Here is a 247517-nt window from a genome sequence, read left to right on the forward strand (position 1 = left end):
GAGCCTCTCAGGCAGGTGGGCCCATCCATCCTCCGCCCCCACCCTGCTCCCAGTCCACCACTCAGGGTGGCTGAGCAGGATCCAGGAGTGCAGACTCAGGTCTGGACCCAAGGCGCTGCTCGGAAAGCAGGTGAGGGGGTGGCGGGAGATCTTATAGACACTGGAGATGTGAGGATGTCCTGTGTCTGGACAGGACCAGGTTCTTCAGGATGAGAATCGTTCAAAGAGGGAGTGGTGAAGAGCCACAGAAGAAGGAGCTTACAGATGGGAAATGCAAGAAAGTGAAGGACATGACAGAGGAAAGAAATTAGGTGCAGAATTTTGCTCCCTTTTTCTGAGTCTTCATAATCTGCAATTAATCTTTGGCATGGACCATGGCAGCTGTGGCCTGGAAGGGGTGGCCTTGGGAAAGGACAGGGGACAGTGAGAACTCATACTCACTGCTCCTGGCAGGATAAGGGCTGATCTCAGGCCCCATTCTGACCTCAGCTCTGCACTCCTCCCTGGGGCCACGATGAGGGACTGGGTCTCTGATCTCCAATGTACTTTTCCAGCCCTCACATTCCATAATTGTGGCCTGGAATGAACACTGGTGTCATCTTGTCCTTCTTAGAAGGCAGCCGCTGTCTCCATGCATTTCTGTGCGTGACGATGCCTTCCTCAGTACTCACAACCTGCTGCTTCCCTTCTATCTCCCGTGTCCTTTCCCTTTTCCTGTCACCTCCACCGACCAGACTGTTGTGTCATATGGGAGGAGGGGGGGAATGATCACGGGTATACTGCCAGCCTCCCTAACCAATCAGTTGATCAAGTAACCAATGCAGCCAACCCCCCTGGGATACCTGCCACAGGTCTGGGGTTGTGCTGGGCCCTGTCAGAGAGAATGGCAACCACTGCCACACACAGAGTGTCTGTCCTGTGCCTGGGGCAACCTTAGGTACTTGGAGATACTTAATCCTCAGGACCCTGTACCTTTCCTAGCCCCTAAGAGGATAAACATGAAATTAAAAGTACTTGGTCCAAATTTCCCTAATCCACAAGCAGCGTGATAGGGGTTCTATAGTAGGTGAAGCCACATGAACACTGTACCTGCCAGCCTTTGCCTGAGCCCTGGCAAGACTGGGGGGAGACCCCGGGCAGGCCTGAACGAAGGTCACAGGATGGGCCAGGACCGTGTGGCTGGAGCAGCAGGTTGTGACAGGGGCAGGGACTCCTGTCTGCTGCTCGGAGTCTTTGGGCCTGGTCAGTCCCAGGAGAGAGCTCAGTGGGGCCGTGAGAGCCAGGGTATGTGGCCAGCCCAGCAGCTTTCACACAAGCTTCAAGAATTCCCGCCAACCAGGGAGGGTCTCAGGGAAGCTGCACACAGGCCTCTCTCACATGGACTCACATGTGCGGGATTTATTCTGATCCTGAGAGAAACGTGCTCCAAGGTGCACCTCCCACCTCACTTCTGCAGGAGGCTGAGAGGGTACATTTTCTGTGATGCCCACTCCGGGAGCATCCTTTCACCCAGGGGCAAGGCTGAGGGTGTCCCATGCAGGTGCTGGTCTGAGACCTGAAGGTGCAGAGAAGAGGGTCCCCACATCCCCAGCCTCCGGCTCACATGGTAGCACTTGGTCTCCAGTTCAAGTATGTGTGACAGTGTATCTCCCCAGACGACTTCTGTCACAGGTCAGACCAAACCCAATGTAGTAACTTCCCTGTTCAATTCGCAAAACGTGCAAACCAAATGTAATTGAGGCTCTGATGCTCGGTGGAGGAGAAGCAGAAAAGAGCTGGTCTTGGGGGAAAGATAATCTTGAAAAGCAAAACACACTTGAAGCCCACACACAGTATCTCCTACTGTTATGACGCTGACATATGAAAAACAGGACAAAACAAAGCTTCACATAGATTTCCTCCTTCTCTCGGATTTCATACCCCATTCCTCAGTCTCCAAAGCAGCAGGGATATTCAACTGCTTGAGTGTTTAACTTCATTTACATTAATTAACTTAAGCATAAGCAGGCACATCTGATCAGTGGCTGCTGCCCTGGATAGCGCAGTTAGGGACACTGGTGTATGGATTTCTGTAGAATATTGTCACGGTGATGCACGACATTATGCATTTGTCAAAATTCATAGAATGTCAAAGCACAAAGAGTGAATTTCAATGGAAGCTGCGACTTTAATTTAATGAAAATGTTTCATTATGATTTTGCTAATTATACCAAAGGTATTACACTCGTGTTAGATGTTATCAAGTGGGGAAACTGGAGGGGTAGAATATGGGAACTTGCTACATTATCTGTTCAACTCTTACATTCATCTCAACCTCCTGTTCTAAATAATGCCTATTGAGGTTTTTAAAAATCTGTAAACACTGTTTCAGGAAGAGATCTATTAGAGCCAAGGTTCACAAGTCAGCTAAAGGTCTATACAACAGCGAGAGATGTTGTTTAGTGTAAAACGTGTGCCCAATCTTGAGTTAGAAATGTATCTTGACTTCTCTACAGTGACAGCACAACTGATACTGATTGCCTTGATCATTCCCCTTTGCATACAGAAGAGTATGGTTTAGATTTTATGGTTTTCTATTAAATATGGGACACTGACTAAAGTAGAATCCTTCTTGAATGAGCTTAATGAGTGAATTTCCACCTACCTCAATGGGGTCATTTATAGAGTACCCCCTGTTGTTTGCCAGATGTGGAGTTTTCTGAAGCACTGCCTGGTGCCAGTCGATATTCTTGACCTCGGGGGAACATTTCTTCTTCTTCATCCTTGAAACAAGATCCTGGGAAATGCATTGCAATAGAGAGAACTGTTGACACCTTGCTGTAGAAGTCCATAGGGAAATCAGCGATAATGTATTCACAGTCAATCTTTTGATTCCATTATTTGCCAGCTGACCAGCAGAGCCTCATGAAGCCAAGTTGGATGTCTGGAGATCGTGTAGTTGGGTGTACGCCTAGAACACCCGACAGACAGATCTTGTGAGCAAATAGCTTTATTTCCCTGAGCCATTGTAGAAGCACAGCAAGTACATAGTCCGTGACTGACGGCCTGGGTCAAAACTCTGCTTAGAAGCTCTACGTACCTGAGAAGGTTGTATAGACCCCTCTGTGACTTGTTTCTCTGTTCTGAGATACTGAAATGTTAATAGGGCCTAATTTTTAGTATTAAGTTGTGAGCTCAAAATGACTAAACACAAGTAAGATCTTCAGAAAAAGAAGTGGTGTTTCATAACTTCCCTAGTGTTCAATCACTGAGTAAGGTAGACACTTGGTAGTGGTTGAATCCAGAGAGGGGATGTGGATGGCTCCACAGCAGGGAGGGATATAAGCTTCCTGTTAGCCTTTATATGGAGAGATGCTTTACAGCTCAAAGAGAGTATCTGTGATCTCCTGTGGTTTCTGTGTCAGCCCTGTTGAGGTGGGAGGCGGCAGAGCAGGGCCTGTCATCTGTATTTTACAGCGGGGGCATTCAAATTTAGAGAGAAAAAGTGATTCGCCAAAAGTCACTACACTGTTGAGTTGGGTGTTCAAGACAGAAATTTAGCTGGTTCCCTGGAGAGAGAGATCTCTGAACAGCTGAAATCATGCCCTGTACCCCTAACCAGGGGCCCCTCAGTCTCTTCCTCAAATCCTCCTGCCCCATTTTCTGTGAAGGAGACAGTTGATGCCTTGCAGGAGGTGCCTGAGCCAAGAGAAAAACCCAGATCCTAACTCAGTCTCCCATCTCTAGGTTTCAATCCTCGACCCAAAACACGATACAGTTGCCCCCAAGCGAAGCCCCTCTGAAGGATGAGGGGAAGCCCAACGTGGGCCATCCTTCTCCGGCATCTTCACACCATCAGCCATCTCACGTGGTGCCTTCCAGGTGACCAGCTGAACACCCTCAGTGACCACGGGTGTTTGGCTCCCAAGCTGACTCAGAAGCCAGGACATTCCAAACCAATGGTCACACGATGGCTCTGCTAAGAATTAGCTTCCCTTCAACTGACCAGCTCTGGCTGGGCAGGTATTGTGAAGTGATTGGGAAACTGGCCACCTGGGCTGGTGCTTTGGTGGCTTCATAAATTGTCTGTGGCCTTCCATGTCTCACTGGCTATTGACTGAAGTGTCTAAGCTGCATGGACTAAGCCTGGACTTGGCTGAGAATGAACACAGGGCTGTTCTGGCTCTGAGTATCCACTTTCCCTGCTCCTTCCTTCATCCCTCAGACCCAGTTTCTACGGACTCATCATCCTTTTGATGAGTCTAGACCCTTTTGTGGCAGGGGACAGAGCCTTGTCTCCTCTGGGAGGGCCCTCCCCATAACCACATCCTAGATACCCCCTAAATACCCCCAAATAGCACACAGTGCTCGAGTCAAAGGTCCCCAAAAGCAAATGAATAGGATGCCTATCAGGAGTTGTTTCTTCCTGGGGATGTGTCTCTCAAGACTACTTAGGGTGCCGACTACAAAATTCCTCACCCAAGCAAGAAAAATTGCTACTCAGGAAAAGATCCTATGACACTGTTTATTAGCAGGATTGGCACTGCCAGCAGTTAATGTCCCCTTTATCAAGTTACGGTTGGCAAGAGACAACCAATCTCCCTACCAGGGAATGTAATGCTATCATGTAAAATGTACATTGTCCTATGTCACCGAATATGACTGGAGATACTCTAAGTAATCAACTTGTCTTCCATAGGCAAAGACAGGCAAGTTCACCTCAGCAACACCTTGGTGTCTTCTTACACGAACGGCCCACACTTTTTCCTCCTTAGGGACACCTAGAAGGAAACAGAATATACGTCAGTACATTGTTGGCACTGCTCAAGAATAGCTCTGGACTGTTCTTTAATATGAACATGGGCCAGAGCATATGGAGGCTTTGCCTCCATGGAATGAATGTCACTGCTGAGCCACGCTCAGCAATAATCCTTATAGTGTGCAGTATGAGGAGTTTTTTTGAGAATGTAAACATGAGTCTTGTCAAGTGTCCATGGCACGTATCTACTGGGGAAAACACATCTCTCTCTCAGTCACCTCACTCTCTCACGAGTGTGTCTCATACTCTGTGTGTTTCCCTTTCCCGCATTTTCTGTCTCTCTCAAACACACACGCGCATGCACACACACACACACACACACAACACACACACACACAACACACACAGTGAATACATTGTCTTCCTCACACTGTAAATAAACATGCACACAGGTTTTCCCCTGGGAAATCTGTCTTTTCTCCACACCCTCAAGCCTCTGTCCTACAGGGAACCTGGAGTCAGGACAGCTCTCTAGACTGATGCCAGCAGGAATATCCCAATTTCCTGACCATTTAGATTATTTCATCAGCAGGGAACGGATTCCAAAGTACATACCATATTCCATTGCTCCCGTGGCGACCTGAATGCACAGGAAAGAAACCCCATCAGGGTCAGATCATGATGAACACGCATTGCACTGGTCTTTGGTTCTCTTGACTTTTGGAAACCAGATGGCACACAGTGCTTGCGTCAAAGGTCCCCAAAAGCAAATGAATAGGATGCCTATCAGGAGTCGTTTTTTCCTGGGGATGTGTGTCTCAAGACCACTGGGGATGCCGACGACAAAATTCTTCACCCAAGCAGGACAGATTGCTGCTGACGAAAAAGTCCTAGGACACTGTTTATTACTAGGCTTGGCACAGCCAAGTGGTTAATGTCCCCCTGACCAAGGTGACCGTTGGCAAGAGGCAACCACTCACCACTGTCCCCATCAGGGAAAGTAACAGGATCATCGAAAATGTAGACTGTCATATGTACAACAGAAGTTGATTGGAAAGACCCTAAGAAAGCACTTGTGTTCCTCAAGGAAAGACAAGAAGCTCACCTCAGCAACAGCCTGGCGACTCCTGACAGGATGGGACCGCTGCTTTTCCTACTTAGGGACACCTAGAAGGACACAGAATACGTGTCAGTACCTTGTTGGTGCTGCTCAAGAATAACTCAGGGACTGTCCCTTGCTATGAATATGGGCCAGAGCATATGGAGGCTTTGGTTACCTGCATGGACTGAATGTTACTGCTGAGCCACGCTCAGCAGTATTCCTTGAAATGTGCAGTAGTATGAGGAAATTTTTGAGAATTATTGTGCAGTGTCACTGGCGCATATCTCCTGGGGAAGGACACATCTCTCGCTGTCTCTCCTCTCTCCCTGTCTCTCTAATGAATGTGTGTGTCCCTTTCTCTTAGTGTGTTTCCTTGTCTCCTTCCCTGTCCCTCAGTTTCTGTCTCTCTCAAACACACACGTGGGCATACACAAACACACACACACACATACACACACACACACAAAACCACAGTGAATACATTGTCTTCCTCACACTGTAAACATGGACATAGGTTTTCCCCTGGGATGGGAAATCTGTCTTTTCTCCATACCCTCAAGCCTCTTTCTTACAAGGAACCTGGAGTCACGACAGCTCTCTAGACTGATGCCAGCAGGAATGCCCCATCTTCCTGAATATATGCAGTCTTTCATCAGGAGAGACAGAGTCCAAAACGCATACTATTTTCCATTGCTCTCGCGACGACCTGAATGCACAGGAAAGAAACCCCATCAGGGTCAGATCATGATGAACACGCATTGCACTGGTCTTTGGTTCTCCTCTTGACTTTGGGAAACCAGATGGCACACAGTGCTTGCGTCAAAGGTCTCCAAAAGCTAATGAAATAGGTGCCTGTCAGAAGTTCTTTTTCCTGGGGATGTGTCTCTCAAGACCACTGGGGATGCCGACGACAAAATTCTTCACCCAAGCAGGACAGATTGCTGCTGACGAAAAAGTCCTAGGACACTGTTTATTACTAGGCTTGGCACAGCCAAGTGGTTAATGTCCCCCTGACCAAGGTGACAGTTGGCAAGAGGCAACCACTCACCACTGTCCCCATCAGGGAAAGTAACAGGATCATCGAAAATGTAGACTGTCATATGTACAACAGAAGTTGATTGGAAAGACCCTAAGAAAGCACTTGTGTTCCTCAAGGAAAGACAAGAAGCTCACCTCAGCAACAGCCTGGCGACTCCTGACAGGATGGGACCGCTGCTTTTCCTACTTAGGGACACCTAGAAGGACACAGAATACGTGTCAGTACCTTGTTGGTGCTGCTCAAGAATAACTCAGGGACTGTTCCTTGCTATGAACATGGGCCAGAGCATATGGAGGCTCTCTCTGCCCCTGTCCCCACTTGCACTCTGCCTCTCAAGATAAAATAAAGACATAAAAAAAAATAAATAGATAAACGTCTTATTTATTTATTGTGTGTGTGTGGGGGGGGGGGGAGAAGGGTAGAAGGAGAGGGAGAGAGTGAATCCCCGGCAGGCTCCGTGCTGCCAGCACAGAGCCCAACGCAAGGCGTGAGCTCACAAACCATGAGATCATGACCTGAGCTGGAATCAAGTTGGACGCTTACCTGACTGAGCCACCCCGGCGCCCCAACACCATCCTCTCCTTAACAGGAGTCATTTGTCTGGCATCATTTTGGCCAGTCTCAAGGGAGAACAAGAGGGCAGCCGAGTGCTATGCCCCATCCACAGACGTTATCTTGAATCTTTTCCTCCAAACACCCACACCATACTCGCTGCCCGGCAGCCTGACCCTCTGTGTTCCCCATGAGCCTGCAGAACTTCTCACCGGCTCCCTCTGCTTTATCCCAAGTGGGGTGTGGCGGAGGGGGGGGGTCTCTCCAAGCCTCACAAATAGAGGACGCAAATTCACCTCAACGACATGTAGAGATGGACAGCCAACATTTACTGAGCACCCAGTGTATACCAAGCCTGTCTCAGTTTTACCCAGACTGTCTCAAGTTAGCCACTCATGCCTGCAGCCCCATGACGGAGCACTGCTGCCCTGGGTCATGAACGTTTTCCATGTTTTCCTGTACCTGAAGTGTGGATGTATCTTACAGCAGGTGGCATCTCACCATCGTGACACAGTGGTCATTGCCTGACCTCCCGCAAACTCGGTCCTAGCTGTTCCTATGTTGTTACTTCACATGCGGAGAACAGGTGCGATTTTAAACGTCTTCAGAAAGATTAGACTGTGAGTCATCTTCGACTTAAAAGGTTTTTGTGTATGCAGAAACACGGGCAGCAGAGAAGTAAAGCACTGATTTGATATTGGCCAAGGAGACACATTCTTCACCACTACAGCCATGCCCACAATTCCAGATGGCCTTGCAGAGCAACAACCAAGGACATGCACTTGTGAGAAACGCTGGGCCTCCTACACTCCTGATCAGAGGTCAGCAAGCTTTTTGTATAAAGGGTCAGACGGGGAGTAATTTTGGTTCTGTGAGACATACAGACTCAGGTATGACCACTCAACTCTGCCGTTACAGCGTGATAACAGCCATACACGATAGGTAATGGGCATGGCTCTGTTACAATAAAACTTTATTTGCAAACACAGGTGGAGCGCTGCATTGGGCCCATGGGTTATAGTGTATTGACCCCTTCTTTGGATGGAACAGTAAACAGTATTTGGGGGTGCTTGGGTGGCTCAGTTCAGTAAAGTGTCTGACTCTTGATTTCGGCTCAGGTCACGATCCCAGGATCATGGGATCAAGCCGCACATCGGGCTCTGTGCTGGGCACGGAGCCTCCTTGGGACTCTCTCTCTCTCTCTCTCTCTCTCTCTGTGCAAGTGCACATGCTCTCTCTCTCTCTCTCACAAAGAAAAAAAAGAAAACAGTATTTACTAGAAAAATACAAGCAGTGATGACTCTAAGTCAAAAGTGATATAGAAATTAAACCCTGAAATGTGAAGAAATTCTAGGACTGTCTTAACTAATGAATGTCAGTTATAAGTTCCCTTATGCATAGTTAAAAAAGCAACGTATGATTTAAAAAAAACCCTTTTACTTTTTTTTTAAGTTTATTTACTTCGAGAGAGAGTGAGTGAGCTGGGAGGGGGCAGAGAGAGAGAGGGAGAGACAGAATCCCAAGCAGGCTCCACACTGCCAACCTAGAGCCTGATGCAGGGCTCGATCCCACAGACCACAAGATCATGACCTGAGCCAAAATCCAGAGTCGGACACTCAACCAACTGAGTCACCCAGGCACCCCTAAAAAAAAAACACCTCCTTTTATCCAAATCAAAGAGCTCAAATAGCTCTTTCAAAAAGTGTCAAATAAAATTTCCAAGTAATGAGAAAACATTTTCTAGAACTTAGTATCGTTTTTTTACTTCCTGATGGTTATGTTTAAAAATGGAGCATCTTAAATCCATAGCTTCTTAGATCTGAGGAGATAGGATTTTGTACCCATTGTGATGTGGACATTAAGGCTCACAGGGAGAAGTGACTCGCTCAGGGTCACCCCGTGATCACAACTGCGACCACAGAGCTAGAGCGACTGGCAGCTTCCTCTGCCTCCTCCCAGCTGAGCCCAAACACCACACTGATCCACACAGTCTCAGGAAGGGAAAGGCAGAGGGGTATCTACTCCATGAGGGTAGGGGTTTTGTGTGCCTGGCTCACCACCCATCTCTGGGGCTTGCACCAGCCAGGCCTAGAGGTGATTGATAAATGATTCAACTCCCACATCAGGCAGCCTGAATTCAAAGCAGGACTCTGCCACTTACTCCCCCCTGTGCACATCTCCGCGTTATCATCTTGGATGACACTCCTTGCATCAAATAGTTGCTGGCAGCTTTAAATGAGTTAATATAGTTAAAAGCACTTATCATGGTGCTTGACACAAAGAAAGCACTCCATAAATATCAACTGTGAAGGGGGCGCCCGGGTGGTTCAGTTGGTTGAGCATCTGACTTCAGCTCAGGTTGAGATCTCACAACTCGTGAGTTTGACTCCGCGTTGGGCTCTCTGCTGTCAGGGTGAAGCTCACTTTGGATCCTTTGTCCCCCTCTTTTTTTTTTTTTAATTTTTTTTTCAACGTTTATTTATTTTTGGGACAGAGAGAGACAGAGCATGAACGGGGGAGGGACAGAGAGAGAGGGAGACACAGAATCGGAAACAGGCTCCAGGCTCTGAGCCATCAGCCCAGAGCCTGACGCGGGGCTCGAACTCACGGACCGTGAGATCGTGACCTGGCTGAAGTCGGACGCTTAACCGACTGCGCCACCCAGGCACCCCTCTTTATGCCCCTCCCCCATGCATGTTCTCTCTCAAAAATAAACATTTAAAAAATATATCAGCCATGAAGATACTTATCCTGATATCCCAAGCATCCAGCACAAGGAAAGTTCAGTATAAATACTTGCTGATGAGTGAGTGATAACAAAAGAGAATGGATGGATGGACAGCTAGGTGGACAGGTGGGTGGAGAGATGGACTGGAAAATAAATGGATAATTAAATAGACGGATGGACAAATGGATGGATGCAGGTAAAGATGGGTGGATGGATGGATGGATGGGCAGATGGAAATAAACATGGGTAGGAAGATGGATGGATGGGTGGATGGATGGATGGACGGACGGATGGGGAGATGGATGGGTAGATGGATGGATGGAAGTAAACATGGGTAGGAAGATGGATGGATGGGTGGATGGATGGATGGACGGACGGATGGGGAGATGGATGGGTAGTTGGATGGATGGAAGTAAACATGGGTAGGAAGATGGATGGATGGGTGGGTGGATGGATGGGTGGGTGGATGGATGAGTGGATGGATAGATGGATGGATAGGTAGAAGTAAAGACAGGTAGGTGGGTGAATAGATGGACAGACGGATAGAAGCAATGTTGTCATATGGATGAATGGATGGAGAGATGGAGATGTGGACAGATGCATGGATGAATGGATGAACAACCTGGAACCAGAGGGAACTCCTCCTGTATAACTGGAAGCCAGACCCCCTGTGGAAGATCCGGGTCCCAGATATCTCTCACCGGCTGAACCAGAACATCGTTCTTGCCATAGAGTAGCGTGGCCCGGGAGTTCTGGTGCAGGGACTTAACACAGTCACGGGCAGAAAGGGATGGTCGGTCGTCCATGCTGCCACTTGAATGTCTCTTCTGGATCTGGAAGGGTGAGGGGAGGTGGAGGGTGAGGCCTGCGGTGACCCTCAATGTCCCACTCCATTCTCCACCTCCACACCAAGTCTGGCACTCAGCCCAACTCCCTCCCAGGGCCCCAGAGTCCACCCCTACTCACACAGAGGGCTGGACGCTTGGTGGCTGAGTCCTGCCACAGGTGCGAGCTGTGGATGCGGTGCCTCTGGACAAGCTCGTCGGCCGAGGGGTCAGTCCAGAAGTGATCTGCAGTCTTCATCTTGGTGTACTCCAGGGCACGGGGCCCCACTGTGGAGCATACAGGGGCTGGGAATCCATAGCCTTGCAAGTCCACCCTCCTGTCTACCCCCAGATGGGCCACCAACTCACTGCCTCTCCCCTCCAGCCAGTGACTATGCCCCAGGGTCCTGCTAAGGAGAGTCCAGCACAAGAGCCTGAGAGCAAGAGCCAGGGAACAGGTAAGTTTTGATGGAGAAGGCTAGAGGGAAACGAGAGAGGCCCTTAGGAGGTGCACCAGTGAGCCAAGATCAGAGATCCAGATGAAGCTCAGAGCCCTGGACCACTTACCCAACAAAGATGCAAGGATGGGGCCATCCACCGGGTCCATCAGGAGGGCTTCCTTCTCATAGTATTTACTAGCAAGAGAAAAGGATGGGCAGGTCTGGATGGGAACCAGCAGAGGGCGCACAATTGACACTGACCTGATGCTTAAGAGCAGACTGAGTTCAGCCTCCCTCTTGTTACCCAGTTAACGCTGTAAGCCTCAAATGTCCCATCTGTAAAATGGGGGTAATAAAAACATATATCCTAGGGCCGTCAGAAGGACTTTAGAGGGGCACCTGTGTGGTTCAGTTAAGTGTCTGACTCTTGATCTCAGCTCAGGTCGTGAGTTCACGCCTCACGTAGAGCTCCATGCTGGGTGTGAAGCTTACTTAAATTAAAAAAAGGGACTTTTGAAAGAGACAACAGATGTGGGCACTTAGTACCATGCCTGGCACATAACTGCTTAATACATGGCTGTGATACAGCCTTAATGAGAGTAACGGGAGTAATAATTAGAAGGCTGCTTCTGGCTGCTTCTATCAGCTTCTATCACATCTTCCATTTCAGGCACCAAGTGGCTTGGGAGCTCAGATGATGTCAGCTCTTCTAATATTAGTGAGGCAATAAAAGGCTTTTTAGCTGTGGTGTGTACGGAAAAGCTATATTAACAGGACTTCCTGCGCGGATAACTATGTGGATGACGCTGGCCTGACGTGCTCACAAGCGCCCCCTGACTTCTGGCTCTTCAAAATAACTTGTCATATGGGCAAGACAATGTTTGTGCTGAGTGTTTTCGGGTTTTGCTTCTTTGTTTGAGCTGTTGTGTAGTGCCTTCTAATTCTCTGCAAACTCCTACAAGCTAGGAACCGAATTTTAGAGTTGGAAAGGACCTTGCTCTACCTTCCCAAGGGATGTCAGGCTCAGGGAGGGTAAGTGACTTCTTGGAGGCCACACAGCAGGTGGATGCAAGCTATACCCAGCCAGCTTGGGTGTTCCCATCCTACAGCAGGGGTCGAAGAACACAGGATCTGCAGCGAGGCAGACTGAGTGGGAGCCCAGGTCGGCCACTCCCACTCTCACTGTGTGTCCCTGGGCATGTGACGACTACCCTCTCTGAGCTTTAGTGTCCTCAGCTATAAAATGACAAGAATGACAGAACCCACCTGCCCAGGTTGTTGGGAGGATTAAATATTGACCTGCTTTTACAGCAACAGCACAGACTCTGACACCAGGGAGTTCTTGCTAAGGGGTGGCAACATCACTGTAATTTGACCCCAGAGGAATCTTCTATCCACCAGGATACTGGCTGAAGCCGAACGGACATGCTCTGTGCGTTCTCAGCAGCAAGTTTATCCATTTTGGTGTCAGATCGGAAGGTAAAACTTCAAGACACTTTCCACTCTGCCACTCAGTCTCTATGCTGAAAACCAGCACTGTTGCATGATCATAAACCCTGGAAATAGTACCTTAAAAACTAGCAGGTGGGACTGGGGGCAAGATGTCACCATGGAGGGTAGCTCGAGGGAGCTTCTTTGGGGTGGTAGGTTTCATTGGAACAGTTCTGTGTCGTGACTGGGGTGTTGGTTACACAGAATTATAGACTGTATTTATACTAGGAGTAAAATACATATACATATGTAATTTTTATTAAATAGTTAAATAATACATATTTAATTAAATAATACATATATGTATTTATACTGAATTTAACTATGCTAAAATTCCATAGAGCTAGACAGAAAAAAATGAGTGTACGTAAAAACTAGTGAAATCCAAAGAAAGCATGGAGTTTAGTTAACAGTATTGTACCAATGTCAATTTCCTGTTTTGGTATTTGTACTATGGTTATGTAGGATGTGATCACTGAGGGCAGGCGAGAACTCTTTGTGCTAATGCTACAACTTCTATGCAAATCAAAAAAATTAAAAGTTTAGACAAAAAAAATAAAGAGATAGTTTGGCACTGCTGCTCAAATAAATTACTCCTTCCTTCTACCGACTCATTCGGCAGAAAACACAAGGTCATATGCCAAAGGCGATAGCTACAGAGGCCCGCACCCATGCGAGGGCACGGGGCAGAGACGTATCACATTTTACTAGAAGGTGAAGAGATTAATTGGACTCCAGAGCCTGGATTTCTTCCAATTTGTCTCCTGCCTCCTGGCTTTGCACTTGCTATTCCCTTGGCTGGGAACACTCTTTTCCCTACCCACTTCACCTGGTTAATGCCTACATGCTCTTCGAACGGATGATTAACTGCCAGGTCTTCCAGGATTCTTTTCCTGACCACCCAGAGGAAATTAAACACCACCCACCTGACTTGGAATACTCACCACATATTACCACAATTACTATTTTCCTGTTTTCCCTGAAACTATGTGAGGTTCGTGAGAGGAAGGACTCCGCTCTCTCCTTTCATATATATTTTCCTAGCAAACAGGCAAAGAATAAAAGGTAATCATAATACCCACTGCATGTGAAGATGTGGTTAAACAGGCACTTTCAAATACCGAGAGCTGAGGAGATTCTCAGATATTTCCCTCATCGTCTTTTCTCTTTCCCACTCCCCCTGTCTATCTCTCTCTCCCCATCTGTCTATGGCTGGAAGGAGTGTTAGCAATGAAGAGTCTCAGGTTATACAAAAGCCCACATTCTTCAGTGGCTCCTCTGTGCTCTTAGCATAATATCCAAGCTCTTAACATGACACTTAAGACCAATGTATCTCCAACATCTCGGTTAGTGCCCGGCACATGGTAGGTGCCCATTAAATAGTTACTGGATGAATGAATGCATGGATAAATGCTTGCCAAGAGTACTCACAGTCTAAAACCTTTACACCAGGTTAATCTCAGCTAGAAGAGAAAATGTAAAAAAAGTATCATACATTTCCAAAACACTGTGTACTCACTAGCTCCCCTTCTCACCTCTTCTCCCGAATGGCAACAATCCCTGTCCCATTTATTAAAAGAGCAGCAGAGACACAGAGAAGCTACATGACTCTTCTAGGACCACAGTTAGCAAGTAGACTGTAGACTTCATTCATGGGAGGAAAAAGATCCCTAAGATTGCAAGATCCTTGTTCCTCATTCCAAATTTGAAGATCCTGTATTAGCAGGAAGCACCTGAATAGTCCCAGGTTCTAAACTGGGCTCATTTAGATGCAAACATCCAGAAGGCCTTTATCTAATTGCTTTCAAATCAAGTGCACGTCAACAGGAGAGAAAAGAAAGTTGCTTTGTGCCATAGGGTGCAGTTCCCACAATGGGCAGAAGGTGGCGCAAGAGCACGCCACGGCGGCTGCTCTTTCTCACTCACCCGCTGTTTTCCACCAGGTAATGCACAATTTTGTCCAGAACCTTCTCAAACAAAGCAGTGCGGATCCACAGGTGCTTGATGGCAAGTGGGGACAGGCTGGGCAGCTTCGGCAGCTTCCGCACATTCTCCTGGAGGCCCTGAATCTGGTTTCGCCTTCAAGACCAGTACAGAAGGAGGAGGAATATTCTCAAAAAAGGAGATCCAACAGGACCTCCTTTTGCATATGCAAACAGCAAAATGCCCAACCTCTCTAGGGAATGAAGGAACGCCAACTAAAACAACAAAAGCCCACCTTGCTCCTGGCAAGTGGGTGACGTGTTGAAAAAATGATAACACCCAGTGAGTGTGAAGATGCGAGAAAACAGACATCTTCATATACTGTTGTTGATGGGCAAGCCAGATTCTCAGGGCGACACTTCTCTTCATCTCTCTCTCTCATTCCCTCTCTCCCTTTCCCTCTCTCATGAATGAGCAATTGCATGAATGAAATGAATGGCTCTCTCCTACCACCTGGCATGGGTATCTCTAATTCCTCCATGAGAAAGTCATTCCCGATATTATGGAAGGCCCATGGAAATCGCTCCCTTTCGGAAGTTATCAGCAAACACTTGGGAATTTAGCATACGGACTGGAAGGCACCTTGAACACCAAGTGGCTGAGGAGTCTGATTCCGAAAGGGAGCCGGTGACGCTAAGTCCACAGCCTTGCCCGTCCCACAGTTGTGGCCAGCAGCTCTGGGCTGGCAGGCCTGCAAGGGAGGGAAAGGACCATCTCCCACCCGCTGAGGTGGAGTGATCACCCACGGCACACACAGCACGTGCGCCTCTCTCTCCTTCTCTTGCCCGTGACACACATGGCGAATCAATCCACACATTCTTTCCTGTGAAGCCCAATCACAGCTCCGGAATCTTTCACAACAAGGTCCTGTGGGCGGCTGCTAGCACCAATGGGAGCTGAAACCTCTTTGCCAGCCCTGACCAGGCTCCAGACCGCGGTTCTGGCCTAGAGTCAAACTGTGCGGGTCGGGACTCTGGTGGGAGGTTCTCGCGTACATGCCCTCAGGCCCCGCCCCCGCGGAAATCAGCCCTCCAGACATGTGAGTGAAGTCACCGTTCCCCTTGTTGCCTCAATGTCAGCAACCGGTCCATGCAGATGGAGACCACAGTAGTTTCATTAAACTTGGTCTTCCTGCATGCGGAATGGGTTTGGCTAACAGCAGACACTTACTCATTCAACAATCATTTCTTGAGCATTTTACCAGGTGCTGGGCACTGTCCAGACACGGGGGACAAAATGGGGAATAACAGATTTTAGTGGCCTGTTCTCATGGAGTTCAGAGCCAAGGAGGAGAGATAGACAACAATCAAGTGAAAAGTACACAAAGGAATGAATAATTACAGGTGGTGATAACCACAGGAGAGAAAATAAGCAGTGATATGTAAGAGAAATGGGGTGAGGGTTGGAGTTTACCCATAACTGAGGAAAGGTCTGAATGATGACAAGGCACCAGCCCTGGAAGGTGAGGCGTGTGAACTGGGTGGTAGGTAGAGCATGTGCAAAGGCCCCGGGGTAGGAAAGAGTCTGGCGGGTTTGAGGAGCGAAAGCAGAGTGCAGACAGTGCCAGGAGGTGCGGGTTCTGGCAGAGCTCAGGGAGGAGCCTGGACTGTCCCCTGCGGGAACGCTCCAGCCCATACCCCATGCTCCGCACTCACACGCTCTCGATCTGCTGTTCCAGGTCCTGCACCTTGCGGCTCAGCTCTTCGGCCGGTGGGAAGTTCTTGCCCACTTTCATGAAGAGAGCTGCAATCTTGTTGCTGCGCAGAAAGCCAGCCTCCCGCCGCCGCAGCCCATGCAGGACGCAGGCCTCTACAGCCGCTGCAGGGACACGATGGTCAGCAGGCCCTGCCCTACCCGTGCTCCCCAGCACCCAGCCCAGCTCAGATCTTCAGCCACACACAGGCGCCTTGGAGAGCGGGGCGCCCCAGAATCGCAAAATCCACGAAAGCATCAAAGGAAAATCACGTACGTCTGTCTGCCTTCCACTCCCTCAAAAGGGAGCAGGAGAGCTTAGCAGTTAACCTGTGTTTGCTGCCCAAGGTCAGATTGTCTGTGTTCATATCCTCTCCCAGACACTAACCGGCTGCGTGACCTTGGGCAATGACTTCCTCTCTCTGTGTCTCAGTATCCTCATCTGTGAAATGGGAAAGTACGAACAGGCCTCTGACATGGTTGCAGCAAGCGAGGTGGGGAAAATGCACGGCAAGCGCTTCACATAGTTCGGCACATAGTGAGCGCTTCAGGGACGTTAGCGGTTACGCCTGTCGGTGAGGGAGGGGAGGCCGACCACAGGACTGGTGGGCTTTACCTGGGCTGAAGAATCACATGATCGTCCCCACCATTGTGATTCCAGGAACAGCTAAATCATGGATCCCATTCCATCTCTGCCACAGCCGAGGAAGAAAGGAACGCCATCTCCAGGTCTCAGATGTGGAAACTGAGGCCCTAAGAGGGGAACTGAATTGCCCAGGGCCACCCAGACGAGCTGGGATCCAAAGCCAGGTCTGAGCCCAAGGTGTGCTCACAACACTTGTGCCGCCACAAAGGATCTGAAGAGAGGACTGTCATCATCTTCCCATGTCTGTGTTTCCCCTGGACACCCCGCCCAGCCCTGCTCAGAGCAGGAGACCTGGGCAGTAGCCTGGGCTCTATCACTGACTTGCCTGAGTGTGACCTCAGGCAAATCGCTTTCCCTCTCTGGGCCTTAGTGTCCCCCCCACCCCCCTCCCCCCAGGAAACAGTCCCTGTGCAGGCCATTCTGATGGCCCCAGTCTTATTTCTGGTACTTTCAGCAGCGCTTCATTGAGTATTTTCTTATCTTCTGTCTTACACAGCAGACTGGGAGGGAGCTCACTCTGGTGTATCATAGGAGCATAATCGACGTTGATGGAAAAACTGAGCATCTTGTAAGAGCTACTCCTTATTGGGTATCTGCTGGGTGTGAGACCAGTGTGAAGGTTTACCTTACCTAATCCTTGTGGAAAAAACCCAAGAAGTGAGAGTTCTGGTTACTGTGACTCCACAGAAGGAATACTCCAGCAGCCTGAGGGTTAAGAGCCCGGCCCAGGTTATGTTGCACACAAGGAGAAATCCCGAGAGGTTTGGTGCAACTGCTTGTCTTGGTTTCTTTTTGTTGGCAATTATTTGACTTTCTTCAAGACCTTATGATTACACTTTTTCTTTTAAGGAGGCTCCACGCCCAACGTGGGGCTGGAACTCCCAACGTTGAGCTCCAGAGTCCCATGCTCTACTGAATGAGCCAGCCAGGCGCCCCAGCGATTACGTGGCTTTGAACGGAGGCCCACCCTACTGCCTAATCTGCCCATGGGTTTAATATATTCTGGGCGAGCATCTCGGAAATATCTTCATTTTTGCTTGCACACACTACACTTTTGTTTAGACTGCAATAAGTTAATTAACTGTTCAAGCACTGGAGACATGCCTCGCGTCTTTCTGACAATGGCTCGTAAGGCACAATGGAGCAGAGACACCACAGGGAGCCCCTGCAGGCCTCACCCTGCCGTGACATCACCCTTCCTCCCTCATCCAAACACTGGGGTTGGAGTTAGAGAATCATGATTTTTATCCCGTTCTATTCCTCTAAATCTTCAACGGGTGAGCATGGCCGCACACTCTGAAGTATGCCTATTATTTTCTTTGCAAATAGAGATGTCCAGGATAAAAAAAAAAATTAGGCATATATACATTCTCACATTAACATTTATGCGTATACACACATGTACACATGCAGACGTATATATATATATAGACCTATATATACACATACAATATATAAACACACACACACACACACACACGTATATATGTAATTTAAATAAACACATCTCACTTTAAAAAGAAATCTGGGGGCGCCTGGGTGGCTCAGTCGGTTAAGCATCCAACTTCGGCTCAGGTCACGATCGCATGGTTCATGGGTTCGGGGCCCGCATCAGGCTCTGCGCTGACAGCGTAGAGCCTGCTTGAGAGTCTCTCTCTGCATCTCTCTTCCTCTCTCTCTGCCCTCCCTCTGCCCACACACTCTCTCTCTCCAAATAAACTTAGGTGTTTTTTTTTTGTTTGTTTTTGTTTTTTTTTGCCAAGGTCACCCAACAAACAAACGGCAGAGGAGGGATTCGAACCCAGGTCTGCCTGGCTGCAAAGGGGCTAACCTGACAGCACTGGGCTCCCAGGTCACGACATGTGCTCCCATGGGTAGTGCCTCCAGCCATCTGGATGAAGCTGAGGGCCGACCAGGTCTCCTCGCTCTGGCCTCTCCTCGGGGCCAAGAGCGCAAGAGGGGAGATACAGCACGTCCTCCACTGTGAGACACTCCAGTCATGGAATGAAAAGGTTTTCAGGCAGAAAGAAACATCCCTGCTTATACATACACATGGATCAGAAGCTGAACCCTGACTGTGGGCACACGTAAAACGTGTGTCTGTAGCCATTGTGGAAGGACAGTAAGAACCTGGCAGCATGGTTATCTCTGGAATCTTGTGAGCACAGCTGGTTCAAGGATACAAGTCAAGCTCCGAGCCCTAGGCCTGCCTCCTCTGCTGAGCCAGCTGGACATGATCCTTTAGGATGGATCAATGGCTCCCAATTCCCTATGGTTTTAAAGCCCATCCATCCTCCCCCTTCATTTGGCAACAGCCACAGGCAGGGTGAGGAAAGGGTGCAGAGTGTGTCGTCAGATGCACGACCAGTATCACTAGGGGGATGGGCAGCCGTGAACTGAGCCCACAGGAGGGGAAGACAGTCCCTCCAGAGTGAGCAGTGACCAGCTCTTGCTGGGTACACAAGCCATTCTTCCTTTCTTCTCTCGACTTCTCCGTGGTTCCAAATTCCCTCACAGAGCCCCCCGGGGATCCAAACATAACTTCAGAGTCACAAAGTCAAAACACGGTGTGAGAATCCTTGGACAAAGACGCCACTCCCCCAAGGCAGCCCACAGAGAAAGAAGCCCCTCTCCAGGTCAGGGTCCACGGACTCACCACAGAAGGAGATGATGTGGCTGCTGTCCTCGTGGGCGAACTTCCGTGTGACTGCCTCCTCCATGATCTGCTTCACCTGCAAGGGCAGAGGCAGTTGGACGGGGAGACCCAAACGCGACCCAGGGTGCGGTCATCCCCAAGGCCTGTGTCGCCTTCCTGGCCCTCTGAGGCCACCTGGGGTGCTTTGATAACTTGTCTCCTTCCATGCCCTCCTCATGGCGCCTTCGGTAAGTCTGAGGCCTGGGGCCTGTGAGAGCATCGTGTTTTGCTGAATTATCTCTTCAGGCTCTCTGCGTGGCTGGTTCTTCTCAGGTGTCACACGAAATGTCATCTTCCTTGAGCCACTCATCTGACACAGCCCTCCCCTGACACCACTCACACCTCGTTACAGTCCATTCTGGGTACATATGCTACTCCTGTCCTGTAAACTTGCTTACTATTACCTTCTTCTAAGATGTAAATTCCCTGAGGCCAGGGCCTCACCTATCTTCTTCACTTCTGTATCCATGGAGACCAAAACAGTGCCTGGCACATAGCAGGTGCTCAATAAATATTTTTGGAAGCAAGGAGGGAAAGGAAAGGAAAGGAAAGGAAAGGAAAGGAAAGGAAAGGAAAGGAAAGGAAGAAAGGAAGGAAGGAAGGAAGGAAGGAAGGAAGGAAGGAAGAAAGAAAGAAAGAAAGAAAGAAAGAAAGAAAGAAAGAAAAGAAAAGGAAAGAAAAGAAAAGAAAAGAAAAGAAAAGAAAAGAAAAGAAAAGAAAAGAAAAAAGAAAAGAAAAGAAAAGAAAGAAAAGAAAAGAAAAGAAAAGAAAAGAAGGAAGGAAGGAAGGAAGGAAGGAAGGAAGGAAGGAAGGAAGGGGAAACAAGCATATAAAAGAATCAGGAAGGTATAGTGATAAATCAGGCCTGGAATCTAGCATCTCTGGGTTCCAATCCCTGCTCAGGCACCTCCAGTTGGGTCTGTGACCTCAATTTGGGAAACCGAGGCTCAGCAAAGTGAAGCAAACTTGCCCAGAGAAGTAAAGCTGGCCCAGAGCAGACACCGAATTCCAGGCTGTCTGACTCCCTGGGGGTGTGTTTTCCTACTATCCTCACACGCTCAACAAATCTTTTTTGAGAGCCCCTGATGCACCAGGAGTGAGCGACACAGTGCTGAAAGGGCAGCCGTGCCTCTGCTCACAGAGATGACTCACCAGTGGCCTGAACACCCTTCTGCTTTGCTGGATTCTGGCCCCCGGTCTGCCCAGCCCCCAGTCTGCCCAGCCCCCAGTCACCATGGGGCTTTAGCCATGCATTTCTCCTCTCTAGAGGCTCAGTTTCACCACCTTGAGGTTGAGAAGGCCAAGAGAGATGACCTCAAAGGCCGGTCCCAGCTCTACATCGCCAGGGCTGCGACATGGGGTAACAGGAGCAGTTCTGAATCCAACCCCTCCATGAGCAGCCGCTCCCTTCCTGGCTGCCCCGTGACCTACTCGGCCTCAGCCAAGCCAGCTCAGCAGTGCACCCACCAGAGAGCGATCGCAGGCTCTCCATGCCCCTCTCCCCTTCCTTGCGGGTGCCTCCTGGAGGGGAAAACAGAACTCAGAGCATCCCTGGCCATGCCCTGCAGTGTCTGCCCCACACAACTGAGTCAGCACTCACCCTGTGAACAGCGCTGACCTCTGAGCTCAGCGAGCTCTAAGCTGGGCTTCGCCAGCGGCATTTCCAAGTCTGAAAACTATCTAGCCAAAGCCCTGGAACCGGCACTGTTTACACGTGTGGAAACTTGAGGGTTGGGAGGCAAACTGGCCTACTGAAGGCCACAAAGCTCAGAAGCCATGGCTGGACTTTTGGCTCAGGACTTTTTTTTCCCCCCATCTCAGCTCCAGCTGCCATATCCTGGCCACTGTGGCTACTGATTGTGTTTCCACAGGCAAATCACATCACCTCTCTGAACCTTAGTTTTCTCGCTGGGTGAAGGGCGTACAGGAACAGCACCTGCCTCATGGGGCTGCGGGAAGACTGAAGGTAACGCACACCATGTGCTGAGCACAGAGCCTGGCGCACAGGGTGCCTGCAGTGTTACTTGCCTAAAACCTCACTTGGTCTCTCTATTCTGGCTGAAACGGTAACCTGTTCAGGAGAATAAAATTCCCCTGCTTCGGGGCGCCTGGGTGGCGCAGTCGGTTAAGCGTCCGACTTCAGCCAGGTCACGATCTCGCGGTCCGTGAGTTCGAGCCCCGCGTCAGGCTCTGGGCTGATGGCTCGGAGCCTGGAGCCTGTTTCCGATTCTGTGTCTCCCTCTCTCTCTGCCCCTCCCCCGTTCATGCTCTGTCTCTCTCTGTCCCAAAAATAAAATAAAAAATGTTGAAAAAAAAATTAAAAAAAAAAAAAAATTCCCCTGCTTCAAGGGTCCCCACAGTGGCTGCTCTCGAACACCCATCAGATTGATAAGCCCAGAGCCCGATGCGGGGCTTGAACCCATGACTGTGAGATCATGACCTGAGCCTTAAGACTCTTTTTTTAGGGGCACCTGGGTGGCTCAGTTGGTTAAGCGTCCGGCTTCAACTCAGGTCACGATCTCATGGTCCGTGAGTTCGAGCCCCGCGTCGGGCTCTGGGCTGATGGCTCAGAGCCTGGAGCCTGCTTTCGATTCTGTGTCTCCCTCTCTCTCTGCCCCTCCCCCGTTCATGCTCTGTCTCTCTCTGTCTCGAAAATAAATAAACGTTAAAAAAAAAATTAAAAAAAAAAAAAGACTCTTTTTTTAAAAAACGCTTATATATTTTTGGAGAGACAGAGCACAACTGGGGGAGGGACAGGGAGAGAGGGAGGCACAGAATCCAAAGCAAGTTCCAGGCTCTAAGCTGTCAGCACAAAGCCCAACGTGGGGCTCGAACGCATGAACTGTGAGATCATGACGTGAGCCGAAGTCGGTCCCTCAACTGACTGAGCCACCCAGGGGCCCCCATAAGCGACTCTTAAATTCAGAGAACAAACTGAAGGTTGCTGGAGGGGAAGTGGGTGGGGGGATGGGCTAAATGGGTGATGGGCATTAAGGAGGCCGCTTGTTGGGATGAGCACTGGGTGTTGTATGGAAGCCAGTTTGGCAATAAGTTATATTAAAAAAAAAAAAAGAGAGAGACACTCAACTGACTGAGCCACCCAGGTGCCCCAAACCATACAGAGTCTCCAACAACCAACGGGTCAAAGAAGAAATCACAAGAGAAATCAGCAAGTATCTTGAGACAAATGGAAAGGAAAAGGCAATGTATCAGAATCCAGGGGATGTAAAGAAAGCAGGGTACAAGGGGCATCTACAGCTGGAAGTGCTTATGTTCAAACAACAAGGAAGGTCTCCAATCAACCGTCTAACTTGACACCTCGAGGAACTACAGAGGAACAAACAAAACCCAAAGCTAGCAGAAGGAAGGTCATCGCAATGCCACAGCAGAGATAAACAAAAGAAAGAAAAGAAATACAAGGGTAGGTTTTAACAAAACCAAGAGTTGAGTCTTCCAAAAGATCAGCAGGATTGACAAACCTTTAAGCCAGACTGACTAAGAGCAAAAAGTAAGAGAGAGAGAGAGAGACTCGACAAAAATCAGAATTAACACCAATCCTCCTCAAATTCTTCTAAAATAATAATAATAATAATGGAAGAGGAGGGAATACTTGCGTTGCATGAGGCTGACATTACCTTGGAAAGCAAAGCCAAGCAAGTCATGACACAAACACTGGAGACCAATGTCTCCAATGAGTGACTCCATCAGAAGGCTCAACAAAGGGGCGCCTGGGTGGCGCAGTCGGTTAAGCGTCCGACTTCAGCCAGGTCACGATCTCACGATCCGTGAGTTCGAGCCCCGCGTCAGGCTCTGGGCTGATGGCTCGGAGCCTGGAGCCTGTTTCCGATTCTGTGTCTCCCTCTCTCTCTGCCCCTCCCCCGTTCATGCTCTGTCTCTGTCTGTCCCAAAAATAAATAAAAAACATTAAAAAAAATTAAAAAAAAAAAAAAGGCGGCTCAACAAAACACTGGCAAACAGAACTCGGCAGGATCCGGAGAGCTCCACATGTGCCATGACCAAGTAGGACATTCTGCTAAGATGCAGCGAGGGCTCAAGACACAAAAACCGACCAACCCAAGACACCAGCATTAACATACGAAGAGAAAAGTACCACATGGGCATCGCGGCTGATACAGAAAAAGAATGTGGCAAAATTCAACACCGTTCACCATAAAAACTCTCACCAAACTAAGAACAGGAAGAAACTACCGGTCACGTATGAAAGTCATGTAGGAAAAACCCAGAGTTACCATCCCATGCGATGGTGGAAGACCGAAAGTTTTTCCTTCAAAGTCAAGAGCAAGACAAAGACCCCTCTGCTCGCCTCTTTTACTTCATGTAGCATTGGAAGCTCTAGCCAGATGAATTAGGACAAGGAAAAGAAACCAAAGGTATGCAAATTGGAAAGAAAGAAGTGAAATGATCTCGGTTGATCTTATGCGCGGAAAACGCTAGAAACTCCACATGAAAACTGTTAGCAGTCATAAATAAATACAGCAATGTTGCAGGATACAAAATCCATACGTGAAAATTAGCTGTATTTCTAAACACTACCGATAAACAATCCCAAAACAAAATGTTAAATATTCTGTTTACAACAGCATCAGAAACAGGGGTGCCTGTGTGGCTCAGTCAGTTAAGCGTCCAACTTCAGCAGAGGTCGTGAGCTCGCGGTTTCTGAGTTCGAGCCCCACGTCAGGCTCTGTGCTGATATTACGGAGCCTACTTCGGATTCTCTCTCTCTTCCTCTCTCTCTGCTCCTCCCCTGCTCATGCTCTCTCTCTCTCTCTCTCTCAAAAATAAAGAAACACTAAAAAAAAAAGTAGCATCAAAAAGAATAAAATACTTAGGGATAAACTTAACCAAGGAGGTGAAAGACCTGTATATCGAAAGCTACAGTAAACCTGCTGAGAGAACTTTATTATTATTATTATTATTATTATTATTATTATTATCGTTATTTTTAATGTTTATTCATTTTTGAAGGAGAAAGAGACAAAGCATGAGCAGGGGAGGGGCACAGAGAGAGAGGCAGGCTCCAGGCTCTGGACTGTCAGCACAGAGCCCGATGCAGGGCTCGAACCCACAAGCTGTGAGATCACGACCTGAGCCGAAGTTGGATGCACAACCGACTAAGCCACCCAGGCACCCCAAGAGAACTTTTTAAAGATGCAAATAAATGGAAAGGCTTCCCATGTGTTCAGAGATTGAAAGACTTAATATCGTTGTCAATAAAACCCAAAGCAATCTACGTGTAATCGCCATCAAAATCCCAATGGCATTTTGTTGATGTTGTTTTGGCGTGGTGTTTTTGGTTTTGGTTTTGTTTGCTTTTTGCAGAAAAAGGAAAATCTATCCTAAAAGTCATAAGGACTCCCATGAATAGGCAAAGCAATCTTGAAAAGGAAGAACAAAGCTAGAAGTTTGGTATTTCCTGACTTCAAACCTCATTATAAAACTATGGTAATAAAAATACTAGCAAATTTTGAGGTACCAGCATAAACACAAGTGGTGAAGAACAGAGAGCCCAGAAATAAACCTTCATGTCTATCAGTACATATGAAACGATTTTGACAAAGATGTCAAGACCATTCAGTGTGTGTGTGGGGGCGGGGCAGTCTCCTACAAATGCTCTTGAGAAAACTGGATGTCCACATGGAAAAGAATGAACTGAGACCCTCACCTGTACCATACACAAAAATCAACTCGAAATGGATCAAAGGCCTAAATACCAGAGCGAACACTACAGAATTCCTCAAAGAAAACATAGCAGAGAAGCACCATGATTTGGCAACGATTTCTTGGCTGTGACACCAAAAGCAGAGCGGGCAAAAGTAACATGAAATAAAATGGACCACGTCAAAGTAAACAAACAAACTTGCGTACATCAAAGGACACAATAAACAGAGTGAAAAGGCAACACCCATGGAATGGGTGAAAATACCTGCAAATCGTGTATCTGCTAAGGAGCTAACGTCTAGACTGTATGATGCGTTCCTACAACTCAACAACAAAAAACAACCTGATTCCCAAATGGGCAAAGGTCCTGGACAGACACATCTCCAGAGAAGATAAACAGATGGCCAACAAGCACACGCAAAGATGCTCAACATCATTCATCATCAGGGAAGTGCAAATCAAAACCGTGATGAGATACTGACTGCCTCACACCTATTAGGATGGCTCCTATCGAAAAATGGAAAATAACAAGTGTGGGTGCACATATGGAGAAATCGGAACTCTGGTGCATTGCTGATGGGCACGTGAACTTGTGCGGTTCCTAAGGAAAACAGGATGGCAGGTCCTCAAAAAATTAAGCAGAAAATTCCCATCTGATCCAGCGGTTCTCTTCTGGGTATATACCCCAAAGGACTGAAAGCAGAGTGTTGAAGAGAGATTTGCACACCCGTGTTCACGGCAGCAGTATCCACAACAGCCAAGGGCAGAAACAACCCAAGTGTCCATTGATGGACAAATGGATAAACAAAATGTAGCAGACACATTCAAGGCAATATAACTCAGCCTTAAAAGGGAGGAAGTTCTGGGGCACCTGGGTGGCTCAGTTTGTTGAGTGTCCGACTCTGGATCTTGGCTTGGGGCGTGGTCTCATGGTTTGTGGGATAGAGCCCTGTGTCGGGCTCTGCACTGATGGTGTGGAGCCTGCTTAGGATTCTCCCTCCCTCTCTCTCTCTCTCTCTCTCTCTCTCTCTCTCTCTCTCTCTCTCCCCCTCTCTATGCCTGTCCCTCCTTCCCTCTCTCTCTCTCTCAAAATATACACATAAAGTTAAAAAAAAAGGAAGGGAATTCTGACACCTGCCAGTACATGCGTGAACCTTGAACATGTCACGCTAAGTGAAATAAGCCAGGCACAAAGAGACAAAATACTTATGAGCGGTGCCTAAAGGAGGCAAGTTCATAGAGACAGAAAACAGAATAGTGGTTGCCAGGGGCTGGGGGGAGGAGAGAAAGGAAAATTATTACTTAACGGGTACAGAGCTGTAGTTTTGTGAGATGAAGAGAGACTGACCACACAACAATGTGAATGACTCAGCACTACCGAACTTAAAAATGATGAAGGCAAAATTTTATGTTGTGTATTTTACCACAATTTTTACAAGTGTGGATACTGTGTATTAATATAGTGTAAATAAATATTTTGCAGTTGATTTAAAAAATAATTTGATGTTTATTTTTGAGAGAGAGAGTGGGGAAGGGTCAGAGAGGGGGAAGCAGGCTCCAGGCTCCATGCTGCCAGCACAGCAAGGTGGAGGCTATCAGCAGGTAGAATGGAGAGAATAAGTCCCGAGAGTGGCACTTTGTGAAGTTCTCTCCTGCCTGCCTTGCCTCATGGGATCATCCCAACAGTTCAGGGTAATACTCTCCCCATGTACAGAGGAGGAAAACTGAGGCTCTGGGGAGGAGGACACTCCGTGCAATGGACTGAATGTTTCAGTTCCCCCCCAGATTCCTATGTTGAGATTCTGATCCCCAGTGTGATGGGGGTATTATGAGGCGGGGCCTGTGGGAGGTGATGAGGTCATGGGTAGGATCGGTGACCTCAGGAAAGAGACCCTGGAGAGCTCCCTTCCCTCTTCTGTCATGTGAGGACATAGAGAGAAGACAGCTGTCTGTGAACCAGGAAGCGGGTTCTCAGCAGACACTGCTGTTCTCAGCACAACAAGGAAGTTCCAGGGGTGAACCTGGTACCTAGAACTATAGACAGAGAAGCACAAAAACAAGGGTCTGCAAACCGTTTCTGTAGAGATCTACGGAGTAAGCATTCTTGGCTTTGCTGGCCACTGGTCTCTGTCTCAAGTATTTAACTTCACCCTTGGATCCGGAGAGCGGCCATATGCCAATGAATGAGCGTGGCTGTGTTCCAATAAAACTTTATTTACAAAACTAAGTGGAGAGCCGGGTTTGTCCTTTGGGCAACAGTTTGCTGACCGTGAAATAATAAAAAACCATGTACCTGTTGGTCTTGGCCCCCAGTTCCCCGCACAGAGCTCCTAAAACCCTGGTAATTTCCTAAGTGATCACAGCACTAGGGGCATCTTCTATTCTACCAGTTGATCTTTGACCTCAGTTCCTGACACACAATTTCTAAATCCCTTGGACTCTCCTGGGTGAGAGGAATGTGCTTTGTTCTAATGAGGTGATGCCTGGCGGGCGCCTGGATCGCTTCGGGATGGGGACTGGTCACCAGAAAGACCAAGCTATGATGAGAAGCTTGGAACTTTCAGCCCCATGCCTCATTCTCGCGGACGGGGACAGGGAGGCAGACTGAGTCCACTCTTCACCATGTCTGTGTTAATGAAGCCTCCATAAAAACCCCCAAGTATGAGGCTTGGACAGCAGGCTGCCGAACATGGAGGTGACGGAAGGGCGTCACAAGATGACATGGAGGCTCTGTGCCCCTCCCCCAGACCTTGCCCTACGCACCTCTTCCATCTGGATGTTCATCTGCGTCCTGTATCGTACCTTTTTGTCACAAACCGGTGAACCTAAGTGTTTCCCTGACTCCTATGAGCAAATGATCAAACCTAAGGAGGGGGCTAGGGGAACCCCAGTATGTGGCCATCAAGAAGTACGGGGATGGGGCGCCTGGGTGGCTCAGTCGGTTAAGCGTCCGACTTTAGCTCAGGTCATGATCTTGCAGTTCGTGAGCCACATTGGGTTCTGTGCTGGCAGCTCAGAGCCTGGAGCCTGCTCTGGATTCTGTGTCTCCCTCTCTCTCTGCCCCTCCCCATATTTGTGCGCACGCGCTCTCTCTCTCTCTCTGTCTCTCTCAAAAATAAATAAATAAATGAAACCAACAAAGAAGTACAGGTGACAATCTGAGACTTGCACCTGAAGTGGGGGACAGTCTTGCAGGACTGGGGCCCCTCACCTGTGGGACCTGACACTGACTCCAGGCAGCTAGCGTCAGACTCGGTTAAGGGGCGGCCACCCAGCTGGCATCGAAGAACTGCCTGAGGTGTAGCAAACCCACACACCTCTGGTGTCTGCGGGATCGTCCAGGAAGAGCATGGGATCAAGGAGAAACACACAGGAGTGTGTTTCTCCAACTCACTGATCCTGCGTGAGAATGAATGTCTGGCACCACTGGCCTGGCCCAGGCTGCCCGCCCCGGTGTCACAGAAGGGGACAGCACGGGGGGGAGGGCTAACGCAGCTGACCACCCCACACACAGGGCCAGCCCTCTCTCAGGCAGCTTGTAGCCCTCCTGCCAATGTCCGCCTGCCCCTCAGAGGCGGCCATCTGCCCGTCGCGTGCCAGAGTGACTGTGACGCAGGGGCCCTTCTGTCTGCCCGCGTCCTCCCCCGTGGCTAGTGCAGTGACCGCCAGGACCCACGAGCTCCATCCACAAAAGGTTGCCGGAATGGAAAATCCCTAAGCTCTAAGTTCTGGCTGTGGCTGCGAGCACTGCCCCGAGGGGCCTCAGTTTACCCCTCTGGCCTCAAAGACCTACCCAACTCCCACTTTCCAGGATGCCTTCACCTCCCCAGCTGTGATGGGCTCAACTGTGTCCCTGCCCCCCAATCACATGCTGAAATCTTAACCCCTAGGACCTCAGGATGTGATCTATTTGGAGCCAAGATCTTTACAGAAGTAATTATGTCACAATGAGGTCATGAGGGTGGGGCCTCACCTGGTGTGACTGATGTCCTTATAAGAGGAAACTGGGATGCAGACCACCACAGAGGGAAGGCCACATGAAGACACGGGGAGAAGAGGGCCATCCACGAGGAACGCCGGGAACAGAGCCTTCCCTCGTGGCCCGCAGAAGCCAACCCTGCTGACATCATGACCTTGGACCTCCAGCCTCCAGCACTGTGAGAAAATACATTTCTGTTGTTTAAGCCACTCAGTGTGTGGTACCTTGTTATGGTGGCCAGGGCAGACTGGTACTCCCACCATCCGTATCCGCAGCATCCTTCTCCCTCTGAATGAGCTCTTCTGTGCCAGCGAACGAATGGATGAATGAATGAATGAATGAATGAGTGATGAATTAGTTCTAGGGTTACCTATGTCATTAACTCACTATACCCTCTCCACAGCTCTGTGAGGCTTGGTTCTATTTTTATTAAAAAAAATTTTTTTTAAGTTAGTTTACTTTTGAGAGAGATACAGAGAGAAAACACAAGCAGGGGAGGGGCAGAGACAGAGGGGGACAGAGGATCTGAAATGGGCTCTATGCTGAGAGGAGTGGAGAGCCCGATGCAGGGCTTGAACCCACAAACCATGAGATCACGACCTGAACCGACTTTGGACGCTTAACCCAACAAGCCACCCAGGCACCCCATGGTTCTACTTTTATACCAATTTCTCACACCATGAGAGTTAAGATCAGAGAGATTAAGCAACAAACCCGAGGTCACACGGTGAACAGGAGGCCGAAGCAGAGGGTCAACCCAGGCTCTGGATGCTATTCTAGAAGCTTCAGCCAATGGCTTGTCTTTGAAAATAATAATAATGCTCCAACTTACCAAATGCACAGCACTGGGCTAAGCATACATGGTGTCATGGACTGGATGCTTGTGTCCCCAAAGATTCACATGCTGAAGCCCTGCCCCAGCCCCCGTGTGATGGTATTTGCAGGTGGGGCCTTTGGGGGGAAATTATGGTTGGATGAGCTCATGAAGGTGAGGCCCTCAGCATGGGATTGGGGTCCTTAAAAAAAGAGGAAGAGGAGAAGAGCACAGGGAAAAGGTCATCTACAAGCCAGGAAGACAGCCCTCGCCAGGAACTGAATGGGCTAGCACCTTGGCCCTGGACTTCTCAGCCTCCAAACTGCAAGAAATCAATGTCTGTTTAGGCCACTCCATCTGTGGTGTTCTGCTTCGGCTGCCTGAGCTGAGACACAGGGCCGGCCCCCCATAATCCTCACAACACAGTTCCCAGGTGGCCACCACCAGGCTACTTGACAGACAAGTGCAGAGGTATTGGTTACTGCCTAGCCAAGGGCATCAGAAAATCCAAGGTCACCTTGCTGAGGTTTGTATGCTGGTCAATCTGACTCCAAGGGGAGCCTCTACCCACCACACTCAGCCCCAGAAACAGGAGTCAGATGTACTCCCTGGGACTGCCGGCCTCAGGGACATGACAGAAGACACAATCCCTTCCTTTTCCTCTCCCTCTCTCTAGAAGGCCTGGAGGACCCCGTAGTCACTGCAAGTGGTGGACAACAGCACTGATGCGTTTATTCCACATCTCAGCACGAGCCAGGATAGGGTCTGGGGGACTTCTGCTTCTCTGTGTCACAGGATGGCTGGGCCCAGCAAAACTAAGATTCGGAACTCAGCTGTAGGCAAAACCATGGCCAGGGGTCTTCGCTGGGGGTTCTGTGCACTTGAGGGATCCAAGAGGGTTTCTTGGCCGGGGGTCGAGGCGCCACAGGACTCAGAGATTGGGAAGGGAGGGCAGTGGCGGCCACGAGAAAGCCTCTGTCCCCTCCCTGGCTCCGTGGGCAGGTTCTGATGATGTGGCAGGTGCCACAATGTGCCACACAGACCGCTTCAGGACTGGAGGCTGCTAGGAGGGCTCCTGGAGAGCCCTCAGCTGCCAGTCCCATAGAGGACAGGGATCCCTTCGGCCCCAGGGAGAGCCTCCACCAAGGTCTCACTGCTTCCCCAGAGGCCACCATCCAGTGAAGGGAACGTGTAGGCTGTGAAGGTCTGGCATCCTTGCCCCCAACTTGGGACAGTGTGAAGGGCCATCCCAGCAAGACTGGCAACTCCCCACGGGGCTTCCATGAAAGCCTCGTGACCCATCTTCTCCCTTGGCCCACTGCCGCTTGCTTCACTTGGCTCCGCTGGGTGTTAATCCCAAAGGCACACCCTAATAAAGCTGCATGCTGACCTCCATCTCGGCGACAGCTGCCACATAGGGACCGCCGAGATACAGCACGGGTGCATCTGGGCAATAGTCAACAGGGACAAGTTGCAAACCATTCAAACACCAGTGAATTCAGCGGGACAAAGGCCCGGATACACTGGGTGCACAGAGCAGCAGGGATGGAGTCTGACGGTCCTGCCCAGGAAGACCTTTCGGTCCAAAGAGCCAAAAGGTAGGACAAGCTAGGACAGGTACAGGGCAAGAGTGGTGCTGACGCAGGGCCCAGCAGCACCAGCACCAGCTGAGAACCGGCTGGAGATACAGATGCTCGGAAGCCACGGAGGCAGCAACTCTGGGGTGTTAATCAAGCTTTCCAAGCTACTCTCAGGCATGCTCACATTGCAGTGGGGCATTTCAGAGGAGACAGAAAACTAGCAGCCAAAGTCCTTAGGAAGAGACTCCGCAGTCACGGCTCCTGTCTGGGGACCTTCCTCACACAGCCAGTCCCTTCTGGCCACCTCTCCTTGCTTCCCATATCAGACTGGGGCAGGCAACAGTTCCCGGCTCCCCACTATTCCAACCGCAGGGTGCTGCACCCTTCTCCCCACCCACCCCACCCTGCCTTGGTCAATAGCACCCTTATTAAATTCATTTTCATGTGCTCCGTTTGGAGGAATCATCTGTTTCCTATTGTTACCCGGACTGTATACACACGTTGTCTCAAGTCCAAACCCCACAGAATGAAGGTTGTCTGTTTGTAGCTATGGACCCTGAAACTCAGACAGGGTAATCCCCAGGGAAGGCAGGCTCCTGGGGATGGATCTGGGGCGGGGTGGGCAGTGGAGGTGGGGACACAGCACCAAGGGCGTAGTTCTCAGCCTGAGGGAGGGGTTCTGACGAGGGAGGTGCCTCCCCTACTCTGCTGGCTCCCGACTTCCCCAGAAGTTAATAACGCGCTGACAGCCTGAGGCCAGAAGAGGAAATTAAAAAGGCAGGGGGGAAAGCCTCCCCCGGAAGGTCGGTCCCTGCAGCCTCACGGGAGAGGGCACTGTCTCACTGCAGGAAGAGGCTATGGCCCAAACTGGCCAGGGGAGGACCCATCCCCGGGGGAACCGACCGCCCCTGTGGGCACGGGGCAGAGGGCCACAGAAGGTCTCTGAAATGCAGCTCAACCGCCTTTCCCGTCCCAGGCTCCCAGGCATGAGCCTGGAACTGATCTGCTGTGGAGGTCGACAGCTGTGAGGAACCTCGGGGTGGTCTGGGGGTGGCGGTGGCAGTGTGGCATCCTGGCTCCCTGAACAAGCCCATGTGATTTGCTGAGCTTTGGCCCCAGAATCATGCCTGACTGAGGCAGCACAGAGGCAGTGGCTACGGGTGGTGCGACTGCAGCCACAGAGACCTGTGTTTGCATCCAGCTCAGCCCTTCCTGTCCAGGGGTGAGGATTCAATGGGGTGTTATTTGCAAAAGAGGAGGCCTGGCTAGCACATAGCAGGAGTTTTATGATGCTGAAAGCTCACCGTTCTTCTTTTCTTTTCTTTTTCTTTTCTTTTTTTTGAGCACTCATGGTGTTCCTGGGACTGTTTATGGCATGACAACCCAAGATTGATTACTGACATAGTCCCATTTTAGAGATGGAAGAAACTGAGGCAGAGAGCTATTAGATAACCCACCCAAGGTCATGCAGAGGAGGCAGGATTCAGACCCAGGTCTTTATTCTAACAAAGGCCTCAAAGCAGAAGCTGGAGACCTTTTGAAATAGTTTTGTTACTCCAGCTTAAGAGCAAGAGAATATGTTTACTGATCACCTACTATGTGCCATGTACTTTGTACAGAATACCTTATTTAATCCTCACAAAAATATTATCATCCCCATTTTAAAGTTTTTTTTTTCCAGAGAGAGAGAGAGAGAGAGAGAGCGCACACATGTGTGCATGTGAGTGGGGGAGGGGCAGAAAGGCAGGAGAGAGAGAGAATCCCAAGCAGGCTCTGTGCTGTCAGCACGGAGCCCGATGCAAGGCTTGAACTCACAAACCACAAGACCATGACCTGAGCTGAAATCGAGAGTCAGATGCCTAACTGACTGAGCCATCCAGGTGCCCCTCTCCTCCCGGTTTTAAAGATAGGTAAACTGAATTGATGCGATTTGGCCTAAGGCACACAACCAGGAAAGGCCACAGCCAGGACTTGAACTCAAGGTCTGACGGTCAGCTCTGCCTCCAACCTGCCCAGAAATGGGTCAGGCCCTGTGAAATCCCAAAGTGCTGAGAAACCTATGAGAAGGGGTTCCTCAGTCTTGCCCAACGTGGGGACCAAAACAGCACTGAAATAGGAGTCAGGAGACCTGGGTCGCCCGGATATGACTCTAACAACCATGCCTGTGGGGGTCTTTTAGGCAGGGGGAGCCAACTTCAAAGGTCAAAGTGGTCAGAAAGGTTTCGTCTCTGTCCAGCATCCATTCGGAGTCCTCCAACATCTGCCTGCATTCCTCCAAATGATGGGAGCTCACTTCTTTCGAAACCAGCTTCTTAGCTCTAACGACAGGATGTTAGGAGGCAGTTGAGAGGCTAGGAGCCAGCACGTGGTGTCACTGAACTGGTGTTGAATCCTTGACCCCTCATGATGCTGGACAAGTCTCCCCACCTGTACCATGGGGTGGTGGATAATAGTACCCCACCTCATCGGCAAATGAGACAGCACCTGGCACGTAGTAGGAATTGTACAGGCAGGAGCCACTCTTAGATGGCAGCGACCGTAGGGTTCACGGCCTGGCCCACACTGGATGCTCACAAGTGTGAGTTAGGTGAGCAGGCAATTGCGAAGGGGCTCTTAGGCTCTGTTCACCCACCCCAGCTTCTCATCCACAGGTTACTTAGGACCTAGGTGGCCTCTGGGGCTGTGACCCCACCCCTCCACGTGCCACCAGTGAGCACAGGCCCCAGCACACTTCCAGCCCCACCCTGCAACCATTCAGAAACCAGCCCCGCGCTCCCACCCTCCACCTGCAAATACCGAAACAACATATAGGAGGTGTAATCTCAGGAGGGAATCAGGCAGGGAAATCCGGACCAACCCGCAAAGCCGGAAGAGAGAGCTCCCGGGCCTCCGGGGCCTGCCTTGTCTTCTCTCCTCACTCCCACCACCTGCCCACCCACACCAAGGTACCCTCGTGCTGCCCACCTTGAACCCTACCAGGTTTCAGATCAGCCACTACTCCCCGCTGCCTCTCGGCACGGTTCTGTGCTCACCCCTCCAGTGCCCAGATAGGAATAATACAGCCCAGGGTGCAGAGCTGTCAGAAGGATTATGGAAAATCTGGGCAGAGGGCCTCACGGCACGCAGCTGGCACCATGTAAAGGAAGGTGCCTGAGGGAAGTCAGTAAAAACTTGAGTTCAGGGGGCCACTAGGCCCAGGTCAAACTCCAATTGTGCCGTTAGCGAGGTGACCTCAGGCCTCAGTTTCCTCATCTGTGAAATGGAGATGACACTCACACCACCTGTCTGGGCTGCCATGTGCGGACTTCATAAAAACACACGCACAGCGCTCAGAATGGGGGCAGAGGCTCAGACCCACCCTGTGTAAAAAGAGCTCCACTCCCGACCCCCTTCTGCTGCTGGAGACGTTTCCTTAGAATTTATCATGGCCTGACTTCCATTATACATCCGAGGGCGTTTAGTGGCCATCTCTAGGACGCTGACTAGGCAAACAAACAGCATGTGCTCAAGATATGTTTGGTGATCACTCTGATTATATTAGTAGCACTAACACCAGCAGCTAAAGCTCACTGAGTTTTGACCCAGGCAGTGTCTTTAAGTCCCTTGGACGTCTGATCTCATCTGCTGTGTGTTTAAGGCCAGGGTGGGCAGTATTTTCCGGAGAGGGTCAGACAGCAAACACTTCAGGTTCTGGAATAGGACTGCCAGATAAAATACAGGCTGCCCAGTGATACCTAAACTTCAGATACACAAGGAATTTCTTTTTTTGTGCAAGTATGTACCAAATATTGCATGGACCATACCTATGCTAAAAGATCACTTGTTTTCCTGAAATTCAGATTCAAGCAGGCAATCTGAACTTTAAAAAAAAAAATTAAGTTTATTTATTTATTTAGAGAGCGGCGGCAGAGAGGGAGAGAGAATCCCAAGCATGCTCCGCCACGTTGGTGCAGAGCCCTATGCAGGGCTCAATCTCACAACCCCCAAGACCGTGACCTGAGCTGAAATCCAGAGCCTGAGTCTTAACTGACTGAGCCAGCCAGGTGCCCCGCACCACCACCACCACCCGCCCCCACCCAGCAAGCTGAATTTTCACTTACTCCATCTGTCAAACCTATTTTCAGGCCACACAGAGTCTCTGTCCCACTGTCTCTTGTTTTTATAACCCTCTTTTAGGATGTAAAAACCATTCTTCTCTGCTCAAGAGCAGTTTCACAAAAAGGCTGGACTTGGCCCAGGCCACCCCCTGGTATAAAGCCCCCAGCACTGTGCCTGGGGCGCATACGAGGCCAAAATAAAAACCAGCCCGGTTGCCACCTGCTCCTCTGAGGCCTGCTGCCTCAGTCCTGACTCAGGGCGGACCCCACCCCAGCTGGGGTCCCAGGTGGTCGGCGCCTGGCAGTGCAGGTGGGAGAGTAACGCTGAGCCAGCAGGAGCTAAAGAGACGGAGGCCCCTTGACTCTCGCGTCTGCCAGAAGCCCACAGCGGAGAGGCTGGTTAGTGCAGGACATCTGGAGGGTGTCAGGGTGGCTTTAAAAATCGTTCTCGGCATCTGGGCAAAGTGAAGAGGAGAGGGGAAGAGCAGAGCGCAGGTTTTGCTGCTCTGCCTCCCCTGCGAGCGCCCTGGGTGCCGAGGACCTAGCGGGCAGCGTCTCCGGCTGTGCCTTGGACCACGGACCGTCAGACGCTGCTCCCCAAAGGTGGCGCCATGAGCTCCGCTCTGTGCCCTCGCTCACCTGTGCCTCCGGCCAGGTGCCCCTCCCTACATGCTCCAGCGGGCAAAGTGCAATTCAGGCTTCAGCCCAGATGTCCCCTCCTCCCGGGAGCCTTCCTGGACTCTCCCTACCTGAGCAGGGATCAGCGTACCTCTTCCATGTTCTGTGAACAAAATCTCTTCCTACATCTTCCCCCAAAACCCAGGGGGAGGGGAAGCTCTCTGTCTGCTGATGCCAAGCTTGCAGGCTGTACCCCAAGAGCGGCCGGGCAACACTCCCCCTCCCCGCAGAGACAGGCGAAGCATAAAGCCAACGCACAGAACATCAGCACAGAGACAGGAAAACAGAGAAGGTCCTCATGACATCATTGGAACCCCTGGACAGAACTGCACCTGAAGCTGGCAGTCTGCACCCCAACTTCCCATACCCTTGAACCAATAAAATCAGTGTTTGAGCCTCTTTCCCTTTTGGCTGTGTGTTTCTAGACTTCTTTATTGTTCTAGCGAGCTTTGCAAGGGATTCCCCACAGTGAAATGGGTGAAGCTGGCTACAGCACCCTGCTGTGCTGCTTCTCAAGTTGTGTGACCTCAGTCCAGCCTCTTAACCTCTCTGAGCTTCGGTTTCCTTCATCGGTAAAGAGGAGTTGCTACCTGTACCTACTCGACAGGAAGCCTGCTTTGTGGACTGGTGATTTAGAGCAGTGGTTAATACGTGGGGGTTGTAAACATGTCTTTATTTCCCAAAAAAGGGAGAAAGAAACAAAAGAAAGAAAAAATGAACGATAGTTGCTATAATCTGAATTTACTGATGACACATAACTTACTAAATAATACAAACTAAAGGACCATTCATTCAAGGTCCCGGGCATCACCCAAATCTCTTGAACTCTTGGGGCTTCAGCTATCTGGCTGTTTTTAATTTAAGGTTTTATTTATTTTGAGGGAGGGGGAGGGAGAGAGACAGAGAGAGAGAACAAGCCAGGAAGGGGCAGAGAGACAGAGAGAGCAAGAAAGAGGGAATCCCAAGCAGGCTCCCTGCTGTCAGCACAGAGCCGACCCCAGAACTGAGAAATCATGACCCAAACTGAAATCAAGAGCCAGACGCTTAACTGACTGAGCCACCAGGCGCCTCTCAGCTACCTGATTTTTAAAGGGAGGCTCACTGCAAAGGGAGCTGTTCCCGTCCTTTATAAACCTTTATAAATCTAGAGTTCCTTCGAGATTCTGTGAGAAAAAAAAGTGTAAGAACCTATTCACTTGTCTTCCTGTACCTACTAGAAGAAAAACACACCGCCTCCCACTGGAGTTCAGCACTCTTAGCTGCTGACACCCAGGGGCACAGAGTGCTTAAGTGGCAGGGCCAGGAGGCTCACGAGGGTGTTGGACCTTCTTTGGCTGAGGGATTACTTCCACGGGGCCAGTGACCGACCAGACCCAGAGGGGAGATCCAGCTGCCCACCTCAGGATGGCGAGGCAGTCAGGCGAGACTCAGCCTCCCTGACCTCCATTTGAGAGCTCAGTCCTTTGGACCCCAAGAAATACCCCCTTCCAGGTCTACAACATCCCGCCCCCCAGCCCAGGGCTTACCAAGGGAGAGCAAGATCCTGTGCTAAAACATCTGCAAGTTCGGATGTGACCAGACAGGGCAGCAAAACATCCTTCCGCAACTGATTTCTTTTTATTTTATTTATTTTAGAGAGCAAGAGAGAGCGTGCAAGTGGGGGGAGAGGGGTGGGCGGGGGTGAGAGAGGAGGAGAGAGAGAGAGAGAGAGAGAGAGAGAGAGAGAGAATCGTAAGCAGCCTCCATGCTCAGTGTGGAGCCCAACGCAGGGCTCGATCTCACGACTGTGAGATCATGACCTGAGCTGAAATTAGGAGTTGGACACCTAACTGACTGAGCCACCCAGGTGCCCCTCAACTCTCAAAGGGTAAGCCAAACACAGTGCCTGGTCCCTTCATAAATACTGGTGAATCTTCGGCAGCGATAGCACAATGTAGTGCCGTGTTGGTACGTGACCCCCTGCCATCCCATACGTGAGGAAACGGAAGCCAGAAAGGTTCGTGAATCTGCCAAATGGCAGGGCTGGAACTTGAACTCAAGGCTGTCCAGCTGCAAATCTGGGACCTTTCCCCAACTCCACCTTCTCAGAGTAGCTCATAACCATATGCAGGTCATTGGCTTTGGCTTCAGGGTAATGCAGCGCAGGGTTCTAGAGCCAGAACCCCAAGCCGTACCACTGACAAAGTCCGTGGTAAAAAAAAAAAAAAAAAAAAAGCTAATTTTATATATATGTATACATATATATATATATATATACATATATATATATATTTTCCCCTTTGTTCCTCTGTTCTGATTGTTTGTTGTTTGATCGGGAATTTTCTGTATACTTTTCCAGATCCCCTTCTTCATTTTCCTCCCTCTCTTTCTGGATTAAGCCCTATAGCTCCTTTGAGTCACTGCCTAGTCTTTTTTTCCACTCCTGTCATTTCTCTCTTTGTTTGGGCTAAGGATTCTTCACCACCCTCTTCTCCTTTTTCCCAGGATTACTTCAACAAACAAATCAAAACACACCTGGTGGAAGGCCCAAGCCACCATTCCAAGTAGCGAGAAAAGCAGCCAAAGATGCACCAAAAGAGTGCACACAACACACTCCAAAAACATTTGTTCAACTGCCAGGCCCTGGACCGTGTAGGACCCCTTTTTAATATAGTAGTACGCACAGGTGTGGGACACAGAACAAGCTATTAAAACACAAAAAGGGCAGGAATCAGGCCAACACGACGAAATTGAAGAATTCTCCTCAAAAAAATTCCAGGACAAAAGGACAGCCAGAGAAGTGCTCAAAAGAGACAGAAACAATATATCTGAGCACGTTTTTGGAATACCACTCATAAGACGCATAGCCGGGCTTGAAACCAAGCATAGAAGACAGCAGACAATCTACTGCTTCAGAGATCAAGGACCTAAGGAATCCTCACCATGAATGCTGAAAATGAAATGTTGTAAACGAGTTACAAAATAAACGGGATGCAGTGACAGCAAGGATGGGAGAAGCAGAAGAGAGAATCGGTGAAACAGAAGATACAATTGTGGACAAAGATGAAGCAGAGAAAGGAAAGAAAGGAAATTACTAGACCACGAGGCAGGTACTAGAGATCTAATTGACTCGGTGAGATGAAATAATAGCCACATCATAGGGGTCCCAGAAGAAGAAGAGTGAGAGAAAGGGGCAGAAGGTTTATTTGAACAACTTGTAGCTGAGAACTTCCCTCATCTGGGGAAGGAAACAGGCATCCAAGTCCTGGCGGCACAGAGAATTCCCTTCCAAATCAACAAAACCCGGTCAACACCACGACATGTCAAAGCGAAACTGGAAAAATACAAAGATCAAGAGAGAATTCTGAAAGCAGCTAGGGACAAACGGGGCGTAATCTGCAAGGGAAGACACATAAGGGTAGCAGCAGACCTGTCCAATGAAACTTGGCAGGGCAGAAGGGAGGGGTAGGAAACAGTCAATGTGCTGAATGGGAACATATGCAGCGAAGAATGCTTTCCCCAGCAAGGCTGTCATATGAATAGAAAGAGAGAGAAAGGCTTCCCCAGACAAACAACACCTCATGGAGTTCATGACCACTAAACCAGCCCTGCAGGAGATCCTAAGGGGCAACTCTGTGAGTGGAAAGCAGCAGAACCAACAAAGGACCAGAGGCCTCACCAAAAGCATGAAACCTTCAGATAACACAATGACACTAAATCCATATCTTTAACTAATCACTCTGAATGTCAATGGACTCAATGCCCCAATCAAAAGACACAGGGAATCAGAATGGATAAAACACAAAACAAAACCAAAGAACAAGATCCATCTATATGCTGTCAACAAGACACTGATTTTAGACCCCAGGACACCTCCAGATTCAAAGTGAAGGTGTGGGGAACAACCTATCATGCTACTAGAAGTCAAAAGAAAGCTGGAGTCGCCATACTTCCACCAGACAGACTAGATTTTAAACCAATGACGGTAGTAACAGATTCAGAAGGGCGTTTTATCATAATTAAGGGGTCTATCCATCAAGAGGACCTAACAATTGCAAACGTTTATGCCCCAAAGTGAAACGCCCACTTATATGAATCGATTACTCACAAACATGAATAAATGTATACATACAAATACCATGATTGTAGACGACCTTAAGACTCCACGCATGGCAATAGACAGATCGTCAAGGCAGAAAATCAATAAGGAAACACAGATCCAATGTGTCATTGGACCAGATGTATTCAGATACACATAGATATATATTGGCCTTCATATATACATTTATATACCTGGATATCAACACCAATATATTGAGATCTTTTCATCCAACAGCAGTAAGAATGCACATTCTTCTTAAGTGCACATAGAACATTCTCCAATGTAAGTGACATCCTGGGTCACAAAACAGCCCTCCACAAATATAAAAGGACTGAGATCATACCTTGCATATTTTCAGATCACAACAACGAGCACTTGCTCATTCTTTCTCTCTCTCCCTCCCTTTCCAAGAGAAATACAAACATTACAAAAACATTTAGCTCAGCTCCTTCCAAAAAAGAGAAAAAAAGAATAATAAACCTTGTGGGGCAATGAGTCATGGATGAAAACCACACACAGACAGTAGAATTCCATAACCAATATGTTGACAATGGAGTTGACAGAAAGTGATGTACTAAAAGAACAGACACTAAAGAAATGTTTTACGGGGCGCCTGGGTGGCGCAGTCGGTTAAGCGTCCGACTTCAGCCAGGTCACGATCTCACGGTCCGTGAGTTCGAGCCCCGCGTCAGGCTCTGGGCTGATGGCTCAGAGCCTGGAGCCTGTTTCCGATTCTGTGTCTCCCTCTCTCTCTGTCCCTCCCCCGTTCATGCTCTGTCTCTCTCTGTCCCAAAAATAAATAAACGTTGAAAAAAAAAAAAAAAGAAATGTTTTCTGCAAGGAAATATTAGGGTAGGGGTAAACCATTAAAAAAGAGCATGGTGGGGGGGGACACGTCGGTGGCTCAGTCAGTTCAGAGTCCAACTTCAGCTCATGAGTCATGATCTCACGGTTTGTGGGTTTGAGCCCCACATTGAGCTCTGTGTTGACAGCTCGGAGCCTGGAGCCTGATTTGGATTCTGTGTCTCCCTCTGTCTATGCCCCTACCCAGCTTGCACTCTCTCTCTCTCTCTCTCTCCAAAATAAATAAACTTTAAAAAAATAAAAAAAATACCTTAAAAAGCATGGGGGGAGAACAGGAAAAAAGGAAAAAAATTATAAGACATGACCAATCAATCAAGCATGAGCTTAAGACTTTGATTCACAGTATATCCCTTATAATACTGACTTTTATCACTCTACAGTTATCTGGTTATAAATACTGTAATAAAGAATTTAAGTTTCTTCACTATAAAATAAATTGTTGAATCACTGGCATCTATCACTTCCTAAAAGCTATAAATTCTTACTAGACTAACAAAAGAACAGAAAAAGAGATGTTCCTAACACATCAACCTTCACTATGGAGAAAGAATTGGGAATGAGAATTCTAGGAAGAAATGTGAACCTTCAAAGGACTTATGTAATGGGACAAAGATGGGGTTGAAAAATCAAAGGCTGAGGACTTTTTCTCTGCAATTCTAAGCTCACAATGGGAGGATACTAAAAATAATACGGAAACCTTCTTTCGTATGTAACTCCTGATTTTCTCAATAGAATTCATTTGCGTTTATACGTATTAAACACTAAATGGAATATAAACTGAAGCCTTACTTTTTAAATTCACATATTTAATTGTGACATATCATGCGTATTTCATTACTTTTCAAATTCCATTCTACGGAATTCCATTTCCCTACTCCTTTATTCACATTCAACAACTATGACATTGCTTCTTACAAGCAAGACTTCATTCTAGGAGCTCCAGGAGTCAAACAAGTGTGTTTCCTAACCTCCAGTAGCTTATAATGATTTAGGGGCTTTGAAATGAATATTTAACTACATATCAGATGTCTGAAACTTTAAATTTTAGAATCAGACACAAGGACTAGGAGGAGATATTTTTAAAAGCTAGATTAGGAAAGATTTCTGAAATTAGAAATTTGACAACTTGGCTATGAAGAGCCTCTGCTCATAGAGCTACTCTTTTCAGCAAAATACGTATTCTTCAGGGAGATGCACAATCTTAACTTACTCTTCATGGAGTTATTTAAAAATACAGGGGAACACCTTTGTAAGGTAAATGTTGAGAAATAATGCAAACATCTAAATTTCTACATTTTCTAATATTATTTTCGTCTAAATATAGAACAAAGGATAGAGACCAAGGAAAATCCTGTATGTCACCAAAATAAAACTTGCCCGGGGCGGGGGCCACGTACAAAAGATACTCAGACCCAATAAGATTTCATTTAGGCATGAGTATTATCAGTCATGTTACTATCACAGTAAGAATCCTTATCCTTAACCAAATGTCGTATTTCCTCCATTATGGGAAAGCTTTTCCCAATATAATTTGACGGTCATTATATATTTTCCAGCCCATTCTTTTCTCAGCCTCCACCTCTAGGATTTACCAAAGTAAAACAAAACAAAACAAAAAATTCAACGTGTCATGTATCTGTAAAGTGGTTTGTTCTTGCTAACTTTCCATTACACACATAAAATGATGATCCACAGGCTACTGTTAAATTTTACGAGTAAATAATGGAGAAAACTAAATTCAGAGCAGGAAGTGAGTTTCACAGGAGGGTACTTTACCTTGGTACCGAAATCTAAGTCTTGGCTAGGTGATGTAGGCCATGAATCATCAGGACCAGGTTTGTCGGAAAGCCTTTAGAGCAAAAATATACAATAAAAACATGTTCATTTATTTAAAAACAAAATTTCAAAAATTAAGGGAAAGGTCAGCTGTTTATTCAACGAAGTTTCTTGGTATAATTAAAAGTTGGCCTTTGGTTTTTTCATTAAGTTTTATTTTCATTCCAGTAATAGGAACATCCAGTGTTATATTAGTTTATTAATATAGTGATTCACCAACTCCATACTCACCCCGTGCTCATCATGACAAGGGCACTTCTTCATCCCCATCACCTCCTTCAACCCTCCCACCACTCACCTCCTCTCTGGAAACCATCTGTTTGTTCTCGGCAGTTCAGAGCCTGTTTCTTGGTTTGTCTCTCCCCTTTTTTTCCCACTTTGCTCACTCGTTGTCTCTTAAGTGCTACATGAGTAAAATCATATGGTATTTGTCTTTCCCTGACTTTCCTTACCATACTACTCTCAGACTCCATCCAGGTGAGCAAATGGCAAGATTTCATTGTTTTCTGGTTGAGTAATATTCCAGTGTGTGTGTGTGTGTGTGTGTGTGTGTGTGTGTGTGTGTATGGATATACGTATACACACACATACATACATATAGGACTTCTTCGTTCACTCATTTGTCAATGGACCCTTGTGCTGGCTATTGGAAATAATGCTGCAATAAACACAGGGGTGCGTGTGTCCCGTGGAATTCGTGTTTTTGTATTCTCTTGGGTAGTATCCAGTAGTGCAATTACTGGATCATAGGAGAGTTCTGTTTTTAAGTTTTTGAGGAACCTCCATACTGTTTTCCACAGGGGCCGCACCCATTTGCATTTCCACCAACACTGCAAGAGGGTTCCTTTGTCTCCACATCCTCGCAAACACTTGCTTCTTGTGTCCTGGAGTTTAGCCATTCTGACAGGTGTGACGTGGTATCTCGTTGTAGTTTTGGGGAGCATCTTTTCACGTGCCTGTTGACCATCTGTATGTTGTCTTTGGAAAAATGTCTGGTTATGTCCACTGCTCATTTTTAAACTGGGCTTTTTTGGAGTGGGGGGTGCTGACTTGTATCAATCTTTTATACATTGTGGATACTACCCCTTTACTGGATTTGCAAAACATTTGCAAACATGTTCTCCCATCCCAGAGGTTGCCTTTTAGTTTTCACGGTTTCCTTCACTGTGCAAAAGCTTTGTAGGTTCATGTTGTCCCCCAAGTTTGTTCTCGCTTTATTTCCCTTGGCTCAGGAGACATAACTAGTAAAATGTTGCTACAGCCAAAGTCAGAGAAATGACGGCCTGCGCTCTTTTCAAGGATTTTTTATGGTTTCAGGTCTAACACTTAGGTCTTTAATTCATTTTGAGTTCATTTGTGTGTATGGTAAAGAAATTGGTCCAGGTTCATTCTTTGGCATGTGGCTTGTCCAGTCTTCCCAACACCATTTGGTGAGGAGACTGCCTTTTCCCCGCTGGATAGTCTTTCCTGTTTGTGGAAGATGAACTGACCATACAGTGTTGGATTTATTTCTGGGTTTTCGGTTCTATTCCATTGAGCTATGAGGCTAGGTTTTACATCAGTACCCATCAAACTGTTTGGATTACTACAGCTTTGGAATAAAACTTGAAATCTGAGATTGCGATACCTCCAGTTTTCTTCTTTCGCAATATTGCCTTGGCCATTCAAGGTCTTTGTGGTTCTATACAACGTTTAAGATTGATTGCCTAGCTCTGTAACAAATGCTGTTAGTATATTGACAGGGACTGCATTACATCTGTAGATTGCTTTCGGTAGTGTAGACACTTTAAAAATATGTATTCTTCCCATCTATGAACATCAGATGTCTTTCTCTTTCTGTCAACTTCAATTTCTTTGATCAGGGTTTTACGGTTTCCAGAGTACAGGTCTTTCAAAATTTGGACCCCGTTTTAAACAAGCTTTCAGTTCTCTATTTTGCCTCCACCTCTCCTAACCTGTGAAATCTCCAGAAAAGACCCAGTCTGAGTTTCCATGACCAAGTGTGACTGGCAGGGAATTCTCTGAAATGGTTGAAAATTAAATCTATAAACGTTACCACAATGACTTCTCACCTCACATCTGTCAGAATGGCTCAGTTTCACCACACAGGAAACAACAAGGGTTGCTCAGGTTGTGGAGAAAAAACAACCCTTACGCACCGGTCGTGGGATGTAAACTGGTATCGCCACAGTGAAAGCCAGTATAGACGGGCCTCAACAAATTAAAAATACAAATACCATGGGATCCACTAATTCCACTACTGGGTATTTATTTACCCAAGGGAAATGGAAATACTAATTTGAAAAGATATATGCACCCCTATCTTTATTATAGCATTATTTACAATAGACAAGATATGGAAGCAACCCAAGTGTCCACCAATACATGAACAGACCACACACAAACACAAACACACACACATACACACACACACACACACACACACACACAAAGGAATATTATGCAGCTATAAAACAGAAAGAGATCTTGCCATTTGCAACATCATGGATATACCTTGACGTAGGAGGCTAAGTGAAATAAGTCAGACAGAGAAAGACAAATCCTATATGATTTCACTTCTATGTAGAATCTAAAAAGGGGAACAAATGAACAAACAGAGAAAAAGCAGAAACAGGCCCATAAATGCAGAGAATTGACTGTTGCCAGAAGAGAGGGCCGGTGGGGGGATGGACAAAATGGGTGAAGGGGAGAGGGAAGTTCAGGGTTCCAGTTATAGAATGAATAAATCACAAGGCTCAAAGGTACAGCACAGGGAATCTAGTCAGTGGTATCGTAATAGCATCATACATTAACAGATGGGAGCTACGCTTATGGCAAGCATCGTGGAACATCCAGAGTTGTTGCATCACATATTACATTGTGTGTCAGGTAGACCTCCGTTTAAGTAAATATACCAAAGTTAATGTTTCTATGACATGAGTGGAAGTACTAACTAGAGATTAAAAGATTAAAAGTTCCTAAGGCCAACTTTGTTCCTCCACTGCTCTTGCCTTATTTAGGTCCATAATAACTGGCAAGACCTTCCAAGCCTTCAGGGGCATTCAGCTACCCAAGGAGAGAGACTGTGATCAAAATGGTCCTGGTTGGGGCGCCTGGGTGGCGCAGTCGGTTAAGCGTCCGACTTCAGCCAGGTCACGATCTCACGGTTCGTGAGTTCGAGCCCCGCGTCGGGCTCTGGGCTGATGGCTCGGAGCCTGGAGTCTGTTTCCGATTCTGTGTCTCCCTCTCTCTCTGCCCCTCCCCCGTTCATGCTCTGTCTCTCCCTGTCCCAAAAATAAATAAAAAACGTTGAAAAAAAATTTTAAATAAAAAAAAAAAAATGGTCCTGGTAGTTGTGCCTCTATTTCTCTATACGCTGCCTGAATATTTTCTTCCCGATGAGCTCCCACTCCTACATCACTCTTCCACACGGTTCAGTGGCATTCTCCAACCTTTCAATCTTTAGCCTATGAAGGCACACACTCCTACAACAAGGATGGGCTCAAATGACCGAGGGTAGGAGCCATGTCCTGCTCCTGGAGATCATGCTAATTGACAGTCTCAGTCATCCACACAGTCACCTCAACATAGGCATGTTCTCACCGATCCAGATGAAGCTCCCTTACTGATTTGACAAGTCAGTCCTACCCCTGCCCAGCCCTACAGGTACATGGGAAAGGCATCACAGATTTAGGAAAAGAGGTGGAGTGAGGAGACAGCTTGCCTCGGGCCATACATCTCTGTTGTTCATCTCCACCCCCCACCCCCAATTCCTTCAGAGGATCTAAGCCATCCTCCCTAAGTTGGGGTGGAAGTCGATGATATCATATTTCTATTTGCTGTAAACAGACTCTTCCCAGAAGCTCAAATGATTTTTAATCTCTCTCAACAGAAAATCTGAGGTATGCTCGCACCTTCAATGAACAAACACACACAAAACCAGAAATCTGGTCACGACCCTCTTGAACACTCTAGTTGAATATGCCTTTCTAAACAACTCCCCTAATCCTGGGTCCTTCATTCCTGTCTTTCACCTTTATCTCACTTGGCATAAACCCCCACATTCTGACATCTCTTCTAAAACTCATTCCTATCCAACTCAGTGTTGTTCTTCTTGAAACCTGGTCTCCTCTGCTAATACGATTATAACTCTCCTTCACTGTATTCATTAGACCCACTCTCCAGCTTTCTATTATTAAAACATTTGCCTGCAAGATGAAGACAAAAAACAAAGAAAGAAAGGAAAGAAAGAAAGAGAAAAGAACCCAAATTGAAATCTCATTTCTGTCACTTATCATATCCAAATAGGTCACTTCAATCTCTTTAGAGTTTCAAATTCTCCATGGAAACAACCATTGGGCAAGGAGGTTAAACAGAGGTTGAAGTACCAGAGGGTATTTTGATGAATTAATCTCTGAGGTTCCCTAAATTGTGAGATTCTAAGTGCTTCTGATTTGGCCTCTGGAAAAATGGAGAGTCCTTCACTGGCAGAAGTGGAAAAATTAATGGAAAAAAAATACCAAGAAAACCAAAGAAGAAAGTAAAAAGGCAAAAACACAGTACAAAAAAGTCATGGGAAAAAACATCTCCAAACAAAGAAAAAGCTTCCTAGAACTAGTCAAGGGTGCTAGCCCAAAGGGAAACCAGACTGGGAACTTAGGCAACAGAGAATCATATAGCAATATCCTCGAAACAGAGGCTGAAGTTAATTAACGTAACATGGTCTACAACTAGATATCCTTCCCTTACAGAAAAATGATTTGTCTCAGAAGAGGAGAAATCACCATATCTAAGGCGCTGCCTGACGAGATCTTGCTTATTATGTGAAAGCTGTGACACCATGGCCACAGCTGACATCCACCCTAAAATCTCTGATGGCAAAAACATGGGAGTAGTTACCACTGCACTAATTATTTTGTTAGCATTAGTGGTCAAATATATAAGGACAAATGCTTGGACTAACCTGGGTTCTTAAGAAAACCCTAAATTAGAGTTCCGACACCATTACCTTTGACATTCTGAGTTGATCTGCCCTAGGATCCGGATCTTCATCTCAGTGCTGCTGAGGAACCAAGGAATGGATGTGGAAGCTTCACGAGCTGATGGGCAAAGCCCTTCAGCTACCCATTAACTATGGAATCATGGGGTGAGTAATCAACTTCCCTAAACCACACTTGCCAAAGAAATAAAAAGTAGGCTACAATAACACAGCTACTTTGCAAAGCTATGCAATGACTATATAACTGAACAGATGATACGCATAGGATATAGTATCTAGTCCAGGGTAGAACACTCAACAACTGCTTTTGTTCTCTGAGTTCCCTTAGGAAACACATCATTTTCAGTTCATTCATTTCCTTTCCTTTCATTTTCCTTTTCATTTCATTTCATTCCTTTATACTTTGAGAGTGAGTGCACACAGAAAGAGGGAAAGAGATCCCAAGGAGCCTGTCAGCGCAAAACCCGACCTGGGGCTTGAACTCACAAACCTGAGGTGAAATCAAGAGTCACACCCTTAACCGACTGAGCCACCCAGGTGCCCCAACAAATGTCATTTTTACAAATCCATACAAATCCTACCTGGTTATAGAGTCTTCCTCAGCATTCTTATCTGCTCCTAGAGAAGAAGGCAAAATACATGTTAAATCAACAATTGAAAAATAGAGGAAATTACAAGTGTACGCCTTATGATTTGTTAAAAAGTATACCTTTGGGGGCGCCTGGGTGGCGCAGTCAGTTAAGCGTCCGACTTCAGCCAGGTCACGATCTCGCGGTCCGGGAGTTCGAGCCCCACGTCGGGCTCTGGGCTGATGGCTCAGAGCCTGGAGCCTGTTTCCGATTCTGTGTCTCCCTCTCTCTCTGCCCCTCCCCCGTTCATGCTCTGTCTCTCTCTGTCCCAAAAATAAAAATTAAAAAAAAAAAAAAAAACGTTGAAAAAAAAAATTAAAAAAAAAAAAAAAAAAAAAAAGTATTGCTCTGGGACCACACCTGGGAACCCACTACACTGAATGTTATTATACCATTCGTAGGCTTAAAGCACTAAGAAATCTTACTTTCTCCTCTTTATTGACCGAAAGCAAGAATAGGTTTCATCGGAATTTGACACCTACAGGTGAACTGATGTTTCCAATGACCATCACTGACCGACTCTATGACACTGGAGGAAACTGGTATCGTTAGGAGAATGATTATCATGAGCTGACAATGTCAAACTGAAACTAGCATGATTTTTCTGGACTTCCACTATTAGAGGAGTTAAAAGACAGTATCTTTATTTTGCTCTAACACGGCAGAACTTCCCCAGCCCCTCAGTAGAGACTGTTCAGTTTTAGGATGAAACACCCCTCACAAAGTGTGCTCTATAGCTATTGTCCTTTACAGCATGGCCAAACCATAGCAAACACACTCTCCCTGACCTTATTTCCAATGGCAAGGTAAGTAAGAAGGATTTGGCATTCCACTTTGATAAAGTTCTAACCTCTTGGGACTGTCTCCTTCCATTGCTAGAGAGTCTATCTACACCCACCGCACATCACAGAGGAGGATGCTCCCAATGTGAGTGCTATGTAGTGGTTCATGATGTCATTTTTCTCAACCCTCCCCATTAGGTGACACACATCTAGAGAAATCATGCTTTTTTTCATGGAAGGCAGAGGTCATCAGATCCTCTCCTGATGAGCAACAAAAGAAAACAAAGGGCAAAGAATGTCTTGAATGCCTACCTTCAATTACCAGGGAAGTTTAACTTTCTAAACATTCAAAGATATCCACTGTATGATTCTAACTATATGACACTCTGGAAAGAGCAAGGCTATGGAGGTAAGGGTTGGGGTGAATGTAGGGATAAAGGGGCACAGCACAGAGGACTTTTAAGACAGTGAAACTCTTTCACACGATACCACAAAGGTGGATTCACATCATTACACATTTGTTAAAACTCACAGAATGTATAACACCAAGGATGAACACTAATGCAAATTAGAGATTTTGCCTGAAAATGATGAGTTAGTGTCCATATAAAATGCACTGTTGTTCTCGGGGTGCCTGGGTGGCTCAGTGGGTTCAGCGTCCAAGTCTGGATCTGAGCTCAGGTCATGATCCACAGTTCGTGGGATCAAGTCCTACATCAGGCTCTGTGCTGACAGCACAGGATTCTTTCTCCCCTCTCCCTCTGCCCCTTTGCTGCTCACACACATGCATGCTCTCTCGCTGAAAACTAAACCAAGGAACTGAAAAAAATGTACTACTAAAAAGGGACCACAGTCGTGCAAGATGTTGACAACAGGGGAGGCTAGGCATGTACGGGGGTATGGTATATGGAGACTCTCTGTACTTTCTATTATATTTTGCTGTGAACTTAAAACTTGTGTAAAAAGTAAGGCTTATTAAATGTATAGAACAACACCAACAACAAGACATGGTATCCACTGAAGCTACTCTTAGCATATATTAACGCATGATACAGTCACCTTGAAAATGAAGATAGAGATCAAAGTAACACAGTAGGGGGACTGTCTCCCATATGGAAGTATATGAAAATACATAAAGCAAAATGCAAAAATACAAAAGTTATTTGTATACTTAGGCAAGAAAACAATTGGTGAATATGATCAAATATCTTATAACTATAAACAGGGATTCAGCACTATAGGAATCAAACCTGGGTTTTCCTTATAATTAAGAGATTTTATTCTAATTTTAAGTTGAAAATCATTATGTTGATCATATCTAAGAATCCTAATGAAAGCTTAGCCACATAAAAAAAGATTATAATGAACTAATATTGCCCTAGTAATTTTTGTGCAAATACCTACCTCATATGGATGATGAAACTGAAACCAGTACCATGGTAACCATCATATTACTTGCTAGCAAAATAAAATCTTAAGACAGCACCAAAAATTAAGTCAGGGCTATAATTCCTATGCAGAACAGGTTTCATCCAGCGGGCCAAAGATGGCTACCCTCCGAACATCCTACTTGAATGACTGGCCCTTGGTGGTTCCCTGGGATCTTGGATCTCAGGAGGGTTCCCACCATTCCCTAGCTGGTTAAGAGTCACTCAATCTGCCTACGTGCTGGTACAATCAATGTGCTTCAGGCCGTACACTTGATTTCCTTCTGGAAACCTGGAATTTGGGGACATGCTAAGGAGAAGATGCCTATGTGATTAGCATTTGATGAAACCTTGGGCACTGAGTATCCATAAGCCTCGTACTGGCAGACAACATTTCACTTGTGCTGCCCTAATTGCATGCTGGAGGAATTCACATCCTGCTAACTCCATAGAGAAAGGGTTCCTGGAAGCCTGTGCTTGGTCTCCTCTGGCCTTCACCCCATGCAGCTTTCCTCTGTGGTGATTGGCCTTTCTAGCCTATCCCCATACCAATCCACAGGCATGAGTACAACTATATGCTGAGGTCTGGGAGAGCTTCTAGTCAATAATCAAATCTGGGTGTCGTTGGGGTGTCTCTAACACAACTGCGTTATATGAAATTTTTATTATTGGGGTTGATGTCTTACACGTGGTTACAGTCAGAAGGTTATGTCACAGAACACCTTTTCTGGAAACTCTTTTTCTTGGTATTTGCCTTGAAAATTCCTACATTCCTATATACCCATTTGAAGAAAGGTTTAAAAGGAATAGAGGAAATCATGATGTCAGAAAGTGTGAAACAAGCAAAAATCCTATTTTAATCAGAAAAAAAAAAGAGAGAACCTGGTGGTTGCCACTATGTTCTACCATATACAAGTTCCTCTCAAATATGAAAAATCAGTTAATTTTCTCCCACTAACTAGGACTCAGTTCATTTTTTCTGGCAGATAGGAATCAAAAGAAGTAACAGGGATTGTTCTAGAAAAAAACAGAACTATCAGACCCAGTATAACAACATATTACTGATTATAGTGTTTTGTTTGTTTCTTTTCCTTAATTTCTTAGAAAATTAAAAATATAGTTCACCTATTAAAGGCAGTTATTGCCAAGATAATCAAAAAGTCATAATTACTGTGTCCTCATTCCTGTTGCTCTCCTCTGTTCATCTGATAAAGTTCTACTCATTCTTCATGTCCAATTTAAATGCCTGCACACCACCTGGAAACCTCTGAATCTTCTGAGAGTTCTCTCTCACCCCCTAACTTTTGATATTCAGGAATCACAAATTCATATTAACTATACTGTTTCGGTCTCTGCTTTATCTTTCCCCTGCCAGTGCCGTAGTCAAACATGAGTTCTTAACTGATAATTTTCGCAGGGAAAAAAAAAGCCACCAAATATTATTGGTATTTCTTAAATGATTAAAAAAAGTTAACCAAAACAAATGAGAAAGACACAAGGCCCAGAAACAAAAATTAACGGAGTAAATTGAACCCCCTGACGTTTTCAATCTACACAGCTGAAAGTTTCATAATGGACTAATACCAGGCTAAGAAAACAGGAGCTTCCTCTGCCTCCCAGTCTCTATATGTGGTTTCCTATAACCTATCCTCCATATGAGGCTTCAGCAAACTACGGCCACAGGCCAAATCCAACCTGCCATCTGGTTCTGTAAACAGTGTTTTCTTGGGGCATAGTCCCATGTCTTCACTTACATATTGCTATGGCTGCTTTCACACTACAAGGGCAGAGCTGAGAGACCACATCACCTAAAATATTCACTGGTTCTTTAGGAAAAAGGCTTGGTGATCTGTATTTTATGCATCAACCAGAGTGTCCTAACTCAAATCTAATCTTATTAGTCTTCTGCTTCAAATTCTCCAAAATCCCTGCATCAAATACTGCTGGCTCCCTCCTTCTAAGAGCCATTCCGTATTCTTCATTCTTGCTAGAGAATCACAACTTTATTTGGATATTTATTGTCTCCATACACAGAGAAGGTGGCCTCACCCTGGCTTCAAAAAGAGAAAGGATTATTCTAAGCTAATCACAGTACCTGATTTACCAGGGACCCGTTGAGGAATGAGTGTGTGACCTAACCTAGTCTTTAAAATGTTAGAGGAAGTCTACTGCAAGCCTCTTCCTAGTGAAAAGAAACACCTAAAGAAAAGCAGTCTTTCCCACCCACTGGGTGTTCCCATGAGAATATGATACCTGGAACCGTTGCTAATTAGCCACCCCAGAAAGGAGAAATAAAAATACCACCAACTCCAAAACTGAACAAGAGACGACTGGCATCCTGATGACATCACTGAACCATCAAAACATTTCTGGTTCCTACTGCTTTAGTCACTGATAGAAGTCACCTATTATTTGCCGCTAAAAGCATTCTACCAAAGAAATTTCCCAAGGCCTATCGGGTAAGATCTACTCCTTTCTATAGCACTAACAAACTTCCATAAGCTTGTCTTACCTAGGTACTCACCTCATTCCCAACCATTGCCATAGCACACGTTTTCTACCAGCAAAACCCAGCTGCTCCTAAATCCTGCTAAGTTCACTCGTACACCTTCGCCTCTGCACTGCTGTGTACTCCACCAAACACGTAATCGTGATAGTTTACAAACACTGTCAAACACACCAATGTTGGTCCTTCTGCCTCTCTACCTGGCAAACTGAACTACTCACTCTGCACGGTTACCGTAGGTTCTACCCAGTCTTTGAAAACTCGGATTCCTCACCGGGAACTTACGGTAACTGGAACAAATGCCAATACAAAATAACAATGATAATTATAAGCTCTACGAGACTCTGGCACCTAGAAAGCACTACAAGTAAATAATACAAAGGACAGTGGTAACAACAAACTCCTGGGGTGCAGAGACTGGTTTTGGAACGTTTGTATTCTACAACAGGATAACACTTAGTAGCTAACAGGCACTTAAGAGTTACTTGTGAAGTGAACAAATGGCCATGAATAAAAATGAATTCCTTTGAAAATTATTTTTAAAAACTACAGAAAGTTTCCTGTTTCAAAAACCCCAGGGACAGCTCTATTCTGTTATGAGCACCTTAATGATCCAAACACTGTCTGCTCGATCTCTGTCTTTCCTGTAACTTCCAAAACTAACTTACAGAAGGTCTTTGGTAACAGCCTACCAAGTTAAAGCTTTCTTCCTACTTTTCAGATGGTACAGTGCACTAGTGTCCGGCTTCGGCTCAGGTCATGATCTCACGGTTTCTGGGTTTGAGCCCCACATCGGGCTCTGTGCTGACAGCTTAGAGCCTGGAGCCTGCTTCGAATTCGGGGTCTCCCTCTCTCTCTGCTCCTCCCCCACTCCTGCTCTGTCTCTCCTTCTCCTTCAAAAATAAATAAAAACAGTACAACATTTTTTAAATAGAAAAAAATTAAAAAGCAACTGACTGTTACGCCAACAGTTCCAGAAAGAAGGGTGGGAGGTGTCTCTGGGAAAGGCTGTGACAGGCAGGGATGTGGCTCCTCTGAACCCAGAAAATGGGAGAAGGAAGAGTTGACTTGACTCCCGATCCTCTAGGCAAAGAGCTTCCCTATGCCACTCCACTGGAGCCTGGCTCTCTGATACTGGGGGGGGAGATGTTCCCCAAAGAGGTGGGCAGAGAAAGGGAAGGAGAGAGGAAGTCGGCTTTGGTGGGACATGGGCTTGTGGCCATGCTCTCAGGGGGCACCCGGGCTGAACAAAGGGCTGACAAACAGAAGACCTGAACTTGTCCTTTACTTGTTCTCTGCCCTTGGGACATCATTTATTCTCTCTGGGCCAGTTTTCACATCCGTGCGATGGACATCATCCACCACCCGTGCTGACATTGCAGTGCTGCGGACACGTGGATGGACACGTTTGGGTTATGAGAGGTAAAAACCTGGCTCTGTGCCAGACAGACCTGGGGGTGAAGTCCCTGGCTCCGCACCCTGTCGGCCATATGCTCTTGAGCAACTCACGCCTCCCCTCCAAGCTCGGTTTCTCTGTCTCTAAAGTGGGGACAGTTGCACTCACCTCAGAAAGTTACCTGTCCACACAAGGTACGGCACAGAGTAGCCTCCAGTAAATGGAAGTTCTGATTCCTGAAACGATGTGCCCCAAGAAAGACAGAATTCAGAATCAGCCACCAACTCACTACTGTAAGCCGTGCCTTCTGACTGCAGATCCGGAGTGAATGGGCGCTAGAGGCCTTTTGCCCAAATCTGCGAGGTTCTGTCCCTGCCCCCCTGAGGCACCAAGGGGGATGCCACACAGTCTCTCTGATCAGGCGATGGCCTTGGCCTCCTGTCAGGCAGAAAGCTCATTCCATGCCCCAAACTCGGCTGCTCCCAGGAGGCAGGATGCACGCCCACACCTCTGGTCACCAGGGGCAAAGTATACCCACCCCACCACCCCACCCCCCCTCCCCGCGGCCAATAATCCAAACTAGACTGACATGGGTGGGACCTCCAAGGACGCTCCTTCTCCACGTGTGGAAACTGAGTCCTTGAGAGGGGAAAGGACTTGTCCAGGGCATCGAGGGAGCTGCTGGCAGAGCTGGGACCAGGGTCCCAGCTGGAGCCCTGCCCAGAGGCAGATGCCTTGTTCACACATTCTTCTGCCTGTGGCCCCCACTCCCAGTTGAACAGCCAACCATTTCCTTGAAAACACAGCAATTCCAGTTGCAAACATCTGGAGAGCACATATTACAACCAGGTTTGGTTAAACAATGAGCAAAGAGTCTGCAGGTTTTTAACCTGAAGGCTTTTCGGGGAGGTGCTAGAGACACCCTCCCCTAACATAGTCATCAGAATATTGTAGGTCTGTATGTTTTGTTGGAAGGTGGTCTATCTACACAGAGCTTTCTTCAGGTCCCCACAGGGCCTCTAAGAGGGCTAAACTGGAAACATCTGGGCCTTTCTGAGGAATTCCACACATCCCACCTTATTCCGAAATGCGAGAATGAGGGGTGCCTGGGTGGCTCAGTCGGTTAAGCGTCCGACTTCGGCTCAGGTCATGATCTCGCGGTCTGTGAGTTCCAGCCCCGCGTCGGGCTCTGTGCTGACAGCTCACAGCCTGGAGCCTGCTTGGGATTCTGTGTCTCCCTCTCTCTCTGACCCTCCCCCATTCATGCTCTCTCTCTGTCTCAAAAATACATACACGTTAAAAAAAAAAAAAAGAAGAAGAAACGCTATAATGTACAGTCAGCCCTGGAGCTGATTCTTTCAACAACGCGGGACGCGCCACACCTAGAGACCTACACGCAGACACATATGCCCGAGCTTTCTGCGCAGGGAGGGGCAGCAACCGGTCCCGGCTTCAAGGCTGTCCTTTGGTGGCTGTCTGCCACCAGGAGGGGAGGGGCTTCTTGGTGCTCAGTGATGACACCAGAGGCGGACACCCTCAACACACATCCACAGGCGCAGAAATGAGGCCAGCCCCCAAGGGCTGCGGGCATTTGTGGTCTCAGGCTGAGGACTCAGGATACAGGGCTGGGGCAGCTCAGCAGTGGCAGGGTCCCAGGATGTGAAGTCACGTAAGGAAGGCAACAGACTCACACACAATCACACGTACACGGTCACGGCCTCTCCCATGTACACAGAGACTCATGCATCACACAGATGCACCTCATACTCGCGGAAACACGTAAACACACAGACCCGTGTACACGCAATAAGAAGATGTACTTGGATATCTCCAGACCGATGCACAGACATTCTCAGAGGCACACACTCACAGCCACATGTCCTCGCCCACACAGGCGTGTGCATGCTTTACACACACGCACACACACGGTCCAAGCATCTAAATGCTTCCCAGGAACCAACCACTATGGATTCTCCCCTCTGCGGGCAGTCCAGGGCTAGAAGCTAAAGGCTGGACTGGGTTCCCAGTTGGCCCCAAGGAGAGGGAAGGGGCAGAGGGACAGCTGAACCTTGCTTGCTTCTCACTCTACTGCATGTGGGGGTGGGGTAGGGGCTAAGGGACACCCAGCTGCCAAAACAGCAGGGGACGAGCCCACAAATGGAGTAACCCACTTGCCAGGGGCTTTCAGGGATGGGGGCGGGGGGAGTCTCTTGGTTCCTGGGGGTGGCTCCAAGCATTGAGAATATGTGGGAAAGGGCAGATCTGGGATGAGGGGCATTTTTCCAGTGAACCTTTCCCCCCTTCCGAAGTCTGGTCTCCCTTCTGCAGCTCCATTCAGCCCCCCACCACCCAATACGCCCAGTCAGAACCCCCAGGCGCTGGCCTCACCTGACTGAGACCCAACCACAAGAGGAGGTCCTACCCACACATATCCAGGGGTGCCCCACACGCGGGGGGCCCTCCCGCTGCACCCGCCCCTGCACGCAGCATAAAAACATCCAGAGTCCCCCTATACCCCCACCCCCAAACTCGGCCGCCTTCAGTTCCGCGGGAGGTACATACCCAGCCAGGTGAGCCCCAAACCGGAAATGGCCGTCCCGCCGCCGAAACCGGCTACCTCTCCTTCCAGACCCTTCCCCGGGGGGCTTGGAAGCCCCCTCCCCCAGGATCGCGCCCCGAGCCCCCGCCCCCGCCCCCGGCACCCACCTCCTTCTTGACGGTGCGCAGCAGCCTCCGTCGAGTGTCGGCCTGTGGGACGAGACGAGGGGGCACACGGTCAGCCGAGCGCTGGGGACGGGGCCGGGGCTGCCGTCCCGCCGCCCGCTCGCCCTGCGCCCGCTTAGCTGCGGCGCCGGAGGCCATGGCCGCTCGCGCTGCGTTCCAAGCCCAGGCGGCGGCGGTGCCGGCTCTCTGGCTGCGAGGCTTCAGCCGCGTTGGGGCGGGGCCGAGCGCCCGGTTACGTCAGGCCGCGCCGCGCCGCCGCCCGCGCGGAGGGGGGGGAGGAGGAGGGGGGGGAGGAGGAGGGGGGGGAGGAGGAGGGGGGGGGAGGAGGAGGGGGGGGAGGAGGAGGGGGGGGGAGGAGGAGGAGGGGGGAGGAGGAGGAGGGGGGAGGAGGAGGGGGGGAGGAGGAGGAGGGGGGAGGAGCGGGGAGGAGGAGGGGGCAGGAGGAGGGGGGGAGGAGGAGGGGGAGGGAGAAAGAGGAGAGAGGAGGAGGAGGAGCCGCCGCCGCCGCCGCCGCCGCCGCCGCCGCCGCCGCCGCCCGCGCCGCGCCGCCAGTGAGGAGGAGGAAGAGGAGGAGGAGCCGCCGCCCGCGCCGCGCCGCCAGTGAGGAGGAGGAAGAGGAGGAGGAGGAGGAGCCGCCGCCGCCCGCGCCGCGCCGCGCCGCCAGTGAGGAGGAGGAAGAGGAGGAGGAGGAGGAGCCGCCGCCGCCGCCGCCGCCGCCGCCGCCCGCGCCGCGCCGCCAGTGAGGAGGAGGAAGAGGAGGAGGAGCCGCCGCCCGCGCCGCGCCGCCAGTGAGGAGGAGGAAGAGGAGGAGGAGGAGGAGCCGCCGCCGCCCGCGCCGCGCCGCGCCGCCAGTGAGGAGGAGGAAGAGGAGGAGGAGGAGGAGCCGCCGCCGCCGCCGCCGCGCAGCCTGGCCCCTGGCGGGAAGGTCCTCGGGGCGACGCACGCTCTGGGCCCCTACCACCCGCAGCCCCGCCTCCGCGGGAAGCCCCGCCTCCCACGCCCGGCGGCCCAGCTACCACTCCCCCTCCTTTGGGCAGGGCGGAAATGTATCCTTCATTCCTGGAGCAGCTCCTGGCCGGGCTGCAGGGAAGTGGCCTGAGGCGGTGGAGCCTGTTACGGACACGCTCCAAGCCCCATGGTTCCCATCTTTAAATTGGATGTAATAGGGGCGCCTGGGTGGCTCAGTCGGTTGAGTGTCCGACTTCGGCTCAGGTCATGATCTCATGGTTCGCGGGTTCGAGCCCCGCGTCGGGCTCTGTGCTGACTGCTGAGAGCCTGGAGCCTGTTTCCGATTCTGTCTCCCTCTGCCTCTGCCCCGACTCCACTCGTGCTTTGTCTGTCTCTAAAATAAACAAACATTAAAATATATGTGTACGTATAAAATGGATGTAATAGGACCGCCTCTTCGGAACGATACCAGACATAAACGAGATAGTGAATATAAAGCACTTAACAGAGACCTAGGAAAAAACACCAGCAACCATAAAAGCTGCCATCATCATCATCATCATCATCATCATTGGGTCTTCCAAGATACAGTGGCTCTCCACCCAGACTGGCCAGGCCTTACGTGGCTCCCTCCCCCACACGCAGGTCACTGCGAGAGTGGCAGAGAGGGATCCTTCCAGGACCCCAATAGGGCACTTGTCTGCCAGGAGTGAGTCAGCCAAGACCCTTTGCGACCAACGCTCGTTCCACCAAGTTCCTGACCGCGTCCACCCAGACGGCAACTCGGGTTTACAAACGTTTATTGACACCTACCACATGCCAGGTTACTGTACTGAGGATACGGAAGTGAGCAAGATGGGCAAAAGCCTGCCCTCACAGGGCGTGGGAGGTAGACAGAAAAATAAATAAGCAGATGATGTGGTATGTTGGAAGTTTCTGGAGAAAACTGAAGTAGGCGAAGGAGACAGGTGTATTTTTGAAGTAGGGTGCTTGAGGGAGGCCCCGTGAGGAGATGCCATTGAGCAAAGAAGAGAAGAGTAGATTGGGGGATTTCTGGAGGAAGAGCATTCCAGGCAAAGGGAACAGCAAGTGCAAAGGCCCTGAGGTAGGAGGGTGCCGCTGGGTGGGACAAATAGCTAGGAGGCCAGTGGGGCTGGAGTGGCATGAACAAGAAGGACTGGCAGTCTTCCAAGGTCCTGTTAAGGCCTTGAAGTCCACTTAAAGGACTTGCATCCTGCCCTCAAGAGCCCCCCGGGTTTCAGCCCTCCGGTCACTAGGACTGGGGACAGCTCAGAGCAGCCCTCTTGCTGAGGAGATTCAGAGTCCCTTGTCTCCATTTGTCAGTGCCATAAGCCAGGGAAGATGATTTTCACTAGCCTAGGGAAAAGAAAAGAAGCTGGAAGGATAATGGGCATTCCCAGAGTCCAAGGGGGGCCTGGAGGACTGGGCTGAAAGCAAGGTAGCTCCAGAAAGAGAGACCCTTGGGAATAGTCGCCTGGCAAGGACAGAGTGGTTAGGGTGCCACCACTCAGGTGGAAGGAGCTCCAGGGGTTGGAGGTTCCCGTTCCAAGGAGGGAGCATCCTACTGGCCTGGCCTGAGACCTACGCCTGCTTCTTGCTGGGCAAGGGGAGTCTCAGCCACAATCCCACCACCCCACTATCTCCAGTGAGAGTCCCTGGGGAGCCCAGAGAATGTGAAATGGTTGCTTGGTAGCCAAACCCCCCCCCATATACTAGAACCATATATTGAGGACCCGCTGTGTGCCAGCCACTGCATTAAGGGCTTTAGAGTTTGGGTTGCCTGCTTTCAACACAACACGGACATGAGCCCAAGCTTCACTTTTGGCCTCTTAATACTATCTTCTTCAATATATTACATTGTGAAAGGTGAAATGAAAGAGTCACTTATGTCAACAGGTTTTCAAATGGAGCCAGAGGCCAGTAAGGAGATGGGCCTTATGCACATCCTCACCGGTAGGAGAACCACAAGTGTTGGAACCGGGCCAAACTGCATGTCTTCCAGGGCCTCTGCCCAAACACCCGCAGCTTGCTATAGTGAGAGACCCCGCTTAGTGATAGCCTTAGAAACCAGGTACGGTCACCAAATTTATTCTCCTGCCACCAACACCAATCTTGGTCATCAGAATTCTTAGTAAATGACATATACAAGCATTCCCTTTTGTCTTCAAAAACCTCTTACTTTTCTTCCCTGGATGGGGGTGGGGAGGGTAGAGGCACTCTTTTGGTTGCTGCCCACATGTGTCTTTCCCAAACTGCAATTCTGAGACCCCAGATAAATAACTTTGTTTTTATTTCAGCTCTGCCTCTTCTCTCAGTTGACAGATTACATCCTGCATCGCTAAGTAGGAATGCACAAATCCTTTCTTCACAGCTTCTAGGCCTCTTAATTTTGATACAGTTTGAAACCTGTGGGGGTGGTGGGCGGAGGAATTCAAGCGCAGCACAAAGCATCTTGGTATATTGATCAACTGAATTCATCAGTTGTTAACTGCGATTCATCAACTGTTAACATTTGCTGCCTTAACTTTATGTTCTCTGTCTCCCTCTCTTTACAACAAATTGCACACATTGATTGTATACATCTCGATGACTTTTCTCCTATGCACTCCCCTGTAACACCATCACTATAACCAAGGTACTAAACATACCCATCACCTCCAGAAATGGATGTGTGTTCTTTCGTGGTTGTTTATTTCTTTGGGTAGGAACGTGTAGCATGTGATCTATCTCCTGGCAGCAGAGGCGTGGGAACAAGGTGTGGGAGGGAAACATGAAGGAAGCAGAGAGGGAGCAATTGATGTGATTTTATGCAAGGTGGTGTAGACAGCCATCCCTTTTACCCAGGTTTCTCCATTACTTTGCAGAGGCCTGCTAATTATTCCTCTTCTCCTCCTTTCCCTCTCTGTGATCATTTCTTCATCATCTTTGCACAGATTCTCGGCGCTTTCTTTTTGTCTTAATTAGGCTTCTTGGTGGTTTGGCCGCTTAGCTGCTATCTTGATTTCTTAAAGAACCACCTTAGTTTTTTCGCCTTCCATTTTGTCAGCCTCTTCCATTAGGTTTATTTTGGTGTGTGATTGTGTTTTCTCATTTCAGGTGTAAATAAATCCATACATACATAAGTTCATGCAAGAATGTGTGTGTAGATCCAGTATATGTACCAACTGTATATCCAAATTGCATTTAGTTGTCTACTGCTTTTTGACTGTGTATCCCCAGTTTTCTGACTAAAATACCACCTTCTCTCCCACTGCCCTCCACTCCTTTTTTTTTTTTTTTTTTTTTTTTTTTGCCCAGAAAGAACACTGGCAGATTCCTGCATGTCATCAGGAAGGTAATGATAATCAGATCAACTCTGTGGCAATTGGGGTTGTCTATAAGAGTTATAAGTCAGGGGCGCCTGGGTGGCTCAGTCAGTTGAGCGTCCGACCACCAGCTCTTAGATGAACACTGGCAAGCCCATCCTCTGCCCAGTTGAATTGCCCATAATAACTGGGAGCCCATTGCTTTGCCTGAGCCCACCTATGCAGTAACTATTCAAGAGTTATGGGGGTCCCTGGGTGGCTCAGTTGGTTGAGCGTCCGACTTCAGCTCAGGTCATGATCTCGTGGTTCCTGAGTTCAAGCGCCACATCGAGCTCACTGCTGTCAGCGAGGAGCCTGCCTCAGATCGTCTAAGGATCTCTCTCTGCCCCTCCCCCACTTGCACTCTCCCAAAATTAAATATAAGGAAAAAAGAGTTTTGTATTCCAAGAGGACAGTGGAAAATCTCCCCTCTGATTCAAATGCTAGTGTAAGCAACTAAGCCCCCACACCAGACTCGAGTTTCTTTTTTTTTTTATTTTTTTATTAAAAAAAATTTTTTTTCAACGTTTTTTATTTATTTTTGGGAGAGAGAGAGACAGAGCATGAACGGGGGAGGGGCAGAGAGAGAGGGAGACACAGAATCGGAAGCAGGCTCCAGGCTCCGACCCATCAGCCCAGAGCCTGACGCGGGGCTCGAACTCATGGACCGCGAGATCGTGACCTGGCGGAAGTCGGACGCTTAACCGACTGCCCCACCCAGGCGCCCCAAGTTTCTTTTTTTTTTTTTTTAAGTTTATTTATTTATTTTGAGAGAGAGAGAGGGAGCTCTCCAAACTGTCATCACAGAGCCTGATGCGGGGCCCGAACCCACAAACCATGAGATCATGACCTGAGCTGCAGTCAGATGTTTAACTGACTGAGCCACCCAGACACCATGAGGCTGGAGTTCCTGAGAGAATTGTGTGCAGCTCTCTCAGATGACAGCTGCGTTTTTGGACTAGAATACTTCCTGATTCCAAGGATGGAGGCAACCCCTTAGGCATGCATGCTATTGGCATAAAGGACCTCACATTATATTGAGGCATAAAGACATTCTTAGGTCTCGAGTGCTATTGAAAGGTCATCCTAGAAATATCTGTGAGACAGAACACTCCATAAAATGACATATGCTAAGAGTGGGGGGTATTTCTGCGAGGATGCAAGCAGATCAAGTCTCTGCCTCGAGGACTGGTAGTAGGGCAACCTGAGCACCTGCCCCCATTGTAGAGCCAAATGTTCTGGACTTTGTATCCCCCCACTCCGCTGAACTAAAGCAAGAGGCTTAGCTCTCGGAGGGAGTTCTCACATGGCAGGACTTTCCTGACGTGGCTCCAGAAGCTACACCATGGCTCATGAAACACAACCAGGTTGTAATGTACTTGTCAAGGCCACCCCTCCTCACTGGCAATGACTTTCACCCACAGCCTCAGACTCTGAATCTGTCTCATGCTGGGAGGAAGTGTGTGTCCTGGGGGGTATCCTTCATCTCAAACCAGCTGCACTGCACATAAACACTGGGAAAGGCAGCACAGTGGGATCCTCCTTCCCATGAGATCATGTGACCACAGACCACGGATCTGTAGGCATCTTGATTGGTGATGTTCAAAATCAAATTCATGGGGAGCACTGTGTGATGTACGGGATTGCTGAATCATCATGTCGTATACCTGAAACTAATACAACATTGTATGCCGACTCTACCTCAATTTAAAATTTTTTTTAACGTTTATTTATTTTTGAGACAGAGAGAGACAGGGCATGAATGGGGGAGGGGCAGAGAGAGAGGGAGACACAGAACTGGAAGCAGGCTCCAGGCGCTGAGCCATCAGCCCAGATCGTGACCTGAGCTGAAGTCGGACGCTCAACCGACTGAGCCACCCAGGCGCCCCTCTACCTCCATTTAAAAAAAATAACAACAAAACAAAATCCAATGGAGTACGTTTGGAGATCTAATTCACTATATTAAGCAGTCCACAAATCCGGCAGCATCGCAGCTAGCAAGCAGAGAGATGCTCCGAGGAGTTGTACAAAATGGGAAGTTTTCCTAAGGATAGGAGGAGGGTGAGGTCGCAGGCTAGGACATCTTCTTCGGCGGGGGTGGGGGGGACAGGAATGGCAGCGTTTTCATCATGCATGTGACCTCACTCGTGATGATCAGGAAATTTCAGAATGACTTTTTAGGAGGTCACATTATAGAACTGTAAACATTTGCCCATCACTCACGTACTTGACTGTGGTCTCTGGGCAGCTGTATCACCCATGCCGGATGGGCTCTGCAGAACAGTTCAGAGGAATAAATCAATATAGATGCAGAAGAGAAAAGACAGGAAGAAGCTGATGATGGTCCTGAAGAAAATACTATCCGGTTCACAATCGGTTTTCATGTAGGGACTCTGTGTGCCTGGCTTGGGGTGTGTCTTTCAATGTCACTAAATTCAGCCTCTGAGAAAACCGATTAAATTTTGTTTAATCTTTGTTTATTTTTGGGAGAGAGAGACGGGGCACGAGCGGGGTAGGGGTAGAGAGAGAGGGAGACACAGAATCTGAAGCAGGCTCCAGGCTCCGAGCTGTCAGTACAGAGCCCGACGTGGAGCTGGAACTCGCGAACCGGGAGATCATGACCTGAGCCAAAGTCGGAAGCTTAACCTACCGAGCCACCCAGGTGCTCCCAAAACCCGTTAGATTTATGGCTAAGTGACCTTCATAATTGTACCTTCCCAACAAGTTGTCACAGATGAAATCCATCCCTTCATCTGTGCGTCTATGAGTCTGTCTATCCATCCATCACCGATCACATGGATCTGTGTGTCAGCTGTTGGGCTGACAGTTCCAAACACTCCGTCCATAGCCACCAACTCTGTTCAACAAATCAATCTTGTTTGATTGTGATTAAACAATCATATCTTCTCCTCCTATCTTTTTTTTTAAGGAGGCTCCACATGGGACTTGCACTCACAACCCTGAGTTCAAGACCTGAGGCAAGATCAAGAGTGGGACGCTTAACCGCATGAGCCACCCAGGCACCCCATCTTCTCCTCCTATCTTATTTCCATATGCCCCTAATACATCCTCTGTTCCAGCCAGGCAGATTTCTTCACTTTTACCCACATATACCACGCTCCCCACACATGCAATACCATATTTCTCCTTCCTTGTGGAGAGGAAACAAAGACTGCTTTTTAAAGACATTTCTAAAACAGTTCTTTCTTTTATTTTTTATTTTTATGTTTTTCAGTTTTTAGAGAGCGAGAGAGAGAGGCAGAGGGAGAGAGAATCTCAAGCAGCTTCCATGCTCAGCACAGAGCCTGACGCAGGTCTCTATCCCACACCCTGTGATCAGGACCTGAGCTAAAATCAAGAGTGAGATGCTCAATGGACGCTCAACCGACTGAGCCACCCAGGTGCCCCTGAAACGGTTCTTTCTTTCTTTTTCTCCCCAGATTTGAATTTTTTAATTTTTAAATTTACATCCAAGTTAGTTAGCATATAGTGCAATAGTGATCATGAGTAGATTCCTTAATGCCCCTTACCCATTTAGCCCATCCCCCCACAAGTCTTCCAGTAACCCTCTGTTTGTTCTCCATATCTAAGAGTCTCTTATGTTTTGTCCCCCTGCCTGTTTTTATATTATTTTTGCATTCCTTCCCTTGTGTTCCTTGTTCTGTGTCGTCAAGTCCTCGTATGAGTGAAGTCATATGATATTTGTCTTTCTCTGACTGACTCATTTAGCATAATACCCTCTAGTTCCATCCACATAGTTGCAAATGGCAAGATTTCATTCTTTTTGATTGCCGAGTAATGCTCCATTGTGTGTGTATATATATATATATATACATATATATATATATACACCACATTTTCTTTATCCATTCGTCCATTGATGGACATTTGGGCTCTTCCCATACTTTGGCTATTGTTGATAGCGCTGCTACAAACATTGGGGTGCATGTGCCCCTTCGAAACAGCATACCTGTATCCCTTGGATAAATACCTAGTAGTGCAATTGCTGGGTCGAAGGGTAGTTCTATTTTTAACTTTTGGAGGAACCTCCATACTGGTTTGCAGAGTGGCTGCACCAGTTTACATTCCCACCAGCAGTGCAAAAGAGATCCTCTTTCTCTGCATCCTCACCAACATCTGTTGTTGCCTGAGTTGTTAATTGAAATGGTTATTTCCTATCCTACTTCCTTCATGAGAATTTCGCCAGCAGCCATCCCCCACCCCAGTCATTGTTTACCTAACATTTTTAAAGCCATTAACAGGTTTTAGCACTTCAGGGTATGTTATCTTCAACCATACACTAAATTGGGTTGGTTTGGGTTGCGTTAGGTTCTTTGACTTGAACACTGGGGTCAATGTCTTCTCCTCCTGTTTCTTTTGTCTATTAGCGATCCACAGGAAGACTGGCCTATAGTTCTTCTTTCTTCTACTTAGGTTTTGTCTGATTTTGGTATTAAGATCACAGTGTTCTCATCGGATGGATTGGAAAGTAGCCCTTTTCACCACTCACGGAAATATTGCCATAAGATTAGAATGACACCTCCAATGAAATTTTGGTATTTAGCCAATAATAGCAATAAGGACTGGTGTGTGGGTGTGTGGGTGTGTGTGTGTGTGAGAGAGAGAGAGAGAGAGAGAGAGAGAAACAGAAAAAAAACCTGTTAAACTATGATTACATTTATTCAATGGCTATAAGACTATCTAGAGGTTACATTTCTCTAAGTATCAGTTTTGGGGGCGCCTGGGTGGTGCAGTGGGTTAAGCCTCTGACTTCAGGTCAGGTTCAGGACTCACAGTCCGTGAGTTCGAGCCCCGTGTCAGGCTCTGTGCTGACAGCTCAGAACCTGGAGCCTGCTTTAGATTCTGGGTCTCCCTCTCTCTCTGTCTGCCCCTCCCCCCCACCCCCCGTCAAAAATAAACGTTATGAAAAAAGAATCCATTTGGGAAATTTGTGTTTTTCAAAGACTTTGTATATTTGGTACACATTTTTCAAATGTATTGGCATAAATGTGTTCATAAGATCCATTTGTTGTCTTTTCTATCTCTGCTGTACCTATAATGATGTCTTCTTTTTAATTCTTAATTTTTTAACATTTATTTATTATTGAGAGACACATTGGTATCAGTTATGTACTATTATCAATAATACTGAATGGGACATAACCTATATATTCATGGGTTGTTACATAAGCTATATTTTTTTCTTCAATGATTCATCTTAGAAATAGAATACTAAGGAAAAGGTGTGGATATTTAATATTTTGGTAAAAACGAAAGATTGGCGTTCCAAAAAGAAGTCACCGAATTAGGGTACCACCATCAGTATATGAGGATTCCTATTTACCCACAGCCTTGATTGCAGAGAATATGATCAATCATAATTAGTCAATTTGGTGATTGAGAAATAATTTTTCCTTTTACCTTCTTTTCCTCAAATTATTAGTGAGATTGCATATATTTGCACATATTTAATAGCCATTTGTATTTTATTCTTCTGTCACTTGATCTGTAATCATTTCCTATTTATAGAGAAATGTTATTTATATAGTCTGTGGGCTTATTTGCATATGAGTTACAAATGTTTTTCCTTAAAGTCTGTGTCTTTTAACTTTGTGTTGTCTTTTGTGGTACTGCTGTGTTCATTTTTTAAAATTGTGCTAAAATACGCATAATATGAAATTTACCGTCTTAATCCTTTCTAAAATTTATTTCTTTATTTTGGTGGGGGGAGGTGCCAGTGGGGGGGCGGGGCAGAGAGAGAGAGGGAGAGAGAGAGAGAGAGAGAGAGAGAGAGAATCCCAAGCAGTCTCCGCAGGGTCAGCACAGAGCCCAACATGGGGCTCGATGTGACGAAACTGTGAGATCATGACCTGAGCCAAAATCAGGAGTCAAATGCTTAAGTGACTGAGCCACCCAGGCACCCCAACACTGACATTGCTTTCTAAACTAAGAAAGAACAAGGTGGTATCTTCTATGTTAGAAGAAAGACTGCAATCCTAGCTTACTTGTTCTTTAGAACATCTTAGAAAAAGCGTTGCCCTATGGAGAAGCGATCAAAAACCATGACATCAAAGTAAATTTTTTAAAATTAAAAAAAAAGAGAGAAGTGTTGTATGTTTGGCAGGCAATACAGGAAAGCATTATTTTCTGGGTTTTGTAATGTCGCCAATATTTAGACTTTTTCTTAACGCCGCAGTTTGCCACTTTTGACCCGAAATTTGTTTTTGCAGTTTTAATTTTTTCCTCAAAGCGGTCTTCAAAATTCTGGCAGTTTCAGACCCCGTGAAATGTAGATTGGCACTTGTGGCCAGGCATCAACTCATCCTGTCCCCACCCCTACCCCTCAGCCACCTGGGCACCTGGGATCTTGTTCGCCCCATAGTCCCAGGTGCCCCCAAAAGGGCAATACACATGTGCCCAATGAATGGCGAAATGTTTTGTTATTATTGGTGGTTGTCATTATTATTGTTAGCAACAAAAAGGAGAGGAAGAGGTTCCTGACATTTTGTTGAGGAAGTTAGGACGAGGGTGGCTTTGAACTTGTAACACTAAGTTGGCAGCTGAACTTGCACACCTGTGGGATATACTCTGGAGCAGAAGCACTAAAGACAGTGCCTACATTCAGAATCGTCCACCGTCATCTTTGCCTAAGCCTGCTCCCGAGGACTCTAATGGAGAGGGACCAGGGGGGAGAAAAGTCACAGGCGCCCCAGGGACGTGGGAATCTGCGGAAGCCACTGGAGGCCACTCTGTAGGTGTGGCTGGGAGCCCAGAGGCTGCTGACTGGATTCCTGCTTCCCAGGAGCTGCCTCCTGACTCCCCTGGATGCTGCAGCTGTCCCCTGAGGTCCCCAGAACCCATCATGATACACAGCGCATGGCGGGAATTTGATAACGAATTTGCTGATTGAATCCATGGCACCCTTTGAGATGCGGTTCTGTTGGTTTTGAATGTCTGTGGTCTTCAAGATCCTCTACAACCGAGACTCTTAGCTTAGGGTCTACGAAGCCCCTGAAACCGGATGTAAACTACAGGCTCACGTGTGCTTTCCAGGGGGAGGCATCTACAGAACCCACCATATTCTCTATACTGTTTAAGGCTCCCAAGAAATCGAGAAACACTGGGAAAAACGAAGAAGCATGTGCCACTGGGAAAGTCATCCCAAACCACTGTTTTACAGAGAGCGGCACTCCAGGAGCAGGAGGAGCCTTTGGGATGGTCCAGTGGGGCTAAGCCGACAGACCCAAACAGATGCCTGAGGACCCAGACAGATGCCTGGATGGGACAAACGTGAGGTCCCAGGACATCGTCTGTCCTGCACTTTCCCTGGGATGGACCACAAAAAGTCTTCAGACTTAAGTGCTTATTGTATAACCAATACCTGTTCATTTCTCCGTCACTGACTGAGGCCTCAGTCTGTGCCAAGCTCTGTGCTAGATGCTGGGGACATGTGGGGGCTAGGTTCCCGGGAGAGGGGACACAGTGAGTCTGTCTTATTTGTCTCCGTTCTCTAAGCTCTGGCTGCTGTCCAGCACATAGAAGGCACTCAATCATTAGCCACTGCCTTAGACAATGGGACAGAAAAGTGGTTCAGTCTCTGGTGTTTGGAACCTAGGAACCTCGGTGCGAATCACAGCCTGTCCACTCACGTGCCGTGTGACTCTGGGCAGGTTGCGCCAGCTCTCTGAGGTTCAGTTTCCTGGAATGTAGGGCAGGAACGAACTTCAAGGGGCCTGGGGGTGGTTAAGAAGCTGACGGGTGAAAAGAGCCTGACTCAGGCTGAGCGCCTTTCCAGCTCTAGCTCTGGGCGTTAATATTGTCACCACGATGTCAAGGAGCTCAGGTGAACACTCGGACCTCCACTCAGCTTGCAGGGAATGGGGAGGACTCCCCAGATCACCTCCGTGTCTCTTCCACACGAGGACCGAGGGATCAGAAATGGGGGTGTTGCCAGGGACGGTAGAGCAGCATCTAGCAGAAGGGAAGGACATCTGGAAGAGAAAGCTTCAGAGGCTGGGACAGAGGTTGGCACAGAAGCCAGGAATGTGACCCGCATGAGCTGGTGGCCTCAGCACAGGAGGCTAGACAAGGTCCCCTTAACAGGACCCAAGACTCAGGGCCAGTGCCGGAACAGCCTGCTCCCGGCCTCCCGCCCTCCTGGCCTCCCCAGGTGCTGGGTCTCCGGGTCCGCGGGCTCAGAGGCCCATCTGCCCTGTTCTGCTCCATCTGTACTGTGTCCAGCTAAGGGCACTGCCTCCGCTGCCCCCGCGTCCCCAGCGCTCAGGATGCCCGGGCAGGAGAGGGCTCTGTGCAGGGCGCAGCTGGGCATCTCCATGGCTCTGGGCCGCCCGTCAGCAGCTGGGCCTGCGTCCCTCTGGACACCAGCTCCTTCCTTGGGTTTCTGGCTCTGCTGGTCTCTGCAGGAATGTTCAAGAATGCTGTCCCTTCCCCTTTCCCCACTACCCCCTGCCCTCCCTCACACCCCTGCCCACAGCCCTTCCCCTCTGCCTTCTGCCAAAAGAATCCAGAGCAAAGCAGCGTTCTCTCCTGGCCTTGACTGCCTGGGAGAGTGGTGAGAAGGGACAGTTCTCTCAGGTTCATGAAATAAACATTTGGTGGCAGAGGTCGTGAGGGTCTGGGGATCCTTCGGGAAATCCTGGAGTGGGGTCACAGGCTGTGGGTAAGGAGTGGACCGTCCAAGAGGAGATGGGACTCTGTCCCCTGTCCCTGCAGGGTCTAGGGACGGATGAGGAGTCCTAGAGCCTGGATTTGGGGGAGAAAGGAAGGAGCAGGGAAGGTGCCCCCTCTGAGCCAGTACAACCCCTCCCTGAGTCAGGCGGGCCTTAGCCCAGACTGCTTGGACGGTTACTCAGACCAACATTCAGTGAAACACTGAGAGTCCCAGACTTCATTCGATAAACCACCAAAGCACCAGCCCAACAGGCCGCGTTCCCAGTTGATTCACATTAGCTGCTCAGCCAGGGTTGGCCAGTTGAAGGGAACCTAATTCTCGGTAGAGCCGTCGTGTGAGAGTTGGTTTGGGACGTCCTGGCTTCTGAGTCAGCTTGGGAGCCGAGCAGACGCCTGGCCACTGACGGTGCTCAACTGGCCATTGGGGAAGGCTCCACACGAGGCGGCTGATGGTGTGAAGGTGTGGGGGCAGGATGTGCACAGCTGGGCTCCTTCCTGTGCTCCTTCAGTGGGGCTTGGTTTGGGGAAAACAGTGTCATGTTTTGGGTCAGGGATTGATAGACACAGAGAAGAGGCTGAACTGCGATTCAGGCTGCTTTTGTGGCTCAGACGCCTCCTCCAGGAGGAACGTTGGGGCAGGAGGAGTTGAGGACTGAAGGGAGGGAAGCCCTTGGTTCAGGAGTCAAGGGCATGATCCAAAGGACTTGCTTGGGGGTTCAGGGATCTCTGTCCCCGGGAACCCGTTGCATTCCTGTCCCAGATCCATCCCTCATCGGTGTTGTGAATCTCTGAAGGTCTCTAAGGTTCCATGCCGGCAACTATAAGATAGGGGTCCCCAGGCCCTGCTTTGAAGCAGGCTCCAGGCTCTGAGCTGTCAGCCCAGAGCCTGACGCGGGGCTCAAACCTAGGCATTGTGAGATCACGACCTGAGCTGAAGTCAGGATACTTAACCGACTGAGCCACCCAGGCACCCATATCTGCTGGGTTTTTTAAGTGCACACTGCAAGATCCTGGAGTGCACGATCAGCTGGTTCACAGGAGATCAAAAGTTTGAACTGTGAATAAGTCATTACTACTTTCGCTGTGATCTTCTGCCGGCCAGGTGCCCACCAGCTCTTATTGTGTGAATGCATTTCCCAGAGTGGTATGAGCTGGATGTGGAAAGACAATGTGTTCCGCATCTAAGAAGACACACACCTCACCCCCAGCAGCGGGTAACAAAAACAGCATCCTGCCGCACCCCAGGGTGCACCCCGCAAACAAATCAATGGAAGGTACTGTGGAAATTCAGTCATTAAGCAAATTCAATGCTGATGGAAGTTTATTCAGTGTACCCGTATAATGGAAAAGGGGAAGGTGCCGCGCCACATGCTTTTTTATTCCACCTGTGAGAAGTTCTCATTGACCGCAACAGACAGACCTTAAGGCTATGACCATGGAAGTAAACATGGGTTAACAACTCAGCCTTGTTGACATTTCGTGGGAAACAATGTCTCAAGCTAATGTTTGCACATTAACTGGTTGCTGAACATGAGTGGAGCTAGATCTCTCCTTGAAACACCGCTGCCAGGTTATTTTCAAATTAATAAACCGGGTGTTTTAAAAGTAATTCTTCATTAATAAAAATAAATTATTTAATTAATTAAATCATTCTGTAACTACTGAAGATCTTCGGATTAACATAAAAATGGAGCAGATAACAGAGAAAGTTCTCCTATGCCCTATCCTCTCCCCCCATCCTATTTCTTCTATTACTCACCCCTAATCGTTTTGTGCTATACCTGTCACTATTAGTGAACCAATATTGACGGATACTTGACATTGACGTTCACTCCTCGTGTTGTACATTTCTATGTTTTTTAAAGATTTATTTTGGAAAGAGCGCGTGCACACGTGCAGGTGGGGGAGGGGCAGAGAGAGAGAGGGGGAGAGAGAATCCCAAGCTGTCAGTGCAGAGCCTGACGCAGGGCTCCAACCCACGCACTGTGAGGTCATGACCTGAGCCGAAATCAAGAGTCGGGTGCTTCATAATCAACTACGCCACCCAGGTGCCCCAATTTCTATGTCCTTTTTTTGGAAAAAACATTGAATATCTGGTACCAACCAACCAGAAGAGTCTCACTGCTCTAATGATCCCCTGGTTTCATCTGTTCACCCCTTCCTCTTTCCTTGAGACCCCTGGTCTTTTTAGTGTCTCTCCAGATCTGCCCTTTCCAAAATGTCATACAGTTGCAATCATGAACATGTCACGGTGACTTGGATGGCCTTTACTGGAAAGTCTAAAGGCTCTGTTTCTCATTATCTTCTGCTTCTTCCCATTGCCTTCCTTTGGCACCAAGGAAAACCCTGCTCATGGTTATTAACTAACCGGCTCCATAAGCCCCCTTCCGTGCCCAGTCGACCAAAGCTGCCTAAGTGCCAAGTAGCACCACTCGTGACTGGCACGTCGTTCTAGATCCCCCCCCAGGGCCTATCGAGGAAATTCCTCATGACACAGCAGACAAAGAGGCTCCATCTAATGCCAAGGTAAGGTCTCCTGTCTTTGTCTGAGATTGATATGTTGCTTTGGCGGTTTATCTCGGGTTTGATGGATTTCACGCAGGACGACCTGACAGTGTATATTATGGATGGCATATGCAGTTTCCATGGTGGGGAGAGTGTCATTTGGGAGTCTCTTACCAACAGATACCTGAGTCAAGAGGGCACTCAGAAATGACAGCATCCATTCCAAACTGGACAGCAGTGAACATCTTGGCATTTCTCTTCCTTGGAAAAGAATTTTATAATTGCCAATCAAAATGGACCTGAGACCTACTGTCCAGGAAAAGTTGGTGCCTTTTGGCATAAGTACACTGGATCTACTCTTGCTTTTGGGTTCCCTTGAGTCGACTGCCTTTTCCCATCTGGTTTCCTAGACTCCCAAGAGAACAAAAGCCCCATGCAAGCAGAATACAGTATGACCTGACTCTCACTGTGTTTTCATTTCTGGGATTGCAGGGGGACTCAAGGCCCCGTGAAAATGGTACATGTTTTACAATCATTTGCCTATGGAGGAAAAATCCTCAAGAAAGGAAAGGTGGGGCTTTCTTGCTGGTTTTAGTCTGGAAGGTTACCCTATTTCCAGCTTCCTGTTGGGAAAGGGGACATTTCTGGAAGGACCGATTTTCCAGATAAGAACCATGGCCAGTGCTCCAGTCCCTGGGAACAGCCATGCTCCCTTATACGGGGCGGGTCTGTGTGTACGGGCTTTAGGGGCAGGGTCTCTGTGTGCGTCTGCGTGGTGTGAACGTGTGGTGTGGGCAGTGCCTGTGGGTAAGAACATGTGTTTCCCCAGGAGATGTATGCCCCATGTACACGTCACAACGCTGGGTCCTTCTTCTGAGAAAGAACCCCATCGCCCGGCACGCTTTGCGTACATTGTCTTGTTCACCCCTCGCCACGGCTGTGCTGGCGTTGGCTTTCTCTCCCCGCCCCTCGGAGAGAGGGGCTGAGGTGCAGAGATGAAGGGCCCAAGCTCAGGAGCTACCATGTGGCCCCCAGGCACGTGGCTGCAGCTCTGAACTCTGACCTGCACTCCTCACACGCACTCGACGTGGGGCGAGGGAGTTACGGCATCTGGGAACATGCCTGGAGCGCCAGAGTCCACCCAGGTCCCAGATCCTGCCAGCCTTACAAGGTGGCCTCATCGGTCACGCAGCAACCCCCCCCCCCACCCCCCGCAGCCACAAGTGCATTCAGCTGACTTTGGCACGGCCATTAGTGTGAAATGCAGGTAGGAAGCCCTGTGCTCCCGGTCGGCCTACAGTTTGTGAGAAGTGTGAGGCCACCTCGGACAATGTAGGTCAACACCTGTCAGTGCTGGGGTCACTCCTCAGCCTCTGGCCCAAAGCAGATAAGACTCAGGGAGATATTTTAGGGCATTTAATAACAGGATCACCACAAGCCCTGGAAGCGTTGGGTTGTGTGAGCCTAATGGCCGGGGACAGTGACAAACAGGAACTCAATATGCGCTTTGTTATCAGCCTGGACTCTGCCTCTCTCTCCCTTCCCGCCACTCTCCTTTGCCTCCTTCCTTCACCGAGACGGGTGGCCCGGAACAGCTCAGTTCTTGCTTGTTAGCCTGTTGCTGCCAGGCAGGCTGGGCCCGTGTCGTGTCAAGCAGAATCCCCTACGTGAGCACAGCAGCACCGCCATTGAGTGATAGTTACCCTGTGTCCTCCTGGCTGCCCCCCGAGGGCCTGGTGGAGCAGCATCCTGGGACAGGGCCGAGGCCAAGGCCCCGTCCAGTGCCACGGTGAGCTGACCTGCCTGTGTCTGAGACACAAACCCTGCTTTCTAGGTTTCTTTCTTTCAGTTGAATTCATGTGTGAAAATGTGGGCATGCTCATCACAGATGACATTGATCAGTTCCTTGTTGGGGATGGCTGTCGAGTCCTACCAGTGACATCTGGTTCACGCAGCTGTTTGCGAAGGGTTGCACCAGCTCGTAGACTGTGTGTGTGTGGGGGGGGTGGGGGTAGAGGGGGGCAGGGCTTTCCTTAGCAAGAAATGCCCCCTCATCGGACTAAGAATCTCATGACTGGCAACCGACATGGACTTGAGAGGACGTGATCCAGGAATTTTCAGCAGCGTTCTCTACTCTGGCCTTTGGGGCTTCTACTGGATGGTCTCCCGGCTAGGTCTCTAAAGTCACCCAGAGGACACATGGGAGCGATCTGATCCTCATGCTTTTCTGTCCATTGCAGGTGGTCTCGGGATTAAGTGAAAATGGTGAGTTCCATGGAGTCCCACACTTGCTGGGGAAAGATCTAGGTGGTGAGAGACGCGGGGCTTTCCTGCTGGCTTTCATTGGGAGTGCCACCCCGATTCTGGGTGCCTGCTGGGAACGGGGGCTGGGGATGTGGGGAACGAGGCTGACACTACAGGGAAAGAACCGTGGCCATTTCTTCACAAGCACTTTTGCTCCCTTTGGGTGGTGAGGGTTTGTGTGTATGGTGGTGGGCTCTTTCCTGTGTGAATTTAGGTGATGTGGCTCTGAGTGTGTGTGTGTGTGTGTGTGTCTCCCTAGACTGGTGTCCCCTCCAAAAACACAGGTGACAACATCAGCTTCTAAGTGAAAACTCCCATCACCATTGTCTCATGCAATTATATGTATTTCAAACTTGATCAAATTCTGCACTTTGTGTACAGTTCATTGTATGCTAATAAACTTGGGGGGAAATCCCACTGCCAGCTAGGAAGGGTTCCCAGCATTCTAAGTGGACAAAACTGTTTCAAAATCACCATTATTGGGTCAATAACCACTGCATTTAGTGGTAGATCTCACCTCTGAGCAGGCTGTTTCCTTAACGCTATGGCAGGTGGATCAATCCTAATTTAAGAGAAGGAGCCCTAATGGTATCTAATTGGCCTCTGGGACAAGGGAGGCCAGAGAGGGGGATGGATTATGGGGAATAGCACAGCCTGTGGATGGGGAGCCAGGCACTGCGACGAGGCCCTCGGCCCTAAGCCCCATGGACTGTCTCTCACGCATCCCCTGCCTGGGGACCACTTATGAGCAGGGATGAGGCAGGACGAGCCGGGGTGCCGGGTGAGAGCACTGCATGGACATCGTCCTAAAAGCCCGGGGAGAGGGCCTTCCTTCCTGTCCCAGCCTCTTCTCCATCTACCAGACTCTTTCCTTCATTGACACTGGGGAGGGGCAGACAGTGGAGTCAGGTCTCCTGTTCTCCCACCCAGGACATATCACAGGGATGGAACCAGAGCCAGGCCAGACACAAGGAGGTTCCCAGGCCTGATCCACTGGGGGCCAGGGGGGACCAGTTTGTACTTTTCACCTGCTTCTGGGGATCACCTGACAACCAGTCCTTGTCTACACACTGTTGGCCAAGAGTTGTTTGGCTGGAAACACATTCATACAAAAGGGATCTCACCCCACGTGACCAGGGCAGCTGTAGAACATTCTAGTTGCAGAGGAGGTGAGAGGGGCACAGGCTCCAGTGCACAGGGAGTTGAGCAAAGTGGTGGGGGCTGATCCCACGGTTAAGGTAGTCCTCGCTGTACCTTTCCCTGGCTCCGAGGACATCAGTTGGAGAGTTTTTCTGACAGGTATTGGAGTTCTCGGTTCTAAACCCCATCCGTTCTAACCCTTCCTTCCACGCGTGGGCACAGGTGCCCTAGCCCTGGGTGGTCACTACAAGGGCACTGACAGCACCGCCCTCACTCTTGTCTCACACAGTGCTCAGCACTGGGAAGCGCCTCTTGTAAAACTTCTGGGCTGGGATCTAGTTCAGGAGTGGAAAGGTCCCTCCTCAGCTTGTCCCAGCCTGTCGGGCCCCACACTAAGTTGGGTATCTCTCCTGGCTCTGGTCCAGATCCGAGAGAGGGGGGGTGGTTTCCTGAGGACAGTGAGGTGCCCCCCCACCCTGCTGCCCTGATTACATCCAGCACAGCTGTGGGGGGTCATGCTCTTTGCTCTGCTTACAAGTGGGCCCCTGCTGGGATTCCTCTAGGGCTTGGGGGGTGGCCGTCCTCTCTGAGTGTTCCCAGGGACTCATGGAGTGCCTGGCACATGTGTATGAGCCCTAAGAACCTATTAATGAGAGACCGTGTCAGGCCAGCAAATCCTCTGCAGGCACCCCCAGGGCAGGCACGTCAGGTCTTCTGCATCTTTGGATCCTACAGCTGCACTATCCGGGGGGAAGCCACTAGCCAGACGGGCCGGCTCATGTTTAAATGAATTAAAGTAAATGAAGCTAAACATTCCATCCCTCATCACACTAGCCACAGTTCAGGTACCCAGCAGGTGCATGTTTACAACACAGAGCATTTCCATCCCGACAGACGGCTCTCCTGGGCAGCTGCTCTGAGCCTGGCCCAAGGTGTGCTCATGGAACCCACCTAACCCACCATGTGTCCGTCACAGTGGGAAGGTCAGGTTGGTTCGTGCCCAGGTGAGAGCTATCACGATCCAGTGCAGCTGGGGAAGTGCCCGGTGAAGGTGGATCCTTTCTCTCATTTGCAGGTTTGCAAGGGTGGTCAATGTCTCCTTGAAGGACTCTGACTCCACCGAGCCCAGGGAAGGTCTGAGGACCCAGAGGAAGGACAGCTGATGCCGGGTGGGCCAGCATGGGCTCAGCTGGAGCAGCAGGGACAGGGGAGACCCTCTCTCTAGTACCCTGCTTGCTCATGCTTGTGTCTGTAAAGATTGGATTGTCCACTGAAGATATGATTCGAGCAGCGAGGATGAAGAACCCCTAGGTAGGGAACAGCCCTCAGGTGTATCAGGAAATGGTTTCTGGGAGCTGTCAGGTTATACCTGCCGCTTTGGAGACTGAGGGAGGTGGGTATGAAATCAGAGAGAAAAGGAAATGTGCGTCCTTCTCATATTTTAATGCTGTAGGAGTAAGAGCTGTTATGTCTGTTGGCAAGCTTTTCTTGCTTTGTTATTTAAAGTCTCTCTTTCCGCTAAGACCTGCTCTCTTCTGCTCTGCCTCTGCCAAGCATCAAAGCCTTGGTTGCAGTAGGTTCCCACGTCTTGGGACTTGAGCAGGGGCAGTTTACTGGGTCGGATTTGGTGTGATCTGTGACAGAGGTGGTCTGATGAGGCATATTCTGGCATGCACACTTGAAACGGAGACAAAGTGCTTCCATGTGAGCTGGGTGCTGGGGACCCGGGGACCCTCTCCCTCTGCACCTTCAGGTCACAGAGCAGCGCCTGTATGGGCTACCTTCAGCTTTGCCCCTGGGTGAAAGGGTGCTCCCTGGGTGAGCATCACAGAGAACGTTTCCTCTCCAGCTCCTGCAAGTGCTCCTGGGACCGTCAGAAGAAGTGAGGTGGGAGGTGCTCCCTGGAGCAAGTTCTCTCCTCCTCTCCTCACCCAAATCCTGGGTCCCTGGAGCCGAATAAATCCTGTACTTGCCTCCACGTGGAAGGGACCTCTGTGCAGCTCCCCCCACCCCCACCCCCGCTGATACCCTCCCTGGTTGGCAGGATTTCTAGAGGCCTGTGTGAATGCCACTGGGCCCTCGCACACACTGGGTCTCCAGGCCCCGCTGAGCTGTCTCCTGGGAGTGAACAGCCCCAGGAAAGAGGCTCTTGGCAGTGGGGCTGGGGTGCCTGCCCCTGTCAGATCCCACTCCTCCAGCCACACAGCAATGGGCCTGCTCCCCACACCATGGTTATAGCCCTCCGTGTGATCTTTCTTGTGCCTGCCTGGGTGCTCCCCCTCTCCTTCCAGTGCTCAGAGCAGAGGCTGGCAGGCACAGGGGTTTCTACGGCTGCACCTGTTGAGGTTTTCCCCTCGCTTCACCTATAGACTGGGGGACTTTGGGAAAGTTAGGTTACCTCTAATGTCATGGTCACTGTCCCTAAGGGGCTGGGACTTATGTGGAGGAAAGGGCTGTGGGAACGCCCAGTATCCCCCAGGTACCTAAGGTCAGAGCAGGCACAGGCCAGCCACACAGTATGGGGAATGGATTGTCTTCTCCAACGGCCCAGCACAACCATGAAGGTGCCCCTGGATTTGGCCGGATTAATTGATGGATTGATTGGTTAGGGAAGGTGGCAGTATAGCCATGGCATGCACACTTGGGTTCCACTCTCCCCATATTGGAGGAAAATACAAAGGTGGAGGCTGACCAGGAGACGGGAAATGGACAGGAATCTGGAGGCAGGAAGGAGTCCAGGTGGTCATTGGGGAGGGAACTTGGGAGGCGGGCAGTGTATTGCACACAAAGTCCTAGGGACAGTGACTGCCTCTTGGAGGGACGGGGTGGCTCAGGTGCTGCTTCCTGGTCCCAGGTATGGAATCCGAGGACTAGGAAGGACCTGGAGTCCCTGGACCTGCTCCTCATCACATTGGAGAAAGGTGGGAAGAGGGCCCCAGGGGGATTGTAGTGTGAGGGCACAGTTGCCATCTGGGGTCAGGGATGTAATCCCAGAAGCAGCAGCCCGAGTTCTCACCTCCCCTGACCTCATCCTCTCTTTCCCACGGCCACCCCATCACTGTCGCTGCCCTTGTGCACGCAGAAGTCTGTTTTACAGATCCTGAGGATTAGGATTCAGACGCTAGCCATCTGCATATAATTTACTTCCTACTTCGGGCTCTTTTCTATTTATTTCTGGCGCTTAAGTCTCCTGTGTGACTCTTCCCTGCTCCCTCTTTGGATGATTCCCATCCTGAAGGACCCAGTCCCATCCAGGCCCAGGAGGGCCTAGCATCTCCAGCGTCTATATAATCTCCCCAGCATCCCGTCACCAGCTTTCCCAGCAGCACCCTGTTTCCAGGGCTGAGCAGCCCTGTGTGGTGGGTTGGGCACCAGGCTGGAATGAGGAGGGCTGGGATCGCTCTGCTGGCGGGCCCCCCTGGGAGCCTGTGTCTGCCCTGGCCGAGCCCGTCTTGGTGCTCTCCTGCCCCAGAGACGGGGATGGGGGCCTCTGCAATCACATGACTGTCTTCTGCCTTTACAGCTACCAAGATCACACAATTTTAAAACAAGAATTATTCCATCAGGAATCTGATTCCAGAAATCCTCCTGTCGTGGATGAAAGAGAATGTGTCAAGAAAGAAGGGGCATGGAGTGGAACAGGAGGAGGAAATGGAGTGCAGAGAGGCAGGAGGAAGTGCAGAAGGCAATCAAGTGCCCTTCAGGGAACCTGGACGCCCAGGAGCTCGCTGGGGCAGCCCACAATGCACGTGACCTTGCAGGAGGACCTGAAGGTTATGGCCACGTGCCACAAGTGAAGGGTGTACTGACAACGTAGCCCAGGGAGCAGATAGCCATGCCCTGCCCAGCCCTAACTTTGTTGGGACACTGACTCCTGACTCCACGGACTCCTGGATTTGGGCGACAGGGCTGGAGGCCCCTGCGGGGCCACATGGAGCAGGTCACATTGTGTTCTCTGGGAAAGGTGTCCCTGGAGGGTTCAACATCTCAGTCCTGCAGGACCCTATGCTGCCCAACCCTCTCAAGGGAAACAGTGAGCACATCAGCCACTCAACAAGGTGAGATAGTGCAGGGTGGGCTGGGTTTTTTCCCAGTTCAGGCTCCAGGGGAAAGAGGGAGGAGGACAGAGGCCGGGGGTCTCCCTGTGAATCAAGAAGGTGGTTCCCCTGGCTCAGCTCCGCATCCTCATGGGCACAGAGCAGCCTGTGTTTAGATAGGGGCCACAGCAGCCTCCAGTCCGGGCTGGGAGTTTCCCAAGGCCAGTCACCCCCCCAAACCCTTCAGAGTTCTCTGGACGCCCTGGGTCACCTTGTGGCACCATTTCTCAGACTTGGATTCTACAGATTTGTCGTATATGCAGAAAAACCAAAGAGAGCAGACAATTTTGAAGCAAATTCAATGCCGTGCTAACTTGGAATATGTTAAGGAGTAAGGTTTTCCAGTTACTTACATTTCTCTTTCCAATTTTGTAAATAAATATAAGAAATAGAACTTGTATTATATTTTAAAAATCAGTGTCTTCTGTGACCTTACCTTGCTGGAATATGCTAAAGACATATAATTCATGATTCCAATAGGACGCGTACTGATTGTGTTTTAATTGAAAGCTGTAGGCAAAGTTTGATGGGGTGTTAGGAAGAAGGATTGTGAGTGAGGAAAAGAGCGGAGAGTTTCACAGTCCACTGTGACTGTGCAGGTGTCATGATAGTCTGTATTGCATGTGGGGTGGGGAGCAGGGTCACCACTCTCACCACCCTGTATCATTAGACCTCTTGTTCCTCACAGGGCCCAGAGGGTGGGACTTGGGCTTTTCCTCTTGTAATTCTTTTCGTTAGCTTCCCCAATTGGAGCTTTGTGTAGAGAGGAGCTGGTCTGTTTCCCTCTGGGAGAGTGGTAAAGCTTTCCTTGCCCATAGGAAAGGATCCGGTCTATAAGGGCCACCTATGCTTGCTTGGACCTTGCGTTTCAACATCTAACTTAGCCAAGGCCAATTCCTACCTCCTGTCCCCGGACGTGAGTCAGAGGACCTGGGACAGGACAGACGCCTCACCTTGGTGTTTCAGCATCCTTCTGTGAAAAGGATGAGAACAGTTCTCCAAGGCCACTCCAGTTCCTCGATCTCGGACACCAGCTTCCCCAGCTGACCACCTGTCTTGATCTTATCTTTCTGAATGAGCACAGACAAAATGGGCACAAGAAACCATCCTCACAGGGCTCCTTCTGGCATGAATTGACACACTGCAGGCAGCGGACATCACCACATTTTAGGAACGTGGGTTTTTCTTTTGTTTTTTTCGTTTTTGTTTTTTTTTTAATTTGCATGATATTCATTTATTTATTTATTTATTATTTTGTTACTATTTATTTATTTATTTTTTCAATATATGAAATTTATTGTCCAAATGGTTTCCATACAACACCCAGTGCTCAGCCCAAAAGGTGCCCTCCTCAATACCCATCCCCCACCCTCCCCTCCCTCCCACCCCCCATCAACCCTCGGTTTGTTCTCAGTTTTTAAGAGTCTCTTATGCTTTGGCTCTCTCCCACTCTAACCTCTTTTTTTTTTCCTTCCCCTCCCCCATGGGTTTCTGTTAAGTTTCTCAGGATCCACATAAGAGTGAAAACATATGGTATCTGTCTTTCTCTGTATGGTGTATTTCACTTAGCATCACACTCTCCAGTTCCATCCACGTTGCTACAAAGGGCCATATTTCGTTCTTTCTCATTGCCCTGTAGTACTCCATTGTGTATATAAACCACAATTTCTTTATCCATTCATCAGTTGGTGGACATTTAGGCTCTTTCCATAATTTGGCTATTGTTGAGAGTGCTGCTATAAACATTGGGGTACAAGTGCCCCTGTGCATCAGCACTCCTGTATCCCTTGGGTAAATTCCTAGCAGTGCTATTGCTGGGTCATAGGGTAGGTCTATTTTTAATTTTCTGAGGAACCTCCACACTGTTTTCCAGAGCGGCTGCACCAATTTGCATTCCCACCAACAGTGCAAGAGGGTTCCCGTTTCTCCACATCCTCTCCAGCATCTATAGTCTCCTGATTTGTTCATTTTGGCGACTCTGACTGGCGTGAGGTGATATCTGAGTGTGGTTTTGATTTGTATTTCCCTGATAAGGAGCCACGTTGAGCATCTTTTCATGTGCCTGTTGGCCATCCGGATGTCCTCTTTAGAGAAGTGTCTATTCATGTTTTCTGCCCATTTCTTCACTGGGTTATTTGTTTTTCGGGTGTGGAGTTTGGTGAGCTCTTTATAGATTTTGGATACTAGCCCTTTGTCCGATATGTCATTTGCAAATATCTTTTCCCATTCTGTTGGTTGCCTTTTAGTTTTGTTGGTTGTTTCCTTTGCAGTGCAGAAGCTTTTTATCTTCATAAGGTCCCAGTAATTCATTTTTGCTTTTAATTCCCTTGCCTTTGGGGATGTGCCGAGTAAGAAATTGCTATGGCTGAGGTCAGAGAGGTCTTTTCCTGCTTTCTCCTCTAGGCTTTTGATGGTTTCCTGTCTCACATTCAGGTCCTTTATCCATTTTGAGTTTCTTTTTGTGAATGGTGTGAGAAAGTGGTCTAGTTTCAACCTTCTGCATGTTGCTGTCCAGTTCTCCCAGCACCATTTGTTAAAGAGACCGTCTTTTTTCCATTGGATGTTCTTTCCTGCTTTGTCAAAGATTAGTTGGCCATACGTTTGTGGGTCTAGTTCTGGGGTTTCTATTCTATTCCGTTGGTCTATGTGTCTGTTTTTGTGCCAGGAACATGGGTTTTTCAAGATAACTGAGGCAGATGAGACATCTCCTTCCTTCTTTAAAATGTTCAGCCATACTCACTCTCTGTGGAAAAATGAGCATGATAGTAGAGTTTCCTAAGGACCTAAAGGAACAGGGCTGCGTGGGGTTTTATCCTCTTTGCTTGCACAGACATGTCACGTACTTACTACGTGTCCTCCCTCTACTAGGAAATGCCATGCACTACAAATATAAACATAAGTCACTCTTGGTGCTGCTCTTCTGATATTTGAGATGCTAAGTAGAATTAAAGACTCAGTTGGTCATTCAGCTTTGACCTGAGCTGGTAAAATAGACCAGACCTGGAGTGTCCAATACTGTAGCCACCAACCGCCTGTGGAAATCGAGGCCCTGGAATTCAGCTCCTCTGAGTTGAGCCGAGCTCTGAGTGTGACATGCACACTGATTCTGAGGACAGAATAAGAAAAGAAGAAGAAGAAGAAGAAGAAGAAGAAGAAGAAGAAGAAGAAGAAACTTTCTTGTTGAGGTTTTAAAAACAATGTATTTTTGAAATCAAATACACGTTGAAGTGGTACCATTTTGCCCATTACAATGATTTGATTTTTGACTTGTTTCTTTTTACCATAGAGCTACTAGACAATGTGTAGTTGACATGGGTGGGTCCCATTCTATTTCTGCCTGCAATTGCCAGTCTAGGCTGAGAGATCCTCCCAACTCACAGAACCACTCCAACCTGGCCGTGGCTCAGACCCACAGCAGCAGCTGAGAGGTTGAACCAATCAATGGGAGAAACTGAATTCAACATCTCGTACAACAGTCCAAGTCATGATCTGTTCAGGGAAAAGAAAGAATATGTCATCTCTCAAGCCTGGGTGCTGAAAATCTACTCCCACCCACAGCTCCTAGAACAGAGAGCCCAGGCATATACAGTGTCCCTAGGGGCACACACTGTGTTTGTGATGGAGGTGGCCTCCATAACACTTGCTGTATTCATAGAGGATTCGTCCCCTGCACTTTGCCATCTCCCATGTGCCTTTTGTAGAACACTGACCAGCAAAAAGGAGGTTGCAGAAGAGTGGACTCCTCCTCTAGGAGATTCTTCTCTGGTTTCCAACTCCTTTCAAAGGGGGCTCAGTTCTGAAATGAGATGGATTCAGAAGGGGCTCCTTATGTTAAAGGGTCCTCTTGCCACCCTACCATACCAGGACTCACCTATTTCATCATCCGATTATGTTTTAATTTAATTCTGGGAGGACTGAGATTTCCTGATGACAGAAATGGTGCCACATGTGTTTTTATTCCACATGGAACCGAACTTTCAAAAGAAATAGCAGTTTCAGACATTTTGAATATGAGGATTGATAAAGGTGAAGAATTATCTGTGGTCAATAAATATCATGTTTTCCTTGTCTTGTGGACAAAACCAGACATGAATATTTAATTTCATTAATATTACTCTCTCTATACAATACTCCATAGTTATGTTGCTTACACAAATATGCTTCATCTGTCAAGCATATAATGTGTCATAAAATTCCCATTTCAATTTGACTCACTGTTTAAAATTAAAACCTTCTGGTTTACTACTTAATACACTTAGCTTCTATAGGATATGAATTCTCACTCACGTTAGCGCAACGATTTGAAACATGTGGGCCCAGAACCTAGTTTTGAGGAACCGTGGGGTACCAAGCTGAAGAGGGGAAGGAAATTGGCTGTGCTTGGTTCCACTCCTAGGAGATAAATTCTTCACTTTGATTTTATTGCCACCCAGTGACTAGAAAGTAGAAATCTCTTACTGCCACCACGTTTTCCTGCACAGTAAAATATAAGATTATCGGTGTATCAAAGCCCACGAAGCATACTTTAAACAGATTTGAGCTTCAAAATATGGGAAGGTCATAACAACAGTTGGTAAATTAAACACATTTTAAATATCTTTATTAGTGATCTGTCGATGAAATTTGAGAAGTTTGTGTTGTGTCTCACTTATTTGGGTCTTTATTCTTCAACTGTAGGAAAGCGGAGGGATTGTAGTTCTTGAGTGACTTTGGCAGACACCCGAAGAAGGTTGGGCGAACCGAGTGGTAGTAAACACGGCTGGCCGCTAGGTGGAGCTATGTCAAAGACGATGGAAGCACTTCCCTGTTCCTGGCCTCATGCAGGCTTAAGGCATCCACTCTTACCTTCTGAAATGCCCACCGGAAGGCAAACACCCACCTGATCCTGCAGTTGCTCCGTTCAGTAAGCATTTCTGTCTCCTGATAACCAGGGGTAGCCTCACCCCCTGCTTCTTCACAGGACGATTCAAAACTGTAGCCGTTTCAATTCGTAGGTACGTGTTCAGCCTTCCCATTTTCCGGGGAACTTTGATCCATCCTTACTGTGTGGCCAAACTCCGCTACACCCAATGTCCCCTCAATTGTTCCTACCTGTAGAAACCTTTCCTTTTGTCCCAAGACAAATGGTGTTTGTACTTTGCTCTCCCAGGACAACTTGCGGCGGTGGGGGGGGGGGGGGGGCTTCTGATAGAGGGTGTGGTCTTAAATTTTCTTTCATGACACAAATTTAGAAGAGAGCTGGGCCTGTGGTCTTGATTTTGGATATCAAATACAAGGAGAAAAGTAGACAACAAATAGTGACTCTTGGATTGATCTATGACTTAATGCTTTGAAATCCATCAGACTTCCCATACATTGTCTCCTGACCTTGCTTCTCCCTACACTTTCCTGGTTATCTAGGAGTAATACAAACAACAGAACATAATGGAAGGGAGAAAACTTGATTGCACACTATGTAAAGAATAAAGCAAAGGAAACTTGCCTGAATTGTGGCACGACATCAAGAAGGGGAAATATTAAGATTATCTAAGAATTATTTCTAAGTTCCTACCTCAGAAGTCAAGTGCTTCTCAATTCTCGTGCTTCTTGTACATTTTCACACATGTCCAAACTTGAGCTGAACAAAGGAAAGCAAACATGAAACTCATGCAATGCCAATATCGAGAAGTGGTGGTTGTTTTTGACTTTGAGAGACATTGTTCTAAATGGACTATAAATGCTCTGAGTTCACACCTTTGTCAGCCACCAACAGATTTAAACCTCATACACTTTACTAGGATTACCAAGGGGTGGAAATGCTGTGAAATGGCTAATCAATAATAGTTTTGATGTGAATGTTAGTTTAGATAGAAGATGCAGGATAGGATTTAGTGTAACATTAGTAGTCTCATTTCTGTTACAGTCGGTAGCAGAAGTTTCAAAACAGAAACGTTGTTGTCCAATTTCCTGTGATTTTGCACCACTCCAGTTTGCTTCACAAATCCTTGAAAATACATATTTGCAATCACAGAGAGAAATATCTGGGGAGAAATGATGGTGTCCCCGGAGTGAGCTTTTAGAGTACACTTCTCGAAGCAATGATTGTTACATTTCATTAAAACATTTTAGTTTTTAACAGGGCCCCTGGGTAGCTCAGTCAGTGAAGCATCCGACTTTGGCTCAGGTCGTGACTTGTTGTTTTACACGTTCAAGCCCCACATCAGCTCTGTGCTGACAGCTCAGAGCCTGGAGCCTGCTTAGGATTCTGTGTTCTCCCTCTCTCTCTGCCCCTCCCCCACTCACACTCTGTCTGTGTCCCTCTCAAAAACAAGTAAACATTAAAAAAATTTTACGTTTGGGGCGCCTGGGTGGCTCAGTCATTTGAGCATCCGACTTCGGCCCAGCTCATGATCCCGCGCTTTGTGAGTTTGAGCCGTGTGTCGGGCTCTGTGCTGACTGGCTCAGAGCCTGGAGCCTGCTTTGGATTTTGTGTCTCCCTCTCTCTCTCTGCCCCTCCCCTACTCTGTCTCTCTGCCTCCCAAAAATAAATAAACCTTAAATTTTTTAAAAAAAATTTTCCTTTTAAGTAATCTCTGCACCCATTTGGGGCTCAACCTCACGACTCCGAGATCAAGAGTCACACACTCCACGGATCGAGCCAGCCAGGCGAGCCCTCATTACTTTTTACAAAATCTAACTATGAGAATATATTTAATGCATTCACACCAGTGGGGTCTGTGCCTAATTCCTTATAGATAGATAGATATCGACCCTTTAACATTGGGTTCAAAGAGATTGGGAGGAATCCTCCTTTTTCTTAAAGAGACTTAATAGACATGGCTTAAGACAAGGTTTCTTAAACTGGGCTCTGTTGACATTTTACGCAATGTAAGTCTTGTGAGGAGCTGCAGGATGCCTTGCAAAATGTTTAGCTGCATCCCTGGCCTCAGCCTGCCAAATGCCAGCCGTGCCTTCCCCACTGTTGACAACCTTAAATGTATCCAGAATTTGCCAGATGTCCCCTGGGGGCCCAATTTCTCCCTGATTAGGGACCACCAGAAGCCAATATCATGTGTCCCAGAGAACTGGGAAGGTACTCTCTCCAGGTACAATAATCTAGTATGTACCTGAATTAAGTAACAGTAATATTGGACTAATGGGGCATTGAGAGGGTGTGAATACAGTGAGTGAGAGAGAGAAACTCCAATGTAAGTCTGGAGGCCAGGATTCAAGGGGAGGTGAGGGGAGCGCTGAATGCTTTTAGGTAACTCAAATGATTCCTATACATTCATTAAATTAATTGGTTTCTCACATTTTAAAGAAGATGGCTAAGGAGATAGCAAGATGGAGAATTTAGATGATTAAACCATTACTGAGTGCCGACCATCCAATCCATGCCTGGCAACACGGATGTGGTTTTGTCACACACTGACTCTGGGTCTGGAGATTCCAGGCAGAGATGTGATTCTCAGTACTCAGTCTGACAAAGTGGATTATTTCATTATGTTCCTAAAGTATAGCCTAGGAGATCCTGAACAGTACCGTCCACTCTATTGCTGTGCTGTGAATGATCTCCATCTCCACTCTCCTCTACGGTAGCAACCAGCTCTGAGCGGCTCTCGAGCCCTTGAAATGTGGTCACGTTTCATGTGTCACAGTGGAAATCTTAACATTTTGGATGGATAGGATCAAAAATATATTACTCACATTAGCTTCACTGTTTTACTGTTTTTGATTTTCCTTTTTCCAGTGTGTTTACTGGCAAAGCCAAAACTATGTATGTGCTTTGCATAATTTTTATCAGACCTGGAAGGTGGAGAGTGACCTGGAAGGTGGAGAATTGTGCCCTGTTGGAATCCTGAAAGTCACCCTTGTCCTGGGTTCATGTCTAGGCCAGGTAGTACATGCAGACAGAACGGGGGATCCTGCTAAGTCTGGGTCCTCCTTGCATCTCAGCTCAAAGCCCTGGACATTTTTTTTTCTTTTTTTGCAATGTAAATACATATCTTTATTACTTAATTTTATACCTTTATAAAATCTATATTAATTAATACCTTTCCTATTGTTTTTCTGATGAAAACATACATACAATGGCAGAGTAGAAAATCTTAAGATTTAGAACATATAAAATTAATAGAAGTCTCATTCTACCATTCAAAAAGAACACGATAACATTTCTGTTCACCTTTCCCATATTGACACAAGAAAATTTTCCCTTAGTTTTAGTTGAAAATTTTCTTTTTATTATCTTTTCTTAATGTAAATATTATTTTAATTACTATTTTTCATTTTATGACTTTTTCTATATGTGCCATCCCTGATTCTAAACTCCTAGACTAATTTGGTAGAGAAAAAACATGTAATTAATGTAGCTGTTAGTGTTTTATCAAAAACACAGGCATGTGTGTTTCAGTGAAGAGCTAAAGGTAAACTCCTTGTCCCACACCTTTGCTAAGAAAATAAATATGCCTTCTGTGTAATTACTCTACATCAAATTGTGTTTATAATTAATGGGTCTATAACCTGACTAAATTACTTTAAGATATAATGATTACTTCTAATATTTCATCTGGGACAAAATTTAAACTTTGTTCTAGAGGTGTCCTGGGACTGAGGTTGGTAGAAATGGGTATGGATTGTGTTGCAAATAAAAAAATGGGACCTCTCTTTATTCTCAAAATATTCTCTTTTTCCCTCTTCACCCTGCAATTTTGACTAGTTATTATAATTGGTGTTGGAGGGGTCAGGTCATTTCCCTTCATGTAATTTATTTTCAAAACAGAGAATGACAATGTGTGAGACCAGGATTCAGCTTTTGAAACACAAGCACTTAATCTCCAATGGTGTCCCTGTGTCTGTAGAGCCGCACCTGTCCACACAGCAGACGTTGGACGGTGTGCACCTGCATTCCCCATGAAAGCTCTGTTGCCATGGTGATGAAATGATGTAAGATGCCCGTTTTTCCAACTGCCAGTCTCTGAGCTGAGCACTTCAAATCTGATAGCGAGTGAGTTCTCAGATCTATACCTAGCGTCTTCGAAGATGGGCAATCTGATTTGTTGCTGCCGTGGTATGTTCATAAAGATCTTCTTAACACTGTCTGCTACTAACTGGACAGTTAGCTGTTGCTCAAAATATTTTTCCATGGTTTAAAATCTCCTCTATCTGGTCGTTCGGAGTTATGAATATGTTTTATAGTTTTGTTTTATCTCTTGATTTTCGGTTATTCTATCAAGATAGCTCTCTTGATATTTTTTCTTCATTGAGAAAAGTGGCCTATATCCTGCACCCCTTTCTTGTCACCACTAGGTATTCCTAGGAGAAAACATATGGCAATGTCTATTGTAATGTAGGATCTTTTAAAACTCCAAAAGTATGTATTCAAATTATTCATTACAGAAATGTAGAGTGAATCCAGAATGGTTGATATGGAAGGTATCCATCATTGTTTTTAACATGCTTTCCCTATAAGCTTTATACCAAAAATGGGTACTGGGTTCAGTATTTGGGGAGATGTGTTCCTTCATTCACATAAAGAGTTGTCCAAGAGAGACCCTAACAATATGAGAGTTCCAACAATTTGTGGCCCCCACACACGCATTTACTTTTATCCTTTGGGTGTTATCCAGAATTACACTGTATACATTGGATCACTCTGGAGAACGATCATGAATATTTCTGGTCAAGGGCCACAGAGAGTGGGATCCAGGGGTCACCAACAGCTTTTTTTTTTCTTTTTCCTTTTCTTTTGTATTCCTTTTTTTTTTTTTTGATGCCTCTGATTCTGTCAAAACTAAATTATGTTGAGGTAAAATGATAGTTTTAGGCAAAGCAAAGCAGCTGTGTGTCATAGAACGATGGTCTGGGAACTCAGAGTCCCAGGTTTGAATCCACCTCTGGAACTTGCAAAATCGTAAGGTCTCATTTAAGATCTATCCCCTCTAATGAATCTTTCTGACCACTTGTCATACACCGCACACTTTGCATGCAATAATTCATTCAATGCCATCACAAACATATGTGATGGTTTGTTACTCTTCCTACTTCTCAGGAGGAGAAACTGAGGCACAGAGATTCTTGTGTCCAGGAGCATGAACTCCTAAGAGTCAGGATGTGAACCCAGGCCTGTAGTCCCAATGCTCATGCTTTAACTACTGAACTGCACTTCTACTTAGCCATGGGATCACTGGCTGTGCAAAGGAGTTCCAGCATCTGTGTGTATATCAGGAATCACCTGGACCAAGGAAAATCCCACATGCTGTCTATTATTATGAGGTAGTCTCTGTGGTCCCATAGCCCAGGGAAACTCTCAAGGCAGATTATTATAGAACTTGCCGTAGTCACTAATATGAAAAGGATCTAGAAATCTTACATGGTTCTGGTCAGTTCAAAGATTCTGAAAGTTAGTAGGCACAAGTTAGGAAAACCTGGTCAAATTCTGCCAGTGCTGAGCTACTCCTCAGCACTTGGCCTGAGTCCAGTAAGGACTGAAGAGATCCTTTAGAGGTGTTGGATGGCATTGTCAATACGAGTGAGTCCTAGTAATGCTGAAGTTCTGTGAGCCTACCCATGAGACAACGAAAATGAAGCCTCAAAGTACCAATTCACAATGAACCTTGTGCCATCACCCTCATTGCTGCTCCCTCGTACAGCTGAGTTAGAGAACTGGTCAGCGCCTGCTCAGTCAGTTTCATGGTGTGGTCATTCTTCAGGACACGGCACAAATCTGATAAGAATCGGGAACATAACGGGCTGGTGCTTTACTCAGCGGCTGGAGCATGCATCTCTTGCTCCCTGGGTGATGAGTTCAGGCCCCGTTGCATGTGGTGTGTGAAGACTCATTCAGGAAAAAAGATTCAGGGACATAATGTAGTATATTCGGTAACATTATCAGCATGAGCCCTAAAAACAGCTTGATTCCCAAGAACTACACACTGTAGGGAACGTGACCAATAAGAACTCAAACATTTGATTACCAGCCCGGTGTCCATCCTCCCTGTTTAGGCACTCTCATCCATGCTCCAGTGGGGCCTTTGCTCCTTAATGAACTATCCCATTGCTTGCTAGTAAATGAAAGCCAATAGCTGACATGCTTAATGAATATATATCCGGGTAGCATCGCAAGGCAAGACGAGAAGAAAAATAGCACATAATTAATAATACTGTTTGGTTTTCAATGGTGGGCTTTCCTTATGTACAATTTGTTAATCATTGCTGAGCTTCATAACAAAGGATTTATGATTAACTAACACAGACTGCCGTGCCTAGATTCGAATCTAGTCTCTCAGTAAAGGGTTGGTTATAATCACCTGCAAAACAGTAAACAGCAGATGAAAGACCAATGCAGGTCCGGGTGATCCTTAGGGAGAGTCATGGTGGTGGAGAGGGAGGAGGCTTCTCCAGGCCATGGGTATGGAGGGGTCCATCTAAAAGGAGATGGGACATGGGCCCCTGCCACTGCAGGGTCTCAAGAAGGATGAGGAGTCCGTAGAGATCAGATTTTGGGGAAGGAGGAGGAACTGGGAAGGGGCCCACTCAGAGCCAGTACAACCCCTGCCCTTCACCAGCCAGGCCTTAGTCCTGGCTGCTCAGATGGTTCCACAGGCCAATAGTCAGTGCCACGTTAAGTGTCCCAGCCTACATTCAATAAACCATCAAAGCACCAGCCCGATGGACCAGTTTCGCAGTTAATTCACAGTAGCTGCTCAGCCAGGCTTAGTCAACTGAAGGGAAGCTAATTCTGGGCAGAGCCGTTATGTGACAGTTGGTTTGGAATGTCGTGGCTTCAGAGTCAGCTTGGGAGCTGGGCAGACCACTGGCCACTGAAGGTGGCCAAGTGGCCATTGGGGAAGGCTCCTTGTGAGAGCCCTGGTAGTGTGGATGGCGGGTGAGGATGGCCACTGTTGGGCTTCCCCTGCTCCTTCAGAAGGGCTTCACTTGGTGGTAACTGCATTGTGCCTTGGGTCAGGGGTTGAAACCTAGAGGTGGGAGGCTGAGTTAGGATTTGCACTTTTCTCCTAGCTTAGGCACCTCCTCCAGGGCATCAACTGTCTTCCACAGAGACCTTGGGGAGGAAGATTTGATAAAGAGACTGGGGGAGCCCCTGGCTCAGGGGTTCAAGGCATGATCTCAGGTGCCCTGGGAAGGTCCCAGATTTTCAGGGATCTCTGTCCCCGGGCAACATCTACATTCCTATCCTGGACCTCCCACTCTTCAGAATAGTGAATCTTGCTGAGTCACTTAATCTCTCACAGAAAATATGGGTCACAGGCCCTGCCCTCTCTGCCCCACGGGGTTGATATGGGGATCCCAGGAGGTGGTAACAGGACTTCCCCATGAGCTGTAAAGCATCCTAGCCATGGGCAGGATGAAAAGGAAGCTTCCATCCTCCTTTGTCCTGTAGCCATCCAAGTCCCCACTCTAGATTCAACCACTACCAAGTGTTTAGGTTAATGTTCCGGACATGTAGTGACTGAACACTTACACACTGCTTCTGAACCATCGGTCATTTTTCCCCGAAGACTTTTCCTGCATTTAATCACTTTCAACTTCATACCATAAGACATATAAGCAGCCCCTAAGAAAGTTTTCATTGTGCAGTACAGGGAACTTAGGCACAGCCCAACAGGCACCAACCCCATGCTCTCAATGACTGGATTGCTCTCATTTCTATCCTGTCTCACCCAGATAAAGGTATTTGCCCACACAGTGTCTGTTGGAGCTTTTCTTCTGTGTCTTTCGTGGTAAGGGTACTCAACCTACAAACTCACTCTTACTGATTTTCAAGCAGTTCATCACAGGCCCTATGCTGCAAGGTAGGTTTCCAGAACTGACTTCTTTTGTATAAATGAAACTTGGTGCCCTGAACACCAACATTTCCTCCCTTTCCCCTCCCTCCAGCCCCTATTCTATTCTCTGTTCCTATGCATTTGACTATTTTAGGTTCCACATGTAAGTGTCATCCTGCAGTATTTGTCTTTCTGTGTCTGGCTTATTTCGCTTAACACCAAGTCCCCCAGGGCCATCCGTGTTGTCACAAATGACAGGATTTCCTTCCTTTTTAAGGCTGAATAGTCACCCATTGTATGGACACACCACATTGTCTTTGTGCATTTGATCATCAATGGACCTTCAGTTGTTTCGCTATATTAACTTTTGTGAATGCAGAACAAGGGAGTGTAGGTATCATTCAGAAGACCAGATTTCAATACTTTTGGATGTGTTAGCCCAAAGTGGGATTGCTGGATCAAATGGTACTTCGTTTTTAAATGTCTTGAAGCACTTCCATATTGGTTTTTCATATTCACTGCATCAGTTTACATGCTCTGTTGGGCAACTTTTAAAAGGTCATTGATTGATTGATGGATTGATTGATTGAGGGAACGGGGTGGAATCAGGGATTTGATCCCAGACACCTTGAGATCATGACCTGGGTCGAAATCAAGAGTGGGACACTTAACCAACTGATGAAATTATTAATATGGTCAGGAAGATCGGGCATTCCTGCTGGAATCAGTGTGGAAGTTACCCTGAACCCAGGTTCCTTGCAGGACAGAGGCTTGAGGGTGTGAAGAAAAGACAGATTTCCGAGGGGAAAACCTGTGACTATGGTGACAGTGTGAGAAGAAAATGTATTCACTGTGTTGTGTGTGTGTGTGTGTGTGTGGTGTGTGTGTGTGTGAGACAGGCAAAAAGTGAGCGACAGGGAAACACACAAAGAGAATGAGACACACTCCTAAGAGAGAGAGAGACAGGTGAGAGAGAGAGAGGAGATGTGTGTTTCCCCAGGAGACACGTACCACTGACACTGCACATAACAAAGGTCTACACTCGCAAAAAACTCCTCATGCTGCACACTTCAAGAAATACAGTTGAGCATGGCTCAGCAGTAACACTCAATCCATGCAGGTAACCAAGCCTCTGTATGCTCTGGCCAAAGTTCATATGAGGAACACTCCCTGAGTTATTCTTGAGCAGCACCAACAATATACTGAGGAATATTCTATGTCCTTCTAGGTGACCCTAAGGAGGAAAAACTGCGAGCCAATCATGCAAGGAAGTACGAGGTTGTTGCTGAGGTAAGCTTGCCCGTCTTTCCGTGAGAAACGCAAGTGCTATGTTAGAGTGTTTCCAATCAACATCTGTGGTAAATATGACAATGTACATTTTGGATGATATTGTTACTTTCCCTGATGGGGAGAGGGGTGAGTGGTTGCCTCTTGCCAACGGTCACCTAGGACAGGGGGACATTCACCACTGGCAGGGCCAAACCTGGTAACAAACAGTGTCCTAGGATCTTTTCCGTCAGAAGCAATCTGTCCTGCTTGGGTGAAGAATTTCGTAGCAGGCATCCTCGGTGTTCTAGAGAGACACATCCCCAGGAGAAACAACTTCTGACAGACATCCCATTCATTTGCTTTAGTGGCCTTTGACTCAACCGCTGTGTCCCAACTTGTACGGTCAAGACGCAAAGAGAACTGAAGAGTGGTGCAAATAGTGTATATCATGATCTTACCCTGATGGTGTTTTCTTTCCTAACATTCAGGTGGCCGTAGGAGCACAGGACAAAGGTACGTATCCTGGAAACTGTTTCTTGCTGAGAAAAATGTTTAGATGGTGATGCAGGTGGGGCATTGTTGTTGTCTTCATTCTGGAGAATTCCCAAATTCCAGAGGCCTGGGAAGACTGGTGCTTGTGAGTTGGGGGAAGGACCTACATCCCAGGTGAGAAACTATGTGATATTTCTACAGTAGGAGAAAGATAATGTATTCCTTGAGTGTGGTGTGTTTCTGCGGGCATGAGTCGTGGGGTTTTTCTCTGTGTGTGTCTGTGTGTCACGTGATTGTGACTGTGAATGTGTGTAGAGTGTGTTTTCTTGAGAGACACACAGACTAAGCCACACAAAATGACACAGACACACTGCAAGGCAGACAGAGAAAGGTACATGTGGGATTGCCCAGAGAATCTGTGTCATTGACACTGCACAATGATGAATGTCTACATTGTCACACACTCCTCCTACAGCACACTTCAAGAAATACTGCTGTGCATGGCTCAGCAGTGACACTTAGTCCATGCAGGTAACCGAAGCCTCAATATGCTCTGGCCCATGTTCATATCAAGGAACAGTCCCTGAGTTATACTTGAGCAGCACCAACATGGTACTGACAGGTATTCTGGTCTTTGTAGGTGTTCCTGAGGAGGAAAGGCGCCGGCCGCATCCTGTCTTGAGTCACCAGGCTGTTGCTGAGGTGAGCTTCCTGTCTTTCCTTGAGGAACACAAGTGATTTCTTAGACTCTTTGCAATCAACATCTGTTGCAAATGTGACAATGTACCGTCGAGATGATAATGTTATTTTCCCTGTGGGGAGAAACATATGGTCAATTTCCATGGTTGTGTCTTGCCAACTGTCACCTTGGTCAGGGGCACATTTACCACTGGCAGTGCCAAACCTGGAAATAAACAGCATCCTAGGATTTTTTTGGCAGAAGCACTTTTTCCTTTTGGGTGAACAATTTTGTAGGCTGCATCGTCAGTGTTCTTTAGAGACACATCTCCAGGAAAAACAAATTCTGACAGGCATATTATTTTTCCTTTTGTGGCCTTTGACTCAAACACTGTGCCCATCCTGAATCCCAAAGTCACCAAGCGAACCGAACAATGGTACACATACTGGACATCATGATCTCACCCTGATGGTGTTTTCTTTTCTAACATTCAGGTGGCCGTAGGAGCACGAGAAGAAGGTATGTGTCCTGGAAACTGTTTCTTGCTGAGAAAAATGTTTACATGGTGATGCAGGTGGGGCATTGTTATTGTCTTTATACTGGAGAGCTACCCTAATCCCAGAGGCCTGGGGGGACGGGTGCTTGTGAGTTGGGGGAAGGACCTACATCCCAGGTGAGAAACTATATGATATTTCTACAGTAGGACAAAGATAATGTATTCCTTGTGTGAGGTGTGTTTCTGTGGACATGAGTCCTGGGGTTGTTCTGTGGTGTGTCTGTGTGTCACGTGATTGTGACTGTGAATGTGTGTTGAGTGTGTTTTCTTGAGAGACACACAGAGTAAGCTACACAAAATGACACAGACACACTGCAAGACAGACAGACAGACAGACAGAGAAAGATACATGTGGATTTGCCCAGAGAATCTGTGTCACTGACACTGCACAATGATGAATGTCTACATTCTCACACACGCCTCCTACTGCACACTTCAAGGAATACTGCTGTGCATGGCTCAGCAGTGACACTTAGTCCATGCAGGTAACCGAAGCCTCAATATGCTCTGGCCCGTGTTCATATCAAGGAACAGTCCCTGAGTTATACTTGAGCAGCACCAACATGGTACTGACAGGTATTCTGGTCTTTGTAGGTGTTCCTGAGGAGGAAAGGCGCCGGCCGCATCCTGTCTTGAGTCACCAGGCTGTTGCTGAGGTGAGCTTCCTGTCTTTCCTTGAGGAACACAAGTGATTTCTTAGACTCTTTGCAATCAACATCTGTTGCAAATGTGACAATGTACCGTCGAGATGATAATGTTATTTTCCCTGTGGGGAGAAACATATGGTCAATTTCCATGGTTGTTTCTTGCCAACGGTCCCCTTGGTCAGAGGCACATTTACCACTGGCAGTGCCAAACCTGGAAATAAACAACATCCTAGGATCTTTTTCAGCAGCAGCACTTTTTCCTTTTGGGTGAACAATTTTGTAGGCTGCATCCTCAGTGTTCTTTAGAGACACATCTCCAGGACAAACGACTTCGGACAGGCATATTCTCTTTCCTTTTGTGGCCTTTGACTCAAACACTGTGTCCCATCCTGAATCCCAAATTCACCAAGCGAACCGAACAATGGTACACATACTGGACATCATGATCTCACCCTGATGGTGTTTTCTTTTCTAACATTCAGGTGGCCGTAGGAGCACGAGAAGAAGGTATGTGTCCTGGAAACTCTTTCTTGCTGAGGAAAATGTTTCCGATGAGGTGTAGGTGGGGTATTCTTGTTGTCTTCAGTCTGGAGAGTACCCGGATGTCAGAGTCCCGAGGGGACTGGTGCTTGAGTGTGGGGGGAAATGACCAACATCCCAGGTGAAATCTATGTCCATGTTTCTATAGTATGAGAAAGACAATGTATTCCTTCTGTGCAGTGTGATTGTGTGTGCATGAGTCTTGGGTTGTTCTGTACCTCTGTATGTCGCATGATTGTGAGTGTGTATGCGTGTGTGGGTGTGTGTTTTCTTGAGAGACTCAGATACAGAGAGACAGAGCCACGCACAGAAAGAGACAGACACAGTGAAAGAGAGGGAGAGAGAGAGACAGAGATGTGGGTTGGCCCAGAGATATGGGCCACTGACACTGAAAAATGACCAAAGTCTACATTCTCAAAAATCTCTGCATACTGCACACCTCCAGGAATACTGCTGAGCGTGGCTCTGCAGTACCATTCGGTCCATGCAGTTAACAAAAGCGTCCGTGTGCTCTCGCCCGTGTTCATATAAGGAAGAGTCCCGGAGGCGTTCTTGAGCAGCACCAAGAAGACACTGACATGTATTCTGTGTCCTTGTAGGTGTCGCTAAGGTGAAAAAGCGGCGGCCCCATCCTGATACGACGCAGCAGGTTGGTGCTGAGGTGAGCTTGCCTGTCTTTCCCTGAGGAACACAATTGCTTTCTTAGAGGCTTTCCCATCAACCTCTGCTGTACATAGGACAGTCTACATTTTCGATGATACTGTTACTTTCCCTGATGGGGACAGTGGAGAGTGGTTGCCTCTTGCCAACGGTCACCTTGGTCAGGGGGACATTTACCACTGGCAGTGCCAAACCTGGTTAACAAACAGTGTCCTAGGATCTTTCCGTCAGCAGCAATCTGTCCTGTTGGGTGAAGAATTCCGTAGCAGGAATCCTCGGTGTTCTAGAGAGACACATCCCCAGGAGAAACAACTTCTGACAGGCATCCCATTCATTTGCTTGGTGGCCTTTGACTCAACCGCTGTGTCCCATCTTGTATGGTCAAGACGCAAAGAGAACTGAAGAGTGGTGTAAATAGGGTATATCATGATCTCACCCTGATGGTGTTTTCTTTCCTAACATTCAGGTGGCTGTAGGAGCACAGGACAAAGGTATGTATCCTGGAAACTGTTTCTTGCTGAGAAAATATTTAGATGGTGATGCAGGTGGGGCATTGTTGTTGTCTTCATTCTGGAGAACTACCCTAATCCCAGAGGCCTGGGGGGACGGGTGCTTGTGAGTTGGGGGAAGGACCTACATCCCAGGTGAGAAACCATATGATATTTCTACAGTAGGACAAAGATAATGTATTCCTCGAGTGAGGTGTGTTTCTGTGGGCCTGAGTCCTGGGGTTGTTCTGTGGTGTGTCTGTGTGTCACGTGATTGTGACTGTGAATGTGTGTTGAGTGTGTTTTCCTGAGAGACACACAGAATAAGCTACACAAAATGACACAGACACACTGCAAGACAGACAGACAGACAGAGAAAGATACATGTGGATTTGCCCAGAGAATCTGTGTCACTGACACTGCACAATGATGAATGTCTACATTCTCACACACACCTCCTACTGCACACTTCAAGGAATACTGCTGTGCATGGCTCAGCAGTGACACTTAGTCCATGCAGGTAACCGAAGCCTCAATATGCTCTGGCCCATGTTCATATCAAGGAACAGTCCCTGAGTTATACTTGAGCAGCACCAACATGGTACTGACAGGTATTCTGGTCTTTGTAGGTGTTCCTGAGGAGGAAAGGCGCCGGCCGCATCCTGTCTTGAGTCACCAGGCTGTTGCTGAGGTGAGCTTCCTGTCTTTCCTTGAGGAACACAAGTGATTTCTTAGACTCTTTGCAATCAACATCTGTTGCAAATGTGACAATGTACCGTCGAGATGATAATGTTATTTTCCCTGTGGGGAGAAACATATGGTCAATTTCCATGGTTGTTTCTTGCCAACTGTCACCTTGGTCAGGGGCACATTTACCACTGGCAGTGCCAAACCTGGAAATAAACAGCATCCTAGGATTTTTTTGGCAGAAGCACTTTTTCCTTTTGGGTGAACAATTTTGTAGGCTGCATCGTCAGTGTTCTTTAGAGACACATCTCCAGGAAAAACAAATTCTGACAGGCATATTATTTTTCCTTTTGTGGCCTTTGACTCAAACACTGTGCCCATCCTGAATCCCAAAGTCACCAAGCGAACCGAACAATGGTACACATACTGGACATCATGATCTCACCCTGATGGTGTTTTCTTTTCTAACATTCAGGTGGCCGTAGGAGCACGAGAAGAAGGTATGTGTCCTGGAAACTGTTTCTTGCTGAGGAAAATGTTTCCGATGAGGTGTAGGTGGGGTATTCTTGTTGTCTTCAGTCTGGAGAGTACCCGGGTGTCAGAGTCCCGAGGGGACTGGTGCTTGAGTGTGGGGGGGAAAGACCGACATCCCAGGTGAAATCTATGTCCATGTTTCTATAGTATGAGAAAGACAATGTATTCCTTCTGTTCCGTGTGATTTTGTGTGCATGAGTCTTGGGGTTGTTCTGTATCTCTGTATGTCGCATGATTGTGAGTGTGTATGCGTGTGTGGGTGTGTGTGTGTGTTTTCTTGAGAGACTCAGAGACAGAGAGACAGAGCCACACACAGAAAGAGACAGACACAGTGAAAGAGAGGGAGAGAGAGAGACAGAGATGTGGGTTGGCCCAGAGATATGGGCCACTGACATTGGACAATGACCAATATGTACAATTCAGAGTCCTGGGAGGACTGGTGCTCGAGGGTCGGGGGGGGAAGGACCAACGTCCCAGGTGACAAACTAGGTGATGTTTCTACAGTAGAAGAAACATACTGTATCCCTTGGGTGCGGTGTAATTTTGTGTGTTGAGTCTGGGGGTTGTTCTGTATGTGGCTGTATGTGTCGGGATCGTGACAGTGTATGTCTGCGTGTGTGTGTGTTTTCTTGAGAGACGCAGAGAAAAAGCCACACAGAGAAAGAGACAGACACATTTCAAGAGAGGGTGAGAGAGAGAGAGCGACAGAGAGACAGACAGACGTGGGCTTGCCCACGAGATATGTGCCACTGACGCTGAAAAATGACCAAAGTCTACATTCTCAAAAATCTCTGCATACTGCACACCTCCAGGAATACTGCTGAGCGTGGCTCTGCAGTACCATTCGGTCCATGCAGTTAACAAAAGCGTCCGTGTGCTCTCGCCCGTGTTCATATAAGGAAGAGTCCCGGAGGCGTTCTTGAGCAGCACCAAGAAGACACTGACATGTATTCTGTGTCCTTGTAGGTGTCGCTAAGGTGAAAAAGCGGCGGCCCCATCCTGATACGAGGCAGCAGGTTGGTGCTGAGGTGAGCTTGCCTGTCTTTCCCTGAGGAACACAATTGCTTTCTTAGAGGCTTTCCCATCAACCTCTGCTGTACATAGGACAGTCTACATTTTCGATGATACTGTTACTTTCCCTGATGGGGACAGTGGAGAGTGGTTGCCTCTTGCCAACGGTCACCTTGGTCAGGGGGACATTTACCACTGGCAGTGCCAAACCTGGTTAACAAACAGTGTCCTAGGATCTTTTCCGTCAGCAGCAATCTGTCCTGCGTGGGTGAAGAATTCCGTAGCAGGAATCCTCGGTGTTCTAGAGAGACACATCCCCAGGAGAAACAACTTCTGACAGGCATCCCATTCATTTGCTTTGTGGCCTTTGACTCAACCGCTGTGTCCCATCTTGTATGGTCAAGACGCAAAGAGAACTGAAGAGTGGTGTAAATAGGGTATATCATGATCTCACCCTGATGGTGTTTTCTTTCCTAACATTCAGGTGGCTGTAGGAGCACAGGACAAAGGTATGTATCCTGGAAACTGTTTCTTGCTGAGAAAATATTTAGATGGTGATGCAGGTGGGGCATTGTTGTTGTCTTCATTCTGGAGAACTACCCTAATCCCAGAGGCCTGGGGGGACGGGTGCTTGTGAGTTGGGGGAAGGACCTACATCCCAGGTGAGAAACCATATGATATTTCTACAGTAGGACAAAGATAATGTATTCCTCGAGTGAGGTGTGTTTCTGTGGGCATGAGTCCTGGGGTTGTTCTGTGGTGTGTCTGTGTGTCACGTGATTGTGACTGTGAATGTGTGTTGAGTGTGTTTTCCTGAGAGACACACAGAGTAAGCTACACAAAATGACACAGACACACTGCAAGACAGACAGACAGACAGACAGAGAAAGATACATGTGGATTTGCCCAGAGATTCTGTGTCACTGACACTGCACAATGATGAATGTCTACATTCTCACACACACCTCCTACTGCACACTTCAAGGAATACTGCTGTGCATGGCTCAGCAGTGACACTTAGTCCATGCAGGTAACCGAAGCCTCAATATGCTCTGGCCCATGTTCACATCAAGGAACAGTCCCTGAGTTATACTTGAGCAGCACCAACATGGTACTGACAGGTATTCTGGTCTTTGTAGGTGTTCCTGAGGAGGAAAGGCGCCGGCCGCATCCTGTCTTGAGTCACCAGGCTGTTGCTGAGGTGAGCTTCCTGTCTTTCCTTGAGGAACACAAGTGATTTCTTAGAGTCTTGGCAATCAACATCTGTTGCAAATGTGACAATGTACCGTCGAGATGATAATGGTATTTTCCCTGTGGGGAGAAACATATGGTCAATTTCCATGGTTGTTTCTTGCCAACTGTCACCTTGGTCAGGGGCACATTTACCACTGGCAGTGCCAAACCTGGAAATAAACAACATCCTAGGATCTTTTTCGGCAGCAGCACTTTTTCCTTTTGGGTGAACAATTTTGTAGGCTGCATCCTCAGTGTTCTTTAGAGACACATCTCCAGGACAAACGACTTCGGACAGGCATATTCTCTTTCCTTTTGTGGCCTTTGACTCAAACACTGTGTCCCATCCTGAATCCCAAAGTCACCAAGCGAAGCGAACAATGGTACACATACTGGACATCATGATCTCACCCTGATGGTGTTTTCTTTTCTAACATTCAGGTGGCCGTAGGAGCACGAGAAGAAGGTATGTGTCCTGGAAACTCTTTCTTGCTGAGGAAAATGTTTCCGATGAGGTGTAGGTGGGGTATTCTTGTTGTCTTCAGTCTGGAGAGTACCCGGATGTCAGAGTCCCGAGGGGACTGGTGCTTGAGTGTGGCGGGAAAAGACCGACATCCCAGGTGAAATCTATGTCCATGTTTCTATAGTATGAGAAAGACAATGTATTCCTTCTGTGCCGTGTGATTGTGTGTGCATGAGTCTTGGGGTTGTTCTGTATCTCTGTATGTCGCATGATTGTGAGTGTGTATGCGTGTGTGGGTGTGTGTGTGTGTTTTCTTGAGAGACTCAGAGACAGAGAGACAGAGCCACACACAGAAAGAGACAGACACAGTGAAAGAGAGGGAGAGAGAGAGACAGAGATGTGGGTTTGTCCAGAGATATGGGCCACTGACATTGGACAATGACCAATATGTACAATTCAGAGTCCTGGGAGGACTGGTGCTCGAGGGTCGGGGGGGGGAGGAACAACGTCCCAGGTGACAAACTAGGTGATGTTTCTACAGTAGAAGAAACATACTGTATCCCTTGTGTGTGGTGTAATTTTGTGTGTTGAGTCTGGGGGTTGTTCTGTATGTGGCTGTATGTGTCGGGATCGTGACAGTGTATGTCTGCGTGTGTGTGTGTTTTCTTGAGAGACGCAGAGAAAAAGCCACACAGAGAAAGAGACAGACACATTTCAAGAGAGGGTGAGAGAGAGAGAGCGACAGAGAGACAGACAGACGTGGGCTTGCCCACGAGATATGTGCCACTGACGCTGAAAAATGACGAAAGTCTACAATCTCAAAAATCTCTGCATACTGCACACCTCCAGGAATACTGCTGAGCGTGGCTCTGCAGTACCATTCGGTCCATGCAGTTAACAAAAGCGTCCGTGTGCTCTCCCCCGTGTTCATATAAGGAAGAGTCCCGGAGGCGTTCTTGAGCAGCACCAAGAAGACACTGACATGTATTCTGTGTCCTTGTAGGTGTCGCTAAGGTGAAAAAGCGGCGGCCCCATCCTGATACGAGGCAGCAGGTTGGTGCTGAGGTGAGCTTGCCTGTCTTTCCCTGAGGAACACAATTGCTTTCTTAGAGGCTTTCCCATCAACCTCTGCTGTACATATGACAGTCTACATTTTCGATGATACTGTTACTTTCCCTGATGGGGACAGTGGAGAGTGGTTGCCTCTTGCCAACGGTCACCTTGGTCAGGGGGACATTTACCACTGGCAGTGCCAAACCTGGTTAACAAACAGTGTCCTAGGATCTTTTCCGTCAGCAGCAATCTGTCCTGCGTGGGTGAAGAATTCCGTAGCAGGAATCCTCGGTGTTCTAGAGAGACACATCCCCAGGAGAAACAACTTCTGACAGGCATCCCATTCATTTGCTTTGTGGCCTTTGACTCAACCGCTGTGTCCCATCTTGTATGGTCAAGACGCAAAGAGAACTGAAGAGTGGTGTAAATAGGGTATATCATGATCTCACCCTGATGGTGTTTTCTTTCCTAACATTCAGGTGGCTGTAGGAGCACAGGACAAAGGTATGTATCCTGGAAACTGTTTCTTGCTGAGAAAATATTTAGATGGTGATGCAGGTGGGGCATTGTTGTTGTCTTCATTCTGGAGAACTACCCTAATCCCAGAGGCCTGGGGGGACGGGTGCTTGTGAGTTGGGGGAAGGACCTACATCCCAGGTGAGAAACCATATGATATTTCTACAGTAGGACAAAGATAATGTATTCCTCGAGTGAGGTGTGTTTCTGTGGGCATGAGTCCTGGGGTTGTTCTGTGGTGTGTCTGTGTGTCACGTGATTGTGACTGTGAATGTGTGTTGAGTGTGTTTTCCTGAGAGACACACAGAGTAAGCTACACAAAATGACACAGACACACTGCAAGACAGACAGACAGACAGACAGAGAAAGATACATGTGGATTTGCCCAGAGATTCTGTCTCACTGACACTGCACAATGATGAATGTCTACATTCTCACACACACCTCCTACTGCACACTTCAAGGAATACTGCTGTGCATGGCTCAGCAGTGACACTTAGTCCATGCAGGTAACCGAAGCCTCAATATGCTCTGGCCCATGTTCATATCAAGGAACAGTCCCTGAGTTATACTTGAGCAGCACCAACATGGTACTGACAGGTATTCTGGTCTTTGTAGGTGTTCCTGAGGAGGAAAGGCGCCGGCCGCATCCTGTCTTGAGTCACCAGGCTGTTGCTGAGGTGAGCTTCCTGTCTTTCCTTGAGGAACACAAGTGATTTCTTAGAGTCTTGGCAATCAACATCTGTTGCAAATGTGACAATGTACCGTCGAGATGATAATGTTATTTTCCCTTTGGGGAGAAACATATGGTCAATTTCCATGGTTGTTTCTTGCCAACTGTCACCTTGGTCAGGGGCACATTTACCACTGGCAGTGCCAAACCTGGAAATAAACAGCATCCTAGGATTTTTTTGGCAGAAGCACTTTTTCCTTTTGGGTGAACAATTTTGTAGGCTGCATTGTCAGTGTTCTTTAGAGACACATCTCCAGGAAAAACAAATTCTGACAGGCATATTATTTTTCCTTTTGTGGCCTTTGACTCAAACACTGTGCCCATCCTGAATCCCAAAGTCACCAAGCGAACCGAACAATGGTACACATACTGGACATCATGATCTCACCCTGATGGTGTTTTCTTTTCTAACATTCAGGTGGCCGTAGGAGCACGAGAAGAAGGTATGTGTCCTGGAAACTGTTTCTTGCTGAGGAAAATGTTTCCGATGAGGTGTAGGTGGGGTATTCTTGTTGTCTTCAGTCTGGAGAGTACCCGGGTGTCAGAGTCCCGAGGGGACTGGTGCTGGAGTGTGGGGGGGAAAGACCGACATCCCAGGTGAAATCTATGTCCATGTTTCTATAGTATGAGAAAGACAATGTATTCCTTCTGTTCCGTGTGATTTTGTGTGCATGAGTCTTGGGGTTGTTCTGTATCTCTGTATGTCGCATGATTGTGAGTGTGTATGCGTGTGTGGGTGTGTGTGTGTGTTTTCTTGAGAGACTCAGAGACAGAGAGACAGAGCCACACACAGAAAGAGACAGACACAGTGAAAGAGAGGGAGAGAGAGAGACAGAGATGTGGGTTGGCCCAGAGATATGGGCCACTGACATTGGACAATGACCAATATGTACAATTCAGAGTCCTGGGAGGACTGGTGCTCGAGGGTCGGGGGGGGAAGGACCAACGTCCCAGGTGACAAACTAGGTGATGTTTCTACAGTAGAAGAAACATACTGTATCCCTTGGGTGCGGTGTAATTTTGTGTGTTGAGTCTGGGGGTTGTTCTGTATGTGGCTGTATGTGTCGGGATCGTGACAGTGTATGTCTGCGTGTGTGTGTGTTTTCTTGAGAGACGCAGAGAAAAAGCCACACAGAGAAAGAGACAGACACATTTCAAGAGAGGGTGAGAGAGAGAGAGCGACAGAGAGACAGACAGACGTGGGCTTGCCCACGAGATATGTGCCACTGACGCTGAAAAATGACCAAAGTCTACATTCTCAAAAATCTCTGCATACTGCACACCTCCAGGAATACTGCTGAGCGTGGCTCTGCAGTACCATTCGGTCCATGCAGTTAACAAAAGCGTCCGTGTGCTCTCGCCCGTGTTCATATAAGGAAGAGTCCCGGAGGCGTTCTTGAGCAGCACCAAGAAGACACTGACATGTATTCTGTGTCCTTGTAGGTGTCGCTAAGGTGAAAAAGCGGCGGCCCCATCCTGATACGAGGCAGCAGGTTGGTGCTGAGGTGAGCTTGCCTGTCTTTCCCTGAGGAACACAATTGCTTTCTTAGAGGCTTTCCCATCAACCTCTGCTGTACATATGACAGTCTACATTTTCGATGATACTGTTACTTTCCCTGATGGGGACAGTGGAGAGTGGTTGCCTCTTGCCAACGGTCACCTTGGTCAGGGGGACATTTACCACTGGCAGTGCCAAACCTGGTTAACAAACAGTGTCCTAGGATCTTTTCCGTCAGCAGCAATCTGTCCTGCGTGGGTGAAGAATTCCGTAGCAGGAATCCTCGGTGTTCTAGAGAGACACATCCCCAGGAGAAACAACTTCTGACAGGCATCCCATTCATTTGCTTTGTGGCCTTTGACTCAACCGCTGTGTCCCATCTTGTATGGTCAAGACGCAAAGAGAACTGAAGAGTGGTGTAAATAGGGTATATCATGATCTCACCCTGATGGTGTTTTCTTTCCTAACATTCAGGTGGCTGTAGGAGCACAGGACAAAGGTATGTATCCTGGAAACTGTTTCTTGCTGAGAAAATATTTAGATGGTGATGCAGGTGGGGCATTGTTGTTGTCTTCATTCTGGAGAACTACCCTAATCCCAGAGGCCTGGGGGGACGGGTGCTTGTGAGTTGGGGGAAGGACCTACATCCCAGGTGAGAAACCATATGATATTTCTACAGTAGGACAAAGATAATGTATTCCTCGAGTGAGGTGTGTTTCTGTGGGCATGAGTCCTGGGGTTGTTCTGTGGTGTGTCTGTGTGTCACGTGATTGTGACTGTGAATGTGTGTTGAGTGTGTTTTCCTGAGAGACACACAGAGTAAGCTACACAAAATGACACAGACACACTGCAAGACAGACAGACAGACAGAGAAAGATACATGTGGATTTGCCCAGAGATTCTGTCTCACTGACACTGCACAATGATGAATGTCTACATTCTCACACACACCTCCTACTGCACACTTCAAGGAATACTGCTGTGCATGGCTCAGCAGTGACACTTAGTCCATGCAGGTAACCGAAGCCTCAATATGCTCTGGCCCATGTTCATATCAAGGAACAGTCCCTGAGTTATACTTGAGCAGCACCAACATGGTACTGACAGGTATTCTGGTCTTTGTAGGTTTTCCTGAGGAGGAAAGGCGCCGGCCGCATCCTGTCTTGAGTCACCAGGCTGTTGCTGAGGTGAGCTTCCTGTCTTTCCTTGAGGAACACAAGTGATTTCTTAGAGTCTTTGCAATCAACATCTGTTGCAAATGTGACAATGTACCGTCGAGATGATAATGGTATTTTCCCTGTGGGGAGAAACATATGGTCAATTTCCATGGTTGTTTCTTGCCAACTGTCCCCTTGGTCAGGGGCACATTTACCACTGGCAGTGCCAAACCTGGAAATAAACAACATCCTAGGATCTTTTTCGGCAGCAGCACTTTTTCCTTTTGGGTGAACAATTTTGTAGGCTGCATCCTCAGTGTTCTTTAGAGACACATCTCCAGGACAAATGACTTCGGACAGGCATATTCTCATTCCTTTTGTGGCCTTTGACTCAAACACTGTGTCCCATCCTGAATCCCAAAGTCACCAAGCGAACCGAACAATGGTACACATACTGGACATCATGATCTCACCCTGATGGTGTTTTCTTTTCTAACATTCAGGTGGCCGTAGGAGCACGAGAAGAAGGTATGTGTCCTGGAAACTCTTTCTTGCTGAGGAAAATGTTTCCGATGAGGTGTAGGTGGGGTATTCTTGTTGTCTTCAGTCTGGAGAGTACCCGGATGTCAGAGTCCCGAGGGGACTGGTGCTTGAGTGTGGGGGGGAAAGACCGACATCCCAGGTGAAATCTATGTCCATGTTTCTATAGTATGAGAAAGACAATGTATTCCTTCTGTGCCGTGTGATTGTGTGTGCATGAGTCTTGGGGTTGTTCTGTATCTCTGTATGTCGCATGATTGTGAGTGTGTATGCGTGTGTGGGTGTGTGTGTGTGTTTTCTTGAGAGACTCAGAGACAGAGAGACAGAGCCACACACAGAAAGAGACAGACACAGTGAAAGAGAGGGAGAGAGAGAGACAGAGATGTGGGTTTGTCCAGAGATATGGGCCACTGACATTGGACAATGACCAATATGTACAATTCAGAGTCCTGGGAGGACTGGTGCTCGAGGGTCGGGGGGGGGAGGAACAACGTCCCAGGTGACAAACTAGGTGATGTTTCTACAGTAGAAGAAACATACTGCATCCCTTGTGTGTGGTGTAATTTTGTGTGTTGAGTCTGGGGGTTGTTCTGTATGTGGCTGTATGTGTCGGGATCGTGACAGTGTATGTCTGCGTGTGTGTGTGTTTTCTTGAGAGACGCAGAGAAAAAGCCACACAGAGAAAGAGACAGACACATTTCAAGAGAGGGTGAGAGAGAGAGAGCGACAGAGAGACAGACAGACGTGGGCTTGCCCACGAGATATGTGCCACTGACGCTGAAAAATGACGAAAGTCTACAATCTCAAAAATCTCTGCATACTGCACACCTCCAGGAATACTGCTGAGCGTGGCTCTGCAGTACCATTCGGTCCATGCAGTTAACAAAAGCGTCCGTGTGCTCTCGCCCGTGTTCATCTAAGGAAGAGTCCCGGAGGCGTTCTTGAGCAGCACCAAGAAGACACTGACATGTATTCTGTGTCCTTGTAGGTGTCGCTAAGGTGAAAAAGCGGCGGCCCCATCCTGATACGAGGCAGCAGGTTGGTGCTGAGGTGAGCTTGCCTGTCTTTCCCTGAGGAACACAATTGCTTTCTTAGAGGCTTTCCCATCAACCTCTGCTGTACATATGACAGTCTACATTTTCGATGATACTGTTACTTTCCCTGATGGGGACAGTGGAGAGTGGTTGCCTCTTGCCAACGGTCACCTTGGTCAGGGGGACATTTACCACTGGCAGTGCCAAACCTGGTTAACAAACAGTGTCCTAGGATCTTTTCCGTCAGCAGCAATCTGTCCTGCGTGGGTGAAGAATTCCGTAGCAGGAATCCTCGGTGTTCTAGAGAGACACATCCCCAGGAGAAACAACTTCTGACAGGCATCCCATTCATTTGCTTTGTGGCCTTTGACTCAACCGCTGTGTCCCATCTTGTATGGTCAAGACGCAAAGAGAACTGAAGAGTGGTGTAAATAGGGTATATCATGATCTCACCCTGATGGTGTTTTCTTTCCTAACATTCAGGTGGCTGTAGGAGCACAGGACAAAGGTATGTATCCTGGAAACTGTTTCTTGCTGAGAAAATATTTAGATGGTGATGCAGGTGGGGCATTGTTGTTGTCTTCATTCTGGAGAACTACCCTAATCCCAGAGGCCTGGGGGGACGGGTGCTTGTGAGTTGGGGGAAGGACCTACATCCCAGGTGAGAAACCATATGACATTTCTACAGTAGGACAAAGATAATGTATTCCTCGAGTGAGGTGTGTTTCTGTGGGCATGAGTCCTGGGGTTGTTCTGTGGTGTGTCTGTGTGTCACGTGATTGTGACTGTGAATGTGTGTTGAGTGTGTTTTCCTGAGAGACACACAGAGTAAGCTACACAAAATGACACAGACACACTGCAAGACAGACAGACAGACAGACAGAGAAAGATACATGTGGATTTGCCCAGAGATTCTGTCTCACTGACACTGCACAATGATGAATGTCTACATTCTCACACACACCTCCTACTGCACACTTCAAGGAATACTGCTGTGCATGGCTCAGCAGTGACACTTAGTCCATGCAGGTAACCGAAGCCTCAATATGCTCTGGCCCATGTTCATATCAAGGAACAGTCCCTGAGTTATACTTGAGCAGCACCAACATGGTACTGACAGGTATTCTGGTCTTTGTAGGTGTTCCTGAGGAGGAAAGGCGCCGGCCGCATCCTGTCTTGAGTCACCAGGCTGTTGCTGAGGTGAGCTTCCTGTCTTTCCTTGAGGAACACAAGTGATTTCTTAGAGTCTTGGCAATCAACATCTGTTGCAAATGTGACAATGTACCGTCGAGATGATAATGGTATTTTCCCTGTGGGGAGAAACATATGGTCAATTTCCATGGTTGTTTCTTGCCAACTGTCACCTTGGTCAGGGGCACATTTACCACTGGCAGTGCCAAACCTGGAAATAAACAGCATCCTAGGATTTTTTTGGCAGAAGCACTTTTTCCTTTTGGGTGAACAATTTTGTAGGCTGCATTGTCAGTGTTCTTTAGAGACACATCTCCAGGAAAAACAAATTCTGACAGGCATATTATTTTTCCTTTTGTGGCCTTTGACTCAAACACTGTGCCCATCCTGAATCCCAAAGTCACCAAGCGAACCGAACAATGGTACACATACTGGACATCATGATCTCACCCTGATGGTGTTTTCTTTTCTAACATTCAGGTGGCCGTAGGAGCACGAGAAGAAGGTATGTGTCCTGGAAACTGTTTCTTGCTGAGGAAAATGTTTCCGATGAGGTGTAGGTGGGGTATTCTTGTTGTCTTCAGTCTGGAGAGTACCCGGGTGTCAGAGTCCCGAGGGGACTGGTGCTGGAGTGTGGGGGGGAAAGACCGACATCCCAGGTGAAATCTATGTCCATGTTTCTATAGTATGAGAAAGACAATGTATTCCTTCTGTTCCGTGTGATTTTGTGTGCATGAGTCTTGGGGTTGTTCTGTATCTCTGTATGTCGCATGATTGTGAGTGTGTATGCGTGTGTGGGTGTGTGTGTGTGTTTTCTTGAGAGACTCAGAGACAGAGAGACAGAGCCACACACAGAAAGAGACAGACACAGTGAAAGAGAGGGAGAGAGAGAGACAGAGATGTGGGTTGGCCCAGAGATATGGGCCACTGACATTGGACAATGACCAATATGTACAATTCAGAGTCCTGGGAGGACTGGTGCTCGAGGGTCGGGGGGGGAAGGACCAACGTCCCAGGTGACAAACTAGGTGATGTTTCTACAGTAGAAGAAACATACTGTATCCCTTGGGTGCGGTGTAATTTTGTGTGTTGAGTCTGGGGGTTGTTCTGTATGTGGCTGTATGTGTCGGGATCGTGACAGTGTATGTCTGCGTGTGTGTGTGTTTTCTTGAGAGACGCAGAGAAAAAGCCACACAGAGAAAGAGACAGACACATTTCAAGAGAGGGTGAGAGAGAGAGAGCGACAGAGAGACAGACAGACGTGGGCTTGCCCACGAGATATGTGCCACTGACGCTGAAAAATGACCAAAGTCTACATTCTCAAAAATCTCTGCATACTGCACACCTCCAGGAATACTGCTGAGCGTGGCTCTGCAGTACCATTCGGTCCATGCAGTTAACAAAAGCGTCCGTGTGCTCTCGCCCGTGTTCATATAAGGAAGAGTCCCGGAGGCGTTCTTGAGCAGCACCAAGAAGACACTGACATGTATTCTGTGTCCTTGTAGGTGTCGCTAAGGTGAAAAAGCGGCGGCCCCATCCTGATACGAGGCAGCAGGTTGGTGCTGAGGTGAGCTTGCCTGTCTTTCCCTGAGGAACACAATTGCTTTCTTAGAGGCTTTCCCATCAACCTCTGCTGTACATATGACAGTCTACATTTTCGATGATACTGTTACTTTCCCTGATGGGGACAGTGGAGAGTGGTTGCCTCTTGCCAACGGTCACCTTGGTCAGGGGGACATTTACCACTGGCAGTGCCAAACCTGGTTAACAAACAGTGTCCTAGGATCTTTTCCGTCAGCAGCAATCTGTCCTGCGTGGGTGAAGAATTCCGTAGCAGGAATCCTCGGTGTTCTAGAGAGACACATCCCCAGGAGAAACAACTTCTGACAGGCATCCCATTCATTTGCTTTGTGGCCTTTGACTCAACCGCTGTGTCCCATCTTGTATGGTCAAGACGCAAAGAGAACTGAAGAGTGGTGTAAATAGGGTATATCATGATCTCACCCTGATGGTGTTTTCTTTCCTAACATTCAGGTGGCTGTAGGAGCACAGGACAAAGGTATGTATCCTGGAAACTGTTTCTTGCTGAGAAAATATTTAGATGGTGATGCAGGTGGGGCATTGTTGTTGTCTTCATTCTGGAGAACTACCCTAATCCCAGAGGCCTGGGGGGACGGGTGCTTGTGAGTTGGGGGAAGGACCTACATCCCAGGTGAGAAACCATATGATATTTCTACAGTAGGACAAAGATAATGTATTCCTCGAGTGAGGTGTGTTTCTGTGGGCATGAGTCCTGGGGTTGTTCTGTGGTGTGTCTGTGTGTCACGTGATTGTGACTGTGAATGTGTGTTGAGTGTGTTTTCCTGAGAGACACACAGAGTAAGCTACACAAAATGACACAGACACACTGCAAGACAGACAGACAGACAGAGAAAGATACATGTGGATTTGCCCAGAGATTCTGTCTCACTGACACTGCACAATGATGAATGTCTACATTCTCACACACACCTCCTACTGCACACTTCAAGGAATACTGCTGTGCATGGCTCAGCAGTGACACTTAGTCCATGCAGGTAACCGAAGCCTCAATATGCTCTGGCCCATGTTCATATCAAGGAACAGTCCCTGAGTTATACTTGAGCAGCACCAACATGGTACTGACAGGTATTCTGGTCTTTGTAGGTTTTCCTGAGGAGGAAAGGCGCCGGCCGCATCCTGTCTTGAGTCACCAGGCTGTTGCTGAGGTGAGCTTCCTGTCTTTCCTTGAGGAACACAAGTGATTTCTTAGAGTCTTTGCAATCAACATCTGTTGCAAATGTGACAATGTACCGTCGAGATGATAATGGTATTTTCCCTGTGGGGAGAAACATATGGTCAATTTCCATGGTTGTTTCTTGCCAACTGTCCCCTTGGTCAGGGGCACATTTACCACTGGCAGTGCCAAACCTGGAAATAAACAACATCCTAGGATCTTTTTCGGCAGCAGCACTTTTTCCTTTTGGGTGAACAATTTTGTAGGCTGCATCCTCAGTGTTCTTTAGAGACACATCTCCAGGACAAATGACTTCGGACAGGCATATTCTCATTCCTTTTGTGGCCTTTGACTCAAACACTGTGTCCCATCCTGAATCCCAAAGTCACCAAGCGAACCGAACAATGGTACACATACTGGACATCATGATCTCACCCTGATGGTGTTTTCTTTTCTAACATTCAGGTGGCCGTAGGAGCACGAGAAGAAGGTATGTGTCCTGGAAACTCTTTCTTGCTGAGGAAAATGTTTCCGATGAGGTGTAGGTGGGGTATTCTTGTTGTCTTCAGTCTGGAGAGTACCCGGATGTCAGAGTCCCGAGGGGACTGGTGCTTGAGTGTGGGGGGGAAAGACCGACATCCCAGGTGAAATCTATGTCCATGTTTCTATAGTATGAGAAAGACAATGTATTCCTTCTGTGCCGTGTGATTGTGTGTGCATGAGTCTTGGGGTTGTTCTGTATCTCTGTATGTCGCATGATTGTGAGTGTGTATGCGTGTGTGGGTGTGTGTGTGTGTTTTCTTGAGAGACTCAGAGACAGAGAGACAGAGCCACACACAGAAAGAGACAGACACAGTGAAAGAGAGGGAGAGAGAGAGACAGAGATGTGGGTTGGCCCAGAGATATGGGCCACTGACATTGGACAATGACCAATATGTACAATTCAGAGTCCTGGGAGGACTGGTGCTCGAGGGTCGGGGGGGGAAGGACCAACGTCCCAGGTGACAAACTAGGTGATGTTTCTACAGTAGAAGAAACATACTGTATTCCTTGTGTGCGGTGTAATTTTGTGTGTTGAGTCTGGGGGTTGTTCTGTATGTGGCTGTATGTGTCGGGATCGTGACAGTGTATGTCTGCGTGTGTGTGTGTTTTCTTGAGAGACGCAGAGAAAAAGCCACACAGAGAAAGAGACAAACACATTTCAAAAGAGGGTGAGAGAGAGAGAGCGACAGAGAGACAGACAGACGTGGGCTTGCCCACGAGATATGTGCCACTGACGCTGAAAAATGACCAAAGTCTACATTCTCAAAAATCTCTGCATACTGCACACCTCCAGGAATACTGCTGAGCGTGGCTCTGCAGTACCATTCGGTCCATGCAGTTAACAAAAGCGTCCGTGTGCTCTCGCCCGTGTTCATATAAGGAAGAGTCCCGGAGGCGTTCTTGAGCAGCACCAAGAAGACACTGACATGTATTCTGTGTCCTTGTAGGTGTCGCTAAGGTGAAAAAGCGGCGGCCCCATCATGATAGGAGGCAGCAGGTTGGTGCTGAGGTGAGCTTGCCTGTCTTTCCCTGAGGAACACAATTGCTTTCTTAGAGGCTTTCCCATCAACTTCTGCTGTACATATGACAGTCTACATTTTCGATGATACTGTTACTTTCCCTGATGGGGACAGTGGAGAGTGGTTGCCTCTTGCCAACGGTCACCTTGGTCAGGGGGACATTTACCACTGGCAGTGCCAAACCTGGTTAACAAACAGTGTCCTAGGATCTTTTCCGTCAGCAGCAATCTGTCCTGCTTGGGTGAAGAATTCCGTAGCAGGAATCCTCGGTGTTCTAGAGAGACACATCCCCAGGAGAAACAACTTCTGACAGGCATCCCATTCATTTGCTTTGTGGCCTTTGACTCAACCGCTGTGTCCCATCTTGTATGGTCAAGACACAAAGAGAACTGAAGAGTGGTGTAAATAGGGTATATCATGATCTCACCCTGATGGTGTTTTCTTTCCTAACATTCAGGTGGCTGTAGGAGCACAGGACAAAGGTATGTATCCTGGAAACTGTTTCTTGCTGAGAAAATATTTAGATGGTGATGCAGGTGGGGCATTGTTGTTGTCTTCATTCTGGAGAACTACCCTAATCCCAGAGGCCTGGGGGGACGGGTGCTTGTGAGTTGGGGGAAGGACCTACATCCCAGGTGAGAAACCATATGACATTTCTACAGTAGGACAAAGATAATGTATTCCTCGAGTGAGGTGTGTTTCTGTGGGCATGAGTCCTGGGGTTGTTCTGTGGTGTGTCTGTGTGTCACGTGATTGTGACTGTGAATGTGTGTTGAGTGTGTTTTCCTGAGAGACACACAGAGTAAGCTACACAAAATGACACAGACACACTGCAAGACAGACAGACAGACAGACAGAGAAAGATACATGTGGATTTGCCCAGAGAATCTGTGTCACTGACACTGCACAATGATGAATGTCTACATTCTCACACACACCTCCTACTGCACACTTCAAGGAATACTGCTGTGCATGGCTCAGCAGTGACACTTAGTCCATGCAGGTAACCGAAGCCTCAATATGCTCTGGCCCATGTTCATATCAAGGAACAGTCCCTGAGTTATACTTGAGCAGCACCAACATGGTACTGACAGGTATTCTGGTCTTTGTAGGTGTTCCTGAGGAGGAAAGGCGCCGGCCGCATCCTGTCTTGAGTCACCAGGCTGTTGCTGAGGTGAGCTTCCTGTCTTTCCTTGAGGAACACAAGTGATTTCTTAGAGTCTAGGCAATCAACATCTGTTGCAAATGTGACAATGTACCGTCGAGATGATAATGGTATTTTCCCTGTGGGGAGAAACATATGGTCAATTTCCATGGTTGTTTCTTGCCAACTGTCCCCTTGGTCAGGGGCACATTTACCACTGGCAGTGCCAAACCTGGAAATAAACAACATCCTAGGATCTTTTTCGGCAGCAGCACTTTTTCCTTTTGGGTGAACAATTTTGTAGGCTGCATCCTCAGTGTTCTTTAGAGACACATCTCCAGGACAAACGACTTCGGACAGGCATATTCTCTTTCCTTTTGTGGCCTTTGACTCAAACACTGTGTCCCATCCTGAATCCCAAAGTCACCAAGCGAACCAAACAATGGTACACATACTGGACATCATGATCTCACCCTGATGGTGTTTTCTTTTCTAACATTCAGGTGGCCGTAGGAGCACGAGAAGAAGGTATGTGTCCTGGAAACTCTTTCTTGCTGAGGAAAATGTTTCCGATGAGGTGTAGGTGGGGTATTCTTGTTGTCTTCAGTCTGGAGAGTACCCGGATGTCAGAGTCCCGAGGGGACTGGTGCTTGAGTGTGGGGGGGAAAGACCGACATCCCAGGTGAAATCTATGTCCATGTTTCTATAGTATGAGAAAGACAATGTATTCCTTCTGTGCCGTGTGATTGTGTGTGCATGAGTCTTGGGGTTGTTCTGTATCTCTGTATGTCGCATGATTGTGAGTGTGTATGCGTGTGTGGGTGTGTGTGTGTGTTTTCTTGAGAGACTCAGAGACAGAGAGACAGAGCCACACACAGAAAGAGACAGACACAGTGAAAGAGAGGGAGAGAGAGAGACAGAGATGTGGGTTGGCCCAGAGATATGCGCCACTGACATTGGACAATGACCAATATGTACAATTCAGAGTCCTGGGAGGACTGGTGCTCGAGGGTCTGGGGGGGAAGGACCAACGTCCCAGGTGACAAACTAGGTGATGTTTCTACAGTAGAAGAAACATACTGTATTCCTTGTGTGCGGTGTAATTTTGTGTGTTGAGTCTGGGGGTTGTTCTGTATGTGGCTGTATGTGTCGGGATCGTGACAGTGTATGTCTGCGTGTGTGTGTGTTTTCTTGAGAGACGCAGAGAAAAAGCCACACAGAGAAAGAGACAGACACATTTCAAGAGAGGGTGAGAGAGACAGAGCGACAGAGAGACAGACAGACGTGGGCTTGCCCACGAGATATGTGCCACTGACGCTGAAAAATGACGAAAGTCTACATTCTCAAAAATCTCTGCATACTGCACACCTCCAGGAATACTGCTGAGCGTGGCTCTGCAGTACCATTCGGTCCATGCAGTTAACAAAAGCGTCCGTGTGCTCTCGCCCGTGTTCATATAAGGAAGAGTCCCGGAGGCGTTCTTGAGCAGCACCAAGAAGACACTGACATGTATTCTGTGTCCTTGTAGGTGTCGGTAAGGTGAAAAAGCGGCGGCCCCATCCTGATAGGAGGCAGCAGGTTGGTGCTGAGGTGAGCTTGCCTGTCTTTCCCTGTGGAACACAATTGCTTTCTTAGAGGCTTTCCCATTAACCTCTGCTGTACATATGACAGTCTACATTTTCGATGATACTGTTACTTTCCCTGCTGGGGACAGTGGAGAGTGGTTGCCTCTTGCCAACGGTCACCTTGGTCAGGGGGACATTTACCACTGGCAGTGCCAAACCTGGTAACAAACAGTGTCCTAGGATCTTTTCCGTCAGCAGCAATCTGTCCTGCTTGGGTGAAGAATTCCGTAGCAGGAATCCTCGGTGTTCTAGAGAGACACATCCCCAGGAGAAACAACTTCTGACAGGCATCCCATTCATTTGCTTTGTGGCCTTTGACTCAACCGCTGTGTCCCATCTTGTATGGTCAAGACGCAAAGAGAACTGAAGAGTGGTGTAAATAGGGTATATCATGATCTCACCCTGATGGTGTTTTCTTTCCTAACATTCAGGTGGCTGTAGGAGCACAGGACAAAGGTATGTATCCTGGAAACTGTTTCTTGCTGAGAAAATATTTAGATGGTGATGCAGGTGGGGCATTGTTGTTGTCTTCATTCTGGAGAACTACCCTAATCCCAGAGGCCTGGGGGGACGGGTGCTTGTGAGTTGGGGGAAGGACCTACATCCCAGGTGAGAAACCATATGATATTTCTACAGTAGGACAAAGATAATGTATTCCTCGAGTGAGGTGTGTTTCTGTGGGCATGAGTCCTGGGGTTGTTCTGTGGTGTGTCTGTGTGTCACGTGATTGTGACTGTGAATGTGTGTTGAGTGTGATTTCCTGAGAGACACACAGAGTAAGCTACACAAAATGACACAGACACACTGCAAGACAGACAGACAGACAGAGAAAGATACATGTGGATTTGCCCAGAGATTCTGTGTCACTGACACTGCACAATGATGAATGTCTACATTCTCACACACACCTCCTACTGCACACTTCAAGGAATACTGCTGTGCATGGCTCAGCAGTGACACTTAGTCCATGCAGGTAACCGAAGCCTCAATATGCTCTGGCCCATGTTCATATCAAGGAACAGTCCCTGAGTTATACTTGAGCAGCACCAACATGGTACTGACAGGTATTCTGGTCTTTGTAGGTGTTCCTGAGGAGGAAAGGCGCCGGCCGCATCCTGTCTTGAGTCACCAGGCTGTTGCTGAGGTGAGCTTCCTGTCTTTCCTTGAGGAACACAAGTGATTTCTTAGAGTCTTCGCAATCAACATCTGTTGCAAATGTGACAATGTACCGTCGAGATGATAATGTTATTTTCCCTGTGGGGAGAAACATATGGTCAATTTCCATGGTTGTTTCTTGCCAACTGTCCCCTTGGTCAGGGGCACATTTACCACTGGCAGTGCCAAACCTGGAAATAAACAACATCCTAGGATCTTTTTCGGCAGCAGCACTTTTTCCTTTTCGGTGAACAATTTTGTAGGCTGCATCCTCAGTGTTCTTTAGAGACACATCTCCAGGACAAACGACTTCGGACAGGCATTTTCTCTTTCCTTTTGTGGCCTTTGACTCAAACACTGTGTCCCATCCTGAATCCCAAAGTCACCAAGCGAACCGAACAATGGTACACATACTGGACATCATGATCTCACCCTGATGGTGTTTTCTTTTCTAACATTCAGGTGGCCGTAGGAGGACGAGAAGAAGGTATGTGTCCTGGAAACTCTTTCTTGCTGAGGAAAATGTTTCCGATGAGGTGTAGGTGGGGTATTCTTGTTGTCTTCAGTCTGGAGAGTACCCGGGTGTCAGAGTCCCGAGGGGACTGGTGCTTGAGTGTGGGGGGGAAAGACCGACATCCCAGGTGAAATCTATGTCCATGTTTCTATAGTATGAGAACGACAATGTATTCCTTCTGTGCCGTGTGATTGTGTGTGCATGAGTCTTGGGGTTGTTCTGTATCTCTGTATGTCGCATGATTGTGAGTGTGTATGCGTGTGTGGGTGTGTGTGTGTGTTTTCTTGAGAGACTCAGAGACAGAGAGACAGAGCCACACACAGAAAGAGACAGACTCAGTGAAAGAGAGGGAGAGAGAGAGACAGAGATGTGGGTTGGCCCAGAGATATGGGCCACTGACATTGGACAATGACCAATATGTACAATTCAGAGTCCTGGGAGGACTGGTGCTCGAGGGTCGGGGGGGGAAGGACCAACGTCCCAGGTGACAAACTAGGTGATGTTTCTACAGTAGAAGAAACATACTGTATTCCTTGTGTGCGGTGTAATTTTGTGTGTTGAGTCTGGGGGTTGTTCTGTATGTGGCTGTATGTGTCGGGATCGTGACAGTGTATGTCTGCGTGTGTGTGTGTTTTCTTGAGAGACGCAGAGAAAAAGCCACACAGAGAAAGAGACAGACACATTTCAAGAGAGGGTGAGAGAGAGAGAGCGACAGAGAGACAGACAGACGTGGGCTTGCCCACGAGATATGTGCCACTGTCGCTGAAAAATGACCAAAGTCTACATTCTCAAAAATCTCTGCATACTGCACACCTCCAGGAATACTGCTGAGCGTGGCTCTGCAGTACCATTCGGTCCATGCAGTTAACAAAAGCGTCCGTGTGCTCTCGCCCGTGTTCATATAAGGAAGAGTCCCGGAGGCGTTCTTGAGCAGCACCAAGAAGACACTGACATGTATTCTGTGTCCTTGTAGGTGTCGCTAAGGTGAAAAAGCGGCGGCCCCATCATGATAGGAGGCAGCAGGTTGGTGCTGAGGTGAGCTTGCCTGTCTTTCCCTGAGGAACACAATTGCTTTCTTAGAGGCTTTCCCATCAACCTCTGCTGTACATATGACAGTCTACATTTTCGATGATACTGTTACTTTCCCTGATGGGGACAGTGGAGAGTGGTTGCCTCTTGCCAACGGTCACCTTGGTCAGGGGGACATTTACCACTGGCAGTGCCAAACCTGGTTAACAAACAGTGTCCTAGGATCTTTTCCGTCAGCAGCAATCTGTCCTGCTTGGGTGAAGAATTCCGTAGCAGGAATCCTCGGTGTTCTAGAGAGACACATCCCCAGGAGAAACAACTTCTGACAGGCATCCCATTCATTTGCTTTGTGGCCTTTGACTCAACCGCTGTGTCCCATCTTGTATGGTCAAGACGCAAAGAGAACTGAAGAGTGGTGTAAATAGGGTATATCATGATCTCACCCTGATGGTGTTTTCTTTCCTAACATTCAGGTGGCTGTAGGAGCACAGGACAAAGGTATGTATCCTGGAAACTGTTTCTTGCTGAGAAAATATTTAGATGGTGATGCAGGTGGGGCATTGTTGTTGTCTTCATTCTGGAGAACTACCCTAATCCCAGAGGCCTGGGGGGACGGGTGCTTGTGAGTTGGGGGAAGGACCTACATCCCAGGTGAGAAACCATATGACATTTCTACAGTAGGACAAAGATAATGTATTCCTCGAGTGAGGTGTGTTTCTGTGGGCATGAGTCCTGGGGTTGTTCTGTGGTGTGTCTGTGTGTCACGTGATTGTGACTGTGAATGTGTGTTGAGTGTGTTTTCCTGAGAGACACACAGAATAAGCTACACAAAATGACACAGACACACTGCAAGACAGACAGACAGACAGACAGAGAAAGATACATGTGGATTTGCCCAGAGAATCTGTGTCACTGACACTGCACAATGATGAATGTCTACATTCTCACACACACCTCCTACTGCACACTTCAAGGAATACTGCTGTGCATGGCTCAGCAGTGACACTTAGTCCATGCAGGTAACCGAAGCCTCAATATGCTCTGGCCCATGTTCATATCAAGGAACAGTCCCTGAGTTATACTTGAGCAGCACCAACCTGGTACTGACAGGTATTCTGGTCGTTGTAGGTGTTCCTGAGGAGGAAAGGCGCCGGCCGCATCCTGTCTTGAGTCACCAGGCTGTTGCTGAGGTGAGCTTCCTGTCTTTCCTTGAGGAACACAAGTGATTTCTTAGAGTCTTGGCAATCAACATCTGTTGCAAATGTGACAATGTACCGTCGAGATGATAATGGTATTTTCCCTGTGGGGAGAAACATATGGTCAATTTCCATGGTTGTTTCTTGCCAACTGTCCCCTTGGTCAGGGGCACATTTACCACTGGCAGTGCCAAACCTGGAAATAAACAACATCCTAGGATCTTTTTCGGCAGCAGCACTTTTTCCTTTTGGGTGAACAATTTTGTAGGCTGCATCCTCAGTGTTCTTTAGAGACACATCTCCAGGACAAACGACTTCGGACAGGCATTTTCTCTTTCCTTTTGTGGCCTTTGACTCAAACACTGTGTCCCATCCTGAATCCCAAAGACACCAAGCGAACCGAACAATGGTACACATACTGGACATCATGATCTCACCCTGATGGTGTTTTCTTTTCTAACATTCAGGTGGCCGTAGGAGCACGAGAAGAAGGTATGTGTCCTGGAAACTCTTTCTTGCTGAGGAAAATGTTTCTGATGAGGTGTAGGTGGGGTATTCTTGTTGTCTTCAGTCTGGAGAGTACCCGGATGTCAGAGTCCCGAGGGGACTGGTGCTTGAGTGTGGGGGGAAAAGACTGACATCCCAGGTGAAATCTATGTCCAAGTTTCTATATTAGGAGAAAGACAATGTATTCCTTCTGTGCCGTGTGATTGTGTGTGCATGAGTCTTGGGGTTGTTCTGTATCTCTGTATGTCGCATGATTGTGAGTGTGTATGCGTGTGTGGGTGTGTGTGTGTGTTTTCTTGAGAGACTCAGAGACAGAGAGACAGAGCCACACACAGAAAGAGACAGACACAGTGAAAGAGAGGGAGAGAGAGAGACAGAGATGTGGGTTGGCCCAGAGATATGGGCCACTGACATTGGACAATGACCAATATGTACAATTCAGAGTCCTGGGAGGACTGGTGCTCGAGGGTCGGGGGGGGGGGAAGGACCAACGTCCCAGGTGACAAACTAGGTGATGTTTCTACAGTAGAAGAAACATACTGTATTCCTTGTGTGCGGTGTAATTTTGTGTATTGAGTCTGGGGGTTGTTCTGTATGTGGCTGTATGTGTTGGGATCGTGACAGTGTATGTCTGCGTGTGTGTGTGTTTTCTTGAGAGACGCAGAGAAAAAGCCACACAGAGAAAGAGACAGACACATTTGAAGAGAGGGTGAGAGAGAGAGAGCGACAGAGAGACAGACAGACGTGGGCTTGCCCACGAGATATGTGCCACTGACACTGAAAAATGACCAAAGTCTACATTCTCAAAAATCTCTGCATACTGTACACCTCCCGGAATACTGCTGAGCGTGGCTCTGCAGTACCATTCGGTCCATGCAGTTAACAAAAGCGTCCGTGTGCTCTCGCCCGTGTTCATATAAGGAAGAGTCCCGGAGGCGTTCTTGAGCAGCATCAAGAAGACACTGACATGTATTCTGTGTCCTTGTAGGTGTCGCTAAGGTGAAAAAGCGGCGGCCCCATCCTGATACGAGGCAGCAGGTTGGTGCTGAGGTGAGCTTGCCTGTCTTTCCCTGAGGAACACAATTGCTTTCTTAGAGGCTTTCCCATCAACCTCTGCTGTACATATGACAGTCTACATTTTCGATGATACTGTTACTTTCCCTGATGGGGACAGTGGAGAGTGGTTGCCTTTTGCCAACGGTCACCTTGGTCAGGGGGACATTTACCACTGGCAGTGCCAATCCTGGTAACAAACAGTGTCCTAGGATCTTTTCCGTCAGCAGCAATCTGTCCTGCTTGGGTGAAGAATTCCGTAGCAGGAATCCTCGGTGTTCTAGAGAGACACATCCCCAGGAGAAACAACTTCTGACAGGCATCCCATTCATTTGCTTTGTGGCCTTTGACTCAACCGCTGTGTCCCATCTTGTATGGTCAAGATGCAAAGAGAACTGAAGAGTGGTGTAAATAGGGTATATCATGATCTCACCCTGATGGTGTTTTCTTTCCTAACATTCAGGTGGCTGTAGGAGCACAGGACAAAGGTATGTATCCTGGAAACTGTTTCTTGCTGAGAAAATATTTAGATGGTGATGCAGGTGGGGCATTGTTGTTGTCTTCATTCTGGAGAACTACCCTAATCCCAGAGGCCTGGGGGGACGGGTGCTTGTGAGTTGGGGGAAGGGCCTACATCCCAGGTGAGAAACCATATGATATTTCTACAGTAGGACAAAGATAATGTATTCCTCGAGTGAGGTGTGTTTCTGTGGGCATGAGTCCTGGGGTTGTTCTGTGGTGTGTCTGTGTGTCACGTGATTGTGACTGTGAATGTGTGTTGAGTGTGTTTTCTTGAGAGACACACAGAGTAAGCTACACAAAATGACACAGACACACTGCAAGACAGACAGACAGACAGAGAAAGATGCATGTGGATTTGCCAGAGATTCTGTGTCACTGACACTGCACAATGATGAATGTCTACATTCTCACACACACCCCCTACTGCACACTTCAAGGAATACTGCTGTGCATGGCTCAGCAGTGACACTTACTCCATGCAGGTAACCGAAGCCTCAATATGCTCTGGCCCATGTTCATATCAAGGAACAGTCCCTGAGTTATACTTGAGCAGCACCAACATGGTACTGACAGGTATTCTGGTCTTTGTAGGTGTTCCTGAGGAGGAAAGGCGCCGGCCGCATCCTGTCTTGAGTCACCAGGCTGTTGCTGAGGTGAGCTTCCTGTCTTTCCTTGAGGAACACAAGTGATTTCTTAGAGTCTTGGCAATCAACATCTGTTGCAAATGTGACAATGTACCGTCGAGATGATAATGGTATTTTCCCTGTGGGGAGAAACATATGGTCAATTTCCATGGTTGTTTCTTGCCAACTGTCACCTTGGTCAGGGGCACATTTACCACTGGCAGTGCCAAACCTGGAAATAAACAACATCCTAGGATCTTTTTCGGCAGCAGCACTTTTTCCTTTTGGGTGAACAATTTTGTAGGCTGCATCCTCAGTGTTCTTTAGAGACACATCTCCAGGACAAACGACTTCGGACAGGCATATTCTCTTTCCTCTTGTGGCCTTTGACTCAAACACTGTGTCCCATCCTGAATCCCAAAGTCACCAAGCGAACCGAACAATGGTACACATACTGGACATCATGATCTCACCCTGATGGTGTTTTCTTTTCTAACATTCAGGTGGCCGTAGGAGGACGAGAAGAAGGTATGTGTCCTGGAAACTCTTTCTTGCTGAGGAAAATGTTTCCGATGAGGTGTAGGTGGGGTATTCTTGTTGTCTTCAGTCTGGAGAGTACCCGGGTGTCAGAGTCCCGAGGGGACTGGTGCTTGAGTGTGGGGGGGAAAGACCGACATCCCAGGTGAAATCTATGTCCATGTTTCTATAGTATGAGAACGACAATGTATTCCTTCTGTGCCGTGTGATTGTGTGTGCATGAGTCTTGGGGTTGTTCTGTATCTCTGTATGTCGCATGATTGTGAGTGTGTATGCGTGTGTGTGTGTGTGTGTGTGTGTTTTCTTGAGAGACTCAGAGACAGAGAGACAGAGCCACACACAGAAAGAGACAGACTCAGTGAAAGAGAGGGAGAGAGAGAGACAGAGATGTGGGTTGGCCCAGAGATATGGGCCACTGACATTGGACAATGACCAATATGTACAATTCAGAGTCCTGGGAGGACTGGTGCTCGAGGGTCGGGGGGGGAAGGACCAACGTCCCAGGTGACAAACTAGGTGATGTTTCTACAGTAGAAGAAACATACTGTATTCCTTGTGTGCGGTGTAATTTTGTGTGTTGAGTCTGGGGGTTGTTCTGTATGTGGCTGTTTGTGTCGGGATCGTGACAGTGTATGTCTGCGTGTGTGTGTGTTTTCTTGAGAGACGCAGAGAAAAAGCCACACAGAGAAAGAGACAGACACATTTCAAGAGAGGGTGAGAGAGAGAGAGCGACAGAGAGACAGACAGACGTGGGCTTGCCCACGAGATATGTGCCACTGTCGCTGAAAAATGACCAAAGTCTACATTCTCAAAAATCTCTGCATACTGCACACCTCCAGGAATACTGCTGAGCGTGGCTCTGCAGTACCATTCGGTCCATGCAGTTAACAAAAGCGTCCGTGTGCTCTCGCCCGTGTTCATATAAGGAAGAGTCCCGGAGGCGTTCTTGAGCAGCACCAAGAAGACACTGACATGTATTCTGTGTCCTTGTAGGTGTCGCTAAGGTGAAAAAGCGGCGGCCCCATCATGATAGGAGGCAGCAGGTTGGTGCTGAGGTGAGCTTGCCTGTCTTTCCCTGAGGAACACAATTGCTTTCTTAGAGGCTTTCCCATCAACCTCTGCTGTACATATGACAGTCTACATTTTCGATGATACTGTTACTTTCCCTGATGGGGACAGTGGAGAGTGGTTGCCTCTTGCCAACGGTCACCTTGGTCAGGGGGACATTTACCACTGGCAGTGCCAAACCTGGTTAACAAACAGTGTCCTAGGATCTTTTCCGTCAGCAGCAATCTGTCCTGCTTGGGTGAAGAATTCCGTAGCAGGAATCCTCGGTGTTCTAGAGAGACACATCCCCAGGAGAAACAACTTCTGACAGGCATCCCATTCATTTGCTTTGTGGCCTTTGACTCAACCGCTGTGTCCCATCTTGTATTGTCAAGACGCAAAGAGAATTGAAGAGTGGTGTAAATAGGGTATATCATGATCTCACCCTGATGGTGTTTTCTTTCCTAACATTCAGGTGGCTGTAGGAGCACAGGACAAAGGTATGTATCCTGGAAACTGTTTCTTGCTGAGAAAATATTTAGATGGTGATGCAGGTGGGGCATTGTTGTTGTCTTCATTCTGGAGAACTACCCTAATCCCAGAGGCCTGGGGGGACGGGTGCTTGTGAGTTGGGGGAAGGACCTACATCCCAGGTGAGAAACCATATGATATTTCTACAGTAGGACAAAGATAATGTATTCCTCGAGTGAGGTGTGTTTCTGTGGGCATGAGTCCTGGGGTTGTTCTGTGGTGTGTCTGTGTGTCACGTGAATGTGACTGTGAATGTGTGTTTAGTGTGTTTTCCTGAGAGACACACAGAATAAGCTACACAAAATGACACAGACACACTGCAAGACAGACAGACAGACAGACAGAGAGAGAAAGATACATGTGGATTTGCCCAGAGAATCTGTGTCACTGACACTGCACAATGATGAATGTCTACATTCTCACACACACCTCCTACTGCACACTTCAAGGAATACTGCTGTGCATGGCTCAGCAGTGACACTTAGTCCATGCAGGTAACCGAAGCCTCAATATGCTCTGGCCCATGTTCATATCAAGGAACAGTCCCTGAGTTATACTTGAGCAGCACCAACATGGTACTGACAGGTATTCTGGTCTTTGTAGGTGTTCCTGAGGAGGAAAGGCGCCGGCCGCATCCTGTCTTGAGTCACCAGGCTGTTGCTGAGGTGAGCTTCCTGTCTTTCCTTGAGGAACACACGTGATTTCTTAGAGTCTTGGCAATCAACATCTGTTGCAAATGTGACAATGTACCGTTGAGATGATAATGGTATTTTCCCTATGGGGAGAAACATATGGTCAATTTCCATGGTTGTTTCTTGCCAACTGTCACCTTGGTCAGGGGCACATTTACCACTGGCAGTGCCAAACCTGGAAATAAACAACATCCTAGGATCTTTTTCGGCAGCAGCACTTTTTCCTTTTGGGTGAACAATTTTGTAGGCTGCATCCTCAGTGTTCTTTAGAGACACATCTCCAGGACAAACGACTTCGGACAGGCATATTGTCTTTCCTCTTGTGGCCTTTGACTCAAACACTGTGTCCCATCCTGAATCCCAAAGTCACCAAGCGAACCGAACAATGGTACACATACTGGACATCATGATCTCACCCTGATGGTGTTTTCTTTTCTAACATTCAGGTGGCCGTAGGAGGACGAGAAGAAGGTATGTGTCCTGGAAACTCTTTCTTGCTGAGGAAAATGTTTCCGATGAGGTGTAGGTGGGGTATTCTTGTTGTCTTCAGTCTGGAGAGTACCCGGATGTCAGAGTCCCGAGGGGACTGGTGCTTGAGTGTGGGGGGGAAAGACCGACATCCCAGGTGAAATCTATGTCCATGTTTCTATAGTAGGAGAAAGACAATGTATTCCTTCTGTGCCGTGTGATTGTGTGTGCATGAGTCTTGGGGTTGTTCTGTATCTCTGTATGTCGCATGATTGTGAGTGTGTATGCGTGTGTGGGTGTGTGTGTGTGTTTTCTTGAGAGACTCAGAGACAGAGAGACAGAGCCACACACAGAAAGAGACAGACTCAGTGAAAGAGAGGGAGAGAGAGAGACAGAGATGTGGGTTGGCCCAGAGATATGGGCCACTGACATTGGACAATGACCAATATGTACAATTCAGAGTCCTGGGAGGACTGGTGCTCGAGGGTCGGGGGGGGAAGGACCAACGTCCCAGGTGACAAACTAGGTGATGTTTCTACAGTAGAAGAAACATACTGTATTCCTTGTGTGCGGTGTAATTTTGTGTGTTGAGTCTGGGGGTTGTTCTGTATGTGGCTGTATGTGTCGGGATCGTGACAGTGTATGTCTGCGTGTGTGTGTGTTTTCTTGAGAGACGCAGAGAAAAAGCCACACAGAGAAAGAGACAGACACATTTCAAGAGAGGGTGAGAGAGAGAGAGCGACAGAGAGACAGACAGACGTGGGCTTGCCCACGAGATATGTGCCACTGTCGCTGAAAAATGACCAAAGTCTACATTCTCAAAAATCTCTGCATACTGCACACCTCCAGGAATACTGCTGAGCGTGGCTCTGCAGTACCATTCGGTCCATGCAGTTAACAAAAGCGTCCGTGTGCTCTCGCCCGTGTTCATATAAGGAAGAGTCCCGGAGGCGTTCTTGAGCAGCACCAAGAAGACACTGACATGTATTCTGTGTCCTTGTAGGTGTCGCTAAGGTGAAAAAGCGGCGGCCCCATCATGATAGGAGGCAGCAGGTTGGTGCTGAGGTGAGCTTGCCTGTCTTTCCCTGAGGAACACAATTGCTTTCTTAGAGGCTTTCCCATCAACCTCTGCTGTACATATGACAGTCTACATTTTCGATGATACTGTTACTTTCCCTGATGGGGACAGTGGAGAGTGGTTGCCTCTTGCCAACGGTCACCTTGGTCAGGGGGACATTTACCACTGGCAGTGCCAAACCTGGTTAACAAACAGTGTCCTAGGATCTTTTCCGTCAGCAGCAATCTGTCCTGCTTGGGTGAAGAATTCCGTAGCAGGAATCCTCGGTGTTCTAGAGAGACACATCCCCAGGAGAAACAACTTCTGACAGGCATCCCATTCATTTGCTTTGTGGCCTTTGACTCAACCGCTGTGTCCCATCTTGTATGGTCAAGACGCAAAGAGAACTGAAGAGTGGTGTAAATAGGGTATATCATGATCTCACCCTGATGGTGTTTTCTTTCCTAACATTCAGGTGGCTGTAGGAGCACAGGACAAAGGTATGTATCCTGGAAACTGTTTCTTGCTGAGAAAATATTTAGATGGTGATGCAGGTGGGGCATTGTTGTTGTCTTCATTCTGGAGAACTACCCTAATCCAAGAGGCCTGGGGGGACGGGTGCTTGTGAGTTGGGGGAAGGACCTACATCCCAGGTGAGAAACCATATGACATTTCTACAGTAGGACAAAGATAATGTATTCCTCGAGTGAGGTGTGTTTCTGTGGGCATGAGTCCTGGGGTTGTTCTGTGGTGTGTCTGTGTGTCACGTGATTGTGACTGTGAATGTGTGTTGAGTGTGTTTTCCTGAGAGACACACAGAATAAGCTACACAAAATGACACAGACACACTGCAAGACAGACAGACAGACAGACAGAGAAAGATACATGTGGATTTGCCCAGAGAATCTGTGTCACTGACACTGCACAATGATGAATGTCTACATTCTCACACACACCTCCTACTGCACACTTCAAGGAATACTGCTGTGCATGGCTCAGCAGTGACACTTAGTCCATGCAGGTAACCGAAGCCTCAATATGCTCTGGCCCATGTTCATATCAAGGAACAGTCCCTGAGTTATACTTGAGCAGCACCAACCTGGTACTGACAGGTATTCTGGTCGTTGTAGGTGTTCCTGAGGAGGAAAGGCGCCGGCCGCATCCTGTCTTGAGTCACCAGGCTGTTGCTGAGGTGAGCTTCCTGTCTTTCCTTGAGGAACACAAGTGATTTCTTAGAGTCTTGGCAATCAACATCTGTTGCAAATGTGACAATGTACCGTCGAGATGATAATGGTATTTTCCCTGTGGGGAGAAACATATGGTCAATTTCCATGGTTGTTTCTTGCCAACTGTCCCCTTGGTCAGGGGCACATTTACCACTGGCAGTGCCAAACCTGGAAATAAACAACATCCTAGGATCTTTTTCGGCAGCAGCACTTTTTCCTTTTGGGTGAACAATTTTGTAGGCTGCATCCTCAGTGTTCTTTAGAGACACATCTCCAGGACAAACGACTTCGGACAGGCATTTTCTCTTTCCTTTTGTGGCCTTTGACTCAAACACTGTGTCCCATCCTGAATCCCAAAGACACCAAGCGAACCGAACAATGGTACACATACTGGACATCATGATCTCACCCTGATGGTGTTTTCTTTTCTAACATTCAGGTGGCCGTAGGAGCACGAGAAGAAGGTATGTGTCCTGGAAACTCTTTCTTGCTGAGGAAAATGTTTCCGATGAGGTGTAGGTGGGGTATTCTTGTTGTCTTCAGTCTGGAGAGTACCCGGATGTCAGAGTCCCGAGGGGACTGGTGCTTGAGTGTGGGGGGAAAAGACTGACATCCCAGGTGAAATCTATGTCCATGTTTCTATATTATGAGAAAGACAATGTATTCCTTCTGTGCCGTGTGATTGTGTGTGCATGAGTCTTGGGGTTGTTCTGTATCTCTGTATGTCGCATGATTGTGAGTGTGTATGCGTGTGTGGGTGTGTGTGTGTGTTTTCTTGAGAGACTCAGAGACAGAGAGACAGAGCCACACACAGAAAGAGACAGACACAGTGAAAGAGAGGGAGAGAGAGAGACAGAGATGTGAGTTGGCCCAGAGATATGGGCCACTGACATTGGACAATGACCAATATGTACAATTCAGAGTCCTGGGAGGACTGGTGCTCGAGGGTCGGGGGGGGGGGAAGGACCAACGTCCCAGGTGACAAACTAGGTGATGTTTCTACAGTAGAAGAAACATACTGTATTCCTTGTGTGCGGTGTAATTTTGTGTATTGAGTCTGGGGGTTGTTCTGTATGTGGCTGTATGTGTCGGGATCGTGACAGTGTATGTCTGCGTGTGTGTGTGTTTTCTTGAGAGACGCAGAGAAAAAGCCACACAGAGAAAGAGACAGACACATTTCAAGAGAGGGTGAGAGAGAGAGAGCGACAGAGAGACAGACAGACGTGGGCTTGCCCACGAGATATGTGCCACTGACACTGAAAAATGACCAAAGTCTACATTCTCAAAAATCTCTGCATACTGTACACCTCCAGGAATACTGCTGAGCGTGGCTCTGCAGTACCATTCGGTCCATGCAGTTAACAAAAGCGTCCGTGTGCTCTCGCCCGTGTTCATATAAGGAAGAGTCCCGGAGGTGTTCTTGAGCAGCATCAAGAAGACACTGACATGTATTCTGTGTCCTTGTAGGTGTCGCTAAGGTGAAAAAGCGGCGGCCCCATCCTGATACGAGGCAGCAGGTTGGTGCTGAGGTGAGCTTGCCTGTCTTTCCCTGAGGAACACAATTGCTTTCTTAGAGGCTTTCCCATCAACCTCTGCTGTACATATGACAGTCTACATTTTCGATGATACTGTTACTTTCCCTGATGGGGACAGTGGAGAGTGGTTGCCTTTTGCCAACGGTCACCTTGGTCAGGGGGACATTTACCACTGGCAGTGCCAATCCTGGTAACAAACAGTGTCCTAGGATCTTTTCCGTCAGCAGCAATCTGTCCTGCTTGGGTGAAGAATTCCGTAGCAGGAATCCTCGGTGTTCTAGAGAGACACATCCCCAGGAGAAACAACTTCTGACAGGCATCCCATTCATTTGCTTTGTGGCCTTTGACTCAACCGCTGTGTCCCATCTTGTATGGTCAAGACGCAAAGAGAACTGAAGAGTGGTGTAAATAGGGTATATCATGATCTCACCCTGATGGTGTTTTCTTTCCTAACATTCAGGTGGCTGTAGGAGCACAGGACAAAGGTATGTATCCTGGAAACTGTTTCTTGCTGAGAAAATATTTAGATGGTGATGCAGGTGGGGCATTGTTGTTGTCTTCATTCTGGAGAACTACCCTAATCCCAGAGGCCTGGGGGGACGGGTGCTTGTGAGTTGGGGGAAGGGCCTACATCCCAGGTGAGAAACCATATGATATTTCTACAGTAGGACAAAGATAATGTATTCCTCGAGTGAGGTGTGTTTCTGTGGGCATGAGTCCTGGGGTTGTTCTGTGGTGTGTCTGTGTGTCACGTGATTGTGACTGTGAATGTGTGTTGAGTGTGTTTTCTTGAGAGACACACAGAGTAAGCTACACAAAATGACACAGACACACTGCAAGACAGACAGACAGACAGAGAAAGATACATGTGGATTTGCCAGAGATTCTGTGTCACTGACACTGCACAATGATGAATGTCTACATTCTCACACACACCCCCTACTGCACACTTCAAGGAATACTGCTGTGCATGGCTCAGCAGTGACACTTAGTCCATGCAGGTAACCGAAGCCTCAATATGCTCTGGCCCATGTTCATATCAAGGAACAGTCCCTGAGTTATACTTGAGCAGCACCAACATGGTACTGACAGGTATTCTGGTCTTTGTAGGTGTTCCTGAGGAGGAAAGGCGCCGGCCGCATCCTGTCTTGAGTCACCAGGCTGTTGCTGAGGTGAGCTTCCTGTCTTTCCTTGAGGAACACACGTGATTTCTTAGAGTCTTGGCAATCAACATCTGTTGCAAATGTGACAATGTACCGTTGAGATGATAATGGTATTTTCCCTATGGGGAGAAACATATGGTCAATTTCCATGGTTGTTTCTTGCCAACTGTCACCTTGGTCAGGGGCACATTTACCACTGGCAGTGCCAAACCTGGAAATAAACAACATCCTAGGATCTTTTTCGGCAGCAGCACTTTTTCCTTTTGGGTGAACAATTTTGTAGGCTGCATCCTCAGTGTTCTTTAGAGACACATCTCCAGGACAAACGACTTCGGACAGGCATATTCTCTTTCCTCTTGTGGCCTTTGACTCAAACACTGTGTCCCATCCTGAATCCCAAAGTCACCAAGCGAACCGAACAATGGTACACATACTGGACATCATGATCTCACCCTGATGGTGTTTTCTTTTCTAACATTCAGGTGGCCGTAGGAGGACGAGAAGAAGGTATGTGTCCTGGAAACTCTTTCTTGCTGAGGAAAATGTTTCCGATGAGGTGTAGGTGGGGTATTCTTGTTGTCTTCAGTCTGGAGAGTACCCGGATGTCAGAGTCCCGAGGGGACTGGTGCTTGAGTGTGGGGGGGAAAGACCGACATCCCAGGTGAAATCTATGTCCATGTTTCTATAGTATGAGAAAGACAATGTATTCCTTCTGTGCCGTGTGATTGTGTGTGCATGAGTCTTGGGGTTGTTCTGTATCTCTGTATGTCGCATGATTGTGAGTGTGTATGCGTGTGTGGGTGTGTGTGTGTGTTTTCTTGAGAGACTCAGAGACAGAGAGACAGAGCCACACACAGAAAGAGACAGACTCAGTGAAAGAGAGGGAGAGAGAGAGACAGAGATGTGGGTTGGCCCAGAGATATGGGCCACTGACATTGGACAATGACCAATATGTACAATTCAGAGTCCTGGGAGGACTGGTGCTCGAGGGTCGGGGGGGGGAAGGACCAACGTCCCAGGTGACAAACTAGGTGATGTTTCTACAGTAGAAGAAACATACTGTATTCCTTGTGTGCGGTGTAATTTTGTGTATTGAGTCTGGGGGTTGTTCTGTATGTGGCTGTATGTGTCGGGATCGTGACAGTGTATGTCTGCGTGTGTGTGTGTTTTCTTGAGAGACGCAGAGAAAAAGCCACACAGAGAAAGAGACAGACACATTTCAAGAGAGGGTGAGAGAGAGAGAGCGACAGAGAGACAGACAGACGTGGGCTTGCCCACGAGATATGTGCCACTGTCGCTGAAAAATGACCAAAGTCTACATTCTCAAAAATCTCTGCATACTGCACACCTCCAGGAATACTGCTGAGCGTGGCTCTGCAGTACCATTCGGTCCATGCAGTTAACAAAAGCGTCCGTGTGCTCTCGCCCGTGTTCATATAAGGAAGAGTCCCGGAGGCGTTCTTGAGCAGCACCAAGAAGACACTGACATGTATTCTGTGTCCTTGTAGGTGTCGCTAAGGTGAAAAAGCGGCGGCCCCATCATGATAGGAGGCAGCAGGTTGGTGCTGAGGTGAGCTTGCCTGTCTTTCCCTGAGGAACACAATTGCTTTCTTAGAGGCTTTCCCATCAACCTCTGCTGTACATATGACAGTCTACATTTTCGATGATACTGTTACTTTCCCTGATGGGGACAGTGGAGAGTGGTTGCCTCTTGCCAACGGTCACCTTGGTCAGGGGGACATTTACCACTGGCAGTGCCAAACCTGGTTAACAAACAGTGTCCTAGGATCTTTTCCGTCAGCAGCAATCTGTCCTGCTTGGGTGAAGAATTCCGTAGCAGGAATCCTCGGTGTTCTAGAGAGACACATCCCCAGGAGAAACAACTTCTGACAGGCATCCCATTCATTTGCTTTGTGGCCTTTGACTCAACCGCTGTGTCCCATCTTGTATGGTCAAGACGCAAAGAGAACTGAAGAGTGGTGTAAATAGGGTATATCATGATCTCACCCTGATGGTGTTTTCTTTCCTAACATTCAGGTGGCTGTAGGAGCACAGGACAAAGGTATGTATCCTGGAAACTGTTTCTTGCTGAGAAAATATTTAGATGGTGATGCAGGTGGGGCATTGTTGTTGTCTTCATTCTGGAGAACTACCCTAATCCCAGAGGCCTGGGGGGACGGGTGCTTGTGAGTTGGGGGAAGGACCTACATCCCAGGTGAGAAACCATATGACATTTCTACAGTAGGACAAAGATAATGTATTCCTCGAGTGAGGTGTGTTTCTGTGGGCATGAGTCCTGGGGTTGTTCTGTGGTGTGTCTGTGTGTCACGTGATTGTGACTGTGAATGTGTGTTGAGTGTGTTTTCCTGAGAGACACACAGAATAAGCTACACAAAATGACACAGACACACTGCAAGACAGACAGACAGACAGAGAAAGATACATGTGGATTTGCCCAGAGAATCTGTGTCACTGACACTGCACAATGATGAATGTCTACATTCTCACACACACCTCCTACTGCACACTTCAAGGAATACTGCTGTGCATGGCTCAGCAGTGACACTTAGTCCATGCAGGTAACCGAAGCCTCAATATGCTCTGGCCCATGTTCATATCAAGGAACAGTCCCTGAGTTATACTTGAGCAGCACCAACATGGTACTGACAGGTATTCTGGTCGTTGTAGGTGTTCCTGAGGAGGAAAGGCGCCGGCCGCATCCTGTCTTGAGTCACCAGGCTGTTGCTGAGGTGAGCTTCCTGTCTTTCCTTGAGGAACACAAGTGATTTCTTAGAGTCTTGGCAATCAACATCTGTTGCAAATGTGACAATGTACCGTCGAGATGATAATGGTATTTTCCCTGTGGGGAGAAACATATGGTCAATTTCCATGGTTGTTTCTTGCCAACTGTCCCCTTGGTCAGGGGCACATTTACCACTGGCAGTGCCAAACCTGGAAATAAACAACATCCTAGGATCTTTTTCGGCAGCAGCACTTTTTCCTTTTGGGTGAACAATTTTGTAGGCTGCATCCTCAGTGTTCTTTAGAGACACATCTCCAGGACAAACGACTTCGGACAGGCATTTTCTCTTTCCTTTTGTGGCCTTTGACTCAAACACTGTGTCCCATCCTGAATCCCAAAGACACCAAGCGAACCGAACAATGGTACACATACTGGACATCATGATCTCACCCTGATGGTGTTTTCTTTTCTAACATTCAGGTGGCCGTAGGAGGACGAGAAGAAGGTATGTGTCCTGGAAACTCTTTCTTGCTGAGGAAAATGTTTCCGATGAGGTGTAGGTGGGGTATTCTTGTTGTCTTCAGTCGGGATAGTACCCGGATGTCAGAGTCCCGAGGGGACTGGTGCTTGAGTGTGGGGGGAAAAGACTGACATCCCAGGTGAAATCTATGTCCAAGTTTCTATATTAGGAGAAAGACAATGTATTCCTTCTGTGCCGTGTGATTGTGTGTGCATGAGTCTTGGGGTTGTTCTGTATCTCTGTATGTCGCATGATTGTGAGTGTGTATGCGTGTGTGGGTGTGTGTGTGTGTTTTCTTGAGAGACTCAGAGACAGAGAGACAGAGCCACACACAGAAAGAGACAGACACAGTGAAAGAGAGGGAGAGAGAGAGACAGAGATGTGGGTTGGCCCAGAGATATGGGCCACTGACATTGGACAATGACCAATATGTACAATTCAGAGTCCTGGGAGGACTGGTGCTCGAGGGTCGGGGGGGGGGGAAGGACCAACGTCCCAGGTGACAAACTAGGTGATGTTTCTACAGTAGAAGAAACATACTGTATTCCTTGTGTGCGGTGTAATTTTGTGTATTGAGTCTGGGGGTTGTTCTGTATGTGGCTGTATGTGTTGGGATCGTGACAGTGTATGTCTGCGTGTGTGTGTGTTTTCTTGAGAGACGCAGAGAAAAAGCCACACAGAGAAAGAGACAGACACATTTCAAGAGAGGGTGAGAGAGAGAGAGCGACAGAGAGACAGACAGACGTGGGCTTGCCCACGAGATATGTGCCACTGACACTGAAAAATGACCAAAGTCTACATTCTCAAAAATCTCTGCATACTGTACACCTCCCGGAATACTGCTGAGCGTGGCTCTGCAGTACCATTCGGTCCATGCAGTTAACAAAAGCGTCCGTGTGCTCTCGCCCGTGTTCATATAAGGAAGAGTCCCGGAGGCGTTCTTGAGCAGCATCAAGAAGACACTGACATGTATTCTGTGTCCTTGTAGGTGTCGCTAAGGTGAAAAAGCGGCGGCCCCATCCTGATACGAGGCAGCAGGTTGGTGCTGAGGTGAGCTTGCCTGTCTTTCCCTGAGGAACACAATTGCTTTCTTAGAGGCTTTCCCATCAACCTCTGCTGTACATATGACAGTCTACATTTTCGATGATACTGTTACTTTCCCTGATGGGGACAGTGGAGAGTGGTTGCCTTTTGCCAACGGTCACCTTGGTCAGGGGGACATTTACCACTGGCAGTGCCAATCCTGGTAACAAACAGTGTCCTAGGATCTTTTCCGTCAGCAGCAATCTGTCCTGCTTGGGTGAAGAATTCCGTAGCAGGAATCCTCGGTGTTCTAGAGAGACACATCCCCAGGAGAAACAACTTCTGACAGGCATCCCATTCATTTGCTTTGTGGCCTTTGACTCAACCGCTGTGTCCCATCTTGTATGGTCAAGATGCAAAGAGAACTGAAGAGTGGTGTAAATAGGGTATATCATGATCTCACCCTGATGGTGTTTTCTTTCCTAACATTCAGGTGGCTGTAGGAGCACAGGACAAAGGTATGTATCCTGGAAACTGTTTCTTGCTGAGAAAATATTTAGATGGTGATGCAGGTGGGGCATTGTTGTTGTCTTCATTCTGGAGAACTACCCTAATCCCAGAGGCCTGGGGGGACGGGTGCTTGTGAGTTGGGGGAAGGGCCTACATCCCAGGTGAGAAACCATATGATATTTCTACAGTAGGACAAAGATAATGTATTCCTCGAGTGAGGTGTGTTTCTGTGGGCATGAGTCCTGGGGTTGTTCTGTGGTGTGTCTGTGTGTCACGTGATTGTGACTGTGAATGTGTGTTGAGTGTGTTTTCTTGAGAGACACACAGAGTAAGCTACACAAAATGACACAGACACACTGCAAGACAGACAGACAGAGAAAGATACATGTGGATTTGCCAGAGATTCTGTGTCACTGACACTGCACAATGATGAATGTCTACATTCTCACACACACCCCCTACTGCACACTTCAAGGAATACTGCTGTGCATGGCTCAGCAGTGACACTTAGTCCATGCAGGTAACCGAAGCCTCAATATGCTCTGGCCCATGTTCATATCAAGGAACAGTCCCTGAGTTATACTTGAGCAGCACCAACATGGTACTGACAGGTATTCTGGTCTTTGTAGGTGTTCCTGAGGAGGAAAGGCGCCGGCCGCATCCTGTCTTGAGTCACCAGGCTGTTGCTGAGGTGAGCTTCCTGTCTTTCCTTGAGGAACACAAGTGATTTCTTAGAGTCTTGGCAATCAACATCTGTTGCAAATGTGACAATGTACCGTCGAGATGATAATGGTATTTTCCCTGTGGGGAGAAACATATGGTCAATTTCCATGGTTGTTTCTTGCCAACTGTCACCTTGGTCAGGGGCACATTTACCACTGGCAGTGCCAAACCTGGAAATAAACAACATCCTAGGATCTTTTTCGGCAGCAGCACTTTTTCCTTTTGGGTGAACAATTTTGTAGGCTGCATCCTCAGTGTTCTTTAGAGACACATCTCCAGGACAAACGACTTCGGACAGGCATATTCTCTTTCCTCTTGTGGCCTTTGACTCAAACACTGTGTCCCATCCTGAATCCCAAAGTCACCAAGCGAACCGAACAATGGTACACATACTGGACATCATGATCTCACCCTGATGGTGTTTTCTTTTCTAACATTCAGGTGGCCGTAGGAGGACGAGAAGAAGGTATGTGTCCTGGAAACTCTTTCTTGCTGAGGAAAATGTTTCCGATGAGGTGTAGGTGGGGTATTCTTGTTGTCTTCAGTCTGGAGAGTACCCGGGTGTCAGAGTCCCGAGGGGACTGGTGCTTGAGTGTGGGGGGGAAAGACCGACATCCCAGGTGAAATCTATGTCCATGTTTCTATAGTATGAGAACGACAATGTATTCCTTCTGTGCCGTGTGATTGTGTGTGCATGAGTCTTGGGGTTGTTCTGTATCTCTGTATGTCGCATGATTGTGAGTGTGTATGCGTGTGTGGGTGTGTGTGTGTGTTTTCTTGAGAGACTCAGAGACAGAGAGACAGAGCCACACACAGAAAGAGACAGACTCAGTGAAAGAGAGGGAGAGAGAGAGACAGAGATGTGGGTTGGCCCAGAGATATGGGCCACTGACATTGGACAATGACCAATATGTACAATTCAGAGTCCTGGGAGGACTGGTGCTCGAGGGTCGGGGGGGGAAGGACCAACGTCCCAGGTGACAAACTAGGTGATGTTTCTACAGTAGAAGAAACATACTGTATTCCTTGTGTGCGGTGTAATTTTGTGTGTTGAGTCTGGGTGTTGTTCTGTATGTGGCTGTATGTGTCGGGATCGTGACAGTGTATGTCTGCGTGTGTGTGTGTTTTCTTGAGAGACGCAGAGAAAAAGCCACACAGAGAAAGAGACAGACACATTTCAAGAGAGGGTGTGAGAGAGAGAGCGACAGAGAGACAGACAGGCGTGGGCTTGCCCACGAGACATGTGCCACTGTCGCTGAAAAATGACCAAAGTCTACATTCTCAAAAATCTCTGCATACTGCACACCTCCAGGAATACTGCTGAGCGTGGCTCTGCAGTACCATTCGGTCCATGCAGTTAACAAAAGCGTCCGTGTGCTCTCGCCCGTGTTCATATAAGGAAGAGTCCCGGAGGCGTTCTTGAGCAGCACCAAGAAGACACTGACATGTATTCTGTGTCCTTGTAGGTGTCGCTAAGGTGAAAAAGCGGCGGCCCCATCATGATAGGAGGCAGCAGGTTGGTGCTGAGGTGAGCTTGCCTGTCTTTCCCTGAGGAACACAATTGCTTTCTTAGAGGCTTTCCCATCAACCTCTGCTGTACATATGACAGTCTACATTTTCGATGATACTGTTACTTTCCCTGATGGGGACAGTGGAGAGTGGTTGCCTCTTGCCAACGGTCACCTTGGTCAGGGGGACATTTACCACTGGCAGTGCCAAACCTGGTTAACAAACAGTGTCCTAGGATCTTTTCCGTCAGCAGCAATCTGTCCTGCTTGGGTGAAGAATTCCGTAGCAGGAATCCTCGGTGTTCTAGAGAGACACATCCCCAGGAGAAACAACTTCTGACAGGCATCCCATTCATTTGCTTTGTGGCCTTTGACTCAACCGCTGTGTCCCATCTTGTATGGTCAAGACGCAAAGAGAACTGAAGAGTGGTGTAAATAGGGTATATCATGATCTCACCCTGATGGTGTTTTCTTTCCTAACATTCAGGTGGCTGTAGGAGCACAGGACAAAGGTATGTATCCTGGAAACTGTTTCTTGCTGAGAAAATATTTAGATGGTGATGCAGGTGGGGCATTGTTGTTGTCTTCATTCTGGAGAACTACCCTAATCCCAGAGGCCTGGGGGGACGGGTGCTTGTGAGTTGGGGGAAGGACCTACATCCCAGGTGAGAAACCATATGATATTTCTACAGTAGGACAAAGATAATGTATTCCTCGAGTGAGGTGTGTTTCTGTGGGCATGAGTCCTGGGGTTGTTCTGTGGTGTGTCTGTGTGTCACGTGATTGTGACTGTGAATGTGTGTTGAGTGTGTTTTCCTGAGAGACACACAGAATAAGCTACACAAAATGACACAGACACACTGCAAGACAGACAGACAGACAGACAGAGAGAGAAAGATACATGTGGATTTGCCCAGAGAATCTGTGTCACTGACACTGCACAATGATGAATGTCTACATTCTCACACACACCTCCTACTGCACACTTCAAGGAATACTGCTGTGCATGGCTCAGCAGTGACACTTAGTCCATGCAGGTAACCGAAGCCTCAATATGCTCTGGCCCATGTTCATATCAAGGAACAGTCCCTGAGTTATACTTGAGCAGCACCAACATGGTACTGACAGGTATTCTGGTCTTTGTAGGTGTTCCTGAGGAGGAAAGGCGCCGGCCGCATCCTGTCTTGAGTCACCAGGCTGTTGCTGAGGTGAGCTTCCTGTCTTTCCTTGAGGAACACAAGTGATTTCTTAGAGTCTTGGCAATCAACATCTGTTGCAAATGTGACAATGTACCGTCGAGATGATAATGGTATTTTCCCTGTGGGGAGAAACATATGGTCAATTATCATGGTTGTTTCTTGCCAACTGTCCCCTTGGTCAGGGGCACATTTACCACTGGCAGTGCCAAACCTGGAAATAAACAACATCCTAGGATCTTTTTCGGCAGCAGCACTTTTTCCTTTTGGGTGAACAATTTTGTAGGCTGCATCCTCAGTGTTCTTTAGAGACACATCTCCAGGACAAACGACTTCGGACAGGCATTTTCTCTTTCCTTTTGTGGCCTTTGACTCAAACACTGTGTCCCATCCTGAATCCCAAATTCACCAAGCGAACCGAACAATGGTACACATACTGGACATCATGATCTCACCCTGATGGTGTTTTCTTTTCTAACATTCAGGTGGCCATAGGAGCACGAGAAGAAGGTATGTGTCCTGGAAACTCTTTCTTGCTGAGGAAAATGTTTCCGATGAGGTGTAGGTGGGGTATTCTTGTTGTCTTCAGTCTGGAGAGTACCCGAATGTCAGAGTCCCGAGGGGACTGGTGCTTGAGTGTGGCGGGAAAAGACCGACATCCCAGGTGAAATCTATGTCCATGTTTCTATATTATGAGAAAGACAATGTATTCCTTCTGTGCCGTGTGATTGTGTGTGCATGAGTCTTGGGGTTGTTCTGTATCTCTGTATGTCGCATGATTGTGAGTGTGTATGCGTGTGTGGGTGTGTGTGTGTGTTTTCTTGAGAGACTCAGAGACAGAGAGACAGAGCCACACACAGAAAGAGACAGACACAGTGAAAGAGAGGGAGAGAGAGAGACAGAGATGTGGGTTTGTCCAGAGATATGGGCCACTGACATTGGACAATGACCAATATGTACAATTCAGAGTCCTGGGAGGACTGGTGCTCGAGGGTCGGGGGGGGGAAGGACCAACGTCCCAGGTGACAAACTAGGTGATGTTTCTACAGTAGAAGAAACATACTGTATCCCTTGTGTGCGGTGTAATTTTGTGTGTTGAGTCTGGGGGTTGTTCTGTATGGGGCTGTATGTGTCGGGATCGTGACAGTGTATGTCTGCGTGTGTGTGTGTTTTCTTGAGAGACGCAGAGAAAAAGCCACACAGAGAAAGAGACAGACACATTTCAAGAGAGGGTGAGAGAGAGAGAGCGACAGAGAGACAGACAGACGTGGGCTTGCCCACGAGATATGTGCCACTGTCGCTGAAAAATGACCAAAGTCTACATTCTCAAAAATCTCTGCATACTGCACACCTCCAGGAATACTGCTGAGCGTGGCTCTGCAGTACCATTCGGTCCATGCAGTTAACAAAAGCGTCCGTGTGCTCTCGCCCGTGTTCATATAAGGAAGAGTCCCGGAGGCGTTCTTGAGCAGCACCAAGAAGACACTGACATGTATTCTGTGTCCTTGTAGGTGTCGCTAAGGTGAAAAAGCGGCGGCCCCATCATGATAGGAGGCAGCAGGTTGGTGCTGAGGTGAGCTTGCCTGTCTTTCCCTGAGGAACACAATTGCTTTCTTAGAGGCTTTCCCATCAACCTCTGCTGTACATATGACAGTCTACATTTTCGATGATACTGTTACTATCCCTGATGGGGACAGTGGAGAGTGGTTGCCTCTTGCCAACGGTCACCTTGGTCAGGGGGACATTTACCACTGGCAGTGCCAAACCTGGTAACAAACAGTGTCCTAGGATCTTTTCCGTCAGCAGCAATCTGTCCTGCTTGGGTGAAGAATTCCGTAGCAGGAATCCTCGGTGTTCCAGAGAGACACATCCCCAGGAGAAACAACTTCTGACAGGCATCCCATTCATTTGCTTTGTGGCCTTTGACTCAACCGCTGTGTCCCATCTTGTATGGTCAAGACGCAAAGAGAACTGAAGAGTGGTGTAAATAGGGTATATCATGATCTCACCCTGATGGTGTTTTCTTTCCTAACATTCAGGTGGCTGTAGGAGCACAGGACAAAGGTATGTATCCTGGAAACTGTTTCTTGCTGAGAAAATATTTAGATGGTGATGCAGGTGGGGCATTGTTGTTGTCTTCATTCTGGAGAACTACCCTAATCCAAGAGGCCTGGGGGGACGGGTGCTTGTGAGTTGGGGGAAGGACCTACATCCCAGGTGAGAAACCATATGATATTTCTACAGTAGGACAAAGATAATGTATTCCTCGAGTGAGGTGTGTTTCTGTGGGCATGAGTCCTGGGGTTGTTCTGTGGTGTGTCTGTGTGTCACGTGATTGTGACTGTGAATGTGTGTTGAGTGTGTTTTCCTGAGAGACACACAGAGTAAGCTACACAAAATGACACAGACACACTGCAAGACAGACAGACAGACAGACAGAGAAAGATACATGTGGATTTGCCCAGAGAATCTGTGTCACTGACACTGCACAATGATGAATGTCTACATTCTCACACACACCTCCTACTGCACACTTCAAGGAATACTGCTGTGCATGGCTCAGCAGTGACACTTAGTCCATGCAGGTAACCGAAGCCTCAATATGCTCTGGCCCATGTTCATATCAAGGAACAGTCCCTGAGTTATACTTGAGCAGCACCAACATGGTACTGACAGGTATTCTGGTCTTTGTAGGTGTTCCTGAGGAGGAAAGGTGCCGGCCGCATCCTGTCTTGAGTCACCAGGCTGTTGCTGAGGTGAGCTTCCTGTCTTTCCTTGAGGAACACAAGTGATTTCTTAGAGTCTTGGCAATCAACATCTGTTGCAAATGTGACAATGTACCGTCGAGATGATAATGGTATTTTCCCTGTGGGGAGTAACATATGGTCAATTTCCATGGTTGTTTCTTGCCAACTGTCCCCTTGGTCAGGGGCACATTTACCACTGGCAGTGCCAAACCTGGAAATAAACAACATCCTAGGATCTTTTTCGGCAGCAGCACTTTTTCCTTTTGGGTGAACAATTTTGTAGGCTGCATCCTCAGTGTTCTTTAGAGACACATCTCCAGGACAAATGACTTCGGACAGGCATTTTCTCTTTCCTTTTGTGGCCTTTGACTCAAACACTGTGTCCCATCCTGAATCCCAAAGACACCAAGCGAACCGAACAATGGTACACATACTGGACATCATGATCTCACCCTGATGGTGTTTTCTTTTCTAACATTCAGGTGGCCGTAGGAGCACGAGAAGAAGGTATGTGTCCTGGAAACTCTTTCTTGCTGAGGAAAATGTTTCCGATGAGGTGTAGGTGGGGTATTCTTGTTGTCTTCATTCTGGAGAGTACCCGGATGTCAGAGTCCCGAGGGGACTGGTGCTTGAGTGTGGGGGGAAAAGACTGACATCCCAGGTGAAATCTATGTCCATGTTTCTATATTATGAGAAAGACAATGTATTCCTTCTGTGCCGTGTGATTGTGTGTGCATGAGTCTTGGGGTTGTTCTGTATCTCTGTATGTCGCATGATTGTGAGTGTGTATGCGTGTGTGGGTGTGTGTGTGTGTTTTCTTGAGAGACTCAGAGACAGAGAGACAGAGCCACACACAGAAAGAGACAGACTCAGTGAAAGAGAGGGAGAGAGAGAGACAGAGATGTGGGTTGGCCCAGAGATATGGGCCACTGACATTGGACAATGACCAATATGTACAATTCAGAGTCCTGGGAGGACTGGTGCTCGAGGGTCGGGGGGGGGGAAGGACCAACGTCCCAGGTGACAAACTAGGTGATGTTTCTACAGTAGAAGAAACATACTGTATTCCTTGTGTGCGGTGTAATTTTGTGTATTGAGTCTGGGGGTTGTTCTGTATGTGGCTGTATGTGTCGGGATCGTGACAGTGTATGTCTGCGTGTGTGTGTGTTTTCTTGAGAGACGCAGAGAAAAAGCCACACAGAGAAAGAGACAGACACATTTCAAGAGAGGGTGAGAGAGAGAGAGCGACAGAGAGACAGACAGACGTGGGCTTCCCCACGAGATATGTGCCACTGAAACTGAAAAATGACCAAAGTCTACATTCTCAAAAATCTCTGCATACTGTACACCTCCAGGAATACTGCTGAGCGTGGCTCTGCAGTACCATTCGGTCCATGCAGTTAACAAAAGCGTCCGTGTGCTCTCGCCCGTGTTCATATAAGGAAGAGTCCCGGAGGCGTTCTTGAGCAGCATCAAGAAGACACTGACATGTATTCTGTGTCCTTGTAGGTGTCGCTAAGGTGAAAAAGCGGCGGCCCCATCCTGATACGAGGCAGCAGGTTGGTGCTGAGGTGAGCTTGCCTGTCTTTCCCTGAGGAACACAATTGCTTTCTTAGAGGCTTTCCCATCAACCTCTGCTGTACATATGACAGTCTACATTTTCGATGATACTGTTACTTTCCCTGATGGGGACAGTGGAGAGTGGTTCCCTTTTGCCAACGGTCACGTTGGTCAGGGGGACATTTACCACTGGCAGTGCCAATCCTGGTAACAAACAGTGTCCTAGGATCTTTTCCGTCAGCAGCAATCTGTCCTGCTTGGGTGAAGAATTCCGTAGCAGGAATCCTCGGTGTTCTAGAGAGACACATCCCCAGGAGAAACAACTTCTGACAGGCATCCCATTCATTTGCTTTGTGGCCTTTGACTCAACCGCTGTGTCCCATCTTGTATGGTCAAGACGCAAAGAGAACTGAAGAGTGGTGTAAACAGGGTATATCATGATCTCACCCTGATGGTGTTTTCTTTCCTAACATTCAGGTGGCTGTAGGAGCACAGGACAAAGGTATGTATCCTGGAAACTGTTTCTTGCTGAGAAAATATTTAGATGGTGATGCAGGTGGGGCATTGTTGTTGTCTTCATTCTGGAGAACTACCCTAATCCCAGAGGCCTGGGGGGACGGGTGCTTGTGAGTTGGGGGAAGGACCTACATCCCAGGTGAGAAACCATATGATATTTCTACAGTAGGACAAAGATAATGTATTCCTCGAGTGAGGTGTGTTTCTGTGGGCATGAGTCCTGGGGTTGTTCTGTGGTGTGTCTGTGTGTCACGTGATTGTGACTGTGAATGTGTGTTGAGTGTGTTTTCTTGAGAGACACACAGAGTAAGCTACACAAAATGACACAGACACACTGCAAGACAGACAGACAGACAGAGAAAGATACATGTGGATTTGCCAGAGATTCTGTGTCACTGACACTGCACAATGATGAATGTCTACATTCTCACACACACCTCCTACTGCACACTTCAAGGAATACTGCTGTGCATGGCTCAGCAGTGACACTTAGTCCATGCAGGTAACCGAAGCCTTAATATGCTCTGGCCCATGTTCATATCAAGGAACAGTCCCTGAGTTATACTTGAGCAGCACCAACGTGGTACTGACAGGTATTCTGGTCTTTGTAGGTGTTCCTGAGGAGGAAAGGCGCCGGCCGCATCCTGTCTTGAGTCACCAGGCTGTTGCTGAGGTGAGCTTCCTGTCTTTCCTTGAGGAACACAAGTGATTTCTTAGAGTCTTGGCAATCAACATCTGTTGCAAATGTGACAATGTACCGTCGAGATGATAATGGTATTTTCCCTATGGGGAGAAACATATGGTCAATTTCCATGGTTGTTTCTTGCCAACTGTCACCTTGGTCAGGGGCACATTTACCACTGGCAGTGCCAAACCTGGAAATAAACAACATCCTAGGATCTTTTTCGGCAGCAGCACTTTTTCCTTTTGGGTGAACAATTTTGTAGGCTGCATCCTCAGTGTTCTTTAGAGACACATCTCCAGGACAAACGACTTCGGACAGGCATATTCTCTTTCCTCTTGTGGCCTTTGACTCAAACACTGTGTCCCATCCTGAATCCCAAAGTCACCAAGCGAACCGAACAATGGTACACATACTGGACATCATGATCTCACCCTGATGGTGTTTTCTTTTCTAACATTCAGGTGGCCGTAGGAGGACGAGAAGAAGGTATGTGTCCTGGAAACTCTTTCTTGCTGAGGAAAATGTTTCCGATGAGGTGTAGGTGGGGTATTCTTGTTGTCTTCAGTCTGGAGAGTACCCGGATGTCAGAGTCCCGAGGGGACTGGTGCTTGAGTGTGGGGGGGAAAGACCGACATCCCAGGTGAAATCTATGTCCATGTTTCTATAGTATGAGAAAGACAATGTATTCCTTCTGTGCCGTGTGATTGTGTGTGCATGAGTCTTGGGGTTGTTCTGTATCTCTGTATGTCGCATGATTGTGAGTGTGTATGCGTGTGTGGGTGTGTGTGTGTGTTTTCTTGAGAGACTCAGAGACAGAGAGACAGAGCCACACACAGAAAGAGACAGACTCAGTGAAAGAGAGGGAGAGAGAGAGACAGAGATGTGGGTTGGCCCAGAGATATGGGCCACTGACATTGGACAATGACCAATATGTACAATTCAGAGTCCTGGGAGGACTGGTGCTCGAGGGTCGGGGGGGGAAGGACCAACGTCCCAGGTGACAAACTAGGTGATGTTTCTACAGTAGAACAAACATACTGTATTCCTTGTGTGCGGTGTAATTTTGTGTGTTGAGTCTGGGGGTTTTTCTGTATGTGGTTGTATGTGTCGGGATCGTGACACTGTATGTCTGCGTGTGTGTGTGTTTTCCTGAGAGACGCAGAGAAAAAGCCACACAGAGAAAGAGACAGACACATTTCAAGAGAGGGTGAGAGAGAGAGAGCGACAGAGAGACAGACAGACGTGGGCTTGCCCACGAGATATGTGCCACTGTCGCTGAAAAATGACCAAAGTCTACATTCTCAAAAATCTCTGCATACTGCACACCTCCAGGAATACTGCTGAGCGTGGCTCTGCAGTACCATTCGGTCCATGCAGTTAACAAAAGCGTCCGTGTGCTCTCGCCCGTGTTCATATAAGGAAGAGTCCCGGAGGCGTTCTTGAGCAGCACCAAGAAGACACTGACATGTATTCTGTGTCCTTGTAGGTGTCGCTAAGGTGAAAAAGCGGCGGCCCCATCATGATAGGAGGCAGCAGGTTGGTGCTGAGGTGAGCTTGCCTGTCTTTCCCTGAGGAACACAATTGCTTTCTTAGAGGCTTTCCCATCAACCTCTGCTGTACATATGACAGTCTACATTTTCGATGATACTGTTACTTTCCCTGATGGGGACAGTGGAGAGTGGTTGCCTCTTGCCAACGGTCACCTTGGTCAGGGGGACATTTACCACTGGCAGTGCCAAACCTGGTTAACAAACAGTGTCCTAGGATCTTTTCCGTCAGCAGCAATCTGTCCTGCTTGGGTGAAGAATTCCGTAGCAGGAATCCTCGGTGTTCTAGAGAGACACATCCCCAGGAGAAACAACTTCTGACAGGCATCCCATTCATTTGCTTTGTGGCCTTTGACTCAACCGCTGTGTCCCATCTTGTATGGTCAAGACGCAAAGAGAATTGAAGAGTGGTGTAAATAGGGTATATCATGATCTCACCCTGATGGTGTTTTCTTTCCTAACATTCAGGTGGCTGTAGGAGCACAGGACAAAGGTATGTATCCTGGAAACTGTTTCTTGCTGAGAAAATATTTAGATGGTGATGCAGGTGGGGCATTGTTGTTGTCTTCATTCTGGAGAACTACCCTAATCCCAGAGGCCTGGGGGGACGGGTGCTTGTGAGTTGGGGGAAGGACCTACATCCCAGGTGAGAAACCATATGATATTTCTACAGTAGGACAAAGATAATGTATTCCTCGAGTGAGGTGTGTTTCTGTGGGCATGAGTCCTGGGGTTGTTCTGTGGTGTGTCTGTGTGTCACGTGATTGTGACTGTGAATGTGTGTTTAGTGTGTTTTCCTGAGAGACACACAGAATAAGCTACACAAAATGACACAGACACACTGCAAGACAGACAGACAGACAGACAGAGAGAGAAAGATACATGTGGATTTGCCCAGAGAATCTGTGTCACTGACCCTGCACAATGATGAATGTCTACATTCTCACACACACCTCCTACTGCACACTTCAAGGAATACTGCTGTGCATGGCTCAGCAGTGACACTTAGTCCATGCAGGTAACCGAAGCCTCAATATGCTCTGGCCCATGTTCATATCAAGGAACAGTCCCTGAGTTATACTTGAGCAGCACCAACATGGTACTGACAGGTATTCTGGTCTTTGTAGGTGTTCCTGAGGAGGAAAGGCGCCGGCCGCAATCTGTCTTGAGTCACCAGGCTGTTGCTGAGGTGAGGTTCCTGTCTTTCCTTGAGGAACACAAGTGATTTCTTAGAGTCTTTGCAATCAACATCTGTTGCAAATGTGACAATGTACCGTCGAGATGATAATGTTATTTTCCCTGTGGGGAGAAACATATGGTCAATTTCCATGGTTGTTTCTTGCCAACTGTCCCCTTGGTCAGGGGCACATTTACCACTGGCAGTGCCAAACCTGGAAATAAACAACATCCTAGGATCTTTTTCGGCAGCAGCACTTTTTCCTTTTGGGTGAACAATTTTGTAGGCTGCATCCTCAGTGTTCTTTAGAGACACATCTCCAGGACAAACGACTTCGGACAGGCATTTTCTCTTTCCTTTTGTGGCCTTTGACTCAAACACTGTGTCCCATCCTGAATCCCAAATTCACCAAGCGAACCGAACAATGGTACACATACTGGACATCATGATCTCACCCTGATGGTGTTTTCTTTTCTAACATTCAGGTGGCCATAGGAGCACGAGAAGAAGGTATGTGTCCTGGAAACTCTTTCTTGCTGAGGAAAATGTTTCCGATGAGGTGTAGGTGGGGTATTCTTGTTGTCTTCAGTCTGGAGAGTACCCGGATGTCAGAGTCCCGAGGGGACTGGTGCTTGAGTGTGGCGGGAAAAGACCGACATCCCAGGTGAAATCTATGTCCATGTTTCTATAGTATGAGAAAGACAATGTATTCCTTCTGTGCCGTGTGATTGTGTGTGCATGAGTCTTGGGGTTGTTCTGTATCTCTGTATGTCACATGATTGTGAGTGTGTATGCGTGTGTGGGTGTGTGTGTGTGTTTTCTTGAGAGACTCAGAGACAGAGAGACAGAGCCACACACAGAAAGAGACAGACACAGTGAAAGAGAGGGAGAGAGAGAGACAGAGATGTGGGTTTGTCCAGAGATATGGGCCACTGACATTGGACAATGACCAATATGTACAATTCAGAGTCCTGGGAGAACTGGTGCTCGAGGGTCGGGGGGGGAAGGACCAACGTCCCAGGTGACAAACTAGGTGATGTTTCTACAGTAGAAGAAACATACTGTATCCCTTGTGTGCGGTGTAATTTTGTGTGTTGAGTCTGGGGGTTGTTCTGTATGTGGCTGTATGTGTCGGGATCGTGACAGTGTATGTCTGCGTGTGTGTGTGTTTTCTTGAGAGACGCAGAGAAAAAGCCACACAGAGAAAGAGACAGACACATTTCAAGAGAGGGTGAGAGAGAGAGAGCGACAGAGAGACAGACAGACGTGGGCTTGCCCACGAGATATGTGCCACTGACACTGAAAAATGACCAAAGTCTACATTCTCAAAAATCTCTGCATACTGCACACCTCCAGGAATACTGCTGAGCGTGGCTCTGCAGTACCATTCGGTCCATGCAGTTAACAAAAGCGTCCGTGTGCTCTCGCCCGTGTTCATATAAGGAAGAGTCCCGGAGGCGTTCTTGAGCAGCATCAAGAAGACACTGACATGTATTCTGTGTCCTTGTAGGTGTCGCTAAGGTGAAAAAGCGGCGGCCCCATCCTGATACGAGGCAGCAGGTTGGTGCTGAGGTGAGCTTGCCTGTCTTTCCCTGAGGAACACAATTGCTTTCTTAGAGGCTTTCCCATCAACCTCTGCTGTACATATGACAGTCTACATTTTCGATGATACTGTTACTTTCCCTGATGTGGACAGTGGAGAGTGGTTGCCTCTTGCCAACGGTCACCTTGGTCAGGGGGACATTTACCACTGGCAGTGCCAAACCTGGTTAACAAACAGTGTCCTAGGATCTTTTCCGTCAGCAGCAATCTGTCCTGCTTGGGTGAAGAATTCCGTAGCAGGAATCCTCGGTGTTCTAGAGAGACACATCCCCAGGAGAAACAATTTCTGAAAGGCATCCCATTCATTTGCTTTGTGGCCTTTGACTCAACCGCTGTGTCCCATCTTGTATGGTCAAGACGCAAAGAGAACTGAAGAGTGGTGTAAATAGGGTATATCATGATCTCACCCTGATGGTGTTTTCTTTCCTAACATTCAGGTGGCTGTAGGAGCACAGGACAAAGGTATGTATCCTGGAAACTGTTTCTTGCTGAGAAAGTATTTAGATGGCGATGCAGGTGGGGCATTGTTGTTGTCTTCATTCTGGAGAACTACCCTAATCCCAGAGGCCTGGGGGGACGGGTGCTTGTGAGTTGGGGGAAGGACCTACATCCCAGGTGAGAAACCATATGATATTTCTACAGTAGGACAAAGATAATGTATTCCTCGAGTGAGGTGTGTTTCTGTGGGCATGAGTCCTGGGGTTGTTCTGTGGTGTGTCTGTGTGTCACGTGATTGTGACTGTGAATGTGTGTTGAGTGTGTTTTCTTGAGAGACACACAGAGTAAGCTACACAAAATGACACAGACACACTGCAAGACAGACAGACAGACAGAGAAAGATACATGTGGATTTGCCAGAGATTCTGTGTCACTGACACTGCACAATGATGAATGTCTACATTCTCACACACACCCCCTACTGCACACTTCAAGTAATACTGCTGTGCATGGCTCAGCAGTGACACTTAGTCCATGCAGGTAACCGAAGCCTCAATATGCTCTGGCCCATGTTCAATTCAAGGAACAGTCCCTGAGTTATACTTGAGCAGCACCAACATGGTACTGACAGGTATTCTGGTCTTTGTAGGTGTTCCTGAGGAGGAAAGGCGCCGGCCGCATCCTGTCTTGAGTCACCAGGCTGTTGCTGAGGTGAGCTTCCTGTCTTTCCTTGAGGAACACACGTGATTTCTTAGAGTCTTGGCAATCAACATCTGTTGCAAATGTGACAATGTACCGTCGAGATGATAATGGTATTTTCCCTGTGGGGAGAAACATATGGTCAATTTCCATGGTTGTTTCTTGCCAACTGTCACCTTGGTCAGGGGCACATTTACCACTGGCAGTGCCAAACCTGGAAATAAACAACATCCTAGGATCTTTTTCGGCAGCAGCACTTTTTCCTTTTGGGTGAACAATTTTGTAGGCTGCATCCTCAGTGTTCTTTAGAGACACATCTCCAGGACAAACGACTTCGGACAGGCATATTGTCTTTCCTCTTGTGGCCTTTGACTCAAACACTGTGTCCCATCCTGAATCCCAAAGTCACCAAGCGAACCGAACAATGGTACACATACTGGACATCATGATCTCACCCTGATGGTGTTTTCTTTTCTAACATTCAGGTGGCCGTAGGAGGACGAGAAGAAGGTATGTGTCCTGGAAACTCTTTCTTGCTGAGGAAAATGTTTCCGATGAGGTGTAGGTGGGGTATTCTTGTTGTCTTCAGTCTGGAGAGTACCCGGATGTCAGAGTCCCGAGGGGACTGGTGCTTGAGTGTGGGGGGGAAAGACCGACATCCCAGGTGAAATCTATGTCCATGTTTCTATAGTATGAGAAAGACAATGTATTCCTTCTGTGCCGTGTGATTGTGTGTGCATGAGTCTTGGGGTTGTTCTGTATCTCTGTATGTCGCATGATTGTGAGTGTGTATGCGTGTGTGGGTGTGTGTGTGTGTTTTCTTGAGAGACTCAGAGACAGAGAGACAGAGCCACACACAGAAAGAGACAGACTCAGTGAAAGAGAGGGAGAGAGAGAGACAGAGATGTGGGTTGGCCCAGAGATATGGGCCACTGACATTGGACAATGACCAATATGTACAATTCAGAGTCCTGGGAGGACTGGTGCTCGAGGGTCGGGGGGGGAAGGACCAACGTCCCAGGTGACAAACTAGGTGATGTTTCTACAGTAGAAGAAACATACTGTATTCCTTGTGTGCGGTGTAATTTTGTGTGTTGAGTCTGGGGGTTTTTCTGTATGTGGCTGTATGTGTCGGGATCGTGACAGTGTATGTCTGCGTGTGTGTGTGTTTTCTTGAGAGACGCAGAGAAAAAGCCACACAGAGAAAGAGACAGACACATTTCAAGAGAGGGTGAGAGAGAGAGAGCGACAGAGAGACAGACAGACGTGGGCTTGCCCACGAGATATGTGCCACTGTCGCTGAAAAATGACCAAAGTCTACATTCTCAAAAATCTCTGCATACTGCACACCTCCAGGAATACTGCTGAGCGTGGCTCTGCAGTACCATTCGGTCCATGCAGTTAACAAAAGCGTCCGTGTGCTCTCGCCCGTGTTCATATAAGGAAGAGTCCCGGAGGCGTTCTTGAGCAGCACCAAGAAGACACTGACATGTATTCTGTGTCCTTGTAGGTGTCGCTAAGGTGAAAAAGCGGCGGCCCCATCATGATAGGAGGCAGCAGGTTGGTGCTGAGGTGAGCTTGCCTGTCTTTCCCTGAGGAACACAATTGCTTTCTTAGAGGCTTTCCCATCAACCTCTGCTGTACATATGACAGTCTACATTTTCGATGATACTGTTACTTTCCCTGATGGGGACACTGGAGAGTGGTTGCCTCTTGCCAACGGTCACCTTGGTCAGGGGGACATTTACCACTGGCAGTGCCAAACCTGGTTAACAAACAGTGTCCTAGGATCTTTTCCGTCAGCAGCAATCTGTCCTGCTTGGGTGAAGAATTCCGTAGCAGGAATCCTCGGTGTTCTAGAGAGACACATCCCCAGGAGAAACAACTTCTGACAGGCATCCCATTCATTTGCTTTGTGGCCTTTGACTCAACCGCTGTGTCCCATCTTGTATGGTCAAGACGCAAAGAGAACTGAAGAGTGGTGTAAATAGGGTCATGATCTCACCCTGATGGTGTTTTCTTTCCTAACATTCAGGTGGCTGTAGGAGCACAGGACAAAGGTATGTATCCTGGAAACTGTTTCTTGCTGAGAAAATATTTAGATGGTGATGCAGGTGGGGCATTGTTGTTGTCTTCATTCTGGAGAACTACCCTAATCCAAGAGGCCTGGGGGGACGGGTGCTTGTGAGTTGGGGGAAGGACCTACATCCCAGGTGAGAAACCATATGATATTTCTACAGTAGGACAAAGGTAATGTATTCCTCGAGTGAGGTGTGTTTCTGTGGGCATGAGTCCTGGGGTTGTTCTGTGGTGTGTCTGTGTGTCACGTGATTGTGACTGTGAATGTGTGTTGAGTGTGTTTTCCTGAGAGACACACAGAGTAAGCTACACAAAATGACACAGACACACTGCAAGACAGACAGACAGACAGACAGAGAAAGATACATGTGGATTTGCCCAGAGAATCTGTGTCACTGACACTGCACAATGATGAATGTCTACATTCTCACACACACCTCCTACTGCACACTTCAAGGAATACTGCTGTGCATGGCTCAGCAGTGACACTTAGTCCATGCAGGTAACCGAAGCCTCAATATGCTCTGGCCCATGTTCATATCAAGGAACAGTCCCTGAGTTATACTTGAGCAGCACCAACATGGTACTGACAGGTATTCTGGTCTTTGTAGGTGTTCCTGAGGAGGAAAGGCGCCGGCCGCATCCTGTCTTGAGTCACCAGGCTGTTGCTGAGGTGAGCTTCCTGTCTTTCCTTGAGGAACACAAGTGATTTCTTAGAGTCTTGGCAATCAACATCTGTTGCAAATGTGACAATGTACCGTCGAGATGATAATGGTATTTTCCCTGTGGGGAGAAACATATGGTCAATTTCCATGGTTGTTTCTTGCCAACTGTCCCCTTGGTCAGGGGCACATTTACCACTGGCAGTGCCAAACCTGGAAATAAACAACATCCTAGGATCTTTTTCGGCAGCAGCACTTTTTCCTTTTGGGTGAACAATTTTGTAGGCTGCATCCTCAGTGTTCTTTAGAGACACATCTCCAGGACAAACGACTTCGGACAGGCATTTTCTCTTTCCTTTTGTGGCCTTTGACTCAAACACTGTGTCCCATCCTGAATCCCAAAGACACCAAGCGAACCGAACAATGGTACACATACTGGACATCATGATCTCACCCTGATGGTGTTTTCTTTTCTAACATTCAGGTGGCCGTAGGAGGACGAGAAGAAGGTATGTGTCCTGGAAACTCTTTCTTGCTGAGGAAAATGTTTCCGATGAGGTGTAGGTGGGGTATTCTTGTTGTCTTCATTCTGGAGAGTACCCGGATGTCAGAGTCCCGAGGGGACTGGTGCTTGAGTGTGGGGGGAAAAGACCGACATCCCAGGTGAAATCTATGTCCATGTTTCTATATTATGAGAAAGACAATGTATTCCTTCTGTGCCGTGTGATTGTGTGTGCATGAGTCTTGGGGTTGTTCTGTATCTCTGTATGTCGCATGATTGTGAGTGTGTATGCGTGTGTGGGTGTGTGTGTGTGTTTTCTTGAGAGACTCAGAGACAGAGAGACAGAGCCACACACAGAAAGAGTCAGACACAGTGAAAGAGAGGGAGAGAGAGAGACTGAGATGTGGGTTGGCCCAGAGATATGGGCCACTGACATTGGACAATGACCAATATGTACAATTCAGAGTCCTGGGAGGACTGGTGCTCGAGGGTCGGGGGGGGGGAAGGACCAACGTCCCAGGTGACAAACTAGGTGATGTTTCTACAGTAGAAGAAACATACTGTATTCCTTGTGTGCGGTGTAATTTTGTGTATTGAGTCTGGGGGTTGTTCTGTATGTGGCTGTATGTGTCGGGATCGTGACAGTGTATGTCTGCGTGTGTGTGTGTTTTCTTGAGAGACGCAGAGAAAAAGCCACACAGAGAAAGAGACAGACACATTTCAAGAGAGGGTGAGAGAGAGAGAGCGACAGAGAGACAGACAGACGTGGGCTTGCCCACGAGATATGTGCCACTGACACTGAAAAATGACCAAAGTCTACATTCTCAAAAATCTCTGCATACTGCACACCTCCAGGAATACTGCTGAGCGTGGCTCTGCAGTACCATTCGGTCCATGCAGTTAACAAAAGCGTCCGTGTGCTCTCGCCCGTGTTCATATAAGGAAGAGTCCCGGAGGCGTTCTTGAGCAGCATCAAGAAGACACTGACATGTATTCTGTGTCCTTGTAGGTGTCGCTAAGGTGAAAAAGCGGCGGCCCCATCCTGATACGAGGCAGCAGGTTGGTGCTGAGGTGAGCTTGCCTGTCTTTCCCTGAGGAACACAATTGCTTTCTTAGAGGCTTTCCCATCAACCTCTGCTGTACATATGACAGTCTACATTTTCGATGATACTGTTACTTTCCCTGATGGGGACAGTGGAGAGTGGTTGCCTTCTGCCAACGGTCACCTTGGTCAGGGGGACATTTACCACTGGCAGTGCCAATCCTGGTAACAAACAGTGTCCTAGGATCTTTTCCGTCAGCAGCAATCTGTCCTGCTTGGGTGAAGAATTCCGTAGCAGGAATCCTCGGTGTTCTAGAGAGACACATCCCCAGGAGAAACAACTTCTGACAGGCATCCCATTCATTTGCTTTGTGGCCTTTGACTCAACCGCTGTGTCCCATCTTGTATGGTCAAGACGCAAAGAGAACTGAAGAGTGGTGTAAATAGGGTATATCATGATCTCACCCTGATGGTGTTTTCTTTCCTAACATTCAGGTGGCTGTAGGAGCACAGGACAAAGGTATGTATCCTGGAAACTGTTTCTTGCTGAGAAAATATTTAGATGGTGATGCAGGTGGGGCATTGTTGTTGTCTTCATTCTGGAGAACTACCCTAATCCCAGAGGCCTGGGGGGACGGGTGCTTGTGAGTTGGGGGAAGGGCCTACATCCCAGGTGAGAAACCATATGATATTTCTACAGTAGGACAAAGATAATGTATTCCTCGAGTGAGGTGTGTTTCTTTGGGCATGAGTCCTGGGGTTTTTCTGTGGTGTGTCTGTGTGTCACGTGATTGTGACTGTGAATGTGTGTTGAGTGTGTTTTCTTGAGAGACACACAGAGTAAGCTACACAAAATGACACAGACACACTGCAAGACAGACAGACAGACAGAGAAAGATACATGTGGATTTGCCAGAGATTCTGGGTCACTGACACTGCACAATGATGAATGTCTACATTCTCACACACACCCCCTACTGCACACTTCAAGGAATACTGCTGTGCATGGCTCAGCAGTGACACTTAGTCCATGCAGGTAACCGAAGCCTCAATATGCTCTGGCCCATGTTCATATCAAGGAACAGTCCCTGAGTTATACTTGAGCAGCACCAACATGGTACTGACAGGTATTCTGGTCTTTGTAGGTGTTCCTGAGGAGGAAAGGCGCCGGCCGCATCCTGTCTTGAGTCACCAGGCTGTTGCTGAGGTGAGCTTCCTGTCTTTCCTTGAGGAACACAAGTGATTTCTTAGAGTCTTGGCAATCAACATCTGTTGCAAATGTGACAATGTACCGTCGAGATGATAATGGTATTTTCCCTATGGGGAGAAACATATGGTCAATTTCCATGGTTGTTTCTTGCCAACTGTCCCCTTGGTCAGGGGCACATTTACCACTGGCAGTGCCAAACCTGGAAATAAACAACATCCTAGGATCTTTTTCGGCAGCAGCACTTTTTCCTTTTGGGTGAACAATTTTGTAGGCTGCATCCTCAGTGTTCTTTAGAGACACATCTCCAGGACAAACGACTTCGGACAGGCATATTCTCTTTCCTCTTGTGGCCTTTGACTCAAACACTGTGTCCCATCCTGAATCCCAAAGTCACCAAGCGAACCGAACAATGGTACACATACTGGACATCATGATCTCACCCTGATGGTGTTTTCTTTTCTAACATTCAGGTGGCCGTAGGAGGACGAGAAGAAGGTATGTGTCCTGGAAACTCTTTCTTGCTGAGGAAAATGTTTCCGATGAGGTGTAGGTGGGGTATTCTTGTTGTCTTCAGTCGGGATAGTACCCGGATGTCAGAGTCCCGAGGGGACTGGTGCTTGAGTGTGGGGGGGAAAGACCGACATCCCAGGTGAAATCTATGTCCATGTTTCTATAGTATGAGAAAGACAATGTATTCCTTCTGTGCCGTGTGATTGTGTGTGCATGAGTCTTGGGGTTGTTCTGTATCTCTGTATGTCGCATGATTGTGAGTGTGTATGCGTGTGTGGGTGTGTGTGTGTGTTTTCTTGAGAGACTCAGAGACAGAGAGACAGAGCCACTCACAGAAAGAGACAGACTCAGTGAAAGAGAGGGAGAGAGAGAGACAGAGATGTGGGTTGGCCCAGAGATATGGGCCACTGACATTGGACAATGACCAATATGTACAATTCAGAGTCCTGGGAGGACTGGTGCTCGAGGGTCGGGGGGGGAAGGACCAACGTCCCAGGTGACAAACTAGGTGATGTTTCTACAGTAGAAGAAACATACTGTATCCCTTGTGTGCGGTGTAATTTTGTGTGTTGAGTCTGGGGGTTGTTCTGTATGTGGCTGTATGTGTCGGGATCGTGACAGTGTATGTCTGCGTGTGTGTGTGTTTTCTTGAGAGACGCAGAGAAAAAGCCACACAGAGAAAGAGACAGACACATTTCAAGAGAGGGTGAGAGAGAGAGAGCGACAGAGAGACAGACAGACGTGGGCTTGCCCACGAGATATGTGCCACTGTCGCTGAAAAATGACCAAAGTCTACATTCTCAAAAATCTCTGCATACTGCACACCTCCAGGAATACTGCTGAGCGTGGCTCTGCAGTACCATTCGGTCCATGCAGTTAACAAAAGCGTCCGTGTGCTCTCGCCCGTGTTCATATAAGGAAGAGTCCCGGAGGCGTTCTTGAGCAGCACCAAGAAGACACTGACATGTATTCTGTGTCCTTGTAGGTGTCGCTAAGGTGAAAAAGCGGCGGCCCCATCATGATAGGAGGCAGCAGGTTGGTGCTGAGGTGAGCTTGCCTGTCTTTCCCTGAGGAACACAATTGCTTTCTTAGAGGCTTTCCCATCAACCTCTGCTGTACATATGACAGTCTACATTTTCGATGATACTGTTACTTTCCCTGATGGGGACAGTGGAGAGTGGTTGCCTCTTGCCAACGGTCACCTTGGTCAGGGGGACATTTACCACTGGCAGTGCCAAACCTGGTTAACAAACAGTGTCCTAGGATCTTTTCCGTCAGCAGCAATCTGTCCTGCTTGGGTGAAGAATTCCGTAGCAGGAATCCTCGGTGTTCTAGAGAGACACATCCCCAGGAGAAACAACTTCTGACAGGCATCCCATTCATTTGCTTTGTGGCCTTTGACTCAACCGCTGTGTCCCATCTTGTATGGTCAAGACGCAAAGAGAACTGAAGAGTGGTGTAAATAGGGTATATCATGATCTCACCCTGATGGTGTTTTCTTTCCTAACATTCAGGTGGCTGTAGGAGCACAGGACAAAGGTATGTATCCTGGAAACTGTTTCTTGCTGAGAAAATATTTAGATGGTGATGCAGGTGGGGCATTGTTGTTGTCTTCATTCTGGAGAACTACCCTAATCCCAGAGGCCTGGGGGGACGGGTGCTTGTGAGTTGGGGGAAGGACCTACATCCCAGGTGAGAAACCATATGATATTTCTACAGTAGGACAAAGATAATGTATTCCTCGAGTGAGGTGTGTTTCTGTGGGCATGAGTCCTGGGGTTGTTCTGTGGTGTGTCTGTGTGTCACGTGATTGTGACTGTGAATGTGTGTTGAGTGTGTTTTCCTGAGAGACACACAGAATAAGCTACACAAAATGACACAGACACACTGCAAGACAGACAGACAGACAGACAGAGAGAGAAAGATACATGTGGATTTGCCCAGAGAATCTGTGTCACTGACACTGCACAATGATGAATGTCTACATTCTCACACACACCTCCTACTGCACACTTCAAGGAATACTGCTGTGCATGGCTCAGCAGTGACACTTAGTCCATGCAGGTAACCGAAGCCTCAATATGCTCTGGCCCATGTTCATATCAAGGAACAGTCCCTGAGTTATACTTGAGCAGCACCAACATGGTACTGACAGGTATTCTGGTCTTTGTAGGTGTTCCTGAGGAGGAAAGGCGCCGGCCGCATCCTGTCTTGAGTCACCAGGCTGTTGCTGAGGTGAGCTTCCTGTCTTTCCTTGAGGAACACAAGTGATTTCTTAGAGTCTTGGCAATCAACATCTGTTGCAAATGTGACAATGTACCGTCGAGATGATAATGGTATTTTCCCTGTGGGGAGAAACATATGGTCAATTTCCATGGTTGTTTCTTGCCAACTGTCCCCTTGGTCAGGGGCACATTTACCACTGGCAGTGCCAAACCTGGAAATAAACAACATCCTAGGATCTTTTTCGGCAGCAGCACTTTTTCCTTTTGGGTGAACAATTTTGTAGGCTGCATCCTCAGTGTTCTTTAGAGACACATCTCCAGGACAAACGACTTCGGACAGGCATTTTCTCTTTCCTTTTGTGGCCTTTGACTCAAACACTGTGTCCCATCCTGAATCCCAAATTCACCAAGCGAACCGAACAATGGTACACATACTGGACATCATGATCTCACCCTGATGGTGTTTTCTTTTCTAACATTCAGGTGGCCATAGGAGCACGAGAAGAAGGTATGTGTCCTGGAAACTCTTTCTTGCTGAGGAAAATGTTTCCGATGAGGTGTAGGTGGGGTATTCTTGTTGTCTTCAGTCTGGAGAGTACCCGGATGTCAGAGTCCCGAGGGGACTGGTGCTTGAGTGTGGCGGGAAAAGACCGACATCCCAGGTGAAATCTATGTCCATGTTTCTATAGTATGAGAAAGACAATGTATTCCTTCTGTGCCGTGTGATTGTGTGTGCATGAGTCTTGGGGTTGTTCTGTATCTCTGTATGTCGCATGATTGTGAGTGTGTATGCGTGTGTGGGTGTGTGTGTGTGTTTTCTTGAGAGACTCAGAGACAGAGAGACAGAGCCACACACAGAAAGAGACAGACACAGTGAAAGAGAGGGAGAGAGAGAGACAGAGATGTGGGTTTGTCCAGAGATATGGGCCACTGACATTGGACAATGACCAATATGTACAATTCAGAGTCCTGGGAGGACTGGTGCTCGAGGGTCGGGGGGGGAAGGACCAACGTCCCAGGTGACAAACTAGGTGATGTTTCTACAGTAGAAGAAACATACTGTATTCCTTGTGTGCGGTGTAATTTTGTGTGTTGAGTCTGGGGGTTGTTCTGTATGTGGCTGTATGTGTCGGGATCGTGACAGTGTATGTCTGCGTGTGTGTGTGTTTTCTTGAGAGACGCAGAGAAAAAGCCACACAGAAAAAGAGACAGACACATTTCAAGAGAGGGTGAGAGAGAGAGAGCGACAGAGAGACAGACAGACGTGGGCTTGCCCACGAGATATGTGCCACTGACACTGAAAAATGACCAAAGTCTACATTCTCAAAAATCTCTGCATACTGCACACCTCCAGGAATACTGCTGAGCGTGGCTCTGCAGTACCATTCGGTCCATGCAGTTAACAAAAGCGTCCGTGTGCTCTCGCCCGTGTTCATATAAGGAAGAGTCCCGGAGGCGTTCTTGAGCAGCATCAAGAAGACACTGACATGTATTCTGTGTCCTTGTAGGTGTCGCTAAGGTGAAAAAGCGGCGGCCCCATCCTGATAGGAGGCAGCAGGTTGGTGCTGAGGTGAGCTTGCCTGTCTTTCCCTGAGGAACACAATTGCTTTCTTAGAGGCTTTCCCATCAACCTCTGCTGTACATATGACAGTCTACATTTTCGATGATACTGTTACTTTCCCTGATGGGGACAGTGGAGAGTGGTTGCCTCTTGCCAACGGTCACCTTGGTCAGGGGGACATTTACCACTGGCAGTGCCAAACCTGGTTAACAAACAGTGTCCTAGGATCTTTTCCGTCAGCAGCAATCTGTCCTGCTTGGGTGAAGAATTCCGTAGCAGGAATCCTCGGTGTTCTAGAGAGACACATCCCCAGGAGAAACAATTTCTGAAAGGCATCCCATTCATTTGCTTTGTGGCCTTTGACTCAACCGCTGTGTCCCATCTTGTATGGTCAAGACGCAAAGAGAACTGAAGAGTGGTGTAAATAGGGTATATCATGATCTCACCCTGATTGTGTTTTCTTTCCTAACATTCAGGTGGCTGTAGGAGCACAGGACAAAGGTATGTATCCTGGAAACTGTTTCTTGCTGAGAAAGTATTTAGATGGCGATGCAGGTGGGGCATTGTTGTTGTCTTCATTCTGGAGAACTACCCTAATCCCAGAGGCCTGGGGGGACGGGTGCTTGTGAGTTGGGGGAAGGACCTACATCCCAGGTGAGAAACCATATGATATTTCTACAGTAGGACAAAGATAATGTATTCCTCGAGTGAGGTGTGTTTCTGTGGACATGAGTCCTGGGGTTGTTCTGTGGTGTGTCTGTGTGTCACGTGATTGTGACTGTGAATGTGTGTTGAGTGTGTTTTCTTGAGAGACACACAGAGTAAGCTACACAAAATGACACAGACACACTGCAAGACAGACAGACAGACAGAGAAAGATACATGTGGATTTGCCAGAGATTCTGTGTCACTGACACTGCACAATGATGAATGTCTACATTCTCACACACACCCCCTACTGCACACTTCAAGGAATACTGCTGTGCATGGCTCAGCAGTGACACTTAGTCCATGCAGGTAACCGAAGCCTCAATATGCTCTGGCCCATGTTCATATCAAGGAACAGTCCCTGAGTTATACTTGAGCAGCACCAACATGGTACTGACAGGTATTCTGGTCTTTGTAGGTGTTCCTGAGGAGGAAAGGCGCCGGCCGCATCCTGTCTTGAGTCACCAGGCTGTTGCTGAGGTGAGCTTCCTGTCTTTCCTTGAGGAACACACGTGATTTCTTAGAGTCTTGGCAATCAACATCTGTTGCAAATGTGACAATGTACCGTCGAGATGATAATGGTATTTTCCCTGTGGGGAGAAACATATGGTCAATTTCCATGGTTGTTTCTTGCCAACTGTCACCTTGGTCAGGGGCACATTTACCACTGGCAGTGCCAAACCTGGAAATAAACAACATCCTAGGATCTTTTTCGGCAGCAGCACTTTTTCCTTTTGGGTGAACAATTTTGTAGGCTGCATCCTCAGTGTTCTTTAGAGACACATCTCCAGGACAAACGACTTCGGACAGGCATATTGTCTTTCCTCTTGTGGCCTTTGACTCAAACACTGTGTCCCATCCTGAATCCCAAAGTCACCAAGCGAACCGAACAATGGTACACATACTGGACATCATGATCTCACCCTGATGGTGTTTTCTTTTCTAACATTCAGGTGGCCGTAGGAGGACGAGAAGAAGGTATGTGTCCTGGAAACTCTTTCTTGCTGAGGAAAATGTTTCCGATGAGGTGTAGGTGGGGTATTCTTGTTGTCTTCAGTCTGGAGAGTACCCGGATGTCAGAGTCCCGAGGGGACTGGTGCTTGAGTGTGGGGGGGAAAGACCGACATCCCAGGTGAAATCTATGTCCATGTTTCTATAGTATGAGAAAGACAATGTATTCCTTCTGTGCCGTGTGATTGTGTGTGCATGAGTCTTGGGGTTGTTCTGTATCTCTGTATGTCGCATGATTGTGAGTGTGTATGCGTGTGTGGGTGTGTGTGTGTGTTTTCTTGAGAGACTCAGAGACAGAGAGACAGAGCCACACACAGAAAGAGACAGACTCAGTGAAAGAGAGGGAGAGAGAGAGACAGAGATGTGGGTTGGCCCAGAGATATGGGCCACTGACATTGGACAATGACCAATATGTACAATTCAGAGTCCTGGGAGGACTGGTGCTCGAGGGTCGGGGGGGGAAGGACCAACGTCCCAGGTGACAAACTAGGTGATGTTTCTACAGTAGAAGAAACATACTGTATTCCTTGTGTGCGGTGTAATTTTGTGTGTTGAGTCTGGGGGTTGTTCTGTATGTGGCTGTATGTGTCGGGATCGTGACAGTGTATGTCTGCGTGTGTGTGTGTTTTCTTGAGAGACGCAGAGAAAAAGCCACACAGAGAAAGAGACAGACACATTTCAAGAGAGGGTGAGAGAGAGAGAGCGACAGAGAGACAGACAGACGTGGGCTTGCCCACGAGATATGTGCCACTGTCGCTGAAAAATGACCAAAGTCTACATTCTCAAAAATCTCTGCATACTGCACACCTCCAGGAATACTGCTGAGCGTGGCTCTGCAGTACCATTCGGTCCATGCAGTTAACAAAAGCGTCCGTGTGCTCTCGCCCGTGTTCATATAAGGAAGAGTCCCGGAGGCGTTCTTGAGCAGCACCAAGAAGACACTGACATGTATTCTGTGTCCTTGTAGGTGTCGCTAAGGTGAAAAAGCGGCGGCCCCATCATGATAGGAGGCAGCAGGTTGGTGCTGAGGTGAGCTTGCCTGTCTTTCCCTGAGGAACACAATTGCTTTCTTAGAGGCTTTCCCATCAACCTCTGCTGTACATATGACAGTCTACATTTTCGATGATACTGTTACTTTTCCTGATGGGGACAGTGGAGAGTGGTTGCCTCTTGCCAACGGTCACCTTGGTCAGGGGGACATTTACCACTGGCAGTGCCAAACCTGGTTAACAAACAGTGTCCTAGGATCTTTTCCGTCAGCAGCAATCTGTCCTGCTTGGGTGAAGAATTCCGTAGCAGGAATCCTCGGTGTTCTAGAGAGACACATCCCCAGGAGAAACAACTTCTGACAGGCATCCCATTCATTTGCTTTGTGGCCTTTGACTCAACCGCTGTGTCCCATCTTGTATGGTCAAGACGCAAAGAGAACTGAAGAGTGGTGTAAATAGGGTATATCATGATCTCACCCTGATTGTGTTTTCTTTCCTAACATTCAGGTGGCTGTAGGAGCACAGGACAAAGGTATGTATCCTGGAAACTGTTTCTTGCTGAGAAAATATTTAGATGGTGATGCAGGTGGGGCATTGTTGTTGTCTTCATTCTGGAGAACTACCCTAATCCCAGAGGCCTGGGGGGACGGGTGCTTGTGAGTTGGGGGAAGGACCTACATCCCAGGTGAGAAACCATATGATATTTCTACAGTAGGACAAAGATAATGTATTCCTCGAGTGAGGTGTGTTTCTGTGGGCATGAGTCCTGGGGTTGTTCTGTGGTGTGTCTGTGTGTCACGTGATTGTGACTGTGAATGTGTGTTTAGTGTGTTTTCCTGAGAGACACACAGAATAAGCTACACAAAATGACACAGACACACTGCAAGACAGACAGACAGACAGACAGAGAAAGATACATGTGGATTTGCCAGAGATTCTGTGTCACTGACACTGCACAATGATGAATGTCTACATTCTCACACACACCTCCTACTGCACACTTCAAGGAATACTGCTGTGCATGGCTCAGCAGTGACACTTAGTCCATGCAGGTAACCGAAGCCTCAATATGCTCTGGCCCATGTTCATATCAAGGAACAGTCCCTGAGTTATACTTGAGCAGCACCAACATGGTACTGACAGGTATTCTGATCTTTGTAGGTGTTCCTGAGGAGGAAAGGCGCCGGCCGCAATCTGTCTTGAGTCACCAGGCTGTTGCTGAGGTGAGCTTCCTGTCTTTCCTTGAGGAACACAAGTGATTTCTTAGAGTCTTGGCAATCAACATCTGTTGCAAATGTGACAATGTACCGTCGAGATGATAATGTTATTTTCCCTGTGGGGAGAAACATATGGTCAATTTCCATGGTTGTTTCTTGCCAACTGTCCCCTTGGTCAGGGGCACATTTACCACTGGCAGTGCCAAACCTGGAAATAAACAACATCCTAGGATCTTTTTCGGCAGCAGCACTTTTTCCTTTTGGGTGAACAATTTTGTAGGCTGCATCCTCAGTGTTCTTTAGAGACACATCTCCAGGACAAATGACTTCGGACAGGCATTTTCTCTTTCCTTTTGTGGCCTTTGACTCAAACACTGTGTCCCATCCTGAATCCCAAATTCACCAAGCGAACTGAACAATGGTACACATACTGGACATCATGATCTCACCCTGATGGTGTTTTCTTTTCTAACATTCAGGTGGCCATAGGAGCACGAGAAGAAGGTATGTGTCCTGGAAACTCTTTCTTGCTGAGGAAAATGTTTCCGATGAGGTGTAGGTGGGGTATTCTTGTTGTCTTCAGTCTGGAGAGTACCCGGATGTCAGAGTCCCGAGGGGACTGGTGCTTGAGTGTGGCGGGAAAAGACCGACATCCCAGGTGAAATCTATGTCCATGTTTCTATAGTATGAGAAAGACAATGTATTCCTTCTGTGCCGTGTGATTGTGTGTGCATGAGTCTTGGGGTTGTTCTGTATCTCTGTATGTCGCATGATTGTGAGTGTGTATGCGTGTGTGGGTGTGTGTGTGTTTTCTTGAGAGACTCAGAGACAGAGAGACAGAGCCACACACAGAAAGAGACAGACACAGTGAAAGAGAGGGAGAGAGAGAGACAGAGATGTGGGTTTGTCCAGAGATATGGGCCACTGACATTGGACAATGACCAATATGTACAATTCAGAGTCCTGGGAGGACTGGTGCTCGAGGGTCGGGGGGGGAAGGACCAACGTCCCAGGTGACAAACTAGGTGATGTTTCTACAGTAGAAGAAACATACTGTATCCCTTGTGTGCGGTGTAATTTTGTGTGTTGAGTCTGGGGGTTGTTCTGTATGTGGCTGTATGTGTCGGGATCGTGACAGTGTATGTCTGCGTGTGTGTGTGTTTTCTTGAGAGACGCAGAGAAAAAGCCACACAGAGAAAGAGACAGACACATTTCAAGAGAGGGTGAGAGAGAGAGAGCGACAGAGAGACAGACAGACGTGGGCTTGCCCACGAGATATGTGCCACTGTCGCTGAAAAATGACCAAAGTCTACATTCTCAAAAATCTCTGCATACTGCACACCTCCAGGAATACTGCTGAGCGTGGCTCTGCAGTACCATTCGGTCCATGCAGTTAACAAAAGCGTCCGTGTGCTCTCGCCCGTGTTCATATAAGGAAGAGTCCCGGAGGCGTTCTTGAGCAGCATCAAGAAGACACTGACATGTATTCTGTGTCCTTGTAGGTGTCGCTAAGGTGAAAAAGCGGCGGCCCCATCCTGATACGACGCAGCAGGTTGGTGCTGAGGTGAGCTTGCCTGTCTTTCCCTGAGGAACACAATTGCTTTCTTAGAGGCTTTCCCATCAACCTCTGCTGTACATATGACAGTCTACATTTTCGATGATACTGTTACTTTCCCTGATGGGGACAGTGGAGAGTGGTTGCCTCTTGCCAACGGTCACCTTGGTCAGGGAGACATTTACCACTGGCAGTGCCAAACCTGGTAACAAACAGTGTCCTAGGATCTTTTCCGTCAGCAGCAATCTGTCCTGCTTGGGTGAAGAATTCCGTAGCAGGAATCCTCGGTGTTCTAGAGAGACACATCCCCAGGAGAAACAACTTCTGACAGGCATCCCATTCATTTGCTTTGTGGCCTTTGACTCAGCCGCTGTGTCCCATCTTGTATGGTCAAGACGCAAAGAGAACTGAAGAGTGGTGTAAATAGGGTATATCATGATCTCACCCTGATTGTGTTTTCTTTCCTAACATTCAGGTGGCTGTAGGAGCACAGGACAAAGGTATGTATCCTGGAAACTGTTTCTTGCTGAGAAAATATTTAGATGGTGATGCAGGTGGGGCATTGTTGTTGTCTTCATTCTGGAGAACTACCCTAATCCAAGAGGCCTGGGGGGACGGGTGCTTGTGAGTTGGGGGAAGGACCTACATCCCAGGTGAGAAACCATATGATATTTCTACAGTAGGACAAAGATAATGTATTCCTCGAGTGAGGTGTGTTTCTGTGGGCATGAGTCCTGGGGTTGTTCTGTGGTGTGTCTGTGTGTCACGTGATTGTGACTGTGAATGTGTGTTGAGTGTGTTTTCCAGAGAGACACACAGAGTAAGCTACACAAAATGACACAGACACACTGCAAGACAGACAGACAGACAGACAGAGAAAGATACATGTGGATTTGCCCAGAGAATCTGTGTCACTGACACTGCACAATGATGAATGTCTACATTCTCACACACACCTCCTACTGCACACTTCAAGGAATACTGCTGTGCATGGCTCAGCAGTGACACTTAGTCCATGCAGGTAACCGAAGCCTCAATATGCTCTGGCCCATGTTCATATCAAGGAACAGTCCCTGAGTTATACTTGAGCAGCACCAACATGGTACTGACAGGTATTCTGGTCTTTGTAGGTGTTCCTGAGGAGGAAAGGCGCCGGCCGCATCCTGTCTTGAGTCACCAGGCTGTTGCTGAGGTGAGCTTCCTGTCTTTCCTTGAGGAACACAAGTGATTTCTTAGAGTCTTGGCAATCAACATCTGTTGCAAATGTGACAATGTACCGTCGAGATGATAATGGTATTTTCCCTGTGGGGAGAAACATATGGTCAATTTCCATGGTTGTTTCTTGCCAACTGTCCCCTTGGTCAGGGGCACATTTACCACTGGCAGTGCCAAACCTGGAAATAAACAACATCCTAGGATCTTTTTCGGCAGCAGCACTTTTTCCTTTTGGGTGAACAATTTTGTAGGCTGCATCCTCAGTGTTCTTTAGAGACACATCTCCAGGACAAACGACTTCGGACAGGCATTTTCTCTTTCCTTTTGTGGCCTTTGACTCAAACACTGTGTCCCATCCTGAATCCCAAATTCACCAAGCGAACCGAACAATGGTACACATACTGGACATCATGATCTCACCCTGATGGTGTTTTCTTTTCTAACATTCAGGTGGCCATAGGAGCACGAGAAGAAGGTATGTGTCCTGGAAACTCTTTCTTGCTGAGGAAAATGTTTCCGATGAGGTGTAGGTGGGGTATTCTTGTTGTCTTCAGTCTGGAGAGTACCCGGATGTCAGAGTCCCGAGGGGACTGGTGCTTGAGTGTGGCGGGAAAAGACCGACATCCCAGGTGAAATCTATGTCCATGTTTCTATAGTATGAGAAAGACAATGTATTCCTTCTGTGCCGTGTGATTGTGTGTGCATGAGTCTTGGGGTTGTTCTGTATCTCTGTATGTCGCATGATTGTGAGTGTGTATGCGTGTGTGTGTGTGTGTGTGTGTTTTCTTGAGAGACTCAGAGACAGAGAGACAGAGCCACACACAGAAAGAGACAGACACAGTGAAAGAGAGGGAGAGAGAGAGACAGAGATGTGGGTTGGCCCAGAGATATGGGCCACTGACATTGGACAATGACCAATATGTACAATTCAGAGTCCTGGGAGGACTGGTGCTCGAGGGTCGGGGGGGGAAGGACCAACGTCCCAGGTGACAAACTAGGTGATGTTTCTACAGTAGAAGAAACATACTGTATCCCTTGTGTGCGGTGTAATTTTGTGTGTTGAGTCTGGGGGTTGTTCTGTATGTGGCTGTATGTGTCGGGATCGTGACAGTGTATGTCTGCGTGTGTGTGTGTTTTCTTGAGAGACGCAGAGAAAAAGCCACACAGAGAAAGAGACAGACACATTTCAAGAGAGGGTGAGAGAGAGAGAGCGACAGAGAGACAGACAGACGTGGGCTTGCCCACGAGATATGTGCCACTGACACTGAAAAATGACCAAAGTCTACATTCTCAAAAATCTCTGCATACTGCACACCTCCAGGAATACTGCTGAGCGTGGCTCTGCAGTACCATTCGGTCCATGCAGTTAACAAAAGCGTCCGTGTGCTCTCGCCCGTGTTCATATAAGGAAGAGTCCCGGAGGCGTTCTTGAGCAGCATCAAGAAGACACTGACATGTATTCTGTGTCCTTGTAGGTGTCGCTAAGGTGAAAAAGCGGCGGCCCCATCCTGATAGGAGGCAGCAGGTTGGTGCTGAGGTGAGCTTGCCTGTCTTTCCCTAGGAACACAATTGCTTTCTTAGAGGCTTTCCCATCAACCTCTGCTGTACATATGACAGTCTACATTTTCGATGATACTGTTACTTTCCCTGATGGGGACAGTGGAGAGTGGTTGCCTCTTGCCAACGGTCACCTTGGTCAGGGGGACATTTACCACTGGCAGTGCCAAACCTGGTAACAAACAGTGTCCTAGGATCTTTTCCGTCAGCAGCAATCTGTCCTGCTTGGGTGAAGAATTCCGTAGCAGGAATCCTCGGTGTTCTAGAGAGACACATCCCCAGGAGAAACAACTTCTGACAGGCATCCCATTCATTTGCTTTGTGGCCTTTGACTCAGCCGCTGTGTCCCATCTTGTATGGTCAAGACGCAAAGAGAACTGAAGAGTGGTGTAAATAGGGTATATCATGATCTCACCCTGATTGTGTTTTCTTTCCTAACATTCAGGTGGCTGTAGGAGCACAGGACAAAGGTATGTATCCTGGAAACTGTTTCTTGCTGAGAAAATATTTAGATGGTGATGCAGGTGGGGCATTGTTGTTGTCTTCATTCTGGAGAACTACCCTAATCCAAGAGGCCTGGGCGGACGGGTGCTTGTGAGTTGGGGGAAGGACCTACATCCCAGGTGAGAAACCATATGATATTTCTACAGTAGGACAAAGATAATGTATTCCTCGAGTGAGGTGTGTTTCTGTGGGCATGAGTCCTGGGGTTGTTCTGTGGTGTGTCTGTGTGTCACGTGATTGTGACTGTGAATGTGTGTTGAGTGTGTTTTCCAGAGAGACACACAGAGTAAGCTACACAAAATGACACAGACACACTGCAAGACAGACAGACAGACAGACAGAGAAAGATACATGTGGATTTGCCCAGAGAATCTGTGTCACTGACACTGCACAATGATGAATGTCTACATTCTCACACACACCTCCTACTGCACACTTCAAGGAATACTGCTGTGCATGGCTCAGCAGTGACACTTAGTCCATGCAGGTAACCGAAGCCTCAATATGCTCTGGCCCATGTTCATATCAAGGAACAGTCCCTGAGTTATACTTGAGCAGCACCAACATGGTACTGACAGGTATTCTGGTCTTTGTAGGTGTTCCTGAGGAGGAAAGGCGCCGGCCGCATCCTGTCTTGAGTCACCAGGCTGTTGCTGAGGTGAGCTTCCTGTCTTTCCTTGAGGAACACAAGTGATTTCTTAGAGTCTTGGCAATCAACATCTGTTGCAAATGTGACAATGTACCGTCGAGATGATAATGTTATTTTCCCTGTGGGGAGAAACATATGGTCAATTTCCATGGTTGTTTCTTGCCAACTGTCCCCTTGGTCAGGGGCACATTTACCACTGGCAGTGCCAAACCTGGAAATAAACAACATCCTAGGATCTTTTTCGGCAGCAGCACTTTTTCCTTTTGGGTGAACAATTTTGTAGGCTGCATCCTCAGTGTTCTTTAGAGACACATCTCCAGGACAAACGACTTCGGACAGGCATTTTCTCTTTCCTTTTGTGGCCTTTGACTCAAACACTGTGTCCCATCCTGAATCCCAAAGACACCAAGCGAACCGAACAATGGTACACATACTGGACATCATGATCTCACCCTGATGGTGTTTTCTTTTCTAACATTCAGGTGGCCGTAGGAGCACGAGAAGAAGGTATGTGTCCTGGAAACTCTTTCTTGCTGAGGAAAATGTTTCCGATGAGGTGTAGGTGGGGTATTCTTGTTGTCTTCATTCTGGAGAGTACCCGGATGTCAGAGTCCCGAGGGGACTGGTGCTTGAGTGTGGGGGGAAAAGACTGACATCCCAGGTGAAATCTATGTCCATGTTTCTATATTATGAGAAAGACAATGTATTCCTTCTGTGCCGTGTGATTGTGTGTGCATGAGTCTTGGGGTTGTTCTGTATCTCTGTATGTCGCATGATTGTGAGTGTGTATGCGTGTGTGGGTGTGTGTGTGTGTTTTCTTGAGAGACTCAGAGACAGAGAGACAGAGCCACACACAGAAAGAGACAGACACAGTGAAAGAGAGGGAGAGAGAGAGACAGAGATGTGGGTTGGCCCAGAGATATGGGCCACTGACATTGGACAATGACCAATATGTACAATTCAGAGTCCTGGGAGGACTGGTGCTCGAGGGTCGGAGGGGGGAAGGACCAACGTCCCAGGTGACAAACTAGGTGATGTTTCTACAGTAGAAGAAACATACTGTATCCCTTGTGTGCGGTGTAATTTTGTGTGTTGAGTCTGGGGGTTGTTCTGTATGTGGCTGTATGTGTCGGGATCGTGACAGTGTATGTCTGCGTGTGTGTGTGTTTTCTTGAGAGACGCAGAGAAAAAGCCACACAGAGAAAGAGACAGACACATTTCAAGAGAGGGTGAGAGAGAGAGAGCGACAGAGAGACAGACAGACGTGGGCTTGCCCACGAGATATGTGCCACTGACACTGAAAAATGACCAAAGTCTACATTCTCAAAAATCTCTGCATACTGCACACCTCCAGGAATACTGCTGAGCGTGGCTCTGCAGTACCATTCGGTCCATGCAGTTAACAAAAGCGTCCGTGTGCTCTCGCCCGTGTTCATATAAGGAAGAGTCCCGGAGGCGTTCTTGAGCAGCATCAAGAAGACACTGACATGTATTCTGTGTCCTTGTAGGTGTCGCTAAGGTGAAAAAGCGGCGGCCCCATCATGATAGGAGGCAGCAGGTTGGTGCTGAGGTGAGCTTGCCTGTCTTTCCCTGAGGAACACAATTGCTTTCTTAGAGGCTTTCCCATCAACCTCTGCTGTACATATGACAGTCTACATTTTCGATGATACTGTTACTTTCCCTGATGGGGACAGTGGAGAGTGGTTGCCTCTTGCCAACGGTCACCTTGGTCAGGGGGACATTTACCACTGGCAGTGCCAAACCTGGTAACAAACAGTGTCCTAGGATCTTTTCCGTCAGCAGCAATCTGTCCTGCGTGGGTGAAGAATTCCGTAGCAGGAATCCTCGTTGTTCTAGAGAGACACATCCCCAGGAGAAACAACTTCTGACAGGCATCCCATTCATTTGCTTTGTGGCCTTTGACTCAACCGCTGTGTCCCATCTTGTATGGTCAAGACGCAAAGAGAACTGAAGAGTGGTGTAAATAGGGTATATCATGATCTCACCCTGATGGTGTTTTCTTTCCTAACATTCAGGTGGCTGTAGGAGCACAGGACAAAGGTATGTATCCTGGAAACTGTTTCTTGCTGAGAAAATATTTAGATGGTGATGCAGGTGGGGCATTGTTGTTGTCTTCATTCTGGAGAACTACCCTAATCCCAGAGGCCTGGGGGGACGGGTGCTTGTGAGTTGGGGGAAGGACCTACATCCCAGGTGAGAAACCATATGATATTTCTACAGTAGGACAAAGATAATGTATTCCTCGAGTGAGGTGTGTTTCTGTGGGCATGAGTCCTGGGGTTGTTCTGTGGTGTGTCTGTGTGTCACGTGATTGTGACTGTGAATGTGTGTTGAGTGTGTTTTCTTGAGAGACACACAGAGTAAGCTACACAAAATGACACAGACACACTGCAAGACAGACAGAGAAAGATACATGTGGATTTGCCCAGAGAATCTGTGTCACTGACACTGCACAATGATGAATGTCTACATTCTCACACACACCTCCTACTGCACACTTCAAGGAATACTGCTGTGCATGGCTCAGCAGTGACACTTAGTCCATGCAGGTAACCGAAGCCTCAATATGCTCTGGCCCATGTTCATATCAAGGAACAGTCCCTGAGTTATACTTGAGCAGCACCAACATGGTACTGACAGGTATTCTGGTCTTTGTAGGTGTTCCTGAGGAGGAAAGGCGCCGGCCGCATCCTGTCTTGAGTCACCAGGCTGTTGCTGAGGTGAGCTTCCTGTCTTTCCTTGAGGAACACACGTGATTTCTTAGAGTCCTTGCAATCAACATCTGTTGCAAATGTGACAATGTACCGTTGAGATGATAATGTTATTTTCCCTGTGGGGAGAAACATATGGTCAATTTCCATGGTTGTTTCTTGCCAACTGTCCCCTTGGTCAGGGGCACATTTACCACTGGCAGTGCCAAACCTGGAAATAAACAACATCCTAGGATCTTTTTCGGCAGCAGCACTTTTTCCTTTTGGGTGAACAATTTTGTAGGCTGCATCCTCAGTGTTCTTTAGAGACACATCTCCAGGACAAACGACTTCGGACAGGCATATTCTCTTTCCTTTTGTGGCCTTTGACTCAAACACTGTGTCCCATCCTGAATCCCAAATTCACCAAGCGAACCGAACAATGGTACACATACTGGACATCATGATCTCACCCTGATGGTGTTTTCTTTTCTAACATTCAGGTGGCCGTAGGAGCACGAGAAGAAGGTATGTGTCCTGGAAACTCTTTCTTGCTGAGGAAAATGTTTCCGATGAGGTGTAGGTGGGGTATTCTTGTTGTCTTCAGTCTGGAGAGTACCCGGGTGTCAGAGTCCCGAGGGGACTGGTGCTTGAGTGTGGGGGGGAAAGACCGACATCCCAGGTGAAATCTATGTCCATGTTTCTATAGTATGAGAAAGACAATGTATTCCTTCTGTGCCGTGTGATTGTGTGTGCATGAGTCTTGGGGTTGTTCTGTATCTCTGTATGTCGCATGATTGTGAGTGTGTATGCGTGTGTGGGTGTGTGTGTGTGTTTTCTTGAGAGACTCAGAGACAGAGAGACAGAGCCACACACAGAAAGAGACAGACACAGTGAAAGAGAGGGAGAGAGAGAGACAGAGATGTGGGTTGGCCCAGAGATATGGGCCACTGACATTGGACAATGACCAATATGTACAATTCAGAGTCCTGGGAGGACTGGTGCTCGAGGGTGGGGGAGGAAGGACCAACGTCCCAGGTGACAAACTAGGTGATGTTTCTACAGTAGAAGAAACATACTGTATTCCTTGTGTGCGGTGTAATTTTGTGTGTTGAGTCTGGGGGTTGTTCTGTATGTGGCTGTATGTGTCGGGATCGTGACAGTGTATGTCTGCGTGTGTGTGTGTTTTCTTGAGAGACGCAGAGAAAAAGCCACACAGAGAAAGAGACAGACACATTTCAAGAGAGGGTGAGAGAGAGAGAGCGACACAGAGACAGACAGACGTGAGCTTGCCCACGAGATATGTGCCACTGACACTGAAAAATGACCAAAGTCTACATTCTCAAAAATCTCTGCATACTGCACACCTCCAGGAATACTGCTGAGCGTGGCTCTGCAGTACCATTCGGTCCATGCCGTTAACAAAAGCGTCCGTGTGCTCTCGCCCGTGTTCATATAAGGAAGAGTCCCGGAGGCGTTCTTGAGCAGCATCAAGAAGACACTGACATGTATTCTGTGTCCTTGTAGGTGTCGCTAAGGTGAAAAAGCGGCGGCCCCATCCTGATAGGAGGCAGCAGGCTGGTGCTGAGGTGAGCTTGCCTGTCTTTCCATGAGGAACACAATTGCTTTCTTAGAGGCTTTCCCATCAAACCCTGCTGTACATATGACAGTCTACATTTTCGATGATACTGTTACTTTCCCTGATGGGGACAGTGGAGAGTGGTTGCCTCTTGCCAACGGTCACCTTGGTCAGGGGGACATTTACCACTGGCAGTTGCAAACCTGGTAATAAACAGTGTCCTAGGATCTTTTTCGGCAGCAGCACTTTTCCCTGTTTGGTGAAGTATTTTGTAGGCTGCATCCTCAGTGTTCTTTAGAGACACATCTCTAGGAAAAATGACTTGTGATAGGCATCCTATTCATTTGCTTTCGTGGACTTTGACTCAATCGCTGTGTCCATCCTGTGTCCAAAGTCACCAAGAAACTGAAGAGTGTTGCACATAGTGTATATCATGATCTCACCCTGATGTTGTTTTCTTTTCTATCATCCAGGTGGCCGTAGGAACACGACAAAAAGGTATGTGTTTTGGGCCTTGTTTCTTGCTGAGGAAAATGTTTCGGAGGCGGTTTAGGTGGGGTATGCTTGTTTTCTTCAGTCCGGAGAGTACCCAGATATCAGGGTCTTGGTGGAATGGTGCTTGAGTGTCGGGGGGAAAGACCGACATCCCAGGTGAAGTCTATGTCCATGTTTCTTTCGATGAGAAAGATAATGTATTCCTTCCGCTCGGTGTGATTCTTTGTGCACGAGTCTTCGGGTTGTTCTGTATGTGTCTGTATGTCGCATGACTGTCAGTGTGTATGCGTATCTCTGTGTGTTTGTGTGTTTTCCTGAGAGACTCACAGACAGAGAGACAGAGCCACACACAGAAAGAGACAGACACAATGAAGGAGAGGGAGAGTGAGAGACAGAGATGTGCGTTGGCCCAGAGATATGGGCCATTGACACAGGACAATGACCAATATCTACAATGCAGAGTCCTGGGAGCACTGGTGGAAAGACCTACATCCCAAGTGACAAACTAGGTGATGTTTCTACAGTAGAAGAAAGCAACTGTGTTTTTTGTGTGCGGTTGTAATTTTCTGTGTTGACTCTGGGGGTTGTTCTTTATGTGTGTGTGTGTCGCGGGATTGTGATTGTGTATGTTGTGTCTGTGTGTGTCCTTTGTTGAGAGACTCAGAGACAAAGCCACATACAGAAAGAGACAGACACATTGAAAGAGAGAGAGACAGAGAGAGAGAGAGAGATGTGGGTTTGCCCAAGAGATATGTGCCCCTGACACTGAAAAATGACCAAAGTGTACATTCTCAAAAATCTCTGCATACTGCACACTTGAAGGAATACTGCTGAGTGTGGCTCAGCAGTAACAGTCCCTACAGGTAACAAAAGCCTCCGTATGCTCTGGCCCATGTTCATGTAAGGAAGAGTCCCGGAGGTAATCTTGAGCAGCACCAAGAAGATACTGACATGTAATCTGTTTCCTTCTAGATGTCCGTAAGGTGGAAAAGCTGCGGGCCATTCTTCAAAGGAGGCAGCAGGCTTTTGCTGAGGTGAGTTTGCCTGTCTTACCCTGGGGAACACAAGTGCTTTCTTAAAATTATTTTTCAACGTTTTTTATTTTTTTTTGGGACAGAGAGAGACAGAGCATGAACGGGGGAGGGGCAGAGAGAGAGGGAGACATAGAATCGGAAACAGGCTCCAGGCTCCAAGCCATCAGGCCAGAGCCTGATGCGGGGGTCGAACTCACAGACTGCGAGATCTTGACCTGGCTGAAGTCGGACGCTTTACCGACTGCGCCACCCTGACGCCCCTCACAAGTGCTTTCTTAGAGTCTTTCCAATCAACTTCTGTTGTAAATACGACAATGTACATTTTAGTTGGTATTGCTACTTTCCCTGCTGGGGAGACTGGTGAGTGGGTGGCTCTTGCCATTTTTAACATTGGTCAGGGGGCATTTACCACTGGCCATGCCAAAGCTGGTAAGAAAGAGTGTTATCAGCACTTTTTCATCAGCAGCAATTTTTCCTACTTGGGTGAAGAATTTTGTACTCGGCATCCAAAGTGTTCACGAGAGACACATCCACAGGAAAAACAACTTCTGACAGGCATCCTATTCATTTGCTTTTGGGGCCCTTTGACTCAAGCACTGTGTGCCATCTAGTTTCCTAAAGTCATAGGAGAACCAAAGAGCAGTGCTATGAGTGTACATCATGATCTCACCCTGATAGTGTTTCTTCTCTCTACATTCAGGTCGTCCAGAGAGCGATGGGATATGGTAGGTATTTTGGCATCTGTCTCCTGCTGATGAAAATATCCATATGGTCAGGAATCTGGGGCAGGAATCTGGGGCATCATTCTGCAGAGCTACCCTGACTCTAGGTCCCTTGTAGGACCGAGGCTTTAGGGTGTGGAGACAAGACAGATTTCCCAGGGGAAAACCTATTTCCATGTTTACAATGTGAGAAGGCAATGTATTCACTGTGGTGTGTGTGTGTGTGTGCGCACACGCGTGTTTGAGAGAGACAGAAAATGAGGTACAGGGAAACACACAAAGAGAACGAGACACACTCATAACAGAGTGAGGTCAGAGAGAGAGAGAGAGAGAGAGAGAGAGAGAGAGAGAGAGAGAGAGAGAGATGTGCTTTTCCCCCGGAGATATGTGCCACTGACACCTCACAAGACGAATATCTGCATTCTCAAAAAAATCCTCATACTGCACACTTCAAGGAATAGTGCTGACGGTCGCTCAGCAGTAACATTCAGTCCATGCAGGTAACCAGAGCCTCCATATGCTCTGGCCCATGTTCATATCAAGGAACAGTCCCTGAGTTATTCTTGAGCAGCACCAACAAGGTACTGATGTGTATTCTGTGTCCTTCTAGGTGTCCCTAAGGAGAAAAAGCTGCTGGCCATTCCTGAAAGGAGGCAGCAGGCTGTTGCTGAGGTGAGCTTGCCTGTCTTTCCCTGACAAACACAATTGCTTTCTTAGAGCCTTTCCAATCAACTTCTGTTGTATATGTGACAATGTACATTTGAGATGATATTGTTACTTTTGCTGGTGGGGAGAGTGGTGAGTGGCTGCCTCTTACCAACTGTAACCCTGGTCAGGGGGATATTTACCACTGGCAGTGCCAAACCTGGTAAGAAAGAGTGTTATTGGATATTTTTCGTCAGCAGCAATTTTTCCTACATAGGTGAAGAATTTTGTAGTTGGCATCCTAATTGGTCTTGAGACACATCCCAGGGAAAAACAACTTCTGACACGCATCCTATTCATTGGGTTTTGTGGCCTTTGACTCAACCACTGTGTCCCATCTTGTATCCGAAAGTCACCAAGAGAACCAAAGAGTGGTGCAAATACCGTATATCATGATCTCACCCTGATGGTGTTTTCTTTCCTAACATTCAGGTAGCCGCAGGAGCAAGGGAAAAAGGTATGTATCCTGGACACAGTGTCTTGCTGAGGAAAATGTTAGGTGGTGATGTAGGTGGGGCATTCTTGTTGTCTTCGGTCTGGAGAGCTACCCTAATTCCAGAGTCCTGGGAGGACTGGTGCTTGAGGGTGGGGGAAGGACCGATGTCCCAGGTTAAAAACTATACGATATTTCTACAGTATGAGAAAGATAATGTATTCCTTGTGGGCGGAGTGATTTTGTGTGCATGACTCTTGGGGTTGTTCGGTATGTGTGTGTATGTCACGTGATTGTGTGTGTGTGTGTATGTTTTCTTGAGACACTCAGAGACAGACAAAAACACACACATAAAAAGACGGACACATTGAAAGACTGGGAGAGATAGATAGAGAGATGTGGGTTTGCCCTGGAGATATGTGCCACTGACATGGCACAATGACCAATGTCTACATTCTCAAAAACTCCTCATAGTGCATACTTCAAGAAATACAGCTGAGCGTGGCTCAGCAGTAAGATTCAGTCCATGAAGGTAACCTAAGCCTCCATGTGCTCCTGCCCATGTTCATATCAAGGAACAGTCCCTGTGTTATTCTTAAACAGCACCAACAAGGTACTGACGTGTATTCTGTGTCTTTCTAGGTGTCCCGAAGGAGGAAAAGGAGCGGGGCGCTCCTTTAAGGAGGCACCAGGCTGTTGGTGAGGTGAGCTTGCCTGTTTTTCCCTGAGGAACACAAGTGTGTTCTTAGGGTGTTTCTAATCAACTCTGTTGTAAATATTAACATTTACATGGTAGATGATATTCTTACTTTCCCTGGTGGGGAGAGTGGTGAGTATATGGCTCTTGCCAACTGTAACCTTGGTCAGGGGGACATTTACCACTGGCAGCGGCAAACCTGGTAACAAACAGTGTCCTAGGATCTTTTTCGTAGGCAGCAATTTTTCCAGCTTGGGTGAAGAATTTTGTAGTCGCCATCCTAAGTGGTCTTGGCAGATACATCCCAGGCGAAAAAAATCCTTTTACAGGCATACTATTCATTTGCTTTTGGGGACCTTTGACTCAAGCACTGTGTGCTATTTGGTTTCCTAAAATCAAGGGGAGAACCAAAGAGCAGTGCTATGAGTTTACATCATGATCTCACCCTGGTGTTGTTTCCTTTCTCTACATTCAGGTCAAGAGAGCAATGGAACATGGTATGTATTTTGGAATCTGTCTCCTGCTGATGCAAGAATCTATATGTTCAGGAAGCTGGAGCATTCCTGATGGCATCAGTCTGGAGAGCTACCCTGACGCCAGGGTTCTGGTAGGACAGAGGCTTGAGGGTGTGGAGAGAAGACAGATTTCCCAGGGGAAACCTATGTCCATTTTTACAGTGTGAGGAAGAAAATATAATCAGTGTGTGGTGTGTGTGTGTGTGTGTGTGGACGCACAAGTGTGTTTGAGAGAGGCAGAACCTGAGGGACAGAGAAAGAGACAGAGAAACTTACAAAGAGAATGAGACATGAGAGACAGAGACAGAGAGAGAGAGAGAGAGAGGTGTGTTTCCCCGGGAGATATGTGCCACTGACACTGCACAATGTCCGATGTTTAGTGTCTCAGCAAACTCCTCCTACTGCACACTTCAAAGATTATTGCTGAGTGAGGCTCAGCAGTCACATGCAGTCCATGCAGGTTACCAAAACCTCTGTATGGCCTGCCCCATATTCATATCACGGAACAGTCCCTGAGTTATTCTTGAGCAGCACCAACAATGTACTGACCTGTTTTCTGTGTCCTTCTAGGTGTCCCTGTGGAGAAAGAGCTGCAGTCCGTTGCAGTAAGGAGGCAAAAGACTGTTGCAGAGGTGAGCTTGCCTGTCGTTCCCTGAGACATACAAGTGCTTTCTTAGTGTCTTTCCAATCAACTTCTGTTGTAAATATGATAATGTGCATTTTAGATGATATTGTTACTTGCCCTGGTGGGGAGAGTGGGGAGTGCTTGCCTCTTGCCAACTGTAACCTTGGTCAGGGGGACATTGACCACTGGCAGTGCCAAACATGGTAAGAAACAGTGTCAAAGGATCTTTTTCGTTAGCAGCAATATTCCCTCCTTGGGGGAAGAATTTTGTACTCTGCATCTTAAGTGTTCTTTAGACACATCCCCAGGGAAAACAACATCATACAGGCATCTTATTCATTTGCTTTTGTGGCCTTTGACTCAACCACTGTGTCCCATCTTGTATCCTAAAGTCACGAAGAGAACTCAAGGGTGGTGCAAATACTGTATATCGTGATCTCACCCTGATGGTGTTTTCTTTCCTAACATTCAGGTGGCCATAGGAGCACGAGAAGAAGGTACGTATTCTGGAAACAGTTTCTTGCTGAGGAAAACGTTTAGATGTTGATGTAGGTGGGGCATTCTTGTTGTGTTCAATCTGGAGAGCTACCCTGATTCCAGAGACCTGGGACGTCTTAGGCCAAGTGGGGGGTGTGAGACCGAAGTCCTAGGTGAAAAACTATGTCCATGTTTCCACAGTATGAGAAAGAGAATGTATTCCTTGATTGCAGAGTGATGCTCTGTGCATGAGTCTTGGTGTTGTTCTGTATGTGTCTGTATGTAGTGTAACTGTGAGTGTGTGTACATGTGTACGTGTGTGTGTTTACTTGAGAGCCTCACAGACAGAGAGACAGGCACACACAGAAAGAGACAGACATATGGAAAAAAGAGAGAGAGAGAGAGATGTGAGTTTTGCCAGGTGATATGTGCCACTGACACTGCACAATGGCCAATGTCCACTTTCTCCAAAAGCTCCTCATAGCGCACACTTCAAGAAATACAGCTGAGCGTGGTCAGCAGTGACATTCAGTCCATGCAAGCAACCAAAGCCTGCATATGCTGTGGCGCATTTTCTTATCAAGGATCAGTCCCTGCGGTATTCTTGAGCATTACCGACAACATACTGTTGAGCATATATTCTGTATGCTTCTAGGTGTCCCTAAGGAGGAAAATGTGTGGGCCATTCCTGTCAGGAGACACCAAGGTGTTGCTGAGGTGAGCCTGCCTGTCTTTGCCTATGGAAGACACGTTGATTACTTAGTGTATCTCCACTCATATTCGGTGACATAGGACTATGTACATTTTACATGATAGCATTCAATTCTGTCGTAGGGAGATTGGTGAGTGGTTGTCCCTTACCAACTGTAACTTGATCAAGAGCACATTAACCACTGGCAATGCCAATCCTGCTAAGAAACAGTGTCATATGATCTTTTCCTGAGTAGCTTTATTTCCTGCTTGGGTGAGGAATTTTGTAGTCGGCACCCTAAATGGTCTTCAGAGACACATCCCCAGTAAAGAACAACTTCTGACGGGCATGCTATTCATTTGCTATTGGGGACCTTTGACTCAAGCACTGTGTGCCATCTAGTTTCCTAAAGTCCAGAGGAGAATGAAAGCCCAGTGCAATGAGAGTTCATCATGATCTGACCCTGATGGTGTTTCTTTTCTCTACAATCAGGTGGCCGCGGGAGCAACGAAATATGGTATGTACTTTGGAATCAGTCCTCTGCTGATGAAATAATCTATGTGGTCAGGAAGTTGGGATATTCCTGCCGGCATCAGTCTGGAGAGATACCCTGACTCCAGGTTCCCTGTAGGACAGAGGCTTGAGGGTGAGGAGAAAAGACAGGTTTCCCAGGGGAAACCTGTGTACATGTTTACAGTGTGAGGAAGACAATGTATTCACTGTGTGTGTGTGTGTGTGTGTGTGTGTGTGTGTGTGTGTGTGTGTTTGTGTGTGTGTGAGTGCCTGTATGTTTGAGTCAGACAGAAACTGACAGACAGGGAAAGAGACAGGGAAACACACTAAGAGAAAGAGACACACACATTCATTAGAGAGACGGAGAGAGACACAAAGAGAGGTGTGTCCTTCCCTAGGAGATATGTGTCACTGACACTGCACAATAACCAATGTCTACATTCTCAAAAAACTCCTCAAACTGCACACTTCAAGGAATACTGCTGAGCGTGGCTCAGCAGCAACCTTCAGTCCATGCAGGTAACAAAAGCCTCCGTATGCTCTTGCCCATGTTCATATCACGGAACAGTCCCTGAGTTTTATTGAGCAGCACCAACAGTGTACTGACGTGTGTCTGTGTTCTTCTAGGTGTCCCTGAGGAGGAAAAGATGTGGGCCGTTCCTGTCAGGAGGCACCAGGCTGTTGGTGAGGTGAGCTGGCCTGTCTTCCCCTGAGGAACACAATACTTTCTTAGTGTCTTTCCAATCAACTTCTGTTCTAAATTTGACAATATACATGGTAGATGATATTGTTACTTTCCTTGGCGGGAGAGTGGTGAGTGGTTGTCTCTCGCCAACTGTTACCTTGGTGAAGGGGACATTGACCAGCGGCAGTGCCAAACCTGGTGATAAATAATGTGTTAGGATTAATTTTATCAGAAGCATTTTTCCTGCTTGGGTGAACAATTTGAGAGTCTCTATACTAAGTGAACTTGAGAGACACATCCCCCAGAATATACAACTTCTGACAGGCATCCTATTCATTTGCTTTTGTGGCCTTTGACTCAACCACTGTGTTCCCTATTGGATCCTAATATCACCAAGATCTAAAGAGTGGTGCAATCAGTGTGCCTCACCTTCTTACCCTTATGCTATTTTCTTTTCTATAGCTTCCTGTGGTCTCTGGAACCATGGAGAATGGTAGGTATTCAGGAATCAATCATGTGCTGTCTTTAGTCAGGGGAGTGCTTCTGATTTTGGGTTTCCAATGAAAGGAGGATCACAGACGTAGTGACAAAGCGATTTGTCGAAGGGTAAAACCATGTTCACGTGTTTACAGGCACTCGTGTGGCATTCAGGTAGTGAGTTTGTGTGCGTGGAGATGGGTGAGTCTCTTTGTGAACTGACGAGTGTGTGGAGTGAGCAGGTACGTGCTTGTATGTGGTCTCTGTGTGAGAAGTTTATGTTCCTCTAGATTAACATGTCCCTAAAGAGCACAGTTGCTGGTGTGAACTTTGCCATTCATAAGAAAAATCCCATCACCGAGCTTCATGTGTGTATGTCAAAGGATATAAATATGGACAATTTAAATACAGTTAGTATATTATACACCAAACATAGCTTGTTTAGGCTGAAAAAAGTCCTATTAATAGCCAGGAAAACATTCACAGGATTCTGAAAGGGAAATATGTTTTCAGAATCCATAGGATTCTGTGAATCATGACTTCAGTTCAAGGTAGACCTCAACTCTGAGGAGGCTGTTGCATTGCCTTCAGGGCACCTGGATCGATCCTGATTAAGGAGAAGGAGCCCTCATGGTATCTAATTGGCCTCTGAGGAAAGGAAGCTTATGGAAGTGATGAATCATGGAGGGGTTGGCACGGGCTGTGGGGATGGGGGCTGGACGGGGAGACGAGGCCCTTTAACCCCCAATTCCTAGTACTTTCTCTCACGCCTCTACTTTCTGAGGCAGACCCTGAATTTCTAGGCTGAGGTTGTCATCAGTAATAATTTCAGTCCTTGCTCCTGATCCTCCTTGTGTGGGGCACCCGCCAGTGCTGAGACTAGAGTGATCCCAGAGTCCTTGCTCCATCATACTTCAGCAGTAAAGAGATAATTGCCCCAGGGTTACTGCCTTCCTGCCCCTCCTATCCTTTCCAAAAAGGAGATTCAAGGAGCCTGAGAAGGGAATCCTCCCCCTCTTAGCTGGAGGGCTGGGGCAGGTGGCCCCTGGTGCAGGCGTGTGCCACACCCAGTTCTGGAGGGCATCTGAGAAGAGGATCCTCCAGCTTCTAGAAATCCTTTCTCTCAAGATCTTGGTATCCCAGGGGTGTGGAAGTTAATGCCTGCTGTGTGTGGTCAAATGCAGGAATGAAACCAGCAGCCAGGCTCTAAGGGCCCTTGCTCCTTCAAATACTTCAGCTTGAAAGGGTGAGAGCACGGTCCAAGGTCTTGGACTAGATGTTAAGCGGGAAATATTGATGGGTTGCAGAGGGAAGACATGAAGGACATCCAGGCTATGTGAGGGTGGGAGGGGACACCACGGTGGCAGGATTATTTGAATCAGTGTAGCATCAGCACCTGGGCCCAGCCTTGTCCTCACCGAGGATGACATTTGGGCTCCTTCTGGGTGGGATGAGGCAGGACGAGCCGGCATGCCGGGTGAGAGCACCGTATGGACATCTTCCTAAAAGCCTGGGGAGAGGGGCGTCCTTCCTGTGCCAGCCTCTTCTCCATCTACCAGACTCTTTCATTGGTGGACACTGGGGAGGAGCAGACAATGGAGTCAGGTCTCCTGTTCTCCCACCTGGGACACGCCAGCAGGGATGGAACCAGGGTCAGGCCAGACACAAGTACGTTTCCAGGCCTGATCCACCTGGGCCAGGAGGGACCAGTTTTCACTTTTCACCTGCTTCTGGCCGTCACCTGACAGCCAGTCCTTGTCTACACACTGTTGGCCAAGGGTTGTCTGGCTGGAAACACATTCATACAAAAGGGATCTCATCCCATGTGACCAGGGCAGCTGTAGAACATTCTAGTTGCAGGGGAGGTGAGAGGGGCACAGGCTCCAGTGCACAGGGAGCTCAGCAAAGTGGTGGGGGCTGATCCCAGAGTGGAGGTGGTCCTTGCTGTGCTCTTTCCTGGCCCGAGGACATCCGTGTGAGAGTTTGTCTGAAAGGTATGGGAACTGACAGGTCCAAATACTGTCTCTGACCTTCCTTCCACTCATGGGCACAGGAGCCATAGCTCTGGATGGTCACTGCAAGGGCACCGACAGTCTCTCCGTCATTGCTCGTCCCCCAGGGGCTCAGCCCTAGGCAGCCCATGTTTGGCCCCAATAAACGCCTGCTGTTCACAGCCTTGGGCTGGGAACTCGTTTAGGGGTGGAAAGGTCCCTCCTCAGCTCACCCAGGCCTGTTGGGCCCCACACTATGCTAGCTGTCTGCCCAGGCACTGGTCCAGATCAGAATGAGAAGGGTGGGCTCCTGAAGACAGTGAGGTGCTCCCCCTCTGCCCTGCGGCTCTGATTACATCCAGCATGAGTGTGGGGGTGTCATGCTCTTCACTCTGTTTATAATGTGCCCCTGCTGGGATTCCCCTCAGACCTGGGTGTTGACCTTCCACCAGAAGTGTCCCCAGGGTCTCACGCAGTGGCTGCCACATATGCATGAGCCCAGGGAGAACCGACAAAGGAATGGTCAGATCAGGCCAGCAAGCTCCTCTGCAGAAACCGCCAGGACTGGGAGGTCACGTCTTCCTCATGTGTACATCCTAAAGCTGTGCTATCCAGGGCAGAAGCCACTTGCCACATAGCCATTAGCCGCACTAGCCACGTTTCTGGTGCCCGGCAGACGCAGGTTTACAACGCAGAACATTCCCACCCTCACAGAGGGTTCTTCTGGGCAGCTGCTCTGAGCCGGGCACAGGGTCTGCTCGTGGAACCCGCCAAACCCTATGTATGTCTGTAACCGTTGGAATGTCAGGTTGCACAGGTGGCACCTTCTTGTGCGGGTGAGAGCTATCATGATCCAGTGCAGCTGGGGAAGTACCAGATGAAGGGGGATCCTTTCTCTTGCTTGAAGGTTTGCAACTGTGGTCAATGCCTTGTGGAAGGGCTCTGCCTTTGCCAAGCCCAGGGAAGGTCTGAGGACCCAGAGGAAGGGCAAGTGATGCCGGCTGAGCCAGCATGGCCTCAGAGGGAGTTACAGGAATGGTGGAGCCCCTGTCTCTAATAACCTGCTTGCTCATGCTTGTGTCTCTAAAGATTGGGTGTTGGAGAGCCTGTCTGACTCTGGAACCGATGATGAATAGTCGTCAGATAGGGAACTGCACTCAGGTAGGAATCAATGGGAGAGGGTTTCTGGAAACAGCTGGCTTATACCTGCTGCTTTGTAGACTTAGAGTGGGAGGTATGAAATCAGAAAGACAAAGCAAGGATGTGCGAAGCCTTGTTTTGTTCTTTTAATATAATAGTAGCGTCTTTTAATAGAATAGATGTGTTCTCCCTCTGGGCTTCGAATGTACTCTGTCTGTAATCATCTTTTTAAATTTTTTTTTTTTAAACCAAGTTGGTTAACATATAGTGTAATAATAGTTTCAGTAATAGAATTTAATGATTTAGCACTTCCATAGAACACCCAGTGGTCATCCACACCAAGTGCCCTCCCTAATGCTCATCACCTATTTAGTACATCCCTCTACCCAACACCCTTCCAACAGTCCTCAGTGTGTGAAGAGTTAATCAAGTCACTTATGGACTGTCTTCATCTCTGTTTTTACCTTATTTTTCCTTCCATTCTCCTATGTTCATCTATTTTGTTAGATTCCACACGAGTGAAATCATATGATATTTGTCTTTCTCTGACTGACTTATATATATACACAGATATATATATAGACAGATATATATATAGACAGATATATATATCTATATAGATATATATATATATACACACACACATATATATATATATATAGATATATAGATATAGATATATAGACAGATATATACATCTATATAGATCTATATAGATGTATATATCTATATCTTCTTTATCCATTCATCAGTCACTGGACACCTTGGCTCTTTCCATAATTTGGCTATTATTGATAGTGCCACTATAAACACTGGGATGCATGTGCCCCTTTGAATCAGCACTCCTGTATCCTTTGGATAAATATCTAATCATGCAATTGCTAGGACGTAGGGTAGCTCTCTTTTTAATTTTTTGGCAGGCCTCCATACTGTCTTCCGGAGTGGCTGCACTAGTTTGCATTCCCACCAACAGGGCAAAAGTGTTCCCCCTTCTCCGCATCCCTGCCAACATCTATTGTTACCTGCGTCGTTAATTTGAGCCATGCTGACAGGTGTGAGGTGGTATCTCATTCTGCTTTTGATTTGTATTTCTCTGATGATGACTGCTGTTGAGCCTCTTTTCATGTGTCTGTTAGCCATCTGGTTGTCTTCTTCGGAAAAACGTCTGTTCATGTCTTTTGACCATTTCTTCCCTGAATTCTTTGTTTTTTGGGTGTTGAGTTTGGTAGTTCTTTACAGATGTTGGAAACTAACCCTTTATCTGATATGTCATTTGCAAATACCTTCTCTGATTCCCTCAGTTTTGTTGGTTGTTTCTGTTGCCGTGCAGAAGCTTTTTTTTATCTTGATGAGGTCCCAAGAGTTTTGTTTTTGTTTGTTTTGTTTTTGTTCTTTGCTTTTGTTTCCTTTCTCTCCTGAAACATGCCTATTAAGACGTTGCTGTGGCTGAGGTCAAGAGGCTGTTGCCTGTTTTCTCCTCTAGGATTGTGATGGTTTTCTGTCTCACATTTAGCTCTTTCATCCATTTTGAGTTCATTTTTGTGTATAGTAGGTAAGCGGTCCCATTTCATTCTTCTGCATGTCACTATCCTGTTTTCCCAATACCATTTGCTGAAGAGACTGTCTTTTTCCATTGGATATTCTTTCCTCTTTTGTCAAACATGACTTGGCTATACACTTGTGAGTCCATTTCTGGGTTCTCTATTCTGTTCCATTCATGTATGTCTCTGTGTTTGTGCCAGTACCATACTCTCTTAGTGATTATAGCTTTGTAACATAGCTTGAGGTCTGGAATTGTGATGCTTCCATGTTTGGTTTTCTTTTTCAACATCACTTGAACTATTCGGGGTCTTCTCCAGTTCCATACATATTTTAGAATTGTGTGTTCTAGCTCTGTGGAGAATGCTAATGTTACTTGATAGGGATTGCATTGAGGCTGTAGATAGCTTTGAGGAGTATCAACATTTGAACAGTATTTTGTCTTCCAATCCATGAGCGTGGAATGTCATTCCAATTCTTTGTGTCTTCTTCAATTTCTTCATCAGCTCTCAATACTTTTTAGCGTACAGATCTTTTACCTCCTTGGATACGTTTATTCCTATGTATCTTATGGTTTGGGATGCAATTGTTAATGGGATAGATTCCTTAATTTCTCTTCCTTCTGCTTCATTATTGGTGTATAGAATGCAATTGATTTCTGTACATTGGTTTCATATCCTGTGACTTTGCTGAATTCATGTAACAGTTCTAGCAGGTGTGTTTGGTGGAGTCTTTTCTTTTTTAAATATGAAATTCATTGTCAAATTGGTTCCATACAACACCCAGGGCTCATCCCAAAAGGTGCCCTCCTCAAAGCCCATCACCCACTTTCCCCTCCCTCCCACCCTCCATCAACTCTCAGTTTATCCTCAGTTTTAAAGAGTCTCTTATGGTTTGACTCCCTCCCTAACTTTTTTTTCCTTCCCCTCCCCCATAGTCTTCTGTTACGTTTCTCAGGATCCACATAAGAGTAAAACATATGGTATCTGTCTTTCTCTGAATAACTTATTTCACTTAGCGTAACACTCTCCAGTTCCATCCACGTTGCTACAAAAGGTCATATTTCATTCTTTCTCATTGCCAAGTAGTATTCCATTGTGTATATAAACCACAGTTTCTTTATCCATTCATCAGTTGGTGGACATTTAGGCTCTTTCCATAATTTGGCTATTGTTGAAAGTGCTGCTAGAAACATTGGGGTACAAGTGCCCCTATGCATCAGCACTCCTGTATCCCTTGGGTAAATTCCTAGCAGTGTTCTTCCTGGGTCATAGGGTAGATCTATCTTTACGTTTTTGAGGAACCTCCACACTGTTTTCCAGAGTGGCTGCCCCAGTTTGCATTCCCACCAACAGTGCAAGAGGATTCCCATTTCCCCGCATCCTCTCCAGCATCTATAGTCTCTGGATGGGTTCACTTTAGCCACTCTGACTGTCGTGAGGTGATATCTCAGTGTGGTTTTGATTTGTATTTCCCTGATGAGGAGTGACATTGAGTATCTTTTCATGTGCCTGTTGGCCATCTGGATGTCTTCTTTGGAAAAGTGTCTGTTCATGTCTTCTGCCCATTTCCTCACTGGAGAATGTGTTTTTCGGGTGTGGAGTTTGGTGAGTTCTTTATGGATTTTGGAAACTAGCCCTTTGTCTGATAGGTCATTTGCAAATATCTTTTCCATTCCATCGGTTGCCTTTTAGTTTTGTTGATTGTTTCCATGCAGTGTAGAAGCTTTTCATCTTGATGAGGCCCCAATAGTTCATTTGTGCTTTTAATTCCCTTGTCTTTGGAGACGTGTCAAGGAAGAAATTGCTGCAGCTGAGAGTTCAGAGCGGTTTTTTCCTGCTTTGTCCTCTAGGGTTTTGACGGTTTCCTGTCTCACATTCAGGTCCTTTATCCATTTTGAGTTTATTTTTGTGAATGGTGTAAGACAGTTCTCTTGTTTCATTCTTCTGCATGTTGCTGTCCAGTTCTCCCAGCACCATTTGTTAAAGAGACTGTCTTTTTTCCATTGGATATTCTTTCCTGCTTTGTCAAAGATGAGTTGGCCATACATTTGTGGGTCCAATTCTGGAGTCTCTATTCTATTCCATCGGTCTATGTGTCTGTTTTCGTGCCAATACCATACTGTCTTGATGATTACAGTTTTGTAGTAGAGGCTAAAGTCTGGGATTGTGATGCCTCCCATTTTGGTTTTCTTCTTCAATATTACTTTGGCTATTCGGGGTCTTTTGTGGTTCCATACAAATTTTAGGATTGCTTGTTCTAGCTTGGAGAAGAATGCTGGTGCAATTTTGATTGGAATTGCTTTGAATATGTAGATTGCTTTGGGTAGTATTGACATTTTAACAATTTCAGTCTTCCAATCCATGAGCATGGAATGTTTTTCCAGTTCTTTGTATCGTCTTCAATTTCCTTCCTAAGCTTTCTATAGTTTTCAGCATACAGATCTTTGACACCTTTGGTTAGGTTAATTCCTAGGTATTTTATGATTCTTGGTGCCATTGTGAATGAGATCAGTCACTTTATTTGTCTTTCTGTTGCTTCATTATTAGTGTATAACAATGCAACTGATTTCTGCACATTAATTTTCTATCCTACGACTTTGCTGAATTCATGTGTCAGTTCTAGCAGACTTTTCGTGGAGTCTGTTGGGTTTTCCATGTAGAATATCATGTCATCGGCAAAAAGTGAAAGCTTGACTTCATCTTTGCCAATTTTGATGCCTTTGATTTCCTCGTGTTGTCAGATTGCTCATGGTAGCACTTCCAACACTATGTTAAACGACAGTGGTGAGAGTGGACATCCCTGTGGTGTTCCTGATCTCAGGGGGAAAGCTCTCAGTTTTTCCCCATTGAGGATGATATTAGCTGTCGGCTTTTCATAAATGGTTTTTAGGATGTTTAAGTATGTTCCTTCCGTCCCGACTTTCTCGAGGTTTTTTTATTAAGAAAGCATGCTGATTTTGTCAAATGCTTTTTCTGCGTCGATTGACAGGACCATATGGTTCGTATCTTTTCTTTTATTAATGTGATGTATCCCATTGATTGATTTGCAAATGTTGAACCAGCCCTGCAGCCCAGGAATGAATCCCACTTGATCATGGTGAATAATTATTTTTAAATGCTGTCGAATTCGATTTGCTAGTATCTTGTTGAGAATTTTTGCATCCGTATTCATCAGGGATATTGGCCTGTAGTTCTCTTTGTTTGCTGCGTCTCTGTCTGGTTTGGGAATCAAAGTGATGCTGGCTTCATAGAATGAGTCTGGAAGCTTTCCTTCCCTTTCTATATTTTGGGACAGCTTGAGAAGGATAGGTATTATCCCTGCTATAAATGTCTGATAGAATTCCCCAAGGGAAGCCATCGGGTCCTGGACTCTTATTTGTTGGGAGATTTTTGATAACTGATCCAATTTCTTCGCTGGTTATGGGTCTGTTCAAGTTTTCTATTTCTTCCTGTTTGAGTTTTGGAAGTGTGTGAGTGCTTAGGAATTTGTCCATTTCTTCCAGGTTATCCCGTTTGTTGGCCTATAATTTTTCATAGTATTCCCTGATAATTGCTTGTATTTCAGAAGGATTGGTTGCTGATCGCTTAGATTCCACCCACATCTGCCTAATTTACCCCAATAACCACCAGAAGCCTAGCAGAACAGACTCTCCGGAGCCAAGCATAGACAAGAGGCCCACGGAAGAGGGTAGGAAGGGTGGAGAGGCGGCGCGCGCTACACGGACTGGCGGGAGGGAGCCAGGGCGGTGGAGGGGCAGCCAGCCCACCCGGCAAGGCAGAGCCCCCGAGTCTGGCTTGCAAAAGCGGAGGGGCCGGATGGAGTGTGTTCTGACAGCCAGTGGGACTTAATATCTGGAATGTTATAAGTCAACTGCTGTGCTTGGAGAGCGGGAGGGAGAGTTGTTGAGCCCCGGACAACGGAGCTCAGCTTGGCGGGGAACAAAGGCGCTGGAAGTGCCGTCTCCCTCGCCCACCCCCCAGCCAAAATCCCAAAGGGAGCCGGTTCCCATCACGGAACTTGCTTGCACCGCGCAAACACCCAACGCTGTGCTCATGCGGATCCGTCCCTCCGACAGGTCTGTCTCCCTCCCGTTGCCACTAGGCCCCTCCAAAGCGGACCACCGAAGTCAAAGCGAGCTGAGCCTGCCCCTCCCGCCCCTGTGCACCTTGCAGACCCACCCCGGCTAATACGCCAGATCCCATCGAAGCAGCACCACAAGCCTGGCAGTGTGCAAGTAGCCCAGACAGAGGCCACACCACTCCACAGTGAGTCCTGCTCCTGGGAGAGGGGGAGATAAGGTACACGCCAGTCTGACTGTGGCCTCAGTGGTGGGCTGGGGGCAGACATCAGGTCTGACTGCGGCCCCGCCCACCAACTCAAGTTACTCCAGACAGCACAGAGGAAGAGCCCTGCAGTTCCGTGCCACTCCAGGGACTATCCAAAATGACCAAACGGAGGAATTCTCCTCAAAAGAAACTCCAGGAAGTAGCGACAGCTTACGAACTGATCAAAAACGATGTAAGCAATATAGCAGAAAATGAATTCAAAATAATAGCCATAAAATTAATCGCTGGGCTTGACAAAAGTATAGAGGCCAGCAGAGAATCTATTACTACAGACATCAAGGGACTAAGAAACAGTCAGGAGGAGCTAAAAAATGCTATAAATGAGCTGCAAAATAAAATGGAGGTGACTACAGCTCGGATTGAAGAGGCAGAGGAGAGAATAGGTGAATTAGAAGATAAAATTATGGAAAAAGAAGAAGCTGAGAAAAAGAGAGATAAAGAAACATGGCCACTTTGAAATGGTCTTACCACTCTGCTTCTTTGAAGAATTCTTACTTCTTTCATAATTCTTCCTGAGAAGGACACGAAGTTGGGGTCAAATTTCAAATCCCAAAGTTGGAGTTCCTTTTGTGCACTCTTATTTCTGAAAGTTAAAATGTCCACAAATCAATCCAAATGAAGTACGCAAAGGCAATGATCCACTTATAAAATTCTCCTCTAATCTAAAGATGTCTTCTATTGTCCTCTGTGCTGACATGGTACAAAGAAGGTCCCTGGTACCCTGAAATCATGATGTCTTCGCTCTCACATTTGCACAGGGTCTTAGGATCTTTCTATATCATTCTCCCCCTCCAGACTTGCCCTAACTTTGCACTGACAGAAAAAAATAGAGTTGTTCCCTCCAAGGTATCGTTTTCGTCCCAACTGTCACATTTTAGTTGGAGCATGTGAGATGCCAGGGGTTCTACGCAGTCTCCGCTTCAGGACACACACACACACAGAAAAATAACACTTACTTTTGTCCAATATTCGTGAATCTTTGTAATTCATGCTGCCTTTTTTTCTGGATCCAACCTTGTATGCACAGCCATGTCTCTCTTCACTCTGTAGTCTTTATGCAGTTCATCTGTTAGACCTTTCCAAAGACAAAGTTTAGAAAAGATATAGCTAAAGAAGCAAGAATAGTGTAAACTCTCTCGTGTAAACGAGAGAAGCCTTGACCACTGCACCTGCAAGAGGAAGAACCAGCAGAGAGAATGCAGCTCTGGGCCATATGGAGCATTATGAAACGCTGGTACTTCTACATCCTAACACCTGGGGCTCAGAAGGGGTGGACTTCTCTGAAGACTGCACAAATCTGTAGTACCTGTCAGGTAGCACAGCTCGGGAACCAGCATTATAGGCTCATGGGGCGTGTCCTGTTGGCTCTTTTTCCATTTGCCTTTGCTGACCAAAAGTGGCTGAGTTAGGGCAGTGACCACTAGACCATGTTGCTGCTCAACAGAAACAAGAAAGAACACTGCTGTAACTATCGGTGAAGCCTCAGCAGAGTCACGTAAATATGTACAGAAGTGCATTTTGGGGTCACCAACAGAGGCCTGGGGGTGTGCTGGTGATACGGTTTCCTCAAGGTTAAGAACGCATTAAAGGTTCTCTTCATATTCTCTTAGTTAGACGTCCCGCAGATGGCCTCTTTTTTTTCTCTGTCAACACACGTAGCCAAGGAGAGCGGGATGCTCACAGACATTATATTGGGGGTCATTGTACGATCCTTTCACTACATATAAGTAAACGTATGACAGACTCTTAGGATCTGTATTTCTCACTACAGCACTGTCTTAAAGATTCCTCAAACATACTTGAGCACTTTCAAGACGATTCCCAAACGGAGGGGTGGGCAACAAACCCAGTCAACTTTTTAGAGTTGCAATTCCACATCTATTCCCAACATGCCTCTTGCATCATTTCTCCTAAACTCTCAGTCCCTGCTTCCAGGAGGAAGAGATATTTGCCAAGACATCCTACCCCTGGGCTGCAATTTCCGTGCCACAAACTGCCTTTACTCTCCAACACACAGCAATGGTTCTTCATAGATCCTTCCATGCCGATCAGGAAGGTCCTCATCAGTAGGAATTTAGCCACATCAATTCTGGTTTTATCTGACTGCTAAACATCCCGAGAACTTCAAAGGAGTTCCTACCCGCGACAAAACTTCACATCCAGTGTTCATGGCTCTTTTTCTCTTAAGCTGAACTATTAGTTTTATTTCGTATGATCTCATTGCAGACTATACATGGTTTTTTTTCACCCTTAGAGTGGTCTTTAGTTATTTGAAAGACAGCTGGGATTCACCCCCATTTTCCTGGTTCTAGAGTCTTAAGGCCCAAGCTTGTGCAGGTGTCTACATGTGTGTAGAATCATGGCATCCTTTTAGGGCCTCATCTATCAAAACCTTTGGACGAGCTATTCTTCCTGTCAAAAACTTTGGGAAACACGCCTCTTATTTCCCATAGCTGCCATGCAACATCCTAGAAGGATCTCCTCCTCTAACATCAACTTCTGCACCTAAACAGGAGTTCTGTGGTCCTTCTTTGCAGCATTATGAAACCTTTTTTGAAGGCCAGGATTGTACTTTCCTTCTAAGGGCTCATCGATCGATTCCAGGATTTTTCTAGATCTCATGACAACAGGGCAACTAAATTGCCATCTGTCATTAGACTGAGTTCCCACCAGGGCATCCCAAGATGACTCAAATCGTTTCAAATATTTCAGCCCGTCTGTTTTTTTTTTTTCTCAATTAAACCTGCTGAAACCACAGTCTTAGGTTTCTTTTACATCCAAGGCTCCTGCCTATCAACTCGTGCCAAGAAGGTAGTTTGTCTTCATGTGACAAATCCTCTAATTATTCCCAAACCCACTGCTCTGTGATGCCAGCATGTGTGAATTTACTACAACCTATATATATTTCAACTTCTATGTGCTAGTCATGGTATAAGACAGGAGAGGTATTTACAAGGAGCAAAACCAACACTGTCATGCCCTGGTGGAACTCTGTCTACAGAGAGGGGAGAGATTCATAAAATAACCACTCAAATACAGAATTCCGAATTGGGATAGATGCTATGAAATGCAAGAGCACAACAGAACAGGGGGACCCCACAGAGGCCTGAGGTTGCAGGTTGGTGTGGGGGTGGGGTGGATGTACTCTGGATACCCAGCATGGCTCTTCTCAATCAATGACATTTGAGGTCAAATTTGGAGAATGAACAAGCAAATATCAGCCAGGTATCTCCATCTACCACCTCCATCAGAGCCTAAGTCAACCCCAAAGTCCCCAATCTTCTCACACCGACTCCCCCGTTGTAGTAAATGACTCTGGCATCCACTCACTTCCTACCTCTCCCACCCTAATCCCGGTCACCATTATCATTGACCTAAAGTGACTTAGCCACCTCCTCACTGATGTCTCTGCCTCCCTTTTTACCCACATACAGCCCGTTCCTTGTAATTAGACACATCTCTGTAAAATAAAATATATCACTTCATCCATCTGTATAACATCTGACAATATCTCATTTGTCTCAGTGGACAGCACTTTATACAACGTGGCCCCCACTTCATCCTCTGATTTCATATCCTACATCCAAGGATGTCCTCCCCGCAACCATGTGCACTTCTTCACAGAATAATCTAGCCTTGTTTGGGATCTGGATACATCTCGCCCATCTGGAAAGTGGGGTCTTTTCTCTTCTCCCTCATTTGCACACAGCTTGCTCCTTTCAGACATTCACATACCAGCTTCTCAGAGCTTCCCATGACCACCTACTCTGAACCACCAGACACCGTCCATAATACCTCTCAATTTTAATTATCTAGATATATCCCTCATAACCCTTAGAACAGTCTTGTCTGCCGTCTCTCTTCCTGCCGTAAGGATGCAAGTTCCTTAAGAACAGACAACTCAGTGGTCTTACCAATGTATACCCAAGATGTGTAATGGGCACTCATTAAGTGCTTTTTTGGATTGAATGAACAAGAACTAAGTATGAAGCACAAGTGAGGATAATGTAATAGCACCACCCCTTGAAGGGATGCCAGAGGGCTGTGTAGCCTTGGTGGTTCCAAGTAGCCATGGTTTGGATTCCAGTATAAAAATACAAGCTGTTCTTTAAAAAAAATATTTGTAAGTTCTTTCCATTTGTTACAGATATCTGTAATTCCTTTCTCTCATCTGCCAAAGCTAGAAAACTAATCTCCTCAACTAGTGTATCTTTGTGCACCAAGCTAAGTTTACTTATGTCTTTGTGAACAGAGATTGAGGAATCCATGAGTTCTGAGATTCAGCATACAGCTGACATCTTTCCAGATGGTAATTGGTCATTTGTTTCTTCTTTTCAAACCAAATTCTATAGGGCTCAACCTTCTATATAAGGAAAGTGGTCACATATGAAGTCTTGCCATATTTTCTACCCAATGATCCATCAACATGTTTCAAAGTACCATAGCCTCCTCTTAGGCCCACGGGAGAGGCCATACCGGAGCCATTCTAATCATGTGACATTACCCTATATATGAGGCACTCGAATGCATGGATAATACATCTGTCAAGTTACAATACCACTAAGGAGAAATTTTATAATAGATTATATATATGTTATAGGCTAATAGGTGATGTTATATTATTATAATCTAACATACAGGACTCTATATTGCACATGTATTTTTAGGAGACATATATTTGACTACATAATAAGAACAAAATGAGATTTAAATACATTGAAGGACAGGACATTTCCTACCTCCTTGTAGTAGTCTATGAAGGTGATTTCCTCACCACCTGATTTCTTAAACGTACTTCTGGGAGTCTCCTCCCAATTAATAGCATCCACTCGATAGGTTCTATTGTTATACCTGTGGAATGGTCACAACACATAGTAGTATTCCTAACATATTTATGGCATGGGATCATGTAAGAAGTGAGAAGCTTTAAATCCTACAAGAAGTTTCAGGATATATCCACTTTAGTAAATTCATATGACATATAATTCACCTACGGAAGGCTACAATCCAATGGTTTTAGTATATTCACAGAGTTGTAAATCCTATACATTTGCCTACCCACCCTATTTCACATGAATTGAATGATACAGTATGTGACCTTTCCTGACAGCCTTCTTCCACTTGGTGTACTACTTTTCAAGGTTTATCTATGCTGTAGCATGTATTGGTATTTCATTCCTTTTTGTTGCCAAATGACACACTATTTTATGGATGTACATTTTTATTTTTCCATTTGTCAGTTGATGAACATTTGAGTTGTTAACACCTTTGAGCTATTATGAATAATGAGATTATGGACATTCATGTATCAATTCTGGTAGACATAGGTGTTCATTTCTCTTGGGTATAAAACTAGGAAGAGATTGCTGGCTCATATGGTGACACTGTATTTAGCATATTGAAAAAGGGCCATCCTGTTTTCCAAAGAGACCACACCATTTTTACTTCTACCGGCAGTATTTGACGGGTGGTTCCAACTTTTTCACATCCTTGCCGACACTTAGTCTCTGCCTTTTCAAATTTAGCCATCATACTATGAAGGGGTATTTCACTGTGGTTTGACTTTGCATTTCCCTGATGGCCAAGAATATTGAGTATCTTTTCATGTGATTATTGGCCATTTGTATATTTTCTTTGGAAGCCTGTCTATTCAGATCCTTTGCCCATTTTTTTGAAAGTTGGGTTGAAGAAATAAGTAAAAGTTAGGTTCTCTTTTAATTATTGACTTGTAAACATTTCTTACATATGTAGAAGCAAGTTGTTCTGGAGATATGTGATTTCAAATGTTCTCTCATTCTGTTCCTTTTTTTTTTTCTTTCTTTTTCTTAACTTTAAATTTTTTGTAACGTTTATTTATTTTTGAGACAGAGAGAGACAGAGCATGAACAGGGGAGGGGCAGAGAGAGAGGAAGACACAGAATCTGAAGCAGGCTCCAGTCTCCTAGCCATCAGCCCAGAGCCCGACGCGGGGCTCGAACTCAGACTGCGAGATCGTGACCTGAGTTGAAGTCGGACGCTTAACCGTCTGAGCCACCCAGGCGCCCCCCTTTTTTTTCACTTCAAAGAAAGAAAGTTTTCAATTTGGTGAAGTCCAATTTACGTTTTCCTTCTGTCAACCCTTCTCTGTTGGCATTTTATTTTATAAGGTTTTCTCTAAGCCAAAGTCAAGAAAATTTACTCCTAGATTTGCTTCTAGGAATTTTATAGAGTTTTAACGCTTACATTTAGGTCTATTTTTAGTTAATTTTGGGGATAAATTGGAGTTAATTTTGTATCTTCTGTGAGGAACGGCCAGGTGGATATCCAGTGGTCCCAGCAATATTTGAGGAAACGAGTATTCCTACCCCAAGAAAGCGGTCTTGAAACTCTTGCTGAAAAAAAAAAAAATCAATGGACTATAAATGTGAGGGTTAACTCCAGGATTCTCAATTGTATTCCATTGATTTTTAGGTCTATCTTCATACCAGTATCCCACTGTCCTAATTCCTAGAGCTTTGTAGTGAATTTTGAAATTGGAAAGCAGGAATAAAGTTGAGGACTCCTACGATGATGCTGGCCAAGCAGCTTTACATCCACGCTCTTCAGCTTAAAATGTCTGGTCTAGAAGAAGGTTAGAAGTAAAACACTTCCGTCAAGTGGACATTTGCTAATGGATGATAATTAAGCCCTGATTGTTAAAAATAGTTAGACACAAAGCAAGGGAAAAGAAATTTGGAAGGAGCATATTCTGTTACATGTGAGAGAGGGTTCAGAGCAGGTGACTGGATCAACATCAGGAATCACAAGAACAGCAAAATCTACAACTGAAACTTATCTTTCTCTCATGCTGTATAGCCAGATGAGAAAAGTGTGGATGGATTCTCACCATTCCCATGCTATTTCTGCCTCTGACCTTTAATGTTTATTGATTCAAAAACTATAGGACCATCTCTTATGGGGGGAAAAAGTTCTCAAAGTGGTTGGATAGGTTTTTAAATAGCAGACTCACAGGACACCTGGGTGGCTCAGTTGGTCAAGTGTCTGACTTCAGCTCAGGTCATGATCTCATGGTTCGTGGGTTCGAGCCCCACATCAGACTCTGTGCTGACAGTGCAGAGCCTGGAACCTGCTTCGGATTCTGTGTCTCCCTCTCTGTCTCTGTCTCTCTCTCTCTGCCCCTCCCCACACTCTCTCTGCTTCTCTCAAAAAAAATAATAAGCATTAAAAAAGTTAATAAACACAGATGTAAAAACAATTGATCCAACTAATTCTTAAAAATTTCCATAGCATCTTTCCTTTGGGATTTGTTATCAACATGCATTAGATCATAAGCAGTTTGCATTCAGAGCAGTTTGTGGTTCACATCAGCACAGAGGGTAATGCTGGTTTCATACTCAAGAATAGAAGCACTATATCCAGGCCAGATTACCAGCCTGCAAACAGAAGACATTAGATGTAAGGGTCAAAGTCCAAGCTCTGAACAAGGAAGCAAGCGTCCCAGTGTTGGAACTTGGGATCTAAAATTGGTGCTTAGGAGTCAAGCAGTTTCAATTTCTTATTTTTAGTAAGAACTGATCTTTTGAAGGACCTTTCCAATAGAGATTTACCTGATGGGCTAGTTATAACTCTTACACTCTTTGTTAAACCATATTGTTACCACCCACAGGCTCACACACCTATAGCCACACACATGCGTATGTATGTATGTGAGAATATATAGGATATAGGTGTATGAATTATAAACATATACACAATATATACACATACATACATGTAGCTATAATTACTATGATTGAAAGTATTTAAGAGAAATCTACTATCCAAATTTTAGAAGATTTAGACTTCTTATGAGGTTTATAGAACTACCGAATACCTCAAGGTTTATGCTTATCACTCTAGGACTGTAAGAGTGAATCTTTTCACTTCGTTCCAAATTTACATGAAATTCTAACTGAATCGTTCATGGCCAGTGGGTACCACTGAAAAGACCATCACTTATAAATCCTACTGCTTCAAATGAGAGTCACTTTCTCAAATGCTTCTATGGTCAGGTCTGTAGAATGTGAAACTTTCCACTGTGTACTTATGATTGAGGAACTCCGTGGCCTCATTCTCGTTGTAATAGTTGCGACCAACTTGCTTCAAATCCATCATCTTCGAAATTCTAGAAATTGGAAGAATGGATTTCGTGGAAACCGCAGTGAATATTATGAAGATTTACTAACAAACACGGAGATACACTGGGGGAAAGAAATCGATCAGTGACTTTGTTTTACAAACGATTAACAGGAAGTGCCTGATACAACAAGGAAATGACATTGTAAGGTAGATATTAAGGCCCCTTGAACCTCCATTTTTCCCTCCTTTACATAATCTACAACAAAGGGTCATGGGAAGGTCATCAGAAGGTCCTTCATCCCCAGAAATGAACTGAAACCTCTTTTGCAGACTACGTGCCTCCAATTTTCATTTTCACTATTTGTGCGTCACCGTAAGTGTAGAACACCAAACAAATGTAGGGGTGCCTGCTTGGCTGAGTCGGTTAAGCACCAGACTTTGGCTCAGGGCATGATCTTGCACTGAGGGCTCAAGCCCCGCACTGGGCTCTGTGCTGACAGCTCGGAGCCTGGATCCTGCTTCAGATTCTGTGTCTCCCTCTCTCTGCCTCTCCCCTGCTTCTGCTCTTTCTCTCTCTCTTACAAAAATAAACAACCATTAAGAAAAGAAAACAAATGCACCTTTACTCCAGGAGAAAGAGGCATCGCTGTGCACAGCTGACATCTGTCCCTCCCTAGACAGGGAGCAGGCACGGGATGTGGGGGTAGGCAGGAAGAACAATGTCAACAATAAGCCACAGAACTCAAGCACATCTAGGTGAGGTTCAAGTGCCGATGCATCTCAAAGATCGCTTGCCCTCCCAGAACACGAGGAGACCTCGAGAACACAAATTCTAGGACCAAACAGCTATGTACAGTGCCACTGACACACTAACATGCAACCAAATCTCAAGGAAATGAAATCTCAGAAACACATTTGCTAGAGAGTATGTTGTAATAACGTAAGCAGTCCAGTGAGGTGGGTTTGAGTTCACTGAAGAATTCAGTGATCACCTTCACAATCTTTTTGCCCCACCGGCTGACCAGTTCTGTTTTCTGAGGTAAAGAAACAACAAAAAGGTCTAGTGCTCCTTCCAAGGAGAGGACGCTCATTACTGGACCACAAAACAACAGGTCACTTGGGTGTCTGGCAGGAGCAATCTTAACCCCCAGAGACACAGGCAGGTAGAAAATATGATTTAGGAGACCCAAATGAGGGTCCGAATCAAATAGTTACAGTGATTTTTTTTTTAACTTAAACAAACTCCTGTAAACTATGCACTTGCTAAATAAATACAGAAGTTTACTGAAGTGGGGTGTCTGGGTGGCTCAGTCGGTGAAATGTCTAACTTCAGCTCAGATCATGATCTCACATTTTATGGGCTCTAGCCCTATATCGGGCTTTGTGCTGACAGCTCAGAGCCTGGAGCCAGCTTCAGATTCTGTGTCTCCCTCTCTCTGCCCCTCCCCCGCTCACACTCTGCCTCTCTCTCTCTCTCTCTCTCTCTCTCTCTCTCTCTCTCAAAAATAAACGTTTTAAAAGAATAGTTATTCAAGTTTATTGAAGAGGGTCAGCTGGGTGGCTCAGTCAGTTAAGCCTCTGACACTTGATTTCAGCTCAGGTTATGATCTCATGGTTCAGGGGTTTGAGCCCCACTTCAGGCTCTGTGCTGTGTCAAACCTGCTTAAGATTCTTTCTCTCTGCCCCCCCCCCAATTGCTCCCTCTCAGAAATATTAAATTAAGGAAAAGAAATGGAGTATTAAGTCCTTCCAGTTCTGTGTGTGTATGCGTGTGTGTGTGTGAAGTTTTGGAACAAGAAATAAAAACTTTTTCAATACTTCGTCAGCATTTGAGCCCTATTTGCCATTGGAAAGGTAAAAAATATATATTTTGTTCTTAAATTCATTTTAACCACCAAAATGAGGCATGAGGGAACATCAGTGATAGCCAAACACGGCATGTGGGTTTTGTTACAAATCCTATGGGCAAGAGATCGAGAGGTGTCCATGAACCATTGTATGAAAAAGGTGTATTTGCTATAATACAGGGAGAATGTGAGAGAAAGAAGAAAGGTCAAGAAAATGTCCACTAACAGGAGTGCCTGCATGGCTCAGTTGGTTAAGTGCCCAACTCTTGACTTCAGCTCAGGTCATGATCTTGTGGCTTGTGGGTTCAAGCCCTGTGGCCCTGCACAAACAGTGCAGAGCCTGCTTGGGATTCTCTCGCCCTTGCTCTCTGCTCCTCCCCTACGTGTGCTTTCTCTCTCTCAGAATAAGTCAATAAACTTAAAGAGAAAGAAAGTGTCCAATCACATTACTTACCCTGCTTTTGTAGTTTATGAGGCAGTAATAAAGAGTTCCCATCAAATGTGGGACACTCTTCAATTACGTGTTTATGCTGGCAGAGCAGATCTGTACGAACTTTTCCCTCTTCAACCTCTGGCATGTAATCAATGTTGTACTTATACGTGAGGGGTTCAGGGCGAGAGGTCACTCGGAAATGGTTGGGGAATAGCTTCACCACTCTACCTTGCATTCCTGCAAAAACCGAGGCACAGGTCAATAATGAAACAAGTTGACCAATCGCTCCCCAAACAATGGAGACACCACAATCTTGAGAGCTTAAGTTAGGCCAAACCAAGACATGAACAAGTAACGAACACTTATACACACCTGATGCCCAGAATATGTACCGGCCTTTTAGAGGAATCCTCACACAAACATACATTTAGAGTTAAAACAGGAGATTAAAATATTAAATTAACAGTAACAAGAGATCAAAAGAAAACCTCTTGTAGCACAACGCTTCCAAAAGGGGACGGTGAGTGGGGAGCCACTGTTTGTAATAGTGTTTAGCATTAAAAAAAAAAAAAAAAAAAAAAAAGGCTCAGCACAACCAAAGAACTGCATCATTTTAGTTGCTATAAAAGGAAAAGAAAACTGGAGAGTACATCCAGGCCCCTAAAATAGGTCTCTATTTCTGCAAAGGTGGAGGTTATTAAATCATGAGAAGGTAGGAAGGTACCTCCACTCACAGTGATGGGGTGAAGCTCTAAGATTCTCAAACACAAATGAACCTCAGAACAAGATCAACATGAACAATTCCATAACACTAGGTTGTTAAAGGCCAGCACACCTGTTGTGGAGTCTTTCACATGTTCCAAGTACTGTCGGGTATTCACCACCTGGTCTTGAAAAATGGCTCCAAGACCACCTCTGAATGGTGTCCCTGCTCAGCGCGGCGATGACTGTGTCCATCTTCCCCTCGTCTGGGAGGATGAAGAAGACGGTCCCGTTGCCCGTGTATTCCAATTGTACCAGCTGGCAGGGGAGCACCCGGTCTTTCAGGTACTTGGTGGGGCTCGACTGGAACATCATGGGCACGGTCACCACGGTGCTCTCGTTCACATAGAAGTTCTCCTCCCTGGTGCTTTCCGGGTCGAAGGGGTGTGCCCACATGCCTGGGAGAGGAGGGAGGGGGAGGGCAGGAGACAGGCCCGTGAGAGTGGGTGACACGAGAGCTCTAGGCCGGGTCGCGGCCCCCACCAGGGAGGCGGGAGGTTCCCGGTAAGGTATGAAATCCCCGGCACTTTTGAGCCTGTTGTATTCTCCACCTCTTGGCACGGACTGAGGGTTCACTCTGTTCCTGAGCTGCTAAAAACAGGAGGAGGGGGACAGAGGAGAATGCTGGGCCTTGGATTTGGGGGTCGGATTCAGGAAACCAGATTTTGCCTCCCACCCGAGCCCGGAGTGGATCCCAGATTGGAGGGCTCTGAAATCGTGTCGAATGGAACTCGGGCTGTGAATTCGAGGTCAGGGGTGGGGGAGGTTTGGAGCAAGGGACCGCCCGCCCCGTCCCCGCGCCTTGACGTCAGCCACAGAAGCCCAGCAGGCCCCCTGGTCCCCCGTGGACCGTGCCCACTCCCCCGAGGGCCACACCCCATCTCCTGCGGGCAAAGTCAGGATAAGATGCCCTTGAGGTCACAGGCTCACACCAGCGGCCGGACTCGAAGCCCTCCGCCGTGTTCCGCGATGGCATCCCGTAGCCTCTCTGCCTGCCTCGTGATGGGGAGCTCACTACCTTCACGGACCAGACTCTCCACCACTGGTCAGCTCTTAACGAGAAGAAAATTGCTTCGAGAGCCAAAGCCCGCCTGATCGTGAGGCCTGTCTGCTGAGCCCCTTCGACCCTTCTGGGCTCATTCCAGGCAACCGTGAGTGCTCTCCCAGGTGACAGAACTCTGGATATTTAAAGACGTGGGCAGATCTCGCCAGGGCCTCCGGTGCTCTCCAGGCCTGGAGATGACTGGGGACCCTGCATCCTGGGGGTCCCCGGTGTCTTGGATGCCTTCGGCCCAAAAGCCCCGGTGCCCTTGTGAGGTCTCTGTGTCCCAACTGAGGCTGCCTGGAGGTGGCGGCCAGAGCAGAGGTCCAGGCAGGCCTCTCTCCATCCCGCCGCCTGCAGGATCTGCGGACCACAAGGCCAGAACTCTTGTTCTGTTCAGCCTCAATCTCCGTGAAGGGCTCCTAAGGGAGGCAGTAGGGAGAGGTGGGTGGAGGTGGGGAAAGGGCCGGGTGGAGGTGGGGCCTGGAGCCTATGCCCCGCCCCCTCCCTGGTGCCTGAATGTGACATCGCAGCCTGGCTGTCTCACAGCAAGTGGGATCATTTGAGGGCTTTCAAACCATCCTCCAGGGGAGGCCTGGGACCCCCTGGACTGAAGGCAGTGGTTCACTTACTAAGTGGTCACTTAGTTCACTTACCTGTCCGACTTCCAGCAAAAAAAAAAAAAAAAAAAAAGTGAATTTTTTCAGGGTTAGGTTTTTCCTTGGGCACAAAACAAAATACAGAATGGGGCCCGACCTCTATTTTAGGGGATTTTTTTTTTCCTTGAAAGTTCTCGGGCCATGAGAACTCGGGGTCGGGAAACTTAAGAATTTATGGGGGTGAACTGGGGAGAGCAAGGATGATTCCTGCAGAAAACCTTCTAACGATATTTTTAGTGTTCTCAAAAAAAAGAAAAAAAGCTGTCGAGAGAGTCCACTAAGTAAGGGACATGCCAGGGACACTTTGCCTGCCCTAAGTTTAGTGACGGATAGCTATGCCACTGCTCATTGCTACTTATTATGCCGGCCTTCTGGAAACATATTAGGGTAGCCCCAGCTTAAACAGGGGCTTGCCACTTAGTTTGGCTGTGTTCCAGAAAATCTGTATACAACAAAGCAGCACATGCCCCTGTCAGCTCTCGCATTCAGATTTCTATTTCCAAAGCCGTTTGGATTTTATCACCAGAACTACTCTTTTCCATCAGCTCAGTCCCACTGTGGTCATGAGAACATTGAGAAACTTCCAGATGACGTCACCAAATGACGTCACCAAATGACGGCTGTCCCACAAGCCCCCTCGTGGGCCCCGGAGCACCCCTTCCTCCGTACCTGGGTTTACTACCCTCTGCTTCCAAGGAAGTGCTGTCAGAATCTCTATGCAACCACTGTTGAGCTCCTGCCATGTGCCAAGCACTGTGCAAAGGCACTGGGGCCTCCAAAGAGACAAGGATACCAGGCAGGAGCACACAGTCTGTGGGAGAGATGGCCTGTGGAGTTTGGGGGAGCACTCAGAAACCTTTCTGGGCAAACATTTCCAGAGTCCTTGACCCTCCCGCGATTGAGTGTAAAGAACACGAATGGAAACACCAAAGACCCTGAAGGGCCAACTAATATTTGACAAGGGAGCCGAGATAACTCAATGGAAAAAGATAGTCTCTTCAATACCTGGTGCTAGGAAAACTGGGTGTTCATGCAAAAGAATGAAGCTGGACCCACATCCTACACCACATGCAAAAGTTAACTCAAAGTGAATTAAAGATCGGAAACCATAGGGCACCTGGGTGGCTCAGTCAGTTAAGCATCCGACTCTTGACTTCGGCTCAGCTTATGATCGCGCAGTTTGTGAGTCTGAGCCCCACATCAGGCTCCGTGCTGACAGTGCAGAGCCTGCTTGGGATTCTCTCTCTCTCCTCTCTCTGCCCCCTTCGTCTCAAAATACATAAATAAATGTAAAAAAAATCTGAAACCATAAGGCTAGAAAACATAGGGAAAAAGAAGCTCCCTGACACTGATTTTGGTGCTGACTTTTTGGAGATGACTCCAGAATCGCAAACAACAAAAGGAGAAATAAACCAGAGGGACACCTCAAACTAAAAAGCTCCTGCACAGCCAAAGATACAATCAACACAACGAGAGGCGGCCTACAGAATGGAAGAAAACATTTGCAGACTGCATATTGGATAAGGGGCTACTATCCCCCATATATAAGGAGCTCATATACTTTGATAGCAGAAAGCAAATAATTCAACTAAAAAATGAGCGGAGGCCTTGAATAGGTATTTTCCCACAGAAGACGTACGAATGGCCAACAGGTACATGGAAAGGGGCCCCACATCCCTCATCGCCAGGGAAATCCAATCAAAGCCACATGAGCTATCACCTCCCACCCGTGCGTGTGGCTAGTGGCAAAAAGACGAGAGAGAACAAGGGTTGGTGAGGATGTGGAGAAGAAGGAGCCCTCGTGCCCTGCGGGCGGGAACGCAGATCGGTGCAGCCGATTTTACGTGGAAAACGGTAGGGAGGTTCCTCAAAAAGTTAAAAACGGAAATTCCATATGATCCAACAATCTCACTCCTGGGAATACATCAGAAGGAAATTCACTCACCATCTCAAAGAGATAAAGACATTATCTGTACTATGTCCGTCACAGCGTTATTGACAGTAACCGAGATGCAGAAGCAACTTAGGTGTCCACTGATGGATGGATGGATGGGTAAAGAAAACGCGTGCACACACACACACACACACACACACACACACACACACAGGGATATTATTTAGCTACAGAAAAAAGAAGGAAAACCTGCCATTTGTGACCATATGGATGAATCTTGAAGGCATTATCCTAAGTGAAATGAGTCGGACACAGGAAGACAAATACTGTATGATCTCACAGGTATGTAGAATCTAAAAACCTAGAACTCCTACCACGTGAGGGGATGTGGGTGTCAGCTCGCCTCATCTTGGGGGTCATTTTGCAGTTTGTGCGTATATCAAGTCATCACGCTGTAGGTCTTGAACGCAGGCAATGTTATAAACTAATTATGTCTCAGTAAAAGTGGAGGGAAAAAAATTGCTGCCTTGGCCGGGTCAGCCTCACACCCTCCCGGGAGGGACATCGCTGCCAGGTGGGCCTCCAGGCTGGTGCGGAGGATGGAGGACAGAAGGAGGGGGGCTTAACATGACGGTAAGTCTGTCCAGGTAGCATAGAGCTGGGAGGGGGGGGTGCGGTTGGCTAACGGGGGGCACTGAGTAGGAGTTGGAGAGAAGAGAAAAGGGCAAGTGAGGATTCTTTCTGGAGACTATGATCTGGATGAGCTTTGAGGTTGTTGAGAGATACATATTAAATGTGGTTATTACCTTAAAAAAAAAAAAAAAAAAAAAAAGAAAAATGGCTCCAAGACCCCTTTTCCCCTCAGCGACAGTGCCTGCAATCCAGCCCCCAGCTGAAGTTCCTCTGCACAGAAACAAATGCAAAAACCATGAATTTTATAGGATAAACAACAAATGGAAACGTAAACAAAGGACAATGTTAAGTACAACTTAAGTGGAGGTGGTTGGAGGTAGAAAAGAGGGTTGTCAAAGGATCCAAACAACAGTAGTTCGGTAATGGATCACCAGAGAAGGTGAATGTTACCCAGAAGCCTTTCTCAACAAGACCCCATTCCATGTCAGCGGCTACCCTAGCACCGCATTCATTGCTGCTATGGCGTTGCCTCCTTTCATCCGGTATTTGTTCAGAGTGCAAGCTTCTTCTAATCAGAAACTTTGTCCTTTCTCTACCTTTATAGGCTAATCACCTGGTACCAGAGTGCCCTCTACTGGCATCAGAAGATGCTGACTAAATAAACAGTCCTTTCAAAAAAAAAAAAATGCATGAGAGGTGTTTGTTTGAGTGGCCTCAGTGGATGAAGCTGAGGACTCTTGCTTTCAGCTCAGGTCATTATTTCACAGTTCCTGAATTCGAGCCCTGCATCAGAGCTCTGTGCTGACAGCATGCAGTCTGCTTGGGATTCTCTCTCTGCCCCTCCCCTGCTCTTGCTCTCTCGGTCTCTCTACATAAACAAACTGAAAACAAAATTTATCAAAGGCCAGTTTCATGATTTTTTTTTTTAAAAACAACTGATCGATTTTTTTTTTACAGCAACTGGGAAAGGCTCTCATGTTATTTTTATCACATTGTAATATTCATCTAATTTAACTATTTTACAAGGTGAATATTTGAGCACAGTGCAAGGCAATCTTTCACAAATTATGAAAGAAACCTCGTAAATGGGTAATACAGTCCATGCCTTGGGTTGCACAAACTGGTTTTCTTCAAAATGTTACTTCTGGAAGCTATTATCCCTAGCTTATGATGCTCTTATAAAAACACAGTCTGAATTTCCTTAATAGAAAAACTTATTTCATTTTACACGTAAGTTTTTAAATGATTTTTATCAAACTCTCAACTAATTCCTGACACGCCCAGCAATCAAATTTATCATATTCAAACTTCACTGAAAGAAAACACCAAGCATCATTCATTAGTACTTGCTACATACAGTGTACTTACATTAAATATTAATAACCCCTGAGATGCGACATAGATGATAAAAATAGGTGTCTTAAGGGGCGCCTGGGTGGCGCAGTCGGTTAAGCGTCCGACTTCAGCCAGGTCACGATCTCGCGGTCCGTGAGTTCGAGCCCTGCGTCAGGCTCTGGGCTGATGGCTCGGAGCCTGGAGCCTGTTTCCGATTCTGTGTCTCTCTCTCTCTCTGCCCCTCCCCCGTTCATGCTCTGTCTCTCTGTCCCAAAAAAAAAAAAAAAAAAGTTGAAAAAAAAAATAAAAAAAAAAATAGGTGTCTTAATATTGTATATTCATGTTTATCACGTCGTCTTACGGGGTCTGGATTTTGTCTCAGTTTATTATAAAAGTATCTACAACAGAGGATACCAAAAGCAGAGGAAACAGGAGCAAAATAGACAAGTGGGAATTCAAACTAAAAACTTTCTGTACAGCAAATGAATCAACAGAATGAAAGGCAACTTACGGAATGGGAGAAAGTATTTGCAAACCACGCATCTGATAAGGGGTTAATTTAAAATATATAAGGAACTCCTGCTACTCAATAGCCAAAAAACCTAATAACCCATCTTTCTTTTAATGGGGAAAGGACCTGAATCGGCATCTCTCCAAAGAGGACATATAATGGCAAACAGACATATGAATTTAGAACCAAGCAAAGTACAGAAAACTGGGTATTACCGGAAGGTGGGATGTGAGGGGGCTGGTTGAATTCATGGGGGACAAAGCAGACCCTCAGTGAGAAGTTGCCACTGAATCAAAGACTGGAAAGAGGAGAGTGAGTTACAAGGTTATAAGAGCCATAGGTAGAGGAAAGAGCAAATCTTCTAATGTAGAAACGTGCAAGAAAGAACAAGGTGGCCGATGTGACTGCTGCAAGGTGAGCACGAGGTAGACAAGCTTAGGTCAGAGACGTGGTGGGAGAGAGGCCATTTTTTTCAATGTTTATTGTTGAGAGAGAAAGAGAGAGAGAGAGAGAGAGAGAGAGAGAGAGAGAGAACAAGCAGGGGAGGGTGAGAGGGTGGGTGAGAGAGAGAGAGAGAAAGACAGAGGATCCAAAGCGGGCTCTGCACGGTCACACTTGGGGCTCAAACCTACAAACCGCGAGATTGTGACTTGAGCTGAAGTCAGGGCTTAATGGAATGAGCCACCGGTGCACCCCAGGAGGGAAGCCACCTCAAAGAATGTGCCTCTGACTGAGAAAATGGGAATCTTTACAGGATGTCGGGCAGAGGAACTGCATGGACCGATTTATATGGTTCTGTGTGCTGGGAACCAGGCAGAAGGAAAGACCAGGGTGGAAGCAAGAAGACGAGCTTGGAGACCGCTTGCCACGTGCAGCAAGGGATGCTGGTGGCTTGGACCAGAGGGCAGGAACAGAGGTGGTGACACACTGTCGGATGCCAGATAGTTTTTGGACAATTGGGAGACGACAGTGTTTCCTGGATGTTGGTGTGCAGGAAGAGTTTGGGGTCGACAGAGGAATCTAGGGCGGCTGCAAAGACTTTCGCCTGAGCGACTGGAAGAATGGAGCTTCTTCCAACGAAGCAAGCCAGACAAGTGTGCGAGGGAGAATCAGGAGCTCAGAGATGCCTGTGGGGTGTTAGGTGCCCGTTTTGAAGTCACTTTCAAAGAGGGGTCATTGGCTAGGGCCAAGCTCTTTAGAAACCTTTCCATCCACTCGGGTTGAAGGGAAGTCTATTCGCATAGGAGAAAACGCATGAGAAGGAAGTAGCAGGGGAAGAAGATAAAGCATCTTTTGCGCCAAGGAGACTGAACAGGCTGTGGAGGCTCCAGGCGGCGGAGGTGCGGCGGCTCCCTGCGGCGGGGCGCGTTGAGAGGGCGCCCGACCTCGCCCGCGGCCTCGGCCTCGGGTCCTGGCCCGACCTGCCATTGCTGCCCGGAAGGGGACAGACCCTGGAAGGGGGCACAGTTACGTTCGACTTCTCTAGGTAGTTGTCTGGTCACCTTTTACAAACCAGGACTTTGAAGAAGGCATCAGCTTGCTAACTACACGTGTTTTCCAATCACGCCCCAAACACTGCTAACTGCCAAGTTGCCAGAGAAGGATCCTGTGGTAACAGGGAGCCTGGTAAAACATTCTTAGAGATGTGCAGAAAATTACTGACTAGGATTCTTTTCCCCCACACCAAGTGACAGGTCACTGTGGGTTACCCTGCTTGCTTGTAGGAGTCCGGTGTGCACGGAGTTCACACCTACCGCCTAGCCCCATGGCGCGCGCACGCGCGCACACACACACCCCCCACACCCACCCAGGGCTACCGCCACCCGAACGGGTCACCCACCCCTGACTCCGCTGACACAACTCACCTTCGTTCCTGCCTCCTGAAGCATTAGTCTGATCTGTGGGGTGTTTCAGTTGCCTTCTTTCACGCCCTGTCGCCTAGGGTTCCTCTTCCAGCCCCGCAGCGCCTGAGCGCTGACATCCGCGGGGTCAGAGGGCCAAAGCTCCTCTCTGAAAGGGCCGGCCTTTCCCGGGACTGGCCCTGTACCTGTACCTCGCCGCGGTCACCGAGGGGCAGTAGGACTAGCCTGGCCTCCTTGCGGGACGCTCCCACAGTCAGCAAGGCTGGCCCCGACCAGCCCCCACCCTCATTTCTAGTTCAACCCTGCTGGCCCAGCCCCTTCAGGCACCGCCTCCATCCGGGCCCAAATGAGGCCTACCTAGTGGTGCACCTGGCGGTTTCAAAGGTGCTCGGAGTCTCAGGGGGATGGGCGTGGGCGGTTCTGCCCGCTCTCCTGCCCGGCCCAACCTCCCCCACCAACCATCCCCCGATTAACCTGCCAGTGACTTCACCAAACGAGGTACACATGGAGCTCCAGAAACTTAGGGCCTTACCACTTAATATTTTAACCAGTTCCCCACGGCTCCCAATAAAACTACACTGTAACCACTGCGACTATCCTTGGATCCAAATCTAGGCTCCTTCATCATCCTCTCCTTGGCCTAGATCCCTACAAGTGGGTTTGCAGTGATTTCTAAGCTTTTCAGCATTGGCGTAATTAAAAAAAAAAAAAATTCTTGTTGTTGTTGAATCAGGCTTTTTTTGTCCATTGCTTCCGAGTTTCTGTCACTCTTTGACTTTGCCACTTAAAATTGTTTTTTTAATTCACGAATTCTTTAATTGTTGTAATTGCATTGTCTTGCATTTAAATCCTTGATGCACACACTGGATACCCATTTCATTGTTTAACTTTTTTAGTTTAATTCCAGTTAGCGTAACAGCATTGCATTAGTTTCCAGTGGACACTCATTTTAACTCAGAGAGAGTTATCTGACACCATTTCTAAAATAATCCTAACCTTGCCCCTGCTTTGAAGTCCCATCGTAATTCTGCAGAAACCCGTGCGTTCCTTTGGCTCTAACTCCAAACTCAGTTCTGCTTTGTCTGGTGTACCAGTAACACGATGTTTTGTTCGTTGATCTTCAAAGTATTCTGAACACTAGAAAAGCCTAAATTGGCTAAGCACCTGAAAATCCTTGGCTGTTCCTTCAAATGAGTTTTCGAGTCAGTGCATTAAGTTCCAGAATATAATAAGCACTATTGCCTGGTGACCTGAGGGTGGATTGAATTTAGACATCGATTTAGTTCTTCTGAGTTGCAGAGTCTTCACTAAGGTTTTCCTGGAAAATCCTTGTGCTCATAAGTGATTCCAAGGAAGATGTTTGGGGGTATCCAATTGCTGTATAGAGAGCACCCTGGAAACTGGCTCAGGTGCCCTCTGGTGGGGGCCATGTCAATTGAGTGTTCTGGTTTCAGATTCTGGTTTCTCTGATGAAGGTAGCCTGAGAGGGTGTAGGGAGAAGAAGAGGAGAAAACTCTGGAATAGCACATTTTAATATTTTTATATTATATATGATCTGATATACATACAAATGTATCTACTTGTCAAATGGAGGAAATTACCTTATGGTAAACATTTCTATTTTCATATTCCAAGCACCACATCAACTATGATTTTACATATTCACATAGGTGAATGACACTGCTATTCTCGTGATTATAAAACTGAACATGCTGTTTTCAGTGACCACAAGATACTTCATGGAACAGTTTGAGAAGCAGGATCTTAGGTAGGAGCCAGAATGCCTGGGTCTGAATTCCCAGTTCTGCTCGTTATGAGCTGTATGACCTTGAGCACACTACCTAAAGCTTCCGTGTCTCAGTCTCTGCATCTGTAAAATGAAGGTAATAATAGCACCTACTGGGGCACCTGGGTGGCTCAGTCGCTTCAGTGTCTGGCTTTTGATTTCGGCTCAGGACCTGATCTCAGGGTCACGTGATTGAGCCCCACAGCGAGCTCTGTGTGGACAGCGAGCAGCCTGCTTGGGATTCATTCTCTCTCTCTCTCTCTCTCTCTCTCTCTCTCTCTCTCCCCCCTCCCTCCCTCTCTGTCTCTGCCCTCTTTCTCTCTCTCCCTACCTGCCCTTCCCCAAAATTTCTCTCTCTCTCTCTCTCTCTCTCTCTCTCTGAAAACAAATAACCTTATAAAAGTGATCTCAAAATAAACAATAATAGTATCTACCGCACTGGGATCTTGGGAACATAAAATTAGGAAATAATACATGAACAACTTAGAAGGGTACGTGGCACATAGTCAGTTCTAAGTGTATGCATTTAGCCTGATTACTGTTGCTGTATTTTGCGTTCCAATACAATGTGATAGTTCAGGCAGGTGGCATGCCAATACAAGTGGTCCCCATACAAATTATACTGAAGTTATTCTTCATACCACCGCAAGTGGCAGCAAATGGGGAGCATGAGGCCCAGAATCTCTCCTCAGTACTTCACACAACTTTCGCCAATGCCACTAGCCAACAGTACTTTTTTCCCCTTCTAATACTTTTAACTTACATCCTCTCTATACTACTCAGTGGACGATGCTCACGGACTACAGTACAAATAGCACCTCCTAGATTGAGTAGTAGATCCTTTACATGACCATCAGAGGCAAGGGAAAGCCACTGACATGGAAATAAACGAGTCTTGCTAAACCAAAGTTCCTCAATCATTTCATGTCCATACTGTTTACGTTAGGCTGCTTTAGCAGGTACTCTGATGAAGAGATTAAGGCTTTGGGGTAAAAGCTTATCAGAAGAGCTGTCCCCAGAGCTTTGCAGTTGGTAAAATGCTATAAATGTGTAAATCCCAGTTCTGGCTCCATAAGGAAGAAAGACTGCAATTTCTCCTTTTCTACGAACCATTTGCTTAAGTTTTGAAGCCTTGTCCATCTATCACCCTGCTTCTCCCCTTGCAGTGGACTCGAACATTCTTTAATGTATCGTCTCATCCACAGATTCAACTTTTCTTCACTTATTTCCTTCTTTTACACTAAAATCTAACTTTCATTCCCATCATTCCACTAAGAAATTTTGAGGGTCATCAGGGACCTTTGTTTTTTTGTTTTAATTTTTTCAAGTCTTTATCCTGCTTCACTTCTCAGCAGCAGCTGATAACAATGCCCATACCCTCCCTCTGCTCTTTGAACCCCACCTTATTTCTAAAGGACGGCAACCCCTGACATTGAGTTCTTGCCCCTTGCTATCTGTCTTTTGAATAGCACTTAAGGCTTCAAAACCAGATTCTCCAATTCACATTTCCAGCTCTGACCCCTTTACCTAGGCCATGTGTACTTTTTGCTCTATCGTCTAGGTGTTCATAGACAACATCCTCAACTGCACACTCAAAAGTCATTACTTGACATGGATTACCTTTGTAGACAGTGATTCATGTACATTTTATTGGGACTCTTTTTGGTGTTACTTTGAGTGTGTCTTTCTTATTGAGTCTTAGGAGGCACCCTTACCCTTAGGATGCTGACCAGCATACTTTGTCTCGCTTTTCATTTATAACACGATACTTATCACAAGGGCTGGGTGATCACTGGTTTGCCTTTGTTTCCTTTTGAGTAATTTCTTAGTCCATAGAGATCTCAACTTATGGAAGTCTTCTGAAGTTCCTTTCAGACGCACACTTGACTATATTGTTAGGAAGGTTAAGTTGGCTAGAGCTACCTCTTCTTCCCAATCCAGATTCTTCTCCTCAAAACTGTGTGCATCAAATATCTTAACCCAGGTAGCCCCTGGTTTGGGGATTCAGGAGATAAGGACCTTCTAGAGAAGTCAGAGCTATGGACTGAGTTGGCTGAAAGCTATCTTAACTTTTTGATTCACAGGGAACACCTTAAAGTGGCAGCTAATTTCGTGCCATAACCCTAATTCCTTTCTATAGGGATCTACAGAAAATCCCTCCTTATTCTTTAATAAGCTTCATCAGTTTCAGATATTCTTACAAATTTTAGTTTTTGAGACCTTAAAGATTTCTTTAGGACACAGTAGCAGGACAACGCCTAGCACTCTCATTCACGGAAGACTGATCAACAGAGTGTCATGTTACTTGCATGAAAGTACCCTAATACAATGTGATTCATTTATAAGAGATCTAGAAAAGAAAAGAATTTTCAATGTCTCTTCAGCCACAAAAAGGACCAGTCAACAGAATGTTCTAGTTCCCCTGACGGGTATAGCTGTCTAATGAAACTTGCATGTATATTACACAGCTTGTGTGACTGACAGAAACGAGTTGGTCAGTGTATCTACCCCATTGCACCCACTTAGGATTTACAGTGTAAATCCTACAAAGGAGGGTGAGAGTGCGATCACATTAACTGTTCTGCTTGGAAAACAGTTGGGGTTTCACTACATATCAATAAATTAGAATCTTGAATGGCACATTAGTCTCTTCTGAGATTGAATTGTGAAATCTCTGAAAGGCTGATTAACTCAAGTGAGTGGAAAAAGAAAATGACTTTCTGAACTTGCAAAGGTAGGAGCACTATGTTACTAGATAAGGCCCTGACAGAGCAGACATGTCTACTATTTTACTGGCATTTCTTTTCCTTTACAAATCCAACAAAGAGAAAACTCCATTCCTTTGAGAAGGACGTCTGCATAACGACCTGCTAGTCATTCTTGATAAAGACAATAAATTGCAAACTTCTAATTACAAACTACAACAAATCGTCATTAAAATAACCCGTTCGAAAACTGTCACTAAAGGGATGAGATTACAAAAGAAAGTCAGAATTCAAGATCAAATGATCACTCAAAGTTTGCGCAAGTTTGAAACACCCTGAAAAATATTAGCAGGGACTCACACCTCTGTATGCCAACATTCACAGCAGCATTATTAACAATAGCCAAAAGGTGGACTAAACCAAACGCTCACTGTGGTATATATAAAATGTTGTTTTACTTAGACTCTCAATCAACTTCATCTCTATAGAAGAATTACATCACTAGTAGCAAGTAGGAACGATATCAACCTAACCTTTAGATCAGTGAGATTTTCCATATGAGCCAAAACATTCTCATGTACTACTACTAGTGAAATAAGGATTCCTTTTCAGTAGGACAGACATTAAGAGACCCACTTACCAAACTTGTCCTTAACAAGTTGCTCTGAAGATCCTGAATTTGGGCCACTTGATGTTTAATGGTTTCTTCCTGTCTGGCATTTTGAACTTTTAGCCGAAAATGCAGATCTTAAGATAATTATTCTCACACATAAATTTTAAAAAATACCATATAATTTCTGAACACATGAGGGTATTATTACACAAATTCTTAAAATTTTATCAAGAGGAAGATTTGGAAATTGTGCCATTTTCTTTGTGTTTTGTGGATAAGGTACAAAATTGAGAGATAAGATGCCACGATTCTGCATTTCAAAATAGCTCAAAGCTGGAATCTGTATCCACTTAACAATGATATACTGGCATAACTAATACATTTCTCATACTACACTGCTTATCTGCTCTATAAATACTCACGCTATTTTCTCTGAGGGCAAAATTCTACTTTTGCATATGATCTTTCACCTTCTCAGCATGTCTTATGGCCTCTGCATGTCCATCCTGTGCTTCTTGCAACTAAAATAAAGAAAACAAACAATGCTCACTACTGACAATCTAATAGAACACCATCACCTATTTCTGTAACTAAATTATTTTCTTTTTTGACTTGAGAGAGAGAGAGAGAGAGAGAGAGAGAGAGAGAGAGAGAGAGAACATGCACAAATGGGGAAGAGGGGCAGAGGGAGAGACAGAGAAAATCGTAAGCAGGCTCCAAGCTCAGGGTGAAGCCTGATGTGGGGCTCGGTCTCATGACTGGTCTCATGATGTGAGGTTTGGGATCATGACCTGAGTGGAAATTAGGAGACAGGACGCTCAACCAACTAAGCCGCCCAAGTGCCCCTGTAACTAAAATCTTATTGGACTCCGCCGCACTCTCCCCTACATGCTGATGATGGCTACTTTGAGGTCATAACAGCAGAGTTGAGCTGCTACAACAGAGGCTATGGCCAACAAAGATGAAACGTTTCAATACTCTTACAGAATAGTTTACCAACCTTACTGTACTACAAAAACATAACGTTTTTAATGACTTTAAATTATATATGATCAGATAACTGTACAAATGTATCTACTGGTCAAACAGAGGAAATATAGGAAATTGCCTTATGGCAAACATTTCGGTTTTCATATTACAAGCACTGCATCAACTATGATTTTAAATATTCACATAGGTGAATGACATTGCTATTCTCGTGATGATAAAACTGAACATGCTGTTTTCAGTGACAACAAGATACTTCATGGAACAGACTGAGAAGCAGGATCCTAGTAGGAGCCAGAATGCCTGGGTCTGAATTCCCAATTCTGCTGGTTATGAGCTGTATGACCTTGACTACACTACCGAAAACTTCCGTGTGTCAGTCTCTGCATCTGTAAAATGAAGGTAATAACATCACCTACTGGGGCGCCTGGGTGGCTCAGTCGCTTCAGTGTCTGGCTCTTGATTTCGGCTCAGGACATGATTTCAGGGTCATGTGATTGAGCCCCACAATGAGCTCTGTGTGGACAGCGAGGAGCCTGCTTGGGTGTCTCTCTCTCTCTCTCTCTCTCTCTCTCTCTCTCTCTCTCACTCTCTCTCTCTCTCTCTCTCCCTACTTGCCCTTCCCCACAACCTCTCTCTCTCTCTCTCTCTCTCTCTGAAAACAAAAACCTTATAAAAGTGATCTCAAAATAAATAATAATAGTATCTACTTCACTGGGATGTTGGGAAGATTACAATAGGAAAAAACACATGAACAACTTAGAAGGGTACATGGCACATAGTCGGCTCTAAATCTCTGCATTTAGCATGATTACTGTTGCTATATTTTGCGTTCCAATACAATGTGATAGTTCAGGCAGGTGGCATGCCAATACAAGGGTCCCCATACAAATTATACTGAAGTTATTCTTTATTCTACCACAAGTGGCAGCAAATGGGGAGCTTGAGGCTCAGAATCTCTCCTCAGTACTTCAAACAACTTTGCCAATGCCACTAACCAACAGTACTTTTTTTCCACTTATAATCCTTTTAACTGACTTCCACTCTATACCACTCAGTGGACAATGTTCACAGACTACAGTAGAAACAGCCCCTCCTTGATTGAGTAGTAGATCCTTTACATGACCATCAGAGGCAAGGGAAAGCCACTGACATGGAAATAATAGAGTCTTGATAAAATAAAGTTCCTCAATCATTTCATGTCCATACTGTTCATGTTAGGCTGCTTTAGCAAGGGTTACGGGCTCTGATGGCCATGCACTCGAAAATCCACAAATATCTTTTGAATCTTCAAAAACAAAATCCAAAAAAAAAAAGTCACCTACTAAATTTCCTACTTTAAAAGCAATTACACATAAAAATCAAAAAGTATATATATATTAAAAACCAGAACATTAAAGCAGAAGCCCTTGTACATGCTCTCTGGATCTAAACTACTTTTCGGCCTCATTTGGCCATTAAGTCTATAAACTGAGCATGGAAGTTCAGGGTTAGGATAATGCAATGCTGACCTTACCAACAATATAAACAGTCGATTAATGCATGTTTTCTCTGTTATATATATATATATATATATATATATACACACACACACATACACAGGTATATATATATACATATATATAATATATATGTCACATACTGTCTTCTTACCCTATAAACTAAAGAAAAGGTTACTAAGAAAATCGGAAGGAAGGGGTGCTGGGTGGCACTGTCGGTTAAAGGTCAGGCTCTTGCCTTTGGCTCAGGTCATGATCTATACTTCTTGCGTTCAAGCCCCATGATAGGTTCAGCACTGGCAGTGTGGAGCCTGATGAAGATTCTCTCTCTGCCCCCACTTCCCCTACTAACATCCTCTGTCCACTCTCTCTCTCAAAATAAATAATTTTAAAAAAAGAAGAAAAATAAAATCATAAGGAACAGAAAATACATTTACAGGATAGTACTCTATTTATTGAAAAATATCTGTGTGTAAGTGGACTCCCACGGTACAAACCCACCTGGTTCAAGGGTCAACTGTATACCTGTATGATGTCTCCACTAAGAGATTACCGGAACTTAACATAGCGCCAAATTAGAAAATCAAAACCCCGTTCCTACTTTCCCATTCTTTTCTGGACACTATGGCCATTTTATTGGCCTTCAGACATCTTCACATTTAAAACAAGTATTTTCTTGGGGGGCCTGGGTGACTTAGTCGATTAGGTGCCCAACTGTGGCTCAGGTCATGTTCTCAATTTCATGAGTTCGAGTCCTGCATTGGGCTCCTTGCTCTCAGTGCAGAGCCTGCTTCGGATGTTCTGTTCCCCCCACCCCCCTCTCAACAATAAACAAACATTCACCAAACAAAATATCCTCAATATATAGTAAGTCACTAAAAGCCACTGTGATCATTTTGTCTTCTATTTCTATAGCACGCTTTACAGTTTACAAAACGTTGCCACATTTGTTCATTCCACATAACCAAGAGGTGGGTATTAGTGCCATTTTTAGGAACGAGGTCATTGACATTCAAGCAAGTTTTTCCAAGATCCCACAGCTAGGAAGTGACGGAATCAAGATGCTAGCATGTCTTTTGATTTCAAATACAGTGCTTGTAGCATTGTGCAGCAGCTGCCTGAGCCTAAGAGATCAGGACCTTTTCACCTCCTTCCCTAGTTGTCACCTTAGAATAGGTCATCATTACTTTAACCATATTACTACAAGTAGGACTGCGAAGTTATTTTAATTATCCAAAATGGGTTTTACTTATTGAAGCACCACTAAACCAAACTGTGGTCATCATAATCCCAATGTTCCTTGTAGATCTACTTGACAATCCAAATATATTATTATCAAGTCCCAGGCCTTATCTTTGGAAGGTTCAAGTGGTAAACACCATAATCCAAACTCTTTCTGGATGTCAGTAGGAGTTTGACACATCTGTATACACCACAGGATCATACACTTGGCCATAGGTTGACCTAGAGTAATTCTTTAGTGTTTCAGATAACTTAACTCCAAAACCCAAACTCATTGCCTCCAAGCCTTCGTTTTCTGCACTAATACTACACAACTTTCATTATGTCTGCAAATTGGCAGAACTCTACTATGTTGTGTGGTCATAATTAACACATAATTATTTTATCACATATAGGAAAACATACAAGGAAATCGTTTCTGTGGGCAAATGCAGAGATGAGAGAGTGAAGTCAAAGCATCTCTTGGACGTTTTAACATCACTCCATGCTTATACTTAAAAATAAGAAGAAGACAGTACCTCAGGAAGAGAAGGTGATTCTACATCTTCCTCTTCTCCTAGTTCTAATGCTGACATCGTATCTAGAGAATACGGTCACAGATAAATTAATGAAAACATGTGTTACTATGAATTTTAAACACATACACAAGTCTATCTCCATTCATGAATATTTCAATAAAATAAAAGCAATAGCAGAAAAGATGTTCAGGGGGTTCAAGATTTTCCAGAAGTAAAAGGGGGTCATACTTGGGATACTTATAAAGAAAGATAGCAAGAGAAAAATATCTTCGCGAATAAAGGATAATATATTTGGATCTACATACTTTCAGATTTTTCTCGTACTAGCATTTAATCATAGGAAAACAACTCACAGAGATTCACTAGCTTACCACTTCTGTCATTTTTATGCACTCCACCAGCAGAAGTCAAACTGCCATTAACTGTTTGCTCTGGTGGCACATTTTCAATAATACCAACACCATCTTCCTTTGCTTCCGTTGCTGACTTTGCTGTTCCTTCCTAGAAAAACAGCACAAAACAAAAACCCAACTTCAGAAAAATATCACATTAATTCATTTGGTCACACACTCACCCACTCAGAAAGACAGGCACATCCTGTATCTGTCAAGTCATAGCCACGATCCGGGGCAGAGCTGGAAACAGAAATAAAAGACAGAGTCTCTTCTATATGCTAGTAGCGGTAGAGATGCATGAAAACAGGTAAGGACAGAAAAATACCATCCACTAGTTCTGCAAGGGAAGTGAATAACGTACAGTGAAGGCACAAAGGAGGAAACACTTACATTTGGGAAGCTCAGCAAACACTGGGAAGATAGGGCTGTATCTTAAAAGACACACAAAGTGCACAGGGAGGGTGTGAAGGGCATTCTAGAAGGAGCAAAAGGATCAAGTATGAAATAACATAGTAAGTGACAACACCTATGCGATATGGCAAAACTGGAACAGAGTTCTTGGCAATGGGATAGATAGAGATTACTGGAACATGAGGACGAAACAAAAAAAAAGGGGGGGGAGCAGTGTTATGCTAGAACATGAATTTTCTCCTTCAGATAATGGGGATCCATTGAATAAGCAGAAGAATGACACTGTCACAAGTATATTTTAGAAAGGTCACTCTGGAAGCAATGTAGGAGGAATGTCAAGGAAGCAAAACCAGAAGAGTACTGCAAAATTATAGGTGAGAGACTGAATTACAGGACTAACATATGAAAAATGGTAAGCAGGTACAAACTATCGAATGTGGTGAGTGACAGCATGCGGTCATTTCAGGGAAGTTCGGAGTCCAGGACTTTTCCTGTTTCAGGGATGCTATTTATCAGACTAGGGAACACAAATGACAGAGCAGATTACAAAGAGTCAGGAAAGAGGAAAGGGAAAGCATCAGAAACAATGTCTTTAAACTAGGGCGTATTAAATTTAAAGTACCCAGGGGACGTAGGAAGAACATGTTAGGGCCGCCTGAATGCCTCAGTCAGTTAGCACCTGACTCTTGATTTTGGCTCCGGGCATGATCTCACAGTTCATGGGTTCAAGCCCCCCATCTGGTTCTGCGCTGACAGTGCAGGGTCTGCTTGGGATTTTCTCTCTCTCCCTCTGTCTCTCTGCCCCTCCCCACTGGTGCTCTCTCTGTCTCTCTCTCCAATTAATAAATGAATAAACTTTAAGAAAAGAAAAAGACAGAAAATTCAGATCAATACAGTCCAAGTAAGAAAAAAGCCCATCATAAATATCTATAAAACATATTAAACTGATATAATGCAAACCTACACAGAACTCTGAAGTTGTGAAAAGGAAAGTAAAAGGAGGCGGGAGGAGTTAAGATGGCAGAGGAGGGGGATCAGAATTTCCCTTGTCCCTCAAACACAGCAGTATTGAGGTCACAACACTCGGAATACCAGGAGTACAGGCTGCAGAGGGACAGAAAAATCTCCACAGGTGCAAACAGACAGCTTGGCGGGAGGACAGAAGGGTGTGTATGCGAATTGGGAGACATAAAATGGGCAGCACAGGCATGGAGTGGGGGAAGCCCTTTGGTGGAGAAACCAAAGGAAGATAGAGAGAGGGGCTGCGGGAAGTGCATTTGGATATGAGAAAGCCTGTCTGGACCACAGACCAAGGAGAGGTCCAGAGAGCCAGTTTCTACTTTGCAAAACAGCCTTAGAGGCTAAAAAACAGAATTTTCAAGGTTGCCAGACTTTCTCTAGAAAAGAGCTACCACCTCCCATGCCTGGTGGGGAGGGAGCCGCCCCTAGGCTTGGTAGCAATCTCAGGGCTACCCTGGGAGAGAACACCTTGAGTATGGTGGAAAGGGGAGGTATTGCCCTGCCCAAGGGAAAAAGACCCTGCAGGCACGAGCCAGAGGCCCTCTGTCCACTGCACAGAGTGGCGCTACTCCAGAACCAGGTCCGAGCAAAGCGGGATCCTACAGGGTTTTGAATCCCAACTCAGTGCTCAGGGAGCACAGGAGACTGTGCAGCAAGGCAAGCCAGCCCCCCAGGCTATTCCGTGAGGACGGCCTGAACAGTGAGTTTTGAGACACCTCGTGTGGGCAGGAGAGATTGGGGTGTCGCCATTTCTCTCCCCATGACCTACATCGTGGGGCATCAGGGAACGGACAGTGAGCCTCAGTGGAGGCAGGCCCATTACACCAAACCCTGCCTCTCTGTGCCTGGTAACTGCTTCTCTATGGGAGTGACACTGACACTGATGGGACCAGACAGCCCCTCCCCTATACCAGCACAGCCACCAGTCCCAGGCACCAACAGACAACTCTCCTCTGGTTTCGTATCTGAGTTTGTTTGTTTTCATTTGAATTATTGTTCTTTTCATCTTTTCTTTTTTAATGTTTATTTCTGTATTTTGAGAGAGAGAGTGAGTGATCAAGCAGGAGAGGTACAGAGAGAGGGAGAGAGAGACAGAATCCGAGCAGGATCCATGCTCTCACTGCAGAGGCTGGTGGGGGTATCGAACCCACCAACAGCGACAACATGACCTGAGCCAAATTCAAGAGTCAGACACTTCATCAAATGAGCCGCCCAGGCGCCCATCTTTTCTTTCCTTTTCTGTCCCTTTCTCCTCTTTTTCCCTTTTTTGTCTTTCTACTCTCCTCTTTCCTCTTCTCCCGTTGGAATCAGCCTAGTAGTCTCGAGTTGATTTTCAGTCAAAGCTAATTATATATATATTTTTTTCTCTTTGTTCCTCTGTTCTGATTGTTTGTTTGTTTGATCGGGCATTTTCTCCATACCTTTCCAGATCTCCTTCTTCCTTTTCCTCCTTCTCTTTCTGCATGAAGCCATAGAGCTCCTTTGAGTCACTGCCTGGTCTTTTTTTCCACTCCTGTCATTTCTCGCTTTGTTTGGGCTAAGGATTCTTCACCACCCTCTTCTCCTTTTTCCCAAGATTACATCAACAAACAAATCAAAGCACACCGGGTGGAAGGCCCAAACTACCACTCCAAGTAGTGTGAGAAGCAAGCAAAGATGCACCAAAAGAGTGCACACAACACACTCCAAAAACACTCGTTCGACCGCCAGGTCCTGGACAGTGTATGACCCCTTTTTATTATAGTAGTACTCACAGGTGTGGGACACAGAACAAGCTATTACAACACATAAAGGACAAGAAACTAGCCAAAACGACAAAACGGAAGAATTCTCCTCAAAAACAATTCCAGGAAGAAAGGACAGCCAGAGAAGGGCTCAAAAGAGACAGAAACAATATATCTGATCAAGTTTTTGGAACTGTCACGTTGAATGCTGAAAACGAAATGTTGTCAAGGAGATACAAAATAAACGGGATGCAGTGACAGCAAGGATGGGAGAAGCAGAAGAGAGAATCGGTGAAACAGAAGATACAATTGTGGACAAAGAGGAAGCAGAGAAAGGAAAGAAAGGAAATTACTAGACCACGAGGCAGGTACTAGAGATCTAATTGACTCGGTGAGATGAAATAACAGCCACATCATAGGGGTCCCAGAAGAAGAAGAGTGAGAGAAAGGGGCAGAAGGTTTATTTGAACAACTTGTAGCTGAGAGCTTCCCTCATCTGGGGAAGGAAACAGGCATCCAAGTCCTGGCGGCACAGAGAATTCCCTTCCAAATCAACAAAACCAGGTCAACACCACGACATGTCATAGCGAAACTGGAAAAATACAAAGATCAAGAGAGAATTCTGAAAGCAGCTAGGGACAAACGGGGCTTAATCTGCAAGGGAAGACACATAAGGGTAGCAGCAGACCTGTCCAATGAAACTTGGCAGGGCAGAAGGGAGGGGTAGCAAACGGTCAGTGTGCTGAATGGGAACATATGCAGCGAAGAACGCTTTCCCCAGCAAGGCTGTCATATGAATAGAAAGAGAGAGAAAGGCTTCCCCAGACAAACAACACCTCATGGAGTTCATGACCACTAAACCAGCCCTGCAGGAGATCCTAAGGGGCGACTCTGTGAGTGGAAAGCAGCAGAGACGACAAAGGACCAGAGGCCTCACCAAAAGCATGAAACCTTCAGATAACACAATGACACTAAATCCATATCTTTAATCACTCTGAATGTCAATGGACTCAATGCCCCAATCAAAAGACACAGGGAATCAGAATGGATAAGACACAAAACAAAACCAAAGAACAAGATCCATCTATATGCTGTCAACAAGACACTGATTTTAGACCCCAGGACACCTCCAGATTCAAAGTGAAGGTGTGGGGAACAACCTATCATGCTACTAGAAGTCAAAAGAAAGCTGGAGTCGCCATACTTCCACCAGACAGACTAGATTTTAAACCAAAGACGGTAGTAACAGATTCAGAAGGGCGTTTTATCATAATTAAGGGGTCTATCCATCAAGAGGACCTAACAATTGCAAACGTTTATGCCCCCAAAGTGAAACGCCCACATATATGAATCGATGAATCACAAACATGAATAAATGTATACATACAAATACCATGATTGTAGACGACTTTAAGACTCCACGCATGGCAATAGGCGGATCGTCAAGGCAGAATATCAGTAAGGAAACACAGATCCTATGTGTCACTGGACCAGATGTATTCAGATATACATACATATATATTGGCCTTAAGATATACATTTACATACACGGATATCAACACCGATATATTGAGATCTTTTCATCCAACAGCAGTAGAATGCACATTCTTCTTTTTTTTTTTTTTAATTTTTTTTTCAACGTTTTTTATTTATTTTTGGGACAGAGAGAGACAGAGCATGAACGGGGGAGGGGCAGAGAGAGAGGGAGACACAGAATCGGAAACAGGCTCCAGGCTCCGAGCCATCAGCCCAGAGCCTGACGCGGGGCTCAAACTCACGGACCGCTAGATCGTGACCTGGCTGAAGTCGGACGCTTCACCGACTGCGCCATCCAGGCGCCCCAGAATGCACATTCTTCTTAAGTGCACATAGAACATTCTCCAGTATAAGTGACATCCTGGGTCACAAAACAGCCCTCCACAAATATAAAAGGACTGAGATCGTACCTTGCATATTTTCAGATCACAACAACGAGCACTTGCTCATTCTTTCTCTCTCGCCCTCCCTTTCCAAGAGAAATACAAACATTACAAAAACATTTAGCTCACCTCCTTTCAAGAAAGAGAAGAAAAGAACAATAAACCTTGTGGGGCAATGAGTCATGGATGAAAACCACACACAGACAGAATTCCATAACCAATATGTTGACAATGGAGTTGACAGAAAGTGATGTACTAAGAGAACAGACACTAAAGAAATGTTTTCTGCAAGGAAATATTAGGGTAGGGGTAAACCATTAAAAAAGAGCATGGTGGGGGGGGGACACGTCGGTGGCTCAGTCAGTTCAGCTTCCAACTTCAGCTCATGAGTCATGATCTCACGGTTTGTGGGTGTGAGACCTTCATTGAGCTCTGTGTTGACAGCTCGGAGCCTGGAGCCTGCTTTGGATTCTGTGTCTCCCTCTGTCTCTGCCCCTACCCCACTTGCTCTCTCTCTCTCTCTCTCTCTCTCTCTCTCTCTCTCCAATATAAATAAACTTTTAAAAAATAAAAATTACATTAAAAAGTATGGGGGGATAAGAGGAAAAAAGGAAACAATAGAAGACACGACCAATCAATCAAGCATGAGCTTAAGACAAGGAAGAAAAGGAGAAAGGTGAGTAAAATAAGGTAAGTGGAAACAACATACATTTTTCAGCAGGTACATAAGTAGGATTGGGAATATAATATGAACAATAGTCTCTTTGAAAGCTTTTCAAGATATATATATATATATATATATATATATATAATCTATACGTAAAACAGAGGCTTTGATTCACAGTATATCCCTAATAATACTGACTTTTATCACTCTACAGTTATCTGGTTATAAATACTGTAATATTTAAGTTTTGTCACTATAAATTGTTCAATTACTGGCATCTATTGCTTCCTAAAAGCTATAAATTATTACTAGACTAACGAAAAAACAGAAAAAGAAAGGTTTCTAACACATCAACTGTCACTATGGAGAAAGAATTGGGAATGAGAATTCTAGAAAGAAATGTGAACCTTCAAAAGATGTATGTAATGGGACACAGATGGGGTTAAAAAAAAACAAAGACTGAGGAATTTTTATTTGCAATTCTAAGCTCACAATGGGAGGATACTAAAAATATACGGTAATCTTCTTTCGTATGTAACTCCTGATTTCCTCAATAGAATTCATTTGCGTTTATACGTATGAAACACCAAAACAGAAGATAAACTGACCTTACTTTTTAAATTCACATATTTAATTGTGCCATATCATGCGTATTTCATTACTTTTCAAATTCCATTCTACGGAATTCCATTTCCCTACTCCTTTATTCACATTCAACAACTATGACATTGCTTCTTACAAGCAAGACTTCATTCTAGGAGCTCCAGGAGTCAAACAAGTGTGTTTCCTAACCTCCAGTAGCTTATAATGATTTAGGGGCTTTGAAATGAATATTTAACTAAATATCAGATGTCTGAAACTTAAATTTTAGAATCTGACACAACGATTAGGAGGAGATATTTTTAAAAGCTAGAATATCAAAGATTTCTGAAATTAGAAATTTGACAACTTGGCTAAGAAGAGCCTCTGCTCATAGAGCTACTCTTCTCAGCAAAATACGTATTCTTCAGGGAGATGCACAATTTTAACTTAAATACAGGGAAACACCTTTGTAAGGTAAATGTTGAGAAATAATGTAAACATCTAAGTTTCTACATTTTCTAATATTATTTTAGACTAAATGTAGAACAAAGGATACAGACAAAGGGAAATCCTGTATCTCTCTCTCAAAATAAAAATTGCCCGGGGCGGGGGCAACCTACAATAGATAATTAGATCCAATAAGATTTCATTAGGCTTCAGTATTATCAGTCATGTTAGTATCACAGTAAGAATCCTTATCCTTAACCAAATGTCATGTTTCCTCCATTATGGGAAAGCTTTGCCCAATATAATTTGACGGTCATTATATATTTTCCAGCCCATTCTTTTCTCAGCCTCCACCTCTAGGAATTACCAAAGTAAAAAAAACAAAACAAAAAATTCAACGTGTCATGTATCTGTCAAGGGGTTTGTTCTTGCTAAATTTCCATTACACACATAAAATGATAATGCACAGGCTACTCTTAAATTTTCCGAGTAAATAAGGGAGAAAACTAAATTCAGAGCAGGAAAGTGACTTTCACAGGAGGGTACTTTACCTTGGTACCGAAATCTAAGTCTTGGCTAGCTGATGTAGGCCATGAATCATCAGGACCAGGTTTGTCAGAAAGCCTTTAGAGCAAAAATATACAACAAAAACATGTTCATTTTTTTAAAAACAAAATTTTCAAAAATTATGGGAAAGGTCAGCTATCTGTTTATTCAACGAAGTTTCTTGTTATAATTAGAAGTTGGCCTCTGTTTTTTCTACTAAGTTTTATTTTAATTCCAGTAATAGTAACATCCAGTATTATATTAGTTTAAGTTGTACAATACAGCGATTCATCAACTCCATACTCACCCCGTGCTCATCATGACAAGGACACTCACTCCATCATCCCCATCACATCCTTCACCCCGCCCACCACTCACCTCCTCTCTGGGAACCATCTGTTTGTTCTCGGCAGTTAAGAGCCTGTTTCTTGGTTTGTGCCCCCCTTTTTTCTCCCTTTGCTCATTTGTTGTTTCTTAAGTGCTACATGAGTAAAATCATATGGTATTTGTCTTTCCCTGACTTTGCTTAACTTACTACTCTCAGGCTCCATCCAGGTGATTTCAAAAGGCAAGATTTCATCGTTTTATGGTTGAGTAATATTCCTGTGTGTGTGTGTGTGTGTGTGTGTGTGTGTGTGTGTATGGATATACATATACACACACGCACATACATATAGGACTTCCTTTTCATTCACTCATTTGTCAATGGACCCTTGTGCTGGCTATTGGAAATAATGCTGCAATAAACACAGGGGTGCGTGTGTCCTGTGGAATTCGTGTTTTTGTATTCTCTTGGGTAGTATCCAGTAGTGCAATTACGGGATCATAGGAGAGTTCTGTTTTTAATTTTTTGAGGAACCTCCATACTGTTTTCCACAGGGGCCGCACCCATTTGCATTTCCACCAACGGTGCAAGAGGTTTCCTTTGTCTCCACATCCTCGCAAACACTTGCTTCTTGTGGCTTGGAGTGTAGCCATTCTGACAGGTGTGACGTGGTATCTCGTTGTAGTTTGGGGAGCATCTTTTCATGTGTCTGTTGACCATCTGTATGTTGTCTTTGGAAAAGTGTCTGGTGATGTCTACTGCTCATTTGTAAACTGGGCTTTTTTGGAGGGGGGTGATGTTGACATGTATCATTTTTTTAGACATTGTGGATACACAGTGGACATTGTGGAATATTACACAGCTATAAAACAGAATGAGATCTTGCCATCTGCAACATCATGGATATACCTAGACGATATGAGGCTAAGTGAAATAAGTCAGAGAAAGACAAATCCTATATGATTTCACTTCTATGTAGAATCTAAAAAAGGGAACAAAAGAGCAAATAGAGAAAAAGCAGAAACAGACCCATAAATGCAGAGAATTGGCTGTTGCCAGAAGAGAGGGCTGGTGGGGGGTTGGACAAAGTGGGTGAAGGGGAGAGGGAAGTTCAGGGTTCCAGTTATAGAATGAATAAATCACAAGGCTCAAAGGTACAGCATAGGGAATCTAGTCAGTGGTATCGTAATAGCATCATACATTAACAGATGGGAGCTACGCTTATGGCGAGCATCGTGGAACATCCAGAGTTGTTGCATCACATATTACATTGTGTGTCAGGTAGACCTCCGTTTAAGTAAATATACCAAAGTTAATGTTTCTATGATATGAGTGGAAGTACTAACTAGAGATTAAAAGACAAAAACTTACCAAGGCCAACTCTTTTCCTCCACTGGTCTTGCCTTATTTAGGTCCATAATAACTAGCAAGACCTTCCAAGCCTTCAGGGGCATTCAGCTACCCAAGGAGAGAGACTGCGAACAAAATGGTCCTGGTAGTTGTGCCTCTATTTCTCTATATGCTGCCTGAATATTTTCTTCCCGATGAGCTCCCACTCCTACATCACTCTTCGACACGGTTCAGTGGCATTCTCCAACCTTTCAATCTTTAGCCTATGAAGGCACACACTCCTACAACAAGGATGGGCTCAAATGACCGAGGGTAGGAGCCATGTCCTGCTCCTGGAAAACAAGCTAATTGGGAGTCTCAGTCATCCGCACAGTCACCTCAACATAGGCATGTTCTCACCGATCCAGATGAAGCTCCCTTACTGGTTTGACAAGTCAGTCCTACCCCTGCCCAGCCCTACAGGTACATGGGAAAGGCATCACAGATTTAGGAAAAGAGGTGGAGTGAGGAGACAGCTTGCCTTGGGCCATACATCTCTGTTGTTCAGAATCTCCACCACCCACCCCCAATTCCTTGAGAGGATCTAAGCCATCCTCCCTAAGTTGGGGTGGAAGTCGATGATATCATACTTCTATTTGCTGTAAACAGACTGTCCCAGCAGCGCAAATGATTTTTAATCTCTCTCATCAGAAAATCTGAGGTATGCTCACACCTTCAATGAAACCAACACACACAGGAGCAGAAACCTGGTCAGGACCCTCTTGAACTCTCTATTTGAATATGCCTTTCTAAACAACTCCCCGAATCCTGGGTCCTTCATTTCTGTCATTTACCTATATCTCACTGGGCAAAAACCCCCATATTCTGACATCTCTTCTAAAACTCTTATTCCCACCTAACTCAGTGTTGTTCTTCTTGAAACCCGGTCTCCTCTGCTAATTCGATGTTTACCCTCCTTCACTGTATTCATTAGACCCACTCCCCAGCTTTCTATTATTTAAATTTTGCCTGCAAGGTGAAGAAAAAAAAATGAAGAAAAGAAAGAAAGAAAGAAAGAAAGAAAGAAAGAAAGAAAGAAAGAAAGAAAGAAAGAAAGAAAGAAAGAAAGAAAAGAACCCAAATTGAAATCTCATTTCTGTCACTTATCATATCCAAATAGGTCACTTCAATCTCTTTTGAGTTTCAAATTCTCCATGGAAACAACCATTGGTCAAGGAGGTTAAATGTAGGTTGACGTACCAGAGGGTATTTTGATGAATCAATCTCTGAGGTTCCTTAAATCATGAGATTCTAAGTGCTTTTGCTTTGACCTCTGGAAAAATGGAGAGTCCTTCGCTGGCAGAAGTGGAAAAATGAATGGAAAAAAAAAAGGAATACCAAGAAAATCAGAGAGAAAGTAAAAAGGCAAAAACACAGTACAGAAAAGTCATGGGAAAAACATCTCAAAAAAAATAAAAGCTTCCTAGAACTAGTCAAGGGTACTAGCCCAAAGGGAAACCAGACTGGGAACTTAGGCAACAGAGAATCATATAGCAATATCCTCGAAAGAGAGGCTGAATTTAATTAACATAACATGGTCTACAACTAGATATCCTTCCCTTACAGAAAAATGATTTGTCTCAGAAGAGGAGATATCACCATATCTAAGGCGCTGCCTGAAGAGACCTTGCTTATTATGTGAAAGCTGTGACACCATGGCCACAGCTGACATCCACCCTAAAATCTCTGATGGCAAAAACATGGCAGTAGTTACCACTGCACTAATTATTTTGTTAGCACTAGTAGTCAAATATATAAGGGCAAATGCTTGGACTAACCTGGGTTCTTAAGAAAACCCTAAATTAGAGTTCCGACACCATTACCTTTGACATTCTGAGTTGATCTGCCCTAGGATCCGGATCTTCATCTCAGTGCTGCTGAGGAACCAAGGAATGGATGTGGAAGCTTCACGGGCTGATGGGCAAAGCCCCTCAGCTACCCATTAACTATGGAATCATGGGGCGAGTAATCAACTTCCCTAAACCACACTTGCCAAAGAAATAAAAAGTAGGCTACAATAACACAGCTACTTTGCAAAGCTATGCAATGACTATACAACTGAACGGATGTTACGCATAGGATATAGTGTCTAGTCCAGGGTAGAACACTCAACAACTGCTTTTGTTCTCCGCATTCCCTTAAGAAACACATCATTTTCAGTTCATTCATTTCCTTTCCTTTCCTTTCCTTTTCCTTTTCGTTTCATTTCATTCCTTTATACTTTCAGAGTGAGTGCACACAGAAAGAGGGAAAGATATCCCACGGAGCCTGTCCGCGCAAAACCCGACGTGGGGCTTGAACTCACAAACCTGAGGTGAAATCAAGAGTCACACACTTAACCGACTGAGCCACCCAGGTGCCCCAACAAGTGTCATTTTTACAAATCCATACAAATCCTACCTGGTTATAGAGTCTTCCTCAGCATTCTTATCTGTTCCTAAAGAAGAAAGCAAAATACATGTTAAATCAACAGAATTCCCCCGCCTTCAGTAGAGACTGTTCAGTTTTAGGATGAAACACCCCCTCACAAAGTGGGCTCTATAGCTATTGTCCTTTGCAGCATGTCCAAACCACAGCAAACAGACTCTCCCTGGCCTTATTTCCAATGGCAAAGTAAGAAGGAAAGATTGCCATTCCAGTTAGGTAAAGTTCTAACCTCTTGAGACCGTCTCTTTCCATTGCTAGAGAGTCTATCTCCACCCACCGCACATCACAGAGGAGGATGCTCCCAATGTGAGTGCTATGTAGTGGTTCATGATGTCATTTTTCTCAACCCTCCCCATTAGGTGACACACATCTAGAGCAATCATGCTTTTTTTCATGGAAGGCATAGGTCATCAGATCCTCTCCTGATGAGCAACAAAACAAAACAAAGGGCAAAGAATGTCTTGAATGCCTACCTTCAATTACCAGGGAATTTTAACTTTCTAAACATTCAAAGATATCCACTGTATGATTCTAACTATATGACACTCTGGAAAGAGCAAGGCTATGGAGGTAAGGGTTGGGGTGAATGGAGGGATAAAGGGGCACAGCACAGAAGACTTTTAAGACAGTGAAACTCTTTCACACGATACCACAAAGGTGGATTCACATCATTACACATTTGCTAAAACTCACAGAATGTGTAACACCAAGGATGACCACTAATGCAAATTAGAGATTTTGCCTGAAAATGATGAGTTAGTGTCCATATAAAATGCACGACTGTTCTCAGGGTGCCTGGGTGGCTCAGTGGGTTCAGCGTCCAAGTCTGGATCTGAGCTCAGGTCATGATCTCACAGTTCATGGGATCAAGGCCTGCATCAGGCTCTGTGCTGACACCACAGGATTCTTTCTCCCCTCTCCCTCTGCCCTTTTGCTGCTCACACACATGCATGCTCTCTCGCTCAAAACTAAACCAAGGAACTGAAAAACATATACTACGAAAAATGGACCACTGTCGTGCAAGATGTTGACAACAGGGGAGGCTAGGTGTGTACGGGGGTATGGTATATGGAGACTCTCTGTACTTTCTATTATATTTTGCTGTGAACTTAAAACTTGTGTAAAAAATAAGGCTTATTAAATGTATAGAACAACACCAACAACAAGACATGGTATCCACTGAAGCTACTCTTAGCATATATTAACGCATGATACAGTCACCTTGAAAATGAAGATAGAGATCAAAGTAACACAGTAGGGGGACTGTCTCCCATATGGAAGTATATGAAAATACATAAAGCAAAATGCAAAAATACAAAAGTTATTTGTATACTTAGGCAAGAAAACATTTGGTGAATATGATCAAATATCTTATAACTATAAACAGGGATTCAGCATATAGGAATCAAACCTGGGTTTTCCATATAATTACGAGATTTCATTCTAATTTTAAATCAAAAATCATTATGTTGATCATATCTAAGAATCATAATGAAAGCTTAGCCACATAAAAAAAGATTATAATGAACTAATATTGCCCTAGTAATTTTTGTGCAAATACCTACCTCATATGGATGATGAAACTGAAACCAGTACCATGGTAACCATCATATTACTTGCTAGCAAAATAAAATCTTAAGACAGCACCAAAAATTAACTCAGGGCTATAATTCCTATGCAGAACAGGTTTCATCCAGCGGGCCAAAGATGGCTACCCTCCGAACATCCTACTTGAATGACTGGCCCTTGGTGGTTCCCTGGGATCTTGGATCTCAGGAGGGTTCCCACCATTCCCTAGCTGGTTAAGAGTCGCTCACTCTGCCTAAGTGCTGGTACAATCAATGTGCTTCAGGCCGTACACTTGATTTCCTTCTGGAAACCTGGAATTTGGGGATATGTAAGGAGAAGATGCCTATGTGATTAGCATTTGATGAAACCTCGGGCACTGAGTATCCATAAGCCTCGTACTGTCAGACAACATTTCACTTGTGCTGCCCTAATTGCATGCTGGAGGAATTCACATCCTGCTAACTCCATAGAGAAAGGGTTCCTGGAAGCCTGCGCTTGGTCTCCTCTGGCCTTCACCCCATGCACCTTTCCTCTGTGGTGATTGGCCTTTCAGCCTGTCCCCGTACCAAACCACAGGCACGAGTACAAGTATATGCTGAGTCCTGTGAGCTCTTCTAGTCAATAATCAAATCTGGGTGTCGTTAGGGTGCTTCCAACACAACTGTGTTATATGAAATTTTTATTATTTGGGTTGATGTCTTACACGTGGTTACAGTCAGAAGGTTATGTCACAGAACACTTTTCCCGGAAACTCTTTTTCTTGGGATTCGTTGAAAATTCCTACATTCCTATATACCCATTTGAAGAAAGGTTTCAAAGGAATAGATGAAATCATGTCAGAAAGTGTGAAACAAGCAACAATCCTATTTTACTCAGAAAAAAAACAAAAGAGAATCCTGGTGGTTGCCACTATGTTCTACCATATACAAGTTCCTCTCAAATATGAAAAATCAGTTAATCTTCTCCCACTAACTAGGTCTTAGTTCATTTTTTCTGGCAGATTGGAATCAAGAGAAGTAACAGGGATTGTTCTAGAAAAAAACAGAACTATCAGACCCAGTATAACAACATACTACTGATTATAGTGTTTTGCTTGTTTGTTTCTTTTCCTTAATTTCTTAGAAAATTAAAAATATAGTTCACCTATTAAAGGCAGTTATTGCCAAAATAATCAGAAGTCATAATTACTGTGTCCTCATTCCTGCTGCTCTCCTCTGTTCATCTGATAAAGTTCTACTCATTCTTCACGTCCAATTTAAATGCCTGCACACCACCTGGAAACCTCTGAATCTTCTGAGAGTTCTCTCTCACCCCCTAACTTTTGATATTCAGGAATCACAAATTCATATTAACTATACTGTTTCGGTCTCTGCTTTATCTTTCCCCTGCCAGTGCCGTAGTCAAACATGAGTTCTTAACTGATAATTTTCGCAGGGAAAAAAAAAGCCACCAAATATTATTGGTATTTCTTAAATGATTAAAAAAAGTTAACCAAAACAAATGAGAAAGACACAAGGCCCAGAAACAAAAATTAACGGAGTAAATTGAACCCCCTGACGTTTTCAATCTACACAGCTGAAAGTTTCATAATGGACTAATACTAGGCTAAGAAAACAGGAGCTTCCTCTGCCTCCCAGTCTCTATATGTGGTTTCCTATAAGCGATCCTCCATATGAGGCTTCAGCAAACTACGGCCACAGGCCAAATCCAACCTGCCATCTGGTTCTGTAAACAGTGTTTTCTTGGGGCATAGTCCCATGTCTTCACTTACATATTGCTATGGCTGCTTTCACACTACAAGGGCAGAGCTGAGAGACCACATCACCTAAAATATTCACTGGCTCTTTAGGAAAAAGGCTTGGTGATCTGTATTTTATGCATCAACCAGAGTGTCCTAACTCAAATCTAATCTTATTAGTCTTCTGCTTCAAATTCTCCAAAATCCCTGCATCAAATACTGCTGGCTCCCTCCTTCTAAGAGCCATTCCGTATTCTTCATTCTCGCTGGAGAATCACAACTTTATTTGGATATTTATTGTCTCCATACACAGAGAAGGTGGCCTCACCCTGGCTTCAAAAAGAGAAAGGATTATTCTAAGCTAATCACAGTACCTGATTTACCAGGGACCCGTTGAGGAATGAGTGTGTGACCTAACCTAGTCTTTAAAATGTTAGAGGAAGTCTACTGCAAGCCTCTTCCTAGTGAAAAGAAACACCTAAAGAAAAGCAGTCTTTCCCACCCACTGGGTGTTCCCCTGAGAATATGATACCTGGAACCGTTGCTAATTAGCCACCCCAGAAAGGAGAAATAAAAATACCACCAACTCCAAAACTGAACAAGAGACGACTGGCATCCTGATGACATCACTGAACCATCAAAACATTTCTGGTTCCTACTGCTTTAGTCACTGATAGAAGTCACCTATTATTTGCCGCTAAAAGCATTCTACCGAAGAAATTTCCCAAGGCCTATCGGGTAAGATCTACTCCTTTCTATAGCACTAACAAACTTCCATAAGCTTGTCTTACCTAGGTACTCACCTCATTCCCAACCACTGCCATAGCACACGTTTTCTACCAGCAAAACCCAGCTGCTCCTAAATCCTGCTAAGTTCACTCGTACACCTTCGCCTCTGCACTGCTGTGTACTCCACCAAACACGTAATCGTGATAGTTTACAAACACTGTCAAACACACCAATGTTGGTCCTTCTGCCTCTCTACCTGGCAAACTGAACTACTCACTCTGCACGCTTACCGTAGGTTCTACCCAGTCTTTGAAAACTCGGATTCCTCACCGGGAACTTACGGTAACTGGAACAAATGCCAATACAAAGTAACAATGATAATTATAAGCTCTACGAGACTCTGGCACCTAGAAAGCACTAAATAGAGTAAATAATACAAAGGACAGTGGTAACAACAAACTCCTGGGGTGCAGAGACTGGTTTTGGAACGTTTGTATTCTACAACAACAGGATAACACTTAGTAGCTAACAGGCACTTAAGAGTTACTTGTGAAGTGAACAAATGGCCATGAATAAAAATGAATTCCTTTGAAAATTATTTTTAAAAACCACAGAAAGTTTCCTGTTTCAAAAACCCCAGGGACAGCTCTATTCTGTTATGAGCACCTTAATGATCCAAACACTGTCTGCTCGATCTCTGTCTTTCCTGTAACTTCCAAAACTAACTTACAGAAGGTCTTTGGTAACAGCCTACCAAGTTAAAGCTTTCTTCCTACTTTTCAGATGGTACAGTGCACTAGTGTCTGGCTTCGGCTCAGGTCATGATCTCACGGTTTCTGGGTTTGAGCCCCGCATCGGGCTCTGTGCTGACAGCTTAGAGCCTGGAGCCTGCTTCGAATTCGGGGTCTCCCTCTCTCTCTGCTCCTCCCCCACTCCTGCTCTGTCTCTCCTTCTCCTTCAAAAATAAATAAAAACAGTACAACATTTTTTAAATAGAAAAAATTAAAAAGCAACTGACTGTTACGCCAACAGTTCCAGAAAGAAGGGTGGGAGGTGTCTCTGGGAAAGGCTGTGACAGGCAGGGATGTGGCTCCTCTGAACCCAGAAAATGGGGAGAAGGAAGAGTTGACTTGACTCCCCGATTTCTAGGCAAAGAGCTTCCCTATGCCACTCCACTGGAGCCTGGCTCTCTGATACTGGGGGGGAGATGTTCCCCAAAGAGGTGGGCAGAGAAAGGGAAGGAGAGAGGAAGTCGGCTTTGGTGGGACATGGGCTTGTGGCCATGCCCTCAGGGGGCACCCGGGCTGAACAAAGGGCTGACAAACAGAAGACCTGAACTTGTCCTTTACTTGTTCTCTGCCCTTGGGACATCATTTATTCTCTCTGGGCCAGTTTTCACATCCGTGCGATGGAAATCATCCACCACCCGTGCTGACATTGCAGTGCTGCGGACACGTGGATGGACACGTTTGGGTTATGAGAGGTAAAAACCTGGCTCTGTGCCAGACAGACCTGGGGGTGAAGTCCCTGGCTCTGCACCCTGTCGGCCGTATGCTCTTGAGCAACTCACGCCTCCCCTCCAAGCTCGGTTTCTCTGTCTCTAAAGTGGGGACAGTTGCACTCACCTCAGAAAGTTACCTGTCCACACAAGGTACGGCACAGAGTAGCCTCCAGTAAATGGAAGTTCTGATTCCTGAAACGATGTGCCCCAAGAAAGACAGAATTCAGAATCAGCCACCAACTCACTACTGTAAGCCGTGCCTTCTGACTGCAGATCCGGAGTGAATGGGCGCTAGAGGCCTTTTGCCCAAATCTGCGAGGTTCTGTCCCTGCCCCCCTGAGGCACCAAGGGGGATGCCACACAGTCTCTCTGATCAGGCGATGGCCTTGGCCTCCTGTCAGGCAGAAAGCTCATTCCATGCCCCAAACTCGGCTGCTCCCAGGAGAGAGGATGCACGCCCACACTTCTGGTCACCAGGGGCAAAGTATACCCACCCCACCACCCCACCCCCCCTCCCCGCGGCCAATAATCCAAACTAGACTGACATGGGTGGGACCTCCAAGGACGCTCCTTCTCCACATGTGGAAACTGAGTCCTTGAGAGGGGAAAGGACTTGTCCAGGGCATCGAGGGAGCTGCTGGCAGAGCTGGGACCAGGGTCCCAGCTGGAGCCCTGCCCAGAGGCAGATGCCTTGTTCACACATTCTTCTGCCTGTGGCCCCCACTCCCAGTTGAACAGCCAACCATTTCCTTGAAAACACAGCCATTCCAGTTGCAAACATCTGGAGAGCACATATTACAACCAGGTTTGGTTAAACAATGAGCAAAGAGTCTGCAGGTTTTTAACCTGAAGGCTTTTCGGGGAGGTGCTAGAGACACCCTCCCCTAACATAGTCATCAGAATATTGTAGGTCTGAATGTTTTGTTGGAAGGTGGTCTATCTACACAGAGCTTTCTTCAGGTCCCCACAGGGCCTCTAAGAGGGCTAAACTGGAAACATCTGGGCCTTTCTGAGGAATTCCACACATCCCACCTTATTCCGAAATGCGAGAATGAGGGGTGCCTGGGTGGCTCAGTCGGTTAAGCGTCCGACTTTGGCTCAGGTCATGATCTCGCGGTCTGTGAGTTCCAGCCCCGCGTCGGGCTCTGTGCTGACAGCTCACAGCCTGGAGCCTGCTTGGGATTCTGTGTCTCCCTCTCTCTCTGACCCTCCCCCATTCATGCTCTCTCTCTGTCTCAAAAATACATACACGTTAAAAAAACAAAAAAAAAAAAGAAGAAGAAACGCTATAATGTACAGTCAGCCCTGGAGCTGATTCTTTCAACAACGCGGGACGCGCCACACCTAGAGACCTACACGCAGACACATATGCCCTAGCTTTCTGCGCAGGGAGGGGCAGCAACCGGTCCCGGCTTCAAGGCTGTCCTTTGGTGGCTGTCTGCCACCAGGCGGGGAGGGGCTTCTTGGTGCTCAGTGCTGACACCAGAGGTGGACACCCTCAACACACATCCACAGGCGCAGAAATGAGGCCAGCCCCCAAGGGCTGCGGGCATTTGTGGTCTCAGGCTGAGGACTCAGGATACAGGGCTGGGGCAGCTCAGCAGTGGCAGGGTCCCAGGATGTGAAGTCACGTAAGGAAGGCAACAGACTCACACACAATCACACGTGCATGGTCACGGCCTCTCCCATGTACACAGAGACTCATGCAGCACACAGATGCACCTCATACTCGCGGAAACACATAAACACACAGACCCGTGTACACGCGATAAGAAGATGTACTTGGATATCTCCAGACCGATGCACAGACATTCTCAGAGGCACACACTCACAGCCACATGTCCTCGCCCACACAGGCGTGTGCATGCTTTACACACACGCACACACACGGTCCAAGCATCTAAATGCTTCCCAGGAACCAACCACTATGGATTCTCCCCTCTGCCGGCAGTCCAGGGCTAGAAGCTAAAGGCTGGACTGGGTTCCCAGTTGGCCCCAAGGAGAGGGAAGGGGCAGAGGGACAGCTGAACCTTGCTTGCTTCTCACTCTACTGCATGTGGGGGTGGGGTAGGGGCTAAGGGACACCCAGCTGCCAAAACAGCAGGGGACGAGCCCACAAATGGAGTAACCCACTTGCCAGGGGCTTTCAGGGATGGGGGCGGGGGGAGTCTCTTGGTTCCTGGGGGTGGCTCCAAGCATTGAGAATATGTGGGAAAGGGCAGATCTGGGATGAGGGGCATTTTTCCAGTGAACCTTTCCCCCCTTCCGAAGTCTGGTCTCCCTTCTGCAGCTCCATTCAGCCCCCCACCACCCAATACGCCCAGTCAGAACCCCCAGGCGCTGGCCTCACCTGACTGAGACCCAACCACAAGAGGAGGTCCTACCCACACATATCCAGGGGTGCCCCACACGCGGGGGGCCCTCCCGCTGCACCCGCCCCTGCACGCAGCATAAAAACATCCAGAGTCCCCCTATACCCCCACCCCCAAACTCGGCCGCCTTCAGTTCCGCGGGAGGTACATACCCAGCCAGGTGAGCCCCAAACCGGAAATGGCCGTCCCGCCGCCGAAACCGGCTACCTCTCCTTCCAGACCCTTCCCCGGGGGGCTTGGAAGCCCCCTCCCCCAGGATCGCGCCCCGAGCCCCCGCCCCCGCCCCCGGCACCCACCTCCTTCTTGACGGTGCGCAGCAGCCTCCGTCGAGTGTCGGCCTGTGGGACGAGACGAGGGGGCACACGGTCAGCCGAGCGCTGGGGACGGGGCCGGGGCTGCCGTCCCGCCGCCCGCTCGCCCTGCGCCCGCTTAGCTGCGGCGCCGGAGGCCATGGCCGCTCGCGCTGCGTTCCAAGCCCAGGCGGCGGCGGTGCCGGCTCTCTGGCTGCGAGGCTTCAGCCGCGTTGGGGCGGGGCCGAGCGCCCGGTTACGTCAGGCCGCGCCGCGCCGCCGCCCGCGCGGAGGGGGGGGAGGAGGAGGGGGGGGAGGAGGAGGGGGGGGGAGGAGGAGGGGGGGGAGGAGGAGGGGGGGGGAGGAGGAGGGGGGGGGAGGAGGAGGAGGGGGGAGGAGGAGGAGGGGGGAGGAGGAGGGGGGGAGGAGGAGGAGGGGGGAGGAGCGGGGAGGAGGAGGGGGCAGGAGGAGGGGGGGAGGAGGAGGGGGAGGGAGAAAGAGGAGAGAGGAGGAGGAGGAGCCGCCGCCGCCGCCGCCGCCGCCGCCGCCGCCGCCCGCGCCGCGCCGCCAGTGAGGAGGAGGAAGAGGAGGAGGAGCCGCCGCCCGCGCCGCGCCGCCAGTGAGGAGGAGGAAGAGGAGGAGGAGGAGGAGCCGCCGCCGCCCGCGCCGCGCCGCGCCGCCAGTGAGGAGGAGGAAGAGGAGGAGGAGGAGGAGCCGCCGCCGCCGCCGCCGCCGCCGCCGCCCGCGCCGCGCCGCCAGTGAGGAGGAGGAAGAGGAGGAGGAGCCGCCGCCCGCGCCGCGCCGCCAGTGAGGAGGAGGAAGAGGAGGAGGAGGAGGAGCCGCCGCCGCCCGCGCCGCGCCGCGCCGCCAGTGAGGAGGAGGAAGAGGAGGAGGAGGAGGAGCCGCCGCCGCCGCCGCCGCGCAGCCTGGCCCCTGGCGGGAAGGTCCTCGGGGCGACGCACGCTCTGGGCCCCTACCACCCGCAGCCCCGCCTCCGCGGGAAGCCCCGCCTCCCACGCCCGGCGGCCCAGCTACCACTCCCCCTCCTTTGGGCAGGGCGGAAATGTATCCTTCATTCCTGGAGCAGCTCCTGGCCGGGCTGCAGGGAAGTGGCCTGAGGCGGTGGAGCCTGTTACGGACACGCTCCAAGCCCCATGGTTCCCATCTTTAAATTGGATGTAATAGGGGCGCCTGGGTGGCTCAGTCGGTTGAGTGTCCGACTTCGGCTCAGGTCATGATCTCATGGTTCGCGGGTTCGAGCCCCGCGTCGGGCTCTGTGCTGACTGCTGAGAGCCTGGAGCCTGTTTCCGATTCTGTCTCCCTCTGCCTCTGCCCCGACTCCACTCGTGCTTTGTCTGTCTCTAAAATAAACAAACATTAAAATATATGTGTACGTATAAAATGGATGTAATAGGACCGCCTCTTCGGAACGATACCAGACATAAACGAGATAGTGAATATAAAGCACTTAACAGAGACCTAGGAAAAAACACCAGCAACCATAAAAGCTGCCATCATCATCATCATCATCATCATCATCATCATTGGGTCTTCCAAGATACAGTGGCTCTCCACCCAGACTGGCCAGGCCTTACGTGGCTCCCTCCCCCACACGCAGGTCACTGCGAGAGTGGCAGAGAGGGATCCTTCCAGGACCCCAATAGGGCACTTGTCTGCCAGGAGTGAGTCAGCCAAGACCCTTTGCGACCAACGCTCGTTCCACCAAGTTCCTGACCGCGTCCACCCAGACGGCAACTCGGGTTTACAAACGTTTATTGACACCTACCACATGCCAGGTTACTGTACTGAGGATACGGAAGTGAGCAAGATGGGCAAAAGCCTGCCCTCACAGGGCGTGGGAGGTAGACAGAAAAATAAATAAGCAGATGATGTGGTATGTTGGAAGTTTCTGGAGAAAACTGAAGTAGGCGAAGGAGACAGGTGTATTTTTGAAGTAGGGTGCTTGAGGGAGGCCCCGTGAGGAGATGCCATTGAGCAAAGAAGAGAAGAGTAGATTGGGGGATTTCTGGAGGAAGAGCATTCCAGGCAAAGGGAACAGCAAGTGCAAAGGCCCTGAGGTAGGAGGGTCCCGCTGGGTGGGACAAATAGCTAGGAGGCCAGTGGGGCTGGAGTGGCATGAACAAGAAGGACTGGCAGTCTTCCAAGGTCCTGTTAAGGCCTTGAAGTCCACTTAAAGGACTTGCATCCTGCCCTCAAGAGCCCCCCGGGTTTCAGCCCTCCGGTCACTAGGACTGGGGACAGCTCAGAGCAGCCCTCTTGCTGAGGAGATTCAGAGTCCCTTGTCTCCATTTGTCAGTGCCATAAGCCAGGGAAGATGATTTTCACTAGCCTAGGGAAAAGAAAAGAAGCTGGAAGGATAATGGGCATTCCCAGAGTCCAAGGGGGGCCTGGAGGACTGGGCTGAAAGCAAGGTAGCTCCAGAAAGAGAGACCCTTGGGAATAGTCGCCTGGCAAGGACAGAGTGGTTAGGGTGCCACCACTCAGGTGGAAGGAGCTCCAGGGGTTGGAGGTTCCCGTTCCAAGGAGGGAGCATCCTACTGGCCTGGCCTGAGACCTACGCCTGCTTCTTGCTGGGCAAGGGGAGTCTCAGCCACAATCCCACCACCCCACTATCTCCAGTGAGAGTCCCTGGGGAGCCCAGAGAATGTGAAATGGTTGCTTGGTAGCCAAACCCCCCCCCCATATACTAGAACCATATATTGAGGACCCGCTGTGTGCCAGCCACTGCATTAAGGGCTTTAGAGTTTGGGTTGCCTGCTTTCAACACAACACGGACATGAGCCCAAGCTTCACTTTTGGCCTCTTAATACTATCTTCTTCAATATATTACATTGTGAAAGGTGAAATGAAAGAGTCACTTATGTCAACAGGTTTTCAAATGGAGCCAGAGGCCAGTAAGGAGATGGGCCTTATGCACATCCTCACCGGTAGGAGAACCACAAGTGTTGGAACCGGGCCAAACTGCATGTCTTCCAGGGCCTCTGCCCAAACACCCGCAGCTTGCTATAGTGAGAGACCCCGCTTAGTGATAGCCTTAGAAACCAGGTACGGTCACCAAATTTATTCTCCTGCCACCAACACCAATCTTGGTCATCAGAATTCTTAGTAAATGACATATACAAGCATTCCCTTTTGTCTTCAAAAACCTCTTACTTTTCTTCCCTGGATGGGGGTGGGGAGGGTAGAGGCACTCTTTTGGTTGCTGCCCACATGTGTCTTTCCCAAACTGCAATTCTGAGACCCCAGATAAATAACTTTGTTTTTATTTCAGCTCTGCCTCTTCTCTCAGTTGACAGATTACATCCTGCATCGCTAAGTAGGAATGCACAAATCCTTTCTTCACAGCTTCTAGGCCTCTTAATTTTGATACAGTTTGAAACCTGTGGGGGTGGTGGGCGGAGGAATTCAAGCGCAGCACAAAGCATCTTGGTATATTGATCAACTGAATTCATCAGTTGTTAACTGCGATTCATCAACTGTTAACATTTGCTGCCTTAACTTTATGTTCTCTGTCTCCCTCTCTTTACAACAAATTGCACACATTGATTGTATACATCTCGATGACTTTTCTCCTATGCACTCCCCTGTAACACCATCACTATAACCAAGGTACTAAACATACCCATCACCTCCAGAAATGGATGTGTGTTCTTTCGTGGTTGTTTATTTCTTTGGGTAGGAACGTGTAGCATGTGATCTATCTCCTGGCAGCAGAGGCGTGGGAACAAGGTGTGGGAGGGAAACATGAAGGAAGCAGAGAGGGAGCAATTGATGTGATTTTATGCAAGGTGGTGTAGACAGCCATCCCTTTTACCCAGGTTTCTCCATTACTTTGCAGAGGCCTGCTAATTATTCCTCTTCTCCTCCTTTCCCTCTCTGTGATCATTTCTTCATCATCTTTGCACAGATTCTCGGCGCTTTCTTTTTGTCTTAATTAGGCTTCTTGGTGGTTTGGCCGCTTAGCTGCTATCTTGATTTCTTAAAGAACCACCTTAGTTTTTTCGCCTTCCATTTTGTCAGCCTCTTCCATTAGGTTTATTTTGGTGTGTGATTGTGTTTTCTCATTTCAGGTGTAAATAAATCCATACATACATAAGTTCATGCAAGAATGTGTGTGTAGATCCAGTATATGTACCAACTGTATATCCAAATTGCATTTAGTTGTCTACTGCTTTTTGACTGTGTATCCCCAGTTTTCTGACTAAAATACCACCTTCTCTCCCACTGCCCTCCACTCCTTTTTTTTTTTTTTTTTTTTTTTTTTTTTTTTGCCCAGAAAGAACACTGGCAGATTCCTGCATGTCATCAGGAAGGTAATGATAATCAGATCAACTCTGTGGCAATTGGGGTTGTCTATAAGAGTTATAAGTCAGGGGCGCCTGGGTGGCTCAGTCAGTTGAGCGTCCGACCACCAGCTCTTAGATGAACACTGGCAAGCCCATCCTCTGCCCAGTTGAATTGCCCATAATAACTGGGAGCCCATTGCTTTGCCTGAGCCCACCTATGCAGTAACTATTCAAGAGTTATGGGGGTCCCTGGGTGGCTCAGTTGGTTGAGCGTCCGACTTCAGCTCAGGTCATGATCTCGTGGTTCCTGAGTTCAAGCGCCACATCGAGCTCACTGCTGTCAGCGAGGAGCCTGCCTCAGATCGTCTAAGGATCTCTCTCTGCCCCTCCCCCACTTGCACTCTCCCAAAATTAAATATAAGGAAAAAAGAGTTTTGTATTCCAAGAGGACAGTGGAAAATCTCCCCTCTGATTCAAATGCTAGTGTAAGCAACTAAGCCCCCACACCAGACTCGAGTTTCTTTTTTTTTTATTTTTTTATTAAAAAAAATTTTTTTTCAACGTTTTTTATTTATTTTTGGGAGAGAGAGAGACAGAGCATGAACGGGGGAGGGGCAGAGAGAGAGGGAGACACAGAATCGGAAGCAGGCTCCAGGCTCCGACCCATCAGCCCAGAGCCTGACGCGGGGCTCGAACTCATGGACCGCGAGATCGTGACCTGGCGGAAGTCGGACGCTTAACCGACTGCCCCACCCAGGCGCCCCAAGTTTCTTTTTTTTTTTTTTTTTTAAGTTTATTTATTTATTTTGAGAGAGAGAGAGGGAGCTCTCCAAACTGTCATCACAGAGCCTGATGCGGGGCCCGAACCCACAAACCATGAGATCATGACCTGAGCTGCAGTCAGATGTTTAACTGACTGAGCCACCCAGACACCATGAGGCTGGAGTTCCTGAGAGAATTGTGTGCAGCTCTCTCAGATGACAGCTGCGTTTTTGGACTAGAATACTTCCTGATTCCAAGGATGGAGGCAACCCCTTAGGCATGCATGCTATTGGCATAAAGGACCTCACATTATATTGAGGCATAAAGACATTCTTAGGTCTCGAGTGCTATTGAAAGGTCATCCTAGAAATATCTGTGAGACAGAACACTCCATAAAATGACATATGCTAAGAGTGGGGGGTATTTCTGCGAGGATGCAAGCAGATCAAGTCTCTGCCTCGAGGACTGGTAGTAGGGCAACCTGAGCACCTGCCCCCATTGTAGAGCCAAATGTTCTGGACTTTGTATCCCCCCACTCCGCTGAACTAAAGCAAGAGGCTTAGCTCTCGGAGGGAGTTCTCACATGGCAGGACTTTCCTGACGTGGCTCCAGAAGCTACACCATGGCTCATGAAACACAACCAGGTTGTAATGTACTTGTCAAGGCCACCCCTCCTCACTGGCAATGACTTTCACCCACAGCCTCAGACTCTGAATCTGTCTCATGCTGGGAGGAAGTGTGTGTCCTGGGGGGTATCCTTCATCTCAAACCAGCTGCACTGCACATAAACACTGGGAAAGGCAGCACAGTGGGATCCTCCTTCCCATGAGATCATGTGACCACAGACCACGGATCTGTAGGCATCTTGATTGGTGATGTTCAAAATCAAATTCATGGGGAGCACTGTGTGATGTACGGGATTGCTGAATCATCATGTCGTATACCTGAAACTAATACAACATTGTATGCCGACTCTACCTCAATTTAAAATTTTTTTTAACGTTTATTTATTTTTGAGACAGAGAGAGACAGGGCATGAATGGGGGAGGGGCAGAGAGAGAGGGAGACACAGAACTGGAAGCAGGCTCCAGGCGCTGAGCCATCAGCCCAGATCGTGACCTGAGCTGAAGTCGGACGCTCAACCGACTGAGCCACCCAGGCGCCCCTCTACCTCCATTTAAAAAAAATAACAACAAAACAAAATCCAATGGAGTACGTTTGGAGATCTAATTCACTATATTAAGCAGTCCACAAATCCGGCAGCATCGCAGCTAGCAAGCAGAGAGATGCTCCGAGGAGTTGTACAAAATGGGAAGTTTTCCTAAGGATAGGAGGAGGGTGAGGTCGCAGGCTAGGACATCTTCTTCGGCGGGGGTGGGGGGGACAGGAATGGCAGCGTTTTCATCATGCATGTGACCTCACTCGTGATGATCAGGAAATTTCAGAATGACTTTTTAGGAGGTC

General features: G+C 47.0%; 3 protein-coding genes and 1 long non-coding RNA gene across 13 annotated transcripts; 1 reads left to right on the forward strand and 3 right to left on the reverse strand.

Annotated features, from left to right (window-relative positions):
* Positions 1–10105: 10105 nt before the first annotated feature.
* LOC131495887 (small G protein signaling modulator 1-like) lies at positions 10106–58244 on the reverse strand. 4 transcript variants are annotated; one of them, XM_058701059.1, is made up of 8 exons: positions 57984–58069; positions 55446–55513; positions 19892–19967; positions 16553–16715; positions 14841–14993; positions 11551–11618; positions 11126–11271; positions 10106–10992 (listed from the first exon to the last, which is right to left on the reverse strand). In XM_058701059.1, exons 3-8 carry the CDS (start codon positions 19953–19955, stop codon positions 10717–10719), a joined length of 870 nt encoding a protein of 289 aa, XP_058557042.1. In that variant the 5' UTR covers positions 19956–19967; positions 55446–55513; positions 57984–58069; the 3' UTR covers positions 10106–10716. The 4 variants fall into 4 exon arrangements, with proteins under 4 accessions (XP_058557042.1, XP_058557041.1, XP_058557040.1 ...); XM_058701058.1 differs by lacking the exon at positions 55446–55513 and having other exon boundaries at positions 10106–10986; positions 57984–58244; XM_058701057.1 differs by lacking the exon at positions 55446–55513 and having other exon boundaries at positions 57984–58244.
* Positions 58245–84197: 25953 nt separating this feature from the next.
* On the reverse strand, positions 84198–203796 carry LOC131495915 (piwi-like protein 3). Of its 7 annotated transcripts, none has more exons than XR_009254176.1 (11): positions 203721–203796; positions 202907–203122; positions 200571–200651; positions 198731–198875; positions 197248–197359; positions 193465–193583; positions 192977–193091; positions 86603–86668; positions 84923–85025; positions 84762–84847; positions 84198–84540 (listed from the first exon to the last, which is right to left on the reverse strand). XR_009254176.1 is itself a non-coding variant. In XM_058701096.1 (5 exons), coding segments are annotated over exons 2-5 (330 nt in total). In that variant the 5' UTR covers positions 198733–198875; positions 200571–200661; the 3' UTR covers positions 193465–193494. The 7 variants fall into 7 exon arrangements, 2 of the variants coding, with proteins under 2 accessions (XP_058557079.1, XP_058557080.1); XR_009254175.1 differs by having other exon boundaries at positions 200571–200727; XR_009254177.1 differs by lacking the exons at positions 198731–198875; positions 200571–200651.
* On the forward strand, positions 176479–178835 carry LOC131495978 (uncharacterized). The gene is made up of 3 exons (XR_009254234.1): positions 176479–176778; positions 178172–178343; positions 178809–178835. It is a non-coding gene; the product is annotated as an uncharacterized LOC131495978 (long non-coding RNA).
* An 8661-nt stretch (positions 203797–212457) lies between the features above and the next one.
* LOC131495908 (ankyrin repeat domain-containing protein 26-like) lies at positions 212458–231666 on the reverse strand. Its single transcript, XM_058701089.1, has 7 exons — positions 231559–231666; positions 230341–230651; positions 228650–228722; positions 221305–221434; positions 220912–220995; positions 217110–217206; positions 212458–213063 (listed from the first exon to the last, which is right to left on the reverse strand). Exons 2-6 carry the CDS (start codon positions 230421–230423, stop codon positions 217172–217174), a joined length of 405 nt encoding a protein of 134 aa, XP_058557072.1. The 5' UTR covers positions 230424–230651; positions 231559–231666; the 3' UTR covers positions 212458–213063; positions 217110–217171.
* Between the last annotated feature and the right edge of the window lie 15851 nt (positions 231667–247517).

The sequence above is a fragment of the Neofelis nebulosa genome, chromosome 15 (genome assembly GCF_028018385.1).
Source record: "Neofelis nebulosa isolate mNeoNeb1 chromosome 15, mNeoNeb1.pri, whole genome shotgun sequence".
Taxonomy (NCBI): Eukaryota; Metazoa; Chordata; class Mammalia; order Carnivora; family Felidae; genus Neofelis; species Neofelis nebulosa.

Bases quoted from the DNA above. Each gene is read 5' to 3' on its own strand.
- LOC131495887 (XM_058701057.1), bottom strand. From the start codon at position 58,139: ATGGCCTCCGGCGCCGCAGCTAAGCGGGCGCAGGGCGAGCGGGCGGCG. The intron at 19,968-57,983 runs GTGGGTGCCGGG...CTGCCCTTGCAG, and splicing joins TGCGCACCGTCAAGAAGGAG to GTGAAGCAGATCATGGAGGA. The intron at 14,994-16,552 runs GTGAGTGCGGAG...CTGGTCTTGAAG, and splicing joins GAACAGCAGATCGAGAGCGT to GCGAAACCAGATTCAGGGCC.
- LOC131495915 (XM_058701096.1), bottom strand. The intron at 193,942-197,247 runs GTAGGAAATGTC...TCTGTTGAGCAG, and splicing joins TCATAGACTACTACAAGGAG to CAACATGGTCTAGTGGTCAC. The intron at 193,584-193,814 runs GTACTACAGATT...GTCTTTGGAAAG, and splicing joins CGAGCTGTGCTACCTGACAG to GTCTAACAGATGAACTGCAT.
- LOC131495908 (XM_058701089.1), bottom strand. From the start codon at position 230,423: ATGCCCCTGAAGGCTTGGAAGGTCTTGCTAGTTATTATGGACCTAAAT. The intron at 228,723-230,340 runs GTAAGTTTTTGT...TTTGCTCTAAAG, and splicing joins GAGGAAAAGAGTTGGCCTTG to GCTTTCTGACAAACCTGGTC. The intron at 220,996-221,304 runs GTAAGCTAGTGA...CGTATTCTCTAG, and splicing joins GCATAAAAATGACAGAAGTG to ATACGATGTCAGCATTAGAA.